The sequence below is a fragment of the Toxorhynchites rutilus genome, chromosome 2 (genome assembly GCF_029784135.1).
Source record: "Toxorhynchites rutilus septentrionalis strain SRP chromosome 2, ASM2978413v1, whole genome shotgun sequence".
NCBI classification, from domain to species: Eukaryota; Metazoa; Arthropoda; class Insecta; order Diptera; family Culicidae; genus Toxorhynchites; species Toxorhynchites rutilus.
The window spans coordinates 174,498,780-174,787,137 of record NC_073745.1 but is presented as its reverse complement, the minus strand read 5'-3'; the positions used below and the strand labels follow the sequence as shown (position 1 = coordinate 174,787,137).

The 288,358-nt window shown below is 40.2% G+C and overlaps 2 protein-coding genes and 1 pseudogene across 4 annotated transcripts; all 3 read right to left on the bottom strand.

The window, feature by feature from the left end:
• Nucleotides 1–6,196: 6,196 nt before the first annotated feature.
• On the bottom strand, nt 6,197–10,630 carry LOC129764710 (DNA damage-binding protein 1-like). The gene is made up of 3 exons (XM_055764083.1): nt 10,210–10,630; nt 7,024–7,060; nt 6,197–6,875 (listed from the first exon to the last, which is right to left on the bottom strand). The coding sequence occupies exons 1-3, from the start codon at nt 10,520–10,522 to the stop codon at nt 6,452–6,454; spliced, it is 774 nt and encodes a 257-aa protein (XP_055620058.1). The 5' UTR covers nt 10,523–10,630; the 3' UTR covers nt 6,197–6,451.
• Nucleotides 10,631–53,724: 43,094 nt separating this feature from the next.
• On the bottom strand, nt 53,725–265,369 carry LOC129764232 (JNK-interacting protein 3). Of its 3 annotated transcripts, XM_055763114.1 has the most exons (12): nt 265,085–265,369; nt 263,775–264,705; nt 256,903–256,920; nt 256,497–256,554; nt 256,168–256,441; nt 252,891–253,794; nt 252,631–252,788; nt 225,095–225,663; nt 177,785–177,945; nt 176,002–176,238; nt 66,803–66,904; nt 53,725–54,102 (listed from the first exon to the last, which is right to left on the bottom strand). In XM_055763114.1, exons 1-11 carry the CDS (start codon nt 265,157–265,159, stop codon nt 66,810–66,812), a joined length of 3,480 nt encoding a protein of 1,159 aa, XP_055619089.1. In that variant the 5' UTR covers nt 265,160–265,369; the 3' UTR covers nt 53,725–54,102; nt 66,803–66,809. The 3 variants fall into 3 exon arrangements, with proteins under 3 accessions (XP_055619089.1, XP_055619088.1, XP_055619090.1); XM_055763113.1 differs by lacking the exon at nt 66,803–66,904; XM_055763115.1 differs by lacking the exons at nt 66,803–66,904; nt 256,903–256,920.
• Nucleotides 213,944–214,117, bottom strand: LOC129772179 (U4 spliceosomal RNA; annotated as a pseudogene).
• Nucleotides 265,370–288,358: the final 22,989 nt, after the last annotated feature.

Below are 288,358 nucleotides of genomic sequence, written 5' to 3'. Positions count from 1 at the left end.
GCGTAAGATTATTCTTTCTGTTCTTCCATTATCCAGTTGGACCACCGGACAGCGGAGACAGTTGATTGATCATAGTTGAGTTATTTATAGAACAGCAGCCCGATGTGTCTTGCAGAGCAGAGCAGTTGTATGGATGAATCGATCTTATTTCGACCGTGGATCGATCTCCATCGCTGATGATTGTTGCGTGGACGTAGCTATTCTGTAACAACACAAAGATGGTCAATGAGGGTCCTGAGTTTTGAACTCACGATCGATCGCTTACTAAGCGAACGCGCAACCAATGTGGCTACGGAGACCACCCTACTAAGCAGTTGTTTCTAAAATTTCACAGCATTATAGAATAATATCCGAAGGTATAAACAAGCGACTTATATAAAATAACAGCGTAGTTCTACGTCAACAATGCGGTCGTATCTTGGACACAACCTCCTATAATTTTTTTCTCTGGGTTTGAGTCGATTAATCGACGTAAATTATTCGTTCGCTTCGATTATTCCCACAATCCAATCGACGAAAAAAACATCGACCTAACAACGACCGTAACGCTGTTACCTATTCCCCACAATCCAATCGACGAAAAAAACATCGACCTAACAACGACCGTAACGCTGTTACCTATTCACGATGACGACGATTAGGTATCGACATCTGGATACGGCATTAGTTTGTATGAGGCAAACTATTCTCTATCATATTAGTCGGCCCGAATCAGTTTATATTTGCTAAAATTTGTATGAATTTTTTTTTCTTGGCATAATTTTTTCTACTTAAAGTACGTTGTCATGACCCTAATTTGAATTATTTTCTATAGACGTTCAGATATTCTCAAAAAAACTTGTCATTATAATATAAAATTATCTCAAAACATATTTTTTTATGACGTTTTTTACCACTTGCAGGCAATGGTGATTTTCACTTACATAGAGTACTAATTTGATTAAGGAAAAATCATGTTCATTCATAATTTTCATTTTAAAAGTGTATTCATTCCTTCTGCAAATCCATACTGTCATGCCTATTCCCCAATATCGTCAACGCGGATAGTTCGTTAGTCGAAAATACTGAATAATTAAACAAACCAAATGGCATCACTGGTGGTTCTTTTTTCCACTCCGCTAAACTGTCATCTCAAACAAAAACAAATGGATCATACAACTGGTGAGTATGAAATATATTTCGGCTTTTTAATTATTAATTATTTTATCTTGTCTTATCAGCTATGAATACATTCGACTCGTTTGCTTCCATCAATCGGTAAGTGAGAAAGATGATTTCTCGCATCACCACAGTGCGGATTTCCACTTCTATCACAGCAGCCAACAACATCCGTTTTCCTGCAGCAGTAACCTCCAACCCCTGTTGGCAATGCCGGGGGACAGCATCAACAGCAGCAACAGCAGAATTTGACTGGTATCGCGAAGAACTTTCCCTATTAGAGGTTCCGTGCTTCGCGCACATTCAAAAATCCTCTTCAGATACGAAAACTCAACGACAAGGAGGTATTTATCAACTTGCTCAGCTGAATTACCACCCCGGAGGAACCCGAATGCACTGATTCCGTAGTATAGTAGAATGAAAATAGGCGAGGTTAGCGAACGTAATCGCATGATATTTTAATGTTCGCATTTTTATCCGGATCATACAACTGGTGAGTAGGGAATTCATTTCTGCTTTTCACTTACTAATAATTTTATTTTGTTTCAGCTATGAATCCGCGTTGACGGCATTGAGCTTCGTATTACGAAATGGGGGAGCAGGCATGACAATATGGGTTTGCAAAAGACATAAACGTGCTTTTAAAATAAAAATTATGAATGAAAATTATTTTTACCAAACCAAATTAGTACTCTAGGTAAACTAAAATCACTTTTGCTTGCAAGTAGTAAAAAAATATCATACACAAATTGTGTTTAAAGATAATTTTGTATTATAATGGCAAGTTTTGGTGAGAATATCTGAAAATTGATAGAAAATAGTTTAAATTGGGGTCAGAACAGCGTACTTATAGAAGGCAAATAACGCAAAGAAAAAAATTTCATTCAAATTTTAGCAATTTAAAACTGCCTTAGGGTCGACTAATCTGATAGAGAATAGTTGACCTCATACAAACTAATATCGTATCCAGATGTCGACACCATTCCGCCGTCAACGCGAATACATCCGACTCAATCAATCAGCGAGTGAGAAAGATGATTTCCCTCATCACCACATTGCTTATTTCCACTTCTGTCACACCAGCCAACAGCATCAGCTTTCCCGCAGCAGTATCCTTTAAGTCCAGGGTGCTATTCCGGGGAACAGCATCAACAGCAACAGCAGCAGGACCTGGCCATCGATAGTATTTCGAGCAATTTTCCCCATCAGAGATCCCGTGCTTCACGCACATTGAAGAATCCTCCTCAGCCACATATCTGTGTCATCAAGGGCAAGGAGGTATTCATCAATGTACTCAGTCGGATTTGAATCGTCAATCCAGACAACCCGGATGCACCGATTCCATTATATACCTTATTTTTTTATACATGGTTTTTTTTATTATTTTTTTTTCAATAAAATGATTAAAATCGATCAATGTATTTCCTTTTCATTTTCAATAACAAACAAGCAGCAAGCAGTGCTGGAAGCAGCGCTGCAAGCAGGTCGACGCCTTGCACATGTTGGCGAAAAAGTGGCGTCAAGTTGTTCGATGAATGCATATGAAAGGTCGATAACTCGATTGCAAGGTGGCAGCATTTGAGGTCGATTGTTGACATTTCATCGACCCGATCTTGGCAGGCAAAACGGAATGTGGGTTTCGATTATTGGTTGCGCAGTATTCGTTCGATTAATAATCGATTTCTCTAGGAAGTATTTGATTAATCGATTAATCGAACGATTATCGGGGATCACTAATACAGAGTTATCTGAACGTTGTAGTTTGTTTTTGTAGGTTTGATTTGTGCAGTTTAATATAAACGAGATATAAAGCAGGTGATATCTCTGTAAACAAAGAGACGAATGAACTCTCAGAGTTTAAAGTCTCTCTAATTCAATACCTTCCTTCCTTCTGTAAACATGGGCAGACGATTTGAACTCTGAATAATTCAAAATTGATGAATGCAGATAAACTTCCGCTGGAGGAACAAGATCCGGCTATTCTACATTGCAGATTGCCGGCTATCATACTATCGGGCATGCAACTCATGCGTCCGTCCCTATTCGCTATACGACTAGTCAGCTGTTGGCATTGAGAAAATCCCTGCTCTGCAACCGCCGTCCGGTAGCAATAGATGACCCTATTGTGTCAAATTTCGCAGCAAGGTTCCGTCGCAATTACAAGTTCAGCAACCGAAACAACTATATAAGTGCAGATGAACAACGACACCAAGATACAGCAAACGAGGAAGAGCCAGAATGGGTGTCGGCAGGACCTACCTTTCGCCTGGACACAATTTGTGAATTCGATGGAGATATTTCAAACAACTCCTCACCAATCGATTAGTTGACATGCTAGCACAAAATCAAGTCAATAGTAGCATGATTACTCAGCAACAAATTCTCAGTGAAAATCAAGAGAAACAATTAAAAACAACGTTGAGAATGCAACTGATCCACCACAAATGCAACAACCCAACAACCCAACCCAACTATCCATCCCAACGTGAGCTGCAGTTCCGTACCCAATCCATAATTCAGAACAACGCAAAAAAACTGCAGGATCAACGTAAGGCGCTTTGTGATCAGAACGGTCGAATTGTTGCCGCTGCCGCTGTGATTAACAACGGTGAACCAAATGCAGCTGTGCAGCAATTCGTACAATAAATTTGTCCAAACATGCAGCGAAGTCTTTTGGTTCATAGTCACACTGCTATTCGGCTGGTGACAAATATCCTAATGATACATATTTCTCTGCAAAGCCGACTGCAGGAGCCACTACCCTCCGTCACGCAAAAATTGTGCCAACAGAAACAAGGTGGTCCCATGAGCGTTAGAACTTCTTAGGAAGCATCGAATTCTACAGATCAATTCTTACATGTTACGATAGAACTGGATTCTTATAATGCATTTACCAGTGCAGAAATGGTTATCTCTTGCAACATTCAAATTTAATGTTGTTTCGTACTATATATTACCGTTCCTCATGATCATATTTCATATGTTGTGGTTGTTCTTTTTCTTTTATTACTATTTATAATAACGTGCTTCGTTTCATCATTGTCATATTTTTTTGGGCAAGCGAAATCTTGATACAAATTTTACTGCCTGATTTATGTTTTGAAAAATTGCATTGATTGATTTGTCGTTAGGTTCAAGTTTATTAGTATAAGACGATTGTAAATTATAAGAACGAATGTTCGTTCTTTTCTCTTTGTTATTTTTGACGTAGGACTACGTCTTTCATTTCTATACTAGGGTGTAAAATCAAAGTTTCGAAAACGAAAGCGTTACGCCGGAGACCGAGATTTTGAGCGTTAATAGCTCCTAAACAACTGAACGAAATGGTATGATAAACACTTCATTCGAAAGATAAAATGTCTACGCGTTCTATATTTGTTACTTTTTGATCCAAAAACTTGTTTCAATAGTCTTAAAATTGCTTTCAAAACAGGCTATTGAAATCACCAATCGGTATATAAGCGAGCGCCGCTCGGAAATCCACTCAGTTCTAATTGAACAGCGATTGGAGCATGTTGTCGCTGTTGTGGTGAAGCTCTCCGTTTATCATGAAAGCGCGGATGAACGGTGTCACCAAGAGCCTGTTTGTGCACCCTAGGCCAGAAGGGAATCCATCAGGAGGAGAGTGATGCCACAAACGGTTCCCCGGGAAGACATCGCTACATACACATACACGCGCGGAATTCTTTCCGTTTGGATGCCATTCAGCATCGAGAAAGTTCCGGAAAGATCTAATCATTTCTGGAAAATAATCTGCCAGTTCCTCTGGGAATTTAAAAATACATTCATGTGAAAGAGTTTATTTGAATGTTTTCTATCCATGTAACACTGTGACCAAATATGTTTCAATCAAGTACTATTAACAGGTGGTTATCGAGTTAGAATTAACCACTGGTGGGCTTCCAGTATCGAGGAAAATGTGGAAATATCTAATCATTGCTGGAAAATAATCTGCTAGTTCCTCTGGGAATTTAAAAATACATTCATGTGAAAGAGTTTATTTTAATGTTTTCTATCCATAAAATATCCATATAATACATTTGGGTTTGTGATTTGTTAATCAAGTACAGTTAGCAGGTTAGCTTTTGAAGATTATTCTTCAGAACAAGGTTTTTCGTATCCTATATTGGATGCATAAAACCTTGTGCCTCCAACGTAACGCTCTCGTTTTCGAAGTTCCCCAAATATGCATTTATTCATTCATTAAGAATGGATTTAGATTCAACTTCAAACAAATGATCTCCAAATCAACGAAAGTCCTACGTCACCCTTGCGGTTATATCATAGATATAACCCACTTCCTGTTTTTTTTTAGACTGCAATCACTAAATATTTTCTGGAAAAGCCGTTGTTTAACCTCATCACCAGCAAGCGTTAGCATCTCATATATTGCCTAAAAACTGTCTCAATTATTCTCATGTGAAACTTTTACCCCTAGCTTTGCTCGAGTCTCGTATCAAGTCACCTAGAAACAGCGGCAGCCAAAGAGGAGAGCTGCAGCTGGTCGTTCTAATGTGGTTCCTCTGTCTGTTAGGTCTGCTCAGTGATGAAAGCCACGGTGGTGGAGCCATAATAGGTTCGCTTGGGGAGCAGGCACCCCGCTGCAGGATCAGCACGAGCGAAAGAAGAATTCGAACAAGTATTATGATCGCATTCGGAAGAGTTCGAAATCAACAACTTGGATAACCTATTCGTTCATTTGCAGGGCCAACATTTCTCCAGAAGGTGATTTGACACTTGGTAGTGTGAAGTCCGATGGAAAGATGTGAACGCTAGGAAATATCCAACCTGATAGGTATACCACTATATTTCATTCAAATTGTATCTCATAACATCTTTCAATACTCCAATTACAGCACCAACACTAACATCCCCCTACGCATACCGCGTTACACCTGAATATTATATGTTTCATATTCAAAAAGTAATAAAGTTTTGATAAAACTCTTAAATAGTTTTGAGAAATATGCCGTGCATGACTATTCGAATCAAAATAACGAGATGTTGTACGAACTTTGTACATTCACTGGTGTCTCTTTATTATCCAACAAACATAAAATAATTCTTCGCGAGGAATGCTGAAATTCACGAGCTTAGCTCGATCTGGTTCTATTGTCCGTCCAGCTGTCTCTTAATGAGTTGAATTATCATTAAACTTTTTTAGAAAAATTTGTAATATCTCGGTTCCCCAGCATTTGTGTCAGAAAACAACTGATAGCATCGATTGAATAATATTCATCAACACTGGACATCCTAATGTATTCTTGTTAGGTCTTCTACAATATTGATTATATCATCTTCGGCCACCACTCCTTCTCAGTTCTATCCACGTCGATCTGCAATCCCAATACATCGTACATTTTTCCCGACTTAAATCTAAAAAACCTTCTATAAGGTCTCCATCAATAAATTCCCCGCAACGTTCCGTTTTCATTTCGGTATGATAACTATGCCAATACGAATAATCAATCTTGCCAACAGATTTGATAGTGTCAGTCAAACTTTCTTGTAACTTTCGAAGGAATTCATAATCAGGTGATATTTGTGTGACCAGACCGATAGCTGACCAAAATAACAAACAGCCCGTTGTCGGCGTCGTACGCTCACCAATGTTTTCCATCACGAGCGAACCGTGGCGGAATATATTCATCATATTAACGAGATGGAATTGAGCAACCTCTGGCATTTGCTGTCGTTCGTCGTCCGTTGTTGCGGCCCTTCAAATAAATACAAAAATTCGTATGATAAACAGAGCTACGGAAACCCTACTTATCCATCTTTTAGGCAAACAAATAGATTGTTCTGTTATCCACACTGCTGTCATCCAATTTGGTTAATAGTCGCGAGCGATCTCCTCAAAATTACCTCCAGCGCATCAAATCACCCACCAAAATGAAGTCTCCTATTAAAAAAAGACGGGTGGGTAATGTCGGGGACATAACCGGAGTGACGTAGGACTATACAAAGGGGACAGCTTTTGTTAAATATATATTTTAAATATATTGTTTTATTTTCTTCACCTACGTGAATACCTACCTATCTACCTGAAAAATGGATTAGTTTACTGTTTACTCTTTATGAATATGTTGATGGTTCTGAAAAGAACCTTTGGTGTTGTGTTTCTGTTATCACTCGATATTCCCATCTTGTTCGGCTAAACCTTCCTGTTTAGCGATTTGTTGTCACTCGCAACAGCTTTCACAGTTGGAAAATTTCTTCCCATCCAGCTTGTGACATATTTTACAGTAAATTACATTCAATGGCACGTCGCATTACCACCACTCAGTGCCGGATTGGAGGTAATTTTAACCTGTAATTGAACATTTGCGATGACAGTGGTACAGTGTCGACTTTCAATGTGGGGTCATAATTTGGATCTCTATGTTTACAAAAATGTCCAACTAAATAAGTCGCATTACATGTCCGTCCAATTAGCTAAATGTCGAACTAATTGTAGATTACTGTACTTTAAATCTGGAAACAATTTAAGAATTGGTGAAAAATGAATAATCAGGCAAGTCCCCAACTATCAATAAGCTCAGAACAACTGCCAAATTCACATACTCATCAAATCCTGGCAAACAAATTATGAAAACATCAATTTGTGTTTTATTATTATTTTGGATAATGTTTTAGAAAGCATTGAACTTTATTTCCTAAACTCTTTTTTGGAAGGTTTAATGGCCCTGAAAAGCGCCTTGTTTTATGGAATGGTTCCAATTTAGAAAACTTAGTACTCGTGGTTTTGAAAAAAACCATTTCGAACGCCCTCGATGCCGTCTTGTTCTGGATTTGCCGCCAAAGCAGTTTGTATAAAGAACAAACTTTTTTCTTCTGCTACCTGATGCCGTTTTGCGATTGCGTTTGCCACTCGCCATTCGCTGCAACTGCCTGTTGTCTTGATGTCCGCCGAACCGAATGTGTTCTGTTCCGAATGCAGGTTTTCTTATCGTCGCGAGCAGCTTTGCCAGCTAACTCGATCACTCCGGCGGCCGAAACTATATAACGCCAGCTAGGTGGACTGGTACACAGGTACTAACGCGCTCGACCTAGCAACCTTTTCCGGTGCAATTGGCGGATACACCTACGGGAAATTGCAGACCACCACGGTTCGAGCGGGATTTTGCCTTTCCCTTCTCTTTTCCTCCTTTGTTGAGTACACGATGCCGATGCCGTACAACCACACGGGTTTACGGTTTGAAAGAAAATAAGATATTTTTTTGGGGTCCGCGTGTTTTATACTCTAGCGGTACACACTCACAGGATAGAGACAAATCGGCAGACTCAGCCAAAGGGGCGAGTCCAACGAAACGAACGAATGACCGTTAAAAGGGAGCGATGGCAAAAAAATACATTCATTACGATTTGTTCGCTCGTTGGATTCACATACAGGCTAAAAAAGGTCCTTTTCAGGATCACAAAAAGTCTAAAGAGTTTATTGTTTTGTTATCACTCGATATCCCCATCTTGTTCGGCTAAACCTTTCTGTTTAGCGATTGCATTTGCCACTCGCCACAGCTTTCACAGTTGGAAAATTTCTTCCTATCCAGCTTGTGACATATTTTACAGTAAATTACATTCAATGGCACGTCGCATTACCACCACTCAGTGCCGGATTGGAGGTAATTTTAACCTGTAATTGAACATTTGCGATGACAGTGGTACAGTGTCGACTTTCAATGTGGGGCCATAATTTGGATCTCTATGTTTACAAAAATGTCCAACTAAATAAGTCGCATTACATGTCCGTCAAATTAGCTAAATGTCGAACTAATTGTAGATTACTGTACTTTAAATCTGGAAACAATTTAAGAATTGGTGAAAATTGAATAATTAGGAAAGTCCCCAACTATCAATAAGCTCAAAACAACTGCCAAATTCACATACTCATCAGATCCTGGCAAACAAATTATGAAAACATCAATTTGTGTTTTATTATTATTTTGGATAATGTTTTAGAAAGCATTGAACTTTATTTCCTAAACTCTTTTTTGGAAGGTTTAATGGCCCTGAAAAGCGCCTTGTTTTATGGAATGGTTCCAATTTAGAAAACTTAGTACTCGTGGTTTTGAAAAAAACCATTTCGAACGCCCTCGAAGCCGGCTTGTTCTGGATTTGCCACCAAAGCAGTTTGTATAAAGAACAAATTTTTTTCTTCTGCTACCTGATGCCGTTTTGCGATTGTGTTTGCCACTCGCCACTCGCTGCAACTGCCTGTTGTCTTGATGTCCACCGAACCGAATGTGTTCTGTTCCGAATGCAGGTTTTCTTATCGTCGCGAGCAGCTTTGCCAGCTAACTCGATCACTTCGGCGGCCGAAACTATATAACGCCGGCTAGGTGGACTGGTACACAGGTACTAACGCGCTCGACCTAGCTACCCTTGCGGGGAACTCCAGATCAACACGAGCGGGAACTCCAGATCAAGGTTCGAGCGGGATTTTGCCTTTCCCTTCACTTTTCCTCCTTTGCCATATCCAACCATGGCTGCTTGTGTTGGTTTGTTGATGTGAGGTGATGCGAAACGATGTGGTGTACGGTTCGGATGAGAATGATCGTTACGGCAGCGGAGAGGGGATTTTTAAGCTGACTGGCTGGCTCGAGAATTACGCATGTGTGAGACTGCGACCAATGTTTCCCTCATTTTTTTCTTTTTCCTTTCCAATCGTGCTTCATTCTATTTCGCTGCTGCTCTGGTTGCCCGTTTTGGTCGGTACGATTTGAGGAGCACAAAATGGACCAATCAAAAATGGGCACATAGTGTATTTGGACAATGCTTGATATTTCACAATTATTCAATTATTTATCTCAAGAAAAATGAAATGTTATTCGTTATGATAGATGCGTAGATATATTTCCTATCAATTGATGCAAAAACCTTTGCGATCTATTGAGAAATGCTCGAGTTATAAGCGTTCCAAATCTTGCATTTTTTCCTACTTGTTCAGTGCCTAGATTTCCATTTCACCCCCTATAGCTTCCGGTTAGACGTAGTCCTACGTCAAAAACCGTTACTCTGAGGAATCCAAGTGGTTGCATTAATTTTGTTTACCCTTGGTTTTACAATATAATTCCAACACGTTATTGAAATGGTTACATTCAAGTCGCAAATTCTTATCATCAGTCCACTCATACAATCGTACAGTTGAATTGATGCTGGCCAATACACGGCCGTTAGACTCAATGAGAGAATAGCACGCGCCCTTGATTCCCTTCTCGCTAACTTGAGTGAGGGCTCCATCCTCGTAGTGATAGATGATAATCCTTCCTATTTTGGGTTCCGGTTCCGCTTGATGTATCAGTGCTGTGCCGACGATGCAATAAGTTTTCGAGTCGTTGCCCAATTTCGTCGCAATCAGTGCCATAGTAAACAAGTGGAGAAGTACAAACAGAGAAGTACAATAAAATAGTTTTTGCAGTCTCGCTATTGTACTTATATCGTAGCGTGCGACGTTGTATAGCTTTCCGAATAGGACTCATCAGACTTAATTTTTTTTGACGTAGGACTACGTCTAACCGGAAGATATAGGGGGTGAAATGAAAATCTAGGCACTGAACAAGTAGGTAAAAATGCAAGATTTGGAACGCTTATAACTCGAGCATTTCTCAATAGATCGCAAAGGTTTTTGCATCAATTGATAGGAAATATATCTACGCATCTATCATAACGAATAACATTTCATTTTTCTCGAGATAAATAATTGAATAATTGTGAAATATCAAGCATTGTCCAAATGCACTATGTGCCCATTTTTGATTGGTCCATTTTGTGCTCCTCATATCGTACCGACCAAAACGGGCAACCAGAGCAGCAGCGAAATACAATAAACCCGATTGGAAAGGAAAAAGAAAAAATATGAACGAAACATTGGTCGCAGTCTCACACATGCGTAATTCTCGAGCCAGCCAGTCAGCTTAAAAATCCCCGCTCCGCTGCCGTAACGATCATTCTCATCCAAATCATACACCACATCGTTTCGCATCACAACATATCAACAAACCAACACAAGCAGCCATGTCTGGACATGACAAAGGAGGAAAAGTGAAGGGAAAGGCAAAATCCCTATGCCGAGCGCGTTAGTACCAGTGCTCCAGTCCACCTAGTCGGCGTTATATAGTTTCGGCCGCCGAAGTGATCGAGTTGGCTGGCAAAGCTGTTCGCGACGATAAGAAAATCCGCATTCAGAACAGACCACATTCGGTTCGGTGGACATCTAGACAAGAATAGGCAGTTTCAGCGAGTGACGAGCAGAAGATAAAAGTTTGTTCTTCATACAAACTGCTTTGGTGGCAAATGCAGAACAAGGCAGCATCGATGGCGTTCGAAATGGTTTTTTTCAAAACCACGAGTACAAAGTTTTCTAAATTGGAACCATTCCATAAAACACGGCGCTTATCAGGGCCATTAAACCTTTCAAAAAAGAGTTTACGAAATACAGTTCAATGCATTCTAAAATATTATCCAAAATAATAATAAAACACAAATTGATTTTTCATAATTTGTTTGCCAGGATATGAAGAGTATGAGAATTTTGCAGTTGTGCTGAGCTTATTGATGGTTGGGGACTTTCTCGATTATTCAATTTTCACCAATTCTTAAATTGCTTCCAGATTGAAAATACAGTAATTTTAGTTCGATAATTAGCTAATTGGATTTTTGTAAACTCTATGGGGGTCCAAATTATGACCCAACATGTCCCAAGCTGGATAGGAAGAAATTTTCCAACTGTGAAAGCTGTACCACTGTCATCGCAAATGTTCAATTACAGGTTAAAATCACCTCCAATGCGACACTGAGTGGTGCTTCGGCATGTCGCATTAAATGTAATTTACAGTACAACATGTCCCAAGCTGGATGAGAAGAAATTTTCCAACTGTGGCGAGTGGCAAACGCACTCGCTAAACAGGAAGGTTTAACCGAACAAGATGGAGATATCGAGTGATAACAAAACAATAAACTCTTTAGATTAAAGATGATTTTGTGGACCTGAAAAGGACCCTTTTGACGTAGGACTACGTCTAACCGGAAGATATAGGGGGTGAAATGGAAATCTAGGCACTGAACAAGAAGGAAAAAATGCAAGATATGGAACGCTTATAACTCGAGCATTTCTCAATAGATCGCAAAGGTTTTTGCATCAATTGATAGGAAATATATCTACGCATCTATCATAACGAATAACATTTCATTTTTCATGAGATAAATAATTGAATAATTGTGAAATATCAAGCATTGCCAAAATGCACTATGTGCCCATTTTTGATTGGTCCATTTTGTGCTCCTCAAATCGTACCGACCAAAACGGGCAACCAGAGCAGCAGCGAAATAGAATGAAGCACGATTGGAAAGGAAAAAGGAAAAAAAGAAAGAAACATTGGTCGCAGTCTCACACATGCGTAATTCTCGAGCCAGCCAGTCAGCTTAAAAATCCCCGCTCCGCTGCCGTAACGATCATTCTCATTCAAACCGTACACCACATCGGTTCGCATCACAACCCATCAACAAACCAACCCAAGCAGCCATGTCTGGACATGGTAAAGGAGGAAAAGTGAAGGAAAAGGCAAAATCCCGCTCGAACCGTGTTGATCTGGAGTTCCTCGCAGGGGTTGCTAGGCCGAGCGCGTTAGTACCAGTGCACCAGTCCACCTAGCCGGCGTTATATAGTTTCGGCCGCCGAAGTGATCGAGTTAGCTGCTCGCGACGATAAGAAAACCCGCATTCGGAACAGAACACATTCGGTTCGGTGGACATCAAGACAACAGGCAGTTGCAGCGAGTGGCGAGTGGCAAACGCAATCGCAAAACGGCATCAGGTAGCAGAAGAAAAAAAGTTTGTTCTTTATACAAACTGCTTTGGTGGCAAATCCAGAACAAGGCGGCATCGAGGGCGTTCGAAATGGTTTTTTTCAAAACCACGAGTACAAAGTTTACTAAATTGGAACCTTTCCATAAAACAAGGCGCTTTTCAGGGCCATTAAACCTTCCAAAAAAGAGTTTAGGAAATACAGTTCAATGCTTTCTAAGACATTATCCAAAATAATAATAAAACACAAATTGATTTTTTCATAATTTGTTTGCCAGGATCTGATGAGTATGTGAATTTGGCAGTTGTTCTGAGCTTATTGATAGTTGGGGACTTTCCTGATTATTCAATTTTCACCAATTCTTAAGTTGTTTCCAGATTGAAAGTACAGTAATTTACAATTAGTTCGACATTTAGCTAATTGGACGGACATGTAATGCGACTTATTTAGTTGGACATTTTTGTAAACATAGAGATCCAAATTATGACCCCACATTGAAAGTCGACACTGTACCACTGTCATCGCAAATGTTCAATTACAGGTTAAAATTACCTCCAATCCGACACTGAGTGGTGGTAATGCGACGTGCCATTGAATGTAATTTACTGTAAAATATGTCACAAGCTGGATGGGAAGAATTTTTCCAACTGTGAAAGCTGTGGCGAGTGGCAAATGCAATCGCTAAACAGAAAGGTTTAGCCGAACAAGATGGGGATATCGAGTGATAACAAACAATAAACTCTTTAGATTGAAGATAATTTTGTGATCCTGAAAAGGACCCTTTTTAGCCTGCATGTGAATCCAACGAGCGAACAAATCGTAATGAATGTATTTTTTTGCCATCGCTCCATTTTAACGCTCATTCGTTCGTCTCGTTTGATTCGCCCCTCTGGCTGAGTCTGCCGATTTGTCTCTATCCTGTGAGTGTGTACCGCTAGAGTATAAAACACGCGGACCACAAAAAAATACCTTATTTTCTTTCAAACCGTAAACCCGTGTGGTTGTACGGTATCGGCATCGTGGATGTTACAAAGGAGGACAAGTTAAGGGAAAGGCAAAGTCTCACTCGAACCGTACAGGTCTCCAGTTCCCTGTTGGTCGCATTCACTGATTGCTCCGCAAGGGTAACTAGGCCGAACGGATTGGTGCCGGAGCAGCAGTATACCTAACAGCGATTATAGAGTTTCGGCCGTCGGAGTGCTCGAGTTGGCTTGCAAAGCTGCTTACGACAATCAGAAAACCCGCATCAAGAACAGAGCAGCTTCGGTTCGGCGCTCATCAAGGCAACAATCAGTGAGTGACAAAGTGTTTCTCCGGCACGTCGCATTAAATGTAATTTACTGAACAACATGTCACAAGCTGGATGGGAAGAAATTTTCCAACTGTGAAAGCTGTGGCGAGTGGCAAACGCAATAGCTAAACAGGAAGGTTTAACCGAACAAGATGGGAATATCGAGTGATAACAAAAACACAACACCAAAGGTTCTTTTCAGAACCATCAACATATTCATAAAGAGTAAACAGTAAACTAATCCATTTTTCAGGTAGATAGGTAGGTATTCACGTAGGAGAAGAAAATAAAACAATATATTTAAAATATATATTTAACAAAAGCTGTCCCCTTTGTATAGTCCTACGTCACTTCGGTTATGTCCCCGACATTACCCACCCGTCTTTTTTAGCGTTTGCTTCCTTCTCCTTCTTCTTGTCGGTTTCCGAGATATTCTTCTGCGCCGTGCCGAACTTTTTGGCGGCTTTTCCACTATTCCACTAGTCTTCGGTGCCTTCGTGTTTGTTAGAAACACCTGCATGTGAATCCAACGAGCGAACAAATCGTAATGAATATATTTTTCTTTCTTTCTTTCTTTGTTTTTAAGAGGCTTTAAACTTTGCAGTTCATTCGCCTCTAGCCCAGTGAAGAGCCACAATAAGACCAGCCCAGAGGGGACTGGCGAAAGGGAAACCAACAAAATCACTCATCAGATCTGTCCGCTCGACCCTCGGTTAAAGAAGAAGGTAGGAAGGGATCCTATGCTTCATAAGATATTTAATATATGCTGTAAAGAAAAGTAAATATTTACTGATTCGAGGACCAAAGCAGTAACGAAGCACAAGTGACCCAGCGAAAGGCGTGTTCCAAAAACAAAAAAACAAAAAGGCCCTTCTCAGGAGGATAGGAAGGAAAGGAGTGGAAAGGATTTGGGTGTGATTAGAGGAGTGGAAGGGGGTGGGAGTGGTATGGGAAGGAAAGAGGGGAGGAGTGGGGTGTGGGGTGGGGTGAAATGAAATGAAATACAGTTTGAATAGATGATAAAATATAGTGGTTTTGAATTTAATGGTATATAGTAGAGCTGAAAAATGGAGAGGTTTATTTAATGAATTTGTCCTCCTTGGTGAGTTTGGCTGTAGGAATAGGAAGTTGATTAAATTATAATGTAATGGATAGAGGATAGATGTGAGTATGGAAGTATATATTATATTATTTGTTATTTATTATTATTGAATGCGTGTATATATATGTATGAATTCCTTCCTTCCAACCCGTACATACATGTGTATACACACATAAACACGCATACATGACTGTGAAGTGGCGAACTATAATAAGCAATTTCCAAGGTATTTAGTATTTCTATTTAGATTTTACCAAAGAAGTCGGTTTCTTTCAGAAACGCAATTAAATTGGTTTCTTGGGTCTCGTCTTTACTGAGGATATCTCGGAGACTCTGACCTATGTTGTGTCGGACTCGAGCATCTTTGGTATGTTGACATTCAAGTAAAAGATGGCTAACGGAAACCGGAGCTTCGTTGTAAGCACATTGGGGTTTTTCGGCTCTGCAGAACAAGTGTGAGTGGGTGAAGTTAGTGTGCCCAATTCGAAGACGGGTAAGGACTTGCCTTTCCTTACTATTGAGACGGTCCTCCCAAGGAAGAGTGGAATTTTTAATTTGAAGAAGATGGGTGGGACGGCTGTTTATCCAACCTATGTCTCAGCTTTCACGGACTTGCTGTTTTACCCAGCGAACAATGTCAGATGGAGGACAGGGCATGTCTGGGGGTTCTATTTTGCTGCCCTTGCCGGCCAGTATGTCGGCGGTTGTGTTTCCGCGGATTCCTGAGTGACCAGGAACCCAGCAGAAGGAGATGTTTTTATTTGAAGCAGCCTCTTCTGTTTGCTTAATCCATGGGTGTTTGCTGTTTCCACTCAGAAGATCATGGAGACAGCTAGCTGAGTCGGAGAATATTGTGGTAGGAAGGAAATCATGGGTGCAATTAAAAGAGCGAAAGCTTCCGCACTGAAGATGGAGCATTGCGGTGGAAGAGAAAAGCTACCAGTGTATCTACTCTCAAAGATTCCACATCCAACTCCATCGGCACTGACTGAACCATCTGTGTATACCTGGTGGTTGATTTGAAAATTGGATGCAACGAGGTTATTGAAGCAGGCTTTGACTTTTGGAGAAGGGTCTCCCGCCCGAACTGCCTTGAGAAGTTCAAGGTTAATGTTCGGCGGTTTGACGTTCCAATTTCTTCCCGTCGCAGATGAACGTTCACATATATCGGGAAGATCTTTGTTCATGAGATTTTTGAACCATGTTTTAGCCCTATGTATTAATGGGACATTGTGGTCGCTTTCGGGGAGTGACAAGTGACGGATGGCTTTATTGGTGATGGCTTTTGTTACCAGGTGGGTGAAGGGAAGTTGCCCACTTTCTGCCATTACAGCAAGAGTAGGACTGGTGGGAAAAGCGCCAATTGCGAGCCTAATTGCTTTATTGTAAATTGGTTGAATGGTGTTTAACACCTTGTCCCCTCCACGGCTGAAGGTGCCTATTCCGTAAAGGATTTGTGGGACCAACCAAACATTTACAACATTTAGCAGCGTCTTTCTATGACCAGAGGCTAGGTTGCCTGCGATAGCCTTGATGATGTTCAGTTTCTTTCTGGTGGCTATTTTGGTCTTTTGAGAATGTGATAGGAAGTTGAGTTTCTTGTCGAAAGTGACCCCTAGTATTTTCAATGTCCTCATTGTAGGGATCGAGGTTTTGTTGAGCTGAAGATAGGTTCTCCTTCTGAGAGCTTTTCCGATATGTATGTGTTTGGATTTCTCCGGGGAAATTTTGAAACCTGTTTTTAGAGCCCAGTTTTGGATGGAGTCTAAGGTTTTTTGAAGCCTCTTTCTCTGAATTAAGCCGAAGCAGCTCGTAGAGATAAGAGTGATGTCATCTGCATAGACTATGACCTTTATATGGTCCGGGATAATCTCGAATAGAGATTGCATGGCAATGTTGAAGAGGGTTGGTGAAAGTGCTGAGCCTTGTGGGAAGCCGTTTTCTGGGATTTTAAGAGAAGATTGGTGGTTGTTAATAACGGTTTTGAAAGACCGGTTTTCTAGAAAACTTTTAATGAAGAGACCTAATCTCCCACGAATCCCCCAGTCGAAAAGGCTTTTCAGCACTGGGTACCTCCATGCCCGATCGAAGGCCTTGCATAAATCCAGGGAAACAATATCAATGTGGTGTAATTTTTCAGTTGCGTCGTCTAGGATTTTTTCGATTGCTACAAGGCAATCTTCTGTACCTTTTCCCGCACGGAATGCGAATTGTCTGGGATCAATCAGCTTATTTGACTCTAGAAAAGTCGTTAAGCGTCGATTGATAATTTTTTCCAAGACTTTCCCAATACAACTTAGGAGAGTGATGGGGCGGAAATTGTCAAGAAGATGATTGTTCATGTCTGGTTTCGGGATACAGATCATTAAACCCTCTTTCCAGCAACTGGGGAGGGTTCCACTGTCCCAGACTTTGTTGAGGAGCTTCAGAAGTCCTTTTTTCCCTAGATGGGGTAGATTCTTAAGCATAGGGTAGCTGATGTCATCAGGTCCTGTGGATCCTTGTTTGACTTTGTTCAGTACCCAATCGAGCTCTTTGAGGGAGAGGTTTTTGTTGAAGTCAAATTCCACATCGGTATGAAAATCGATGGGAATTCTTTCGCATTCCGTTTTGTGGGTTAGAAAGGTTTGGTTGTAGTTTTGATTGGAGGAGGCGGAAGCAAAGAAATCTCCAAACGCCTCAGCGATGATTTTCCGGTCATTGGTGTATTGACCGTTAATTAGAAGATTATATTCTTTGCTTCTTTTCTTTCCATGAAGCCTGCCAATCTTACTCCATAACTCCTTTGTTGACTCGTTGGGATTAATTTCGCTGACGAATTTAACCCAACTGTTGTGCTTGGCTGTGTTGATAGCAGTCTTAGCTTCTTTGCGAGCCCTTTGGAACTCTGTAAGCAGAGTGGGTCTCAGTGGGCTGTCCGGATGGGCCTTTCTTAATTTGCGTAGGGCCTTACGTCGACCTTTGATCGCTGCCTTCAGCTCAGGCGACCACCATGGGACACATTTCCTGCCAGGGATGCCACTGGTTCTGGGGATGTGCACCATTGCAACTTCTAGGACAACTTTGGAGAATTCCTCGGCTGTCCAATCTCGTTTAGCGGAGAGGCGGTTTTCAATGTCAAACTGGCCTTGTTGAAAACTCTGGAGAAGTTTGGCCGAAGGAAGTGAAGATTGGAAAATGATCGCTTCCGCAAGTATCATCGTGGATGTTCCAAGAAAGTTTTGAAGATAGTTTGTCTGATACTATAGTGAGATCGATGGCTGAAGTAGTACCAGAATAATGGGTTCTGGTGTGTTGGCCGTTGTTAAGAAGGAGAAGAGAATGGTCGGATATGAAATCCTCAATGATGGATCCTTTTCGATCGAGGTATGCACCTCCCCAGGCGTATGAGTGGGCGTTGAAATCACTCATAAGCATGATTGGGGCGGGAAGTTGGGCGAACAGGTGGTCCAGTTGGCCGCGTAGAGTGTTCGGATTGGAATCATTAGTGATGTAGATGCTGACGACGGTGATTGGAAAGGGGTGTTTAATGCGCACTACCACTGCCTGAAGATCAGTGGTAATGGGAAGAAGATCATGTGGAGTGCCATCTTTGATTGCGATTGCGACTCCGTACTTTGAGGGGTTGAGACCCTCTTTAAAGTATGTGATGTACTTTGAAATAAAATTTTTATCGAAGTTGTTTGGAGTCATAGTTTCTTGAAGGGCTATGACTGTGGGATTAGAGTTTGAAATAAGCATTTTCAATTCTAGAATATTTCGTCGGATACTTCTGATGTTCCATTGTATCCCGAATTTCTGTGTTGGAGTGAATGTGTTGGTGTTTTTAACTCTAATTCCTAAGTCTTAATTGTGTGTATGCTTGAACTATCCAAAGAGGATTAGTTCGATGGTCCTTTACCCTTGGAAAGAGAAGCTTTCTTCGAGGTATTGATGTCGTTCTTGTTTGGTGTAGTGGTATTTGGAGAGTTTGTTGTGTGTGTGTTGTTTTTTGTGGAATGTGCCTTGTTGTTGTTGTTTTTTGTTTGATGTGTGTTGTTGTTGGTGTTGTTGTTTCTTGTTGGTGTTGTAAAGTTGTTATTTGTTGGTGGTGTAGTTCTTAGATCGTTTTTTGTTCTTTTCTTGTCTTTGTTAGTTTGGGTTTCATCTTCAGATTTTGGGTCTGAATCTGAGGATGAACCTTTCGAAATTTTTCTTTTGTTTTTTTCAGGCCTTCAGAAGTATCCATTGAAATTACCGATTCACTATCGGATTCGGTTGTTGAACTTTCAGTAGACGATTCTGTCATGGTTGTGTCTATGATTGAGGGGGTGCTTTCGCGACTAGAAGCGGCCGAAACGGCCGAGGCGCAGCTGCATTTGCACTTGCAGCCAGCTACTGGTTCCCGAATGTTGAGCCTGTCTTGCAAGACGCTCGAATAAGTTGGACCATTTTGGGTGTTGGAAATGATTTTTGCTTCTTTGTAAGAGATACCACGATCGATTCTTATTTTTGTGATTTCATTTTCTTTTAGCCATACGGGGCACTTCCTGCTGGAAGAGGAGTGGTTCCCTTGACAATTAATGCACAGTGCTGGTGTATTACACAATTTAAAATCAAAATCTTTGGGGTGCTCTTTGCTGCAATTTCTGCAAAGCGGATTCTCACGCTTGCATCTTTTGCTGGTGTGTCCGAAGTTGAAACATTTGAAGCACTGCATTGGATTCGGATAGTAATTCCGAGTCCCAGCGCGAATGAAACCGAAATAAATGAATTCGGGAACAACGGTTCCACGAAGCGTTATGATTAGTGTAGCTGTGGGGATAATTTCTTCTCCTTCCTTTCTGGTGATTCGCTTGACATCGATCACTTTCTGATCGGAAAGCTCTTTCAGCAATTCGGTTTCGGTGATATTAATCACGTCTCTGCATGTAACCACGCATTTGCGTTGGTTTAGGGTGGGGTGGAAAATAATCTCTACAGGTGTGTTGTCAATAAGTTTGTTAATTTGGAGAAGCTTACCTACTGAGTCCTCGTCCCTGGTGGTAAAAATATATTGAAGGTTCTTTTTTTCGTCTCTCTGTGGTTTGGCACTGTTGAAGTTATTGAAATTTTTGATTGCCGACGTTATAGTCTTGCTGACTACGAAGGGGTTGGATGGGAGAGCCTTGTCTCCTGTAGCCCTCAAGAGCAGTATCTGCAGGTTGCCATTCGATGGGTCCGCCCAAAGTGGAGCGGTGGCTTCGGTTGGCTTACCTTCATAGAGGTTTGTAGCCCGGCCTCTCGGAGGCCCTGAGCTACTGGAAGCCATGTTGATTGTCGGCTACACCTTAGGTGTAGCCGGAGAAAAGATTTTTCTTTTGCAGAGCACTTTATGAAAAAATTGAATATTGGGCTAATCACTTGCGGATATGTACCAAGAAGTTCGCACTATTTTTCTGAAAGCACTTATAAGAACCACCAATGTGCTCGAAAGAATGCGAGCGATTCACTGTAAAATTTTCGTTTTAGAATTTTTCTTCACTTCACCGTCAGTATGCGGATATATTTTAAAATATTATTAATCACTACCAGAAACTAGTCACTATCACACAGCTTATGCCTTTCGAACGGCTTCCGCCGATCCAGAAAGGGGCGTGATGCCGAAAAAGCGCGCGCTTTTTCCGACGAACCGGTGAGCACCGCCACCGCTGTGAACGTTTGCTGATATCCTCTTCTGCTATCCTCGGGTTGCGATGCTGAAAATCAATTTGTATTTAGGACTAATCAAGCCTTCAGAAAGGCTGCTTTAAGCATTCGATTAGTTGTGCGAGTAAACTCCTATTTTTCCGTACTCTTTTACAAGGGCGCTAAAAACACGTCCGAATCGGTTGAATGTCAGTAGCACCTTGATATATTTTTTTGCCATCGCTGCCTTTTAACGCTCATTCGTTCGTCTCGTTGGACTCGCCCCTTTGGCTGAGTCTGCTGATTTGTTTCTATCCTGTGAGCGTGTACCGCTAAAGTACAAAACGCGCGGATCCGCTGAAAAATATATCATTCTCTTTCAAACCGTAAATCTGTGTGGCATCGTTTCACATCACATCGCATCAACGGATTGGTGCCGGAGCACCAGCATACCTAATAGCGGTTATAGAATTTCGGCCGCCGGAGTGCTCGAGTTGGCTTGCAAAGCTGCTCACGACAATAAGAAAACCCGCCTACAGAACAGAGCACATTCGGTTCGGTGGCAACAATCAGTTTCAGCGAGTGGCAAACGCAATCTCAAAACGGCAGCAGGTAGAAGAAGGAAAATGTTTGTTTATACAGACTGCTTTGGTGGCAAAACCAGCCACCGTAAAACACGGCGCCTTTCATGGCCATTAAGCCATTCAAAGAAAAGTTATTAAAAGGTATTCACAATACCAATGCATTCTAAAGTAACATAATATGGCATATAATATGAACTGAATTATTTTGTTTATGCTTGTTTTTGAACTTATTGGTGGTTGAGGTCTTTTAAATTGATCATTCAGTTTTCACAAACCCATACATGGTCTCCGAATTAAAAGTGGCTCCAAATTACAACACATTGTATGCAGGATGGCATTAACGAATTTTCTCGGTAGCAAGAACTGCTTTCTTTAGTTGATAACTGATGTTGAAAATTGACTGACGTTACATCTGCATTGTATAGAAACATAACTAAGGAGCAATATGATGAGCTATGCATTTCCTGCTACTCTGTTCTTATTTTAAAGGACTTTAATTCGAAGGTCATCCGTCCCTGTATTCACATTGATTTTTCAGAACGTTTATAGCTCGTCTATTCCTCGACAGATTGTAGAGTTCGTCTCCAAAACCTCAGTTCTTTTTCATTTTTATTTATTTTGTTTGCGGAGACTACAAATATTACAATTCATTCGTCTCCGAAACCACAGTTTAAGGTACGGTAATGTGCTCAATGAACTGACGACCACCTATGCATTCCTTATCACAGCCATCATTTTGATTGTACGATATGTGCATACGCCGAAAAATGCCCGGCGTTGAACATTTAATGAGTACAAAGCCTTCGGAAAAAAAAATCAAGAATCAACTATAAGACAGTGAGAAAAAAATGAGAAATTTTTACAAAAAAACGCAAAAACACAACCAAAAGGTTCATTTCAGAACTCCCAACATGTTCATAAAGAGTAAACAGTAAACTAATCCATATTTCAGGTAGAGAGGTAGGTATTCACGTAGGAGAAGACAATAAAACAACATATTTAAAATATATATTTAGAATAAGCTGTCCCCGTTGTATAGTCCTACGTCACTCCGGTTATGTCCCCGACATTACCCACCCGTCTTTTTTTGCAACGGATTCGGATACTCAACAAAAAAAGGGTCATTATTACACCAGAAACCAGCTAATAAATAATATAGAAGAATGCGAGGAACACGGAAATGAGGCAAGTTCATGTCAACTATTTACCCTAAATAAAAAGGGCCTTCCATATTTGGAAATTCAAGGAAAAATAAAAACAAAAGAAAATTTTTAATTGATACAGGATCAAAATATAATTTTATCAAACCAGGAATTGTTGATAAAACATTTCTACTACGAAATAGATTTCATGTTGAATCCATAAATGGTGTAAATGTTATAAATGAATTTGCAAATTTAAATATTATACCTTCTGTTAACGAGAATCAAAAATATTATATACTTCCACTTTTAACTAAATATGACGGGATTATAGGAATTCAAACCTTACAAAGAATTGGTGCAATTATTAACACCGTTAATAACACTATTATACTCCCCAAAACAAAATTATTCCTCAAATACGACGAAAATGACTCTGATGCAATACATATGATCCAAACTTCCCATTTAAATGAGGAAGAGAAGTATAAACTGCAAGAAGTAATTAGCGAAAATTTCAAATTATTTCAAGATAATAATGAACCTATGAAAACCATTCCAGCAAAAATTCGAACTAAGGACGATTTTCCTATCTATACGAGATCTTATAATCCACCACACAATATGAGAAACGAAGCTAAAGAACAAATTCAAGAACTATTAGACAAAGGAATCATTAGAAAATCTCAATCACCATATAATTCCCCGTTATGGATCGTTCCTAAGAAGATCGATACCAGTCAGATTCAAAAATATAGAATGGTCATCGACTATCGAAAGTTAAACGATAATACAATCGAATATAAATTTCCAATGCCAGATATAAATAGTATATTGTCTCAGTTGAAAGGACAAAAATATTTTACAGTTATTGATCTAAAAAATGGGTTTCATCAAATTAAACTAGATACAAGAGATATTGAAAAAAGACGGGTGGGTAATGTCGGGGACATAACCGGAGTGACGTAGGACTATACAACGGGGACAGCTTATTCTAAATATATATTTTAAATATGTTGTTTTATTGTCTTCTCCTACGTGAATACCTACCTCTCTACCTGAAATATGGATTAGTTTACTGTTTACTCTTTATGAACATGTTGGGAGTTCTGAAATGAACCTTTTGGTTGTGTTTTTGCGTTTTTTTGTAAAAATTTCTCATTTTTTTCTCACTGTCTTATAGTTGATTCTTGATTTTTTTTTCCGAAGGCTTTGTACTCATTAAATGTTCAACGCCGGGCATTTTTCGGCGTATGCACATATCGTACAATCAAAATGATGGCTGTGATAAGGAATGCATAGGTGGTCGTCAGTTCATTGAGCACATTACCGTACCTTAAACTGTGGTTTCGGAGACGAATGAATTGTAATATTTGTAGTCTCCGCAAACAAAATAAATAAAAATGAAAAAGAACTGAGGTTTTGGAGACGAACTCTACAATCTGTAGAGGAATAGACGAGCTATAAACGTTCTGAAAAATCAATGTGAATACAGGGACGGATGACCTTCGAATTAAAGTCCTTTAAAATAAGAACAGAGTAGCAGGAAATGCATAGCTCATCATATTGCTCCTTAGTTATGTTTCTATACAATGCAGATGTAACGTCAGTCAATTTTCAACATCAGTTATCAACTAAAGAAAGCAGTTCTTGCTACCGAGAAAATTCGTTAATGCCATCCTGCATACAATGTGTTGTAATTTGGAGCCACTTTTAATTCGGAGACCATGTATGGGTTTGTGAAAACTGAATGATCAATTTAAAAGACCTCAACCACCAATAAGTTCAAAAACAAGCATAAACAAAATAATTCAGTTCATATTATATGCCATATTATGTCACTTTAGAATGCATTGGTATTGTGAATACCTTTTAATAACTTTTCTTTGAATGGCTTAATGGCCATGAAAGGCGCCGTGTTTTACGGTGGCTGGTTTTGCCACCAAAGCAGTCTGTATAAACAAACATTTTCCTTCTTCTACCTGCTGCCGTTTTGAGATTGCGTTTGCCACTCGCTGAAACTGATTGTTGCCACCGAACCGAATGTGCTCTGTTCTGTAGGCGGGTTTTCTTATTGTCGTGAGCAGCTTTGCAAGCCAACTCGAGCACTCCGGCGGCCGAAATTCTATAACCGCTATTAGGTATGCTGGTGCTCCGGCACCAATCCGTTGATGCGATGTGATGTGAAACGATGCCACACAGATTTACGGTTTGAAAGAGAATGATATATTTTTCAGCGGATCCGCGCGTTTTGTACTTTAGCGGTACACGCTCACAGGATAGAGACAAATCAGCAGACTCAGCCAAAGGGGCGAGTCCAACGAGACGAACGAATGAGCGTTAAAAGGCAGCGATGGCAAAAAAATATATCAAGGTGCTACTGACATTCAACCGATTCGGACGTGTTTTTAGCGCCCTTGTAAAAGAGTACGGAAAAATAGGAGTTTACTCGCACAACTAATCGAATGCTTAAAGCAGCCTTTCTGAAGGCTTGATTAGTCCTAAATACAAATTGATTTTCAGCATCGCAACCCGAGGATAGCAGAAGAGGATATCAGCAAACGTTCACTGCGGTGGCGGTGCTCACCGGTTCGCCGGAAAAAGCGCGCGCTTTTTCGGCATCACGCCCCTTTCTGGATCGGCGGAAGCCGTTCGAAAGGCATAAGCTGTGTGATAGTGACTAGTTTCTGGTAGTGATTAATAATATTTTAAAATATATCCGCATACTGACGGTGAAGTGAAGAAAAATTCTAAAACGAAAATTTTACAGTGAATCGCTCGCATTCTTTCGAGCACATTGGTGGTTCTTATAAGTGCTTTCAAAAAAATAGTGCGAACTTCTTGGTACATATCCGCAAGTGATTAGCCCAATATTCAATTTTTTCATAAAGTGCTCTGCAAAAGAAAAATCTTTTCTCCGGCTACACCTAAGGTGTAGCCGACAATCAACATGGCTTCCAGTAGCTCAGGGCCTCCGAGAGGCCGGGCTACAAACCTCTATGAAGGTAAGCCAACCGAAGCCACCGCTCCACTTTGGGCGGACCCATCGAATGGCAACCTGCAGATACTGCTCTTGAGGGCTACAGGAGACAAGGCTCTCCCATCCAACCCCTTCGTAGTCAGCAAGACTATAACGTCGGCAATCAAAAATTTCAATAACTTCAACAGTGCCAAACCACAGAGAGACGAAAAAAAGAACCTTCAATATATTTTTACCACCAGGGACGAGGACTCAGTAGGTAAGCTTCTCCAAATTAACAAACTTATTGACAACACACCTGTAGAGATTATTTTCCACCCCACCCTAAACCAACGCAAATGCGTGGTTACATGCAGAGACATGATTAATATCACCGAAACCGAATTGCTGAAAGAGCTTTCCGATCAGAAAGTGATCGATGTCAAGCGAATCACCAGAAAGGAAGGAGAAGAAATTATCCCCACAGCTACACTAATCATAACGCTTCGAGGAACCGTTGTTCCCGAATTCATTTATTTCGGTTTCATTCGCGCTGGGACTCGGAATTACTATCCGAATCCAATGCAGTGCTTCAAATGTTTCAACTTCGGACACACCAGCAAAAGATGCAAGCGTGAGAATCCGCTTTGCAGAAATTGCAGCAAAGAGCACCCCAAAGATTTTGATTTTAAATTGTGTAATACACCAGCACTGTGCATTAATTGTCAAGGGAACCACTCCTCTTCCAGCAGGAAGTGCCCCGTATGGCTAAAAGAAAATGAAATAACAAAAATAAGAATCGATCGTGGTATCTCTTACAAAGAAGCAAAAATCATTTCCAACACCCAAAATGGTCCAACTTATTCGAGCGTCTTGCAAGACAGGCTCAACATTCGGGAACCAGTAGCTGGCTGCAAGTGCAAATGCAGCTGCGCCTCGGCCGTTTCGGCCGCTTCTAGTCGCGAAAGCACCCCCTCAATCATAGACACAACCATGACAGAATCGTCTACTGAAAGTTCAACAACCGAATCCGATAGTGAATCGGTAATTTCAATGGATACTTCTGAAGGCCTGAAAAAAAACAAAAGAAAAATTTCGAAAGGTTCATCCTCAGATTCAGACCCAAAATCTGAAGATGAAACCCAAACTAACAAAGACAAGAAAAGAACAAAAAACGATCTAAGAACTACACCACCAACAAATAACAACTTTACAACACCAACAAGAAACAACAACACCAACAACAACACACATCAAACAAAAAACAACAACAACAAGGCACATTCCACAAAAAACAACACACAAACAACAAACTCTCCAAATACCTCTACACCAAACAAGAACGACATCAATACCTCGAAGAAAGCTTCTCTTTCTAAGGGTAAAGGACCATCGAACTAATCCTCTTTGGATAGTTCAAGCATACACACAATTAAGACTTAGGAATTAGAGTTAAAAACACCAACACATTCACTCCAACACAGAAATTCGGGATACAATGTGATGTATCCGACGAAATATTCTAGAATTGAAAATGCTTATTTCAAACTCTAATCCCACAGTCATAGCCCTTCAAGAAACTATGACTCCAAACAACTTCGATAAAAATTTTATTTCAAAGTACATCACATACTTTAAAGAGGGTCTCAACCCCTCAAAGCACGGAGTCGCAATCGCAATCAAAGATGGCACTCCACATGATCTTCTTCCCATTACCACTGATCTTCAGGCAGTGGTAGTGCGCATTAAACACCCCTTTCCAATCACCGTCGTTAGCATCTACATCACTAATGATTCCAATCCGAACACTCTACGCGGCCAACTGGACCACCTGTTCGCCCAACTTCCCGCCCCAATCATGCTTATGGGTGATTTCAACGCCCACTCATACGCCTGGGGAGGTGCATACCTCGATCGAAAAGGATCCATCATTGAGGATTTCATATCCGACCATTCTCTTCTCCTTCTTAACAACGGCCAACACACCAGAACCCATTATTCTGGTACTACTTCAGCCATCGATCTCACTATAGTATCAGACAAACTATCTTCAAAACTTTCTTGGAACATCCACGATGATACTTGCGGAAGCGATCATTTTCCAATCTTCACTTCCTTCGGCCAAACTTCTCCAGAGTTTTCAACAAGGCCAGTTTGACATTGAAAACCGCCTCTCCGCTAAACGAGATTGGACAGCCGAGGAATTCTCCAAAGTTGTCCTAGAAGTTGCAATGGTGCACATCCCCAGAACCAGTGGCATCCCTGGCAGGAAATGTGTCCCATGGTGGTCGCCTGAGCTGAAGGCAGCGATCAAAGGTCGACGTAAGGCCCTACGCAAATTAAGAAAGGCCCATCCGGACAGCCCACTGAGACCCACTCTGCTTACAGAGTTCCAAAGGGCTCGCAAAGAAGCTAAGACTGCTATCAACACAGCCAAGCACAACAGTTGGGTTAAATTCGTCAGCGAAATTAATCCCAACGAGTCAACAAAGGAGTTATGGAGTAAGATTGGCAGGCTTCATGGAAAGAAAAGAAGCAAAGAATATAATCTTCTAATTAACGGTCAATACACCAATGACCGGAAAATCATCGCTGAGGCGTTTGGAGATTTCTTTGCTTCCGCCTCCTCCAATCAAAACTACGACCAAACCTTTCCAACCCACAAAACGGAATGCGAAAGAATTCCCATCGATTTTCATACCGATGTGGAATTTGACTTCAACAAAAACCTCTCCCTCAAAGAGCTCGATTGGGTACTGAACAAAGTCAAACAAGGATCCACAGGACCTGATGACATCAGCTACCCTATGCTTAAGAATCTACCCCATCTAGGGAAAAAAGGACTTCTGAAGCTCCTCAACAAAGTCTGGGACAGTGGAACCCTCCCCAGTTGCTGGAAAGAGGGTTTAATGATCTGTATCCCGAAACCAGACATGAACAATCATCTTCTTGACAATTTCCGCCCCATCACTCTCCTAAGTTGTATTGGGAAAGTCTTGGAAAAAAATATCAATCGACGCTTAACGACTTTTCTAGAGTCAAATAAGCTGATTGATCCCAGACAATTCGCATTCCGTGCGGGAAAAGGTACAGAAGATTGCCTTGTAGCAATCGAAAAAATCCTAGACGACGCAACTGAAAAATTACACCACATTGATATTGTTTCCCTGGATTTATGCAAGGCCTTCGATCGGGCATGGAGGTACCCAGTGCTGAAAAGCCTTTTCGACTGGGGGATTCGTGGGAGATTAGGTCTCTTCATTAAAAGTTTTCTAGAAAACCGGTCTTTCAAAACCGTTATTAACAACCACCAATCTTCTCTAAAAATCCCAGAAAACGGCTTCCCACAAGGCTCAGCACTTTCACCAACCCTCTTCAACATTGCCATGCAATCTCTATTCGAGATTATCCCGGACCATATAAAGGTCATAGTCTATGCAGATGACATCACTCTTATCTCTACGAGCTGCTTCGGCTTAATTCAGAGAAAGAGGCTTCAAAAAACCTTAGACTCCATCCAAAACTGGGCTCTAAAAACAGGTTTCAAAATTTCCCCGGAGAAATCCAAACACATACATATCGGAAAAGCTCTCAGAAGGAGAACCTATCTTCAGCTCAACAAAATCTCGATCCCTACAATGAGGACATTGAAAATACTAGGGGTCACTTTCGACAAGAAACTCAACTTCCTATCACATTCTCAAAAGACCAAAATAGCCACCAGAAAGAAACTAAACATCATCAAGGCTATCCAGGCAACCTAGCCTCTGGTCATAGAAAGACGCTGCTAAATGTTGTAAATGTTTGGTTGGTCCCACAAATCCTTTACGGAATAGGCACCTTCAGCCGTGGAGGGGACAAGGTGTTAAACACCATTCAACCAATTTACAATAAAGCAATTAGGCTCGCAATTGGCGCTTTTCCCACCAGTCCTACTCTTGCTGTAATGGCAGAAAGTGGGCAATTTCCCTTCACCCACCTGGTAACAAAAGCCATCACCAATAAAGCCATCCGTCACTTGTCACTCCCCGAAAGCGACCACAATGTCCCATTAATACATAGGGCTAAAACATGGTTCAAAAATCTCACGAACAAAGATCTTCCCGATATATGTGAACGTTCATCTGCGACGGGAAGAAATTGGAACGTCAAACCGCCGAACATTAACCTTGAACTTCTCAAGGCAGTTCGGGCGGGAGACCCTTCTCCAAAAGTCAAAGCCTGCTTCAATAACCTCGTTGCATCCAATTTTCAAATCAACCACCAGGTATACACAGATGGTTCAGTCAGTGCCGATGGAGTTGGATGTGGAATCTTTGAGAGTAGATACACTGGTAGCTTTTCTCTTCCACCGCAATGCTCCATCTTCAGTGCGGAAGCTTTCGCTCTTTTAATTGCACCCATGATTTCCTTCCTACCACAATATTCTCCGACTCAGCTAGCTGTCTCCATGATCTTCTGAGTGGAAACAGCAAACACCCATGGATTAAGCAAACAGAAGAGGCTGCTTCAAATAAAAACATCTCCTTCTGCTGGGTTCCTGGTCACTCAGGAATCCGCGGAAACACAACCGCCGACATACTGGCCGGCAAGGGCAGCAAAATAGAACCCCCAGACATGCCCTGTCCTCCATCTGACATTGTTCGCTGGGTAAGCAGCAAGTCCGTGAAAGCTGAGACATAGGTTGGATAAACAGCCGTCCCACCCATCTTCTTCAAATTAAAAATTCCACTCTTCCTTGGGAGGACCGTCTCAATAGTAAGGAAAGGCAAGTCCTTACCCGTCTTCGAATTGGGCACACTAACTTCACCCACTCACACTTGTTCTGCAGAGCCGAAAAACCCCAATGTGCTTACAACGAAGCTCCGGTTTCCGTTAGCCATCTTTTACTTGAATGTCAACATACCAAAGATGCTCGAGTCCGACACAACATAGGTCAGAGTCTCCGAGATATCCTCAGTAAAGACGAGACCCAAGAAACCAATTTAATTGCGTTTCTGAAAGAAACCGACTTCTTTGGTAAAATCTAAATAGAAATACTAAATACCTTGGAAATTGCTTATTATAGTTCGCCACTTCACAGTCATGTATGCGTGTTTATGTGTGTATACACATGTATGTACGGGTTGGAAGGAAGGAATTCATACATATATATACACGCATTCAATAATAATAAATAACAAATAATATAATATATACTTCCATACTCACATCTATCCTCTATCCATTACATTATAATTTAATCAACTTCCTATTCCTACAGCCAAACTCACCAAGGAGGACAAATTCATTAAATAAACCTCTCCATTTTTCAGCTCTACTATATACCATTAAATTCAAAACCACTATATTTTATCATCTATTCAAACTGTATTTCATTTCATTTCACCCCACCCCACACCCCACTCCTCCCCTCTTTCCTTCCCATACCACTCCCACCCCCTTCCACTCCTCTAATCACACCCAAATCCTTTCCACTCCTTTCCTTCCTATCCTCCTGAGAAGGGCCTTTTTGTTTTTTTGTTTTTGGAACACGCCTTTCGCTGGGTCACTTGTGCTTCGTTACTGCTTTGGTCCTCGAATCAGTAAATATTTACTTTTCTTTACAGCATATATTAAATATCTTATGAAGCATAGGATCCCTTCCTACCTTCTTCTTTAACCGAGGGTCGAGCGGACAGATCTGATGAGTGATTTTGTTGGTTTCCCTTTCGCCAGTCCCCTCTGGGCTGGTCTTATTGTGGCTCTTCACTGGGCTAGAGGCGAATGAACTGCAAAGTTTAAAGCCTCTTAAAAACAAAGAAAGAAAGAAAGAAAAATATATTCATTACGATTTGTTCGCTCGTTGGATTCACATGCAGGTGTTTCTAACAAACACGAAGGCACCGAAGACTAGTGGAATAGTGGAAAAGCCGCCAAAAAGTTCGGCACGGCGCAGAAGAATATCTCGGAAACCGACAAGAAGAAGGAGAAGGAAGCAAACGCTAAAAAGGGTCCTTTTCAGGTCCACAAAATCATCTTTAATCTAAAGAGTTTATTGTTTTGTTATCACTCGATATCTCCATCTTGTTCGGTTAAACCTTCCTGTTTAGCGAGTGCGTTTGCCACTCGCCACAGTTGGAAAATTTCTTCTCATCCAGCTTGGGACATGTTGTACTGTAAATTACATTTAATGCGACGTGCCGAAGCACCACTCAGTGTCGCATTGGAGGTGATTTTAACCTGTAATTGAACATTTTTGCGATTACAGTGGTACAGCTTTCACAGTTGGAAAATTTCTTCCTATCCAGCTTGGGACATGTTGGGTCATAATTTGGACCCCCATAGAGTTTACAAAAATCCAATTAGCTAATTATCGAACTAAAATTACTGTATTTTCAATCTGGAAGCAATTTAAGAATTGGTGAAAATTGAATAATCGAGAAAGTCCCCAACCATCAATAAGCTCAGCACAACTGCAAAATTCTCATACTCTTCATATCCTGACAAACAAATTATGAAAAATCAATTTGTGTTTTATTATTATTTTGGATAATATTTTAGAATGCATTGAACTGTATTTCGTAAACTCTTTTTTGAAAGGTTTAATGGCCCTGATAAGCGCCGTGTTTTATGGAATGGTTCCAATTTAGAAATCTTTGTACTCGTGGTTTTGAAAAAAACCATTTCGAACGCCATCAATGCTGCCTTGTTCTGGATTTGCCACCAAAGCAGTTTGTATGAAGAACAAACTTTTATCTTCTGCTCGTCACTCGATGAAACTGCCTATTCTTGTCTAGATGTCCACCGAACCGAATGTGGTCTGTTCTGAATGCGGATTTTCTTATCGTCGCGAACAGCTTTGCCAGCCAACTCGATCACTTCGGCGGCCGAAACTATATAACGCCGACTAGGTGGACTGGAGCACTGGTACTAACGCGCTCGGCATAGGGATTTTGCCTTTCCCTTCACTTTTCCTCCTTTGTCATGTCCAGACATGGCTGCTTGTGTTGGTTTGTTGATATGTTGTGATGCGAAACGATGTGGTGTATGATTTGGATGAGAATGATCGTTACGGCAGCGGAGCGGGGATTTTTAAGCTGACTGGCTGGCTCGAGAATTACGCATGTGTGAGACTGCGACCAATGTTTCGTTCATATTTTTTCTTTTTCCTTTCCAATCGGGTTCATTGTATTTCGCTGCTGCTCTGGTTGCCCGTTTTGGTCGGTACGATATGAGGAGCACAAAATGGACCAATCAAAAATGGGCACATAGTGCATTTGGACAATGCTTGATATTTCACAATTATTCAATTATTTATCTCAAGAAAAATGAAATGTTATTCGTTATGATAGATGCGTAGATATATTTCCTATCAATTGATGCAAAAACCTTTGCGATCTTTTGAGAAATGCTCGAGTTATAAGCGTTCCAAATCTTGCATTTTTACCTACTTGTTCAGTGCCTAGATTTTCATTTCACCCCCTATATCTTCCGGTTAGACGTAGTCCTACGTCAAAAGAAAAAATATGAACGAAACATTGGTCGCAGTCTAACACATGCGTAATTCTCGAGCCAGCCAGTCAGCTTAAAAATCCCCGCTCCGCTGCCGTAACGATCATTCTCATCCAAATCATACACCACATCGTTTCGCATCACAACATATCAACAAACCAACACAAGCAGCCATGTCTGGACATGACAAAGGAGGAAAAGTGAAGGGAAAGGCAAAATCCCTATGCCGAGCGCGTTAGTACCAGTGCTCCAGTCCACCTAGTCGGCGTTATATAGTTTCGGCCGCCGAAGTGATCGAGTTGGCTGGCAAAGCTGTTCGCGACGATAAGAAAATCCGCATTCAGAACAGACCACATTCGGTTCGGTGGACATCTAGACAAGAATAGGCAGTTTCAGCGAGTGACGAGCAGAAGATAAAAGTTTGTTCTTCATACAAACTGCTTTGGTGGCAAATCCAGAACAAGGCAGCATCGATGGCGTTCGAAATGGGTTTTTTTTTCAAAACCACGAGTACAAAGTTTTCTAAATTGGAACCATTCCATAAAACACGGCGCTTATCAGGGCCATTAAACCTTTCAAAAAAGAGTTTACGAAATACAGTTCAATGCATTCTAAAATATTATCCAAAATAATAATAAAACACAAATTGATTTTTCATAATTTGTTTGCCAGGATATGAAGAGTATGAGAATTTTGCAGTTGTGCTGAGCTTATTGATGGTTGGGGACCTTATCGATTTTTTTTTTCTGTATTATAGTGATTTTCAACACATTTGGCTGGTTCGTCACTTTTACCTTCCATTTCGGAAGAATGTCGGGAGTGAGAATTGAACTCGTGACCCTTAGCGTGAGAGGTATGGATGTTACCGCTACGCCAGATCGCCTCCACTTTCTCGATTATTCAATTTTCACCAATTCTTAAATTGCTTCCAGATTGAAAGTACAGTAATTTTAGTTCGATAATTAGCTAATTGGATTTTTGTAAACTCTATGGGGGTCCAAATTATGACCCAACATGTCCCAAGCTGGATGGGAAGAAATTTTCCAACTGTGAAAGCTGTACCACTGTCATCGCAAATGTTCAATTACAGGTTAAAATCACCTCCAATGCGACACTGAGTGGTGCTTCGGCATGTCGCATTAAATGTAATTTACAGTACAACATGTCCCAAGCTGGATGAGAAGAAATTTTCCAACTGTGGCGAATGGCAAACGCACTCGCTAAACAGGAAGGTTTAACCGAACAAGGTGGAGATATCGAGTGATAACAAAACAATAAACTCTTTAGATTAAAGATGATTTTGTGGACCTGAAAAGGACCCTTTTTAGCGTTTGCTTCCTTCTCCTTCTTCTTGTCGGTTTCCGAGATATTCTTCTGCGCCGTGCCGAACTTTTTGGCGGCTTTTCCACTATTCCACTAGTCTTCGGTGCCTTCGTGTTTGTTAGAAACACCTGCATGTGAATCCAACGAGCGAACAAATCGTAATGAATATATTTTTTTTGCCATCGCTGCCTTTTAACGCGCATTCGTTCGTCTCGTTGGACTCGCCCCTTTGGCTGAGTCTGCTGATTTGTCTCTATCCTGTGAGCGTGTACCGCTAAAGTACAAAACGCGCGGATCCGCTGAAAAATATATCATTCTCTTTCAAACCGTAAATCTGTGTGGCATCGTTTCACATCACATCGCATCAACGGATTGGTGCCGGAGCACCAGCATACCTAATAGCGGTTATAGAATTTCGGCTGCCGGAGTGCTCGAGTTGGCTTGCAAAGCTGCTCACGACAATAAGAAAACCCGCCTACAGAACAGAGCACATTCGGTTCGGTGGCAACAATCAGTTAGCAGGTAGAAGAAGAAAAATGTTTGTTTATACAGACTGCTTTGGTGGCAAAACCAGCCACCGTAAAACACGGCGCCTTTCATGGCCATTAAGCCATTCAAAGAAAAGTTATTAAAAGTTATTCACAATACCAATGCATTCTAAAGTGACATAATATGACATATAATATGAACTGAATTATTTTGTTTATGCTTGTTTTTGAACTTATTGGTGGTTGAGGTCTTTTAAATTGATCATTCAGTTTTCACAAACCCATACATGGTCTCCGAATTAAAAGTGGCTCCAAATTACAACACATTGTATGCAGGATGGCATTAACGAATTTTCTCGGTAGCAAGAACTGCTTTCTTTAGTTGATAACTGATGTTGAAAATTGACTGACGTTACATCTGCAATGTATAGAAACATAACTAAGGAGCAATATGATGAGCTATGCATTTCCTGCTACTCTGTTCTTATTTTAAAGGACTTTAATTCGAAGGTCATCCGTCCCTGTATTCACATTGATTTTTCAGAACGTTTATAGCTCGTCTATTCCTCGACAGATTGTAGAGTTCGTCTCCAAAACCTCAGTTCTTTTTCATTTTTATTTATTTTGTTTGCGGAGACTACAAATATTACAATTCATTCGTCTCCGAAACCACAGTTTAAGGTACGGTAATGTGCTCAATGAACTGACGACCACCTATGCATTCCTTATCACAGCCATCATTTTGATTGTACGATATGTGCATACGCCGAAAAATGCCCGGCGTTGAACATTTAATGAGTACAAAGCCTTCGGAAAAAAAAATCAAGAATCAACTATAAGACAGTGAGAAAAAAATGAGAAATTTTTACAAAAAAAAACGCAAAAACACAACCAAAAGGTTCATTTCAGAACTCCCAACATGTTCATAAAGAGTAAACAGTAAACTAATCCATATTTCAGGTAGAGAGGTAGGTATTCACGTAGGAGAAGACAATAAAACAACACATTTAAAATATATATTTAGAATAAACTGTCCCCGTTGTATAGTCCTACGTCACTCCGGTTATGTCCCCGACATTACCCACCCGTCTTTTTTTTATCCAAAATATATATATTTATTAAGGCTCATGTGGCGTCAACCTGACGGGGCCGGGAGTTCAATATTTCGACAATGTTTGCCTTATAACTATGTTAGTAATATGTAACCGATTACTCGCGGTTGGCTCGAGGTTAGTATTACAAGTGTTTTCGTAATTGTAATGTTGCTGTCTCCAATGCTCTGTACGTGTGCCCGACACGGGATACTTCCTATTGGGATGCAGCTGACCATTAATCAGCAACGCCCCCCTAGTCTGTACACCATATCTAGCGTGGTGCGTCTTCTCGACTCGAGGAATCCAGGATAGAATGGTCACTAGCCGGCGTAAACATCAGCTCGTGTAGAGTTGTCATGAGCGGTACAACCTTTGGCTCTTGTTGAATGATCAGTGGACTGCACAACCTTTGGCCCGTGTATCTGTAAAGAGTGTGTGTATGTATTGCCGCGACTAAGTAAAACTTTATAGATCGGATAGGAGGGATATGAAACAGGGACACAACGAAGGAAACATCATTAAACGTTGACATCGGCGTTTCTGAGGAACAAGTATAGATGAAGCAGAAGATCAGGATCCCGGCTACCTAAGATATCCCGGACGGGGATATCCGATTGTCTGCCTTGTGCTCTCATCAATGATCCCCATGGTAGCGACCACTTGCCAATCAATATATCAATCAAGTGTAGCCCGCAATCCACTGAACCATCTTGAGTTCCATTTGATCTAACAAGGAACATCGACTGGCAAAAATTTTCAACGGCGGTAACAATCGATGTCGAATCAATAGATATGCTTCCACCATTGAAAGAATATCGATACTTCGTCGATTTATTGTATAAAAGCTCTCTGGAGGCACAAAAAAGAAAAGTTCCAAGTGCTCCGATTAAAACAAAACCAGCCACCCCTGGCTGGGACGAGGAATGCACAAAATTGTATTTGAAAAAAAGACGGGTGGGTAATGTCGGGGACATAACCGGAGTGACATAGGACTATACAACGGGGACAGCTTATTCTAAATATATATTTTAAATATGTTGTTTTATTGTCTTCTCCTACGTGAATACCTACCTCTCTACCTGAAATATGGATTAGTTTACTGTTTACTCTTTATGAACATGTTGGGAGTTCTGAAATGAACCTTTTGGTTGTGTTTTTACGTTTTTTTGTAAAAATTTCTCATTTTTTTCTCACTGTCTTATAGTTGATTCTTGATTTTTTTTCCGAAGGCTTTGCACTCATTAAATGTTCAACGCCGGGCATTTTTCGGCGTATGCACATATCGTACAATCAAAATGATGGCTGTGATAAGGAATGCATAGGTGGTCGTCAGTTCATTGAGCACATTACCGTACCTTAAACTGTGGTTTCGGAGACGAATGAATTGTAATATTTGTAGTCTCCGCAAACAAAATAAATAAAAATGAAAAAGAACTGAGGTTTTGGAGACGAACTCTACAATCTGTCGAGGAATAGACGAGCTATAAACGTTCTGAAAAATCAATGTGAATACAGGGACGGATGACCTTCGAATTAAAGTCCTTTAAAATAAGAACAGAGTAGCAGGAAATGCATAGCTCATCATATTGCTCCTTAGTTATGTTTCTATACAATGCAGATGTAACGTCAGTCAATTTTCAACATCAGTTATCAACTAAAGAAAGCAGTTCTTGCTACCGAGAAAATTCGTTAATGCCATCCTGCATACAATGTGTTGTAATTTGGAGCCACTTTTAATTCGGAGACCATGTATGGGTTTGTGCACCCGTGGCCGAGTGGTTAGCGTCAAACCTAACATGCCGGGAGTTCGGGTTCGATTCCCGTTCTGGTCGGGGAAATTTTTCTTCAATGAAATTTCCTCTGACTTGCATTGTGGTCACGCGTATTCTATAGCTTGCCACTCAGAATGCATTCAAGGCGTGTTATTTGGCATAGAAATCTCAACTAAGTACTAATGAAAATGACGCAAGTAATACTACGTTGAGACGGCGGAGTTCCTCTAGGAACGTTAGTGCCATATAAGAAGAAGAAGAGTATGGGTTTGTGAAAACTGAATGATCAATTTAAAAGACCTCAACCACCAATAAGTTCAAAAACAAGCATAAACAAAATAATTCAGTTCATATTATATGCCATATTATGTCACTTTAGAATGCATTGGTATTGTGAATACCTTTTAATAACTTTTCTTTGAATGGCTTAATGGCCATGAAAGGCGCCGTGTTTTACGGTGGCTGGTTTTGCCACCAAAGCAGTCTGTATAAACAAACATTTTCCTTCTTCTTCCTGCTGCCGTTTTGAGATTGCGTTTGCCACTCGCTGAAACTGATTGTTGCCACCGAACCGAATGTGCTCTGTTCTGTAGGCGGGTTTTCTTATTGTCGTGAGCAGCTTTGCAAGCCAACTCGAGCACTCCGGCGGCCGAAATTCTATAACCGCTATTAGGTATGCTGGTGCTCCGGCACCAATCCGTTGATGCGATGTGATGTGAAACGGTGCCACACTGATTTACGGTTTGAAAGAGAATGATATATTTTTCAGCGGATCCGCGCGTTTTGTACTTTAGCGGATCCGCGCGTTTTGTACATGCTCACAGGATAGAGACAAATCAGCAGACTCAGCCAAAGGGGCGAGTCCAACGAGACGAACGAATGAGCGTTAAAAGGCAGCGATGGCAAAAAAATATATTCATTACGATTTGTTTGCTCGTTGGATTCACATGCAGGTGTTTCTAACAAACACGAAGGCACCGAAGACTAGTGGAATAGTGGAAAAGCCGCCAAAAAGTTCGGCACGGTGCAGAAGAATATCTCGGAAACCGACAAGAAGAAGGAGAAGGAAGCAAACGCTAAAAAGGGTCCTTTTCAGGTCCACAAAATCATCTTTAATCTAAAGAGTTTATTGTTTTGTTATCACTCGATATCTCCATCTTGTTCGGTTAAACCTTCCTGTTTAGCGAGTGCGTTTGCCACTCGCCACAGTTGGAAAATTTCTTCTCATCCAGCTTGGGACATGTTGTACTGTAAATTAAATTTAATGCGACATGCCGAAGCACCACTCAGTGTCGCATTGGAGGTGATTTTAACCTGTAATTGAACATTTGCGATGACAGTGGTACAGCTTTCACAGTTGGAAAATTTCTTCCCATCCAGCTTGGGACATGTTGGGTCATAATTTGGACCCCCATAGAGTTTACAAAAATCCAATTAGCTAATTATCGAACTAAAATTACTGTACTTTCAATCTGGAAGCAATTTAAGAATTGGTGAAAATTGAATAATCGAGAAAGTCCCCAACCATCAATAAGCTCAGCACAACTGCAAAATTCTCATACTCTTCATATCCTGGCAAACAAATTATGAAAAATCAATTTGTGTTTTATTATTATTTTGGATAATATTTTAGAATGCATTGAACTGTATTTCGTAAACTCTTTTTTGAAAGGTTTAATGGCCCTGATAAGCGCCGTGTTTTATGGAATGGTTCCAATTTAGAAAACTTTGTACTCGTGGTTTTGAAACCTTCCATTTTTCCAGTGGAAGTGCCATATCTATGGTATAACCGCAAGGGTGACGTAGGACTATCGTTGATTTAGAGATCATTTGTTCGAAGTTGAATCTAAATCCATTCTGAATGAATGAATAAATGAATATTTGGGGGACTTCGAAAACGAGAGCGTTGCGTTGTAGGCACAAGGTTTTATGCATCCAATATAGGATACGAAAAACCTTGTTCTGAAGAATAATCTTCAGAAGCTAACCTGCTAACTGTACTTGATTGACAAATAACAAACCCAAATGTATTACATGGATATTTTATGGATAGAAAACATTAAAATAAACTCTTTCGCTTGAATGTAATTTTCAATTCCAAGGGGAACTGGCAGATTATTTTCCAGCAACGATTAGATATTTCCACATTTTCCTCGATACTGGAAGCCCACCAGTGGTTAATACTAACTCGATAACCACCTGTTAATAGTACTTGATTGAAAAATATTTGGTCACAGTTTTACACGGATAGAAAACATTCAAATAAACTCTTTCACATGAATGTATTTTTGAATTCCCAGAGGAACTGGCAGATTATTTTCCAGCAATGATTAGATCTTTCCGGAACTTTCTCGATGCTGAATGGCATCCAAACGGAAAGAATTCTGCGCGTGTATGTGTCGATCCTTCGCCGTCCACCTCCTCCAGCACGTTAGGCAACGATGTTGTCTTGTCGATGTCCTCACGAAAAATGAATGTGTCTCAAAAAAGGAAGGTCTTGTATTATAGAGACTTTAAACTTTTGCAGTTCATTCGTCTCTAGCCTTGAGAAAGGCCCTTTGAAAGCTCTACTCTACTCCAGCGCTACCACCTCCACCCTCTTGCCTTGAGATAGGCACTCGATCCCTCGCCGTCCAGCTCGTCCAGCAACGATGTTGTCCAGTCGGTGTCCACACAAAGAATGCCTGAAAATGAATGTGTCTCACCACCAGAATATCGCTTAAGTATGTTTTTTGTGTGTGATTGAATCGAGAGAAGGTGTGGTTTACGATGGCAATTTGGAAGGCAAACTAGAGGGGAATGAACTCTCTGAGCTCGGAACTTTCGGCGACTGAGCAATAATCGATTGCGGGCGCATACAATATTGGATACGGAAATATCCTACTGATGGGGAGGAATAATCTTCTGAAGCTATCCTGTTAATTGCGATTGATTGAAAAATCACAAAACCAAATGTATTTGGTCACAGTGTTACATGGATAGAAAACATTCAAATAAATTCTTTCACATGAATGTATTTTTAAATTCCCAGAGGAACTGGCAGATTATTTTCAGTAACGATTAGATATTTCTACATTTTCCTCGATACTGGAAGCCCTCCAGTGGTTAATGCTAATTCGATAACTATCTGTTAATAGCACTTGATTGAAACATATTTGGTCACAGTGTTACATGGATAGAAAACATTAAAATAAACTTTTTCACATGAATGTATTTTTAAATTCCAAGAGGAACTTGCAGATTATTTTCAGTAACGATTACATATTTCCACATTTTCCTCGATACTGGAAGCCCACCAGTGGTTAATGCTAATTCGATAACCATCTGTTAATAGTACTTGATTGAAAAATATTTGGTCACAGTGTTACATGGATAGAAAACATTAAAATAAACTCTTTCACATGAATGTATTTTTAAATTCCCAGAGGAACTGGCAGATTATTTTCAGTAACGATTAGATATTTCCACATTTTCCTCGATTTTGGAAGCCCACCAGTGGTTAATACTAACTCGATAACCACCTGTTAATAGTACTTGATTGAAAAATATTTGGTCACAGTGTTACATGGATAGAAAACATTAAAATAAACTCTTTCACATGAATGTATTTTTAAATTCCCAGATGAACTGGCAGATTATTTTCAGTAACGATTAGATATTTCCACATTTTCCTCGATACTGGAAGCCCACCAGTGGTTAATACTAACTCGATAACCACCTGTTAATAGTACTTGATTGAAAAAATATTTGGTCACAGTGTTACATGGATAGAAAACATTCAAATAAACTCTTTCACATGAATGTATTTTTAAATTCCCAGAGGAACTGGCAGATTATTTTCAGTAACGATTAGATATTTCCACATTTTCCTCGATACTGGAAGCCCACCAGTGGTTAATACTAACTCGATAACCACCTGTTAATAGTACTTGATTGAAAAATATTTGGTCACAGTGTTACATGGATAGAAAACATTCAAATAAACTCTTTCACATGAATGTATTTTTAAATTCCCAGAGGAACTGGCAGATCATTTTCCAGCAATGATTAGATCTTTCCGGAACTTTCTCGATGCTGAATGGCATCCAAACGGAAAGAATTCTGCGCGTGTATGTGTCGATCCTTCGCCGTTCACCTCCTCCAGCACGTTAGGCAACGATGTTGTCTTGTCGATTTCCTTACGAAAAATGAATGTGTCTCACCACCAGAATATCGCTTAAGTATGCTTTTTGTGTGTGATTGAATCGAGAGAAGGTGTGGTTTACGATGGCAATTTGGAAGGCAAACTAGAGGGGAATGAACTCTCTGAGCCGGAACTTTCGCGACTGAGCAATAATCGATTGCGGGCGCATACAATATTGGATACGGAAATATCCTACTGATGGGGAAGAATAATCTTCTGAAGCTATCCTGTTAATTGCGATTGATTGAAAAATCACAAAACCAAATGTATTTTGTCACAGTGTTACATGGATAGAAAACATTCAAATAAACTCTTTCACATGAATGTATTTTTAAATTCCCAGAGGAACTGGCAGATTATTTTCCAGAAAAGATTAGATCTTTCCGCAACTTTCTCAATGCTGAATGGCATCCAAACGGAAAGAATTCCGCGCGTGTATGTGTGTGTAGCGATGTCTTCCCGGGGAACCGTTTGTGGCATCACTCTCCTCCTGATGGATTCCCTTCTGGCCTAGGGTGCACAAACAGGCTCTTGGTGACACCGTTCATCCGCGCTTTCATGATAAACGAAGAGCTTCACCACAACAGCGACAACATGCTCCAATCGCTGTTCAATTAGAACTGAGTGGATTTCTAAGCGGCGCTCGCTTATATACCGATTGGTGATTTCATTGGATATTTTCAATAGCCTGTTTTGAAAGCAATTTTAAGACTATTGAAACAAGTTTTTGGATCAAAAAGTAACAAGTATAGAACGCGTAGACATTTTATCTTTCGAATGAAGTGTTATCATACCATTTCGTTCAGTTGTTTAGGAGCTATTAACGCTCAAAATCTCGGTCTCCGGCATAACGCTTTCGTTTTCGAAACTTTGATTTTACACCCCGGTATAGAAATGAAAGACGTAGTCCTACGTCAAAACCATTTCGAACGCCATCGATGCTGCCTTGTTCTGGATTTGCCACCAAAGCAGTTTGTATGAAGAACAAACTTTTATCTTCTGCTCGTCACTCGCTGAAACTGCCTATTCTTGTCTAGATGTCCACCGAACCGAATGTGGTCTGTTCTGAATGCGGATTTTCTTATCGTCGCGAACAGCTTTGCCAGCCAACTCGATCACTTCGGCGGCCGAAACTATATAACGCCGACTAGGTGGACTGGAGCACTGGTACTAACGCGCTCGGCATAGGGATTTTGCCTTTCCCTTCACTTTTCCTCCTTTGTCATGTCCAGACATGGCTGCTTGTGTTGGTTTGTTGATATGTTGTGATGCGAAACGATGTGGTGTATGATTTGGATGAGAATGATCGTTACGGCAGCGGAGCGGGGATTTTTAAGCTGACTGGCTGGCTCGAGAATTACGCATGTGTGAGACTGCGACCAATGTTTCGTTCATATTTTTTCTTTTTCCTTTCCAATCGGGTTCATTGTATTCTTCTTCTTCTTTTTCTTTGTTTACGGAGACCTTAAATCTAACAATTCATTCGTCTCCGATTTTCTTTTCTACTATTTTTATTATTTTTGTTTCAAATGTTCTATATTTTCTTGTAAAGTTCTATTTCTTTCAAAAATTCAATTAAGTTATTCTCCTGAGTGTCATCATTACTTAATAAGTCCCTTAGGTTCTGTCCAATATTATTCCTAATTCTAGCATCCTTCGTATGTTGGCAATCCAGTAGCAAGTGACTTACAGAGATGGGAGCCTCGTTGCAAGAGCATTGAGGTTTTTCTTTATTTCTTTGAAAAAGATATGTATGAGTGACCTTTGTATGGCCGATTCGAAGACGGGTGAGAAGCCGTCTTTCCTTACTGTTGTTTCTGTCATGCCATGGAAGAGTGTTGTTTTTAATTCTTTGAAGAAAAGTTGATCTGCTATTTCTCCAGGCTATGTCCCAACTTTGGCGGATCTGTTGTTTTACCCAAAGTTTCGCATCAGAACGAGGAAAGGGGATATTAGGGGGTTCTTGGGTTCTGCCCCTACCGGCTAATTTGTCGGCGGCAGTGTTTCCAGGAATTCCGGTATGACCGGGAACCCAGCAGAAGGTAATTTTTTTGTCAGAAGCAGCTTCTTCTATTGCAATGATCCATGGGTGAAGGTTTTTACCTTTTTGAAGAGCCTGGAGACAGCTCGCGGAATCAGAAAATACAACAGTAGGAAGAGAATCATGTGTGCACTCTTGGGTAGCAATTAGAAGCGAAAAAGCTTCTGCGCTAAAAATTGTGCATTGAGGAGGAAGCGAGAAGCTACCAGTGTATTGGTTATCAAAAATGCCACAACCGACACCGTCAGTGCTTACAGAACCATCAGTGTAAACTTGATGTTCAAACTGGAATTTTGTTTCTATGAGGTGATTGAAACATGCCTTTACTTTTGGTTGGAGATCTCCTGCACGAACTTCCTCGAGTAAATCAAGGTTGACGTTCGGCGGTTTCACATTCCAATTCCTTTCCATAACCGTCGAATGTACACATATATCGGGAAGATCCTGATTGGTGTGTTCTTTGAATCGGTCCTTCGCCCGAGATATTAATGGGACATCATGGTCGCGGTCAGGAATTGAAAGGTAACGGATAGCTCTATCGGTTACAATCTTCGTAACGAGCCGATCGAATGGTAGCTGCCCACTTTCCGCCATAACAGCGAGAGTGGGACTTGTAACAAAGGCACCGATGGCTATCTTTATTGCCTTATTATATACCGGTTCGATCGTTTTAAGCGGTTTTTCGCCACCTCTGCTGAAGATGCTTACTCCATAGAGAATTTTTGGAATTAACCAAGCGTTTACTATCCTTAAGAGAGATTTCCTATGTCCGGAAACTAGGTTGCCAGAAATTGCCTTCAATAAATTTAATCTGTTTCGGGCTTCTTTTTTGATCGCCTGAGCATGTGGCATGAAACTAAGTATCTTGTCAAAGGTTACTCCGAGTATTTTAAGAGTTTTGACTGAGGGGATTTGGGTTTCGAAAATTTTGGGGTTGGAAATTTTGAATTGAGCTTTTGGACTGCATATATGAAGAACTTTAGATTTTTCCGGAGATATTTCGAAACCAAGATTTTGGGCCCAGTCTAGAACGGAATCAATTGATCTCTGAAGTCTTTTCCTTGTTGCTGAAGCAGCGACGCTAACTGAAACTAGCACAATGTCATCTGCATAAACAAGGATTTTTACATTATCAGGAATTTTTGCAAAAAGGGATTGCATAATGACCAAGAAGAGGGTTGGTGATATAACCGAGCCCTGGGGAATTCGATTTTCTTGGATTTTTAGTGAAGATTTTGTGTTGTTGACTATGGTTCTAAAGGTTCTATTTTCTAGGAAACTTTTAATATAAAAACCTAGTCTTCCACGGATCCCCCAGTCGAAGAGACTCCTCAATACTGGGTACCTCCATGCTCTATCAAATGCCTTGCTAAGATCAAGTGAGGCCACAACTGCGAGGTGATCTTTCTCGATAACGTCATGTACAATAGCCTCTAATTCTTCGAGGTGATCTTCTGTGCATTTTCCCGCACGAAAAGCGAACTGTCTTGGATCTAGTAGCTTATTAGACTCTAAGAAGGTCTTTAAGCGTCGATTAACTATCCTTTCTAGAACTTTTCCGACACAACTCAAAAGAGTTATAGGTCGGAAATTGTCAAGAAGATGTTGGTTTTTGTCTGGTTTCGGAAGTGAAACTATCAGACCTTCTTTCCAGCAATTGGGAATATTCCCGCTGGACCATACCTTATTGTAAAGTTTCAATAAGACTTTTTTTCCAAGGTAGGTCAGATTTCTCAACAAAGGATAGCTAATCTCGTCTGGTCCTGCAGAGCCTTCTTTTGCTCTACCAAGTGCCCATTCAAGATCGATGATGGAAAAATCCCTGTTGTAATCAAACTCAGAATCGGAGTTGAAGTCAACTAGTTCATTTTCACATTCGGCTTTTCTGGTTTGGAAAAGACATTTGTAGTTATGGTTGGACGAGGCTTTGGCAAAATGTTCTCCAAAAGCTTCTGCTATTGTTTTACGGTCAATAGTATATTGACCATCAATAAGGAGATTGTATTGGTTTCTTCTCTTTTTGCCGTTTAGCCTTCCAATTTTGCTCCACAACTCTTTTGATGACGTTTGAGGGTTGATGTCTTCGACAAACTTGGCCCAATTGTCCTGTTTGGCTCTGAAAATGGCAGACCTAGCTTCGCTTCGCGCCTTCTGGAATTCCTTCAACAGAATAGGCTTGAGCGGACTGTTTGAGTTGGTGTTCCTCAATTTTCTTAACGCATTTCTTCTGCATTTAATAGCAGTTCCGACCTCAGGGGTCCACCAAGGGACGCACTTTTTTCCAGGATTTCCACTGGTTCTTGGTATGTGCAATAAAGCAATTTCAAGGATGGTCTGAGAAAAGCTTTCTGCAGACCAATCCTGTCTGGCTAAGAGGCGGTTTTCAGTATCTAACTGGTAACTAGTCCAATCTGCGAATTCAAATTTCCACCTTGGTCTAGTGGGTACTTCCGGAGAAGACTTACCAAGGGAAATAATAATGGGGAAGTGATCACTATTACAGTTGTCTTCATAAACGTTCCATAATAGCTTCGAAACAAGTTGACTAGAAGCGACAGTGAGATCAATGGCGGTTGTGAGACCATTAGAAGAGTGTAATCTGGTATGTTGACCATTATTCAAAATGTGATCTCTCCTCTCTCCTCTTATCTCTCCTCTTCGATCGAGGTGTGTACTACCCCAAGTATGAGAGTGAGCGTTAAGATCACCCGTAATTATAAATGGGGGGCGAAGCTGGCTCACTAGATGATCCAGTTGACCACCAAGTGTAGCCAAATCAGCATGATGTGGGATGTACAGGCTAACAACTGTAACTGCAATTGGGAATTCAGATAAAATTCCTATTGCTTGCATTGAAGTGTTGAGTTTAAGGAGTTTATGGGGGGACCCGGTTTTAATTGCAATTGCAACCCCGTTTGAAGATGGGGTGGGGCCTTCCTTAAAATATGTTACATAATTTTTTATGTAATCTGAAGAAAAATTACCAGGAGTCATTGTTTCCTGAATACAAAGAATAATGGGAATAATTTCGGAAATTAATAGTTGCAAATCAGTAAGTCTACTTCTCTAACGTTCCATTGGACGGCTAAATTGTTGAAAATTTTCCAATTATTTTTGGTGGGATTGTTAGCCATTTATGAAGAGTTGTTTCTAGCTGGGGCAGATGTACTGTTACCAGAAGTGGATGGCTTTAGCGTCATTTTGTCAAAAGATTGGTCTATTTCCATATTTGTTTTCATTTGTGTGTTGCTGGGTCCGATTATAAGTGGTTCTTTATTAGTTTGTTTCGTTTTTGGTGGAGTTTTCATGTGTTCTCTAGTCGGAGTCTTTTTTGCCGGTTGTTGTCCGTTGTCAATTGTTAAATGTCGTTTGTGTTTTTTTGATCGTTTTTTGTTCATGTATATGGTGTGTTCTGGTTGTTCAGTGTTAATTCCGATGTTAGTAAAGGGTGTGTCACATCAAATTGCATCACGGAAAAAACGCTGTAGAAATTTAATTTTTAGGAATTATATCTTCAGCTTTCGCTTATAACCAGATAAAAGTGTATAGATCACGTTGGCCATGCTTCACCGTCAATTTTTCGTAAATTTGGAAAAATGTCGTCGAACGAAAAAGAGCGTCGTGAATTAATCTTGTACACTCATTTCGAGAATCCGGAGTTGTCACATCGGGTCATCGGTAAGATGCTGGGAATCGTCCAATCCACGGTCAGCAGAGTACTAAAACGATACTTCAAGAACCTAACCATCGACCGGAAGGTGAAGAACAGCAAAAATGGATGCTCCGTCGGTGAAAAAGATCACAAGCGCGTAGTTAAGCAGTTTAGACATGATCCGAGAAGTTCGGTCCGGGATGTCGCCAATAAGCTGAATTTGTCAAGTTCATTCGTCCAGCGGACCAAGCAGCGGGAGGGCCTGCGTACATACAAGGTTCAGAAGGCTCCTAACCGCGACGAAAAGCAAAACATGGTGGGGAAGACGCGAGCCCGGAAGCTGTACACCGAAATGCTGACGAAGCCGCATTGCCTGGTAATGGACGACGAAACCTACGTCAAAGCGGACTTTCGTCAGCGGCCGGGCCTGTTGTTCTTCTCCGCAGAGGACAAATTCAGCGTTCCGGAGGAGATTCGCAAGCAGAAACTATCCAAGTTTGCCAAAAAGTACATGGTGTGGCAAGCGATCTGCTCTTGCGGAAAGCGGAGCGCCCCCTTCGTGATGACCGGCACGGTAAACGGGCAGGTTTACCTTAAGGAGTGCCTACAGAAGCGCTTACTACCACTATTGAAGCAGCACGAGGACCCGACCATCTTCTGGCCGGATCTCGCTTCGTGCCACTATTCAAAGGACGTGTTGGAGTGGTACGAAGCCAACGGGGTCACCTTCGTGCCAAAGGAAATGAACCCGCCCAACGCGCCGGAGCTTCGCCCAATAGAGAAATATTGGGCGATTATGAAGCAGACCCTCCGGAAGAACCCAAAAGTTGTCAAATCGGAGGCGGACTTCAAGAGAAAATGGATTGGACAGAACCTTATGGACAGGGTAAAGAGGAAGGTGCGAGCATACGGGCTTGGACTCGAAGTATGAATAAAAAGAAAATGCCAAAAGTTGTTGATTAGTTTTTATTTTACTGTCTAAAATTTTCAAAAGGATCGGTCTACTGGGCGAATTTCTACAGCGTTTTTTCCGTGATGCAATTTGATGTGACACACCCTTTATTTTCACGATCGCTTTCTGTGTCCATTTCGGTCAAAGATTCATTAGCACATAGCAAATCAATTTTTTTATTAAGATTTGCCAATTGTTTCTTGAGATCTTCGATCTCGCGATTTTTAATTTCGATGATTTTTTTGAATTCGTCATCTGTTTTTTGTTGAGTTAGCCTTAGTTGCGCTACTCCTGCATAGGTGGTTTTACCGCCTTTTGCAATTTTACGCGCTTCTTCAAACGAGATCCCCTTGACAATATGAAGCCGTTGGACTTCCTTTTCGTCCTGGTAAAATTGGCATTTTCTGTTGAAAGATCCATGCTCATTGTTTTTGCATCTAAGGCAAAAAACTGGTTTGTCGCATTTGGTATCTTTGACAATTTTGTGCTCTTCGCCACAAGTTCCACAAAGTGGTTTGTTTCTTGGGCAACGCAATTTTGTGTGTCCGATATTCCAGCACTTATAACAGAGCATTGGCTCTGGTATAAAAGGTCTGGTTGCCACTCTTAGTAGACCAAATTTTATAAATTGTGGAGGAACAGTACCCAAAACCGTCAATATTAAAGTAGGAAGAGGAATTACTTCACCGTCCTTACCCTTTTTAGTCATACGATGAATTTTCGTTACATTTTGATCGCTTAGTGAAGCTATAAGGTCTTTTTCAGACAATTCTATGGCTTCCCAGCAAGTAACGACGCATTTAGAATAATTGCGCGTTGGATGGTAATTGACATTAATTTTTGTACCGTCAATTAATTCCTTCAGAGGAAGAAGGATTTCAACATGTTCGGGATTTCTCACCTTCAACACGTATCAGGATCGGTTTTCTTCGGTGTGGGCGTTTTCAATATCACCCTTCACCGCATCTTGGATGGTTTTCCCAATTATAAACGGGTTCTTTGGAAGTTTACAACCTTCCTCTGCCTGGAGCAAAAGGAAATGTGCTTGCCCGAACTCGCCGTTTGGGTCCATAAAAAGTGGAACTGTATAATTATAATTGTTGCGCCTTTTATTTATATCAGGTGGTACCGCGCCACCACTGCTTTCAGCCGCCATAATGACGGCTGGGCTAATCGACCCACTGAGTTTTTAATATGGTATTTATTGATGAGATAAGATAAGAAAAATGGTTTCGCTTACCGCGTACCTGATGATAACAACCAGTGATTAAACGAGATCTTTGGTTATCGCCGTAGAAACACCTCAATACCACGAAATGAAAAAATAGCCTTCGAAGAGGCCCTCAGGCACTCACTAAACTGGATCACCAATATATTCTCTTCTTTTGGTTTCCTTATAACTTCGCTTATAATTTTCTTTTTCTATTCTTACTTTTTATTTCAAATTCACTGAGTCTTAATACAGACTTTTGCAGCACTTTTTCTCACTCAAACACAGCACAACACAACGCAGCGCAAATTTGGCGGGAAAACGGCTTCTGAAAATAAAAAGGTAAGAGGAAAACGTTAGTGGGTAAAACTTGAATCAAGCAATACCCGTGTCATTGTATTTCGCTGCTGCTCTGGTTGCCCGTTTTGGTCGGTACGATATGAGGAGCACAAAATGGACCAATCAAAAATGGGCACATAGTGCATTTGGACAATGCTTGATATTTCACAATTATTCAATTATTTATCTCAAGAAAAATGAAATGGTATTCGTTATGATAGATGCGTAGATATATTTCCTATCAATTGATGCAAAAACCTTTGCGATCTATTGAGAAATGCTCGAGTTATAAGCGTTCCAAATCTTGCATTTTTACCTACTTGTTCAGTGCCTAGATTTTCATTTCACCCCCTATATCTTCCGGTTAGACGTAGTCCTACGTCAAAAATCTGTTGCTTTCAAAGCTTTTCGTAGACATGGAACATCCACACACTTCGAGGAATATTCAAAGCTAGAAATACAGCTGAAAAAATTAGTTAAAGCAAAAAACCACGGTTACTGGCGCAATTTCATCGAAGGTCTTTCTCGTGAAACCTCAATACGCACCTTGCACGCAACATGCGTAACCGCTCATCTACCAACGAGAGTGAAGAATACTCCAACCGATGGATATTCGATCTCGCTAAAAAGGTCTGTCCACACTCAGTTCCAGCCCAACATATTCTTTGAGAAACGTCTCCGAGCGGTGGAACTCTGGACAGACCATTCTCAATGCTGGAATTTTCTATGGCTCTTCTTTCATCGAACAACTCTTCACCCGGAAGCGATATGATTAAATTCGTTCTTCTAAAAAATCTTCCCGATATCGCGAGAAGATGCTAGCCTTATTCAATACCCTACTAGAAAACAATATTGTGCCACCCGAATGGAGACAGGTCAAAGTGATGGCAATTCAAAAGCAGGCAAACCAGCGTCTGACCATAACTCATACCGTCCGATTGCTATGTTCTCGTGCATTAGAAAATTGCTGGAGAAAATGATTCTTCGAAGACTCGATCAATGGATCAAGAATTTGCTATCAAGTACACAATTTGGGTTTCGCAAGAGCAAAGGAACAAACGATTGTCTAGCGTTGCTTTCTACAGATATTCAACTGGCCTTTGCGCACAAGGAGCAACTGGCTTCAGTATTCTTGGATATTAAGGGAGCTTTTGATTCAGTTTGCATAGAAATTCTGTCAGACAATCTGAACAGATCTGGACTTCCTGGAATTTTGAATAACTTCTTGTACAATTTGTTGTCAGAAAAGCAAATGAACTTCACCCTCGGACAGCTGACAACTTCCAGAAATAGTTATATGGGTCTACCCCAAGGCTCATGTCTCAGCCCTCTTCTTCATAATTTTTATGTGAAAGATATTGACAGTTGTTTGGCAGAACAATGCACACTAAGACAGCTTACAGATAATGGTGTGGTTTCCGTCAGAGATCTTCATGCCGAAAACCTGCAAGACTATTGCAAAATTCCCTAGGTAACTTGTCTTTTTGGGCAAGGAACTTAGGGATCGAATTTTCGCCGCAGAAATCTGAACTGGTAGTGTTTACTCGAAAGCGGTCCCCAGCCCAATTGCAACTTAAGCTTTTGGACAGAAACATTACCCAATCATTGACCTTCAAGTACCTTGGTGTCTGGTTTGATTTAAAATTCACTGGGAATACCCACATTACGTATTTGAAGCAAAAATGTCAAAAAAGAGTCAACTTTCTCCGCACGATTTGCGCACGTTGTGGGGAGCTCATAACACTTTATAAAACAACTATTCTATCTATTCTGGAGTATGGCTCTTTCTGCTTTCTCTCAGCAGCTAAAAGTCACCTTCTAAAATTGGAACGAATTCAATATCATTGTCTGCGTATAGCTCTCGGCTGTATGCACTCAACGCATAACATGAGTCTCGAGGTTCTGGCAGGGGTAACTCCTCTACAGAACCGATTCTGGGAACTTTCTCTCAGAATACTGGTGAAATGCAGAGTCACGAACACACTTGTGATTGAAAACCTTGAAAAAATTCTTCATCTAAATATACAATCTCGGTTTTGAAAATTTATTATAACTATATTTCGTCGGATATTTGTCTTCCATCGTTTACTCAAGACCGTACTCACTTCACCATCAGCAGTTCCTCAATTGAATACGATCTGTCGATGAAACAAGCATTTCAGATCAGCTTCGACCAACTTTCATTCCTCGTATTTTCAACCGAAAGTACCAAAAAGTCAATTGCATGAAAAGATACTTCACTGATGGGTCTCGCCTCAATGGATCCACTGGCTTCGGTGTTTTCAATAAAAATTCGAGCGCATTCCGCAAACTGCAGGAACCTTGTTCCGTTTATGTTGCTGAGCTGGCAGCAATCGACTTCGCATTGAGAATAATCTCCAACAAGCCTGCAGACCATTACTTCATTTTCTCGGATAGTTTCAGTTCGCTTGAGGCTCTCCAGTCGATGAAAATTAGTAGGCACTGTTCTTATTTCCTCACAAAAGTGAGGCTGCAGATCACTGATCGAAAGATCTTATAAGTTAACCTTTGCATGGGTCCTCTCTCATTGCTCAATTCCTGGCAATGAGAAGGCGGCCACTCTCGCAAAGGTGGGTGCCCAAGAAGGCGAATTATTTGATAGATACATTTCATACGATGAATTTTTCCAATTACAGCGTCAGAGTTCCCTCTTGAGTTGGCAATCCGATAGGGACACTGGAAATTTTGAGCGGTGGTTATATTCAAATATTCCAAAAATTTCTTCGAGAGCGTGGTTTAAAGGTTTGGTTAAGTCGTGATTTCATACATGTAATGCGTAGACTTATGTCCAACCACTACTCGCTAGATGTGCATCTCCACAGAATAAATCTTGTTCAAAGCAATGTCTGTCGGTGTGGAAACGGTTACGATGACATCGATCACGCAGTTTGGCAATGTACGGATAATTACGCAGCCAGAGAGTACCTTTTGAATGCCCTTGAGGCCCAAGGAAGACAACTCTATGTTCCTGTGAGAGACGTGTTGGGAACTCGCGACATCTGCTATATGCAGTTGATCTATATGTTCGTGAAACGGTCTAGTATAAGTATTTAATGCTTTTGTGTTTTTCTTTTTCGTTATTAGTTTGTTTGTCTTGTCCCTTCATCTCACCGTCACCCAACCTCGACAGATAGTCGAACACCAGATGCTATCCCTGGTCATTATGCACAACGCTACAGTGCGTGTGGCAACTCTCGGTTGAGACAACGATACCTCATATCCATATTCCTTACCTGACCCGTCCCACAAAAATTGTTGCCCTTTTAACCTCGAATAAACCGCGAGTATTCGGTCGAATCCTACTAAACATAGCAATTAGTTGAAACTTTGTATAAACAAACTTGAATTAGCGGCTCCGCAAAGCTTGTGCGATTGAGCCTTACAAATAAATGAATTGGAAAAAAGTTAGATAACGTACGAATGGTTAGGCTACTTTATGACTAAATAGGATAGAATAAAGTTCGAGCAGCCGCTTTTAATGTTCATATATTTGTGAAAACTCCGAACTACACAAATGAAACATAATTTATATATAATACACATTTGCTGGGTAGTATTCATTGCTATGTACTAGATTTTGGAGTTTACTGAAAAATTATTACACTAGAAATAATTATTAAGCATTCTTATAGCTAGAAATACACGAAAAATAATGTAAAATATATTAAATAGTTATACTTAAAACAAAATTAAAGCCTTGGCATTTCAGAAAATGTCATGCCACGAAGATAAAACAATTACACTTTAAACATTATTAACCTGCCAAACTATAATAAAGCTTTTCTCGTTTTGATTTGTGTTTGTTTGATCTGCTTCTGTTTCCATGCTGTTTTCCATTTCGCCGTCCCCTGTAAATAGATAAGTTAATAATGATTAATTTATTATCATATTTGAAATATTTGAAAGTATTGTTTGTATGACCCATTCCATGAGGTTATGCATCAAAAAATCGAGTTTCAAATTTAGTTCAAGGAGAAAATTAAAACGTTATTTGAATAAGCACAAGTTATAACAAAAAAATTTTGAAACGAATTTGAATTTTAATCACCAACCTTTGAGAGGGATAAGATTGAAACACTACATAATTGTATCTAGAATATTTTAGGTTTTTACTATTTTTATGTTTCTAAGTTAAGTTCCACAGGTATTTTGAAGCGGTGCCCCGTCATCTCACATGTTCCAAGTCCTCCAGGCAGAGGAATGGAGGATTTTTTCATTTCGAAACGAGAGATAGTTGATAAAACGGGCACCCGAAAGCGACGAAAAAAGTTTAAATTTCCTCTAGGTACCAGCATCACGACAAAATTAAGAAAAATTTGTGAATCATTTCCATCTCACTTCTAGGTTATTTTCAACAATTTTCTAAACAGCATTCCTAATTTCATTATTAGAGTACATATCTTCATAATCAGAGGTGCGTTCAACTCTAATTTACGATAGCTATTCAACAACAAAATAGAAAATTTCCTTTTTTGTCCCATTCTCACCCCCAGCGACGGTATCACGGCTTACAGAGACAAGGCTAGTTCTTTAGCGAGTAAACATTTTTTTTGATGACGTCATCCGAATTGTCAGTGTAAACAGTCGCCAGTTGTGTTTTGTTTTCCGACTTACGCGTAAATGTTCCTGAAATGAAAAATCGAAAATGGTTCAATGCGCTGTGAGCGGGTGTATAAATTATGAAAATGACATTATCGGGCCAAAAAAGAGATTCTTTCGCTTTCCGAAAAACCGAGAATTATGTTCTTTGTGGATAAATGTTTTATCAAATTATTCATGGTGTTAAATATAATCAACTATATTATCAACGCACAAACTTACAAAGCACGCAAAATAAAAATTAAGAACACATTGTTTACTTCAACGACTCAGATGACGTCACTAAAAAATGACTGATCCGGAGTAGCTAGCCTTGTCTCTGTAAGCCGTGGACGTTATCAACTGTCTCAAGAAGTTGTTGTCACCCTTCGAAAAGTATACGATTCATTTCAGCGTGACGTGACAAAATTTAGACTAACTACAAACACTTTTTGACGTAGAACTACGACTGTCATTAAGGGTGTCAAATCAGAAAACAGGTCACGTTTTTATGAAATAAAGTTAACGTTAATAACTATTTTTGCCGCGAACGGATTTTGATGATTTACGTACTAAACGAATCGGAAATTCCCTAAGATTTGTTTAATATACTATACATTCGAATCCGTTTCCATTTTCCCATACATTTGTTCTGTCCATTTGTGTGCTTTCCCGAACAGAACTGTCAATAACGAGCAACGAAGGGGAAATCGTAGGATTTAAAATCTCTGTTAACAAAGGAAAAGAAGAAGAAGGAAGGGGAACACTTGCCTAGAGTATAAACAGTGGATCTCGCTGAGACTAACTTTTATCCATTCTCTGCTGTTGTGTTGAGCAGTAACGACGTGTTTTAGCTCGCTCGTGTGTCTAGTAAAAAGAAAAAGAAAAGTAAAAGTGTTCCCTCGCGCTGGACGTCGACGTCCCCATGAATCAAGTCGCAGGCAAAACGCGCTCTGGCGCAAGTGGTAGCAGCAACGGAAAGCGCTCCCGGTTTTCAAACGTCGCCGAACAATCGGGCGAATCCCCTGATCCGTCGGCCAAGAAGCTGCTGGCGAACAATCGATATGCTGTTCTCGAGAATGGTGACGAACCGAAATTAGAAAAAAAAGGAGAAACTACCGCCGATCTATGTGAAAGGCTTCCCGGAGGGGCTTCATGCTCGAATTGCCTTTTTCATCGAGAATCGTTTGAGGTGCACCATCCGCCGTTGTGCGGAGGGCTTCAAGTTGATGGTTCCTGCCATGAGTCACTACAAGGCCGTGTTGGAGATACTGAAACAGCGGAACTGTGAGTATTTCTCTCACGACATCGAGGCTGAGAAACCGTTCAAGGTGGTGCTCCGCGGTCTCCACGATATGGACGCTAACGAATTGTCGGCTGAAATCGAGAGAAACGGAATCAAGCCAGTTCAAATTTATAAAATGAAGCGGCACGACCAGACCCGGACGTATCGTGACCAACTTTATCTCGTCCATTTCGCCAAGAACTCGACATGCCTGAAGGACCTCCAGAATATCCGAGAGCTGTTCCATATCGCGGTTGTGTGGGATCGCTACAGACCGGTTCACAGAGACGTTACCCAATGCTCGAATTGTTTCATGTTTGGGCATGGTACACGAAACTGCCACATGGCATCCCGCTGCGTTAACTGGGGCAAAACCCACGACGCTGATGCATGTGAACATATGAAAGACGGTGTCCCTGTCTGCGCGAACTGCGGAGCTGGTCACAATCCCACCAGCAGTGCGTGTCCGAAGAGGGCAGAGTACATTGAGATCCGAGAGCGTGCCTCCGTCAATAACCAACCAGGACGAAAGCGCAACCAACGTCCACCAGCTGTCAACGATGTGCAATTTCCCGCGCTTCAACAACGCCGTGCAGCTCCAAATCTGTCCCCTCTTCCACTCAACAATCTACGAAATCGTGGTGAGCCCGCCGCCCCCATCGCAAGCAACCAAGTGATCCCTAGCGGCTCTTCAGTGCAGAATCGGCTCATGGACGCAGCGTCGCAGCAGAATCAAACCCCCCTCCCGGGTCTGTCGTACTCACGTGTAACATCCGGCACGACCGCCGAGGGCGCACCTTTGAATGATAAGGAGCTCGTTCTGCTAGTCTCCGAGGTCATTAGGATTCAACGCACATGCAAGACATTGAATGAACAGCTTGAGGCTGTTCTCGCCCTCATCTCCAAGTATGGACCGTAACATCTTACGAATAGCAAACTGGAACGCTTGCTCGCTCAAGAATAAAGCCATTGAGCTCGTTGACTTTCTCAACGAGAACGAAATTGACGTAGCTATTATCACGGAAACACACCTCAAACCCGATATAAATGTCTTCCTTCCTGATTTCCGCCTCGTGAGGCTCGATAGAACCAGCTCTGTGGGTGGTGGCGTGGCCATCGCACTCAGAAGAAATATTTGCTGTCAGCTGCTTCCAAGCTTCGAGCTGAAGATAATCGAGGCCGTTGGGGTGGAAGTTTCAACCCCAGTCGGTCCCATTACTATAGTCGCAGCTTACTGCCCCAAACAAACAAACATACGGGACGGCTCGGCAGCATTTCTTCGAAACGACATCATTCAACTGACTCGGCGGCGGCAGCAGTTCATCATCGGTGGCGACCTAAATGCGAAGCATCAAGCGTGGGGCAACACCCGCTGTAACCGAAACGGTATGATCCTGCACGATGACTTCCAAGAAGCAGAGTACACCATTCTAAGCCCGGATGGTCCCACCCGTTTGAGCCGATCCGGTATCCACGCAACCATCGACATATTTATCTCAAACACGACAAATATCTCGGAGCCTGTCGTCTACCAAGAGCTCAGCTCTGATCACTATCCGGTGGCGATTGAAGTAGGGTCATCCGTCAACAGATTCCAGGCTTCGAGACGCAACTACCATCGAGACGCAACTGGTCGCAGTTCCAGCAGTGCGTCGACATCGATATCGATTATGACATTGTACCTGAGTCAACCGACGACATCAACCGTTCCCTTCAGGCCATCGATGAGGCGATCTCCCGGGCCAGAGACCGACACGTTCCGGCTTCAAGAGTGGTGAGTAACTCCCTGAATCTAGACAGGTTAACTAAAAATCTAATTAGACTTCGCAACACTATCCGTCGCCAGTATCAACGTACTGGTCTCCTCCACCTGAAGGCTAATTGCAATCGTCTACAGAAAATCATAAATGCCAGGATTGTGAATCTCAGGAATAAACAATTTTCAGATCATCTTCGCTCGCTCCCAGATTGTGCAAAACCGTTTTGGAAAACTGCCAAGCTCCTTAAAAATAAACCGCGACCCATTCCTCCACTCAAATCACCGGATTCGTTCCCGTCTCTGCTAATCTCTGCCGAAAAAGCAAATGCGCTTGGTCAACACTTCGTGGATTCTCACAATCTTGGTCGCTCCATGGTGAGTCCCCACGAGCCTATCGTCGAGGAGGTTCTGGTTAGTGTCGCTGATACCCCCATCGTTCTACCCGAGGAATCGAGAATAACGGCTGATGAGGCGATAGCTGCGATCCGTAGTACAAGAAACATGAAGGCCGCCGGGTTTGACGGAGTGCTCAATCTCGAGTTAAAAAACTTGAGCGTTGGTTTCTTCGAGCACTTGGTATCGATTTTCAACAAGTGCTTGGAGCTTGGCTACTTCCCGTCTCGCTGGAAACTAGCCAAAATAATACCAATCCACAAGCCTGGTAAAGACCCTACCAGTGCCAAAAGCTATCGCCCCATCAGCCTCTTGTCGTCAATCTCAAAGCTGTTTGAAAAACTGGTTCTTAGTCGTTTACTAGAGTTTGCAAATCAGAATAACATCTTCCTCCGTGAGCAGTTTGGGTTCAGGAAAGGTCACTCCACTATCAGCCAGCTTGCGCGTGTCACGAACATCATTAGGCGGAACAAGTCCATGTCCAAAACATCTGCCATGGCATTGTTGGACGTCGAAAAGGCGTTCGACAATGTCTTGCACAATGGTCTTGTGTTCAAGCTACGACGTTTCAACTTCCCGATCTTCCTTATCAAGTTCATCGGGAACTATCTCTCGGATAGGACTTTCCAGGTCTCTCTAAACAACACGCTCTCCGATATGTTCAACGTCATAGCGGGAGTTCCGCAGGGTAGCCTCCTAGGTCCTATCCTGTTTAACATCTATACATCTGATGTTCCTCCCCTACCTGGTGATGGCGTGCTGTCGATGTTCGCTGATGACACCGCTATCATCTACAAGGGTCGAATGATACGTCCGTTAACTAGAAATTTGCAGAGAGGCCTGGATGTTCTTTCTGACTACCTAAAATCATGGAAGATATGCATCAACGCGGCGAAAACACAAACCATAATATTTCCACACTCCAAATCACCACGACTTGTTCCGCCTAATGACGTGAAAGTCCACCTCAGCAGCACTCCCATAAATTGATCGAATGATGTAGTCTACCTGGGCCTCACCCTGGACAGGAATTTGAACTTCGCTTCCCATGTGAACAAAACATCCACGAAGTGTTCCAAGCTTCTCAAGTCGCTTTACCCGCTCATCAATCGAAAGTCTACTTTAACGCGGAAAAATAAACTTGCGATATACAAGCAGATCGTTTTACCGGTGATTGAGTATGGTCTGCCAATCTGGGAGAGTTGCGCCAATAGCCATCACCGTAAACTTCAGGTCATCCAAAACAAGATCCTTCGAATGATCCTGGACAATCCACCTAGGACACGAAATTCAGAGATCCACCGGTTGTCTGGTCTTCAGGTGCTGGAAGAGCGAAAAAATATAATCCTGACTAGATTCAGGGAGTCTTGCCAGCGGTCCCCGCACGTATTCATCCGGGAGCTAGTCCCATAGTTTTAATTATTTTTGTAGTTAGGTAGGTTATCAAATTTTTCCCAATTAAAAATTTTATATTTCCCTCCTTCCGGGTTCATATGTAAATTAGATTACAAACGATGCATTGTTATAAACATTTTTAAAAACAAAATTCAATCTGAACGAAGTTGCCGGGCCCACAAGGCTGATCAATTGACATGTAAACTAAAAATTGTACTAGATTTAAGAATACTTGAATAAATATCTTTTAGTAGTAGTAGTAGACTAACTTTTATTCGGCATCGGGCTGTTGAGCAATCCAGATCACTTTGCTTTCGCTGCTAAGATTGGACCCCACCAGTGGTAATCCAACTTGGATATCGTCGTGTGGTTTTTTCAGTTCGTTTTTCGCGTTATTCGTATCGTGTGTTTTTCTTTCCGCGTCATGAATTAGACGCTTCGAATGATGTGTGATGAGCAAGAAAAAGAGGAAGGCAGGCTCCCCCATGCCCTGCAAAAAACGAACGCATTGCCAAGGAAAATAAAATTTCGAGGCAAGCGTCATCTAATGATGCACCCGATGTTGGTACTACAGGTAACACGTAGATTCAATTTATATAGCTTATTCTGATGAACATACCGTTAGCAATTAAAACTATCCTATTTTGTAATGTTTCGTAATCTTAGAGAACATTGAACTCATTTTCAATCCAGGTCAAACATATTCTCCGTTTTTTAGAAGAAAAAAAAGACGGGTGGGTAATGTCGGGGACATAACCGGAGTGACGTAGGACTATACAACGGGGACAGCTTATTCTAAATATATATATATTTTAAATATATTGTTTTATTGTCTTCTCCTACGTGAATACCTACCTCTCTACCTGAAATATGGATTAGTTTACTGTTTACTCTTTATGAACATGTTGGGAGTTCTGAAATGAACCTTTTGGTTGTGTTTTTGCGTTTTTTTTGTAAAAATTTCTCATTTTTTTCTCACTGTCTTATAGTTGATTCTTGATTTTTTTTCCGAAGGCTTTGTACTCATTAAATGTTCAACGCCGGGAATTTTTCGGCGTATGCACATATCGTACAATCAAAATGAGGGCTGTGATAAGGAATGCATAGGTGGTCGTCAGATCATTGAGCACATTACCGTACCTAAAACTGTGGTTTCGGAGACCAATGAATTGTAATATTTGTAGTCTCCGCAAACAAAATAAATAAAAATGAAAAAGAACTGAGGTTTTGGAGACGAACTCTACAATCTGTCGAGGAATAGACGAGCTATAAACGTTCTGAAAAATCAATGTGAATACAGGGACGGATGACCTTCGAATTAAAGTCCTTTAAAATAAGAACAGAGTAGCAGGAAATGCATAGCTCATCATATTGCTCCTTAGTTATGTTTCTATACATTGCAGATGTAACGTCAGTCAATTTTCAACATCAGTTATCAACTAAAGAAAGCAGTTCTTGCTACCGAGAAAATTCGTTAATGCCATCCTGCATACAATGTGTTGTAATTTGGAGCCACTTTTAATTCGGAGACCATGTATGGGTTTGTGAAAACTGAATGATCAATTTAAAAGACCTCAACCACCAATAAGTTCAAAAACAAGCATAAACAAAATAATTCAGTTCATATTATATATCATATTATGTCACTTTAGAATGCATTGGTATTGTGAATAACTTTTAATAACTTTTCTTTGAATGGCTTAATGGCCATGAAAGGCGCCGTGTTTTACGGTGGCTGGTTTTGCCACCAAAGCAGTCTGTATAAACAAACATTTTCCTTCTTCTACCTGCTGCCGTTTTGAGATTGCGTTTGCCACTCGCTGAAACTGATTGTTGCCACCGAACCGAATGTGCTCTGTTCTGTAGGCGGGTTTTCTTATTGTCGTGAGCAGCTTTGCAAGCCAACTCGAGCACTCCGGCGGCCGAAATTCTATAACCGCTATTAGGTATGCTGGTGCTCCGGCACCAATCCGTTGATGCGATGTGATGTGAAACGATGCCACACTGATTTACGGTTTGAAAGAGAATGATATATTTTTCAGCGGATCCGCGCGTTTTGTACATTAGCGGTACACGCTCACAGGATAGAGACAAATCAGCAGACTCAGCCAAAGGGGCGAGTCCAACGAGTCGAACGAATGAGCGTTAAAAGGCAGCGATGGCAAAAAAATATATTCATTGCGATTTGTTCGCTCGTTGGATTCACATGCAGGTGTTTCTAACAAACACGAAGGCACCGAAGACTAGTGGAATAGTGGAAAAGCCGCCAAAAAGTTCGGCACGGCGCAGAAGAATATCTCGGAAACCGACAAGGAGAAGGAGAAGGAAGCAAACGCTAAAAAGGGTCCTTTTCAGGTCCACAAAATCATCTTTAATCTAAAGAGTTTATTGTTTTGTTATCACTCGATATCTCCATCTTGTTCGGTTAAACCTTCCTGTTTAGCGAGTGCGTTTGCCACTCGCCACAGTTGGAAAATTTCTTCTCATCCAGCTTGGGACTGTTGTACTGTAAATCACATTTAATGCGACATGCCGAAGCACCACTCAGTGTCGCATTGGAGGTGATTTTAACCTGTAATTGAACATTTGCGATGACAGTGGTACAGCTTACACAGTTGGAAAATTTCTTCCCATCCAGCTTGGGACATGTTGGGTCATAATTTGGACCCCCATAGAGTTTACAAAAATCCAATTAGCTAATTATCGAACTAAAATTACTGTACTTTCAATCTGGAAGCAATTTAAGAATTGGTGAAAATTGAATAATCGAGAAAGTCCCCAACCATCAATAAGCTCAGCACAACTGCAAAATTCTCATACTCTTCATATCCTGGCAAACAAATTATGAAAAATCAATTTGTGTTTTATTATTAATTTGGATAATATTTTAGAATGCTGTATTTTGAACTATATTTCGTAAACTCTTTTTTGAAAGGTTTAATGGCCCTGATAAGCGCCGTGTTTTATGGAATGGTTCCAATTTAGAAAACTTTGTACTCGTGGTTTTGAAAAAAACCATTTCGAACGCCATCAATGCTGCCTTGTTCTGGATTTGCCACCAAAGCAGTTTGTATGAAGAACAAACTTTTATCTCGTCACTCGCTGAAACTGCCTATTCTTGTCTAGATGTCCACCGAACCGAATGTGGTTTGTTCTGAATGCGGATTTTCTTATCGTCGCGAACAGCTTTGCCAGCCAACTCGATCACTTCGGCGGCCGAAACTATATAACGCCGACTAGGTGGACTGGAGCACTGGTACTAACGCGTTCGGCACCGGAAGATATAGGGGGTGAAATGGAAATCTAGGCACTGAACAAGTAGGAAAAAATGCAAGATATGAAACGCTTATAACTCGAGCATTTCTCAATAGATCGCAAAGGTTTTTGCATCAATTGATAGGAAATATATCTACGCATCTATCATAACGAATAACATTTCATTTTTCTTGAGATAAATAATTGAATAATTGTGAAATATCAAGCATTGTCAAAATGCACTATGTGCCCATTTTTGATTGGTCCATTTTGTGCTCCTCAAATCGTACCGACCAATACGGGCAACCAGAGCAGCAGCGAAATAGAATGAAGCACGATTGGAAAGGAAAAAGAAAAAAAATGAACGAAACATTGGTCGCAGTCTCACACATGCGTAATTCTCGAGCCAGCCAGTCAGCTTAAAAATCCCCGCTCCGCTGCCGTAACGATCATTCTCATTCAAACCGTACACCACATCGGTTCGCATTACAACACATCAACAAACCAACCCAAGCAGCCATGTCTAGACATGGTAAAGGAGGAAAAGTGAAGGGAAAGGCAAAATCCCGCTCGAACCGTGTTGATCTGGAGTTCCCCGCAAGGGTAGCTAGGCCGAGCGCGTTAGTACCAGTGCACCAGTCCACCTAGCCGGCGTTATATAGTTTCGGCCGCCGAAGTGATCGAGTTAGCTGACAAAGCTGCTCTCGACGATAAGAAAATCCGCATTCGGAACAGAACACATTCGGTTCGGTGGACATCAAGACAACAGGCAGTTGCAGCGAGTGGCGAGTGGCAAACGCAATCGCAAAATGACATCCGGTAGCAGAAGAAAAAAGTTTGTTCTTCATACAAACTGCTTTGGTGGCAAATCCAGAACAAGGCGGCATCGAAGGCGTTCGAAATGGTTTTTTTCAAAACCACGAGTACTAAGTTTTCCAAATTGGAACCATTCCATAAAACAAGGCGCTTTTCAGGGCCATTAAACCTTCCAAAAAAGAGTTTAGGAAATACAGTTCACTGCTTTCTAAAACATTATCCAAAATAATAATAAAACACAAATTGATTTTTTCATAATTTGTTTGCCAGTATGTGAATTTGGCAGTTGTTCTGAGCTTAGTGATAGTTGGGGACATTCCCGATTATTCAATTTTCACCAATTCTTAAATTGTTTCCAGATTGAAAGTACAGTAATTTACAATTAGTTCGACATTTAGCTAATTGGACGGACTTATTTAGTTGGACATTTTTGTAAACATAGAGATCTAAATTATGACCCCACATTGAAAGTCGACACTGTACCACTGTCATCGCAAATGTTCAATTACAGGTTAAAATCGCCTCCAATGCGACACTGAGTGGCGCTTCGGCACGTCGCATTGAATGTAATTTACTGTACAACATGTCACAAAGCTGGATGGGAAGAAATTTTCCAATTGTGAAAGCTGTGGCGAGTGGCAAACGCAATCGCTAAACAGGAAGGTTTAGCCGAACAAGATGGGGATATCGAGTGATAACAAAACAATAAACTCTTTAGGTTGAAGATAATTTTGTGATCCTGAAAAGGACCCTTTTTAGCCTGCATGTGAATCCAACGAGCGAACAAATCGTAATGAATGTATTTTTTTGCCATCGCTCCCTTTTAACGCTCATTCGTTCGTCTCGTTGGACTCGCCCCTCTGGCTGAGTCTGCCGATTTGTCTCTATCCTGTGAGTGTGTACCGCTAGAGTATAAAACACGCGGACCCCAAAAAAATATTTTATTTTCTTTCAAACCGTAAACCCGTGTGGTTGTACGGCATCGGCATCGTGAACGTAACAAAGAAGGACAAGTTAAGGGAAAGGCAAAGTCTCACCCGAACCGTGCAGGTCTTCAGTTCCCTGTTGGTCGCATTCACTGATTGCTCCGCAAGGGTAACTAGGCCGAACGGAGTGGTGCCGGAGCACCAGTATACCTAACAGCGATTATAGAGTTTCGGCCGTCGGAGTGCTCGAGTTGGCTTGCAAAGCTGCTCACGACAATCAGAAAACCCGCATCAAGTACAGAGCAGCTTCGGTTCGGCGCTCATCAAGGCAACAATTAGTTTCAGTGAGTGGCAAAGTGTTTCTCCGACACGTCGCATTAAGTGTAATTTACTGAACAATATGTCACAAGCTGGATGGGAAGAAATTTTCCAACTGTGAAAACTGTGGCGAGTGGCAAACGCAATAGCTAAACAGGAAGGTTTAACCGAACAAGATGGGAATATCGAGTAATAACAAAAACACAACACCAAAGGTTCTTTTCAGAACCATCAACATATTCATAAAGAGTAAACAGTAAACTAATCCATATTTCAGGTAGATAGGTTCACGTAGGTTCACGTATTCACGTAGGAAAAGAAAATAAAACAATATATTTAAAATATATATTTAACAAAAGCTGTCCCCTTTGTATAGTCCTACGTCACTCCGGTTATGTCCCTGACATTACCCCCCCGTCTTTTTTTATCTACTCGTTTCACGACCTTTCACGCATGGCAAAGTTTATTAGATCTGATTTTTGTTAGCACGTGCGATGTTCTAACTTTTTGGCAACATGTTATTTGCGGTATTGAAGTTGGGCAAGTCGGGGTGATTTGGACCATCCCGTAACTTGGATTTTTCATAATGACATTTCAATTAGTGTTAGTCTCCGTGTTAGGGAAACACAGCTCAGGGGGGAAAAATACCCCCGACTTGCATGTTATGACGAAGCAGATTCCCACAGGCACAGTGATTTGGAAGTCCGTGTTAGGGAAACACAGCTCAGTAGGAACAAAAATACCCCTGACTTGCATGTATATTTTCAAAGCGGATTTCCACAGGTACATCGATTTTTAAGTCTGCATTGGGGGAACCGTAAATTGCGCCAATCGAAACATGGCTGTTAGGGCGTTTAGATAACGCTTGACATTTTACAGTTATTCAATTGTTCATCTCATGATAAATAACATTTTATGAATTCAGATAGACGCGTAGAAATATTTCCTATCAATTGATGCAAATATTCGAAATACGGGTAGGGTTAGCACATAAATCGGTAGAACAAATGTATGGGAAAAAGGAAGCTCTTCCAGTTTTCGTGAATTTAAAATCTGAATTTGAAATATTAGTGAATTGTGATGTATAGCATATCAAACAAATCTTAGAGAATTTCCGATTCGATTGGTATGCAAATTATGAAAATTCGTTCACAATGAAAATAGTTATTAACGTTAACTTTATTTCATAAAAACCTGACCTGTTTTCTGATTTGGCACCCTTCCTGAAAGACGTAGTTCTACCTCAAAAACCTTGGTAAAATTTGACAGGTGGGGGTAAATGGTAACATGAACGAAGCAAACATATTGATTGTAAGAAAATGCAAGTTTTTCGATCGTGGTTTTAAGATTGTTCTCCCCCGGTTAAACAGACTTTTCGGGTATTGTGCAGTAAAGTTTTGCTCGCCTACAGAAGAGGAACCATTTAATGCACTTGCCTAATATCTTCGATTGACGAAAACGAGTCGACATGTGTTTTATAATAATGTCATGCAAGCGACCAGTACGTGTTAATGCCTTCAAACTGTTTCTTCTTGTAATTAAAACATTTTTTTGCATAAATTGTGAGACGTGTGGCAAATGAAGAAAATACAGGATGTCATAACACTTCTGAATTGTTTATTGCAGAACTGCTATAGTCTCAACAATGTTTCAGTGGTGAACAATAAACAGAATCAAAACTGGAATCAATTTCGGCACAGTTCAAATTAAAAACAATAACAATGTGTTCAAGACGATTCTAATGATAATATATACATAACGTACACTAGAAACAAACAAAAAAATAACTTATTCTGTTTTTTTGCAAGAATACTTAAACGTACCTGAAAATCAACTTTGGTTCACTGTCAAATTGTCATTGGATGCATATACTCGCCAAACCAAAATATGAGAAGCAATGTCACATGCATCATCCAAACTTTCTTCTAAAATGAAAACAAAATTAGTACCAAAACCAAGAATGAGAAATAATACTGAATGCAATTCTAATAAAGCTTCATATTTTTGCTGCACCCATTGGGGTTAATAGTGTTTTGACATAATTTTCATCTTTCAGTGATGAAATTTCGTTATGATGGTTTTGACGTAGGACTACGTCTTTCATTTCTGTACCGGGGTGTATGTTCAAAATTTCGAAAACGAGAGAGTGACGCTTGACTGCAAGGTTTTGAACGTTAATACCTCTTTTCCGGCTGAACGGAGTGGTATGATAATCATTTCATTCGAAAGACAAAACGTCCCCGAGTTATATGATTGTTGATAATTGACCCAATAACTTGTTTCAATAGCTTTGAAATTTTATTGAAAACAGGTAATTGAAACCGCATATAAACTCGCATACGCTCTGGAAATCCATTCAGTTGATTCGGTGATGTGAGATGACGACGGTCGCACTCAGACGCCTATGCATTATGCTCTTCTTTTCCAATTCCATTTCTCTTCTGCAGTTGAGCCGAACGGATGAGTATAAACATGACGCTTCCTTTGATTTCGTCCACTGCTACCTCTACTCTCGTACCGTGAGAACTCGTTTCATTGAGACCAAGCAGATAGCTCGTAGATCTACTGATGGTAAGGTACAACGAAAGCAGCTCGGAAAAGTGCCTCAGCCACATGAGGTGTGAAGAAGCCACATCGCTACTGACCGAGAACCGTCGCTAATTCGTCGCTATCAGAAGTCGAATTGAATTGCATTGACAAGGGCCGATGAATGGACGATGGAATTTAAGCGAATGGGCTGTTAATTGCAGAAGGATTGATCTTTTTGCAAAATTTCCCAAAAAAAATAAACCAAAAATAGTACTATGCAACATATTTCACAGAATGACAACAGGAAATCCTACAATTTTCCTCCTCAGTCTTCCACCGAAAATAAATGTTACCGCTGGAAAATACTCTCTACAGATCCTACTAGATATGCGCTGCATTTTGATACCAAACTCAATCCGGAAACAATGTTTAACACGTTGACTGCCACGTCAGTCACCGGTGTCTGACACCGAGTTTTCGCTCAGGCTGCGTCAGTCTTCGATGAATGACAGTATAACATATGATAATAAAGGTAACTAATATAAGCATTCATTTTGGAACAAAATACCTTCCACTACGATAAGAAACGATGGTCCTAATACGTTTAAAAATATCCATAGAGTCGCTATAAAACCGTGGCACTTAACGTGTTAAATTCAGAAAATTGATGGTCAGAAAAAGGTCACAAATAAGTCATTCACGGTGTCGAAAGGAGTACAAGTAACCGTAGTGAAGATCGGGTAACCAACCCTGGTCGAATCTTGGTTGCATGCTGACAAGGAAGCTGACTTATCTGAGCGTCTGTTCACCAAGGAAGTGCGGCTGTTCCCCAGTCAGAGGCGGCTGTTCATTATCCTCGTGCCTGCGTGAGACTCCAAACAGAGCTATGCATGGGTTTGGTGCAGATTCTGAAAGCCGACCTTAAAAAATGAAACGCACAGGAAAATGCAAGATGCGAACGTTACTTTGCGGGTTTGCTTGGCGTGTTTGCAGGAGTCACCTAGTTCTGTCCTAATCACACTAGAGAGCAGTTAGTTCGCACCGTGACTAAATTTGGTAAATAATGGTGTTGGGGCTGCAGTGGACTGTAATTGCGCCGGTCGATAAGGGTGTTCGCGTTCCCAGCGGGAACGGGATTGAAAACCTTTAAAGGGTGTCACATCAAATTGCATCACGGAAAAAACACTGTAGAAATTCGCCCAGTAGACCGATCCTTTTGAAAATTTTAGACAGTAAAATAAAAACTATTAAACAACTTTTGGCATTTTCTTTTTATTCATACTTCGAGCCCAAGCCCGTATGCTCGCACCTTCCTCTTTACCCCGTCCATAAGGTTCTGTACAACGTGAGGTTATAGTTTTTTTTTAACAGAAATCCATTTTCTCTTGAAGTCCGCCTCCGATTTGACAACTTTTGGGTTCTTCCGGAGGGCCTGCTTCATAATCGCCCAATATTTCTCTATTGGGCGAAGCCCCGGCGCGTTGGGCGGGTTCATTTTCTTTGGCACGAAGGTGACCCCGTTGGCTTCGTACCACTCCAACACGTCCTTTGAATAGTGGCACGAAGCGAGATCCGGCCAGAAGATGGTCGGGCCCTCGTGCTGCTTCAATAGTGGTAGTAAGCGCTTCTGTAGGCACTCCTTAAGGTAAACCTGCCCGTTTACCGTGCCGGTCATCACGAAGGGGGCGCTCCGCTTTCCGCAAGAGTAGATCGCTTGCCACACCATGTACTTTTTGACAAACTTGGATAGTTTCTGCTTGCGAATCTCCTCCGGAACGCTGAATTTGTCCTCTGCGGAGAAGAACAACAGGCCCGGCAGCTGACGAAAGTCCGCTTTGACGTAGGTTTCGTCGTCCATTACCAGGCAATGCGGCTTCGTCAGCATTTCGGTGTACAGCTTCCGGGCTCGCATCTTCCCCACCATGTTTTGCCTTTCGTCGCGGTTAGGAGCCTTCTGAACCTTGTATGTACGCAGGCCCTCCCGCTGCTTGGTCCGCTGGACGAATGAACTTGACAAATTTAGCTTATTGGCGACATCCCGGACCGAACTTCTCGGATCACGTCTAAACTGCTTAACTACGCGCTTGTGATCTTTTTCACTGACGGAACATCCATTTTTGCCGTTCTTCACCTTCCGGTCGATGGTTAGGTTCTCGAAGTATCGTTTTAGTACTCTGCTGACCGTGGATTGGACGATTCCCAGCATCTTACCGATGTCCCGATGTGACAACTCCGGATTCTCGAAATGAGTGCGCAGGATTAATTCACGACGCTCTTTTTCGTTCGACGACATTTTTCCAAATTTACGAAAAATTGACAGTGAAGCATGGCCAACGTGATCTATATACTCTTATCTGATTATGAGCGAAAGCTGAAGATATAATTCCTAAAAAATAAATTTCTACAGCGTTTTTTCCGTGATGCAATTTGATGTGACACACCCTTTACGCTTTTTATTGCGGTAGTTTTATTGTTTTTCTCTTTTTAATTTCTATTTTACTTCGATGTTCACTTCGCGAAGGTTGGATAACGACTGATGCGCTCCGCAGTAGGCCCGTTACATTTATGATGTGGCACCGAAACGGGTTTCTTCTTGCCGGCGGTGCAAATTCTTACTACCGACGATGCAGTTGCTGCTGCTGTTGTTGTTGATCTTCTTGCTGCTGCTGCTTGCTCCGATGTGCACTGCACCACTGCTCACGCAAAACTGAATGCAGTGCCGCGACAAGCGTGCATTTTAATGCCGTCGAGCACAGCGTGCCTTAGCGATGACTGGCTCATAATTGCGCTGTGGGAGGGGTACTCGTGGTTTGTGGTGTTGTGTGCAGAATATACGTGCTGCTCGATGCTGTCGCTTCAGTTCGGTCAGCGTGGAACTGAACAGATGGTGATGCCAAAAGCGATAGTCGATTTCCAACATTGTGTCTGGTTTCTTTACAGGTTAGCAGACGAACTAAGCGTCAACGTGTAAGTAAGAAATTATTGCTTACTTTAAAGCTTATATCAAAGTGTGCGACGGACCGTCAAACACACTCACTGTTCGTTCGCTATTCGGAGCGTGACGTACTACGAGGAGCATTCTGAAACAAGCTGAGATTTTGACGTGGGACTACGTCTAACCGGAATATATGGAGGGTAAAATGAAAACCTAAACACAGAACATGCAGGAAAAAATGAAAGATTTCGAATGCTTATAGCTCGAACATTTCGTACTGGATAGGAGAGATGTTTGCATCACTTGATAGGAAATATTTCTACGCATCTATCGCAACTAACAAAATGTTGTTTTTCAATAGATAAACAATTGAATAACTGTAAAATATTAGGCGTTATCTAAACGCCCTAACTGCATCGTTTTGATTGGCCCGATTTACGGTTTCCCTAACACAACCATCAAAACCAAGCAGCCTTGGGGAAATCGGCATTGCAAATACATGAAAGTAGGGGGACTTTTGTTCTCATCGAAAAATGTTCCCTAACACAGACTTGAAAACCAAGCAGCGAAATCGGCATTGCAAGCACACGAAAGAACCTAGAGGCGAGTGAACTGAAAAGTTTAAACCCTCTTAAAGCCAAAAAGAAGAAAAAGAACACACGAAAGTAGGGGGAGCTTTTGTTCCCACCGAAATGTGTTCCCTAATAGAGATTTCTGAACCAAGGTGCCTGGAGAAATCGGTATTTCAAATTCATGCAAGTCGGGGGTATTTTTGTTCCGACTAACACAGACTTGAAAACCAAGCAGCGAAATCGGCATTGCAAGCACACGAAAGAGCCTAGAGGCGAGTGAACTGAAAAGTTTAAACCCTCTTAAAGCCAAAAAGAAGACCTTGCCTTTGTGCAGAGTGGAATATGTCTGTCCTAACATGATCTTCTAAACTTAGGAACCTGGGAAAATCGTGCAGCCACTAGAAGCGAATGAACTTCCCAGTTTCAAGCAAATTCGAGATTCGAGAAGTATGTACACTTTTGGGATGTAAACTTCAGAGGGAAATGTAAAATAAAATAATCGTTTGATAATTTTTTTGTTGTCTTTATTGGAAAGATTTTCAGCCTTAGGCTGGTTCATCAAACGTTTGATAATTCTTCCGTACATATATTTTGTTCTAGTCATCATACCAAACGTAAAAGGTCCGTCATTAAATTTACGAAGTAACGAAGAACAATCAATCACAATAAATGAATTGACTTTACACGGCATTTGTTCATTTTTTTCACTCACAGAGCAAATATATTGAACTCAATTGAATTTGGAAACTGTTTCATTCAATCAAGAATTTAATCAATACAAACGAATGATTGCTAAGCTAAGGTAGTTCCACGTGAACCTTTTTTTTTACATAACATATCTCGAAACCAGAGAGGCGTTTGCGACGACCTAGAACCAGAATTATCAATAAGCTCGTGCTAAATAAACTTCATACAATTCTCTTTGCAGATAGTATGATTCATAGTTTATTTTTGTGCTGGGGTAAAAGAGATAAGGTCGGAACGATCCAGAATAAATAAATAAATCCGTTTCTTTTACGATCATATGATTCATAGTTTTGACGTAGGACTACGTCTAACCGGAAGATATAGGGTGTGAAATGAAAACCTAGGCACTGAACAAGTAGGAAAAAATGCAAGATTTGGAACGCTTATAACTCGAGCATTTCTCAATAGATCGCAAAGGTTTTTGCATCAATTGATAGGAAATATATCTACGCGTCTATCATAACGAATAAAGTTTCATTTTTCTTGAGATAAATAATTGAATAATTGTGAAATAACAAGCATTGTTCAAATGCACTATGTGCCCATTTTTGATTGGTCCATTTTGTGCTCCTCAAATCGTACCGACCAAAACGGGCAACCAGAGCAGCAGCGAAATACAATGAAGCACGATTGGAAAGGAAAAAGAAAAAATATGAACGAAACATTGGTCGCAGTCTCACACATGCGTAATTCTCGAGCCAGCCAGTCAGCTTAAAAATCCCCGCTCCGCTGCCGTAACGATCATTCTTTGTGTGGACACCGACTGGACAACATCGTTGCTGGACGAGCTGGACGGCGAGGGATCGAGTGTCTTTCTCAAGGCAAGAGGGTGGAGGTGGTAGCGCTGGAGTAAATAGAGTAGAGTTTTCAAAGGGCCTGTTCCGACCGGGGGAACGAGCTATGGACTGTAAAGTCTTCTCAAAAATTCTGGTCAATGCTGAGAGAGCTGAAGTAATAAGGATCACTTCCTGCTCTTCTAGAGGAATTGTGCAAGGGCACGTCCACAGCAACACCAGAGGGAATCGGAAATAAATGGCCTTTTCACTTATACGGAATAAAACGCGTACTTTACACTTGGATATGAACTGACTTTATTTTCTCTCATTTCCCTCAACTATTATTTCCAACATGTTCCATTAGTGATGTTTATGTGCATCAGAGTCCATGACAACGCTAACCACGTACACCGTCACGATGGCAACGAGGGTTGCTTATGTTGAGAGTTAAACTAGGAATGATCAGATTTCTTCCACATTGGAACATACTCCGCCGCGTTGAAATATTATTTCAATGAAGTGTTGTCTTCAATCGGTAAAACAGATAATTTGGTAACCGGACGACGAAAAATTGTGTTATCGCAACGAACATCTACAGCTCTCACCAAATTATCATTCCCCGGAAAAGTTTTCTCGATCACTCCCATTTTCCACTGCAATGGCGGCAAATTTTTGTTTTGCACTAGAACTACCATTCCAGGTTTCAAGTTGGTCATGAGTTTCTGGTTTTTCTTTCGAAGTTGAAGACTTTGAAGGTAATCATGTTTCCAGGACCTCCAGAAATCGTCTCGCAGTTTTCTCAGATATTCCCATCTATCTAAACGATTACTTTGCACATTCTCGTAAGAAGGTTCCGGAACTGCGGTGAGTGGGCGTCCAACTAAATAGTGTGCTGGCGTTATAACTTCCGCTGAATTTGGATCGGATGAGGTCACAAACATAGGCCGCGAATTTAGTACAGCTTCGATTTTAGTAAAAACAGTTGAAAGTTCTTCAAAATTTAGTTTGGCTGTTCCAATTATACGTCTTAAATGAGTTTTAGCGCTTTTCACAGCAGCTTCCCAAATTCCGCCGAACTCCGGTGCATCTGGAGGAATGAAATGCCATTCTATACCTTTTGCTTGGCAGAAATATGATATTTGATGTTGCGTCTGCTGCTTTAGAAATAAACGGTACAATTCATTCAATTCGTGATGAGCTCCTCGGAAATTCGTACCATTGTCGCTATATATTTTTTGCGGTAATCCTCGTCGACTCACAAATCTTTGTAGTGCTGCGATAAAAGCATCTGTAGATAGATCAGATACAACTTCTAAATGCACCGCTCGTGTAACCATGCATATAAATACTGATAAGTAAGCCTTCAACAGGATATTTTTTCGAAGTCCGTGCTTTATTAGGAATGGGCCGGCGTAATCAATGCCAGTAACTGAAAACGGTGGAGCGGGATTCACTCGAAACGCTGGTAACATACCCATCAGTTGAGATGTTTGTGATGGACGCACCTTGAAACATCGTACACAAGATCGAATGACTCTTTTTACTGTGGTAGCTACATTTGTCACCCAAAATCTTCGACGAAGAACAGAAATTAATCCAGACAATCCTAGATGTAGATGTTCTTCATGTAGCTGGCGGATTAGAAGAGTAGTCACGTGATGTTGACCAGGCATAATCATTGGATGTTTAGCTCCAAAAGATAACTGAGAATGTTCTAAGCGGCCACCCACTCGGAGAATTTCATCTACCCATATCGGATTGAGACTTCTAATTGTGCGGCAAGGTTGACCTGACTTCACGAGAGCGATTTCTTCTTCATATGCATTATGCTGAATAACTCGGATGATTGTTTCCAAGCTATTCCTCATCTCTTTTATCGTCGGTATTGGATTAAATTCTCGTTTGATGAACGTTTTCTCCTTACAATTTTTGCTAAAACGCAACAGAAGAGCTACAATTCGTTGTAATTTTCGAAAGGAACTGTATTTTAGAAACACATCTGGTTCTTTGGACTGACTTTTCACTAGCACTGCTTGACACAATTTCATTTCCGGTAATTCTTCTTCAACTATATCCTCAGGAATAGAATGCTCATACTCATTGGTAGTAAGAAATGGCGGGCCATGCCACCACAATTTGTTTTTCCTCAATTCAGCTGGCATCTGTCCACGTGACACGATATCAGCGGGATTCTCATGTGTTCTAACATATTGCCACCGGAAATTACTAGTTTCTTCTCGAATAGTTACAACACGGCTTCTGACGAACGGCTGCAATTTCTCTGGTGACTTCTTCAGCCATGCCAGTACGATCTGACTATCCGTCCACAGAACGACTTGCTTTACGGACATCTTCATGGCTGGCAAAACGCTGGTTATCAAACGAGACAAGAGCAATGCTGCACATAGCTCCAAACGGGGTATTGTCATCTCCTTCAAAGGTGCCACTTTGGATTTACTGCAGAGCAAATGGAGTCTTGCAGTCCCATCTGCCAGTACACTACGTAGATAAACGCATGCACCGTAAGCATCTTGTGACGCATCAGCAAATCCATGGATCTCGAAAAACACAGCTCCATCACATGTTACACGCCGAGGAATTTTAATATTATTTAATTCGGTAAGTGCCTTTTGGATTTGTTGCCAGGAATATTGGACCTCTTCATCGACTGCTTCATCCCAGGCGTGTTTACTTCTCCATAAATGCTGCATCAAGAGTTTAAGACGGACCATGAATGGCGACAGGAATCCTAGAGGATCAAATAATCTTGCTATCGTCGAAAGAATTTTTCGTTTTGTAACCGGTTCAGACGAGGAAGTTGAAATCATTGGTTTTGGAACGAACAGAAATTCATCCGTTTCTGAGTTCCAAACTATGCCAAGCACCTTTATAATCGGATTTGCACCTTGTATTTCCAAAGATTTGCTTTGTTCTCGTTCTTCTATAGGTATCTGCTGTAAGAACACATGGCTATTGGAGCACCACTTGTGTATTGGAAATTGGCCACTAGCAAGTAACTCCTTTACCTGTCGTTGACGCTCCAAAGCTTCCTGCAAGCTGTTATCCCCCGAAAGCATATCATCCATATAAAACTCCTCTTCAGTCGTGGATGCACCTAATGGAAATCTCGATCTTCCTTCTTGTGCCAACTGTACTAGACAACGCGTAGCTAAAAAAGGAGCGCTGGCCGTACCGTAGGTAACCGTTGATAATTCATAGACGCGGAGCGGGTCTCCTGGGTTATCTCTCCAAAATATTCGTTGTAAGCTGGTCTGACTGGGTTCTAATTGAATTTGGCGGTACATTTTGCTAATATCTGCCGTAAAAGCCACTCGGTGATTGCGAAAACGTAAGACCAACGAGATGAGGTCTGGTTGAATGGTACCTCCCACTTTGAGTACATCGTTCAATGACATTGCATTTCCCGGCGGTTTTGCTGAAGCATCAAAAACTACTCTGCATTTTGTCGATGAGCTGTCTGGACGCAACACAGCATGATGGGGCAGGTAAAACTTCTGAAGGCTAGGATGATCCTTTAGTTCGTTGATTGGTTTGAGATGATTCAGTTGCTGATATTCTTTCATGAAAGCAACATACTGCTCGCGAAGATTTATATTCCGTGACAATCGTTGCTCCAAAAGGTAGAATCGTTTCAAAGCGAGAGAACGACAATCACTGAGCTGGTTGATATTCTCCTTCAATGGTAATTGTACAACGAATCTGCCGGATGGGTCTCTTCGAAAGGTACTTGCGAAATGTTGTTCACATTCTTCTTCTTCAGAAGACAATGCTGATTTGGTTGAAACTTCCTCGATTTTCCAGAATTCCTTTATGGCATCGTATACTTGTTCCACGGTAACTGGGTGCGAATATAGTGGATATGATGAATATTTGGGCTGCTCTGCATATTCTCCTGTGACGACCCATCCAAGCTGGGTATCTCTCAACGACGGTAAATGCTCCTCTAGCTTGAATTCTCCGGACTTTAGTATATTGAAAAAGTGACCGTTACCAATCAGCATGTCTATTGTATTTGGCCTATTGAATTCTGGATCAGCAAGTTGAAAACAAGCGGGAATATTCCAGCTGCTCACGTCGAATTTCACATTTGGAATAATTCCGGTAACTGATGGTGTCACGTAACATTCTAGTGTTGTTTGATAATCACTACATCTGGAATGAACCTCGATGTTCGCCTTTCCAATGCTTCTGCTGGACTTGTTGTTCACTCCCGAAATCTGAATATTCACTGGGGATATTTCTGCTCCTATTTTGTCCACTATATCTTTTGAAATTAGGTTTATTTGGGATCCACAGTCCAAAAGCACTCTGCACGGATGAGGCTTGTCGTGTTTATCGATTATATTCACTAACGCTGTCAGCAGGCAAACATTCTTTCTCGGGTTGATCCTTATCGAACAAGTATTGGCAATAGTGTTGGCTACTCTTGATTTCGGAATTATTGGTTCATCATCACTCAATGATGCAACAGCTGGATTCGACACGCTTCTTTCCGGATCAGATTTATAGTTGGATTGTTTTTCTCTAGATGCAACATCATCATGTAACAGGGTATGGTGACGTCGACCGCATTTTAAACATTTTCCGTCGGAAGGGCAATTTCTTATACAATGACCTACACGCAAGCAATTGAAGCACATTCCGAGAGATCGAACCTTCTCCACTCGTTCTGTAACTATCATGTTCTTCAGGATGTCACACTGGAAGTTCTTATGAGGCAGCTTGCAAACATCGCATAATGCAGCGGGAGCATTTAAATCCTTTGTTGTTGCAAAACTTTTCATACCGACTATTCTTGGCGATGTATTAAGGATTGGTTTCACTGTGGGTTGAATTCGAGTGGTCGATGCGGTTTCACAATTTTCCAATATGTTACACTGTTTCTTCAAAAATGATATGGTATCAGCATAATTCGGAAGCTGACCTCGCTGGATTGTAGCTTCCCACTGTTTGCGAGTATTTTTATCTAAAGCTGCTGCTAGTAGGTATACTACGTATAGTTCTGAGACACCGCTTAATTCTTGCTTCATAAATCGCAAACTTTCCACATGTCTGATGCAATCGTCTACCAATTGACGGAGTTCTCGATACGTTTCAGCAGTCATCTTTCTCAGCGATAATAAACTTCTTATGTGGGTGTCGATGATCACACGGGGATTTTCGTACCGTTCATTCAAAATGTCCCACGCGTTCAGATAATTGTTCTCGTTTATCGTTTTGGCGTCAAGTATTCCTGCTGCGTTACCTATCAACGCTTTGTCCAAATGATAAAGTTTAATCGCATCTGAATCACTGGACCTCGACATTATATCCAAGAACATAGCCTTAAACTTTGGCCAATTCTCATAGCGCCCATCAAAAGTGGGTATTGGGGCCTTCAGAGGTTGTTGCTGAATGAGAATTGATTGCATATTTTGCATCGAAGACTGCACACTTGGTTCTGATTTGACGTTTATCATTAGAGCTTCAATTTTTGTTGCCAATTCGAAATAGAGATCCTCGAAGAATGAATAATCTTCGTTCAATTGATCCTCCTCTTCGAAGCATCGTTCGTTGGTCATCAAGTTTACAATATTCTTGATAAGCGGATTCCAGGTTCGAGGAATAGACTTTCAGGTGCGGATGATTTAATGTGTTCTCTGGGTTTTCCACGGCAGCTTGTATCCTTTCAACCTTGGAAAGAACACGATCACGCTGGCGACACAACCTTTTTGCTTCCGGATTCTTTGTTTGTGCAAAGCCTTGAAACTCTTCGTCACTATCTTCATTCATTTCTACAATCTTCAAAGGCGTTTGCCGTTTGCCACTATTCAATGGTGTGCGAGGTAACATTTTCAACTTTCACTCTTTCTCTTTCGGTTTGTTCACTAATGTTCACGATTTGTTTTTTCGCACTTCACTGTTTATTTTGTTTACTAGTGATAGCCAATCACAATCTTCAAAAACTAGCTCGAGATCCGGTTCGAAGGACCAATGTTCCGACCGGGGGAACGAGCTATGGACTGTAAAGTCTTCTCAAAAATTCTGGTCAATGCTGAGAGAGCTGAAGTAATAAGGATCACTTCCTGCTCTTCTAGAGGAATTGTGCAAGGGCACGTCCACAGCAACACCAGAGGGAATCGGAAATAAATGGCCTTTTCACTTATACGGAATAAAACGCGTACTTTACACTTGGATATGAACTGACTTTATTTTCTCTCATTTCCCTCAACTATTATTTCCAACATGTTCCATTAGTGATGTTTATGTGCATCAGAGTCCATGACAACGCTAACCACGTACACCGTCACGATGGCAACGAGGGTTGCTTATGTTGAGAGTTAAACTAGGAATGATCAGATTTCTTCCACATTGGAACAGGGCCTTTCTCAAGGCTAGAGACGAATGAACTGCAAAAGTTTAAAGTCTCTATAATACAAGACCTTCCTTCCTTCCGTAACGATCATTCTCATCTAAACCGTACACCACATCGTTTCGCATCACATCACATCAACAAACCAACACAAGCAGCCATGTCTGGACATGGCAAAGGAGGAAAAGTGAAGGGAAAGGCAAAATCCCGCTCGAACAGTGTTGGTCTACAGTTCCCCGTATGTGTATCCACCAATTGCTCCGCAAGGGTAGCTAGGCCGAGCGCGTTAGTACCAGTGCACCAGTCCACCTAGCCGGCGTTATATAGTTTCGGCCGCCGAAGTGATCGAGTTGACTGGCAAAGCTGCTTGCGACGATAAGAAAACCCGCATTAGGAACAGACCACATTCAGTTCGGTGGACATCAAGACAACAACAGGCAGTTGCAGCGAGTGGCGAGTGGCAAACGCAATCGCAAAACGGCATCAGGTAGCAGAAGAAAAAAGTTTGTTCTTTATACAAACTGCTTTGGTGGCAAATCCAGAACAAGGCGGCATCGAGGGCGTTCGAAATGGTTTTTTTCAAAACCACGAGTACTAAGTTTTCTAAATTGGAACCATTCCATAAAACATGGCGCTTATCAGGGCCATTAAATCTTTCAAAAAAGGGTTTACGAAATACAGTTCAATGCATTCTAAAATGTTATCCAAAATAATAATAAAACACAAATTGATTTTTTCACAATTTGTTTGCCAGAATATGATGAGTTTGAGAATTTGGCAGTTGTACTGAGCGTATTGATGGTTGGAGACTTTCTCGATTATTCAATTCTTAAATTGCTTCCAGATTGAAAGTACATTAATTTACATTTAGTTCGACATTTAGCTAATTGGACGGACCTGTAATGCGACATATTTAGTTGGACATTTTTGTAAACATGGAGTTCGGGGTCCAAGTTATGACCCAACATGTCCCAAGCTGGATGGGATAAAATTTTCCAACTGTGAAAGCTGTATCACTGTCATCGCAAATGTTTAATTACAGGTTAAAATCGCCTCCAATGCGACACTGAGTGGTGCTTCGGCATATCGCATTAAATGTAATTTACAGTACAACATGTCCCAAGCTGGATGGGAAGAAATTTTCCAACTGTGAATCCTGTGGCGAGTGGCAAACGCAATCGCTAAACAGGAAGGTTTAGCCGAACAAGATGGGTATATCGAGTGATAACAAAACAATAAACTCTTTAGATTAAAGATGGTTTTGTGGTCCTGAAAAGGACCCTTTTTAGTGTTTGCTTTCGAATCAGCAGTCGGAAAACGCTCTTTATTTGGAGCTGGTATACTTCTTCACCGCTTTGGTACCTTCGGAAACCGCATGCAAGTTCACCGGTCAGCAACAGACTGATTGCGATCTGAATTTCCCTCGCCGTAATGGTTGTCCACTTATTGTAGTGGGTCAGACGCGGGGCTTCCGCTACCATACGCTCAAAGATGCATTGACGAAGCTCATGACGCTCATCGCCTTCGATGAGAAACCGGTATCGGGATGATCCGGATGCAGCACCTTATGATGTAGATAGCATATGATTCCTTCTCCTCCTTCTTGTCGGTTTCCGAGATATTCTTCTGCGCCGTGCCGAACTTTTTGGCGGCTTTTCCATTATTCCACTAGTCTTCGGTACCTTCGTGTTTGTTAGAAACAACTGCATGTGAATCCAACGAGCGAACAAATAGTAATGAATGTATTTTTTTGCCATCGCTGCCTTTTAACGCTCATTCGTTCGTCTCGTTGGACTCGCCCCTTTGGCTGAGTCTGCTGATTTATCTCTATCCTGTGAGCGTGTACCGCCAAAGTACAAAACGCGCGGACCCTCAGAAAAATATATCATCACGGTGCTACTGACACTCGATCGAGACGGTCATGTTTTTAGCGCCTTACGAAAGAGTTTTTAAATAAAATTTTCTGCTTTTATACTCTGTTTACCTTCTCCTTGATTCGTTGGATGGGAGAAAGCAGGAATCCACAATCCAGCAATTACACGCTCCAATTATCGCGTTCACAACCCTCCGTTTTCTTTCTAACTCCAAATCTGATACGTAGAACTTTTGCACTTAATTTCACGTACGGAATCACAAAATCCAGATTCCGTAAATTACCGAAAAAACTTCCTTTCTCGTATAAAAAATATTGCCTTTAATGTATTTTACGACTGTGGTACAAAGTTTCAACACTTCTATATTTGTCCAAGATCGGTTGGCTACTAGCTTGGCCGGCAATTTTATTGGTGTATATTAGTAGCAATGTTTCATTTCAGTCTGTTCCTGCATGCCTTTCTAAGTGTTTCCTTTTCGTTTGTGTTATCTATGTTATAACTATTATTTGTGGTAGTGTAGTGACAAGAGATACTCAATTTTGTGTACCGTTGTATGTAGAACAGTTATAATTTTTACTTATTTAATTCTAGATTTAAGTTTTAATTCAATGCATGTAAGTGTTGTGTATTCTTGTGTTTAATTTATACTAAACGACTACATACTCTATATTTCCAAATGCGATAAATCAGCCTGTATCAAGGCTAATCCTACAAATTAAATTTCAATACAATTAATTTTTACGATTCTAACGATTTCTTTCTATATTCACAGTTCATCAGAGAAAACAGCAGAGCATCTTCATTCATCCGCGGCGTTTTAACCGCTGTTAGCGGTGCTCCCTTGCACTCCTACAAGAAAAAGGCGCGATCGGTGGCGTCACAAACGCTATCTTTCTTCGGATTGTGGGGATCCCTCCAACAGTGAGTAGAGCTTTTCGGGTGTTTTTAAGTGCTTTTGGTGATTCTTGAACTGAATTTTCATTATAATAGAAACACATTAGTTATTAAAAAGAAAAATCACGATCAAATAAAAAATAGTGTAGTGCTAAATTGCCCTCAGAGGCTAGAAGTGAAGGTGTAAATCGGGAAGTACCCCTTCTTCTTCGCGTTTCTCCAGGCAATCGGCAAGTTTTGTTTTATAAATATAGGTGCTTGAATTTTAGATTTCATACAAGAGCTTTTACGGACATATATCCCAAATAAGGGAAGTGTATCAATATCTGACGACTTTTTCGCCGGCTACACCTGGAGTGTAGCTAGGCAACAAAAATGGCTTCCAGTAGTTCCGGACCTCCAGGAGGCCGGGCTACAAACCGTTACCGTGGAAGACCAATCCAACGTACCACTCCATTATGGGCTGACCCACTGAGTGGTGATCTTGAAATTCTTCTATTACGGGCCACAGGGGAAGATATCCTTCCCTCGAACCCCTTTCTTGTAAGCAAGACAGTTGCCAAGGCAGGATCCTTAGAAAGTGCAAGACTACAACGAGACGACAAAAACCGAATTCAATATGTACTCTCAGTAAGAGAAAAGGATGTTATCGATAATTTACTTTCAATTAACAAGCTAATTGATGACACCCCAATAGAAATTATTCACCATCCGACTCTAAATCAACGCAAATGCGTTGTCACCTGTCGTGAAGTTCTAGACTTAAAGGAAGATGAATTATTAAGAGAACTGGCCGATCAAAAAGTGATCGAGGTAAAGCGTATCACCAGGAAAGATAATGATTCGATTATAGCCACACCAACATTAATTCTGACCATTCGTGGAACTGTTGTTCCTGAATATATAAATTTTTGATTTCTTCGAGCAGGGACTAGGAATTATTATCCGAACCCCATGCAATGTTTTAAGTGTTACCGCTTTGGGCACACAACAAAACGGTGCAGACGAAATACTCCACTCTGCAAAAACTGTGGAAAAGACCACAAAATAAATAATTCCGGAAACAAAATCTGTAAATCCCCTGAATTTTGCGTCAACTGTAAGGGTGATCATACCTCATCCAACAGGACGTGCCCAATATGGGTAAGAGAAAACAACATAACCAGAATAAGAGTAGATGAGGGAATATCTCACAACGAAGCTAGGAAAAAGTATGACCTCCAGAACAATGGAATAACCTATTCCAGTGTGCTGCAGGACAGACTTAATACCATCCAAACAACAGTAGATGGCTGCACTCAATGCAAATGCCAATGTAATTCCGCTAGACCCAATCGGGATAATAGCCAATCCATTATTTCAGGCAATGAAACGGAAAGCTCGATAGATGAATCTGAAGAAGATTCCGAAGAATCAGAAGAAGAAGAAATGGAGGAACAAAAGAATATAGAATCTGAAGAGGATAGACAGGACATGCAAACCGAAGAGGAATCAGATAATCCAATGGAATACATTGAAATTAGGAATAAAAAGACGGGTGGGTATTGTCAGGGACATAACCGGAGTGACGTAGGACTATACAAAGGGGACAGCTTTTGTTAAATATATATTTTAAATATATTGTTTTATTTTCTTTTCCTACGTGAATACCTACCTATCTACCTGAAAAATGGATTAGTTTACTGTTTACTCTTTATGAATATGTTGATGGTTCTGAAAAGAACCTTTGGTGTTGTGTTTTTGTTATTACTCGATATTCCCATCTTGTTCGGTTAAACCTTCCTGTTTAGCTATTGCGTTTGCCACTCGCCACAGCTTTCACAGTTGGAAAATTTCTTCCCATCCAGCTTGTGACATATTGTTCAGTAAATTACACTTAATGCGACGTGCCGAGGAAACACTTTGCCACTCACTGAAACTAATTGTTGCCTTGATGAGCGCCGAACCGAAGCTGCTCTGTTCTTGATGCGGGTTTTCTGATTGTCGTGAGCAGCTTTGCAAGCCAACTCGAGCACTCCGACGGCCGAAACTCTATAATCGCTGTTAGGCATACTGGTGCTCCGGCACCAATCCGTTCGGCCTAGTTACCCTTGCGGAGCAATCAGTGAATGCGACCAACAGGGAACTGGAGACCTGCACGGTTCGAGTGAGACTTTGCCTTTCCCTTAACTTGTCCTTCTTTGTTACGTTCACGATGCCGATGCCGTACAACCACACGGGTTTACGGTTTGAAAGAAAATAAAATATTTTTTTGGGGTCCGCGTGTTTATACTCTAGCGGTACACACTGACAGGATAGAGACAAATCGGCAGACTCAGCCAGAGGGGCGAGTCCAACGAGACGAACGAATGAGCGTTAAAAGGGAGCGATGGCAAAAAAATACATTCATTACGATTTGTTCGCTCGTTGGATTCACATGCAGGCTAAAAAGAATCCTTTTCAGGATCACAAAATTATCTTCAACCTAAAGAGTTTATTGTTTTGTTATCACTCGATATCCCCATCTTATTCGGCTAAACCTTCCTGTTTAGCGATTGCGTTTGCCACTCGCCACAGCTTTCACAATTGGAAAATGTCTTCCCATCCAGCTTTGTGACATGTTGTACAGTAAATTACATTCAATGCGACGTGCCGAAGCGCCACTCAGTGTCGCATTGGAGGCGATTTTAACCTGTAATTGAACATTTGCGATGACAGTGGTACAGTGTCGACTTTCAATGTGGGGTCATAATTTGGATCTCTATGTTTACAAAAATGTCCAACTAAATAAGTCCGTCCAATTAGCTAAATGTCGAACTAATTGTAAACTACTGTACTTTCAATCTGGAAACAATTTAAGAAATGGTGAAAATTGAATAATCAGGAAAGTCCCCAACTATCACTAAGCTCAGAACAACTGCCAAATTCACATACTGGCAAACAAATTATGAAAAAATCAATTTGTGTTTTATTATTATTTTGGATAATGTTTTAGAAAGCAGTGAACTGTATTTCCTAAACTCTTTTTTGGAAGGTTTAATGGCCCTGAAAAGCGCCTTGTTTTATGGAATGGTTCCAATTTGGAAAACTTAGTACTCGTGGTTTTGAAAAAAACCATTTCGAACGCCTTCGATGCCGCCTTGTTCTGGATTTGCCACCAAAGCAGTTTGTATGAAGAACAAACTTTTTTCTTCTGCTACCGGATTTCATTTTGCGATTGCGTTTGCCACTCGCCACTCGCTGCAGCTGCCTGTTGTCTTGATGTCCACCGAACCGAATGTGTTCTGTTCCGAATGCGGATTTTCTTATCGTCGAGAGCAGCTTTGCCAGCTAACTCGATCACTTCGGCGGCCGAAACTATATAACGCCGGCTAGGTGGACTGGTGCACTGGTACTAACGCGCTCGGAATAGCTACCCTTGCGGGGAACTCCAGATCAACACGGTACGAGCGGGATTTTGCCTTTCCCTTCACTTTTCCTCCTTTACCATGTCCAGACATGGCTGCTTGGGTTGGTTTGTTGATGTGTTGTGATGCGAACCGATGTGGTGTACGGTTTGAATGAGAATGATCGTTACGGCAGCGGAGCGGGGATTTTTAAGCTGACTGGCTGGCTCGAGAATTACGCATGTGTGAGACTGCGACCAATGTTTCGTTCATTTTTTTTCTTTTTCCTTTCCAATCGTGCTTCATTCTATTTCGCTGCTGCTCTGGTTGCCCGTATTGGTCGGTACGATTTGAGGAGCACAAAATGGACCAATCAAAAATGGGCACATAGTGCATTTTGACAATGCTTGATATTTCACAATTATTCAATTATTTATCTCAAGAAAAATGAAATGTTATTCGTTATGATAGATGCGTAGATATATTTCCTATCAATTGATGCAAAAACCTTTGCGATCTATTGAGAAATGCTCGAGTTATAAGCGTTCCAAATCTTGCATTTTTTCCTACTTGTTCAGTGCCTAGATTTCCATTTCACCCCCTATATCTTCCGGTTAGACGTAGTCCTACGTCAAAATAAAAGGAAAATCTCGAACAAAGGAATATCTTCTGAAGAACATAAGTCTTCTGATGAGGAAAACAAGCAAACCAAAGAAGTTCAACGGAAACGGACAAGGAACGAACAAACAAATCAAATAAATGAAAGAAACAACACACACACACACCAACAATAAACACCCATATAACAACAATCAACAATCACATGCTAACACTCTATACCACTCCACTCCAAATAAAAATAACACTAACACAAATAACACACACACCAGGAAAGTTTCCAGCCCTCCAAAGGGTAATAATTAAAACAAATAAATAATTCCTTCTATTACATAAATTTAACCTTTGATCTGCAGCATTTTTATATCAATCAATATTATTTTAGTTAAACCGAACGGCCCAGAGTTGCCTTCCACCTTATTTATGAAGGAGGTGGAATGGACGGCGGCTCCAGCCTTCGATCTCTTGATACTATTTACCATACTTTTCATAAAATAATAAAATCAATAAATAAATCGAAAGACCTGGAGCCACCTTCCGCCTTATTTAAGGAGGGATGGGACGGAGGGCGGTCTCCAGGCTTTCACTTATTCATATTATATTTAATCGGATTATTTCTTTAAATAACTTTCATAATCGTAGGACCGGAAACCGACTCTCACCTTGTTTTTGGAGATGGTAAGGTGAGTGGCGGTTCCTAGTCTAATATTATATTTTCTCTAAAGGCCGGGAGTTGTCCTCCATTTCACTCAGTGGAATTGATGGCGATTCCTGACACTCAATACTTTTTAAATACATATAAATATGTGTATGTGTATACATGTATAAAATAAAATAAAATTAAATAAAATATATATACATATAAAAAAAAGAATAAATTACTAACAAATGCCAACTAACTAATTTACAATTTCAAAAGCCATACCTATCCATACCTACTCCTTCCCCTTTTCCTACCCATGTCACTCCTCCCTAATCCATTCCTTTTAATCCCACCCAAATCCTTACCACTCCTTTTCTTCCTATCCTCCTGAAAGGGGCCTTTTTGTTTTTGTTTTTGTTTTTGGAGCACGCCTTTCGCTGGGTCACTTGTGCTGCGTTACCGCTTTGGTCCTCGGATCATTAAATACTTACTTCCCTTTACAGCTTATATTAAATATCTTATGAAGCATAGGATCCCTTCCTACCTTCTTCTTTAACCGAGAGTCGAGCGGACAGATCTAATGGATGTTATTTTGTTTTTGGTTTCCCTTTTCACCAGTCCCCTCTGGGCTGGTCTTATTGTGGCTCTTCACCGGGCTAGAGGCGAATGAACTGCAAAGTTTAAAGCCTCTTAAAAACAAAGAAGAAGAAGAAAAATATATCATTCTCTTTCAAACCGTAAATCAGTTCGATTGTATGGCATCGTTTCACATCACATCGCATCAACGGATTGGTGCCGGAGCACCAGTATACCTAATAGCGCTTATAGAATTTCGCCCGCCGGAGTGCTCGAGTTGGCTTTCAAAGCTGCTCACGACAATAAGAAAACCCGCCTACAGAACAGAGCACATTCGGTTCGGTGGCAACAACAAGTTTCAGCGAGTGGCAAACGCAATCGCAAAACGGCTGCAGGTAGAAGGAAAAAGTTTGTTTATATAGACTGCTTTGGTGGCAAAACCAGCCACCGTAAAACACGGCCTTTTTCAGGGCCATTAAACCTTTCAAAGAAGAGTTATTAAAAGTTTTTCACAATACATTTCACAATGCATTCTAAAGTGACATAATATGACACATAATATAAACCGATTTATTTTGTTTATGCTTGTTCTTGGTGGCTGAGGTCTTTTAAATTGATCATTCAGTTTTCACAAATCCATACATGGTTTCCGAATTAAAAGTGGCTTCAAATTACAACACATTGTATGCAGGATGGCATCAACGAAATTTCTCGCTAGCAAGAACTGCTCCCTTGGCCGAGTGGTTAGCGTCATAACTAACATGCCGGGTGTTCGGGTTCGATTCCCGTTCTGGTCGGGGGAATTTTTCGTCAAAGTAATTTCCTCCGACTTGCACTGTGATCACGCGTATTCTAGAGCTTGCCACTCAGAATGCATTCAAGGCGTGTTATTTGGCATAGAAATCTCAACTAAGTACTAATGAAAATGACGCAAGTAATACTACGTTGAGACGGTGAAGTTCCTCTAGGAACGTTAGTGCCATTGAATCTTTGGTTGATAACTGATGTTGAAAATTGACGGACGTTACATCTGCATTGTATAGAAAAATAACTAAGGAGCAACATGATAAGCTATGTATTTCCTGCTGCTCTGTTCTTATTTTAAAGGACTTTAATCCGAAGGTCATCCGTCCCTGTATTTACTGTTGGTTTTTCAGAACGCTTATAGCTCGTTTATTTCTCGACAGATCGTAAAGTTCGTCTCCAAAACCTCAGTTCTGTTTCATTTTTAATTATTTTGTTTGCGGAGACTACAAATCTTACAATTCATTCGTCTCCGAAACCACAGTTTAAGGGACGATAATATGCTCAATAGTGAAATATATGATAGTGAATGAGCTGATGATCACCTATGCATTCCCTATCACAGCCATCATTTTGATTGTACGATATGTGCATACGCCGAAAGATGCCCGGCTTTGAACATTTAATAAGTACAAAGCCTTCAGAAAAAAATCAAGAATCAAGTTTGTAAAAAAAAAAGCAAAAACACAACACCAAGAGTTCTTTTCAGAACCCCCAACATGTTCATAAAGAGTAAACAGTAAACTAATCCATTTTTCAGGTAGATAGGTAGGTATTCACGAAGGAGAAGAAAATAAAACAATATATTTGAAATATATATTTAGCAAAAGCTGTCCCCTTTGTATAGTCCTACGTCACTCCGGTTATGTCCCCGACATTACCCACCCGTCTTTTTTCAGATAGGGAAACATTTTATTGCATGACCCGTGTGAGGTCTAGTTTACGATAAGCTCGGGTCGATCCCGAACCTAAATAAATACATCTCTCTCTTGCGCGATCCTTCTTTGCGGATCGTGTGATAGTTTGTTTTGTGCATGTTAAAAGAGATAGGGTTTAGGTTTAGGATAGATTGTTATCTTATCTCGAATTCCTTTTTGAATTTTACCTCGAGGAGGAGGTAATAGATTTTAGGAAATGCATGTATAAATTATATGGACAGAAAATAAATGAGGAGTCGCCATTCTTTGTGTGGACATCGACTGTACAACATCGTTGCTGGACGGGCTGGACGGCGAGGGATCGAGTGCCTTTCTCAAGGCAAGAGGGCGGAGGTGTTAGCGCTGGAGTAAAGTAGAGTAGAGTTTTCAAAGGGCCTTTCTCAAGGCTAGAGACGAATGAACTGCAAAAGTTTAAAGTCTCTATAATACAATACCTTCCTTAAATGAGGAGTGAGTTTTGAGACACGGAAGAGCACGGTCATTGTCTCTCGTGTTAGAACGTAAAAGAAATCCCAGTCGCCGCGACCGTGCGGGCACGTTGTTTCATCTGGTGACAGAGGTAAAGCATACCGCAAGTGGTGTCATTTCTGACTAGTGAAAAAAAAAGAGAGCCACATGATCGAGTACAATATATAAGTGAATCAATCTGACAGTGAAACTTACATTTGGTATTATAATGGGACTACCGTGTTAGTGAAGAAAAAGAAAGTTGTTTTCAAAATAATAAACATCCGGCAAATAACGAAAATCGGACCCAACTAATTGGTTTAGAAGAAAGTCAACACACAAGGGCAGAAGTACAATTCTTGGTCAACTTAGTGTCTTAGTGGACTTGATTGAAAGAATACACAAAGTGCAACAGAGTGTTAAGGACTGATCAAGAGCCGGTGAACGAACTCTCCACCAAAAAAACAGGAAGTGGGTTATATCTATAATATAACCGCAAGGGTGACGTAGGACAATCGTTGATTTAGAGATCATTTGTTTGAAGTTGAATCTGAATTCATTCTGAATGAATGAATATTTGGAGAACTTCGAAAACGAGAGCGTTACGTTGGAGGCACAAGGTTTTATGCATCCAATATTGGATACGGAAATATCCTACTGATGGGGAAGAATAATCTTCAGAAGCTATCCTGTTAATTACGATTGATTGAAAAACCACAAAACCAAATGTATTTGGTCACAGTGTTACATGAATAGAAAACATTAAAATAAACTCTTTCATATGAATGTAATTTTAAATTCCCAGAGGAACTGGCAGATTATTTTCAGTAACGATTAGATATTTCCACATTTTCCTCGATACAGGAAGCCCACCAGTGGTTTATGCTAACTCGATAACCATCTGTTGATAGCACTTGATTGAAACATATTTGGTCACAGTGTTACATGGATAGAAAACATTAAAATAAACTCTTTCACATGAATGTATTTTCAAATTCCCAGAGGAACTGGCAGATTATTTTCCGGATCTTTCTCGATGCTGAATGGCATCCAAACGGAAAGAATTCCGCGCGTGTATGTGTGTGTGTGTAGCGGCTGCTTCGAGATCTTCCCGGGGAACCGTTTGTGGCATCACTCTCCTCCTGATGGATTCGCTTCTGGTTTAAGGTGCACAAACAGGCTCTTGGTGACACCGTTCATCTGCGCTTTCATAATAAACGAAATTAGCTTCACCACAACAGCGACAACATGCTCCAATCGCTGTTCAATTAGAACTGAGTGGATTTCCGAGCGGCGCTCGCTTATATACCGATTGGTGATTTCAATAGCCTATTTTGAAAGCAAATTTAAGACTATTGAAACAAGTTTTTGGATCAGAAAGTAATAAGTATAGAACGCGTAGACATTTTATCTTTCGAATGAAGTGTTTATCATACCATTTCGTTCAGTTGTTTAGGAGCTATTAACTCTCAAAATCTCGGTCTCCGGCGTAACGCTTTCGTTTTCGAAACTTTGATTTTACACCCCGGTATAGAAATGAAAGACGTAGTCCTACGTCAAAAATTGATAGTGCCAAAAGTGAAAATCATCTTCCGGGAAGTAACACCGCGAACATCAAACGAGAAGAAAAAAAAATAGTGGGTTATATCTATGATATAACCGCAAGGTTCACGTGGAACTACCTTAGCTTAGCAATCATTCGTTTGTATTGATTAAATTCTTGATTGAATGAAACAGTTTCCAAATTCAATTGAGTTCAATATATTTGCTCTGTGAGTGAAAAAAATGAATAAATGCCGTGTAAAGTCAATTCATTTATTGTGATTGATTGTTCTTCGTTACAAGTAAATTTAATGACGGACCTTTTACGTTTGGTATGATGACTAGAACAAAATATATGTACGGAAGAATTATCAAACGTTTGATGAACCAGCCTAAGGCTGAAAATCTTTCCAATAAAGACAAAAAAAAATATCAAACGATTATTTTATTTTACATTTCCCTCTGAAGTTTACATCCCAAAAGTGTACATACTTCTCGAATCTCGAATTTGCTTGAAACTGGGAAGTTCATTCGCTTCTAGTGTCTGCACGATTTTCCCAGGTTCGTAAGTTCAGGAGATCATGTTAGGACAGACATATTCCACTCTGCACAAAGGCAAGCGAGGACAAAAGTACTCGCAGTTTGCATTTATTCGCAGAGCCGATTTCCCCAGAAACCTCGGTTTTGAAGTCTGTGTTAGGGAAACACATTTCAATCGGAACAAAAATACCCCCGATTTGTATGAATTTGCAATGCCGATTTCCCCTAGGCTGCTTGGTTTTGATGGCTGTGTTAGGGAAACCGTAAATCGGGCCAATCAAAACGATGCAGTTAGGGCGTTCAGATAACGCCTAATATTTTACAGTTATTCAATTGTTTATCTAATGAAAAACAACATTTTGTTAGTTGCGATAGATGCGTAGAAATATTCCCTATCAAGTGATGCAAACATCTCTCCTATCCAGTACGAAATGTTCGAGCTATAAGCATTCGAAATCTTTCATTTTTTCCTGCATGTTCTGTGTTTAGTTTTTCATTTTACCCTCCATATATTTCGGTTAGACGTAGTCCCACGTCAAAAAACGCGAGTGTACGAGATTGTGAAGTCAAAAAGTGAATTAGCGACAACGTGTCTTACAACGGTTAATAAGAAAAAGCTAGCGGCAAAATCATATCTCGCGAGGGGCAACAGCAGCAGCAGTAGAGCTGAAAGCCAGTGTATAACGCGCGATTAAGTACACAGAAGAAAGAAGAAATTTACATTCGAGGAAAGTGAGACGAAAAAAGAGGATCAGCGCACGAGCGTCATACAGCATTGATTGCAAACAGCGACTGACATGTGGATAAAGTGGTGAGTGACCCTTTCATTTATTTTATTTTTTTTAAACATAAAAAAAGCTAAGTGTCCGTTTTAGTTGCAAATTAAACGTTCATGGAATTTAATCCCCTAAGAATTTTCTTTGAAATAAGATAAATAATGATTGGTTGCAATTGAAAATATCATACACACAAATTATACAAAACAGATAACGAATACACACAACAGCACAATACACCCGTTCCGGACGATAATATTGAAGGATACATTAATTGAGATTTGACATTGATCGAGAGAATAATTACTGTATATTTTGACCTAGGATTGTGGTAGAGAATTTCCTACAAAACTAAGAAAAGTGCCTCATAACAAAAATCATTCGTTAAGAATATATGAAAAATAGCAGGCTAACTACTGCTAGACTTTTTATTGGTTCGATTTTATTTGTAAACCATTTTTCTTAACCTTTTTATAAAAAAAAGCGTGTTATCTCAGAATATCTAGTTCAACATGATTAGAATATTTTAATACATATACACTTCATCCTTTTACTATTTTGCATGAAGATGGACAACATATAAATAAACGACTAACTTATGGGACGAGTGTGTAAAACTGAGGAAAGAAGTGAAAAGAGAGTTTGCTAATTTATGTAAGAGCAAAGGAAGGCCTAGATCTTTAGAGGGTATTTCAGAAAAATCAAATAAATTAAAGGAACAATCGATACTTTTCGAAGCCTTTACAAAAAAATTGGAACATAGGGGAAACGACGAAACTTGGAGTGATCTATTAACAATTCAATTCCAAGTAAAGGAATGTTTAAAAATATTAGACGAGACTCCTATAATACAAGCATCTTATCAAAGTAGGAAACATATGTCAAAATTTAAAACAAGAAAAACGTCTGTGAGTGACGAAAGATTAGATACCCCAATTAAAAAATTAGAATTTAAAACAAATTCGGCAGAAAATTTAACAATGCAGAACAAACCTGCTTATGTATTCCCGATGGTAACGGCGATACAATGTATCCCGGAGTTCCACGGCAAATCGGAAGAATTACAACCTTTTTTAATGCAGGTTGACTATTTTGCGGATGCCTTCCCTGAAAATGCCGATCAAAAACCACTACTAAATGTAGTTTACACAAAATTAAGAGATGAGGCCCTCATGCGTCTTCAAGAGATACAAGGCGACACATGGGCTAAAGGGTGTGTCACATCAAATTGCATCACGGAAAAAACGCTGTAGAAATTTAATTTTTAGGAATTATATCTTCAGCTTTCGCTTATAATCAGATAAGAGTGTATAGATCACGTTGGCCATGCTTCACTGTCAATTTTTCGTAAATTTGGAAAAATGTCGTCGAACGAAAAAGAGCGTCGTGAATTAATCCTGCGCACTCATTTCGAGAATCCGGAGTTGTCACATCGGGACATCAGTAAGATGCTGGGAATCGTCCAATCCACGGTCAGCAGAGTACTAAAACGTTACTTCGAGAACCTAACCATCGACCGGAAGGTGAAGAACGGCAAAAATGGATGCCCCGTCAGTGAAAAAGATCACAAGTGCGTAGTTAAGCAGTTTAGACGTGATCCGAGAAGTTCGGTCCGGGATGTCGCCAATAAGTTGAATTTGTCAAGTTCATTCGTCCAGCGGACCAAGCAGCGGGAGGGCCTGCGTACATACAAGGTTCAGAAGGCTCCCAACCGCGACGAAAGGCAAAACATGGTGAGGGAGACGCGAGCCCGGAAGCTCTATTGGGCGATTATGAAGCAGGCCCTCCGGAAGAACCCAAAAGTTGTCAAATCGGAGGCGGACTTCAAGAGAAAATGGATTTTTGTTCAAAAAAACTACAACCTGACGTTGTACAGAACCTTATGGACGGGGTAAAGAGGAAGGTGTGAGCATACGGGCTTGGGCTCGAAGTATGAATAAAAAGAAAATGCCAAAAGTTGTTTAATAGTTTTTATTTTACTGTCTAAAATTTTCAAAAGGATCGGTCTACTGGGCGAATTTCTACAGCGTTTTTTCCGTGATGCAATTTGATGTGACACACCCTTTAATGTTAAACAACATTTGAATAATGCTTTTCAAATACAAAAAAGTATTGGAACAATTATCAAAGAGATCGAAACACTTAAACAAGGTAATCAGGAATCATATAACGAATACAAAATTCGTGCGAAAGAATTGTTTAGGTTCGTAAGCGCTCTCCCGGAACACGGAAATGATTCGTATGCTAACTCCGCTTTAAGGAAGCATTTCTTGGGAGGTCTCAAAAGTAACGCTTTAGCCTCAACAGGAAAGTCGCAACGGGATAAAACATTCCCCGAATTGCTTGATTGGCTTCAAAGAGAGTGCGACGAAGAGGAAGAATTACGCGATATCCACAACAGACTGGAGCCAACAAGGATGGGAACATCTCACAATTATCGAGGAAATAATAATCAGAATAATTTCTACAGGAAAGAACAAACTAATAACTCCAAATATAATCGCAACAACAACAACAATAGAAGAGGAAATAATAACTATCATAGAGAGCAAAGCAACAATTACCAAAGAAATAATAACAACTTTAGAGGAAATTATAACAATTTTCAAGGAAACCGAAATATGGATAATTAATAGAAATAACAATATCAATCCCAACGGAAACTACAGGGAAAGTAATAGTAACCGGAGTTATTACAACAATAACAACAATAATTACAGGAGAAATAACGATAACCGGAACGAATATAATCAAGGAATATAAATTTTACACGAGGATTTGAAGGTGGCAACAATTCAAGAAATTTTAGATTTCAAGATCAACGCCAAGATGGGTCAAAAAACTAGTTGGCAGGGGTTCCAGCAACCCAACGTTAAAGGAATCCCACGGTAATTGCTTATTTATTGCAAAGTCAACGAACGACAAAAGCATACAAACTGAATCTGAGAAAAAAGAAGATGAAATGGAGAGAGTAAACTATTCAATTAATAATACCCCTGACTGTAGATTTTGTTTGGAACTATCAACAAACGAAAACCCAGAAGAAAAAACAAGTTTTCTACTCGACACAGGTGCGCAGATGAATATAATCACTGCCAAAAGAGCAAGACAGATTGGCGCTTCGCATATAAACATCACCGAAATAGCAAGGATCCAAGGAGTAGTAAATAATGAATCGATATGTTCAATCGGTTCAGTTTGGGTTCATCTTAAAATTGACAAACTTATTATCCCTACGAAGTTTCATGTGATAAATGAGTCACCCATACCTGCCATCTTAGGAGCTGAATTTATTAAAGATCACACGGTTGCAATAGGGAATAACTTTGAATACGGAATCTTCAAAACAAATACGTTGAATTGTCAACCCTACCCCGAAACGAATTATGTTGATTGGGAATTTGTAGACTGCAAAAAGCAACCAGAAATCGAAAACCACATCGATGTTCAAGAAGAAGACGGTTCACGGCCTTTAAACAACAAAAAATTATGTAATGAAAAAGAAACATATTTCGGAAACGCAACTTTACACGAACAATTAACTGGAACGAATGAAAAATCTGGAAAAAAATTTATAACAAATTGTGATACACAAATCAAGAATGAAAATTATCATAAAAATGACTGCGCAAACCATTATTTTAATGATGCACAAAATTATGTAGTACCGAAACCCAGTTATTACAACAAAAGCAATACTGAAGAATTTAAAGAGAATACAGAAAACTGTTTCAACGATGTTGTTCCAGAAGACCTGGACACCAACCAAGATTATAGCCTAGCAATAATAAAGAACTAGCAGAATGAAAAGGTACAAATCGATTAACAACATTATTGGAATCAATGAAACTAAGCCATTTACTGAAAGAAGATTACATGACAATCAAAAATATCATATCGCAATATGACGATATATTTTTCATAAAAGGGGACAAGTTAACCATCACTAATGCTATAATACATGACATAGAAACCACAACCTACATCCCAATCTATAAGAGGCAATATAGACTCCCTGAATGTACAAAAAAAAACAGATTAACGAAAAGATAGACAAAATGCATCGACAAGGTATTATCAAACCGAGTAAGAGTCCTTGGAATGCACCAGTTTTGTGTATCCCCAAAAAAGATACAGATGCAGACGGAAAAAAGAAGTATCGAATCGTAGTTGATTTTAGAGCTCTCAATGTGGTAACAAAACCATTTGTGTATCCAATTCCACTTATCGAAGAAATCCTCGATAATTTCGGAGATAGTTCATTCTTTTCCACAATCGATCTGAAATCAGGATTCTATCAAGTGCCAATCAATCTAAAAGATGCAGAGAAAAACGCATTTTCGACACCAAAAGGACATTACGAATTCACAAGAATGCCAATGGGATTAAGGAACAGCCCATCAACATTCCAAAAATTGATGAATAGTGTTCTTTATGAGCTCCAAGAGGTCCAAGCTATCGTATACTTAGAAGATATTATAGTTTTTGGCAAAACGGTAGAAGAACACAATCAAAATCTAATTAGAATCTTTCAAGCTATACAAAAAAATAATTTGAAAGTGGAACCCACGAAATGTCAATTTTTACGTACACAAATCAATTATTTAGGACACAAACAATGGAGTACGTCCTATGGAAAATAACATACAAGTTATAAAAGACATGTCAGCCCCGAAAACGGTCAAGGGAGTAACGATCATTTTTAGGTACCGTAAATTTTTATGGAAAATTTATTCCAAAAATAGCAGAAATAAGGAAGCCTCTGAATGATCTGTTGAAAAAAAATGTACATCAGATACTCTTTTAATAAGACCGAATTATAAAGATATATTTGTAATTACGACAGACGCGAGCGACTATGCAATTGGAGCAGTCCTCTCAAATGAAAAGACAACAAATAGACCTATTGCCTACGCAAGTAGAAGTCTAGTAGGAGCTGAAACTAGATATCATGCAATAGAAAACGAATTACTGGCAATTGTTTGGGCTGTAAATCGTTTCAAGCATTATATCTATAACCAAAAAGTTATAGTATACACGGATTATAGACCTCTGGTATCACTTTGGAGTTTAAAAGAAACCTCCCATACTTTGACTAGACTACGATTAAAACTACAGGGTTTGGAGTGTGATATAAGATACAAACAAGGTAGAGAATCACCTACGCTCCAATGTTATTCCGTTGATATTTTCGGAAAAATATGGGAAATTTGGATCTGATAAAATGTTCTTTACTGACGGTTCATACATAAACGGGTTCACTGGCTTCGGCATCTTCAATGAAAATTCCAGTGCCTCTTTCAAACTCAAAGATCCTTGTTCCGTGTATGACGCTGAACTGGGTGCGATATATTACGCATTAGGGATCATTGAAACATTGCCCATCGACCACTATTTTATTTTTTCAGACAGTCTCAGCTCAATAGAGGCAATCCGCTCAATGAAAGTTGATAAACGCTCATCTTATTTCCTAACAAGAATAAGACAACTATTGAGTGTTTTGGTCGAAAAATTATTCAAGATTACCTTAGCATGGGTTCCCTCTCATTGCTCGATTATGGGGAATGAGAAAGCGGACTCGCTAGCTAAGGTGGGCGCTTTAGAAGGCACACTTTTTGAAAGGCAAATTGCTTATAATGAATTTTTCCACATTCCTCGTCAGTATACGCTCGTAAGTTGGCAGCGCATGTGGAGTGGTGATGAGTTCGGTCGTTGGTTACACACGATTATCCCTAAGGTCTCGACGAGTGCATGGTTCAAGGGATTGAAGGTAGGTCGTGATTCCATTCGCGTGATATCTTGGCTTATGTCCAATCACTACAACCTAAACGCGCATCTCTATCGCATTGGGCTCGCAGCAAACAATCTTTGTGATTGTGGCGATGGCTACCACGACATAGAGCATGTTGTCTGGTCGTGTATCCGGTTCCATGCTGCTCGCTCTCAGCTCTCTAGAGCACTGAGAGCACAAGGCAGACAATCGGATATCCCCGTCCGGGATATCTTAGGTAGCCGTGATCAGAAGATCAGGATCACGGCTACCTTCATCTATACCTGTTCCTCAGAAACGCCGATGTCAACGTTTAATGATGTTTCCTTCGTTGTGTCCCCGTTTCATATCCCTCCTATCCAAACGATAAACTTTTACTTAGTCGCGGCAATACATACACACACTCTTTACAGATGCACGGGCCGAAGGTTGTGCAGTCCACTAATCATTCAACAAGAGCCAAAGGTTGTACCGCTCATGACAACTCTACACGAGCTGATGATTGCGCCGGTTAGTGAACATTCTATCCTGGATTCCTCGAATCGAGAAGACGCACCACGCTAGATATGGGGTACATACTAGGGGGGCGTTGCTGATTAATGGTCAGCTGCATCCCAATAGGAAGTATCCCGTGTCGGGCACACGTACAGAGCATTGGAGACAGCAACATCCCAATTACGAGAACACTTGTAATACTAACCTCGAGCCGACCGCGAGTAATCGGTTACATATTACTAACATAGATAATAAGAAAAACTGTCAAAATATTGAACTCCGGCCCCGTCAGGCTAACGCCATATGAGCCTTGATAAAAATATATATTTTGGAAAAAAAAAAAGGTAGAGAAAACATTGTAGCCGATTTTCTATCAAGACTCCAGCCGGAACAAACAAAAACCATAGCAATAGTAACACGTCAACAAAAGCGTCAACAGGAATCATTAAACGACAATAACGATATCAGCGCAGATTCAGACATACATATTGATGATTTGGTCGACTTGGTAATCATCGATATAAATGATAACAACAATACTAAGTTAATCACAGCAAATATTTCTTATGACGAGTTTAAAAATGCTATGCATAATGAAGAACTGGATGATTCTAACTTGTCCATTTCCAAAATTATTGAACGAGAAAGCAAGTGATGCTAGATTGATCATACTTAATAGCAAAACAGCTTTTAAGGAATTTTCATCATTATATGAATGTCCTCATGGCATAATAGATTGGGTGAAAGAAGATTCCATTGTATATCCGGAAAAGAAAGTGTTAGGGTTAATATTGAAAGGAAAAAGTAATACGCTAATAGAGTGAAAACAATTTTTCGAAGCTCTCTTGAGACAGTTTATCAATAGTGCCGACTACATAACAAACTCCACTAAAATACATATAATATCGTTTAGAAAAATACGACAATTCGAAATACTTGATATATTGCGATTTATTGCATGGAAATTCAACAAAGAATTCGTTCTTTATAATGCGGATTCCGAGAGGATTACAGTAGCGGAGAATGAAATTGAAACTATTCTGCACGAGTTTCACGATGCTCCCCTTGGCGGACATGTCGGAGACATGAGACGCGATATAGATAATTTTGTTAGACAATGCGATTCATGCCAGAAAAATTTGGAGTCATAACAAAATACCAATGAAGATCACTACTACATCTTTAGAACCATTTGAGAAAATATATATGGACATTGTAGTATTACCAGAATCTGACTATGGAAACAAATATGGACTTGTAATGCAAGATGATTTGACTAGGTTCTTAATAGCAGCTCCTATGGATAATCAAGAATCAGATACAGTAGCAAGAACATTCGTAGAACATTTCATTTGCAAATTTGGAGTACCCTTAAAGCTAGTAACGGATCAAGGTACTAATTTTATGAGTGAAATATTTAAAAACATTTGTAAAATATTGAAAATTAATAAAATTAATACAAGTACATGTCATCCCCAAGCTAATTAGCTAATTGAGCTAATAAAGTTGAGAGATCGAATCGTGAATTGAAAACATATCCCAGACAATATATTACAGGAAACCCGCACATTTTGGACCAGCATTTACCTTATTTCATGTTCGAATACAACACAGCAATAAACTCTTCAACTAAATACTCTCCATTCGAACTTTTATATGGGCGAATGGCTAGACTTCCTACATCCGTTTACAATTCGAAAACAACAGAAATAAATTACGACGACTATTGCAAAGAAATGGAAGCAATATTCAAAAACATACATAACAAAGCGAAAGGTTCTGATACAGCAACCGCGAGACGCATTATTCCTGCAACAACAATTGGAAGCTTTTGCCGAATGGTGTCTAACGAACCGTATGTCGCTTAACGTGTCGAAGTGCTCCGTTATTTCATTCGAGCGTAAACACACACTCTTCTGCTTCGTTGCAAATCTCTTGCAGGTCAATATCGATTGTCCTATACTGCTCAGTATGCTGCACATTAATACCCGTCGTCGTCATCTACGATCACACTCATTTCTCATCATACATCATGCTAGAACGAACTATGGCCTACATGAACCAGTGCGGAGTATGTGTCGTGTTTTCAATAAGTGTTACTTTGTGTTTGATTTCAATGTGTAACAAAAATCGAATAAGCGCGAATTTAGACGATTTTTTTGTTAGTTTACGGTGTTGTCAGTTTTAAAATTTGTGTTGTTAGTTTAAGTTAGTTTAAGTACTAAATGGGATGGAAATCATCTGTTGGCAAATACAAAGAAATACAAATACAAATGAAAGAAAACTTGATATTTTCAAAAGAAAAACGGAAAGAAATCTACGACCGTAGTACTAATGATTGGTTCAATCTAGGAGCAGGGCAAAAGCTCCAAAGCTATTGGAGAGGACCCTATGAAGTTGTAGAATTACCAAGTGAACAGACCTCGGTAATCAAAAATGGAAACAAACTAGAGAAAAAAATTTTTCTCTAGTTTGAGGAAATATAACAACTAATTTGAACATAGTATTAAATTTGATTTAAATAAAAGTATAGAATTATATATATTTTTCGGATGTTGTCCTTTTCAGGTTCATAATAAACTGGCTAATATATAAAGCCAGTTCATCAGAAATTATAGATATTAAGGAAAAAACCCACAATCGAAAAGAATACAGCTAACATTGAAATGGAAAATTTATCAAATATTACTATCGAAAAAAAGAAAAAAATTAAAAATATAGAAACCATAAACGAAATACACAGGAATGATAATAAAACAGAGGAGACGGAATTTAATGTAGAAAAGATAGAACAAAATGGGTGGGTTATATCTATGATATAACCGCAAGGTTGACGTGGAACTACCTTAGCTTAGCAATCATTCGTTTGTATTGATTAAATTCTTTTTTTTTCCAAAATATATATTTTATTAAGGCACATGTGGCGTTAACCTGACGGGGCCGGGAGTCCAATATTTTGACAATTTCTGTCTTACAACTATGTTAGTAATATGTAACCGATTACTCGCGGTTGGCTCGAGGTTAGTATTACAAGTGTTCTCATAATTGGTATGTTGCAGTCTTCGATGCTCTGTACGTGTGCCCGACACGGGATACTTCCTATTGGGATGCAGCTGACCATTAATCAGCAACGCCCCCCTAGTATGTACCACATATCTAGCGTGGTGCGTCTTTCTCGACTCGAGGAATCCAGGGAATCTGCACAACCTTCGGCCCGTGCATCTGTAAAGAGTGTGTGTATGTATTGCCGCGACTAAGTAAAAGTTTATCGATCGGATAGGAGGGATATGAAACGGGGACACAACGAAGGAAACATCATTAAACGTTGACATCGGCGTTTCTGAGGAACAGGTATAGATGAAGCAGAAGATCAGGATCACGGCTACCTAAGATATCCCGGACGGGGATATCCGATTGTCTGCCTTGTGCTCTCAGTGCTCTAGAGAGCTGAGAGCGAGCAGCATGGAACCGGATACACGACCTGACAACATGCTCGATCTCGTGGTAGCCATCGCCACAATCACAAAGATTGTTTGCTGCGAGCCCAATGCGATAGAGATGCGCGTTTAGGTTGTAGTGATTGGACATAAGCCGAGATATCACGCGAATGAAATCACGACCTACATTCAATCGCTTGAACCATGCACTCGTCGAGACCTTAGGGATAATCGTGTGTAACCAACGACCGAACTCATCACCACTCCACATGCGCTGCCAACTTACGAGCGTATACTGACGAGGAATGTGGAAAAATTCATTATAAGCAATTTGCCTTTCAAAAAGTGTGCCTTCTAAAGCGCCCACCTTAGCTAGCGAGTCCGCTTTCTCATTCCCCGGAATCGAGCAATGAGAGGGAACCCATGCTAAGGTAATCTTGAATAATTTTTCGACCAAAACACTCAATAGTTGTCTTATTCTTGTTAGGAAATAAGATGAGCGTTTATCAACTTTTATTGAGCGGATTGCCTCTATTGAGCTGAGACTGTCTGAAAAAATAAAATAGTGGTCGATGAGCAATGTTTCAATGATCCCTAGTGCGTAGTATATCGCACCCAGTTCAGCGACATACACGGAACAAGGATCTTTGAGTTCGAAAGAGGCACTGGAATTTTCATTGAAGATGCCGAAGCCAGTGGACCCGTTTATGAATGAACCGTCAGTAAAGAACATTTTATCAGATCCAACTTTCCCATATTCTGCCGAAAATATTGGCGGAATAGAATCGGAGCGTAGGTGATCTGGGATTCCATGGATTTTTTGTCGCATGGACAGATCAAAAATGACAGAGGAATTGCAGAAGTATGGGAGGCAAACTTGGTTGGAGATGCCTGGTGAAGGGTGCACGTCGTGGGTAAGGTACTCATGGTATAAAGACATAAAACTTGACTGAGGAGTCAGTTGGAGTAGATTTTCGAAGTTATCAATCACCAATGGATTCATGATCTTGCAACGGATGAGAAATCTGTAGGATAATTCTGTGAACCGAAGAGTAAGCGGGGTACTTCTGCCAAAACTTCGAGACTCATCGTATGTGTCGAATGCAAACACCCCATGGCTATACGCAAGCAACGATATTGTATTCTCTCCAGCTTGAGAATATGAATCCTGGCAGCTGATCGGAAGCAAAAACTGCCATATTCTAACACTGATAATATCGTTGTTTTGTACAACTGAATGAGGTCTCCTGGATGGGCACCCCACCATGTTCCGGTAATTGTTTGGAGAAAATTGATTCTTTGCTGGCATTTCTGTTTCAAATACGCAATGTGTCTCCCCCAGGTACACTTAGAATCAAAATATACACCCAGGTATTTGAAAAACATAGAGTGTTGGATCGTTTTGCCGGATAGGTGAAGCTGGAATTGGGCGGGTTCGTGCTTCCTAGAAAAAACGACCATTTCAGTTTTCTCCGTAGAGAATTCGATACTCAGCTTGAAGGCCCACGTGAACAGATTGTTCAGGGTATCTTGCAACGACTTTTGCAGAACGACGGGATTAGTACCCGTGATGGAAATAACTCCATCGTCTGCAAGTTGTCTCAGCGTGCAGTCTCTAGTTAGACAATCATCCATATCATTGACGTAAAAACTGTACAAGAGGGGGCTTAGGCTGGAGCCTTGTGGTAGGCCCTTAAAGCTGTAACGAGAAGATTTCGAGCTGCCATGAGAGAAAATCATGTGCTTTTCTGACAGTAAATTGTACAGGAAATTGTTGAGAATTGGTGAAAGTCCACGATTATGAAGCTTCTCTGAGAGAATTTCCATGGAAACTGAATCAAATGCCCCTTTGATATCGAGAAAAACGGAAGCCATTTGTTCTTTGCGAGCAAATGCGATTTGGATTTCAGAAGATAGCAGCGCGAGACAATCATTTGTCCCTTTACCTCGGCGGAAGCCAAACTGCGTATTTGACAGCAAATTGTTCGTTTCGACCCACTTGTCCAAACGAAGTAGAATCATTTTCTCTAACAATTTACGAATACAGGATAACATTGCAATCGGCCTATACGAGTTGTGATCGCTAGCCGGCTTGTTGGGTTTCCGTATGGCTATCACTCTCACTTGTCTCCAGTCTTGCGGGACAATATTCAGCTCCAGAAACTTGTTGAACAAGTTCAGCAAACGCTGTTTTGCCAAGTCGGGAAGATTCTTCAACAAGTTGAATTTAATCTTGTCCGACCCCGGAGCTGAATTTTTTTGATTAAATTCTTGATTGAATGAAACAGTTTCCAAATTCAATTGAGTTCAATATATTTGCTCTGCGAGTGAAAAAAAAGAACAAATGCCATGTAAAGTCAATTCATTTATTGTGATTGATTGTTCTTCGTTACAAGTAAATTTAATGACGGACCTTTTACGTTTGGTATGATGACTAGAACAAAATATATGTACGGAAGAATTATCAAACGTTTGATGAACCAGCCTAAGGCTGAAAATCTTTCCAATAAAGACAAAAAAAAATTATCAAACGATAATTTTATTTTACATTTCTCTCTGAAGTTTACATCCCAAAAGTGTACATACTTCTCGAATCTCGAATTTGCTTGAAACTGGGAAGTTCATTCGCTTCTAGTGTCTGCACGATTTTCCCAGGTTCGTAAGTTTAGGAGATCATGTTAGGACAGACATATTCCACTCTGCACAAAGGCAAGCGAGGACAAAAGTACTCGCAGTTTGCATTTATTTGCAGAGCCGATTTCCCCAGAAACCTTGGTTTTGAAGTCTGTGTTAGGGAAACACATTTCAATCGGAACAAAAATACCCCCGATTTGTATGAATTCGCAATGCCGATTTCCCCACGCTCCATGGATTTGAAGTCTGTGTTAGGGAAACACATTCCAGTCGGAACAAAAATACCCCCGACTTGCATGAATTTGAAATACCGATTTCTCCAGGCACCTTGGTTTAGAAATCTCTATTAGGGAACACATTTCGGTGGGAACAAAAGCTCCCCCTACTTTCGTGTGTTTGCAATGCCGATTTCGCTGCTTGGTTTTAAAGTCTGTGTTAGGGAACATTTTTCGATGAGAACAAAAGTCCCCCTACTTTCATGTATTTACAATGCCGATTTACCCAAGGCTGCTTGGTTTTAATGGTTGTGTTAGGGAAACCGTAAATCGGTCCAATCAAAACGATGCAGTTAGGGCGTTTAGATAACGCCTAATATTTTACAGTGATTCAATTGTTTATCTATTGAAAAACGACATTTTGTTAGTTGCGATAGATGCGTAGAAATATTCCCTATCAATTGATGCAAACATCTTTCCTATCCAGTACGAAATGTTCGAGCTACAAGCATTCGAAATCTTTCATTTTTTCCTGCATGTTCTGTGTTTAGGTTTTCATTTACCCTCCATATATTCCGGTTAGACGTAGTCCCACGTCAAAAACCACCACAATTATTCATTCAAAACGAAACAAATAATAAGCAACCAAAGAAATTAACCCAGAACAACAAACAAGAATCGACAATAAAAATAATATGGTAATAACAAATAATAAATCGATTCTTAAAAATAATAATCGATATATCTCCCATATTTGAATACTATAAAGGGGCAATGTGGGAAAAGGTTCTAATCGGCAATTTTAACAGGTGTGGTTCTATTTTTTTTTCTCAAAGTGAGCTGTATCTTATTTGCCTACAGCCAAATTATAACAAGAATGAGTCCATCAATCGCAATAATAGGCCGTATGAATAAAAACAAAATTCAGCTTTACTTTACTTCATTCGAGCAGTCGAGCAGTGAGATTAAGATTTTACTACGTTTGGTATGAATAAAAAAAACAACAAAGTATTTACTTTTCGAAAATGGATGTTTAGCTGATTTCGTATGAATAAAACAGCATTCATCAAGTATTTACTTCGTTATTATCAAGTATGCTCATGAGCATACTTTGGATCTGAAAACACTATTATTCGTTTTGATGTCATATCCGATTTATGTTTAATGCTGCTATCTTGCGCTTGAAGTTAAACAAGTTAACGATCCGCATTGATGGCATTGAGCTTCGTTTACTAGTTCAGGGGAGCGTAAAAAAATTGATTGATTTTCAGGCGGAATGAACACGTTTTTAAAATTTAAATTATGAATGAAAAATAACCTTTCCGTACCAATTTGGCATTCTGTTCAAATGAAAAACACTTTTGTTTGCAGGTGGTGAAAAACTCTTGTACGATATTGTTTTTGAAGACAACTTTATATTATAATGAAAAGTTTCAGTAATGATGTTGGAAATGTATAGACAAAGGGTTAAATAAAAGTCGGAAAAAAGTGTTTTAAGTGATTAAATAACATGATGTGAACATTTTCATTCAAATTTTAACATTTGAAAACTGGCTTCGTGTCTTCTAATATGATAGGTATTACACTAACGAGATAGGGACCCAAACTATGGTCCCTAATTGAAAGTCGCCACCAGACGTCGACACTATTCCTTTTTCATCGCGAATTCACGCTTTGTCCAAAAAAAACGTTTTGAAACGAAACCTAAACAATCAGTTGATAGATGTTTGACAAAGTAAAAACTATGTTCGAATTCGAAAATCAAATTAGTAAAGTAAACTTTTATTCATACGGATTCAAGTAAATACTAGGAAAGTTTACTTTACTTGGAAACGGGCAGAATAAGTAAATACTTTGTTTTATTCATACGACCTAATAGCTTTTGAATGTACCGAAGGGCTGGAAAACCAAGATACATCTCCTGTAAGGGCATATAGGACTAAAATATTCACACTTTAATAACTACAAATGTGGAATTATACAAATTTATCTCACGAATTAACGAAAATTAAATGCAAGGAAACTAAAATTTGAAAGGAGAGGAATTATTACCCTCTAAATACATAAAACAAAGAAATTTATGACAAAAAAAATGAACTGTAAACGAAGCTATGGTCGATACGGATAGAATTCAAGAAACATTTAGGGAGATACATCATTATGATCTCCATACATCAACATAATTACTTATAACCTCTAGTAGAAATTAAAATTGTATCTGCCCATTATAAACACAGTATTTTCACAGATCCCTCCTAGGACCTACACGAAGAGGGGGGAGAGACCGCATCCACGGTTTATTTTCAGGACTAGAACAGAGTGACGCCCCACATCATCGGAATGGAGAAAGTAAGAAGGTATGGTAAGGAAGGAATGGACGTGAAAGAAAAAGTTAGTTGGAAGAGATTGTAGAAGAGAAAAAAAATAGTACAACACTCATATATATAAATCAGTTGACAAAGAAGTAATTGATTGCGTCCAACAGTAAAAAAAGAGAAGTATGTAAATGCTGAACATTGTTATTGCGTAAAAGTAAAACAGAATTCGTAAAAATGAAAAAAACAAAACAAATGTATAATGTAGAAATATATACAAAGCAAGTTGATCGGACTGGAACGGCGAATATGGACTTCCAACGAGGTGAGAGACGTGGCTAGGCGAGGCAAGGACAGATCTCAGCATACCGCTGAAGGGAAGAGGGATGATTCGACAGTCCAGCCGGATGATCACAAGGAGAGGTCGACGAGTCATGCGGAAGGTTGATGGTCAATGGTGGTGGGTGTTGTGAGACGATGGAGCCAAGACAACAAGCAGCAATTCGAGATTCGTGGAAAACGTTGAGTTTATCGAGAATATAATCCTAAGGAAACGGAAGTAAAAGCAGTTCAATTCGTGATGGAACTGGATTCCGTAATTGAGGTAGTGCCTTGACGCACTACATTGACGTGAATGATGATGATGTTAAAGAGAATAACTCCAGATGAACTAAAGGAAATGGCATTTAATGACTGAACAATTGTCAAATTGCTATAATTGCTATATATTGCAAACACAACAACCGGAGAAGCAAATGATACTCTACAGCTAGTAAACAAAAACAAGTACTTGACGTCGAATCTCATTCCAACGATGGCGTGGTGAACATATGGACCGTTCAAAAGGTTGTACAGGAATAGGATCCAGGAACATGCAACAGAGGAGAAAGACGGATGAGAAAGTGCAATGCGGAAGGAGGCAAGCAGCAACCCACACCTAGTATCAGAGACCAACCAATTGACGAATCACAGCGGAAAATAAGCAGCCAGTCGACGGATATACAGAGCGGAAAATGAGCAGCCAGTAAGCGAATGGACATTAAGAATGAAGATTTGAAAAAAAAGAATATATAGAATTTATATATGAGTTCACGCGAATGTATATTAAAAAAATATTAATAATAATTAAATAAATAATATCGTTTAATAAATAATGAATAATTATATTTTCAGTTAATAACAAAAATAAATTTACAAGAAGATCCACAAGAAACTAGGTAATTACAAAAGTAGACAAAATTTAAAAAAAAAGAGAAATAATAATAATAACATATACACGAAAACTGTACATAAAGTATACAGATATTATGACACAATTACACACATTTATATAATATTGAAAAAAAAAGACGGGTGGGTAATGTCGGGGACATAACCGGAGTGACGTAGGACTATACAAAGGGGACAGCTTTTGCTAAATATATATTTCAAATATATTGTTTTATTTTCTTCTCCTACGTGAATACCGACCTATCTACCTGAAAAATGGATTAGTTTACTGTTTACTCTTTATGAACATGTTGGCGGTTCTGAAAACAACCTTTTGTGTTGTGTTTTTGCTTTTTTTTACAAACTTTCTCAATTTTTTCTCACTATCTCATAGTTGATTCTTGATTTTTTTCTGAAGGCTTTGTACTTATTAAATGTTCAACGCCGGGCATCTTTTGGCGTATGCACATATCGTACAATCAAAATGATGGCTGTGATAGGGAATGCATAGGTGGTCATCAGCTCATTCACTATCATATATTTCACTATTGAGCACATTACCGTACCTTAAACTGTGGTTTCGTAGACGAATGAATTGTAAGATTTGTATCTCCGCAAACAAAGTAATTACGAGGGTCACTATTTATATTTCGGGAATAGGAACAAAAACAAATAGTTAAGCTGCGAATATATTTTTATTGTTTTTCAAAGTACTCGCCACGATGATCGATACACTTTTGCATGCGCTTAAACCAATTTTCAAAGCATTTATTCCAATCGACACGAGCCTTTTTTTTAGCGATTGTCAAATTATGTGGGATCCAACGTGAACATAATTTTCGCACAACTAAGTGTTCATGTAAAATCGCATATATGCTGGTGGAACTAATGCTTAGGGATGCCTCAATCTCACAATAGGTTACATGACGATCTTGCTTAATCATTTCGTGCACAGCATCGATGTTTTCTGGCACTACAGTCGATTTTGGACGACCTTCACAAAACTTGTCGGACAGCGAACTACGACCACGATTGAATTCACTATACCAGCGATACACAGTGGTTTTTGATGGAGCTTCATCGCCAAAAGTCAAAATAAGTTAGTTGACGCACTCTTGTTGTGATAATCCATGTCGAAAGTCGTAAAAAATCATCGCACGAAAATGTTCACGATTCAGTTCCATTTTTGACGTAGGACTACGTCTAACCGGAAGATATAGGGGGTGAAATGGAAATATAGGCACTGAACAAGTAGGAAAAAATGCAAGATTTGAAACGCTTATAACTCGAGAATTTCTCAATAGATCGCAAAGGTTTTTGCATCAATTGATAGGAAATATATCTACGCATCTATCATAACGAATAACATTTCATTTTTCTTGAGATAAATAATTGAATAATTGTCAAATATCAAGCATTGTCAAAATGCACTATGTGCCCATTTTTGATTGGTCCATTTTGTGCTCCTCATATCGTACCGACCAAAACGGGCAACCAGAGCAGCAGCGAAATAGAATGAAGCACGATTGGAAAGGAAAAAGAAAAAAATGAACGAAACATTGGTCGCAGTCTCACACATGCGTAATTCTCGAGCCAGCCAGTCAGCTTAAAAATCCCCGCTCCGCTGCCGTAACGATCATTCTTTGTGTGGACACCGACTGGACAACATCGTTGCTGGACGAGCTGGACGGCGAGGGATCGAGTGCCTTTCTCAAGGCAAGAGGGCGGAGGTGGTAGCGCTGGAGTAGAGTAGAGTAGAGTTTTCAAAGGGCCTTTCTCAAGGCTAGAGACGAATGAACTGCAAAAGTTTAAAGTCTCTATAATACAATACCTTCCTTCCTTCCGTAACGATCATTCTCATTCAAACCGTACACCACATTGGTTCGCATCACAACACATCAACAAACCAACCCAAGCAGCCATGTCTGGACATGGTAAAGGAGGAAAAGTGAAGGGAAAGGCAAAATCCCGCTCGAACCGTGTTGATCTGGAGTTCCCCGCAAGGGTAGCTAGGCCGAGCGCGTTAGTACCAGTGCACCAGTCCACCTAGCCGGCGTTATATAGTTTCGGCCGCCGAAGTGATCGAGTTAGCTGGCAAAGCTGCTCGCGACGATGAGAAAACCCGCATTCGGAACAGAACACATTCGGTTCGGTGGACATCAAGACAACAGGCAGTTGCAGCGAGTGGCGAATGGCAAACGCAATCGCAAAACGGCATCAGGTAGCAGAAGAAAAAAGTTTGTTCTTTATACAAACTGCTTTGGTGGCAAATCCAGAACAAGGCGGCATCGAGGGCGTTCGAAATGGTTTTTTTCAAAACCACGAGTACTAAGTTTTCTAAATTGGAACCATTCCATAAAACAAGGCGCTTTTCAGGGCCATTAAACTTTCCAAAAAAGAGTTTAGGAAATACAGTTCAATGCTTTCTAAAACATTATCCAAAATAATAATAAAACACAAATTGATTTTTTCGTAATTTGTTTGCCAGGATATGATGAGTATGTGAATTTGGCAGTTGTTCTGAGCTTATTGATTTTCACCAATTCTTAAATTGCGCTAGAGTATAAAACACGCGGACCCCAAAAAATATCTTATTTTCTTTCAAACCGTAAACCCGTGTGGTTGTACGGCATCGGCATCGTGGACGTAACAAAGGAGGACAAGTTAAGGGAAAGGCAAAGTTTCACTCGAACCGTGCAGATCTCCAGTTCACTGTTGGCCGCATTCACTGATTGCTCCGCAAGGGTAACTAGGCCGAACGGATTGGTGCCGCAGCACCAGTATACCTAACAGCGATTATAGAGTTTCGGCCGTCGGAGTGCTCGAGTTGGCTTGCAAAGCTGCTCACGACAATCAGAAAACACGCATCAAGAACAGAGCAGCTTCGGTTCGGCAAGGCAACAATTAGTTTCAGTGAGTGGCAAAGTCGCATTAAATGTAATTTACTGAACAATATGTCACAAGCTGGATGGGAAGAAATTTTCCAACTGTGAAAGCTGTGGCGAGTGGCAAACGCAATAGCTAAACAGGAAGGTTTAACCGAACAAGATGGGAATATCGAGTGATAACAAAAACACAACACCAAAGGTTATTTTCAGAACCATCAACATATTCATAAAGAGTAAACAGTAAACTAATCTATTTTTCAGGTAGATAGGTAGGTATTCACGTAGGAGAAGAAAATAAAACAATATATTTAAAATATATATTTAACAAAAGCTGTCCCCTTTGTATAGTCCTACGTCACTCCGGTTATGTCCCCGACATTACCCACCCGTCTTTTTTTTGCCGAGACCAAACTTTCAACTAAATATAAAATGAACAAATAGCGTCCGTATGACAAAAAAGACGGGTGGGTAATGTCGGGGACATAACCGGAGTGACGTAGGACTATACAAAGGGGACAGCTTTTGCTAAATATATATTTTAAATATATTATTTTATTTTCTTCTCCTACGTGAATACCTACCTATCTACCTGAATGGATTAGTTTACTGTTTACTCTTTATGAACATGTTGGCGGTTCTTAAAAGAACCTTTTGTGTTGTGTTTTTGCTTTTTTTTTTACAAACTTTCTCAATGTTTTCTCACTATCTCATAGTTGATTCTTGATTTTTTTCTGAAGGCTTTGTACTTATTAAATGTTCAACGCCGGGAATCTGTTGGCGTATGCACATATCGTACAATCAAAATGATGGCTGTGATAGGGAATGCATAGGTGGTCATCAGCTCATTCACTATCATATATTTCAATATTGAGCACATTACCGTACCTTAAACTGTGGTTTCGAATGAATTGTAAGATTTGTATCTCCGCAAACAAAGTAAATAGAAATGAAAAAGAACTGAGGTTTTGGAGACGAACTCTACGATCCGTCGAGAATTAAACGAGCTATAAGCGTTCTGAAAAAGCAACAGTAAATTAACACAGGATTAAAGTCCTTTAAATAAGAACAGAGCAGCAGGAAATACATAGCTCATCATGTTGCTCCTTAGTTATGTTTCTATACAATGCAGATGTAACGTCAGTCAATTTTCAACATCAGTTATCAACCAAAGAAAGCAGTTCTTGCTACCGAGAAAAATCGTTAATGCCATCCTGCATACAATGTGTTGTAATTTGAAGCCACTTTTTATTCTGAAACCATGCATGGGTTTGTGAAAACTGAATGATCAATCAGTTTATATTATATGTCATATTATGTCACTTTAGAATGCATTGGTATTGTGAAAACTTTTAATAAATCTTCTTTGAAAGGTTTAATGGCCCTGAAAAGCGCCGTGTTTTACGGTGGCTGGTTTTGCCACCAAAGCAGTCTGTATAAACAAACTTTTTCCTTCTTCTACCTGCTACCGTTTTGCGATTGCGTTTACCACTCGCTGAAACTAATTGTTGCCACCGAACCGAATGTGCTCTGTTCTGTAGGCGGGTTTTCTTATTGTCGTGAGCAGCTTTGCAAGCCAACTCGAGCACTCCGGCGGCCGAATTTCTATAACCGCTATTAGGTATATTGTGATGTGAAACGATGCCACACTACAACCACACTGATTTACGGTTTGAAAAAGAATGATATATTTTTCAGCGGATCCGCGCGTTTTGTACTTTAGCGGTACACGCTCACAGGATAGAGACAAATCGACAGACTCAGCCAAAGGGGCGAGTCCAACGAAACGAACGAATGAGCGTTAATAGGCAGCGATGGCAAAAAAATCAATTTGTGTTTTATTGACGTAGGACTACGTCTTTCATTTCTATACCGGGGTGTAAAATCAAAGTTTCGAAAACGAAAGCGTTACGCCGGAGACCGAGATTTTGAGCGTTAATAGCTCCTAAACAACTGAACGAAAGGGTATGATAAACACTTCATTCGAAAGATAAAATGTCTACGCGTTATATACTTGTTACTTTTTGATCCAAAAACTTGTTTCAATAGTCTTAAAATTGCTTTCAAAACAGGCTATTGAAATCACCAATCGGTATATAAGCGAGCGGCGCTCGGAAATCCACTCAGTTCTAATTGAACAGCGATTGGAGCATGTTGTCGCTGTTGCGGTGAAGCTCTTTATGTATCATGAAAGCGCGGATGAACGGTGTCACCAAGAGCCTGTTTGTGCACCATAGGCCAGAAGGGAATCTATCAGGAGGAGAGTGATGCCACAAACGGTTCCCTGGGAAGACATTGCTACACACACATACACGCGCGGCTATTAACAGGTGGTTATCGAGTTGGCATTAACCACTGGTGGGCTTCCAGTATCGAGGAAAATGTGGAAATATCTAATCGTTACGGAGAATAATCTGCCAGTTCCTCTGGGAATTTTCAAAATATATTCATGTGAAAGAGTTTAATTGAATGTTTTCTATCCATGTTACACTGTGACCAAATATGTTTCAATCAAGTGCAATTAACAGGTTGTTATCGAGTTGGCATTAACCACTGGTGGGCTTCCAGTATCGAGGAAAATGTGGAAATATCTAATCGTTACTTAAAATAATCTGCCAGTTCCTTTGGGAATTTTCAAAATATATTCATGTGATAGAGTTTAATTGAATGTTTTCTATCCATGTAACACTGTGACCAAATATGTTTCAATCAAGTGCTATTAACAGGTGGTTATCGAGTTGGCATTAACCACTGGTGGGCTTCCAGTATCGAGGAAAATGTGGAAATATCTAATCGTTACTGAAAATAATCTGCCAGTTCCTTTGGGAATTTTCAAAATATATTCATGTGAAAGAGTTTGATTGAATGTTTTCTATCCATGTTACACTGTGACCAAATATGTTTCAATCAAGTGCTATTAACAGGTGGTTATCGAGTTGGCATTAACCAATGGTGGGCTTCCAGTATCGAGGAAAATGTGGAAATATCTAATCGTTACTGAAAATAATCTGCCAGTTCCTTTGGGAATTTTCAAAATATATTCATGTGAAAGAGTTTAATTGAATGTTTTGTATCCATGTAACACTGTGACCAAATACATTTGGTTTTGTGGCTTTTCAATCAATCGCAATTAACAGGATAGCTTCAGAAGATTATTCTTCCCCATTAGTAGGATATTTCCGTATCCAATATTGTATGCGCCCGCAATCGATTATTGCTCAGTCACCGAAAGTTCCCAGCTCAGAGAGTTCATTCCCCTCTAGTTTGCCTTCCAAATTGCCATCGTAAACCACACCTTCTCTCGGTTCAATCACACACAAAAAGCATACTTAAGCGATATACTGGTGGTGAGACACATTCATTTTTCGTGAGGACATCGACAAGACAACATCGTTGCCTAACGTGCTGGAGGAGGTGGACGGCGAAGGATCGACACATACACGCGCAGAACTCTTTCCGTTAGGATGCCATTCAGCATCGAGAAAGTTCCGGAAAGATCTAATCATTGCTGGAAAATAATCTGCCAGTTCCTTTGGGAATTTTCAAAATATATTCATGTGAAAGAGTTTAATTGAATGTTTTCTATCCATGTAACACTGTGACCAAATATGTTTCAATCAAGTGCTATTAACAGGTGGTTATCGAGTTGGCATTAACCACTGGTGGGCTTCCAGTATCGAGGAAAATGTGGAAATATCTAATCGTTACTTAAAATAATCTGCCAGTTCCTTTGGGAATTTTCAAAATATATTCATGTGAAAGAGTTTAATTGAATGTTTTCTATCCATGTAACACTGTGACCAAATATGTTTCAATCAAGTGCTATTAACAGGTGGTTATCGAGTTGGCATTAACCACTGGTGGGCTTCCAGTATCGAGGAAAATGTGGAAATATCTAATCGTTACTTAAAATAATCTGCCAGTTCCTTTGGGAATTTTCAAAATATATTCATGTGAAAGAGTTTAATTGAATGTTTTCTATCCATGTTACACTGTGACCAAATATGTTTCAATCAAGTGCTATTAACAGGTGGTTATCGAGTTGGCATTAACCACTGGTGGGCTTCCAGTATCGAGGAAAATGTGGAAATATCTAATCGTTACTGAAAATAATCTGCCAGTTCCTTTGGGAATTTTCAAAATATATTCATGTGAAAGAGTTTAATTGAATGTTTTCTATCCATGTAACACTGTGACCAAATACATTTGGTTTTGTGGTTTTTCAATCAATCGCAATTAACAGGATAGCTTCAGAAGATTAGTCTTCCCCATCAGTAGGATATTTCCGTATCCAATATTGTATGCGCCCGCAATCGATTATTGCTCAGTCGCCGAAAGTTCCGAGCTCAGAGAGTTCATTCCCCTCTAGTTTGCCTTCCAAATTGCCATTGTAAACCACACCTTCTCTCGATTTAATCACACACAAAAAGCATACTTAAGCGATATTCTGGTGGTGAGACACATTCATTCTTCGTGAGGACATCGACAAGACAACATCGTTGCCTAACGTGCTGGAGGAGGTGGACGGCGAAGGATCGACACATACACGCGCAGAACTCTTTTCGTTAGGATGCCATTCAGCATCGAGAAAGTTCCGGAAAGATCTAATCATTGCTGGAAAATAATCTGCCAGTTCCTTTGGGAATTTTCAAAATATATTCATGTGAAAGAGTTTAATTGAATGTTTTCTATCCATGTAACACTGTGACCAAATATGTTTCAATCAAGTGCTATTAACAGGTGGTTATCGAGTTGGCATTAACCACTGGTGGGCTTCCAGTATCGAGGAAAATGTGGAAATATCTAATCGTTACTGAAAATAATCTGCCAGTTCCTCTGGGAATTTTCAAAATATATTCATGTGAAAGAATTTAATTGAATGTTTTCTATCCATGTAACACTGTGACCAAATATGTTTCAATCAAGTGCTATTAACAGGTGGTTATCGAGTTGGCATTAACCACTGGTGGGCTTCCAGTATCGAGGAAAATGTGGAAATATCTAATCGTTACTGAAAATAATCTGCCAGTTCCTCTGGGAATTTTCAAAATATATTCATGTGAAAGAATTTAATTGAATGTTTTCTATCCATGTAACACTGTGACCAAATATGTTTCAATCAAGTGCTATTAACAGGTGGTTATCGAGTTGGCATTAACCACTGGTGGGCTTCCAGTATCGAGGAAAATGTGGAAATATCTAATCGTTACTGAAAATAATCTGCCAGTTCCTCTGGGAATTTTCAAAATATATTCATGTGAAAGAATTTAATTGAATGTTTTCTATCCATGTAACACTGTGACCAAATATGTTTCAATCAAGTGCTATTAACAGGTGGTTATCGAGTTGGAATTAACCACTGGTGGGCTTCCAGTATCGAGGAAAATGTGGAAATAACTAATCGTTACTGAAAATAATCTGCCAGTTCCTCTGGGAATTTTCAAAATATATTCATGTGAAAGAGTTTAATTGAATGTTTTCTATCCATGTAACACTGTGACCAAATACATTTGGTTTTGTGGTTTTTCAATCAATCGCAATCAACAGGATAGCTTCTGAAGATTATTCTTCCCCATCAGTAGGATATTTCCGTATCCAATATTGGATGCATAAAACCTTGTGCCTCCAACGTAACGCTCTCGTTTTCGAAGTTCTCCAAATATTCATTCATTCAGAATGAATTCAGATTCAACTTCATACAAATGATCTCTATATCAACGAGAGTCCTACGTCACCCTTGCGGTTATACCATAGATATAACCCACTTCCTGTTTTATTATTTTGGATATTGTTTTAGAAAGCATTGAACTGTATTTCGTAAACTCTTTTTTGGAAGGTTTAATGGCCCTGATAAGCGCCGTGTTTTATGGAATGGTTCCAATTCAGAAAACATAGTACTCGTGGTTTTGAAAAAAAAACCATTTCGAACGCCCTCGATGCCGCGTTGTTCCGGATTTGCCACCAAAGCAGATTGTATAAAGAACAAACTCTTTTCTTCTACTACCTGCTGCCGTTTTGCGATTGCGTTTGCGTCTACCTGTTGTTGTCTTGATGTCCACCGAACCAAAACGCGAGCAGTTTTGCCAGCCAACTCGATCACTTCGGCAGCCGAAACTCTATAACGGCGGCTAGGTGGACTGGTGCACTGGTAATAACGCGCACGGCCTAGCTACCCTTGCGGAGCAATTGGCGAATACACCTACGGGAAACTGCAGTCCAACACGGTTCGAGCGGGATTTTGCCTTTCCCTTCACTTTTCCTCCTTTGCCATGTCCAGACATGGCTGCTTGTGTTAGTTTGTTGATGTGATGTGATGCGAAACGATGTGGTGTACGGTTTGGATGAGAATGATCGTCTGGCTCGCTCGGGAATTACGCATGTGTGAGACTGCGACCAATGTTTCGTTCATTTTTTTCTTCTTCCTTTCCAATCGTGCTTCATTGGATTTCGCTGCTGCTGTGGTTGCCCGTTTTGGTCGGTACGATTTGAGGAGCACAAAATGGACCAATCAAAAATGGGCACATAGTGAATTTTGACAATGCTTGATATTTCACAATTATTCAATTGTTTATCTCAAGAAAAATTAAATGTTATTCGTCATGATAGATGCGTAGATATATTTCCTATCAATTGATGCAAACACCTTTGCGATCTATTGAGAAATGCTCGAGTTATAAGCGTTCCAAATCTTGCATTTTTTCCTACTTGTTCAGTGCCTAGATTTTCATTTCACCCCCTTTATCTTCCGGTTAGACGTAGTCCTACGTCAAAATGTTCTGAGTACGTATATCGTCAAAAATGTCAAACTTTACGATGGAACCGTCAGATGGACTCACATGACATCAGTGTTGCCAATTCCCGAAATATAAATAGTGACTCTCGTAGAAATGAAAAAGAACTGAGGTTTTGGAGACGAACTCTTCGATCTGTCGAGAATTAAACGAGCTATAAGCGTTCTGAAAAACCAACAGTAAATTAACACAGGATTAAAGTCCTTTAAATAAGAACAGAGCAGCAGGAAATACATAGCTCATCATGTTGCTCCTTAGTTATGTTTCTATACAATGCAGATGTAACGTCAGTCAATTTTCAACATCAGTTATCAACCAAAGAAAGCAGTTGTTGCTACCGAGAAAATTCTTCAATGCCATCCTGCATACAATGTGTTGTAATTTGAAGCCATTTTTAATTCGGAAACCATGCATGGGTTTGTGAAAACTGAATGATCAATTTAAAAGACCCCAACCACCAATAAGTTCAAGAACAAGATAAACAAAATAAATCAGTTTATATTATATGTCATATTATGTCTCTTTAGAATGCATTGGTATTGTGAAAAACTTTCAATAACTCTTCTTTGAAAGGTTTAATGGCCCTGAAAATCGCCGTGTTTTTGGCTGGTTTTGCCACCAAAGCAGTCTATATAAACAAACTTTTTCCTTCTTCTACCTGCTTCCGTTTTGCGATTGCGTTTGCCACTCGCTGAAACTAGTTGTTGCCACCGAACCGAATGTGCTCTGTTCTGTTCGGTTTTGCGGGTTTTTTTTTATTGTTGTGAGCAACTTTGCAAGCCAACTCGAGCACTCCGGCGGCCGAAATTCTATAACCGCTATTAGGTATATTGTGATGTGAAACGATGCCATACAACCACACTGATTTACGTTTTGAAAAAGAATGATATATTTTTCAGCGGATCCGCGCGTTTTTTACTTTAATCTAAAGAGTTTATTGTTCTGTTATCATTCGATATCCCCATCTTGTTCGGTTAAACCTTCCAGTTTAGCGATTGCGTTTACCACTCGCCACTTATTTCACAATTGGAAAATTTGTTCCCATCCAGCTTGTGACATGTTGTACAGTAAATTACATTTAATGCGACGTGCCGAAGCAACGCTCTGTGTCGCATTGGAGGCGATTTTAACCTGTAATTGAATATTGCATTTGCGATGACAGTGGTACAGTGTCGACTTTCAATGTGGGGTCATAATTTGGACCCTGCACTCTATGTTTACAAAAATGTCCAACTAAATATGTCGCATTACATGACCGTTCAATTAGCTAAATGTCGAACTAAATGTAAATTACTGTACTTTCAATCTGGAAACAATTTAAGAATTGGTGAAAATTGAATAATCGGAAAAGTCCCCAACCATCAATAAGCTCAGAACAACTGCCAAATTCTCATACTCATCATATCCTGAAAAACAGGATTATGAAAAAATCAATTTATGTTTTATTATTATTTTGGATATTGTTTTAGAAAGCATTGAACTGTATTTCGTAAACTCTTTTTTGAAAGGTTTAATGACCCTGATAAGCGCCGTGTTTTATGGAATGGTTCCAATTTAGAAAACTTAGTACTCGTGGTTTTGAAAAAAAAAACCATTTCGAACGCCCTCGATGCCGCCTTGTTCTGGATTTGCCACCAAAGCAGTTTGTATAAACAACAAACTTTTTTTCTTCTGCGTCTGCCTGTTGAGGTCTTGATGTCCACCGAACCAAAGCGCGAGCAGTTTTTCCAGCCAACTCGATCACTTCGGCAGCCGAAACTCTATAACGGCTGCTAGGTGGACTGGTGCACTGATACTAACGCGCTCGGCCTAGCTACCCTTGCGGAGCAATTGGCGAATACACCTACGGGAAACTGCAGTCCAACACGGTTCGAGCGGGATTTTGCCTTTCCTTTCACTTTTCCTCGTTTGCCATGTCCATACATGGCTGCTTGTGTTAGTTTGATGATGTGATGTGATGCCAAACGATGTGGTGTACGGTTTGAATGAGAATGATCGTTACGGAAGGAAGGAAGGAAAGTATTGTATTATAGAGACTTTAAACTTTTGCAGTTCATTCGTCTCTAGCCTTGAGAAAGGCCCTTTGAAAACTCTACTCTACTTTACTCCAGCGCTACCACCTCCGCCCTCTTGCCTTGAGAAAGGCACTCGATCCCTCGCCGTCCAGCTCGTCCAGCAACGATGTTGTCCAGTCGGTGTCCACACAAGGAATGATCGTTACGGCAGCGGAGCGGGGATTTTTAAGCTGACTGGCTGGCTCGAGAATTACGCATGTGTGAGACTGCGACCAATGTTTCGTTCATTTTTGACGTAGGACTACGTCTTTCATTTCTATACCGGGGTGTAAAATCAAAGTTTCGAAAACGAAAGCGTTACGCCGGAGACCGAGATTTTGAGTGTTAATAGCTCCTAAACAACTGAACGAAATGGTATGATAAACACTTCATTCGAAAGATAAAATGTCTATGCGTTCTATACTTGTTACTTTCTGATCCAAAAACTTGTTTCAATAGTCTTAAATTTGCTTTCAAAATAGGCTATTGAAATCACCAATCGGTATATAAGCGAGCGCCGCTCGGAAATCCACTCAGTTCTAATTGAACAGCGATTGACGCATGTTGTCGCTGTTGTGGTGAAGCTCTTCATTTATCATGAAAGCGCGGATGAACGGTGTCACCAAGAGCCTGTTTGTGCACATTAGGCCAGAAGGGAATCCATCAGGAGGAGAGTGATACTACAAACGGTTCCCCGGGAAGATCTCGAAGCAGCCGCTACACACACACACATACACGCACGGAATTCTTTCCGTTTGGATCGAGAAAGATCCGGAAAATAATCTGCCAGTTCCTATAGGAATTTAAAAATACATTCATGTGAAAGAGTTTATTTGAATGTTTTCTATCCATGTAACACTGTGACCAAATATGTTTTAATCAAGTGCTATTAACAGATGGTTATCGAGTTAGCATTAACCACTGGTGGGCTTCCAGTATCGAGGAAAATGTGGAAATATCTAATCGTTACTGAAAATAATCTGCCAGTTCCTCTGGGAATTTAAAATTACATTCATATGAAAGAGTTTATATTAATGTTTTCTATCCATGTTTCACTGTGACCAAATACATTAGGTTTTGTGATTTTTCAATCAATCGCAATCAACAGGATAGCTTCTGAAGATTATTCTTCCCCATCAGTAGGATATTTCCGTATCCAATATTGGATGCATAAAACCTTGTGCCTCCAACGTAACGCTCTCGTTTTCGAAGTTCTCCAAATATTCATTCATTCAGAATGAATTCAGATTCAACTTCATACAAATGATCTCTAAATCAACGATAGTCCTACGTCACCCTTGCGGTTATACCATAGATATAACCCACTTCCTGTTTTTCCTTTTTCCTTTCCAGTATTTCGCTGCTGCTGTGGTTGCCCGTTTTGGTCGGTACGATTTGAGGAGCACAAAATGGACCAATCAAAAATGGGCACATAGTGCATTTGGACAATGCTTAATATTTCACAATTATTCAATTATTTATCTCAAGAAAAATGAAATGTTATTCGTTATGATAGTTGCGTAGATATATTTCCTATCAATTGATGAAAAAACCTTTGCGATCTATTGAGAAATGCTCGAGTTATAAGCGTTCCAAATCTTGCATTTTTTCCTACTCGTTCAGTGCCTAGATTTCCATTTCACCCCCTATATCTTCCGGTTAGACGTAGTCCTACGTCAAAAGATATCAAAACATTTAGTACACTTACAGAAAACAAGCCTTACAATCAATTTTAGGAGAAACTCTTCTAGTTTCCCCTAAAACTCATTGAGTAGGGGGATATGCTACGACCTAGAACCAGAATTATCAATAAGCTCGTGCCTTAATAAACTTCATACAATTCTTTTTGCAGATAGTATGATTCATAGTTTATTTTTGTGCTGGGGTAAAAGAGATAAGGTCGGAACGATCCAGAATAAATAAATAAACCCGTTTCTTTTACGATTATATGATTCCTAGTTTTTTCAGATAGGGAAACATTTTATTGCACGACCCGTGTGAGGTCTAGTTTACGATAAGCTCGGAAGACACGGAAGAGGACGGTCGTTGTCTCTCGTGTTAGAATGTAAAAGAAATCCCAGTCGCCACGACCGCGCGGGCACGGTGTTTCACTTTTTTTTTGTTTTTAAGTTATGATTTTTCAAAGTTAACCGTAATTATTCGTTGTATTTATTATTTATAGTTTTCATGGTCTCGGGATCAAAGGCGCTATATTATTTTATATTTTTTTGGAAAGCTGATAATTTTTTACATAACATATCTTGAAACCAGGGAGGTGTTTTTTTTTCGTTTTTAAGCTATGATTTTTCAAAGTTTACCGTAATTATTTCGTAATTATACATTGTATTTATTATTTATAGTTTTCATAATCTCGGGACCAAAGGCACTATATTTTTTATATTTTTTTTTTGAAAAGCTGAGAATTTTTTACACAATATATCTCGAAACCAGATAGGCGTTTTTTATGATTTGATTTTTCAAAGCTTACCGTAATTATTTCGTAGTTATTCATTGTATTTATTGTGTGGAACTCTATAAGAGAACGACTGATTTCAACAAGTATTCTCTCAAATATATATTAACCGCAGGCGTACACTCAACTGGGTCGACATAATGGCGGTGTAGAAGTCCGACACCGCATAAACCGTTGCGTAGCAACCGTTGACACTTCACTTTTCACCATCACCGAGCACGAGGTAAGACGTTCCTGCATCAGGATATCGTCAGCTACGCTGGGGGAATTCCCCAAACAAGCACATCCGAGAAACTACATTTATTATTTATAGCTTACATGGTTTCGGGACCAAGGGCGCTATATTTTTTATATTTTTACTTGATAGCTGATTTTTTCACATAACATATCCAAAAATCAATGAGGCGTTTTTTTAAGTTTTTGAGTTATGATTTTTCAAAGTTAAAATGTTTTTTGCGCAGGAAGCTTAATGGGTAGAAAATAGGAATAGGTATAGTTATCGGTAGAGATTAAGGACAATGAAAAACATGTATCAGGTAAGAAATGTAGAAACGACTAGTGGGTAGGAATTGTAAATTGTATAAAGACCGGAGAAATGACGAATAAAAATCACTTGAAAGACCGACCGCAGTAAAAAAAAAAGACGGGTGGGTAATGTCAGGGACATAACCGGAGTGACGTAGGACTATACAAAGGGGACAGCTTTTGTTAAATATATATTTTAAATATATTGTTTTATTTTCTTCTCCTACGTGAATACCTACCTATCTACCTGAAAAATGGGTTAGTTCACTGTTTACTCTTTATGAATATGTTGATGGTTTTGAAAAGAACCTTTGGTGTTGTGTTTTTGTTATCACTCGATATTCCCATCTTGTTCGGTTAAACCTTCCTGTTTAGCTATTGCGTTTGCCACTCGCCACAGCTTTCACAGTTGGAAAATTTCTTCCCATCCAGCTTGTAACATGTTGTTCAGTAAATTACAATTTAATGCGACGTGCCGGAGAAACACTTTGCCACTCACTGAAACTAATTGTTGCCTTGATGAGCGCCGAACCGAAGCTGATCTGTTCTTGATGCGGGTTTTCTGATTGTCGTGAGCAGCTTTGCAAGCCAACTCGAGCACTCCGACGGCCGAAACTCTATAACCGCTATTAGGTATACTGGTGCTCCGGCACCAATCCGTTCGGCCTAGTTACCCTTACGGAGCAATCAGTGAATGCGACCAACAGGAAACTGGAGACCTACACGGTTCGAGTGAGACTTTGCCTTTCCCTTAACTTGTCCTCCTTTGTTACGTCCACGATGCCGATGCCGTACAACCACACGGGTTTACGGTTTGAAAGAAAATAAGATATTTTTTTGGGGTCCGCGTGTTTTATACTCTAGCGGTACACACTCACAGGATAGAGACAAATCGACAGACTCAGCCAGAGGGGCGAGTTCAACGAGAGGAACGAATGAGCGTTAAAAGGGAGCGATGGCAAAAAAATACATTCATTACGATTTGTTCGCTCGTTGGATTCACATGCAGGCTAAAAAGGGTCCTTTTCAGGATCACAAAATTATCTTCAATCTAAAGAGTTTATTGTTTTGTTATCACTCGATATCCCCATCTTGTTCGGCTAAACCTTTCTGTTTAGCGATTGCAGTTGCCACAGCTTTCACAGTTGGAAAAATTCTTCCCATCCAGCTTGTGACATATTTTACAATAAATTACATTCAATGGCACGTCGCATTACCACCACTCAGTATCGGATTGGAGGTAATTTTAACCTGTAATTGAACATTTGCGATGACAGTGGTACAGTGTCGACTTTCAATGTGGGGTCATAATTTGGACCCCGAACTCTATGTTTACAAAAATGTCCAACTAAATATGTCGCATTACAGGTCCGTCCAATTAGCTAAATGTCGAGATAAGTGTAAATTACTGAACTTTCAATCTAGAAGCAATTTAAGAATTGGTGAAAATCAATAAGCTCAGAACAAGTGCCAAATTCACATACTCATCATATCCTGGCAAACAAATTATGAAAAAATCAATTTGTGTTTTATTATTATTTTGGATATTGTTTTAGAAAGCATTGAACTGTATTTCCTAAACTCTTTTTTGGAAGGTTTAATGGCCCTGAAAAGCGCCTTGTTTTATGGAATGGTTCCAATTTAGAAAACTTAGTACTCGTGGTTTTGAAAAAAACCATTTCGAACGCCCTCGACGCCGCCTTGTTCTGGATTTGCCGTTGAAGCAGTTTGTATAAAGAACAAATTTTTTTCTTCTGCTACCTGATGCCGTTTTGCGATTGCGTTTGCCGCTCGCCACTCGCTGCAACTGCCTGTTGTCTTGATGTGTTCTGTTCTGAATGCGGTTTTTCTTATCGTCGCGAGCAGCTTTGCCAGCTAACTCGATCACTTCGGCGGCCGAAACTATATAACGCCGGCTAGGTGGACTGGTGCACTGGTACTAACGGGCTCGGCCTAGCTACCCTTGCGGGGAACTCCAGATCAACACGGTTCGAGCGGGATTTTGCCTTTCCCTTCACTTTTCCTCCTTTACCATGTCCAGACATGGCTGCTTGGGTTGGCTTGTTGATGTGTTGTGATGCGAACCGATGTGGTGTACGGTTTGAATGAGAATGATCGTTACGGCAGCGGAGCGGGGATTTTTAAGCTGACTGGCTGGCTCGAGAATTACGCATGTGTGAGACTGCGACCAGTGTTTCGTTCCAATCGTGCTTCATTCTATTTCGCTGCTGCTCTGGTTGCCCGTTTTGGTCGGTACGATTTGAGGAGCACAAAATGGACCAATCAAAAATGGGCACATAGTGCATTTTGACAATGCTTGATATTTCACAATTATTCAATTATTTATCTCAAGAAAAATGAAATGTTATTCGTTATGATAGATGCGTAGATATATTTCCTATCAATTGATGCAAAAACCTTTGCGATCTATTGAGAAATTCTCGAGTTATAAGCGTTCCAAATCTTGCATTTTTTCCTACTTGTTCAGTGCCTAGATTTCCATTTCACCCCCTATATCTTCCGGTTAGACGTAGTCCTACGTCAAAATGTTTTTCTCAAACTAAAACACGCAGCTGAAGCCAAGAGGTTTTGAACTTTTATCAAATTGTAGTTCAATTCCCTTTTGCCTCCAATTACTGTTCTCAGAGCCACACGCTCTGTTCATCTAAACATATCCTGTACAGCCAATATTTTTTAAAAGATGAAATTCAAGTGTTCGTGGTGTGTTTTGTGGCTGAAAAAGATGTTCATCAGAGAACTTACTCATGCTCTTCAAGATCATGCAGTGAAGAAAAAAGTGAAATTAGATGACAGCATTTCCAACATTTGCAGAAATTGACACTGGAAACTGTATAAGTACACACCCGAAGATCCCATCGCTGGACCATCCGAAGTTCCTGCTGTCGACAGCCAAGGTAAGCTTTAGGTTTCAATAAACTGACTTGAGTGTATTAGTAAAAATTCTTATAACGAATCTAATAAGTTAATTGTTCGCAAGGTTGCTAAATATATATTTTTTATTAAATTTCAGTGTCATTACCGTTGCTAGAAACACCCAGTTTGGAATCAATCAGGAGTATTGCCTAGCGAAGATGAAATCATTCAGCAACTCAAGGAAAAGTTTCGAAAAACTCATGACAATAATGAGAAGTATCTATTTGAAGTATCACTTTGCCTAAAAGCTGGACAGCCTATAAAATAATGAAGAAATTTGATGTTTCTCAACATATGGCAGAAAGGGCCAAAATACAGCAGGTGGACAAGGGTATAATGACAACACCGGCAAAAAGGCTAAGCAGTGCGTCTTTGGTAGAAGAAACTCTATCACTCGTGCGTGATTTCTATACCAGTGACGAAATAAGTCGAGCGTTTCCAGTAAAACGAGACTATGTTATTTAAAAAAATATTGATGGCAAGGTAATATATAACGAAGATTGGTGTTATGTAATTTACAAGAAGCTTACGCCATTTTCGAAAAACAATATCCTGCAATTAAGATAGAGTTTTCAATGTTTGCAAGTAACCGCCCAAAGCATCGCATTCTGGCAGGAACGAGTGGTACACACACTGTTTGCGTATGTGTTTATCACCAAAATATCAAACTAATTTTCAAAACTCTTCATGATAGAAAGGCACTTCCAGCTGATGTAAAATCGTACCAAGACATATTGTTAAAAACTCTTCGCACCAACCCACACAGAACAGTGTTGGTTTAAAACATGTAAACAATGCCCAGTTACTGAGTATTTGGGCTCAGAAATGGTTACTATTCTGACCGATAGGAATGTTGAATCCTTACAATTTAAACAATGGTGTCAAGTTGACCGTTGCATCATGGATTTAGTGGAATTGGAAACTCAAGAATTCATAGAATGTTTCTGATTAAATTATCTGATTTATCACCACATCATTTCATAGCTGAACAATAAGGGAGATATTTGAAATATGTGAAAACTAACTTGAATGTGACGGAATGTGTAATAATTTGTGAATTTTCTGAAAATTTTTCATTTGTTGTACAAGATGCTGTACAAGGTTTTCATTGGGCTAACGCACAATGCATTGGGCAAACGCACATTCACAGATTTACTATTTATCATAAGGATGACCATACTTCAGATTTAAAGTTTACCAGTTTCACTGCAATCGCGGAGTCTTCCAAACATAACCACGTTGCAGTTGGTTTATTCATTTAAGATCGTGTTAATTTTATCAAAAGGAAGTTGCCTGACCTTAAGAAAGTTCACTTTTTCTCAGATGGATCAGGCAGTCAGTACAAAAATAAGATGACAGCCTTTAATTTGTGCCAAATGAAAAAAGAGTTAGAGGTATAGATGCGGAGTGGAACTTTTTCGCCACATGCCATGGGGAAGGTCCATGTGACGCTTTAGGAGGAGTTTTGAAGTGGAATGCTGCTAAAGCAAGTTGACCCTGTACATCACATTACAACTGCAAAAGAACTTTATACATGGGCAATTTCCAAAACATTCGAAAATTCACTATGGTTTTTTTTCAGAGACAAGTTATAAAGCAATGGAAAGAAAACTTAAAACTCGTTATAATCATTTGAAGCAAATTTCCGGAACTCAGTTATATCATAGTTTTAGATCGGAAAATGAAAAATTATATTATCGTAAAACGATTTTCGTTCTCGGAAGAAGAACATTCTGTGAAACTGTAAAAGTAGCTTTAAGCATGCTTTATACCTAGAATAAAAAAATATAACAGATGAATTTTAATTCCTACCCACTCGTCTCTACATTTCTTGCCTTTACCTGATACATGTTTTCCATTGTTCTTAATCTCTACCGATAACTATACCTATTCCTATTTTCTACCCATAAAGCTACCTGCGCAAAAAAACATTTCAACTTTGAAAAATCATAACTCAAAAACTAAAAAAAAAACGCCTCTTTGATTTTTGTATATGTTATGTGAAAAAAACTCAGCTTTCAAGAATAAATATAAAAAAAAATGGGTGGGTTATATCTATGATACAACCGCAAGGTTGACGTGGGACTACCTTAGGTTAGCAATCATTCGTTTAAATTCTTGATTGAATGAAACAGTTTCCAAATTCAATTGAATTCAATGCTTTGTGAGTAAAAAGATTGTATATTGCCATGTAAGATCAATCATGCATTGTGATAGATTATGTTCTTCGTTACAAGTAAATTTAATGTCATACCTTTTACGTTTGGTATGATGCCTAGGACAAAATATATGTACGGAAGAACTATCAAACGATTATTTTATTTTACATTTCCCTCTGAATTTTAATCTCTCAAGTGTACGTACTTCTCAAATCGCGAATTTGCTTGAAACTGGAAAGTTCATTCGCTTCTAGTGTCTGCACGATTTTCCCAGGTTCCTAAGTTTAGAAGGTCGTGTTAGGACAGACATATTCCAGTCTGCAGAAGGCAAGCGAGGATAAAAGTACTCGCAGTTTGCATTTATTTGCAGAGCCGATTTCCCCAGAGACATTGGTTTTGAAGTCTGTGTTAGGGAAACACATTTCAATCGGAACAGAAATACCCCCGACTTGTATGAATTCGCAATGACGATTTCCCCACGCTCCATGGATTTGAAGTCTGTGTTAGGGAAACACATTTCAGTCGGAACAAAAATACCTCCGACTTGCATGAATTTGAAATGCCGATTTCCTCCAGAACACATTTCGGTGGGAACAAAAAAGACGGGTGGGTAATGTCGGGGACATAACCGGAGTGACGTAGGACTATACAAAGGGGACAGCTTTTGTTAAATATATATTTTAAATATATTGTTTTATTTTCTTCACCTACGTGAATACCTACCTATCTACCTGAAAAATGGATTAGTTTACTGTTTACTCTTTATGAATATGTTGATGGTTCTGAAAAGAACCTTTGGTGTTGTGTTTCTGTTATCACTCGATATTCCCATCTTGTTCGGCTAAACCTTCCTGTTTAGCGATTTGTTGTCACTCGCAACAGCTTTCACAGTTGGAAAATTTCTTCCCATCCAGCTTGTGACATATTTTACAGTAAATTACATTCAATGGCACGTCGCATTACCACCACTCAGTGCCGGATTGGAGGTAATTTTAACCTGTAATTGAACATTTGCGATGACAGTGGTACAGTGTCGACTTTCAATGTGGGGTCATAATTTGGATCTCTATGTTTACAAAAATGTCCAACTAAATAAGTCGCATTACATGTCCGTCCAATTAGCTAAATGTCGAACTAATTGTAGATTACTGTACTTTAAATCTGGAAACAATTTAAGAATTGGTGAAAAATGAATAATCAGGCAAGTCCCCAACTATCAATAAGCTCAGAACAACTGCCAAATTCACATACTCATCAAATCCTGGCAAACAAATTATGAAAACATCAATTTGTGTTTTATTATTATTTTGGATAATGTTTTAGAAAGCATTGAACTTTATTTCCTAAACTCTTTTTTGGAAGGTTTAATGGCCCTGAAAAGCGCCTTGTTTTATGGAATGGTTCCAATTTAGAAAACTTAGTACTCGTGGTTTTGAAAAAAACCATTTCGAACGCCCTCGATGCCGTCTTGTTCTGGATTTGCCGCCAAAGCAGTTTGTATAAAGAACAAACTTTTTTCTTCTGCTACCTGATGCCGTTTTGCGATTGCGTTTGCCACTCGCCATTCGCTGCAACTGCCTGTTGTCTTGATGTCCGCCGAACCGAATGTGTTCTGTTCCGAATGCAGGTTTTCTTATCGTCGCGAGCAGCTTTGCCAGCTAACTCGATCACTCCGGCGGCCGAAACTATATAACGCCAGCTAGGTGGACTGGTACACAGGTACTAACGCGCTCGACCTAGCAACCTTTTCCGGTGCAATTGGCGGATACACCTACGGGAAATTGCAGACCACCACGGTTCGAGCGGGATTTTGCCTTTCCCTTCTCTTTTCCTCCTTTGTTGAGTACACGATGCCGATGCCGTACAACCACACGGGTTTACGGTTTGAAAGAAAATAAGATATTTTTTTGGGGTCCGCGTGTTTTATACTCTAGCGGTACACACTCACAGGATAGAGACAAATCGGCAGACTCAGCCAAAGGGGCGAGTCCAACGAAACGAACGAATGACCGTTAAAAGGGAGCGATGGCAAAAAAATACATTCATTACGATTTGTTCGCTCGTTGGATTCACATACAGGCTAAAAAAGGTCCTTTTCAGGATCACAAAAAGTCTAAAGAGTTTATTGTTTTGTTATCACTCGATATCCCCATCTTGTTCGGCTAAACCTTTCTGTTTAGCGATTGCATTTGCCACTCGCCACAGCTTTCACAGTTGGAAAATTTCTTCCTATCCAGCTTGTGACATATTTTACAGTAAATTACATTCAATGGCACGTCGCATTACCACCACTCAGTGCCGGATTGGAGGTAATTTTAACCTGTAATTGAACATTTGCGATGACAGTGGTACAGTGTCGACTTTCAATGTGGGGCCATAATTTGGATCTCTATGTTTACAAAAATGTCCAACTAAATAAGTCGCATTACATGTCCGTCAAATTAGCTAAATGTCGAACTAATTGTAGATTACTGTACTTTAAATCTGGAAACAATTTAAGAATTGGTGAAAATTGAATAATTAGGAAAGTCCCCAACTATCAATAAGCTCAAAACAACTGCCAAATTCACATACTCATCAGATCCTGGCAAACAAATTATGAAAACATCAATTTGTGTTTTATTATTATTTTGGATAATGTTTTAGAAAGCATTGAACTTTATTTCCTAAACTCTTTTTTGGAAGGTTTAATGGCCCTGAAAAGCGCCTTGTTTTATGGAATGGTTCCAATTTAGAAAACTTAGTACTCGTGGTTTTGAAAAAAACCATTTCGAACGCCCTCGAAGCCGGCTTGTTCTGGATTTGCCACCAAAGCAGTTTGTATAAAGAACAAATTTTTTTCTTCTGCTACCTGATGCCGTTTTGCGATTGTGTTTGCCACTCGCCACTCGCTGCAACTGCATGTTGTCTTGATGTCCACCGAACCGAATGTGTTCTGTTCCGAATGCAGGTTTTCTTATCGTCGCGAGCAGCTTTGCCAGCTAACTCGATCACTTCGGCGGCCGAAACTATATAACGCCGGCTAGGTGGACTGGTACACAGGTACTAACGCGCTCGACCTAGCTACCCTTGCGGGGAACTCCAGATCAACACGAGCGGGAACTCCAGATCAAGGTTCGAGCGGGATTTTGCCTTTCCCTTCACTTTTCCTCCTTTGCCATATCCAACCATGGCTGCTTGTGTTGGTTTGTTGATGTGAGGTGATGCGAAACGATGTGGTGTACGGTTCGGATGAGAATGATCGTTACGGCAGCGGAGAGGGGATTTTTAAGCTGACTGGCTGGCTCGAGAATTACGCATGTGTGAGACTGCGACCAATGTTTCCCTCATTTTTTTCTTTTTCCTTTCCAATCGTGCTTCATTCTATTTCGCTGCTGCTCTGGTTGCCCGTTTTGGTCGGTACGATTTGAGGAGCACAAAATGGACCAATCAAAAATGGGCACATAGTGTATTTGGACAATGCTTGATATTTCACAATTATTCAATTATTTATCTCAAGAAAAATGAAATGTTATTCGTTATGATAGATGCGTAGATATATTTCCTATCAATTGATGCAAAAACCTTTGCGATCTATTGAGAAATGCTCGAGTTATAAGCGTTCCAAATCTTGCATTTTTTCCTACTTGTTCAGTGCCTAGATTTCCATTTCACCCCCTATAGCTTCCGGTTAGACGTAGTCCTACGTCAAAAGCTCCCCCTACTTTCATGTGTTTGCCATGCCGATTTCTCCATCGCTGCGTAGGGGTTTGAAGTCTGTGTTAGGGAACATTTTTCGTTGAGAACAAAAGTCCCCCTACTTTCATGTATTTGCAATGCCGATTCCCCCAAGGCTGCTTGGTTTTGATGGCTGTGTTAGGGAAATCGTAAATCGAGCCAATCAAAACGAGGCAGTTAGGGCGTTTAGATAACGCCTAATATTTTACAGTTATTCAATGGTTTATCTAATGAAAAATAACATTTTGTTAGTTGCGATAGATGCGTAGAAATATTCCCTATCAACTGATGCTAACATCTTTCCGATCCAGTGAGATATGTTCGAGTTATAGGCATTCGAAATCTTGCATTTTTTCCTGCATGTTCTGTGTTCAGGTTTTCATTTTACCCTCCATATATTCCGGTTAGACGTAGTCCCACGTCAATATAGCGCCCTTGGTCCCGAAACCATGTAAGCCATAAATAATAAATACAATGAATAATTACGAAATAATTACGGTAAACTTCGAAAAATCACAGCTTAAAAACAAAAAAAAAACGCCTCTCTGGTTTCGAGATATGTTATGTAAAAAATTCTCAGCTTTCCAAAAAAAAAAAAAATAATATAGCGCCTTTCGTCCCGAGACCATGAAAACCATAAAAAAACAAATACAAGCATTAATAACGAAACCAAAATTAACATTTTGTGCAACTCTAGTATTATGTCAATAAAGGTCAGCTAATTGGCTTTAATTTGATATATCGATCATTTAAATCGGCTCAGTAGTTCAAAAGTTATGAATTTTTGAAAAAAGGCATTTTTTGAAAAAGTGGAAAAATTTATTTTTCGGACCACCCTAAAATGTATATATATATATATATATATATATATATATATATATATATATATATATATATATATATATATATATATACATTTTAGGGTGCCAATGAATGTATGGGTGTTGCGGCAAAACGACGACCGAAGACCCCTCACCCAATGTGAGCAAAAACATTTGAGCCAAAAATGTTACCCCTCATTGTAGTAGATTGATATTTACTAATTGGAAGAACCATTTTGAAAACTATATCGATTGAACCCTGAGTTATAAATCGCTTATAAATTAAATCCCTCATAAATATATATTGTTGGCCACTAGTAAGGAGACTAAATTGTAAGTTGTAAAATATGAATTATACAATGAAAGTAATAAAATGAATTTTACAGCTTCAAGCTGACTCAAAATTAAAAAAGGAGTTTGCTGAGAGAACTTTCCGAAAGGTGTCGCCAACAAACTTGAAGAATTTACTTCATCAGAAACGATTTCCGTAGGTCGAAATGGAACAAAAAAACAATATTCGCAAATTCCAACATCGTGAAAATGCGCCACAGCAAGTTTGTAATACTGAACATGCTAGTTCACTACAGGAGATAGAGTTCCACGGTTCATCGGATGATTCTATTGTTGTGTCAATTGTTGACAAGAATGGAGCACAACAACATGATTGTGTAATCTGCGATCGATCAAATGGGGCTGAAAAATACATGGTTCAGTGCAAAGATTGCCGTTGTTGGAACCATTTTTCGTGTGCGAATGTCACTCGTGCGTCAGTCCGAACGAAGGATTTCTTGTGCAATCGATGTGAACAGAAGCAATCAAAATTGCAACCTACAAACTATCAACAATCTAAGAGTCGATCAAACACTTCTAGTGCACGGAGGGCACGAATTAACCGAGACCTACAACGTTTGGAGGAGGAGCGCAAACTTCAGGAGAAGCTATATATAGATCAAGAGAAAGCAAGACTGGAGAAATTGGAGCTGGAAAAACAATATTTATCCAAAAAATACGAACTATTGAACCAACAAGACGAAAGTTTGGGCGAGCATAGCCATTGTACAAACCGGGACAACATGAACAAGGTGAGAGATTGGATTGAGAAGCAATCGCAGCTTGTAGGCGAGAGGGAAAACGACGTCGTTGTAGAGACGTCGAATCGCGTTGCAGAAGATGCTATACAATCTCTTAGTTCAATTCCGGTCGACAAACTTGACGCACATCTATCTTCTACTCCGTTGGGTAAAAATAAAACGAACAACCAAGGAAGTCAGTTTGTTTCAACTACGGATATTATTCGCTCTTTGGACAATGAGCCAACGCCTGTTGTTTTCCCAGCCGAAAATGTTACAACGAGTGCAACAAACGTGAATATTGGGACAAAATCATACAAACATTTGATCTCGCCCCCACTAGAGCCAGTAAATATACAGAAATATACAATGCTACTGAATGAAACATTATTAGCGAAGACATCAAATGTACCGAAATTGATGAAGCCTGTAGCTTCATATGGGCAATGGCGAATGAAGACAAGTGCTGTCTGTCAACAGGAAATACTCGAGGAAGTACCACTGAACAATCAGCAGTTTCAACATACAGCGGAAATACTCGAAGAGATACCATCGAAGGAGTATCAGCAGTTACAACAACCAGAGGTGAACCATGTGTTTCATACACCACAGCGTAATGAACATCCAACAGAATGCGAACGTCAACGTGAAAAACTAATGGAACAAGAGAAGGAGTTACAACGACTGCGAAAAGTGAAGTTTGATCTGAGCAACCAGCTTCAAGCGCTAATGCATCGAGAGGAACAGAGAGAAATCAGTAGAGTAGAGGATCCTGGTCTGTCACGAGAGCAACAGCAAAATTCCACCCAACAGGTTGAATATTATAATGAGACTAACAACGTAGTGTCAGCATCGGTGAGTGTTCCACCACAAACAGTTCCCCCTCCGCCAATCGTAGTATCCAGCGCTTTTCCTTTTCACAACCAAATAAATAAATCACCAATGATCATAACTCCCACGGGAGGTCGTTCTGAATATATATTTCCAATGAGCCCTCGCACCATTTCCCCCCATGTGTTACCAAATAACCGAGAAATAAACTTCTGTCAACTCGCCCAAACTCAGAGCCCCCCTGTAACGAGCGTTCCTATTGGTCCAACCTCTCAACACTTGTCTGCCAGACAAGTGATTTCTAAAGATTTGCCGATATTTTCCGGAGATCCAGTGCACTGGCCGCTTTTCATTAGCAGCTATCAGTTTTCATCAGAAGCTTGTGGATTTACTGATGCTGAAAATTTAATGAGATTACAGCGTTGTTTAAAAGGCAGTGCCAAAGAAGCTGTAAGCAGCTTCCTCCTCCACCCGTCAACTGTGCCGCAAATTATTTCCACTCTAAAGATTCTTTACGGACGACCAGAGCAGATCGTTCACAATATGATCAATAAAGTACGATATACCCCAGCTCCAGAAGCAGACAGGCTTGACACATTGGTGAATTTCGGTCTAGTAGTCCAAAATTTATGTGGTTATCTGAAGTCATTGGGTATGGAACAGCATTTATCTAATCCCATGCTTCTACAGGAACTTGTTGACAAATTACCAATCACAGTGAAATTTAATTGGGCATTATATCAGGAGCAACTGACGGTGGTTGATCTCATCTCATTCGGTGAATACATGGCAAAAATTACTACCGCCACAAGTAGCGTAACGTTGAATGCCGGGAGTGTTTCAAATGTGTACAAAGAAAACCGTTCGAGCAACAAGGAAAAAATGTACGTGAACGCGCATGTCACGGAAAACTCTCCAGATACGGATAGTGTATCCACGCAAACATCAAGTAATCCACGCGTAGAAACAAAGCGGTACTTCGCTCCAGTAAAGCAGGGAAGTGAAACAGGAAAAATTTGCCCCATTTGTAATATTAGTGGTCATCAAACCCACGATTGTCAAGAGTTCATCCGTTTAAGTTTAGATGACCGTTGGGAAATAGTAAAAGAACGGAAGCTTTGTCGACGCTGTCTGACATCGCACATGCGATGGCCTTGCAAAGGTGAAATTTGCGGTATAAGAGATTGTCAAAAAAGGCATCATCGTCTACTTCATTCTGACTACGTCCCCACCGATTTCAGAGTGTCGCAAACATCCACAAACGCCACCGTTACGATCCATCATCAAGCAAATAGTCCCACTTTATTCCGTATACTTCCAGTCACGCTTTATGGGAAGAAAGGAAAATTAAATACCTTCGCCTTCCTCGATGACGGTTCGTCAGTGACTCTTGTTGAAAAAGCTATCGCTGATTCACTAGGAGCGGAAGGCAAAAATAGTTCACTGTGTATACAATGGACTAGCGGCATCAATAAAACAATCCCCGATACTAAATTAGTTAAACTAGAGATATCTGGATTAGGCAACAACCGTCGCTTTAGAGTGTCAGAAGCATACACTGTGGACAGCTCAGGTCTACCGGAACAAACTATTAATTTCGAGGAAATGACGAGAAAATACAAACACCTCAGGTCGTTGCCTGTGAAAAGTTTCAATTCTGCTGTGCCGGGCATATTGATTGGCCTGAACAATATTCATTTGCTGTCAACTTTGAAGTTACGAGAAGGTCAGGAAAGCGAACCCATTGCTACAAAAACCAGTATAGGATAGTATAGGGGCAGTATATGGTAACATGCGAGGTGAAGAGACTCGTCTACAACATAGGCAAATGCACATTTGCACTCGTTCACCTGAGGAAGACTTACATGACTACGTAAAGCAGTTTTTTTCATTGGAGAGTCTCGGTATTGCAGTTATTCCTAAATTGGAAAGTGTTGAAAACATACGGGCACGTAGGATTTTAGAGGAAACAACGATTCGAACCTCAACTGGGATATTCCAAACTGGTCTTTTGTGGGAACATGATTATGTGGAGTTTGAAAAGCGACTGAAATGTTTGGAAAGACGTTTGGTGAAGGATCCAAAACTCTACGATAACGTTCGACAACAGATAGCTGAGTATCAAATAAAGGAATATGCACATCAAGCAACAGAAGAAGAATTGAATGGTTACGACCCCCGACGCACTTGGTATCTGCCACTTGGGGTGGTTATCAATCCGAAAAAACCCGAAAAAGTGAGACTAATTTGGGACGCTGCCGCAAAAATTGGAAATGTTTCTTTGAACACAATGCTGCTAAAAGGCCCAGATCTGCTGGAACCGTTGTTGTCCATATTATTCCAGTATCGAGAAAGAGAGGTGGCCATTTGTGCAGATATTAAGGAAATGTTCCACCAAATACTTATAAGAGAGGAAGATCGAAGCGCACAATTGTTTCTTTGGAGGGATAAACCAGATTTACCAATAATAACAATGATAACTGACGTAGCCATATTCGGTGCATCGTGTTCTCCGGTCCACTCGCAGTACATAAAGAATAAGAATGCAATCCAGTATCAAGAGGATCATCCACAGGCAGCCGAAGCTATTCAGAAGAAACACTATGTGGATGATTATTTGGATAGCAGAGATACGGTAGACGAGGCAGTTAACATAGCTTCAGAAGTTGCCTTAATTCATGCTAAAGCGGGTTTTCATATCAGAAACTGGATATCAAATAAGCGCGATGTGATTGATCGTATCGGAGAAACAAATCCCACTGCTATCAAAGAGTTCTCATCATATGAAGGAAACAGATTCGAACGATTATTAGGAATGGCATGGTTCCCAGAGAAAGACTGTTTCTCATTCTTCCTAAATGTTGGCGAAAACTTACAGCACCTCTTAAGAGGCGAGAACGTTCCAACCAAAAGGGAAGTACTGAAAGTGGTCATGAGCATTTTTGACCCTCTTGGATTAGTGGCGGCTTTCGTTGTTTATGGAAAAGTTATCATACAAGATATTTGGCGAGCTAAAATAGATTGGGATGAAAGTATTCCCCAAGACATTTTTTGCCGTTGGTCGCAATGGTTAACAGTGCTACGAAGTATGGAAAACGTAGTCGTCGCTCGATGTTACTTCCCAGGTTACAAACCTGTAAGCTACGAAACAAGTGAACTACACATATTTGTTAATGCCAGCGAACTGGCTTGTGCAGCAGCAGCATACTTTCGCATAAATGATCAAGGTGTTATACGGTGTGCTCTAGTTTCTTCGAAAACGAAAGTAGCTCCACTGCAACCACACTCTATTCCACGGTTAGAATTGATAGCGGCCGTTCTCGATGCACGTCTGAGAAAATCTGTGGAAGAAGGACACTCTCTAAATATAAAGCGAACATTTTTTTGGAGTGATTCAACGACTGTGACATCCTGGATCAAGTCTGATTTGCGTCGTTATCGGCAATTCGTAGCCTTCCGAGTTGCGGAAATTTTAAATTTGTCGAAAGCAGAAGAATGGCGATGGATTTCTTCTAAATTAAATGTTGCCGACGAAACTACAAAATGGGGAAAAGGACCATGTTTCGATTCAGATAGCAGGTGGTATCAGGGCCCTATGTTTTTATACGACGAAGAAAATGAATGGCCCAAGGATCGTATAGTGTTGGAAGAGCCAGTGGAGGAATTACGAACGGCTTATGTTTGTGGGCATTTTCCGAGAAGACCACTCGTAGACGTGAGCCGTTTTTCTAAATGGGAGCGATTGCTAAGATGCATAGCATATGTTCATCGTTTTAGTTTTATTAATAATATGAGGCGGCGACAGCAGAATTATCCGTTGAATCTGGAGGCATTAACCGCTGAAGAGCTGAATGATGCAGAACGATTCATCTATAAATTGGCCAGATTAACACCCTTTGTACGTCCATTTACATTTGTTGGCGTGGACTACTTTGGACCATATTATGTTAAAGTAGGTCGGAGTGCTATGAAACGATGGGTGGTACTCTTTACTTGCCTCACCATTCGTGCAGTTCATTTCGAGATAGCAACTAATATATCAACAGACTCGTGTAAGAAAGCATTCCGACGTTTTATTGCTCGCAGGGGGGCTCCTCTGGAAATTTACACGGATAATGGCACTAGTTTTGTTGGTACAAGTAAAGAATTAAAGAATGAAATAGAACAAATTAACCAAACTCTGAGTAGCACCTTTATGGATGCGAACACACAATGGCGATTCAATCCTCCTTCGGCACCACATATGGGGGGTTGTTGGGAAAGAATGGTGAGGTCCGTTAAGACAGCAATGGTTTCACTTCCTAAAGAACGAAATCTTGATGACGAATCGCTTGCAACAATGCTCGCAGAGGCAGAGCATATGACTAATTCTCGTCCCTTGACATTCATACCACTCGAGACATGTGAGAAGGAGTCATTAACTCCAAATCATTTTCTCATGCTCAGTTCGAACGGGATACGACAACCAATAAAAGATCCGGTTAATGAAAAGGTAGCGCTTAGGGGGAGCTGGAATATCATACAAAACATATTGGATGGTTTCTGGCGTAGATGGGTTATTGAATACTTGCCTACGATAACCAGAAGAACCAGGTGGTTTGAAAATGTGCGCTCGATCCGGGAAGGTGAGCTGGTTATGATAGCAGATGAAAACATAAGAAGATTTTCTTTGGCAAACTATTGTTTTTAACTTACAATTTATATAAATACTCAATACGGACAGTTTACGTGAAGACTAAAAATGTAAGAAACCTAAAACTATGTCATGCAATTATGAATTTATGAATAATACTAATTTCAGCTTGAAGCTTACTACAAACAAATACACGAGTTTGCTTTTGAGGGTCCGAATCGTGAACGTCTCCGTGACATATCTTCAAGATTTTTATCGTTAAATCTACCGGACAAGTGAAAATGTCGCAACAGGTTTCGAACGAAAACACAGTGGCTACTTTGTGTCCTGCATGCGGACGCCCGGATGAAGCCGAAACCAATATGGTTCAGTGCGAGCGGTGTTTATTCTTCTACCACTTCGGTTGTGCAAACGTTGGCGAGAGCATTGCAGACGATGATCATCATTTCGTTTGTGTGCGCTGTAACGATCGTGCACCGACAGTCGCCGGTTCCAGATGCGGCAAATCGAGCACATCAAGCTGTAGAGCAGCAAGGGCAGTTCTCGAACTTCAACGCCTTGAAGAAGAGCGTCAACTGGAGAGGAATTACATAGGGAAAAAGTATGATATACTACAAGGCCAACTGGATGAGGTAGGAGAAGGAGGTAGTGTAAAGAGTCGCCGCTCACGTCGCAGTACGCAGAGGACCCAAGATTGGGTAATGAACCAGGCAATTACGAATACGAGCATCAATACCGGGATGTCGCAAATCCCCATATGTTTACCGTCGCGGACTGGTGCAATACCAAAGGAAACTTCTCTAGTACCAGCACAGCACAGATCGACTAGCAACACTATCACCAGACCCGAGGATCGATCCGGTATAGCTAGAAAACCGATTCCGCACACTACGATGAAATCACCGGATCGCCAGGCACTTCACATACTCACCGATAGTAGATCATCACAAATACCAACTACGAATGAAATAGTATGCAACCCGACGAGTAACTTAGAAGCGAATCGTCAAATTTCGAGTACGCCAACTTCGACCGTGACGTCTACTGTACAAGTGATTAACGAAACAGCGAAACGAAACACTACCGTTTCGCATGACATCTCTTCCGATCATCGCAATCGACCGACTGTGGTTGGACTTCAATATTTCTGCAACGCCGACGTCAGAAGAATTGACAAAGCAACTGTTCGAGCTCCAGGCAAGGATGGACTGCCTTCGGATGCAGCTTGCGGCTAAGCAGTCCGCTCAAACATCAGTGGTCAGCAGTCGTTCAACTATCGGTGCTCATTCAGTCGCACAGCACAACCAGCCTCCGTTATCATTACCCATGCCGGAAAGAATTCCGTTATACGAGTTTCCCGTAAACAGTTCGGTAAGCCAGGCGTGTTCTAGATCTACTGGAGCAGTTTCGGTATGCGCAGCGAGCCAACCCGCTTTTGACTCTACGCCGCCAAATATACGAAATATAGATTCGATCATTCATTATACGTCGACCGAACCATGTAGCCCCCCCCATACTTCAGGCTTTCATACCGCCACACAGAAGCACTCCTCAATCGAATGCGAATTCCTCTTCCGTTCATACAGTCTCCGCTTGCTTATCTCCGATAGTTACTCCTATGGTTAGTTACACGGCAACAAATTCGACTTCCATTCACGAGGTACCAGTTTCCCCACCATTGTCATTTCACGGTCCCAGCTCACAGCAACTCGCTGCCAGACATGTCGTCCCCAGGGAGCTACCATGTTTCTCAGGAGATCCCGTCGAGTGGCCGTTGTTCCTGAGCAGTTTCCGAAATTCGACTGAAATGTGTGGTTACTCGGAAGGCAAAAATTTGATGCGTCTGCAGCGATGCCTAAAAGGAAACGCATTGAAAGCAGTTAGGAGTTATTTGATGCAGCCTTCTTCGGTCCCGTTGATTATGCAAACATTGAAGACATTGTACGGGCGCCCAGAGCTGATCATCAACTCACTATTGGTTAAAGTGCGTTCTACTCCGACGCCGAAACCAGAGCGGTTAGAAACTATAATTAGCTTTGGTCTAGCGTGTAAAAACCTGTGTCAGCACCTTCAAGCAGCAGGACTGCACTCACATCTATCAAATCCTTTATTGTTGCAGGAGCTTGTGGAAAAGTTACCAGTCAATATCAAACTGAACTGGTCTCTCTTCAAACGGACTCGTCCTATTGTTGATCTTTCCACCTTCAGTTCGTTCATGGACGAGATTGTGGTTGCAGCAAGTGATGTCACTTTCACTCACGATATAGATGGTCAACGAGCTGGCAAGCAGGATAAACAAAAACCAAAAGAAAAATTATTTGTGAACGCACAGAATACTGAGAAATCTACACACTACCCAACCAGCGGATCAAACAATTTGAATCGTAAGGAATATCAACCTAAACCCTGTACAGCCTGTGAGAAGGAAGGTCATAAAATCAAGGACTGTACCACCTTTCGGAACTTGACGCTTGATGACCGTTGGAAACTAGTCCAAGAACGGCGATTGTGTCGGCGATGTCTGATTGGTCACGTGTAAAGCAGGGTTGTGTGGTGAAAATGGATGCGAGGACAGACACCACAAACTCCTCCATCCCGGAAAACCAGGATCATCGCAGACGATCGATGTCCCGAATACTAGAAGCACTGTAACAATCCATCGTCATCTTCAGTCTTTAATTCTTTTCCGAGTGATTCCAGTGACGCTGCACGGAACGGAAGGGCCATTCAGACGTATGCGTTCCTTGATGACGGCTCATTGACCACACTGGTAGAATCAGCAACAGCGCGAAAGCTAGGACTATCAGGCGATATCCATCCCCTCTGTCTGCAATGGACTAGTAACATTGAGCGCATGGAAGGTGACTCACAACTAGTCAAGATGGAGATCTCGAGCCTGGGGAGTTTGAAGCGGCACGTTCTGAAAAAGGTGCACACTGTGAAGAACTTGAATCTTCCAGTTCAATCGTTGGACTACTCAGCACTGCGTAAACAGTTTCCACACCTTCGTGGTTTACCCGTGCACAGTTATGAATCAGCGTCTCCTACAATTCTGATAGGTCTGTACAACTCATTCCTAAAGGCAACCTTGAAGCTTCGGGAAGATTCAAAAGGTGATCCGATGGCGGCCAAAACAAGGTTGGGTTGGACAATTTATGGAACGTTGAACGCAGAAGCAAAAACGGCAGTTCACCATCAGTTTCATATTTGCGCTCATTCGTCGGATGAGGACCTACACAATTTAGTGAAGGAGTTTTTTAAGGTAGAAGCCGTAGGATCGACCAAATCATCCGTGGTGGAATCTGACGATTACCAGCGTGCGCGTAAGATACTGGAGAATACAACCGTTCGCACAGCCTCTGGAAAGTTCCAAGTTGGCTTATTGTGGAAATACGATTGCATTGAATTCCCGAACAGTAAGCCCATGGCCGAAAGGCGGTTGCGATGTTTAGAACGCCGTCTGGCATCCAAGCCCGACTTATACGATAATGTTAGACATCAAATGCAGCAGTATCAAGCTAAAGGATACGCACACAAAGCTGATACTGAGGAGCTCAGTAACTTTGACCCTCGACGAACCTGGTACCTGCCCTTAAACGTGGTCATGAACCCAAAGAAACCGCATAAGGTACGGTTGATCTGGGATGCTGCGGCAAAAGTTCAAGGCCAATAATTGAACTCCGCTCTGTTGGCTGGTCCCGATTTGCTCGCACCGCTTCCTTCAGTTTTATGTCCTTTCGACAGTTCGAGGTGGCCATCAGTGCAGACATACTCGAGATGTTCCATCAGCTCTTTATTAGACCGGAAGATAAATCAGCGCAGCTGTTTCTGTGGCGAGACGATCCCTCCAACCCGTATGAAGTCTTCGTTATGGACGTCGCGATATTCGGCGCTTTCTGTTCGCCGTCGGCAGCTCAGTTTGTGAAAAACCTAAACGCTCAGGAGTTCTCTGATACTGTGGATACTGATCCACTGGCAGCAAAAGTAATAGTGGAGCATCATTATGTTGACGATTTTGTATACAGCACAAACACCGTGAATGAAGCAGTCGAACTACGAACACAGCAGGTGAAAGAAGTACATTCTAGAGCAGGATTCACCATACGCAACTGGTTGTCCAATTCCCCCGAAGTGATCTCACGGGTCGGGGTTCCAGGCATGGAGTTGTCCAAATGTTTCGAAGTAGCAAAAACGGCCACCCAAGAACGAGTTCTTGGTCTAGTTTGGAAGCCAGATCCTGATGTTTTTGTGTTCGCTGAATAGTCCAGCGAAGAGATCCGATCACTGCTAGGCGACACTGTTATTCCGACGAAAAGACAAACTCTAAGAGTCGTCATGAGTATATTCGACCCCTTGGGATTGGTGGCTGTAGTTGTAGTCCACGGTAAAATATTGCTACAAAACATCTGGCGGTGCAAGACAGATTGGGACCATTCCATACCAGACGAATTACTCGATGCATGGAGACGATGGACTAAACTGTTGAAGCAACTCGAGCAGGTCCAAATTCCCCGCTGTTATTTTCCTGGATATTCCGATAGAAGTTATCATTCCTTGGAGTTGCATATTTTTGTAGATGCAAGTGAGGAAGCGTACGCTGCCTTGACTTATTTTCGCATCGTGGATAGCTCTGGAGTGTGCTGCTCACTTGTCTTGGCGAAGACAAAAGTGGCTCCTCTGACACCGCTCTCATTCCCTAGATTAGAGTTGCAGGCGGCTGTTCTTGGTGCAAAACTGTCAAAATCGGTAGAAGACAATCATACACTGCCGATAGTTCGCAGAGTGTTCTGGACCGACTCTAGCACCGTACTTTCCTGGTTAAGGTCGGATCAACGAAAATATCGGCAATACGTTGCATTTCGTGTGGCGGAAATTCTCGAGCTTACGCAGGTGGAAGAGTGGCGGTGGGTTCCTTCACGCTGGAATGTAGCCAACGAAGCAACCAAATGGGGCAAGGGCCCTAACATAAGTAGCAGCAGTCGTTGGTTTCAAGCACCAGCATTCCTGTATCAAGAGCCAGATACCTGGCCACAGAAAGGTCCATCTTCTTCTTCTTCTTCAATGGCACTAACGTTCCTAGAGGAACTTCGCCGTCTCAACGTAGTATTACTTGCGTCATTTTTATTAGTACTTAGTTGAGATTTCTATGCCAAACAACACGCCTTGAATGCATTCTGAGTGGCAAGCTCTAGAATACGCGTGATCACAGTGCAAGTCGGAGGAAATTTCTATGACGAAAAATTCCCCCGACCAGAACGGGAATCGAACCCGAACACCCGGCATGTTAGTTATGACGCTAACCACTCGGCCACGGGAGCACAACAAGGTCCATGTGTGGTTGAAATAACGGAGGAGCTTCGTACAATACACCTTCATTGTCATCTCATCAGGCAGCAACTTATAGATTTCGAAAGATATTCGAAGTGAGAGCGATTAGTGCGTGCGATAGTGTATGTGTACAGGTTTATAGACAACTGTCGCCGTAAAATCGAGAATTACTCAACGGAACGATCTGGGTGGTTGAACCAGAACGAGTTGCAGAAAGCGGAATGGACTATCTTCAAGCTCATTCAGCACGAATCATACGGAGATGAGATTGTGACCTTTAATAGAAACCAGCATCTTCCAGTGGACCAGCGGCTAAAGCTCGAGAAGACTAGTAAAATCGTTAAACTAACCCCTGTGTTGGACGACCAAGGTGTTTTGCGTATGGATAGTCGTATCACCAATGCACAGCAATTCTCCACAGATTTCAAGTTCCCGATAATTCTTCCCAAAGGTCATTACGGGACACAGCTGCTCGTTGACTGGTATCATCGTCAAAGCAAGCACATCAACACGGAAACAGCGGTGAACGAGATGCGTCAGAAGTTCTATGTGTCAGAGATGCGTTCTGCGTTCAGGAAGGCTAAGACAGTGTGTCAGTGGTGTAGGATCTACAAGGCGACTCCAGTGGTTCCAAGGATGGCTCCACTTCCTCCAGCAAGAACTGTCACCCATATCCGCCCATTCAGCTACGTTGGTGTGGATTATTTCGGACCTGTGTTGATCAGGCAAGGTCGCAGTGAGGTGAAGCGTTGGGTCGCCCACCTGTCTGACGATTCGTGCCGTGCATCTAGAGGTAGTGGCGAGCATGTCAACGGAATCCTGCAAGATGACTTTTCGACTGTTTATTGCAAGAAGTAGCGCTCCAGCTGCAATATACAGCGATCGGGGAACCAATTTCGTAGCCGTGAACTGGAGCAAGAGCTACAGAAAATCGATCAGGGATTGGCAGCTACATTCACCAACGCGGAAACTCAGTGGTATTTCAATCCGCCATCTGCACCGCATATGGGGGGGTCTTGGGAACGCATGGTTCGGTCTGTAAAGTGTGCGTTGGCTTCACTCTCCACCATTCAACACTCTGCTGATCGAGGCCGAATCAATGGTGAACTCGAGACCACTCACCTACATGCCGATTTAATCCGAGGGTCACGAGGCGTTGACTCCGAACTGCTTCCTGATGCTAAGCACCAGTGGAGTGAATCAACCTCCTAAGATGCTAGTCGACGAAAGGGTAATATTGAATTCGAACTGGAACTTGTATCAACAGATATTGGACCAGTTCTGGTGTCGTTGGGTTCGTGAATACCTCCCAACAATCACAAAGCGATCCAAATGGTTCAATGACTGTAAACCGATTCAACCTGGTGACCTAGTGGTCGTGGTTGAAGATCGTCTACGCAACGGATGGATTAGAGGTCGAGTGCTACGTGTATTTCCGGGTCGTGATGGGCGATTGCGAAGCGCAGAGGTGAAGACCGCTTCAGGAGTGTTGCAAAGACCGGTAGCAAAGTTGGCGGTACTGGAGATTGGTGGTATAGCTAGAGAGCACTCCAAGCAATACGGGTCGGGGAATGTTACGAACGACAACCGGTCAGCAAGTAACAGTAGCGAAATTGTTAATCCATCTACCTTCGAAACTCCCTCGAAAGAAGCACGTTACACTGAGCAGCGTAACTGTCATGTGAACTGTCAGCTTTGCTAGACATCAAAATATAAACTTTATAAAGTGCTCGCACTGAATTCATTGTAGATTTTCTTTGGCAAACTATTGTTTTTAATTTACAATTTATATAAATACTCAATACGGACAGTTTACGTGAAGACTAAAAATGTAAGAAACCTAAAACTATGTCATGCAATTATGAATTTATGAATAATACTAATTTCAGCTTGAAGCTTACTACAAACAAATACACGAGTTTGCTTTTGAGAGTCCGAATCGTGAACGTCTCCGTGACACGGAACTTGTAGCGAAATGTTGATTTGCACGATAATATACCCTATGCAAAATATCAACTCATTCGAACATCATTAATTAGTGTTGCAGACGTTAAAATTTCAGTTTTTTTGAAAACCGAAAAATCACCGGAAATCGGGGTTTTCAAATTTGTTTTATGCCAAACGTCCTTACATAGCATGACACATCGATACTTACAGTTATCTCAAAAAAAATTTGTTGTTAAAAATCGACTTTACAGACGGAAAAACGACCAAGTGTCAAAAAAAATATTTTTTTTACAAAATTTAGAGATAACGGTAAATCTCGATGTGTCATGCAATTTTAATACATTTGGCAATAATATTTATTTTTTGAAAACCACTATTTTCGATGATCTTTCGTTTTGAAAAAAACTCAAATTTTTACGCCTGTGACACTAATAAATGAAGTTCGAATGAGCTTATGTTTTGCAAAGGGTATACTATCGTGCAAAACAACATTTCGCAGCAAGTTCCGAATGGAAAATCGAGATAATTATTTTTATTGGTACCCAAAACCGGTTCCCGGAATAAATCGCCACAGAAAACGACTGCAACAGAAACCACCGCTTATAAAATGTGTAGTAGGCTATAAATATTGTGGCGCGGTATTGTATTTCAAAACAAGAATTAACCGGGCAAACGTATCGCCCCAGGCAAACGTAACGCCCCGGGCAGACGTATACCGTCCGACGCTCGCTAGAGCTCGGTCGGACATTGCTAAAGGATCGTATCCTATGTTTCAAACTAACCGGGCAATCAGTGGATCCCAGGTTTGCGTGCGAGACACCGCCGCTTCCGACGGCGGGTCGGCGGTGGACTCGGATTGCGTCATCTTGGCGGCATGGGCCGCCTCGATTCCTTATCCTCGCCAAATGGGGACTTCGTCCCCATTACATTGTCCTCAGAATAAATTTCGAAAAACGAGAACAAGAGAATAAATTTATAATAGAAATGTGAGGCACATGATGTTTTTCCCGCGCCAAATATTTCTAGCCTACTACACTTTTTCTAAGCGGTTGTTTCTGTTGCAGTTGTTTACTGTGGCGATTTATTCCGGTCACCCCCAAAACCATACGTTTCGACATACAGAACCATACAGAACGACATTTACTTTCTTGGTGACTAAATAAACGAAATAAACTCTATCTGTTAATCTCAACAACCTTGAAAAGAGTAGCACTGCTTCATTAAGATCAAGATTAGCGAAAATACAATCCTAGTTGAAAGCAGTTTTGCGACTGGCACGCGAGCCCAAATAAATTAATAATCTATATATATATAAAAATGGAGTGATGTCTGTCTGTCTGTCTGATTCTTATAGACTCGGAAACTACTGAACCGATCGACATGAAAATTGGTATGTAGGGGTTTTTGGGGCCGGGGAAGGTTTTCGTGATATTTTGAGACCCCTCCCCCCTCTCTAAGGGGGGGCTGCCATACAAATGAAACACACATTTCTGCATTACTCGGAAATTAACCAAGCAAACGAAACCAAAGTTGGCATGTGAAAGTTTTAGGGTGCAATAAATGTTTCTATGGTGATAAGATACTCCTTCCCCCTCTCTTAGAGGGGGCTGCCGTACAAATGAAACACAAATTTTTGCATTACCCGAATTAACACAAATTTTTGCAAATTAAACCAAATTAAGAATATGGAAACTTTAGGGTGCAATGAATGTTTCTATGGTGGTTAGATACCCCTCCCCCCTCTCTTAGGGGTACAAATAAAACACAAATTTCTGCATTACTCGAGAATTAATCAAGTAAATGGGCGGGACGAAGTTTGCCGGGTTAGCTAGTTTAATATAACTTATTGAATAACTTGGTATTGTCCAAATATTTTTTTGGTGCACAGCCTTAACAGCCTTAACATAGCGTCAGTTCAATGCATTGATGACAGAAAACAAACAATGTTAAATGCTTAGAAAAAGGCTGAATATTCGCCTCAGCAGCGATTCATTACTAATACCCTAGCGTAAATATTACCCTCCCGCTATCTTTCCTTCTTGTTTATATTAATCATTACGACTGTATAATTTGCAACACAAAACAATCGGCAATCATAGCATAAAGAAATAGGCGATTGTCCTTTCTGTTAATCTTGCCTGTCTACGTTAGCTTAGCTATCATCCTTTGTGGAGAGAGTTTTCCTACCGTCATGCGAAACCAAATCACTGACAAAATTCCAGAACATTTATTTTCTTGGTGAGCTGACGACAGCCTAGCTTGATGATTACCCACACAATTGTGTAGCTTAATGCAATGGCGTTAGTTTGATGCAATGATTGCAATGCTAGAGACATCAGCGAGTGAGTAATTTGGTCGCGTCCACAGCTCAATCCGAAACGAAGACATGTGATGACGCAAAACAAGGAAAAACGAGCGATTGCCATTGCTTTGAATACAGAACGATGCTGAAAGTTTGCCTTCCTTCCTTGCTTGAGACTTTAAACTTCTTCAGTTCATTCGTCTCTAACCTTCAAAAAGGCCCTTGGAATACTTTACTTTTATTTACTCATTTACATCATATTACTCCTCCACCCCCATTGCCTTGAGAAAGGCATTCGATCCCTCGACGTCCAGCTCGGCCAGCAACGATGTTGTTCAGTCGATTTGCTCACGAAGAATGAAAGTTTGCCTCAGCGCGTTCCACTTCGTTCTTCTTCTTTTCCTTTGTTCACTTTACATCTTACGATTTCCCCTTCGTTGCTCGTCGATATGTTGCTCGTTATTGACAGATCTGTTCGGGAAAGCACATAAATGGACAGGACAAATGTATGAGGAAATGGTAATGTTTCCGATTTTCATCAATTTAAACCATACCATATATCAAACAAATCTTGGGGAATTTCCGATTCGTTTGGTATGTAAATCGCCGAAATCCGTTCACGGCAAAAATAGTTATTAACGTTAACTTTATTTCATAAAAACGTGACCTGTTTTCTGATTTGGCACCCTTAATGAAAGACGTAGTTTTACGTTAAAAAAAACCCAGAGTGTCGATTTTTGACAAAAATAAATGTTCGAGCTGGTACTAGATCTCGACGTTTGATGCAATTTTAATACATTTGGCATCAAACTTTGAAAAATCATAACTCAAAAACGAAAAAAACGTGCCCGTGATTTGTGCGGGAGTGTGGTAGCCAAATAAAAGGTTTCGATATCAAATGTTGAAATTGATCGTTTGAAGAAGGTCGGGACAGTCGATATTCGTGAGAATCAGATCCGATATAAAAGTAGCCTCAGCTACGTCTCTACGTGCGCTCAGTAGATCAAGTCCAAAGATTTAGTTAGAGTGGCATATTTTCCTATGGTCAAAGCCACAAAAAGAACCTCTTCAAGAGCAGAATGTAATGAGGTCGTTGTTCATCTATGACCACTTTGATTTCTATACTAATTAATCACTTAGATTAAACAAAATATCTGTTCATCTCTCCTAGAATATGTGAACGGTCGTCCAATCTGATGATTTGTCCAACATATTACATTGAATGAACTAAATTTCACGAGAAATTCCTTATATATCATGCGGACAGAACTACGGCCGAATGGCCATCGAGAGAGCAATTTCGTCTTTCCTTTCTATACCGGGGTGTAAAATCAAAGTTTCGAAAACGAAAGCGTTACGCCGGAGACCGAGATTTTGAGTGTTAATAGCTCCAAAACAACTGAACGGAATGGTATGATAAACACTTCATTCGAAAGATAAAATGTCTACGCGTTCTATACTTGTTACTTTCTGATCCAAAAACTTGTTTCAATAGTCTTAAATTTGCTTTCAAAACAGGCTATTGAAATCACCAATCGGTATATAAGCGAGCGCCGCTCGGAAATCCACTCAGTTCTAATTGAACAGCGATTGGAGCATGTTGTCGCTGTTGTGGTGAAGCTCTTCATTTATCATGAAAGCGCGGATGAACGGTGTCACCAAGAGCCTGTTTGTGCACCTTAGGCCAGAAGGGAATCAATCAGGAGGAGAGTGATGCCACAAACGGTTCCCCGGGAAAATCTCGAAGCAGCCGCTACACACACACACACATACACGCGCGGAATTCTTTCCGTTTGGATGCCATTCAGCATCGAGAAAGATCCGGAAAATAATCTGCCAGTTCCTCTGGGAATTTAAAATACATTCATGTGAAGGAGTTTATTTTGATGTTTTCTATCCATGTAACACTGTGAACAAATATGTTTCAATCAAGTGCTATTAACAGATGGTTATCGAGTTAGCATTAACCACTGGTGGGCTTCCAGTATCGAAGAAAATGTGGAAATATCTAATCGTTACTGAAAATAATCTGCCAGTTCCTCTGGGAATTTAAAAATACATTCATGTGAAAGAGTTTATTTTGATGTTTTCTATCCATGTAACACTGTGACCAAATACATTTGGTTTTGTGATTTTTCAATCAATCGCAATTAACAGGATAGCTTCTGAAGATTATTCTTCTCCTTCAGTAGGATATTTTCGTATCCAATATTGTATGCGCCCGCAATCGATTATTGCTCAGTAGCCGAAAGTTCCGAGCTCAGAGAGATCATTCCCCTCTAGTTTGCCTTCCAAATTGCCATCGTAAACCACGCCTTCTCTCGATTCAATCACGCACAAAAAGCATACTTAAGCGATATTCTGGTTCAATCAAGTGCTATTAACAGATGGTTATCGAGTTAGCATTGACCACTGGTGGGCTTCCAGTATCGAGGAAAATGTGGAAATATCTAATCGTTACTGAAAATAATCTGCCAGTTCCTCTGGTAATTTAAAATTACATTCATGTGAAAGAGTTTATTTAAATTGTTTTCTATCCATGTAACACTGTGAACAAATATGTTTCAATCAAGTGCTATTAACAGATGGTTATCGAGTTAGCATTAACCACTGGTGGGCTTCCAGTATCGAGGAAAATGTTGAAATATCTAATCGTTACTGAAAATAATCTGCCAGTTCCTCTGGGAATTTAAAATAAAATGTGGAAAAGTTTATTTTGATGTTTTCTATCCATGTAACACTGTGACCAAATATGTTTCAATCAAGTGCTATTAACAGATGGTTATCGAGTTAGCATTAACCACTGGTGGGCTTCCAGTATCGAAGAAAATGTGGAAATATCTAATCGTTACTGAAAATAATCTGCCAGTTCCTCTGGGAATTTAAAATTACATTCATGTGAAAGAGTTTATTTAAATGTTTTCTATCCATGTAACACTGTGACCAAATACATTTGGTTTTGCGATTTTTCAATCAATCGCAATTAACAGGATAGCTTCTGAAGATTATTCTTCCCCATCAGTAGGATATTTCTGTATCCAATATTGGATGCATAAAACCTTGTGCCTCCAACGTAACGCTCTCGTTTTCGAAGTTCTCCAAATATTCATTCATTCAGAATGAATTCAGATTCAACTTCAAACAAATAATCTCTAAATCAACGATAGTCCTACGTCACCCTTGCGGTTATACCATAGATATAACCCACTTCCTGTTTTTATTTATATTTTGACATGCAACAGCTCTACTGAAGTACAGGGTGACTCAAAAGTCATTAAATGCTTCAAACATAACGTGATTATCAATACGGCATCTATAGCCAATAGTTATACTACCAAACAAGCAACTGAATCTCTACGAACTGGGCATGTGCCAACGGTTTGGAAGGAATCCCTTGTGATTCCGATCTATAAAGTTAATGGGACGAATAAAGCCAAAGAGTACCGCCCTATTAACATGTTGCACATATTAGAAAAAAAATGTGAGAACTCGTTGTGAAAGTCCAGCTGATGTATTTTGTAGATAACAACAATTTGCTAATACCGGAAAAGTCGGGATATCAGGAGGGACACTTTTGTGAAACCGCTCTGAATCTGATGTTAGCAAAATGGAAAGAGAATATCGAGGCGAAATAGACTATATTTGCGGTGTTTCTGGATATTAAACGCGCTTTTGAAACAATTACTAGGCCCTTATTGTTACAAACATTGGAGCGCAATGGAATTGAAGGAATGTCGTACAAATGGTTCGAAAGCTATTTGAGCGACAGAACTCAAAAGACTCGTTTTAATGATTCTATTTCCGATCCCATCGGCAACTCACTCGGGGTGCCACAGGGAAGTATCTTAGGGCCCATTTTGTTTATTTTATATATGAATGAACTGCGACGGATTTTACGATATTGCGACATTAATTTGTTCGCGGATGATACTGTCCTGTTCATCGCAGCTAAGGATATAAATCAAACCGAGGAACACATTAACGATGATTTGCATTCTCTGGCTCAGTGGCTTAAATTCAAACAATTGAAATTGAATGTTGGCAAAACAAAATACATTCTAATTTCTTCAGCAAGTTCCAGTATTGACGTTAATTTTAAAATAGATGGTGAGAAACTAGATCGCGTGAAAGAAATCAAATACTTAGGAGTTATCATTGATGACAATTTAATTTTTAAACCCATTGGTGATCGGAAATTTCGAGCAGCTGATCGAGCTAAATTTTCATTCTGGATTCATGAGCTCATATCATGAATTCGTCTCCATGCAGGTTGATCCTTTTTCATATATTCCCAACCGTGTTTGTTTTCCTGACTACATCAATTCCTCTGTGCATTTTGATCTGTCCATGAAGCAGGATATCCATGGAATTCCAGATTATCATCGATCGGGGATCTTTCCTACGATTTTCGAAGCAAAGTATGGGCATGTCAATTGTGATAATATGTACTTTACTGATGGGTCCTCTATGAATGAGTCCACAGGATTTGGAGTGTTCAACAAATTTTTTAGCACCTCACACAGTCTTCAGTATCCTTGCTCAGTGTACATTGCTGAATTGGTAGCAATACACTGGGCGCTGGACAGCGTCGCCTCACGACCTGTTGAACACTATTACATTGTAACGGATAGTCTGAGCTCTGTCGAAGCTATCCGTTCAGTGAGGCCGGAAAAGCACTCGCCGTACTTCCTTGAGAGAATACGAGAAATTTTGAGTGCTTTATCCAGACGCTGTTATGTCATTACCTTTGTCTGGGTCCATTCACATTGCTCAATTCCGGGAAAATGAGAGGGCTGACTCATTAGCAAAGGTAAGTGCAATTGAAGGCGAAATTTATCAGCGTCAAATCGCCTTCAATGAATTTTATTCTTTAGTTCGTAAAAATACCATCGTTAACTGGCAACGCAAATGGAACCAAGATGAATTGGGCCGGTGGCTCCACTCAATTATCCCTAAGGTTAGCCTCAATCCGTGGTTCAAAAGTCTGGACTTGAGTCGGGACTACATTCGCACCTTCTCCCGACTCATGTCCAATCACTGTTCGTTAGACGCGCTGCTTTTTCGTTTTAATCTTGCCGACAGCAATCTCTGCGGTTGTGGCCATGGTTACCACGACATCGAACACGTTGTTTGGTCGTGCGAGTTGTATCTTGTCGCAAGATCGAATTTAGAAAACTCCCTTCGGGCTGGAGGAAAGCAGTCCAATGTGCCGGTGAGAGATGTCTTGGCTCGGTTAGACCTTGATTACATGTCCCAAATATATGTTTTCCTTAAAGCTATCGATCTTCGAGTGTGATTGTTCATACATCCTTTTCCCCTCCTTTTCGTCCTTCGCGAGCTATCGGTTCCCTTCCTACTAACATTAGAATAAGTTAAATTGTAAATACATATTAGATGTAAGGATAGTTTTAAGAATTGAGTGTGAAGTGTCAGTGTGAATGAGAATGTGAATGTGAATGTGAGTGCGAGTGTAAACACACATCTCCTTACATCCCGTCCTTTTCCTAATGAAAATGTGTCACCTTTCTAAACTCGAGTCGACCGCGAGTAATCGGTTTCCTATTTCATTAACCATAGAATTAAGGAAACAACATGTTGATATATGCTAGTTGAAATATATGTAAGAGTTTGGCTCCATTAATCTTATGTAACTGAGCCTGTAAAAATAAACGGATTAATAAAAAAAAAAATTATTTTTAAGTCTCATATTAATAATGTTATCAAGAGGATTGCCAAAAAGTACGGCGTTTTGTGTCGTTTGAAGAAGGAGTTGACAATAAATAGTAAAATTAAGTTATATAAATCATTGATCTCACCACATATAAACTTTTGCTCGTCGATCGTCGTCGTCGATCGAGATTGCAGCGTTTACAAAATAAGGTCATGCGTTTGATTTTAAGATGTAAAGGGTGTGTCACATCAAATTGCATCACGGAAAAGAAATTTAATTTTTAGGAATTATATCTTCAGCTTTCGCTTATAATCAGATAAGAGTGTATATATAGATCACGTTGGCCATGCTTCACTGTCAATTTTTCGTAAATTTGGAAAAATGTCGTCGAACGAAAAAGAGCGTCGTGAATTAATCCTGTGCACTCATTTCGAGAATCCGGAGTTGTCACATCGGGACATCGGTAAGATGCTGGGAATCGTCCAATCCACGGTCAGCAGAGTACTAAAACGATACTTCGAGAACCTAACCATCGACCGGAAGGTGAAGAACGGCAAAAATGGATGCTCCGTCAGTGAAAAAGATCACAAGCGCGTAGTTAAGCAGTCTAGACGTGATCCGAGAAGTTCGGTCCGGGATGTCCCAATAAGCTGAATTTGTCAAGTTCATTCGTCCAGCGGACCAAGCAGCGGGAGGGCCTGCGTACATACAAGGTTCAGAAGGCTCCTAACCGCGACGAAAGGCAAAACATGGTGGGGAAAACGCGAGCCCGGAAGCTGTACACCGAAATGCTGACGAAGCCGCATTGCCTGGTAATGGACGACAAAACCTACGTCAAAGCGGACTTTCGTCAGCTGCCGGGCCTGTTGTTCTTCTCCGCAGAGGACAAATTTAGCGTTCCGGAGGAGATTCGCAAGCAGAAACTATCCTAGTTTGCCAAAAAGTACATGGTGTGGCAAACGATCTGCTCTTGCGGAAAGCGGAGCGCCCCCTTCGTGATGACCGGCACGGTAAACGGGCTGGTTTACCTTAAGGAGTGCCTACAGAAGCGCTTACTACCACTATTGAAGCAGCACGAGGGCCCGACCATCTTCTGGCCGGATCTCGCTTCGTGCCACTATTCAAAGGACGTGTTGGAGTGGTACGAAGCCAACGGGGTCACCTTCGTGCCAAAGGAAATGAACCCGCCCAACGCGCCGGAGCTTCGCCCAATAGAGAAATATTGGGCGATTATGAAGCAGGCCCTCCGGAACCCAAAAGTTGTCAAATCGGAGGCGGACTTCAAGAGAAAATGGATTTCTGTTCAAAAAAAACTACAACCTGACGTTGTACAGAACCTTATGGACGGGGTAAAGAGGAAGGTGCGAGCATACGGGCTTGGGCTCGAAGTATGAATAAAAAGAAAATGCCAAAAGTTGTTTAATAGTTTTTATTTTACTGTCTAAAATTTTCAAAAGGATCGGTCTACTGGGCGAATTTCTACAGCGTTTTTTCCATGATGCAATTTGATGTGACACACCCTTCAATAGATACACTTCCTCTAATTTGATGTTGGACGCGCTACGTGGCTATATGTGAAGCAAAGAATTCATTATTTGACAATGGTGTTCATTTTTAAAATTTTAAACGCCTCGATATTTGTGTGATGAAATTGAAAGAGGAAGTGATGTTCATAGATACAATACTAGAAACGCGGATGATGCAAGAACACCTAAGGTTTCTCAAACTGCCATGTTCGTACTGATTTTTTTTTATTAAATCGTTTATTTTTACAGGCTCAGTTACATAAGTTTAAAGGAGCCAAAATCCTATCTGTATAGTTACAAGTATATATAAACATTTTTATTAATTCTAATGTTAATGAAGTAGAGAACCGATTACTCGCGGTTTGCTCGAGTTTAGAAGGGTGACTTTTTTTTTCAGGAAAAGGATGGGATATAAGGATATGTTGACAATGTTCACACTCACATTCGCACTCACATTCATCATACTCAATTCTTAAGCCTATCTTATATCTGATATGTATTTACATTTCACCTTATTCTATTGTTAGTAAGAAGGGATTTGATTTCTCGCGAAGGAAAAGTAAAAGGAGAATATAAGGATATAAGGACAATCACACACGAAGATCGATAGCTTTTAGGAAGACATATATTTGGGACATGTAATCAAGGTCTAACCGAGCCAACACATCTCTCACCGGCACATTGGGCTGCCTTCCTCTAGCCCGAAGAGAGTTTTTTAAATTCGATCTGGCACCAAGATACTCCTCGCACGACCAAACAACGTGTTCGATGTCGTGGTAACCTTGGCCACAAGCACAGATATTGCCATCGGCAAGATTAAAACGGAAGAGTAGCGCGTCTAACGAACAGTGATTGGACATGAGTCGAGAGAAGGTGCGAATAAAGTCCCGACTCAAGTCCAGACTTAGGGATAATCGAGTGAAGCCACCGACCCAATTCATCTTCGTTCCACTTACGTTGCCAGTTAGCGATGGTATTTTTACGGACTAAAGAATAAAATTCATTGAAAGCGATTTGACGCTGACAAATATCGCCTTCAATTGCACCTACCTTTGCCAATGAGTCAGCCCTCTCATTACCCGGAATTGAGCAATGTGAAGGGACCCAGACAAAGGTAATAACATAACAGCGTCTGGTTAAAGCACTCAAAATTTCTCGTATTCTCTCAAGGAAGTACGGCGAGTGCTTTTCCGGCCTCACTGAACGTTACAATGTAATAGTGTTCAACAGGTCGTGAGGCGACGCTGTCCAGCGCCCAATGTATTGCTGCCAATTCAGCAATATACACAGAGTAAGGATTCTGAAGACTGTGGGAGGTGCTAAAAATTTCGTTGAACACTCCAAATCCTGTGGACTCATTCATAGAGGACCCATCAGTAAAGTACATATTATCACAATTGACACGCCCATACTTTGCATTGAAGATCGTAGGAACGATCCCCGATCGATGATAATCTGGAATTCCATGGATTTTCTCTTTCATAAACAGATCAAAATGTACAGAGGGATTGATGCAGTCAGGAAAACAAACACGGTTGGGAGTATACGAAGAAGGATCAACCTGCATGGAGATGAATTCATGATATGAGCTCATGAATCCTGAATGAAAATTTAGCTCGATAAGCTGCTCAAAATTTCCGATCACCAGTGGGTTCATAACCTTACACCGGATGAGGAACCGAAGAGATAATAAATTGAAGCGATCTTTTAGTGGGAGTACGCCTGCCAAAACCTCGAGACTCATGGTATGCGTTGAGGGCATACATCCCAACGCAATACGGAGACAAAGATACTGAATTCGCTCGAGTTTAATGAAATGTATGAGATGTGTTTTGGCAGCTGATTGAAAACAGAAACTGCCATACTCCATCACTGAGAGAATAGTTGTTCGATATAACATTATAAGATTTTCGGGATGGGTTCCCCACCAGGTGCCGGTAATTGTACGGAGAAAGTTTATTCTTTGTTGGCATTTTTACTCAGATACCTAATATGGGCCCCCAAGTACATTTGGAGTCGAACCATACCCCAAGATACTGAATTTCTGAAGAAAACAACGCACTACAATCATTCGTCCCCTTGCCCCTGCGGAACACATATTGTGTATCTGAGAGTAAGCCATTCGTTTCAACCCAACGATCAAGGCGAAACAAGATCATTTTCTCCAACAATTTCCGTATACAAGACAGCATTGCTATTGGGCGGTACGAATTGAAGTCGGACGCGGGTTTTCCGGGTTTTGAATAGCTATAATTCGCACTTGTCTCCAATCATCTGGAACAATATTATGCTCCAGAAACCGATTGAATAAATTCAACAAGCGATGTTTCGCCACATCAGGGAGGTTTTTTAACAAGTTGAACTTAATTCTATCCGTTCCTGGAGCCGAATTGTTACTTAGCCGTCTAAAACGCCGCAAAAATGCTTGCCGTCGCGCTTATCATTCAATCAGAAGTGCTTACAATTGTCACCTTTTCAAATTGGCTAGTCGGGAATATAAAACCCTCAACAAAGTGCTATACTTTAACTATGTGCGTAACACAGAACGTAATATTCATGGCAACCCTAAGCATTTTTGGCGATTTGTTAATAATAAACGCAATGAGAATGGCTTGCCGTCGACTATGTTCCTAAATGATGAAGTGGCGTCTTCCACCAGTAGTAAATGTGCTTTGTTTGCGAAATACTTTTTGAGTGTATTCAGCATGGAATCAATACCACCTGATAATGCTTTGCGTTACGTTGCTAGCGACGGATTTTCAGTCGGAACTCTTTCCGTTGTTGCAGAGGATGTTGCTTGTGCGGTTTCCAAATTGAAACAATCTTATTGTCCTGGGCCTGATGGCATTCCTGCTGCTTTATTGAAAAAATGTTGTGAAACACTAAAATCTCCGATCGCTACAATATTCAACATATCTTTACGAAAGAACAAGTTTCTTGAAAGTTGGAAATCATCATTTATGTTCCCTGTGTTTAAAAAAGGAGATAGGCATAGTGTGGAGAACTATCGTGGAATCACTTCCCTGTGCGCTTGCTCTAAGGTGCTTGAGGCCATTGTTTATGATCATTAACTGTTTCGGGGGGAATACATTTACTGTAATGGGGAATACACATTGCGTATTTGAAACAGAAATGCCAGCAAAGAATCAATTTTCTCCAAACAATAACCGGAACATGGTGGGGCGCCCATCCAGGAGACCTCATTCAGTTGTACAAAACAACGATATTATCAGTGTTGGAATATGGCAGTTTTTGCTTCCGATCAGCTGCCAGGATTCATATTCTCAAGCTGGAGAGAATACAATATCGTTGCTTGCGTATAGCAATGGGGTGTTTGCATTCGACACTTACGATGAGTCTCGAAGTCTTGGCAGGAGTACTCCCGCTTACTCTTCGATTCACAGAATTATCCTACAGATTTCTCATCCGTTGTAAGATCATGAATCCATTGGTGATTGATAACTTCGAAAATCTACTCCAACTGACTCCTCAGTCAAGTTTTATGTCTTTGTACCATGATTTCCTTACCCATGAAGTGCACCCTTCAACGGGCATCTCCAACCAATTTTGCTTCCCATACTTTTGCAATTCCTCTGTCAATTTTGATCTGCCCATGCGACAAAAAATCCATGGAATCCCAGATCATCTACGCTCCGATTCTATTCCGCCGATATTTTCGGCAGAATATGGGAAAGTTAGATCTGATAGAATGTTCTTTACTGACGGTTCATTCATAAACGGGTCCACTGGCTTCGGCATCTTCAATGAAAATTCCAGTGCCTCTTTCAAACTCAAAGATCCTTGTTCCGTGTATGTCGCTGAACTGGGTGCGATATACTACGCACTAGGGATCATTGAAACATTGCCCATCGACCATTATTTTATTTTTTCAGACAGTCTCAGCTCAATAGAGGCAATTCGTTCAATGAAAGTTGATAAACGCTCATCTTATTTCCTAACAAGAATAAGACATCTATTGAGTGTTTTGGTCGAAAAATTATTCAAGATTACCTTAGCATGGGTTCCCTCTCATTGCTCGATTCCGGGGAATGAGAAAGCGGACTCGCTAGCTAAGGTGGGCGCTTCAGAAGGCACACTTTTTGAAAGGCAAATTGCTTATTACGAATTTTTTCACATTCCTCGTCAGGACACACTCGTTAGTTGGCAGATCATGTGGAGTGAAGATGAGTTCGGTCGTTGGTTACACACGATTATCCCTAAGGTTTCGATGAAAGTTTGGTTTAAGGGATTGAATGTCGGTCGTGATTTCATTCGCGTGATATCTCGGCTTATGTCCAATCACTACAACCTAAACGCGCATCTCTATCGCATTGGGCTCGCAGCAAACAATCTTTGTGATTGTGGCGATGGCTACCACGACATCGAGCATATTGTCTGGTCGTGTATCCGGTTCCATGCTGCTCGCTCTCAGCTCTCTAGAGCACTGAGAGCAAAAGGCAGACAATCGGACATTCCCGTCCGGGATATCTTAGGTAGCCGTGATCCTGATCTTCTGCTTCATCTATACCTGTTCCTCAGAAACGCCGATGTCAACGTTTAATGATGTTTCCTTCGTTGTGTCCCTGTTTCGTATCTCTCCTATCCGATTTATAAACTTTTACTTAGTCGCGGCAATACATACACACACTCTTTACAGATACACGGGCCAAAGGTTGTGCAGTCCACTGATGATTCAACAAAAGCCAAAGGGTGTACCGCTCATGACAACTCTACACGAGCTGATGATTGCGCCGGCTAGTGACCATTCTATCCTGGATTCCTCGAGAAGACGCACCACGCTAGATATGGGGTACAGACTAAGGGGGCGTTGCTGATTAATGGTCAGCTGCATCCCAATAGGAAGTATCCCGTGTCGGGCACAGGTACAGATCATTGAAGACAGCAACATCACAATAACGAAAACACTTGTAATACTAACCTCGAGCCAACCGCGAGTAATCGGTTACATATTACTAACATAGTTATAAGGCAAACATTGTCGAAATATTGAACTCCCGGCCCCGTCAGGTTGACGCCATATGAGCCTTAATAAAAATATATATTTTGGATAAAAAAAAAAAAAATTTACTGTTTCGGGTGAAAAGCTACATTTCTACTGCACAACATGGGTTTTACCCTGGTCGATCAGTTTCAACAAATTTATTGGAATTTACATCGCTATGCTTGCGTACTATGGAACAGGGTAATCAGATCGACACTATTTATACCGATCTGAAAGCGGCATTTGATCGTGTTGATCATGGAATTTTGCTTGCCAAACTCAACAAATTAGGAGCATCATCTAGTTTGCTTTCGTGGCTAAGCACATATCTACGCGGTTGCAAAATTTCCGTGAGAGTGGGTTCCTCCCAATCGAGTTGGTTCCAGAATGGTTCCGGAGTACCGCAAGGTAGCATTTTAGGACCATTGCTATTCTCGCTGTTCGTTAACGACATCACCCGACTATTGCCTCATGGAACAAGGTTATGCTACGCTGACGACGTAACAATTTATCTGCCAATTGAGACCACCAGAGACTGTTTGAGACTTCAAAGCTTGATTGATTTATTTGCGGAATGGTGCAGCTTTAATCATATGACAATCAGCATTTAGAAATGCACTGTTATCAGTTTTACCCGAAAAAAACAACCAATAGTTTTCGATTACAGCATTAATGGCTCGTCACTCCAGCAAAGTGATAACGTGACGGACCTAGGTGTTGTTTTGGACAGCCCAAAATCGTTTAGACAACATTATACATTCATCATCAATAAAGCGTACCGTCAGCTCGGAACAATCTTTCGAATCGGTAGAGAATTTTGCGATCCTGGCACTTTACGAACTCTCTATTGCTCATTAGTTCGTTCCATCCTTGAGACAAGCTGTGTTGTTTGGAATCCGCATTATGAGTACTGGATACTTCGAATTGAAAGGATACAAAAGTGCTTCATTCGTAGAATTTGCCGCATGCTGCCTTGGAGAAATTATGATAATTTGCCACCTTATGAGGATCTTTGTCAGCTAGTTGGCATAGCTCCTCTCGAGCAGCGACGCAAGGATATTACCGTTAAGACCGTCCATAAAATCCTATCGGGATGCTTTGATTGCCCTGCTGTTCTGTCGCGACTTCAGCTGTACTGCCCTCTTCGGCCTCGACGGAACCAACATCTGCTACGGGTTGATGCGTATCGCACTAATTATGGTCTTCAAGAACCTATTCGTCAGATGGCGTTAGAATATAATCGTCGTGGAAATTTATTGTCCTTTTAGAATATTTTGTGTGCAACTGTGAAATGTATGCGTAGTATAGTATTGTCATAATTGTTATCCATCTTTGTTATTCGCCTAGTTTTTATGTCATTTTATTTTGTATACCATTGTGAAAAGATATTGAGTTTTTATGCCGCTTTGAGTTCGAATTTAACGTTTGCTCAAGGTGGCTTTTCCCAATCTAAGTTCCTTTTTTTACCATTAAGACTTATTGTCGGATGGTTTCGAATAATAAATAAATAAATAAAGAAAGGAGAGCAAGAGAGAATTCTACCATCGAAAACTCGGAATCAAGATCGCACCTATCTTGTGGTATATCTCGAACAATGTTTTGCACAGGAGCGGAATCGGGACAAATCTTCCGTGCAAAATTAAAAATCCATCGATGTGAATATTCTTCGCTTTCATTCGATGAAGAGCGATTTCTCATGTTTCGAGCCACTTTCCATAATTTTTTCATTGACGTTTCTCGTGACAAACCTCCCACAAAATTTCGCCAATAAGCACGTTTTTTCCCTTTGATCAAGTTTTTAAATTGATTTTCAAGGTCCAAATACGTTTGAAAATTCTCAATGGTACCACGTTTCCGAAAAGCTTAAATGCGTTCGATTTATCCTGATAAAGCTTGGAACATTGGCTATCCCACCATGGATTGGGAGGCCTTTGACGAATAGTGGGGCCTGGGATGGGTTTCGTTTGAGCGCGAACCGCGCTGTCATATATCAAACGAGAAAGGAAGTTATACTCCTCCAATGGAGGCAAACCATCTCTGGAATTGATGGCTAAAGCAATTGCGTCCGCATATTTTTTTCCAGTCAATGTCTGGTGAGGTCATATGCCATGTTTATAGATTCAGAAGAATTCGACCCAATGGTGATGGAAACTTTGATTGGCAAGTGATCACTACCGTTGGGGTTCTGGATTACATTCCACTCGCAATCTAACGATAGTGAATTCGAGCAAAGCGAGAGGTCAAGAGCACTTGGGTTAGCAGGAGGTTTAGGTACACGTGTTGTTTCCCCAGTGTTCAAAACGGTCATATTGAAGCTGTTACAAAGGTCATATATCTACATAGGTACTGTTCCCCCAGGCAGTTCCGTGAGAGTTGAAGTCTCCCAAGATCAATCGTGGCTCAGGAAGGAGTGAGCACATGTCAACAAGTTGCTTGCGGCTAACCGCAGCTCTCGGAAGCCAATACAAGCTGACAATACAGAGGTCTTTGCCTCTGATGTTTGCATGACAAGCAACAGCTTCGATCCCTCCAATAGGCGGAAGGTCAATTCGAAAAAATGAGTGGCACTTATTGATCCCCAATAGCACCCCTCCGTATCTGTCATCACGGTCCAAGCGTATGGTATTAAAATCGTGGAAAGAGAGATCATCTCGCGAAGAAAGCCTTGTTTCGGACAGAGCAAAAACATCACAATTGAGCTTATGAATTAAAAATTTGAATGTATCCAATTTAGGGATAAGACTACGACAATTCCACTGTAAAACAGTGATATCTCCGACCTCTCTATTTAAATTAGACATCAAGAGAGATAATCATTGCAAGGAGGGGCCATGTTTGCATCAATTGTTGCAAAATTGTCTTTAATACTGGAAGCATTGAAATGACAATGGTTCTAATGGAGTCGGAAACATTAAAACACTTGATGATTTGGTCCAAAAGGTCAGACAACTTTATAAATCCCGATTGGGAAGTTGAACTGGACAGAAAAACAGGGACAGTTGGGGTTTTTGATGTCCCCTCGAGTGCTGGGCCATTCGAAGGTGAATTATTCCCACGGAAACCAGAAGAAACCTGATTTGGCTCGTCCGCTGCACTCGATTTTTTAGGCAGGGGGTATAACCGGAGGGCCTTGAACTTTGGGAGTGGTCACATTTTTGCGCCGGGGATTCCCTTGGAAAATGAACGGTGTGCCCCCGTTAGCTGTGTCCGCTTCTATTTAGTCAACGGGCAACGTGGCGAAGACATTTTGTGTGTTGATTGGTTGTTGTTGTTGGGCCAGTGGAGAAGCGCCCTTTAAAATATCCGCAAAAGTGCGTTTCGAGCGTTCCTTCAAAGAGCGCTTCTGTTTCTCCCAGCGACTCTTGTAAGTTTCACAAACTGAGAGCTCGTGTGGGGATCCCCCGCAATATGGACATTTATGCTCAGTCGCACTGCAGGATTTCCCCTCATGTTGCTCTCCGCAAGTGGCACAGCGCTCTTTGTTGGCACAATAATCTGAAGTGTAACCAACTGACTTGCATTTTTGGCAAGTCATGGGCTTTGGCACGAAGACACGATACTCTACGGAGAATCTCTCGTCGATCACAATTGCATTCGCGTGTTTCCGATCACTCACGACAACACGCAGTTTGTTCGGTCTAACATTAGAGATTTCGACCACGGTGGAGTAATATCTTGCCAGATCTTTCGAAACCTGAATGACATTGATAGACTTTCCTTTTGGTTTGGGCCGGAAAAAACAACCCATGGACCAGCTCCACGAGCATCGTCTGGATAGACCTTGACACTAGGAGAGGAAACAACTGAGGGGGAGGACGAGGTCGATTGTTGAGCGGGAGCGGGATCAGTAGGTCTGGGAGGCAAGTTCAGTAGTTGAGCGGAAGCGGGAGCGGGAGATTGAGGGGGCGAAGAGGAAAAGTTTGCCAATTTTCTTGAGGGGGGCTTGTTAAGGTTGATTACCTCTTTCTCTGAAGAGACATCTTCTGAAAGGGGAACGCGTTTAAGCGACTTCCCAGCCCCCGTTGTAGCTAGTGAGGAGGAAACAGTAGTTTCAATCTCCATGTCAACATGACCTTCTGCCGTTACGGCAGATATAAAATAATATAATTTTTAATTTTTTTGTATTTTTAAACCTAATATATATTATACCTAAATCGCACACCAATGCGAATGAAATGAAGCGGTGTCCCAATCGAACCGCGTGGCAATCGCTCGGCACATATGCAACGGTATATCGCACTACAACACGATGATGGAATCGAGGACGATGCTAAAGCACACACAGCGATGATACGGCACACGCACCGCGTCCGCCGTGAAGGACTTCTTCCTCACGCTGGTAGTGATTGCTGCTCTCCTCACTCGCGCAATAAAGAGACCCCCGTTAGGGCGAAATAACTTCACCAGCCACGAACTGATAACGGTATAATCTCCACTCTATCATAGACGCGAACAAATTTGCGACCGATGTCTTCGGACTGCGCGAGCTGAATTCGTACTGATGATGATGACGTTTTTTTATTGTATTGTAGATTATTAAAAAAAAACCCGCGTTGTCTACGAAAGTTTGAGCCTCGCGCGCGTTTGGTGGGCCTGGACTAATGTTAACACTTTATCGACCGGTAGCCTATTTATCGGCTTTTTGATTGCCAGCGCTTATTGGCCGGTAGCCTATTTATCGGCTAAGTTAAACAGGCAATAAATTGTATAAAACAAATACAAAACAAAGTATAAATATCAATAAAATTCCATTACTTTAAAACAAAAGGAATAAGCACAACACAATGCATAGTGAAAATTTAGCCGGTACAGGGAGTAAATTCGCGACTTAGCCGGTACTTACTGAGTGGCAGCCTCAACCACAACCGGTCGATAAAGTGTTAATAATGAACAATGACAGAACACTGACACACAATGAAATTTTATGTAGGGTCAGAAGTGGAAACTGGAATTGGGATAGCTCATTCAGAATTGTCGTAAACTATCTTTCATCGGATGGTTATATCGATTATTTCTGATTGTAGCAGATCTCTTTTATGTTCTAAGTTGAAACTTTTGGATATTGGGTTCAATTCCCAATCAGTCAAGGGTCTTCCCGGGTTGAAAATTTTCTTGACATGCCTTGGAAAAAACTTTGGACCTGAAGTTGAGACTATGACTATGTCAATGTCAATATGGATAGGAACATTGTTTTTTCGTAGTTTTGCCTATTTTTAATGTTCTATTGATAGAAATTTATGCCTGCAACAGAGCCAGTTCACTTCTTTTTGTTTTTATAATACTGGCCTCTTGATATGTTTGAAAATAAATATTATCTATAAGATAGTGTTACTTTTCTTAAAAAAAAAACACCCTTACATGAAAAAAGTATTGTTATTGAAGGCAAAAACAACCGAAATTAATAAAAATGAGCGAACTACATTTTTCGTCAATTAACTCTTTGTGGTCGTTTGTCTGCTTTCAGCCACCACAGCAAGAAACCATACTAATCTAATATTTTACTTAACCAAGTATCAGTTTATGTTTTCCCTCAACGAAGCTTGATGTCTAGTGAACCTGTTCACGAATCAGTATGGTGCTCCTATGAAAAATAGATAGCGGTACTCAGTATCAAACAAAGTAGTCACCCACACAAGACAAAGCACAGTGCGTTGACTGCATAGGAGTGTGGGACAAGAATCATAATAGCAGAATTCAGCCATTGTAATACTTTGGTGTGATGGAAAAGATTGTTCTTAAGCATCAGAACTACTGTTTGTATAAATGTCTCATGTTCAAATAATCATATAAGTGTCTCAAGCGACAAAATCTGTTTTATATAAAAAAAAACATCACATTAAAATATATTGTTAAGTAAATACATATATATAGTTCACAAAAAAAAATTTTATTTTTCATAATCTTGCATGTATCGCAATATTATGAAAGGGTTTTTTTTTTTATCCAAAATATATATTTTTATTAAGGCTCATATGGCGTCAACCTGACGGGGCCGGGAGTTCAATATTTCGACAATGTTTGCCTTATAACTATGTTAATAATATGTAACCGATTACTCGCGGTTGGCTCGAGGTTAGTATTACAAGTGTTTTCGTAATTGTGATGTTGCTGTCTTCAATGATCTGTACCTGTGCCCGACACGGGATACTTCCTATTGGGATGCAGCTGACCATTAATCAGCAACGCCCCCCTAGTCAGTACCCCATATCTAGCGTGGTGCGTCTTCTCGAGGAATCCAGGATAGAATGGTCACTAGCCGGCGCAATCATCAGCTCGTGTAGAGTTGTCATGAGCGGTACAACCTTTGGCTTTTGTTGAATCATCAGTTGACTGCACAACCTTTGGCCCGTGTATCTGTAAAGAGTGTGTGTATGTATTGCCGCGACTAAGTAAAAGTTTATAGATCGGATAGGAGCGATACGAAACAGGGACACAACGAAGGAAACATCATTAAACGTTGACATCGGCGTTTCTGAGGAACAGGTATAGATGAAGCAGAAGATCAGGATCACGGCTACCTAAGATATCCCGGACGGGGATATCCGATTGTCTGCCTTTTGCTCTCAGTGCTCTAGAGAGCTGAGAGCGAGCAGCATGGAACAGGATACACGACCAGACAATATGCTCGATGTCGTGGTAGCCATCGCCACAATCACAAAGATTGTTTGCTGCGAGCCCAATGCGATAGAGATGCGCGTTTAGGTTGTAGTGATTGGACATAAGCCGAGATATCACGCGAATGAAATCACGACCGACATTCAATCCCTTAAACCAAGCTTTCGTCGAAACCTTAGGGATAATTGTGTGTAACCAACGACCGAACTCATCTTCACTCCACATGCGCTGCCAACTAACGAGTGTGTCCTGACGAGGAATGTGAAAAAATTCGTTATAAGCAATTTGCCTTTCAAAAAGTGTGCCTTCTAAAGCGCCCACCTTAGCTAGCGAGTCCGCTTTCTCATTCCCCGGAATCGAACAATGAGAGAGAACCCATGCTAAGGTAATCTTGAATAATTTTTCGACCAAAACACTCAATAGTTGTCTTATTCTTGTTAGGAAATAAGATGAGCATTTATCAACTTTCATTGAGCGGATTGCCTCTATTGAGCTGAGACTGTCTGAAAAAATAAAATAGTGGTCGATGGGCAATGTTTCAATGATCCCTAAAGCGTAGTATATCGCACCCAGTTCAGCGACATACACGGAACAAGGATCTTTGAGTTTGAAAGAGGCACTGGAATTTTCATTGAAGATGCCGAAGCCAGTGGACCCGTTTATGCATGAACCGTCAGTAAAGAACATTTTATCAGATCTAACTTTCCCATATTCTGCCGAAAATATCTCCGGAATATAATCGGAGCGTAGATGATCTGGGATTCCATGGATCTTTTGTCGCATGGACAGATCAAAATTGACAGAGGAATTGCAAAAGTATGGGAAGCAAACTTGGTTGGAGATGCCCGGTGAAGGGTGCACTTCATGGGTAAGGTACTCATGGTATAAAGACATAAAACATGACTGAGGAGTCAGTTGGAGTAGATTTTCGAAGTTATCAATCACCAATGGATTCATGATCTTGCAACGGATGAGAAATCTGTAGGATAATTCTGTGAACCGAAGAGTAAGCGGGGCCAAAACTTCGAGACTCATCGTATGTGTCGAATGCAAACACCCCATGGCTATACGCAAGCAACGATATTGTATTCTCTCCAGCTTGAGAATATGAATCCTGGCAGCTGATCGGAAGCAAAAACTGCCATATTCGAACACTGATAATATCGTTGTTTTGTACAACTGAATGAGGTCTCCTGGATGGGCGCCCCACCATGTTCCGGTTATTGTTTGGAGAAAATTGATTCTTTGCTGGCATTTCTGTTTCAAATTGTGTATTCCCCAGGTACATTTAGAGTCAAAATATACTCCAAGGTATTTGAAAAACATCGAGTGCCTGATCGCTTTGCCGGATAGGTGAAGCTGGAATTGGACGGGTTCGTGCTTCCTAGCAAAAACGACCATTTCGGTTTTCTCCGTAGAGAATTCGATACCCAGCTTGAAAGCCCACGTGAACATGTTGTTCAGGGTATCTTGCAAGGATTTTTGCAGAACGGCGGGATTAGTACCCGTGATGGAAATAACTCCATCGTCTGCAAGTTGTCTCAACGTGCAATCTCTAGTTAGACAATCATCTATATCATTGACGTAAAACCTGTACAAGAGGGGGCTTAGGCAGGAGCCTTGTGGCAGGCCCATAAAACTGTATCGAGAAGATTTCAAGCTGCCATGATTGAAAAACATGTGCTTTTCTGAGAGTAAATTGTACAGAAAATTATTCAGAATTGGCGAAAGTCCACGATTATGAAGTTTCTTTGAGAGAATTTCCATGGAAACTGAATCAAATGCCCCTTTGATATCAAGAAAAACGGAAGCCATTTGTTCTTTGCGAGCAAATTTCAGAAGTTAGCAGCGCGAGACAATCATTTCTGCAAAATTTCTCCAGTCAATATTTTTCGTGAGGTCATACGCAATATCGACTGATTCACGAGAACCTGATTCATTGGCGATCGATAAAATTATTGGCAGGTGATCACTACCGTGGGGATCTTGGATTACCTTCCACGTGCAATCCAGGGATAATGAAGAAGAGCAAAGTGATATGTCTAGCATACATGCCCGTGCAGGAGGGTTGGCTATCCTAGTTGCTTCCCCTGTATTTAAAACTGTCAAAACTGAAGTTGTCGCACAGATCATAAATCAACGTGGCACGGCTGTCATCATAGTGTGACCCCCATGCTGTTCCATGGGAGTTGAGGTCACCTAAGATTAGCCGCGGCTCCGGCAATGCCGCGATGATATCAAAAAACTGATGGCGGCCGACCATGGTTCTTGGAGGAATATATATCGAGGCAATGCAGAAGTCTTTGCCATTTATTTGTGTCTGGCAAGCGACAACTTCAATGCCTGTCATCGATGGGAGAGTGACTCTATAGAAGGAGTGACATTTTTTGATCCCCAATAGTACGCCACCAAACGAGTCATTTCGATCGAGGCGAATAATGTTGAAATCGTGGAAATTCAGCTCGTCGGCTGAAGAAAGCCATGTTTCACAGAGGGAAAATACATCACAGTTAGAACTATGAACTAAAAATTTAAATTGATCTAGTGTAGGGATGATGCTTCTGCAATTCCACTGTATTACAGTGGTCAAATCCTTGACCTCTTGCACTGAATCAGGCATCGAGGGAAATGAACGCTGCTAAAAAACCACATTTTTCTTTCAAAAATGTTCTCACAATCGGAAGCAAACATAATACTATGCTTTTAAGAGGGTCATTTATATTTAGAGCATTTAAAATGTTGTCCACCAGGTCAGAAAGCGCAAGCAAACCAGATTGTGGCTGTTGCCTCGACCGCGAAAATGGAACAGACCGGGTGGGTGCTGCTCCGGGAAGTGTTGAGGACCCCTGGTGCGTGGAAGAACAGCTTAAACCAGGAGGTACTTGCTTCGGTCTATTCTCAACACGTTCAATTCGAGTTTTCATTCCAACTTGGGAAGTTTCGGTCGTCTTTCTGGGAAGTGAAGGAAAAGAAGTATTTTTCTTTTCCTGACGGCACCCTGCGATGTACCGGAACTTCCTGCATTGGGAGCGACAGCAACAGGTTCGTCGTTCTGCAGAATGGAGTAGGGATTGTCCTGAGTCGTTGGAACGAAACTCTTAAGCATTTCTGCATAAGTCCGCTTGGAACGTTCCTTTAAGGAACGCTTGATTTTTTCCCCTCGTTGTTTGTACACCGGGCATTGAATATAATCATGAGGAGTCCCGCCGCAATGAAGACACTTGTGCTCTTTCGCGCAAGGATTCTCATCATGGCTCTCTCCACAATCTGCGCAACGTTTTTTATTGTGTAACATCTTTGCAATAAAACGCGGTGCTTAAACTGTCCAATGAAGATTGCTTTATTTAGATAAGCGCAGGACCCCGGTCCAACACGAACCGTGGTCTGCCTTCAACCTCAGACTATCACTACTTCTGATGAGACCCTGTCTCTTACAAAATATGTTCTTATATACTAGTTTGCAAAATAAACTTAAACTCTACACGAACATTTTCATAATTTACTGGGCGGAGCATCGCACAGGGAAATGATACAAGTAGAAAGTGAAAGAGATAGAACGAGGACGGAGAAATGTTCTTGTGCTTGCAATTGGGTTTCCGCCTTGCACGCACAAGCATGTCTCAAGTGGGTCATTGAAACAAAACACTGACGCTTGCGTCGTGCGACGAATTGTACACACGGTTCAAGTATCATGTTTACTTCTTTGGTGGGAATGTTGTTTCTGCGGTCATAAATTGTTTGGTGGGTGATAAACAATTTATGACCTGTGGTTAAAGAGGGTTTGGGATCTCGGGTTCATTTAGTGTGAAATGAGAAGGACTATTTATGGATAGGGATAATGGGATGAAGATGTGAGAAAGAATATGGAAAAGGGAAATACTGCCACAATTGCAACAATAGGCGGCCGTGTGACCGAGTTGCATACATTTGTTGCATTTCATTACCCGGGGTACAAATAACCGAACAGGTAAACGAAGTGCACCTATTGCAACGTAGTTTGGAAGGGCGGAACCCTCAAAAGTCACACGAAAAGAGTTTGTCCGATTGAGAACCCTTTTGTCATTTTTTTGTGACACAGATTTCAGTCGATCGCATGCAAGAATCTTCACAGTTTTTAGTGAAGAGTTCTTGAAGCGACCGACACCATCGATAATCTCTTTTCGAGTCAAACCCTTTTCGGTTATTACGCCGTCTATTTCGACGTTGCAACAAGGCACGTATACGCGATACTCAATCGCAAAGAGGTCGCAGCGCGTGATTTCGTTCGCTTAGGTCCTGCTTGAGACGACAACTCGTAGTTTGTCTGGCCCCATCCGTGTAATCTCGGTAACTTCGGAAAACTTCTGAGTAAGTTCCTTCGAGATACGAATGACATTGAGAGGTTTAGATTTTCGTCTAAAGTATACAATGAATGGGCCTTTGGAGCCTCTAGGGTATTCTTTTGGACGAAAATCCTGTTTTTCTTCAATGTCCTCATCTTCGGAACTTCCAACTTCATATACAGAAGTTTCTTCCTCAATTTCTGCTTCATCTTCCTGCTCTTCAGGAGGAGGATCGGTATCGGAAATATTCAATGGCGTCGATGGGGGATCCTTCCCGCCCTCAGCCATATCAAAAAAAATCGGTCAACTGTTCGATATGAACAGAATATAATGATAATCAAAATAAATAAATAAGTGAAAAAAATATTTTTTATAAGGTTATGATGCGAATATTAAATTCAATTTATTATAATATAATAAATAAAATGATAAAATGAAAAATAAATTCCAATAAAAGTTCAACGGTATATAAGAAATAATGATCACCCCTAATGCCAACGTTTGCCGATTTGGTTAACACAAAGTTGAACAATGGTGTAAATCGTGCACAGAAGGTAGAAGGAATGATAGGGAAACAAAAGAAAAATAAATTTCTACTTGCCGCGGCTGTGTGGCGTGTGTGATGAATGTGTCTGATTTGGATCCTCAGCGCGCACCACTTTAAACTTCGCTCCACTCGCAAGCGCAACCGGTGAAAAAGAACACTATTATTCGATGTGAAAAAAACACCTTTGTTGGATCGATTAAAAACTTGTCCGATCTGCTTGCGAGTTGTCGAACTTCCTGAAAGGGTTAATGCTAGCGTTTCAAAACATAAGGGCCCAAATGATATTGTGGCGGATACTGAAATTTCAGTATTATTCACTTATAAATTTCTGTAAAGTTAAATAAAATCCATTTTATTTATCGCCAAATGTTACAAATTACACAAATTACAACGTTTTTTTCAAAGTTCTTCAAAGTTTCGTTTTTCGGCTTTCTCCTTTTATAGGAGAAAGGCTTCCAAGGCTGACAGCATGCGGAAAAAAGACAGCATGGGGAAAAAAGGTGCAAGATTTTTTTTTCAAGCAGAAAAATAAATTTGATTGACCTAAGTTCGAAGTAGACGATTTCGAACGAAGCGAGGGGAATCAATGTAATCACACCGTTGTATTGGTGTTGTTTACTTTCACGATTGCATACAATTCGTACAGCCACATTTTTGCATCCAATGTCACCACTGTCTAAGACGGTAAAAATACCGTGCGTTATGATTGCGCGCTAAATATCCAAAACAAAATACCTATAATTATGGAAATTCCTTCAGATCGTGGTGCAATAGTTTTGAATTGCGATGAATAATATATTTCAAAACAAAAATTAACCGGGCAAACAATTGACGCTTGCCGAAGCTCGGTCGGAACTTGCTAAAGGGTCGTATCCTGTGTTTCAAACTAACCTGGTAATCAGTGGAACATAGGTTTGCGTGCGAGAGACAGCCGTTTTCGACGGTGGGTCGGCGGTCAACTCAGATCGCGTTATCTTGAAGGCATGGGCCGCCTCAATCCCATATACTCGTTAAATGGGGACTTCGCCTCCATTACATTAACCTCCGAATAAATTTCGAAAAACGAAAACGAAAAAAAAAAATTATCATGGAATTTACGCTTTTTTCAGGCATTTATACCCATGATGTTTTTCTGAGCCACATTATTACTAGCCTACTTGTGACATTACACTTTTTCTGAGCGGTTGTTTCGGTTGCAGTTGTTTTCTGGAGCGATTTCTTCCGGTCATGCATAATCTATAATTTGAAGTTGATTTTAATTCCCAATTTTGAATTGAAACTGTGCTGAACATGAAGAGCAATACCGACAATGCGAGTTCCCGAATAAATGGGAAATCGATTTGTTCGAATTGGGTTACCCTTGAAGTTTGTAAAGCTAATCTTGCCATATATAATTTCTCCCATTATTTACGTCTTCAACCTGGTCATTTCAACCTCGAAATACCCTCGTATATGGAAATCTCCCAAAGTTATACCAATCCGTAAAATTCAAGGGGCTCTGATTTAAATAACCTTCGATCGATAAGCATACTTTCCTCCTTTGCTCGAATGCTTTTGAGAAAATTCTTAAAAGTCAAATTCAAACATTTGTTAATCGCTTTGATTTGATCAGTCCTTTCCAATCGGGCTTCCGTTCAAATCATAGTACTACTACAGCACTTCTAAAGTTTCATGATGATATCATAGAATCATTGATAAGAAAGGACTTCTGATACTGATTGACTTCTCTAAAGCATTCGACAGCATTTCTCACGTAAAACTTCTGAAAAAATTGTCCAGTCAATTTGGTTTTTCTAGTGCTGCTGTGACTCTCATTGGATCATATCTGTAACAAAATACTCAAGTCGTAGAAAGCGGCGGTAAGTTTTAAAGTCCAACCAACATTATGTCAGGTGTTCCCCAAGAATCGGTCCTTGGGCCTTTATTATTTTCATGATTTATCAATGATCTCACTCACTCACTCACTCACTCGGCCGTGCTCAGAGTGTGTGTGATACACATGTTTGCTGACGAAGTGCATATTTCTGTGCTCCCAATGTATCTGTAGTAGAGATGGCTCAACTTGTAAATGTTGATCTGAAACAAGTTTTCTTTTGGTCAAAGTGTAACCTACTCCCCATTAACACATCTAAATCTAAAGTAATATTTATAACTCTTCAGCAGGGGCCTTTAAATTTGCCAAATATTACTCTGGAAAATGATATTCTAGACTACGTGGATAATGCTAAAAATCTTGGAGTAATTTTCCAAAATAATTTAGAATGGGATAAACAAATCAATTACCAGTGTTCGAAAATATACGCCAGTTTACGCCACTTATAGCTCACCGCTGGGATGTTGAAAATCCCAGTAAAAATAATGCTTCAAATCGCTGCTCCTCCCCCATATTACATACGGCATGGAGTTGACCTCTAATGTATCCATATCATTATTAAATAGACTGAGAGTAGCTGTGAACTGCTGTGTCCGATGGGTTTTTAATTTATCGAGGTTCTCAAGAATCTCCTCATTTCAGGGCAAACTTCTTGGCTGCCCATTTTATGATTTTATTAAACTCCGTTATTGTTTGGCAACCTATAATATTTTTCTCAAAGGCCCTCGGTATCTATTTGAAAAAATTTGAAACACAAGAACCAGAAGTTTTAGTCTGCCACATTTCAGCACTTCTCATTATCGCAATGCCTTCATTGTACGAGCAACTATTTTATGGAGCCAACTTCCCGTTGCTATCAAAAGTATTCCGTCCCGAAGAAGGTTCCATCTTGAGTGTCTTGGTTGGCTTAATGGAAGGAATTAGTTGTATACTAGTATTATTTGTATTATGTATACTTCAGTTGTAGAATGAACTTGTTAGTATGATCTTGCTTCGCACAAATATGCAACCGATTGTAGAAATTGAAAAGGAGTAGTCCTTAATCTACAAGTATTTATGAATAAATGAAATGAATTTACCAATTTTCTTTCAACATTTTTAGTCGTGTTTCTCTAATTTGGGCGAAGACGAACACAACGAAAGAAAGACAGCTGAAATCTGGAACAAATTGAAGGCAATCATAGTCCAAATGAAAAAGTTCAAAGATTTTTTTAATGATTAGGCTTTGATCACAACGTACGCATTCAAAAACGGATTAAATTTAGCGATTACTTTACGCCCGCTCAAACGTGGTAAGCGATGACAACAAATATATCTTCCACACCAAGTCCTCGAAGAAAGTCCTTCTGTGGCCGACGATCAGTGTGAAAGGAATGTCCAAGCCGCTGTCCTTCAGTCCTACGAGGGGTGCCTGATGTAAGTTGGTGTTTTTATCAAGAAATATCACGCGAAGCAGGATGTGGTCTTCAACCGGATATGACCACCGGTCATTATGCCAAGAGATCACTGGACAGATGGACTGGCTTCCCGATTGTATCGAAGATTGCCAACCTTTTCAATGTTCTCAAGCTGCAACCGATAGTCAAATTCTGAGCGGACCTCGAAAGAGGATTTATCCCAATAGTTTCGTGACCAAGAGAAGCAGCTGATCTCCGTGTCCTCGGAGGAGCTGAAGAGCATGCCGATATCTATCTTTTCATCAGTCATGGTGGAGATTCCGCAATGGCTGATGAAAATGACTGCATGGCCGTAAGCCGACAAGGCGTCCGAACTTTTGATGTAGAAGGAAAGATTTAAGCAAATTGTGTCATATTGAACTATTTTTTGTAGTTTTTTATCGCCATTCGAAATTAGTCCATTTTTTAAAGCATGCATTATGCGTCTTCTACGCATATGTTTGTTGTTTTTTCAAATAAAATATACTTCTCTGCTTCTTTAGAAAATTCACAAGCTACCTAACACGTGTACTCACCAAGACGAAAATCAATGTATCCTTCGCCGCCTGATAAAACCAGCATATCTTTCTCACATGCGTATTGATTTTGACCTTCCGTATTCATTGGAACTGTTACAAAAAATTTAACGGCGTCACGATGTCCATGGAACGAAAGCTGCGCGTTTGCCATACAACATCGTGGTAATATTCTTGTGGAGAGAGGCCCAACCGAATCATTCAATGGAACAGAAATCACAACTCCGTTGCCAGTGCCTAAAAAAATATGAAAAAAATAGTTGTACAGTGGCTTTTATTCATACTATGAGGAATATAATATTCACATTGTGGACAAACCACAATGACAATAATTGACAGTACTGCGCAATTCTGCAATACTGTACGAGACCCTCTCTGATTCTCTAGCATGTTTGATATTATTGAATTTAGCCATCATAATTGAACAATGGCTAAAATTCACCGTGTACAAAGATTCAGAACAGAGAGAGGGACAGAGAGAGAGGGACAGAGAGAGAGAGAGAGAGAGAGAGAGAGAGGGAGAGGCGGAAGAAAGAGAAAGAGAGAGTCGCGGCATTGAACCAATCGGTCTTTAGAAAACATGCGCTGCGTTGCGCTCGAGTTCATTTTTCATCAGCGCGCGCTCAAAGAAAAACTCGTATACTCTCTTGATACGAAGCGCACCGAATTCAGAAACAAGTGAACCCAGAATCAGCACGGCGCAGAATGCAGATACCAAACATCCCTCGGTGCAAGCCTCTTTCTATACACACACACAAATAAAATTCTAGCGCCCGTTTTGTCTTCACTCGTTCTAAGCTAAGCATAAAACAACAGCGCGTCCCCATACGCACAGCCTCAACAGAGAAAGCAAAGCAGAAAAACGTTGCACATCAACACCGCGTTGCTTTCCGAAGACTGGAACCAATCAAGCCCATTAATTGAATGGTCCAGCTAAGCCTTTTTTATTTTATTATTTTATGATAGTACATGAGTTATCGTATACGCCATTTTTTGGGTACCCCCTTTTTTCTGAACCCCCTTACTCTATCAGCTTGTAACTATTCTAATTATGAATATTTTTCCCGTTCAATTTTCGTTTTATTGCTGAAAGATAGATGAACAAATAATGAACGAGTTGGCATGGAATTCAAGTTTTTTATAAACGGGGAGATTTCGCCATGGTCACCTTTCACGCACTTCGAGCAGATATGACCATAATTCCCAAATCGCGTGATTGAAGATTTAGCGATGTCAATCAATCGTGCAGTTCAAAGCCTTGGACTTTTCCATTAGATTACGCAGTGTGTTTATGCTAGAAATGGGCAATAAGGTTCATTCACTGAGCGTCTCAGAGCCATGTCTCATTTCAAGAAGAGGTTTATTCAAATATCTAAAGAAGAGAAGACGTAGGAAAAAAAGCTTAAAATAATAATTAATGTATAGAATAGCAAAAAAATTACTTTATTTTTGGGGCTCTCTAATAAATTTCCACCACAGTTATCTTCATTACATATTTTGTTTCATGAAGGTGTCATGGTTCATGAAAGAACCGTGGTTCATTCAAGACCCGCGGCTCGTTTGTAAAGAACCGCGAATCGTATCACATCAAAAAAGTGGCTCGTGCGTTTGTCCATATCTAGTTGGCGTGATTCTCAAATTCTCGAACTGCTTAAAACAAACTTTTATCAGATCATAACAGAGAGAGCAGCTTAAATATGCATATTTAAATAGCACAGCCCAAACAATATTTACGAATTACGAATACGCATAACGAAATAACTCTGTATAACATTGTACTAACCTATCCATAGACGATTGCATGACACTAGCAGTGCTGTTATCCGCACGAAAGAAAATCCTAATTTGCCGGTCCCAAGCATTTTTGACACGTACGGTTCGATGTCGATATCCTGCATATGTAAAAACGTCTCAGATGAAAATAACCTTAAGGTTGAGTCCAATCTGTAATTAAAAATATTAAATTGAAAATACTTTAATATTATATTCAATAAATTTGTAGATATGACTCTATGCCAGTAGCGGTCGAATCGTCCACCGCGGATGACCAGTCCCTATTAAAGTTGTCAGCCTGTCTGATATGGCGTCGTGCACAAATTACGTAACGCTAAAAATGAGGTTTTTGACCCCCTCCCCCCTATGTAACAAAAAGTAACACAAGATGACACCAAACCCCCCCCCCCCTCCCCTTATGTTACGCAACGCTAATCTGTACACAATTTCAAAGTCGTTTGAATTTGTTTTAGATTTTTCAAATAATGAGAGTGTTGTGACCGTTCTCAACCCAGCATCAGAGCAAGCGATAACAACCGCAGGAATAGCAGCAGCAATCTACCGACAGCAGGACAGCAACGGGAATCAACCAGCAGTAGGAACAGCAACAGCAACAGCAGGAACAGCAATCCAAGACCACGTGTCGGAATGATCTTCGACAGGAAACTTGTGACTCGGACGGAGCGACGAACTTGAGGAAATAATGTCTTAACACCTTGGATAGTCAACTCGAACTGAACTTTTATTTCTAAACACAAAGTACATTTAACAATTTTATGGCATACAACACAACAATAATTTTTAGGGAATTGTTCCTGTGGTGGGTTCAGCCGTTCATACCGTTCATGAGTTTCACAAACTGTGTGACAGAACAGAGAGTATTAACGTAAAAAAATCAGATATCTGCACAAGCCGGAATTAAATGTTCAGACGGAAGTTTTTTATATGCAAGTAGTGACTTCGGAAGAACTATCGTCAAGTTCATAGAATTTGGAACAAACCGAGACGGAAAATTAATGGTCACTTCTGTTGGAATTGGTGATTTCAAACCATCTGGCGTTTAGCTGAGAAGAACATGGACTGGTATAAATTGATGTTGATTTACACAAAAGTAACTAATCGTTCAATGCAGCAGTTCCTGTCGTTACATTTCACTACTTGCAAAAGGTCTTGGGATGTCCTTACGTGACGAGCAAACCACTCGGCTTGATATCGTTTTTCGGTAGATTAACGCGATATTAGAGATGCATTAAGGCAGTATTGAACTAGAAATACTAGAAATTTGAAAAGAATCAATTTTTTTTCTTCATATTTCTGATGTTTAGACATTCAAGAATATCCCCTAGAAATAACGTTTTCGAAAATATTATTATTTACCGAGTTACAACAATTTTAGTGATGCGGTTTCTAACCTGGTACAGCCATAAGAATTAACTCGAAACTAGTTTTTTCAAACTGGCGTACACGACTGAAACGATTTATGTCGTATTTATAAGAACACGATCTGTACACGTCTCATTATCGCATGAACCAATAAGAAATAGCAATTTTTAAGTTTGACTGTTTTTCAAAAATAGGGAAACAGGAGATGAACGTTAAAAACAGCATTTTTTTTCTTCAAATTACCACCCTTTAGTCAAAAAACATGTTTTTGATTAGTCCGAGGTTCATGCGATAGTGGTATTTTTACTGATTTAGAATCTGTTCGATATTTTTGTTTCAGATAATCAGAAGGGCTGGAATCGTGTACGCCATGGCCCAACTTTTTTTTGAACCCCCTCACTTCATCAGCTTTTAACTATTCTAATTATGAATATTTTTTCAGTTCAATTTTTTTTTATTGTTAAAAGATAGATAAACAAATAATGATAAATAAATAAAAGACAGTAAACATATTCTTTGTTCTATTTTGTCGGAGTTCGAAGGAACGTCCGAGATTCATCCCTCTACACTAGAATACCCCCTTAAGCGGTGCCTGCTCACTGCCCATTACAACACCTGCTTTATCATCTTGGCACAGGAAACACACCTACCCCCCCCCCTCCCCACTATGTCACATCAAGTAACGAAACCTCGACCCCCCTCCCCCCTACTCGCGTTAGGTAATTTGTGCACGACGCCTATGTACATGAACATGAATCCCGTCATGTTCAACTAGTCTATCGATAAAAACTGAAAGTGGGTTATATCTGGGATGAAACCGCGAGTAGAACTAACACTGGCTTAGCAATCAATATGTAATAATTCATCTTTCGAATAAAGTGATTATCATACCACTGCCTTTAGCCGCAAAATAATTATTCACGCTTTAAGGAGGAATCGATTCCTCCTCGGAAAACATTGCTACTTTCATCAAACCATGCGACTCTGTTCAGTTCGACTGCAGAAAAGATATGAATTTGGGAGAGAAGAGCATAATGCATGGGCGTGTGAGCGTGAACATCCACATCGCAATAACAACTATTTGGATTTCCGACTCGATTCGATTCTTTGTTTTGAGGAGGCTTCTATTGATATCCCTGTGGGCGTCAGCTTATATACGGATTTTGTGATTTCAATTACTTTTTGAGCTATTGAAACAAGTTTTCTAGTCAATAAGTAGCAATCATATAACTGTTAGACATTTTGTCATTTGTTTTGTTTTTGATTATCATACCATTTCGTTCATCCGGTGCCGAATTATTAACGCTTGAAGAACGGATGGATTCCTCCTCGGATAACAGAGCAAAAATAATATCCCCTTCCCGACAATTGGAAACGGCGATCGATTGCGATATTCGTATACAAATAAAATGCTTTCATCAATGTGATGAAATATTCACATGGTGAAATGGTGAAATATTCACAAACATTTCGTATTCTTCGCTATTAAATCCGTAATGGCACCCATCGGTATCGAATTGGGAGAGAAAAGCATAATACATAGGCGTGTGAGTGTGTACGAAAAGTACGGAACCGATTGAGCTCAAAGTTGGACACAATATACAATACACTTCAAGGAATGTTGTTACGGCATAAAAATAGGAAAATTGAAAGAAAAATGATTTTATATATGACAAGAGTGCGTTTCTGAAATTGACTTCTTCTTGAATGGCGTTAACGTTCCCTGTGGAACTTTTGCCGTCACAACGTATGCATTAACTAGCGTCATTTATTAATACTTAGTTGAGATTTCTTAAGCCGAATAAACACGCCTTAAATGTATTCTGAGGGGCAAGCTCTAGATTACGCGTGACTACAGTGCAGGTCGGAGGAAATTTCTTTGACGAAAAATTCCCCCGACCAGAACGGGAATCGAATCCGAACACCCGGCATGATAATGTGAGACGCTAACCACTCGGCCACGGGTGCAATTCTGAAATTGAGCTTCTAATGAAAATCGACTATTCAGCAAAGAATGTGTTCTACGTGATGGAAACATCATTTTCCACGTGTTTGATAAAATTATGAACTGAAATTGTGTTTCGAAGTGATTTAAAATTTATCGATTTCCCTCATCTATCTCTACATAACGGGTGTTAAATAAAAAATGAGAATTTTTTCAATCACATATAATTTTTTCTTTCTTTTTTCATCGATTTCAGTTTTTTTTTATTACTAACATAATGTATTTCCTTCAAGAAAAATGTCAGTGAATGTTTGAGTAAGGGCCGTGGTCTGCTTTCGACGCAACTTTGTCGCGATGCTCTCACAAGAACGTTGTACGGCACTTACGTTCAGTTTCCGGATACAATTCCGGATTCTTGTAGTCATTTGCTTCGTGTCCTTGGCCCTCCAATTGTTTTTATACACTAGGGCACTGAGTGAGCCAAAGAAATCCTCTATTGGGCGGCACTGGGGCAAGTTTGTTGGGTTACGATCTTTCGGCACGAACGGTATCTTTTTCTCCTCAAGATACGCCAGCGTCTTCTTGGCGTAATGGGAAGCCGCCTTGTCCGGCCAGAAGACGTACTTCCCATCCGCGTGATGCTCGTTCAGGAACGGCAGCAGGATTTTATCGAGATACTCTTCTCGATAGATTTGTTGGTTGATTGCCAGACCGCTCGGCTTAAACCAAGGCTTTGAAATGCCCCGGTCGGAAATGACGATGTACAACATAACCTTTTTTTCAAACTTGTGCTTGAACTTGTATTTCACTTCAGGCGGTGTGGATGACTTGTCGCTGGAGTAGTAATTATCATTCCCTGGAATATGCGTTTTGGACAGCGGAAAATAGCTTTCGTCGTCCAGAACGAAAGACGTCCCACGGTATTTTTTGGTCATCCACCGACACTGTGATTTAACCGTCTCAATCTGCTCCTCCGTGTACTCCGGCGACCTCGTCTTCTTCATGCAGGCGATTCCTTCCATCTTGAGGGTCCGATGGATCAATACGTGGGAGCAGCCATATTTCCGACCGGCGTCACGCAGAATGGTTGCGTCCTTGTTGTCAAACAGCTTCTTTAACGATGTCTTCCTCTGCTTCGTCATTATCGTCAACGGACGACCACTTCCGACCTTCGGCTCTACGTTCAGAGAACCCAGGATACGATATACCGAACTGACAGGTACATTTTCTTCCTTAAAATGTGCCACCGTGAACTTTTTTCCTTGCTGGAAATGCGTTTCGTAGAACCGTACAATGCGTTCGCGAAGCACGTGCTGTTTCGACGCCATCTTTGATTTGACTAAATTCAAACTAGCAAAACCAAACCTACTGTTTCTAGGGAGCCCAAAGAGCAATTTTCTTGGAGAAAGAAAATTACTACTCCAGCGACAAGTCATCCAGCTCAAAGTTGGACACAATATTCAATACACTTCAAGGAATGTTGTTACGGCATAAAAAATTGGAAAACTGAAACAAAAATGATTTTATATATGCCCAGAGTGCGTTTCTGAAATTGAGCTTCTAATGAAAATCGACTATTCAGCAGAGAATATGTGTTCTATGTGATGGAAACATCTTTTATTTTTTGATAAAATTATGAACTGAAATTGTGTTTCGAAGTGATTTAAAATTTATCGATTTCCCTCATCTATCTCTATATATTAGGCTGTCAAAAAAGTCCTGCGGTATTTCCGCGAGGTGTCGTTGTAAGCGCGTAGTTCTAGTTGTATTCATTGTATCGAGTCATACTATAGCTTGTTGGAAAGGTTGCGCGCTATAATATAGTCCTTGACAGTGTTTTGTTTGGTTGAGTCGTTCGTGAGTTATAGTGTCGCAAATATGGAGCAAAATACAGTACTACTATGACAAAGGCAAAAATGCATCTCAAGCTGCCAATAAAATTTGGGCAGTTTATGGACCCGATACAGTTTCCATTTCCACCGCACAACGATGGTTTCAACGTTTTCGTTCTGGTGTAGAGGTCGTCGAAGATGCGCCACGCTCCTGAAGGCCTGTCGTCGAAAATTGCGACAAAATCGCTGAATTAGCCGAGAAAGACCGGCATAGTAGCAGCCGTAGCATCGGCCAAGAGCTGGGGATAAGTCATCAAACCGTTATTAACCATTTGAAGAAGCTTGGATTCACAAAGAAGCTCACACGTTGACGCAAAAAACATCTTTGACCGTATCGACGCATGTGAATCGCTGCTGAATAGCAACAAAATCGACCCGTTTCTGAAGCGGATGGTGACTAGCGATGAAAAGTGGGTCACTTACGACAACGTAAAGCGCAAACGGTAGTGGTCGAAGCCCGCTGAAGCGGCTCAGACGGTGGCCAAGCCCTCATTAACGGCCAGGAAGGTTCTGCTGTGTGTTTGGTGGGATTGTCAAGGAATACTCTATTATGAGCTGCTTCCCTATGGCCAAACGCTCAATTCGGACCTGTACTGCCAACAACTGGACCGCTTGAAGGTAGCACTCATGAAGAAGAGGCCATCTTTGATAAACAGAGGCCGCATTGTCTTCCATCAGGACAACGCCAGACCACACACTTCTTTGTGTCGCGCCAGAAGCTCCGGGAGCTCGGATGGGAGGTTCTTTTGCATCCGCCGTATAGTCCGGACCTTGCACCAAGTGACTACCACCTTTTTTTGTCCATGGCGAACAGGCTAGGTAGTCAGAAGTTAACCACAAAAGAGGCCTGTGAAAATTGGCTATCCGAGTTTTTTGCCAATAAGGAAGCGAGCTTCTATAACAGGGGTATTATGAAGTTGGCATCTCGTTGGGAACAAGTCATCGAACAAAACGGCGCATATTTGACTTAAAACAGATGATTGTAGCTAATTTTATGAACAAATGAAAATTCAAAAAAAAAACCGCAGGACTTTTTTGACAGCCTAATATATAAAAATGTTCTGTTCGTTTGTGTACGCTTCCAAAACTCGAAAAGTACGGAACCGATTGAGCTCAAACTATGATACAATATACAAAACAACCAAACACATCTAGGATTATTGTTACAACATAAAAAAAGAAAAATTCAACTCAACCATGCAACCACAATGTGCCACAGCATACGTACGTAAAAATATCACTCATAGACCTTTTGAAGTTGGACTACGTCTAACTGGAATATATGTGTGTTAAAATGAAAATCTGAACAATCAACATATAGAAAAAATGAAAGATTTCGAGCATTTCTTAATAGATCGCAAAGATGTTTGTAATAATTGATAGAGAATATTTCTACGCATCTATCACAATGGGCCTTATTCCCGGATCCACTTACACTTACGTTCCCACTACGCTTACATCTCACTTCACTTTTTTGCGTTTCCACCGATCGAATAGATGTAAACGGGTGAGAATATGTATGATACACCTCTTCGAGGTATATATAACAACTATTAATAGAATAAATTCAGGCATGTGTAAACGCTGATGAATTTTTCACTGGTGAGTAATCACTAAAGTTGGATGCAGTTCTACTTCAGGTGAATAAATTCACCGAATATATGAATATATTCATTATATAAGTTGTAAACGCTGGTGAATTTCTCACTGGTGAGTAATCACTAAAGTTGGATGCAGTTCTACTTCAGGTGAATAAATTCACCGAAAATATGAATATATACATTATATAAGTTCGCGGTAGTATAAACAGTTGATGCGATTTCTATAAATCTCATATTTCTTCACATGAATATATCACTAGTCTATACCCACTGTAAAAGAAACGTCAGGTGTATATTCTTTTGTTTATCCTCGAGTTGTGTCGATGCACCCAGAAAATAGATTACTAAAAAAAGCTTCCAAATTTTTGGTAATGCAAACAGTAGAATGTACATATTTTCTGTAAATATTATCAAGCGTTTGTAAAATGAATTTCAGATACAGTACACATCCCTATCAACGATTGATTCATTTTACTTCGCGGTATTAGTAACTTTTACGATTGTCATTACTGGCAACCGCAAATAAAATGTGAATATAACTATATTAGCCTAATTACCCAGTTGTTAATTTCCTATGTTGATTTCTTCACAGAAGAAGGTCGTATTAACGCAGATTCTGGATAGATAAGTAATATTCGTGAAAATCAATTCAATTTATGTTCTTTGTTTAATATTGATACATATTGGATAGCAATGATTTGTGCTCGTCTGCTGTGGGAGAATGCGAAGACATTACTCCAATGATAAGGAATCTGGGTACTTCGATACAAAAAACGAGCCCTATCGATTCTTAGTTCTATCTTGATGCTGTTGGATTGGATCAAGAACAACTTCATGAACGTTTTGCAGACGATTGGGATCGGTGATTCGATCAGTTGGATGTTTTCCGGATTCGTCACGACGCAGGTTCCGTATCCACCACGTATCAATGTTGCAACGGGACATAGAGCTGGCTTCACTGGGTTTCGTCAGCTTCGAGATATCTCCCGAATGTGTTTGGCTAAGAAGTAATTACACGCTGGTCATGGGAGATGATAATGGTGAGAATTGAGTAGTCTGTCGTAGCTATTTGTAGTAATAGTTGTGTATTTTGTCCTAATTTGTAGCCATGGATCAGACCCAATCGATGCAGGATCAGATGTCGATAGTTTAGATAGTTCAATAAATAATTTAAATAGTTTAGATAGTTCAATAAATGAATAAAGATGCATACAAAAGCTCAATAAATTCTTAACAATATATGCATAAAGGTTGGGGTAAGCTATTTAACAATTTTAGGGTACATGTTAAACGAACGTTGAACCGACTGCTTATACTGGGTTATACTGGCCGATTTGATAATTGTTTACCATTGTTATCGAGTAATATGTACGAGGAATTTCTATTGCAAAAATTTACTAAATATTGGTAATATTGACGTAGGACTACGTCTAACCGGAAGATATAGGGGGTGAAATGGAAATCTAGGCACTGAACAAGTAGGAAAAAATGCAAGATTTGGAACGCTTATAACTCGAGCATTTCTCAATAGATCGCAAAGGTTTTTGCATCAATTGATAGGAAATATATCTACGCATCTATCATAACGAAAAACATTTCATTTTTCTTGAGATAAATAATTGAATAATTGTGAAATATCAAGCATTGTCAAAATGCACTATGTGCCCATTTTTGATTGGTCCATTTTATGCTCCTCAAATCGTACCGAACAAAACGGGCAACCAGAGCAGTAGCGAAATAGAATGAAGCACGATTGGAAAGGAAAAAGAAAAAAAATGAGCGAAACATTGGTCGCAGTCTCACACATGCGTAATTCTCGGCCAGCCAGTCAGCTTAAAACTCCCCGCTCCGCTGCCGTAACGATCATTCTCATTCAAACCGTACACCACATCGGTTCGCATCACAACACATCAACAAACCAACCCAAGCAGCCATGTCTGGACATGATAAAGGAAGAAAAGTGAAGAGAAAGGCAAAATCCCGCTCGAACCGTGTTGATCTGAAGTTCCCCGCAAGGGTAGCTAGGCCGAGCGCGTTAGTACCAGTGCACCAGTCCACCTAGCCGGCGTTATATAGTTTCGGCCACCGAAGTGATCGAGTTAGCTGGCAAAGCTGCTCGCGACGATAAGAAAACCCGCATTCGGAACAGAACACATTCGGTTCGGTGGACATCAAGACAACAGGCAGTTTCAGCGAGTGGCGAGTGGCAAACGCAATCGCAAAACGGCATCAGGTAGCAGAAGAAAAAAGTTTGTTCTTTATACAAACTGCTTTGGTGGCAAATCCAGAACAAGGCGACATCAAGGGCGTTCGAAATGGTTTTGACGTAGGACTACGTCTTTCCTTTCTATACCGGGGTGTAAAATCAAAGTTTCGAAAACGAAAGCGTTACGCCGGAGACCGAGATTTTGAGTGTTAATAGCTCCAAAACAACTGAACGGAATGGTATGATAAACACTTCATTCGAAAGATAAAATGTCTACGCGTTCTATACTTGTTACTTTCTGATCCAAAAACAGGAAGTGGGTTATATCTATGGTATAACCGCAAGGGTGACGTAGGACTATCGTTGATTTAGAGATCATTTGTTTGAAGTTGAATCTAAATCCATCCTGAATGAATGAATAAATAAATATTTGGGTGACTTCAAAAACGAGAGTGTTACTTTGAAGACTCAAGGTTTTATGCATCCAATATTGGATACAAAAAACCTTGTTCTGAAGAATAATCTTCAGAAGCTTTCCTGTTAACTGCACTTGATTGACAAATCACAAAACCAAATGTATGTGGTCGCAGTATTATATGGATAGAAAACATTAAAATAAACTCGCTTGAATGTAATTTCCAATTCTAAGGGGAACTGGCAGATTATTTTTCAGCAACGATCATTTCTTTCCAGGTTTCCTCTCGATAACCAGCAAACGAAAAGAGTTGCGCGCGTGTATGTGTGTGTGTGTGGCGGCTGCTTCTATGTCTTCCCGAGGAACCGTATTTCGATGCTGATACTCTCTTGGTCACTTTCTCTTCTCCTTCTGATCGATCGGCTTTTCTGCGCTCCCTCACAGTTAAAACAAACTGATTGCATTTCAGGTCAGGTCAAGCCATGTAATGAATACCTCGATCCCTCGCCGTTCAGCTCGTTCAGTAACGATGTTGTCTTGTCGATGTCCTCAGGCGTCATGCACAAATTACGTAACGCAAAAATCCGGATTTTGAACCTCCCCCCCCCCCTTTCGTAACGCAATTTCCTATCTCTAATAAACAGCTAATTACACTTGATTGAAAAATTACGAAATCAAATGTATTTGGTCGCTGTGTTCGCCATATAATTAGAAAACATTAAAATAAACTCTTTCGCATGGATGTATTCTTCAATTCCCAGGGAACTGGCAGATTATTTTTCAGCAACGATTAGATCTTTCCGGAATTTTCTCGATGCTGTATGGCATCCAAACGAAAATTCTCGTTTCAGTTTAGCCTGCAAAAAACTTTTCTGAACTCTAATCCATCAAATTTGGAGCCCTGAAAAGGGCCGTTGATTATATGCTAAGCTAATATAGCACCCTCTCCTTGGATTCGACGGGCCAGCTGAATGTCCTTGGGCATGATGTGACGCGTTTTACGTGGATAGCACACAAATTTGTATCTTCGAATAAGCCTCCTGCAGCGTCATAACCGCGGAACTTTGGAAGCGCAAGTCGGTTTTGAAGTCCTGAGCAATTCCACGATCCAAAAGCTGCAAAGGTAGCTTGCGGATCAGCAATTCGGTCGACTTCCGATAGCGATGAATTTCACGCAAAGTTCCCGGTCGATAGCGATGTGGCTTCTTCACCTATCCTGCGGCTGGTGCGCTTATCCGAGCTGCTTTCGTGTGACTTACCACTGAAAGACTAACTAGCTATCTGCTTGGTCCCAAACAAACGAGTCGTCACGGTGCGAGAGTAGAGTAAGAAATGAACGAAAGCAAAGGAAGCGTCATTTTATAACCTGTTTTCGAAGCTATCATTAAGTTATTGAAACAATTTTCCGACTCAATAAATAGCAATCATATAACTCTTGGACATTTTATCTTTTGTATGAAATGATTATCACTGTTCCGTTGATCCGAAGCAGAATGAATCACGCTTGAAGAAGGAATGGATTTTATCTTGGAATTTACTCAGCAAAAATAATGCCCTTTCCCAACACTTAAAAACGACAAACGGTAAACAGTTTCATCAAAGTGATTTCTTCGATATGGGGATATATTCACTACATCATGTCATGTATTTCATATTCTTCATAATGAAATCCATATCCATGGCACCTATCGGTATTGAATTATCATCGACACCACGATTTTCGCTAAATGCTCCTTTCAGTTCGGCCTGTAAAAAACTTTTCTGAACTCTAATCCATCAAATTTGGAGCCCTGAAAAGGGCTGTTGATTATATGCTAAGCTAATATAGCACGCTCTCCTCGGATACGATGGGCAAGCTGGATGTCCTTGGGCATGATGTGACGCGTTTTGCATGGATAGCACACAAATTGGTATCTTCGAATAAGCCTCCTGCAGCGTCATAACCGCTTTGGAAGCGCAAGTCGGTTTTGAAGTCCTGAGCAATTCCACGAACCAAATGCTGCAAAGGTAGCTTGCGGATCAGCAATTCGGTCGACTTCTGATAGCAACGAATTTCATGCGAAGTTCCCGGTCGATAGCGATGTGGCTTCTTCACGCTTCCTGCGGCTGGTGCGCTTATCCGAGCTGCTTTCGTGGTGCCTTACCGCCGAAGGACTAACGAGCTGTCTGCTTAGTCCCGATGAAACAAGTCCTCACGGTGCGAAAGTAGAGTAAGAAATGAACGAAAGCAAGGGAAGTGTCATTTTATAAAACATAAAAGAATCGAATGTAATGTAATGTAATGTAATGTAAACCCAACCCTCTTTATTATATAAGCTTACTGTATACTCACGAATATAATAAGGGTGGGATTTAGATTCTATACTTTTATGGTTTATAAAATGACGCTTCCTTTGCTTTCGTTCATTTCTTACTCTACTCTCGCACCGTGACGACTCGTTTGTTTGGGACCAAGCAGATAGCTAGTTAGTCTTTCAGTGGTAAGGCACACGAAAGCAGCTCGGATAAGCGCACCAGCCGCAGGATAGGTGAAGAAGCCACATCGCTATCGACCGGGAACTTTGCGTGAAATTCATCGCTATCAGAAGTCGACCGAATTGCTGATCCGCAAGCTACCTTTGCAGCATTTGGTTCGTGGAATTGCTCAGGACTTCAAAACCGACTTGCGCTTCCAAAGTTCCGCGGTTATGACGCTGCAGGAGGCTTATTCGAAGATACCAATTTGTGTGCTATCCATGCAAAACGCGTCACATCATGCCCAAGGACATCCAGCTTGCCCATCGTATCCGAGGAGAGCGTGCTATATTAGCTTAGCATATAATCAACGGCCCTTTTCAGGGCTCCAAATTTGATGGATTAGAGTACAGAAAAGTTTTTTACAGGCCGAACTGAAAGGAGCATTTAGCGAAAATCGTGGTTTCGATAATAATTCGTTACCGATAGGTGCCATGGATATGGATTTCTTATTGAAGAATATGAAATACATGACATGATGTAGTGAATATATCCGAAGAAATCACTTTGGTGAAACTGCATTATAAAATTATTTGTGTACGAATGCCGCAATCGATAGTCGACTCTAATTTGCGCTGGGTAATTTCCTCGGAGGACTCGATTCCTCCTTTGAACATTAATAATCTCTTTCTGGCAAAACGATGTGGTATGAATCACATTATTTGAATGATAGAATGAAGAAGTTTTCTGCCACTTTCCTTCAACCTCCAAACGTATCTTTCTGCCGTTTGTCGTTTTCGCGTTCGCTAATCCTTTCTCACAACACCCATTTCTCGTTTGAGAAATTGTTGAGTAAACATTGTTTGCCAGTGCGCGTAGAGCGGGAATTCCTAAAGATTCATTGCACCTCTAATAAATTACCAAAAGACGTGGTCTTACGTTGATCACACTTGATTGAAAAAATCCAAAACGAAATGTATTTGGTCGCAGCATTATATGAGTAGAAAGCAAATAATCGCTCGAAAATGGCTTGATTTTCGCGATGTGAAACATTTTCCGTTTTTCATGTTATGCATCCAATATTGGATACGAAAATTTCCACTGATGGGGAAAAAAAATATTCAGAAGCTTTCCTGTTAATTGCGATTGATTGAAAAATAACAAAACCAAATGTATTTGGTTGCAGTGTTATATGGATAGAAAACATTAAAATAAACTCTTTCGCATGAATGTATTTTTCAATTCCCAGGGGAACAGATTATTTTTCAGCAACGATGATAGCAACGAGAATTCCGCGCGTGTATGTGTGTGTGTGGCGGCTGCTCCGATGTTTCAAGCGGAACCGTGGCATCACTCTCCTCCTGATGGATTCCCTTTTGGCCTTAGGTGCACAAACAGGCTCTTGGTGACACCGTTCATCAGCGTTTTCATGATAAACGAAATTAGCTCCACAACAACAGCGACAACATGCTCCAATCGCTGTTCAATCATAACTGAGTGGGTTTACGAGCGGCGTTCGCTTATATACCGATTGGTGATTTCAATAGCCTGTTTTGAAAGCAATTTTAAGACTATTGAAACAAGTTTTTGGATGAAAAAGTAACAAGTATATGACGCGTAGACATTTTATCTTTCAAATGAAGTATTTATCATACCATTTCGTTCAGTTGTTTAAGAGCTATTAACGCTCAAAATCTCGGTCTCCAGCGTAACGCTTTCGTTCTCGAAACTTTGGTTTTACACCCCGGTATAGAAATGAGAGACGTAGTCCTACGTCAAAACTTGTTTCAATAGTCTTAAATTTGCTTTCAAAACAGGCTATTGAAATCACCAATCGGTATATAAGCGAGCGCCGCTCGGAAATCCACTCAGTTCTAATTGAACAGCGATTGAAGCATGTTGTCGCTGTTGTGGTGAAGCTCTTCATTTATCATGAAAGCGCGGATGAACGGTGTCACCAAGAGCCTGTTTGTGCACCTTAGGCCAGAAGGGAATCAATCAGGAGGAGAGTGATGCCACAAACGGTTCCCCGGGAAGATCTCGAAGCAGCCGCTACACAGACACACACATACACGCGCGGAATTCTTTCCGTTTGGATGCCATTCAGCATCGAGAAAGATCCGGAAAATAATCTGCCAGTTCCTCTGGGAATTTAAAATACATTCATGTAAAGGAGTTTATTTTGATGTTTTCTATCCATGTAACACTGTGAACAAATATGTTTCAATCAAGTGCTATTAACAGATGGTTATCGAGTTAGCATTAACCACTGGTGGGCTTCCAGTATCGAGGAAAATGTGGAAATATCTAATCGTTACTGAAAATAATCTGCCAGTTCCTCTGGGAATTTAAAAATACATTCATGTGAAAGAGTTTATTTTGATGTTTTCTATCCATGTAACACTGTGACCAAATACATTTGTTTTGTGATTTTTCAATCAATCGCAATTAACAGGATAGCTTCTGAAGATTATTCTTCTCCTTCAGTAGGATATTTTTGTATCCAATATTGTATGCGCCCGCAATCGATTATTGCTCAGTAGCCGAAAGTTCCGAGCTCAGAGAGATCATTCCTCTCTAGTTTGCCTTCCAAATTGCCATCGTAAACCACGCCTTCTCTCGATTCAATCACGCACAAAAAGCATACTTAAGCGATATTCTGGTTCAATCAAGTGCTATTAACAGATGGTTATCGAGTTAGCATTGACCACTGGTGGGCTTCCAGTATCGAGGAAAATGTGGAAATATCTAATCGTTACTGAAAATAATCTGCCAGTTCCTCTGGGAATTTAAAATTACATTCATGTGAAAGAGTTTATTTAAATTGTTTTCTATCCATGTAACACTGTGAACAAATATGTTTCAATCAAGTGCTATTAACAGATGGTTATCGAGTTAGCATTAACCACTGGTGGGCTTCCAGTATCGAGGAAAATGTTGAAATATCTAATCGTTGCTGAAAATAATCTGCCAGTTCCTCTGGGAATTTAAAATAAAATGTGGAAAAGTTTATTTTGATGTTTTCTATCCATGTAACACTGTGACCAAATATGTTTCAATCAAGTGCTATTAACAGATGGTTATCGAGTTAGCATTAACCACTGGTGGGCTTCCAGTATCGAAGAAAATGTGGAAATATATAATCGTTACTGAAAATAATCTGCCAGTTCCTCTGGGAATTTAAAATTACATTCATGTGAAAGAGTTTATTTAAATGTTTTCTATCCATGTAACACTGTGACCAAATACATTTGGTTTTGCGATTTTTCAATCAATCGCAATTAACAGGATAGCTTCTGAAGATTATTCTTCCCCATCAGTAGGATATTTCTGTATCCAATATTGGATGCATAAAACCTTGTGCCTCCAACGTAACGCTCTCGTTTTCGAAGTTCTCCAAATATTCATTCATTCAGAATGAATTCAGATTCAACTTCAAACAAATAATCTCTAAATCAACGATAGTCCTACGTCACCCTTGCGGTTATACCATAGATATAACCCACTTCCTGTTTTTTGACGTAGGACTACGTCTTTCATTTCTATACCGGGGTGTAAAATCAAAGTTTCGAAAACGAAAGCGTTACGCCGGAGACCGAGATATTGAGCGTTAATAGCTCCTAAACAACTGAACGAAATGGTATGATAAACACTTCATTCGAAAGATAAAATGTCTACGCGTTATATACTTGTTACTTTTTGATCCAAAAACTTGTTTCAATAGTCTTAAAATTGCTTTCAAAACAGGCTATTGAAATCACCAATCGGTATATAAGCGAGCGACGCTCGGAAATCCACTCAGTTCTAATTGATTGAACAGCGATTGGAGCAGGTTGTCGCTGTTGCGGTGAAGCTCTTTATTTATCATGAAAGCGCGGATGAACAGTGTCACCAAGAGCCTGTTTGTGCACCCTAGGCCAGAAGAGAATCTATCAGGAGGAGAGTGATGCCACAAACGGTTCCCTGGGAAGACATCGCTACACACACATACACGCGCGGCTATTAACAGGTGGTTATCGAGTTGGCATTAACCACTGGTGGGCTTCCAGTATCGAGGAAAATGTGGAAATATCTAATCGTTACTAAAAATAATCTGCCAGTTCCTTTGGGAATTTTCAAAATATATTCATGTGAAAGAGTTTAATTGAATGTTTTCTATCCATGTTATACTGTGACCAAATATGTTTCAATCAAGTGCTATTAACAGGTGGTTATCGAGTTGGCATTAACCAATGGTGGGCTTCCAGTATCGAGGAAAATGTGGAAATAACTAATCGTTACTGAAAATAATCTGCCAGTTCCTTTGGGAATTTTCAAAATATATTTATGTGAAAGAGTTTAATTGAATGTTTTCTATCCATGTAACACTGTGACCAAATACATTTGGTTTTGTGGTTTTTCAATCAATCGCAATTAACAGGATAGCTTCAGAAGATTATTCTTCCCCATCAGTAGGATATTTCCGTATCCAATATTGTATGCGCCCGCAATCGATTATTGCTCAGTCGCCGAAAGTTCCGAGCTCAGAGAGTTCATTCCCCTCTAGTTTGCCTTCCAAATTGCCATCGTAAACCACACCTTCCCTCGGTTCAATCACACACAAAAAGCATACTTAAGCGATATTCTGGTGGTGAGACACATTCATTTTTCGTGAGGACATCGACAAGACAACATCGTTGCCTAACGTACTGGAGGAGGTGGACGGCGAGGGATCGACACATACACGCGCAGAACTCTTTCCGTTAGGATGCCATTCAGCATCGAGAAAGTTCCGGAAAGATCTAATCATTGCTGGAAAATAATCTGCCAGTTCCTTTGGGAATTTTCAAAATATATTCATGTGAAAGAGTTCAATTGAATGTTTTCTATCCATGTAACACTGTGACCAAATATGTTTCAATCAAGTGCTATTAACAGGTGGTTATCGAGTTGGCATTAACCACTGGTGGGCTTCCAGTATCGAGGAAAATGTGGAAATATCTAATCGTTACTTAAAATAATCTGCCAGTTACTTTGGGAATTTTCAAAATATATTCATGTGAAAGAGTTTAATTGAATGTCTTCTATCCATGTAACACTGTGACCAAATATGTTTCAATCAAGTGCTATTAACAGGTGGTTATCGAGTTGGCATTAACCACTGGTGGGCTTCCAGTATCGAGGAAAATGTGGAAATATCTAATCGTTACTGAAAATAATCTGCCAGTTCCTTTGGGAATTTTCAAAATATATTCATGTGAAAGAGTTTAATTGAATGTTTTCTATCCATGTAACACTGTGACCAAATATGTTTCAATCAAGTGCTATTAACAGGTGGTTATCGAGTTGGCATTAACCACTGGTGGGCTTCCAGTATCAAGGAAAATGTGGAAATATCTAATCGTTACTTAAAATAATCTGCCAGTTCCTTTGGGAATTTTCAAAATATATTCATGTGAAAGAGTTTAATTGAATGTTTCCTATCCATGTTACACTGTGACCAAATATGTTTCAATCAAGTGCTATTAACAGGTGGTTATCGAGTTGGCATTAACCACTGGCTGGCTTCCAGTATCGAGGAAAATGTGGAAATGACTAATCGTTACTGAAAATAATCTGCCAGTTCCTCTGGGAATTTTCAAAATATATTCATGTGAAAGAGTTTAATTGAATGTTTTCTATCCATGTTACACTGTGACCAAATACATTTGGTTTTGTGGTTTTTCAATCAATCGCAATTAACAGGATAGCTTCAGAAGATTATTCTTCCCCATCAGTAGGATATTTCCGTATCCAATATTGTATGCGCCCGCAATCGATTATTGCTCAGTCGCCGAAAGTTTCGAGCTCAGAGAGTTCATTCCCCTCTAGTTTGCCTTCCAAATTGCCATCGTAAACCACACCTTCTCTCGATTCAATCACACACAAAAAGCATACTTAAGCGATATTCTGGTGGTGAGACACATTCATTTTTCGTGAGGACATCGACAAGACAACATCGTTGCCTAACGTGCTGGAGGAGGTGGACGGCGAAGGATCGACACATACACGCGCAGAACTCTTTCCGTTAGGATGCCATTCAGCATCGAGAAAGTTCCGGAAAGATCTAATCATTGCTGGAAAATAATCTGCCAGTTCCTCTGGGAATTCAAAAATACATTCATGTGAAAGAGTTTATTTGAATGTTTTCTATCCGTGTAACACTGTGACCAAATATTTTTCAATCAAGTACTATTAACAGGTGGTTATCGAGTTAGTATTAACCACTGGTGGGCTTCCAGTATCGAGGAAAATGTGGAAATATCTAATCGTTACTGAAAATAATCTGCCAGTTCCTTTGGGAATTTTCAAAATATATTCATGTGAAAGAATTTAATTGAATGTTTTCTATCCATGCAACACTGTGACCAAATATGTTTCAATCAAGTGCTATTAACAGGTGGTTATCGAGTTGGCATTAACCACTGGTGGGCTTCCAGTATCGAGGAAAATGTGGAAATAACTAATCGTTACTGAAAATAATCTGCCAGTTCCTCTGGGAATTTTCAAAATATATTCATGTGAAAGAGTTTAATTGAATGTTTTCTATCCATGTAACACTGTGACCAAATATGTTTCAATCAAGTGCTATTAACAGATGGTTATCGAGTTGGCATTAACCACTGGTGGGCTTCCAGTATCGAGGAAAATGTGGAAATATCTAATCGTTACTGAAAATAATCTGCCAGTTCCTTTGGGAATTTTCAAAATATATTCATGTGAAAGAGTTTAATTGAATGTTTTCTATCCATGTAACACTGTGACCAAATACATTTGGTTTTGTGGTTTTTCAATCAATCGCAATCAACAGGATAGCTTCTGAAGATTATTCTTCCCCATCAGTAGGATATTTCCGTATCCAATATTGGATGCATAAAACCTTGTGCCTCCAACGTAACGCTCTCGTTTTCGAAGTTCTCCAAATATTCATTCATTCAGAATGAATTCAGATTCAACTTCATACAAATGATCTCTATATCAACGAGAGTCCTACGTCACCCTTGCGGTTATACCATAGATATAACCCACTTCCTGTTTTTTCAAAACCACGAGTACTAGGTTTTCTAAATTGGAACCATTCCATAAAACAAGGCGCTTTTCAGGTCCATTAAACCTTCCAAAAAAGAGTTTAGGAAATAAAGTTCAATGCTTTCTAAAACATTATCCAAAATAATAATAAAACACAAATTCATTTCTTCATAATTTGTTTGCCAGGATCTGATGAGTATGTGAATTTGGCAGTTGTTCTGAGCTTATTGATAGTTGGGGACTTTCCTGATTATTGAAAGTACAGTAATTTACAATTAGTTCGACATTTAGGTAATTGGACGGACATGTAATGCGATTTATTTAGTTGGACAGTTTTGTAAACATAGAGATCCAAATTATGACCCCACATTGAAAGTCGACACTGTACCACTGTCATCGCAAATGTCCAATTACAGGTTAAAATCGCCTCCAATGCGACACTGAGTGGCGCTTCGGCACGTCGCATTGAATGTAATTTACTGTACAACATGTCACAAAGCTGGATGGGAAGAAATTTTCCAACTGTGAAAGCTGTGGCGAGTGGCAAACGCAATCGCTAAACAGAAAGGTTTAGCTAAACAAGATGGGGATATCGAGTGATAACAAAACAATAAACTCTTTAGATTGAAGATAGATTTGTGATACTGAAAAGGACCCTTTTTAGCTTGCATCTGAATCCAACGAGCGAACAAATCGTAATGAATGTATTTTTTTGTCATCGCTCCCTTTTAACGCTCATTCGTTCGTCTCGTTGGACTCGCCCCTCTGGCTGAGTCTGCCGATTTGTCTCTATCCTGTGAGTGTGTACCGCTAGAGTATAAAACGCGCGGACCCCAAAAAAATATCTTATTTTCTTTCAAACCGTAAACCCGTGTGGTTGTACGGCATCGGCATCGTGGACGTAACAAAGGAGGACAAATTAAGGGAAAGGCAAAGTCCCACTCGAACCGTGCAGGTGTGCAGTTCTTCGTTGGTGTATCCGTCAATTGCTTAGCAAGGGTAGCTAGGCCGAGCGCGTTAGTATCAGTGCACCAGCCGGCGTTATATAGTTTCGGCCGCCGAAGTGATCGAGTTGGCTGGTAAAGCTGCTCGCGACGATAAGAAAAACCGCATTCAGAACAGAACACATCAAGACAACAACAGGCAGTTGCAGCGAGTGGCGAGTGGCAAACGCAATCGCAAAACGGAATCAAGTAGCAGAAGAAAAAAGTTTGTTCTTTATACAAACTGCTTTGGTGGCAAATCCAGAACAAGGCGGCATCGAGGGCGTTCGAAATGGTTTTTTTCAAAACCACGAGTACTAAGTTTTCTAAAATGGAACCATTCCATAAAACAAGGCGCTTTTCAGGGCCATTAAACCTTCCAAAAAAGAGTTTAGGAAATACAGTTCAATGCTTTCTAAAACAATATCCAAAATAATAATAAAACACAAATTGATTTTTTCATAATTTGTTCGCCAGGATATGATGGGTATGTGAATTTGGCAGTTGTTCTGAGCTTATTGATTTTCACCAATTCTTAAATTGCTTCTAGATTGAAAATACAGTAATTTACACTTATCTCGACATTTAGCTAATTGGACGGACCTGTAATGCGACATATTTAGTTGGACATTTTTGTAAACATAGAGTTCGGAGTCCAAATTATGACCCCACATTGAAAGTCGACACTGTACCACTGTCATCACAAATGTTCAATTACAGGTTAAAATTACCTCCAATCCGACACTGAGTGGTGGTAATGCGACGTGCCATTGAATGTAATTTACTGTACAATATGTCACAAGCTGGATGGGAAGAAATTTTCCAACTGTGAAAGCTGTGGCGAGTGGCAAACGCAATAGCTAAACAGGAAGGTTTAACCGAACAAGATAAGAATATCGAGTGATAACAAAAACACAACACCAAAGGTTCTTTTCAGAACCATCAACATGTTCATAAAGAGTAAACAGTAAACTAATCCATTTTTCAGGTAGATAGGTAGGTATTCACGTAGGAGAAGAAAATAAAACAATAAATTTAAAATATATATTTAACAAAAGCTGTCCCCTTTGTATAGTCCTACGTCACTCCGGTTATGTCCCCGACATTACCCACCCGTCTTTTTTACCAAAAAGCACGTCATATATACCGACTTTTCGGGAGAGTGTAGATCGGCGATTATGATGAGCACGAGGAATCGCTGTTTACACAAAAGAGAGCGTGAAGTGTAAACCAGAATAACATCGGTGGATGAACTCGGTGTATTGATAATGAATTCTACCAAATGTTCACAGTGGCGTGTAATCCGGAATACGGTTGAATAAGGCCCAATGAGTAATATTTTATTTCCCTTGAGACAAATGATTGAATAATTGAGAAATGTCAAGCATTGATCCAGCGGCATTGTGAGGGAGGCGAGGGGCATCCGCCCCTGGTGTCACCCTCAAAGGAGTTTATTTGAAGATGAACTCACTATGAAAAAAATTATATGAAACTAGCTGACCCGGCAAACTTCGTCCCGCCTAAAAGTTATATTTCGTGATCACATCCACGTTTTGTATTCGCATAATTGTTCATTGTTTGAAAAAAAATACTATCGAAATTACCTTTTACTATAAAATTCCTAGTACTTCTATCAATACTCGTCATTATAATATCAGATTATTTTCTGTTCAATTCTCGTTCATGATTTTTCAACCACTTGCAAATAACATGTTTCTCCGTTACATGGAATAGATGTTTGATACAAAAAAATGATAGAATAAAGACAGCCCTAAATCGGACAATTCCTCTGTCGAGTTTTGCTCTTATCAACACATTCGGCGATACATTTTTATTTATATAGATAGATTACGATATAGGAGTACGTTTTATCACATCAAATTCCATTTCCATTTTCGAATGAAGATCAATTTCGTTAGCGCAAACATCAAATGGACTAAAAACGCTTTTCAATATGTAATTGTAGAACATATGCGAATTGAATTTTCCGAATTTTCCTTCAGAGATTATCGAAAATTCTCAATTGTCATGTTTAGTTGGAATATATTTGTTTGAAATATGTGTATTATTTTTAAGGGATTCCCTCTCCATTCCAGAGGAGGGAGGGGTGTCATACCTTCGTAGAAAAATTTCTCGTACATAAAATTGGATTCTCGAGTAATGCGCCCGCCCCCCTTTATGGAGGGGGAGGAGTGCCAAACCACCGTAGAAACATTCATTACCTCCTATAACCTCCATATACCAAATTTGGTTCCTTTTGCTTGATTAGTTCTCGAGTTATGCAGAAATTTGAGTTTCATTCTTATGACAACTCCTGCTTAAAAAGGCTTAAAGAGGGGGAGGAGTATCTATTCACCATAGAAACATTGCTTGCTTCATAAAACCTTCATATGCTAAATTTGGCTCAATTTGCTTGAGTTCTTGAGTAATGCAGATATTTATGCTTCATTTGTATGACAGCCCCCCTTAGAGAGGGGTAGGAGTGTCGAATCACCATAGAAACCTTTACCGATGTGACGTTTGATGTACGGTCGCCGGAATTTGTTTTTCCTAACACTAGGGTTACCATCTGTCCTGACTTAGTAGGACATGCCCTGATTTTGAGGCGTCCTGATTTATTTTTCATATTCTAGCATTTGTCCTGTTTATATAAGAAATTAAATTTTGTTGATGAATTATAATCAGCGCCTTACAATTTCGCTTCCTCTTATGAGCCTATCAATTTGCTGCAAACTCATGCAGGCTAAAAATAATGCTACACTCTCTTCACGCTCAATAAAAAGAATATCACTTCACCTCTGAACAGCCTTGTTTCGTTTCACCTTCATTTGATTCATTCTTTACACAAATCGCCAAATGAAAATGGAAGTGTCTTATATCTGAATGAAAATTTCGATTGAGTTCAAACCGTAAAGAGTGTGTCACATCAAATTGCATCACGGACAAAACGCTGTAGAAATTCGCCCAGTAGACCGATTCTTTTGAAAATTTTAGACAGTAAAATAAAAACTATTAAACAACTTTTGGCATTTTCTTTTTATTCATACTTAGAGCCCAAGCCCGTATGCTCGCACCTTCCTCTTTACCCCGTCCATAAGATTCTGTACAACGTCAGGTTGTAGTTTTTTTTAACAGAAATCCATTTTCTCTTGAAGTCCGCCTCCGATTTGACAACTTTTGGGTTCTTCCGGAGGGACTGCTTCATAATCGCCCAATATTTCTCTATTGGGCGAAGCTCCGGCGCATTGGGCGGGTTCATTTCCTTTGGCACGAAGGTGACCCCGTTGGCTTCGTACTACTCCAACACGTCCTTTGAATAGTGGCACGAAGCGAGATCCGGCCAGAAGATGGTCGGGCCCTCGTGCTGCTTCAATAGTGGTAGTAAGCGCTTCTGTAGACACTCCTTAAGGTAAACCTGCCCGTTTACCGTGCCGGTCATCACGAAGAGGACGCTCCGCTTTCCACGAGAGCAGATCGCTTGCCACACCATGTACTTTTTGGCAAACTTGGATAGTTTCTGCTTGCGAATCTCCTCCGGAACGTTGAATTTGTCCTCTGCGGAGAAGAACAACAGGCCCGGCAGCTGACGAAAGTCCGCTTTGACGTAGGTTTCGTCGTCCATTACCAGGCAATGCGGCTTCGTCAGCATTTCGGTGTACAGCTTCCGGGCTCGCGTCTTCCCCACCATGTTTTGCCTTTCGTCGCGGTTAGGAGCCTTCTGAACCTTGTATGTACGCAGGCCCTCCCGCTGCTTGGTCCGCTGGACGAATGAACTTGACAAATTCAGCTTATTGGCGACATCCCGGACCGAACTTCTCGGATCACGTCTAAACTGCTTAACTACGCGCTTGTGATCTTTTTCACTGACGGAGCATCCATTTTTGCCGTTCTTCACCTTCCGGTCGATGGTTAGGTTCTCGAAGTATCGTTTTAGTACTCTGCTGACCGTGGATTGGACGATTCCCAGCATCTTACCGATGTCCCGATGTGACAACTCCGGATTCTCGAAATGAGTGCACAGGATTAATTCACGACGCTCTTTTTCGTTCGACGACATTCTTCCAAATTTACGAAAAATTGACAGTGAAGCATGGCCAACGTGATCTATACAATCTTATCTGATTATAAGCGAAAGCTGAAGATATAATTCCTAAAAATTAAATTTCTACAGCGTTTTTTCCGTGATGCAATTTGATGTGACACACCCTTTATTCACTAATGGAAATAATGAAAATGACAATGTGGAAGAATGAGCAGTATGTCAGCAAGCATAATCAGTGGCTGGCGCTGGTTGTAAGACTAATATGTCTCATATGCCTCTATTATTTCCATGTTGACGTAGGACTACGTCTTTCTTTTCTATACTGGGGTGTAAGTTCAAAGTTTCGAAAACGAAAGCCATGAAGCCTGGGGAAATCGACATTGCAAAATAGATGCAAGTTGCGAGTACTTTTGTACTCGCATGCGTTTTTGCAAACTGGAATGTGTTTTCCCAATACAGATTCCGAAACCAAAAAGATGGGAAAATTGACATTGCAGATACATTCAAGCAGGTAATACTTTTATACCCCCTTGCATTTTTACACTCCGGAGTTCGTTTCGCTAACACGGTCTACAAAAGCGGGTACAAATGCAACGCTTCGGCTCGATTATTCAAGACTGCATTGGAAGATATTTGTCGCCAGTTTACTGAGCTTCTACGCATACCGTTTGATGATTAAGTAAAATGTTGATAACTATTTGCTGCGATAACTACTACCATAATGCATGAATTGACCTAAATTGGGATTTGTTGCAATTGAATTCGTAAATAGTTTCATTCATTCACTAGTTTAATCAATAATTTAATCAATACACACAAAAGAAAGCTCTGCGCAGCGGCGATATCGTACCCAATGAGGAACATCCGAGGTGGCATTATTGCTTAATCAATAATTTAATCAATACACACAAAAGAAAGCTCTGCGCAGCGGCGATATCGTACCCAATGAGGAACATCCGAGGTGGCATAATTGCTAATTGAAGAAAAACAATTGATTACTAAGCCAACGGCAGTCCTACGTCAACCTTGCGGTTATATCATAGGTATAACCCATCCATAGTTTTTTTTCCACTAACCATCGAACAATTGAAAAATGTCAAGCAGTATCTATACGAAAGTCAATTGGGACAAGCAATATGTGCTCATTCGGAAGTTGCGTATACAGAACAAAAAAAAATCCATTTGGTTCTCAAATGGGGATCAACACTAGGGTAGGAGCCTGACCGTTGGTCTCAAATGTTCCTATCTCACACCTCCACGAAGATCATATGACGACATTTGACGACAATGAATTTCTACAATTGTCAGTTGTAGAAATTCATTCGTGACCAGAGAAATAAAAACGGTGCTCCTCGATCTTCTCATGGAAAATTCGCGTCCAGTCAAGGATTGATAGCTTTTTCGGACATTGTGGACTTCATATTACACCCTCAATATTCAAGACCCCCTTAGAAGCCTTATTTCTGCCTTGCTCCCATCTCTGAAGTCTTATCTTAGACAATTGACTGTTTCATGTCCCCTCGTTGCATCAATCATATCTTTCGATGGATAATTCATCTAACGTAGTAGAAGATATGATCAATGTGCTACAATGGAACTGCCGTCTGCGAATGACGGATCCCAATAATAGCATGTCCGAATAAGAACCTGAAATTATTGAGAACCAGAGCAGTGGGTCCAAAGCCCCGTAAAGGAGGATGGTTGTGAGTCGCTAGAGGATGATGGTGACGAATGTAGCGTCACTACAAAAACTGAATATAAAGTTGTAGATTCAGTCGAGGTCCACTCTTCGTGGAAAAAGAACCTCACCAAGGGTCAGAGAAGAAAACTGAAGAACTTGGTCGCAGCTGGGATTCCTGCAAAGGAAGCTCGGCTGAAAGCACTTAGTCAGCATATCTCTGGGCCAAAAAAAAAAGCCCCCGAGGATCGGAGCTACCTAGTAGTGATGAAAAACCGATTCCTAAAAAATCGAAGCAAAATCTCTGTCCCCGACAAAGAGCGGGGCAGAATGAGCAGAAAAAAGTTGCACACAACCCTGAAGAGTGTACAATACCACAACAACCACTATCGAATCTGGAATTTCCTTCAAAGAAGCCTTAGAGTAGATCAAATTTGGTATTCTCCCGAAGAACTATCCCAACACTGAACTGACTACAGCTCAACTAGATTCCATTCAGAATGCTCTACTAACTGCAATAGAGCAACAAAGAAATGCACCGGTGAAACCCAAGTTTTTAAACTGCTCATATAAGTCGGTTTATAATCCTTTCTTGTAAAGACCATCAAATTTCGGAATGGTTGAAGAAAGTGTTTCCCATGATAACCCTAGAGGATAACATAAAACTGGTTGCTTTAGACGCAAAAAATATTCCGCGTCCAGAGATTCTTCATGCCTTTTTTCCAAAAAGTGCAACATACAGCGACGAGAGACTCAAAAGCCTCATTGAGAGCCAAAACGAGAATCTCTCCACTGATAAATGGCGAATACTCAAAAGATCCAATCCCAATGAAATCCACGCGGATTGGACACTAACAGTCGACGAAGCTTCAATGTGTCAACTTTTTAGCAACCTCTTCAAAATAAACTTCCGATTAGGCGAAACTAAGCTGAGGACCCGTGGCCGAGTGGTTAGCGTCTCATATTATTATGCCGGGTGTTCGGGTTCGATTCCCGTTCTGGCCGGGGGATTTTGACGTAGGACTACGTTCAACCGGAAGCTATAGGGGGTGAAATGAAAATCTAGGCACTAAACAAGTAGGAAAAAATGCAAGATTTGGAACGCTTATAACTCGAGCATTTCTCAATAGATCGCAAAGGTGTTTGCATCAATTGATAGGAAATATATCTACGCATCTATCATAACGAATAACATTTAATTTTTCTTGAGATAAACAATTGAATAATTGTGAAATATCAAGCATTGTCCAAATGCACTATGTGCCCATTTTTGATTGGTTCATTTTGTGCTCCTCAAATCTTACCGACCAAAACGGGCAACCACAGCAGCAGCGAAATACAATGAAGCACGATTGGAAAGGAAAAAAAATGAACGAAACATTTGTCGCAGTCTCACACATGCGTAATTCTCGAGCGAGCCAGACGATCATTCTCATCCAAACCGTACACCACATCGTTTCGCATCACATCACATCAACAAACTAACACAAGCAGCCATGTCTGGACATGGCAAAGGAGGAAAAGTGAAGGGAAAGGCAAAATCCCGCTCGAACCGTGTTGGACTGCAGTTTCCCGTAGGTGTATTCGCCAATTGCTCCGCAAGGGTAGCTAGGCCGATCGCGTTATTACCAGTGCACCAGTCCACCTAGCCGCCGTTATAGAGTTTCGGCTGCCGAAGTGATCGAGTTGGCTGGCAAAACTGCTCTCGCTTTGGTTCGGTGGACATCAAGACAACAACAGGCAGACGCAAACGCAATCGCAAAACGGCAGCAGGTAGCAGAAGAAAAAAGTTTGTTCTTTATACAAACTGCTTTGGTGGAAAATCCAGAACAAGGCGGCATCGAGGGCGTTCGAAATGGTTTTTTTTCAAAACCACGAGTACTAAGTTTTCTAAATTGGAACCATTTTAAAAACACGGCGCTTATCAGGGCCATTAAACCTTTCAAAAAAGAGTTTACGAAAAACAGTTCAATGTTTTCTAAAACAATATCCAAAATAATAATAAAACACAAATTGATTTTTTCATAATCCTGTTTTCCAGGATATGATCAATATGAGAATTTGGCAGTTGTTCTGAGCTTATTGATGGTTGAGGACTTTCCTGATTATTCAATTTTCACCAATTCTTAAATTGTTTCCAGATTGAAAGTACAGTAATTTACAATTAGTTCGTTCGACATTTAGCTAATTGGACGGACATGTAATGCGACATATTTAGTTGGACATTTTTGTAAACATAGAGTTCGGGGTCCAAATTATGACCCCACATTGAAAGTCGACACTGTACCACTGTCATCGCAAATGTTCAATTACAGGTTAAAATCGCCTCCAATGCGACACTGAGCGGTGCTTCGGCACGTCGCATTAAATGTAATTTACTGTATAACATGTCACAAGCTGATAGGAAGAAATCTGTGAAATCTGTGGCGAGTGGTAAACGCAATAGCTAAACAGGAAGGTTTAACCGAACAAGATGGGGATATCGAGTGATAACAGAACAATAAACTCTTTAGATTAAAGATAATTTTGTAATCCTGAAAAGGACCCTTTTTAGCCTGCATGTGAATCCAACGATGTATTTTTTAATGTATTTTTTGCCATCGCTGCCTTTTAACGCTCATTCGTTCGTCTCGTTGGACTCGCCCCTTTGGCTGAGTCTGCCGATTTGTCTCTATCCTGTGAGCGTGTACCGCTAAAGTACAAAACGCGCGGATCCGCTGAAAAATATATCATTCTTTTTCAAACCGTAAATCAGTGTGGTTATATGGCATCGTTTCACATCACAATATACCTAATAGCGGTTATAGAAATTCGGCCGCCGGAGTGCTCGAGTTGGCTTGCAAAGCTGCTTACGACAATAAGAAAACCCGCCTACAGAACAGACCACATTCGGTTCGGTGGCAACAACTAGTTTCTGCGAGTAGCAAACGCAATCGCAAAACGGCAGCAGGTAGAAGAAGGAAAAAGTTTGTTTATACAGACTGCTTTGGTGGCAAAACCAGCCACCGTAAAACATCATCATCATCGGATGTGATGCCAACGCTTATCACACAATGTGGACAAGTACCGACATTAACTACCGAGGTGAGTGTCTTTTAGAATTTCTTTCGTCAAACAACATAGATATTGCTAACAAAGGAAATGAACCAACATTCATAAACACAATCAGACAAGAAGTCTTAGACCTAACGATGTGTAGCCCGGTTATTCTTGACAAGATTCATAACTGGTACGTTTCCGAAGAGGCGTCTTTGTCTGATCATAGACACATTATTTTAGAATGGGATGGTGGCATCTGGGATCGGTATTCCCTTGAACTCGAGTCAAAAACTCTAAACTCAAAAATACAGTCGATTCAGCAGCTTGAATCAGCTTCAAAAGAATCTCTGTCTAGTCTCTGTCTCAAAAATAGTCTCTGTCTACAACAACAATTGCCCACTAAGAAAAGTTTCTTCGACAAGAAACGTTCCTTGGTGGAATAAAAGACTTGAACAGCTTCGCAAAACAGCGGAAACTGTTCAACAGAGCAAAAATTTCTTCGGACTGGTCTCAATACAAAACGGCTCTAACTGAGTACAGCAGAGAACTGAGACGATCCAAACGAAAATTCTGAGTATATAACTGCGAAAGCATTGAAAGTACTCCAACCGTTGCTAGAATCAATAAAACTGGCAAAAGACCACTCAAACGGGCTAGGTACCCTTAAAAAGGACGACGGTTCGTTTACAAAAACTCCCTTAGAAGTACTACACTTACTGATGAAGACTCACTTTCCGGGATCTACATCTGTCCACTCGAATACAAATCCTGGCTATGATGGCGACACAAAATGCTCTCGATGGCACCCCACGAGACCTGAAAGTACAAAGGATGTCGCTAACATAGTTGCTGGGATGTCGCTAACATAGTTGCTTCACGAGAGCCAGAGTAGTTAACGCGGTGAGATCCTTTCTACCTTACAAATCTGCAGGTGCAGATGGAATTTTTCCAGCCCTGATTCAAAATGGAGAATCAAAACTAATTCCACCTCTAATCGAGATTTTCAAAGCAAGTCTGATACTAGAGCACATTCCTTCGATATGGAGACTTGTTAAAGTAGTGCACAAGGCAGACAATCGGATATCCCCGTCCGGGATATCTTAGGTAGCCGTGATCCTGATCTTCTGCTTCATCTATACCTGTTCCTCAGAAACGCCAATGTCAACGTTTAATGATGTTTCCTACTACTGTGTCCCTGTTTCATATCCCTTCTATCCGATCTATAAACTTTTACTTAGTCGCAGCAATACATACACACACTCTTTACAGATACACGGGCCAAAGGTTGTGCAGTCCACTGATGATTCAACAAGAGCCAAAGATTGTACCGCTCATGACAACTCTACACGAGCTGATGATCGCGCCGGCTAGTGACCATTCTATCCTGGATTCCTCGAGTCGAGGAGACGCACCACGCTAGATATGGGGTACATACTAGGGGGGCGTTGCTGATTGATGGTCAGCTGCATCCCAATAGGAAGTATCCCGTGTCGGGCACACGTACAGAGCATTGGAGACAGCAACATCCCAATTACGAGAACACTTGTAATACTAACCTCGAGCCGACCGCGAGTAATCGGTTACATATTACTAACATAGATAATAAGAAAAACTGTCAAAATATTGAACTCCGGCCCCGTTAGGCTAACGCCATATGAGCCTTGATAAAAATATATATTTTGGAAAAAAAAGTAGTTTTCATTCCAAAAAGCGGAGAATCGCGACAAATTACTCTCAAAGGCATTCAGACCAATTAGTTTATCATCAATACTGCTGAAAACTATGGAAAAAGTATTGTATGAATACATAAAGTCTGTATTCATGTCCAAATGCCCATTATCTAAATACCAGTTTTCCTACCAATCATGCAAATCCACAGTAACAGCGCTACACACGCTTGTAACGAAAATTGAAAAATCTCTCTTGTCAAAAGAAACCGCTCTATGCGCGTTTCTTGACATCGAAGGTGCCTTTGATAATGCTTCTTATCTATCAATGGCACAAGCGATGAGAAAAAGACGCTTCGATAACTGCAGAGTCAAATGGATCCAGGGCATGCCACACATAAACAAATCACCTCGGAGCTGGGCGAGTCGTCAACATATGTGATTGCAACGAAAGGTTGCCCACAAGGAGGGGTTTTATCACCCCTCCTTTGGTCACTTGTAGTTGACGACCTTCTGATAAGTTTAGAGGTAAAAGGATTCGAAGTTGTGGGCTTTGCCGATGATCTAGTCATAATGGTACGAGGCAAGTTTGATGACGTGTTATCGAGCAGAATGCAGATGGCCTTTAATCTTGGTGTATCACAGAAGGTCTGAGCATAAATCCCTCAAAAACAACAATTATTCCGTTCACCAAAAAGAAAAAAACTGTATTTGCAGTCTCTACATCTTGGGGGAGAGGAAATAAAAAGCAGCGCTTCAGTGAAATATCTAGGTGTAATCTTAGATGCTAAATTAAACTGGAACGCGCACTTAGATTCAATAATCAGCAAGGCCAACTCAGCTCTAAGGGCATGCTCTAAAGTGATAGGAAGAACATGGGGTCTTAAACCAAAAATGGTTATGTGGGTTTACACTGCAATTGTGCGGCTTAGGATAACCTATGCCTCACTTGTATGGTGGCCTAAGACTAAGGAGACTGTAGCTACAAAAAAGCTAAACAAACTCCAACGACTAGCATGCGTTGCAATTACTGGAGCAACGGCATTGGAGGCTATCCTTCAATTGGTACCTTTGAACCAATATGTTCAGCTAGAGGCTAAAAAAAGCGCTCAAAAGCATAAAAGATGGAAAAAAAATACTATACGGGAACAAAACTGGTCACTTGAGCATCTTGAATCTTTTACCCATTGGACCAGCCTCAGAGATGAACAATGATTGGATGGAACCTAGGACCAATTATGACATTCCATACAGAGTGATCGAACATTCTCGCTCAGTATGGGATGAAGGTGGCCCCAACGTTCGTAATGGTTCAATCATGTTCTACACTGATGGGTCGAAATGGGAATCAGAACAGATGCTGGAGTGTATGGTCCCAGAACAAAAATCTCTGTGGCTATGGGAAACTGGCCAACAGTTTTTCAGGCAGAAATAGCTGTAATAATAGAATTTCTAAATGTCTGCCTCAAAAGAAAGTATAGACATGCTAACATCTGCATATTCTCTGACAGTCAAGCGGCACTTAAAGCTCTAAATGCCTTCAAGTGCCCTTCTGGGAATGCATTTCCCTTTTACGGCAATTAAGTCAGATAAGTTCGGTACAATTGTACTGAATTCCTGGCCATTGCGGTATAGAGGGCAACGAGTAAGCAGATGAACTTGCCAGGAACGGCTCAAACTCACCATTCACTGGTCCAGAACCATTCTGTGGACTCTCCGACTGTGTGTTGAAAAGCGAGCTGAAAAAATGGGAAGACCGGGAAGTGACAGCCAATTGGATGGCTGCAAAACTTAAACAGGCGAAAAACTTTATAAAGCCGGGTATTAAAATTACTCAACAGCTGCTAAGCCTTAATAAGAAAGACTTAAGCACATTCACTGGTCTTGTGACAGGACACTGCCCGAGTAAATACCATCTTAAGAACATAGGTTTAGCACAAGATGATATTTGTCGCTTTTGTAATGCCGAAAAACCTCGGAACATTTGCTCTGTAACTGCGGAGCTCTAATTAGACGCAGACTGCAATACCTTGATAAAGCTATTCTGGAGCCCAAGGAAATTTGGTCTGCGTTGCCGATCAGGATTATAAATTTTATCAAATAGATTATTCCTGATTGGCACCTATCACGCTATAGCTTTCAGTCTACTCCTCCATCAATAAGTAGTAGATAAGCTTGAAGTGTAGTATAAAAAAGGGTTATACCACAATAGTTCAAAATAATGGACGCAGTGGTCACACCCAACAGGGGCAAAAATGGAACTGCCGTAGTTTAGTGCCTAAACTAGACTCGTTCAAATTTTTACTTCAAAATTATGACTGTGATATATTCGCCCTTTCTGAAACATGGCTTTCTTCTAACACAGAACTCAACTTCCACGATTTTAACATTATTCGCCTGGATAGAAATTCCTCTCCCAGCTCTATCAAACGTCAAAATTGTCGCGTGTCAAGTAACTGCAAAAATAAAGAACTTTGCATAGCTTCAGTATACGTTCCTCCAAATACTAACATTAGCCGTAGTCAACTTTGGAATCTAGTCTCGATTCTCTCATCCCCAGTTCTAATTCTGGGTGACATGAACTCTCATGGTACTGGGTGGGCTATTTTTTACGATTTATGTGCTGATTTCAACTTGACTATCTTGAACACTGGTTCACGATTGAACACACGAATTCCAAAACCTCCAGCTCGAGAAAAGCTCGAGCTTTTTGTTCAAGCTCGCTATCATTAGATTGTCAGTGGAAGGTCATCAATGATCCCCATGGTAGCGATCGCTTGCCAATCAATATATCAATCAAGTGTAGTCCGCAATACACTGAACTATCTCAGGTTCCTTTTTATATAACAAGGAACATCGACCGGCAAAAATTTGCAACGGCGGTAACAATTGGTGTCGAATCAATAGATATACTTCCACCATTGGAAGTATATCGATTCTTCGTCGATTTTATGTATAAAGGCTCACTGGAAGCACAAAAAAGAAAAGTTCCAAGTGCTCCTTTAAAATAAAACCAGCCACTCCTGGCTAGGACGAGGAATGCACAAAATTGTATTTGAAAAAATTTGATGCTTTCAAAGCTTTTCGTAGACATGGAACATCCACACACTTCGAGGAATATTCAAAGCTTGAAATACAGCTGAAACAATTAATTAAAACCAAAAAACCCGGTTACTGGCGCAATTTCATTGAAGGTCTTTCTCATGAAACCTCAATACGTACCTTGTGGAGGGTAGCTCGCAACATGCGTAACCGCTCATCTACCAACGAGAGTGAAGAATACTCCAACCGATGGATATTCGATTTCGCTAAAAAGGTCTGTCCAGACTCAGTTCCAGCCCATCATATTCTTCGAGAAACGTCTCCAAGCGGTGGACCTCTAGACAGACCATTCTCAATGCTGGAATTTTCTATGGTTCTTCTTTCATCGAACAACTCTTCACCCGGAAGCGATATGATTAAATTCGTTCTTCTAAAAAATCTTCCCGATATCGCGAAAAGACGCATGCTAGACTTATTCAATACCCTACTAGAAAACAATATTGTGCCACCCGAATGGAGACAGGTCAAAGTAATAGCAATTCAAAAGCCTGGCAACCAGCGTCTGACCATAACTCATACCGTCTAATTGCTATGCTCTCGTGCATTAGAAAATTGTTGGAGAAAATGATCCTTCGAAGACTCGATCAATGGATAGAGACAAATAATTTGCTATCAAGTACACAATTTGGGTTTCGCAAGAGCAAAGGAACAAACAATTGTTTAGCGTTGCTTTCTACAGATATTCAACTGGCCTTTGCGCACCTTGGAGCAACTGGTTTCAGTTTCCTTGGATATTAAGGGAGCTTTTGATTCGGTTTTCCATAGAAATTCTGTCAGACAATCTGGACATATGTGGACTTTCTGGAATTTTGAATAACTACTTGTACAATTTGTTGTCAGAAAAGCGAATGAACTTCACCCTCGGACAACTGACAACTTCCACAAATAGTTATATGGATCTACCCCAAGGCTCATGTCTCAGCCCCCTTCTTTATAATTTTTATGTGAAAGATGTTGACAGTTGTTTGGCAGAACAATGCACGCTAAGACAACTTGCAGATGATGGTGTGGTTTCCGTCAGAGGTCCCTATGCCGAAAACTTGCAAATACCATTGCGAAATTCCCTAGATAACTTGTCTTCTTGGACAAGGAACTTAGGGATCGAATTCTCTCCGCAGAAAACAGAACTGATAGTGTTTACTCGAAAGCGGTTCCCAGCCCAATTGCAACTTAAGCTTTTGGGCAGAAGCATTACCCAATCATTGACCTTCAAGTACCTCGGTGTCTGGTTTGATTCAAAATGCACTTGGAATACCCACATTACGTATTTGAAGCAAAAATGTCAAAAGAGGTTCAACTTTCTCCGCTCGATTTGCGACAGGTGGTGGGGAGCTCATCCGGGAGATCTCATAACGCTTTATAAAAACAACTGTTCTATCTATTCTGGAGTATGGCTCTTTCTGCTTTCTCTCAGCAGCTAAAAGTCACCTTCTAAAATTTGAACGAATTCAATATCATTGTCTACGTATAACTCTCGGCTGTATGCACTCAACGCATAACATGAGTCTCGAAGTTCTGGCAAGCAGTAACTCCTCTACAGAACCGATTCTGGGAACTTTCTCTCAGAATACTGGTGAAATACGGAGTCACGAACACACTTGTGATTGAAAACACTTCTGAACTTCATCTTTGAACACACTTGTGAACTTCATCTAAATATACAATCTCGGTTTATGAGAATTTATCACCACTATATTTCGTCAGATATTTGTCTTCCATCGTTTACTCCAGACCGTGCTCACTTCACCATCAGCAGTTCCTACTTGAATACGATCTGTCGATGATACAAGCAATACTTGGGATTCCAGATCAGCTTCGACCAACTTTCATTCCTCGTATTTTTAACCGAAAGTACCAAAAAGTCAATTGCATGAAAAGATACTTCACTGACTTCGGTGTTTTCAATGAAAATTTCAGCGCCTCCCGTAAACTGCAGAAACCTTGTTCCGTTTGTGTTGCTGAGCTGGCAGCAATCGACTTCGCATTGGAGATGATCTCCAACAAGCCTGCAGACCATTACTTCATTTTCTCGGATAGTCTCAGTTCGCTTGAGGCTCTCCAGTCGATGAAAACTTGTAGGCACTCATCTTATTTTCTCACAAAAGTGAGGCAGCAGATGAGTGCACTGATCGAAAGCAATTTCCAATTGCATCTCTACAGAATAAATCTTGTTCAAAACAATGTCTGTCGGTGTGGAAACGATTACATCGACCACGCAGTTTGGCAGAGCCAGAGAGTACCTCTTAAATGCCCTTGAGGCCCAAGGAAGACAGCCCTATGTTCCTGTTAGAGACGTGTTGGGAACTCGCGACATCTGCTATATGCAGTTGATCTATATGTTTGTGAAACGGTCGAGTATAAGAATGTAATGCCTTTATGTTTTTTTTCTTTTGACGTAGGATTACGTCTTCCGGGAACATACAGGTACAAACATACATACGGGAACATACGGGTACAAACAGAAAATTGAAAATCGAGCAGATCGTGAAAATTGTCCAATTTCAACCGCTCGAGATTTCGGCACTCCATAACAATTTTTTATATTGAAGAAAATAATATTAGTCATGAAACTAACTATCGAACAATTGAAAAATCTCAATCTCTATCCTAACGGAAATACCCACTTCTGATTGGTTGAAATTGACGACACATGCGGCGGGTCCCTAACAGAGTCATCAAAACCAAGCGTGTGTTAAAAATAACTTGATATATGAAATTATTTAAATTTTCATAAATAAAAACCAATACGATATATATCCCGCTCGAGAACGGGGGCAAGGTTGACGTAGGACTGTCGTTGGCTTAGTAATCATTTGTGTTTTTTTCAAGCAGCAATAATCGCACCTCGGATGTTCCTCATTGGGTACGATATCGCTGCTGCGCAGAGCTATCTTTTGTGTGTATTGATTAAATTATTGATTAGACTAGTGAATGAATGACACAATTTACGAATTCAATTGCAAACAAATCCCAATTTAGGTCAATTCATGCATTATGGTAGTGGTTATCACAGCAAATAGTTATCAATATTTTGCCTAATCATCAAACGGTATGCGTAGAAGTTGTACCCGCTTTTGTAGACCGAGTTAGCAAAACGAATTCCGGAGTATAAAAATGCATGGGAGTATAAAAGTTCTGCCAAGATCTGCAATGCCGAGTTCACCATCTTATTTGAATCTGAGTTGAGAAAACACATTCCGGTTTGCAAAAATGCAAGCGAGTACAAAAGTACTCGCAGCTTACATCTCATTTGCAATGCCAATTTCCCACGCTCCATGGTTTTGAAATCCGTGTTAGGGATATATTCCGATTTGCAGAAACGAGTAAAAAATACTCACAACTTGCATTTATTTTGCAATGCCATTTTCCCCAGGCTTCATGTTTTTGAAATCTGTGTTAGGGAAACATTTCAATTTGCAAAAACGCAAACGAGTACAAAAGTACCCGCTGCTTGCATCTATTTTGCCATGCCGATTTTCCCAGGCTCCATGGTTTGGAAGTCTGTGTTAGGGAAACATTCCGATTTGCGAAAGCGCAAACGAGTACAAAAGTACTCGTTTTTTTTTATTTAAATCGTTTATTTTTACAGGCTCAGTTACATAGGTTTAAAGGAGCCGAACTCCTTACTGTATTGTTACTAGTATATATACATTTTCCTTAATTCTAATGTTAATAATATAGGAAACCGATTACTCGCGGTCAACTCGTGTTTAGAAGGGTATATATTTTCTTCAGGAAAAGGAGTAAAAGTACTCGTTGATTGCATCTAATTTGCAATTCCAGTTTCCCCAGGCTCCATGGTTTTGAAGTCTGTGTTAGGGAAACATTCCGAGTTGCAAAAACTCAAATGAGTACAAAAGTACCCGCTGCGTGTATCTATTTTGCAATGTCAGTTTCCCCAGGCTCCATGAAAGGATTGAAAAAGTTTAAAGTCTCTATAATACAAAACCTTCCTTCCTTCCGAGGATTACTCGATACAGATGGGTGCCAATGACTATTGATTTGTAGTGAAAAATACGACATATTTGATATGGTGTAGTGGATATTTCTCCATTTGTTGACGAATGCCATAACCGTTTATCGTTTCAGAAGTTATGAATTTTTGAAAAACCCATTTGTGGCAAAAAATGAAAACAACAAAAAAACAAATACAATCAATAATTACGCGAATAAAATCCAAATTGTTTACAAGTGTAATATTATACATCAACTAAGTGGCTGTCCACATACCACGTGGACAATTTTAGGGGGAGTAGGGGGTATGAAAATGTCCACGCTTGTCCACGGAGAGGGGGCAGGGGTTATAGGCTATGTCCACGTGGACACGAAAAATATTTTTTTTTTGTAATATAATCATCGATACATTCCAAAATCAATAAAAACCGTTCCATATTTAAGAATTTTAAAACTTTCCGCCTAACTTAAGTATTCCGCATTTATGAATAAACGAATTGAGCTGCCTGAGAGTGCTTCAGATATCATTGAACTTCTGTAATATTTTTGAACTCCTTCACTGAAATCCATATTCTAAAATTAACTCACGTAAACTGTGAGCGACCGAGATATTTTGTATGATCCTATAACTATTATAGTTGCGGGCTATACATAGACGTTCCTAGCTCAAACCTACAAAAAATAAGCGATTCCATAATGGTTAAGTTTCCATGATATTACACATATGGTTTTTTTTATCAAATACAATTTTCTATAGAGCATGTATAGAGCTCTCGAGAACAATTAGTCTTAGGATAATAATGTCTGTATAGTTTGTCATGCAGAATTTCGTGTAAAATCATTTTTCTCGAAAAGTCAGAATTTTTCAAAGTACAGCGCGGACTCGATTATATACAGTTTTTGATTTCTTTTCAATGTATATAATCGAATCCTATATATAATTCGCATGTATTTTTCGTTTTTTGAATATTTTTATTGAATTTGGTTTTTGATTCATCTCCTTAAAGTCAGAAAACACCTTTCACACATAAAAAAATAAACGCTTCTACGCATATGTTTGAATTTCAACAATGACAGAGTTATTGAACTTTTTTTTTGTTTCGGACTTTGTTGCCTCAAACTGGCTCTACATTACAAAGTACGCTACGGAATACAATTCTGTTGCTTTCATTTGAGAGACGGGAAAATTTAGTACAGGATACACACTACTAAGTACTAAGTACACTACTAAGTGGACCATCTAAGTTAGTTCATTTTAATAACATTTTGGAAGTGAAAAACTTAAAAGTTAATAATTTTTAATATTTTATTATTAATTTCATCGTAAAAGTTTATATTGAACTAGATTGTTTCTATCAATTAAATTGAAGCTCTCTAACCACCATACAATTTTTTCTTTGACACAACTTCTATCTTTCTTAATTTGACTGCAATATCGATATAAACTATTCTTGGTGAAAATTCAGCAAAATCTTCAAAAATCACGATTTTTACCCCACTCTACATGTAATAGCCACTTAAATTGCATTTCAACGTTGAAAGGTTACATTTCTTCTTGAAATAAGTCATATTTGAAATATAAAAAAAAATATTTTTTTCCAAACTGTATATAATCGAGTCCAAAATTGTATATAATCGAATCACATATAATCGAGTCCGTATATAATCGAGTCTGTATATAATCGAGTCCGACCTGTATTGGAATCCCGTCAATTTCTAGGAATTAATATTTCATTTGCTTGAAACGATCCATGCACCACTAGTCGTCAAACTTGAATCAATTGATCCAGTATTCTATTTTTTTCAGAAAATTTCGCATAGATTGCAGTTGTAAAACATTTGAATTGATTGATTGAAGTGCCTTTTAGAAGAGGAAAAATACTTAAGATTTTTCGTTTTTTTGAGGGTTTTATTATTTTTTGATGATAAACTTGATTGTTTCTATCAACGAAATTAAAGCTCTCCAATCCTTCTACAATTCCTTCCTCGACACCACAATGTTATTCCTATTGTTATCTTTCACTATTTAAAATGTTCTACAACAGAATATTATGGAAAATTTTCTCATCTTTCAAATGAATTCAATTAAATTGTTCTATATAGCGTACTTTTGAATTGGGATCAATTTCATGCAAAAACTGGTCTCAAGAATTGTTCAACTTTCATAGTTGAGATTTGAGCTCGATTTCATAGTTGCGAATCAATGAATCGTGAGTTTTCTGATGTAATGCTTCCCCGCGAGCACTTTGGAAGTCACCTAGACACTCAATGCAGAATGGTCTATAAGGATTTGAAAAATGATAAAATATCTTAATACACTTTTAATACCCTCTGAAAATTCTCCGAACAATGGCGGAAAAGATTTTGAATTGCGCTACCGAGTAAAGGTGAATCGGAAATCCAGAGATTAGTAGTGATCGATCATATTCCGGTGTGGGCAAAGATTTTTTTCATCTAAAATTTTGCATCTCTGTAGTAAAATTTCTACTGGAATTACATATGAATCAAATGGAAGCAAATTAATCAAGTTGATTGGATTATTACTGGCGTCTATGTGATATCAAGGTTTTTTTTTTTGCAAGTGTTTAGAAAATCGTTTCCATTTATCCATTTATTTTTATTCGATTTACGATTGGCAATTACAATTAGTAAAGCTGAAGATCAATCTTTGAAGTTGTGTAGTTTATATTCAGTTGCGAATTGTTCCTCACCTGGTCAACTGTAAATTGCGTGTTTCCGTGTTAGCAAAACCAGATAGTGTTGCCCCTCTAACCTCGAGTAAACCGCGAGTAATCGGTCGAAACCTACTAAACATAGATTTAAGTTGAAATTCTGTAGAAACAAATCATGAATTAGTGGCTCCGCAAAGCTCATGCGATTGAGCCTTACAAATAAATGAATTGGAAAAAAAACCAGATAGCCTTTATATATTCGCTTATAATGGAAAAACAAAAAATATCATATACTCACAAGTATTTCAAAATTAACCTCATATGAACATGTGCTTTGTCATTCTACCCATTTCTCTACCATACAAAAACAATGGGCCACAACTGGTACTAGTTAGTGAAATTTGAAATAAAAACAACCTAAGGGGGGACCCCGGTCTGGAAAATCGAAAAAATCGAATGTTTGTTTTTTTTGCATTTTTGGGAAGCTTATGCCCCTTTTAGATATTTGATTTCGTTGGAAAGTTACAGCCAAATGTATGACCTCACCTCAAGGGATATAGTGTTACTGTACGAATTTTGAAACGCGTTTTTCTCGATACCGTGTTTTTGACGTAGGACTACGTCTTTCATTTCTATACCGGGGTGTAAAATCAAAGTTTCGAAAACGAAAGCGTTACGCCGGAGACCGAGATTTTGAGCGTTAATAGCTCCTAAACAACTGAACGAAATGGTATGATAAAAACTTCATTCGAAAGATAAAATGTCTACGCGTTATATACTTGTTACTTTTCGATCCAAAAACTTGTTTCAATAGTCTTAAAATTGCTTTCAAAACAGGCTATTGAAATCACCAATCGGTATATAAGCGAGCGGCGCTCGGAAATCCACTCAGTTCTAATTGAACAGCGATTGGAGCATGTTGTCGCTGTTGCGGTGAAGCTCTTTATTTAACATGAAAGCGCGGATGAACGGTGTCACCAAGAGCCTGTTTGTGCACCCTAGGCTAGAAGGGAATCTATCAGGAGGAGAGTGATGCCACAAACGGTTCCCTGGGAAGACATCGCTACACACACATACACGCGCGGCTATTAACAGGTGGTTATCGAGTTGGCATTAACCACTGGTGGGCTTCCAGTATCGAGGAAAATGTGGAAATATCTAATCATTGCTGGAAAATAATCTGTCAGTTCCTTTGGGAATTTTCAAAATATATTCATGTGAAAGAGTTTAATTGAATGTTTTCTATCCATGTAACACTGTGACCAAATATGTTTCAATCAAGTGCTATTAACAGGTGGTTATCGAGTTGGCATTAACCACTGGTGGGCTTCCAGTATCGAGGAAAATGTGGAAATATCTAATCGTTACTGAAAATAATCTGCCAGTTCCTTTGGGAATTTTCATGTTAAATATATTCATGTTAAAGAGTTTATTTGAATGTTTTCTTTCCATGTAACACTGTGATCAAATACATTTGGTTTTGTGGTTTTTCAATCAATCGCAATTAACAGGATAGCTTCAGAAGATTATTCTTCCCCATCAGTAGGATATTTCCGTATCCAATATTGTATGCGCCCGCAATCGATTATTGCTCAGTCGCCGAAAGTTCCGAGCTCAGAGAGTTCATTCCCCTCTAGTTTGCCTTCCAAACTGCCATCGTAAACCACGCCTTCTCTCGATTCAATCACACACAAAAAGCATACTTAAGCGATATTCTGGTGGTGAGACGCATTCATTTTTCGTGAGGACATCGACAAGACAACATCGAGATCTGCCCTGAAACGCGAGCAGTTTGTTTGAAACTGTGAGGGAGCACAGAGAAGCCGATCCTTCAGGAGAAGAGAAGGTGACCATCGAAGCAGCCGCTACACACACACATACACGCACGGAATTCTTTCCGTTTGGATGCCATTCAGCATCGAGAAAGATCCGGAAAATAATCTGCCAGTTCCTCTGGGAATTTAAAATTACATTCATGTGGAAGAGTTTATTTGAATGTTTTCTATCCATGTAACACTGTGACCAAATACATTTGGTTTTGTGATTTTTTAATCAATCGCAATTAACAGGATAGCTTCTGAAGATTATTCTTCCCCATCAGTAGGATATTTTCGTATCCAATATTGGATGCATAAAACCTTGTACCTCCAACGTAACGCTCTCATTTTCGAAATCCCCCAAATATTCATTTATTCATTCATTCAGAATGGATTCAGATTCAACTTCAAACAAAGGATCACTGAATCAACGATAGTCCTACGTCACCATTGCGGTTATACCATAGATATAACCCACTTTCTGTTTTTCAACTGATGGTATCAATATCTTAGCATCCCTATGTAACGCTTTAGGTATTGTCCTAATGTTTCAAAATATTCATTGAAATTTGTTCTACGACACCCCATTGTTTCGGAACCGATACCACCAGCAAGGTACCAATTTTCAGACAGCATCTACGCATCCAGCTGTCAACAGCGTAATAATCATTATTCGTGCACTTAAAAAATTAAAAATACATCTACAAATATACCTTAAACAATAACTAAAATACCCGAGCTCTTCACTTTATTCGTAACATTCGAAAAAAATCCAAGAAAATTAATTATTTTCCGACCTTCCAGACAGGAAAAAAATGGAATTTAGGCGCAAATCAGTTCTTTCCTTTATTATTTTGATTATAAAAGGAAAATTGTCCACGTGGACAAAGGGGAGTAGGGGTATGAAAATGTCCACGCTTGACCACGGAGGGGGAGGGGGTAGTCTAAAACCGTGCTTTTTCTGTCCACGTGGTATGTGGACAGCCCCTAACAGCCCCCGCAGACCGCAGACTTTTGCCGGCCAATAGCACGAACGGACGACTCAATCAGTATGGAGCAATATGCATATGCGCACACTACACCGATTCAGTTTCGGCCGATAAAAAACAGGAAGTGGGTTATATCTATGGTATAACCGCAAGGGTGACGTAGGACTATCGTTGATTTAGAGATCATTTGTTCGAAGTTGAATCTAAATCCATTCTGAATGAATGAATAAATGAATATTTGGGGGACTTCGAAAACGAGAGCGTTACGTTGGAGGCACAAGGTTTTATGCATCCAATATAGGATACGAAAAACCTTGTTCTGAAGAATAATCTTCAGAAGCTAACCTGCTAACTGTACTTGATTGACAAATCACAAACCCAAATGTATTATATGGATATTTTATGGATAGAAAACATTAAAATAAACTCTTTCGCTTGAATGTAATTTTCAATTCCAAGGGGAACTGGCAGATTATTTTCCAGCAACGATTAGATATTAGATACTGGAAGCCCACCAGTGGTTAATACTAACTCGATAACCACCTGTTAATAGTACTTGATTGAAAAATATTTGGTCACAGTGTTACACGGATAGAAAACATTCAAATAAACTCTTTCACATGAATGTATTTTTGAATTCCCAGAGGAACTGGCAGATTATTTTCCAGCAATGATTAGATCTTTCCGGAACTTCCTCGATGCTGAATGGCATCCAAACGGAAAGAATTCTGCGCGTGTATGTGTCGATCCTTCGCCGTCCACCTCCTCCAGCACGTTAGGCAACGATGTTGTCTTGTCGATGTCCTCACGAAAAAAGAATGTGTCTCACCACCAGAATATCGCTTAAGTATGCTTTTTGTGTGTGATTGAATCGAGAGAGGTGTGGTTTACGATGGCAATTTGGAAGGCAAACTAGAGGGGAATGAACTCTCTGAGCTCGAAACTTTCGGCGACTGAGCAATAATCGATTGCGGGCGCATACAATATTGGATACGGAAATATCCTACTGATGGGGAAGAATAATCTTCTGAAGCTATCCTGTTAATTGCGATTGATTGAAAAATCACAAAACCAAATGTATTTGGTCACAGTGTTACATGGATAGAAAACATTCAAATAAACTCTTTCACATGAATGTATTTTTAAATTCCCAGAGGAACTGGCAGATTATTTTCAGTAACGATTAGATATTTCTACATTTTCCTCGATACTGGAAGCCCACCAGTGGTTAATGCTAATTCGAGACCAATCTGTTAATAGCACTTGATTGAAACATATTTGATCACAGTGTTACATGGATAGAAAACATTCAAATAAACTTTTTCACATGAATGTATTTTTAAATTCCAAGAGGAACTAGCAGATTATTTTCAGTAACGATTAGATATTTCCACATTTTCCTCGATACTAGAAGCCACCAGTGGTTAATACTAACTCGATAACCACCTGTTAATAGTACTTGATTGAAAAATATTTGGTCACAGTGTTACATGGATAGAAAACATTCAAATAAACTCTTTCACATGAATGTATTTTTAAATTCCCAGAGGAACTGGCAGATCATTTTCCAGCAATGATTAGATCTTTCCGGAACGTTCACGATGCTGAATGGCATCCAAACGGAAAGAATTCTGCGCGTGTATGTGTCGATCCTTCGCCGTTCACCTCCTCCAGCACGTTAGGCAACGATGTTGTCTTGTCGATGTCCTCACGAAAAATGAATGTGTCTCAAAAAAGGAAGGTCTTGTATTATAGAGACTTTAAACTTTTGCAGTTCATTCGTCTCTAGCCTTGAGAAAGGCCCTTTGAAAACTCTACTCTATTTACTCCAGCGCTACCACCTCCACCCTCTTGCCTTGAGAAAGGCACTCGATCCCTCGCCGTCCAGCTCGTCCAGCAACGATGTTGTCCAGTCGGTGTCCACACAAAGAATGAATGTGTCTCACCACCAGGATATCGCTTAAGTATGCTTTTTGTGTGTGATTGAATCGAGAGAAGGTGTGGTTTACGATGGCAATTTAGAAGGCAAACTAGAGGGGAATGAACTCTCTGAGCTCGGAACTTTCGGCGACTGAGCAATAATCGATTGCGGGCGCATACAATATTGGATACGGAAATATCCTACTGATGGGGAAGAATAATCTTCTGAAGCTATCCTGTTAATTGCGATTGATTGAAAAATCACAAAACCAAATGTATTTGGTTACATGTGTTACATGGATAGAAAACATTCAAATAAACTCTTTCACATGAATGTATTTTTAAATTCCCAGAGGAACTGGCAGATTATTTTCCAGAAAAGATTAGATCTTTCCGGAACTTTCTCAATGCTAAATGGCATCCAAACGGAAAGAATTCCGCGCGTGTATGTGTGTGTAGCGATGTCTTCCCGGGGAAACGTTTGTGGCATCACTCTCCTCCTGATGGATTCCCTTCTGGCCTAGGGTGCACAAACAGGCTCTTGGTGACACCGTTCATCCGCGCTTTCATGATAAACGAAGAGCTTCACCACAACAGCGACAACATGCTCCAATCGCTGTTCAATTAGAACTGAGTGGATTTCCGAGCGGCGCTCGCTTATATACCGATTGGTGATTTCAATAGCCTGTTTTGAAAGCAAATTTAAGACTATTGAAACAAGTTTTTGGATCAGAAAGTAACAAGTATAGAACGCGTAGACATTTTATCTCTCGAATGAAGTGTTTATCATACCATTTCGTTCAGTTGTTTAGGAGCTATTAACGCTCAAAATCTCGGTCTCCGGTGTAACGCTTTCGTTTTCGAAACTTTGATTTTACACCCCGGTATAGAAATGAAAGACGTAGTCCTACGTCAAAAGTTTGATAGGCTTCCCGATTGCATTCAAACTATTCGGACGGTCAACTATCGACCGTCCGTTGAATCAGTATTGGCTGGCATCGATCTACTCACACACGACGATTGTTTATCGGCTGACAGTTCAATTCGCTCTCCATTCGCTCTCAATTTTGGTATCCGACATACGTGCCGTGCGAATCACTGTGAATGGGATGAACCCAATGCTCTCTGATTCTCTCTTTATTTTCCTTCACCGTTCTCTTCTCCGTTGTCAAACACAAATTTAATACAGTCTTTCGAGAGTATTCGACCGACAGTTGGCTAGTTGCGCACTCTTTACCAACCTGACTGTTTGGTTGGCTCGGTGTGCGCACTAGCATTCCAACCCGACCAAACTTTCAGCTGAAAAAAAGCCTGCAGTTTGCGGAGACTCTAATTGTTTTTAATTTGATATGTCGATCATCCGAATCGGTACATTAGCTCAAAAGTTGTGAATTTCCAAAAAAAAGTCATTTTTGGAAAAAAAAAAAGGCGAAAACGTGAATTTTTCGGACACCCTAAAATGGAAATGGGCACCCTAATGAAAAAAAAATAATACAGATCTAATATTTTGCGATAATGAAAAAATATACCACTTTTCACAAAAATCTGAGAACCACTATATCGGTTTGGCTTGGAATGGTTGTATATTCATTTAACTCACTTGTACTCGCGCGCAGAATCGTAACTCGTATACTCACAGACTGCGCGTGCCTTTTTTTTATCCCATTTATTTATTTATTAGGCTTATTAGCATTTTAGCTGTAACAGAGCCGGGTTTTAATCGTGTACATGTACATATGTTTATGTTTCTATAAACTGTAAATTACACAGTAGTTAGTAGTAGTCATTTAGGCGTTAAGTTTTCTGTTCCATTACATTATGGTAAATTACACAGTAGTAGCCATTTCGGCATAAGGGTATTCTTTCTGTTCTTCCATTGTTCAGCAGAACGGACAGCGGAGACAGTTGATATTGATCATTGTTGGGTTATTTATAGAACAGCAGCCCGATGTTTCTTGCAGAGCAGAGCAGTTGTATGGATGAATCGATCTAATTTCGACCGTGGATCGATCTCCATCGCTGATGATGTTTGCGTGGACGTAGTTATTCTATAACAACACAAAGATGGTCAATTGAGGGCCCTGAGATTGAACTCACGACCGATCGCTTAGTAAGCGAACGCGTAACCAAGTGGCTACGAAGACCCCCAGCGCGTGCCTTTGTAATTATGCTATTGTGTATTTTTAGACGTTATTGGCATTTATTTAAAGAAAAATAAATGAATGAAAAAACTCTAGAAAATATTTTTTCTTCAACTTCATTCAGTTTTAATAGTCATTTAATTCTGCCACCCCATTGATTCTCGGTCTGTCAGATGCGCGAGTATAGGAGGGTTGAAGTGGAACTAAGTATTCGCTAAAATTGCTGTTCGCTGCTATTGCGACTAGATACTCGCTTAATTTAACTTTCTTTCATTTCAATTGTAAAATGGGATGAATGAATGAATGAATATTGATTATTTATGTATAATTCTGATATCAAAAATGAGAATCTGTAACAACGATTAAAACTAACCTTATGGATATCCAAACGCCTAGACCTGTAGCAGTCATCTGTCTTATTTGACTTTCTTTCCTAGGATGAGCTTCAAATGAATGCAAAACAGTTAAAGATATCACGTCAATTACGTAAATCCGGTTGCGATGTGCCGCCCAAACTTTATCACCTACTATTGCAAGGCATCTTATAGAATGTTTAGGTGATCCTAATGTAAGCATGTGATAATTATTGGTGTCCCATTCTCCATTTAGCTTTCTCCTGAATATGGCAAGACTTCCATTTGCTAGTGCTACTACAACTCGTGATTCAACGTGTACGATCGATAAAACAGAATCTGGTAACTTCACTTTATGCAAACAGATATTCCATCTCGTTATGGAACTATGAACATACAGCATGCCATTCTGTGCTCCCATCCACATCGTTGGACCAACAGATGATACGAATGGTTCTTTCGATTGGTTATGTTCCTCGTTGTCTTCCGTTTCATCCTTGGTATGATCATTCTCCTCACTCATTCCCATATCATCTTTTTTAGTGCTGAAACTATTTGAGTCGGTTCCATCAGCTGCAACAATGCACACCTAAAATAGAATGGAGCATCGATTGAAGAATCAAAGGTATACATTGGGCCTGATAGCGAACTTCACTTCACGGTGAAAACGAAATGACGTACATATAACCTTCAATACAAATCATTTCGTTTTCACCGTCAAGCCCATTTTTTTGAAACATCGTATTTCAAAATCTGCTGCTTCATAAAGAAATGAATAAACCAAGTATTTCCTAACCCTTTCACCTAAAACGTCGAACGTTAGCTCGTTCGAACTTCATTTGTGTCGCTGACCAGGTTTAATTATTTTTACTGACACTAACTTTAGTACCGCGAATAAAAAAAACAAGCTCGGGTTTCTATGTGGCTCGTGGCCGCCCACTTTACAGAATGTTTAGTCCGGTAAAGGACATCTGGTGTCAGCGGTAAAGCATACCGCAAGTAAGGTGACCATTTCTGACTGGTGCAAGTTGGCACGAAATCCGTCGTGTACTTATTAGTGTATCAATAGCGATTGTCTGTGTTTCTTTCTGATCAAAAACGCCTTGAAACTAGTGACACTGAGTGAAACTGAGTGACAGAAGGATTTTGACTGTTTTTGTTTTGGTTTCATTTGCTGCGACTTTTTTCTGGCTGTTGCCTAAAACGTATCGTATCATACAGTATAGTCATCCGTCGCAGTGATAACGCACCGAAGCAGTCGCAGTGATAACCTCAGCAGTTTAAAGCAGTTTACGTGTGTCCAGAGAAACATTGCAAAGGAAGTTATTAAGTGGAAGTGCAAGTTTGCTCCCCAAGAACGAGCGGGAGACAAAGTGAACGAACATAAATATAACACGCAAACGAAATTCGTCGAATTTGAACAAAGGATTTTAAAACTGGAGACAATTCTGGAACGGGGAATGATCTATAATCTAAAAACACAAGTTAAAAATAGTGTTGAAGAGACCGATTGGCTAAAAAAACGACTTGAAAAAAATGATAAACGAGATACAGAAAACGAATGGAAGTTGAAGAGAAAGACATAGTATAAAATGTGAAATGTGTAGGTGAAAATAAAAGTTGAATCGACAGATAGAGCAGGGAATATGAAGGGTAAATCAATGAAAATTAAAGTTAAAGAATGCACAAATTGATGGAAAAAAGTAAATGGACAAAATGATGGTTTAATAAGAAGAATAAAGAAAATTAATAAATATTGTGTGAAGGAAAGAAATACTAAGTAATAAAGAGAAAAACCTAAAGGGGAGAAAAAAAAACATACAGAAAGAAAAAGTAGTTAAAGCAGGGAATATGAAGGAGAAATCAATAAAAATTGAAGTTAAAGCATGCACATGTTGATGGAAAAAAGTAAATGAACAAAATGATGATTTAATAAGATTAAAAAAAGAAGAGTATGCAGAATGAAAACAAATAGGTGAAACAAATAAATAAAGGGGAGAAAAAAACATACTGGAAGAAAAAAGTAGATATATTGGAAAACTACATATAACGTGATATCATATTACCCACAACTAAACTATAACAAAAATGCGTCCATTAATTGTTAAAATAACTTTTGAATGTACCGAAGGGCTGGAAAATCATAATAGCTCTGCTATTATTGTAAAGGTGATTTCGATTCACATGTATATAGGAGGAAAACAATAAAAGAAGAAAATTATAGAGATACAAATGATTAAAAAAGAAAAAAAATGTTTTGAATAAAATTAAGATAATAAAATGGAATGGAATGCAAAACAAAGGGAATAACAAAAGTTTTTGTTAAAATAATGGGTTAGAGAAAAAGATAATTGGAGAAGAGGATGCGGGAAAAAACTATATTGAAAAAACCAGAAAAATCAAAGATGATATAGCGCAAAGAAAATCAATAATAAAGAGGAAGGAAAGTTACTTGAAATAGAGAAATATATATAAAAAAAGAAAATAAAACATGGAGAAAATGAAGGAAGAATAATTGAGGATACAAACTAGAAAAAAAAAACAATAATAAAAGTGAAAATTTTAAAGGTAGCGAAGAGTGAAGACAACATGAGGATAATATGAACAAAAAATTAAGAGATCACTAATATATATATTTTTTTTTAATATATATGTGATTTTTCGATTTGGAAAAGCGAGATTTAAAATATATCTATCATAATAAAAGAAATGTGGGATTTTAATAAAAAAAAATGTAAGGGGTTGTATCTAGGACACGACCGCATATTTTCGACGTAGCACTACGCAATTATATTATCCAATCTACTTGTTTACCACTTCGAATATTATTTTAGAATGCATTGACATTTTTGTAATAGATTATGTTCGTCGTTCGTCGTTACCCAGTTTGTTCGTCGATTTTCCCAGTTTGTTCTCAGTTCTCAGTTTGAAGAACGTTTTAAGGAAAAATATTCCGCTCTGCACAACGACAAGCGAGTACAAAAGTACTCAACACCAAAAAATACTCCGACTTGCATGTATTTGCATAGCGGATTGTCCCAGGCACATTAGTTTTGAAGTCCGTGTTAAGGAAATACAGCTCAATGGGAAAAAATACACCCGACTTGCATGTATATTTGCAAAGCGGATATCTACAGGTACATAGATTTGGAAAAATCTGTGTTGGGGAAACCGTAATCAAAAAATCACGTCAATCAAAACTTGGCAGTTAGGGCGTTTAGATAACGCTTGATATGTTACAGTTATTCAATTGTTCATCTCATGAAAAATAACATTTTATTAATTGTGATGGACGCGTAGAAATATTTCCTATCAATTATGCAAACATCTTTCCGATCTGTTAAGAAATGTTCGAGTTATAAGCATTCGAAATAATGGTAGGGTTAGCACACAAATCGGCAGAAGAAATGTATGGGAAAAAAGAAAGTTCTTCCAGTTTTCATGAATTTAAACCGTTTAGAGATTAGCGAATTGTAATGTATAGCATATAAAACAAATCTTAGAGAATTTCCGATTCGATTGGTATGCAAATCATGAGAATGCGTTCACAGTGAAAATAGTTCTCAACGTTAACTTTATTTCATAAAAACGTGACCTGTTTTCTAGTTGGCTACTCTGTGATATGCAACATTCCTCCCTTCTTATTTCCAGAATACCAGGAAAGGATCTAGTCTTGATGGCATCTGGATTATTCGCTTTGGTCGACTAGTAGTGGGTTACGGGCTACAGGATGCACCTCTTGTGATGGGTTATTACTATTGATTCTTGCTGACAATTCTAGATCTTCTGAATCGGATTGAAGCTGTTGTTCTTCTACTGAGTAATCTACAGAAGAATTTTTAGGATCAGCTTCACCTTCAGCTTCAGTCGGATCTGGAACGATATTCAGGTGGTTGGAACGATGTGGTTTGCGTTTCAGCTTGAGCTTGAGCTTGGGTAGACTGTACAATTCGTAGTTGCTCTCCGTGATTGACCTGAACCAACCAAATTGCCCAAAGAACACACAGAATGACGCTTGGGACTAGCAAATCATTCTCGTTGTGCAATTTTCGGTGATTCGAGCTTTAAATGGTCAATAACGACGCCGGCCACGTCCTTACAGTCACCAGGGGAAGGGAAGGAATGTTAGTATGATATTCGCCGCCCGAAGGCCAGAAGGGTCGCCTCTATAGCGTGGTTCCCTAGCGTTTATCATGGAAGGGATAGTTGTTAGTGGGAATTGTTAAGAAAAATCAGGATTCACTGCGGTAAGTGATGTGATTCTAAAAATGTGAACTCTCAACTATTCGGCGAATGTGATTTGAAGAGAATATACATTCTTATCATGCATTTCATTATTCATCGTGCGTAGTAAATAGATATTTTTCCTGAAAAACTCCTTTAAAAACTCTTGATCTATACATTTTTATTCAATCATGGAGACCAAACCTATTGTATTATCTTTGAAAATATTATTCAATCGCAACGACCGAAGTTATTTTTAAACCTAAGAAGGTCAGACTAAAACCAAACACAGAACTCTTAAAAGTTAACATTTTATATTCTACAAATAATAATACAAAAAATACAATAATTACAATTTTACACAGTCTCCAGCGGATACACTGTTAAGGATGTTTGGAATTTGAAAACTGGAATACAAAAACAGGAACTTGTATATGCACAACAAGGTTACAGAAATGATAATGTGATCTACAGACACAGATATATACGCGATTTAAAATAAGACAACAATAACACAATACAGTAAAGTAAGGACCCGAGCCCGACAAATTTGCACCACCTTCAGATATTAATCCAAGTTTAAAGATACCTCAGAAAGAATTACAGTGCAATTTCACATTTCAACTTCTATGGTTGCGGAAAGACAAATGCAGAAGCAACGACCGTAAATATTTGGCTGATAAAAAATGAGCAACCCTAACTGCATTAGGTTGGCTTGGCTTCGCGAGACCGCCACTCTCAGAGTGCGGCGCTGTGTAGTGAAAAGGGTGCAAATATACGAGCGAAGAGATTAATCTAGCATCAACGAACACAAACACAGACGTATAAGAAAAATAAAAGGAAAAAACTATCCATGGTGAGCGAGGACGATGACCATGTTTCTTTCGCTCTATTGCATTCCCACTTACATCCATTCGCTCATGGGATTGAGAAAAAAAAACCTCACGTTCATAGATACAACACTCTCACTACGATAATCTCTCTCGCTCGTTGTCACACAGAGGCACTTTCCCAACACTCCTTTTTTACCGCTTCATTTCTTTTTTCTGCTGTACTTTTGTCCACCCCTCACTCTGTATGCAAAAATAGTTTAACTACACGCGACAAGGCAGGCTACAAACAAATACAAACAAACCAAATACTCCTTTACACCATAAAACAGTAAAACAACAGTTGAGGGTAACAGAAAATATGAGGGATTGAGAGAAAGAGAGTAGGAAAAATTAACTTAGCTTGTTCAACTCATCATCGTGTCGCTTACATAAATGTTGTTCTGGGGTTCTCACCAATGCAGGAGGGACCCTTCGCTTCAAACTGCGCTACAATCACAAGCACACACATATGCAGCCTAGCACTGCGGCACGTTAAATATAAGAAACTGAGCACCGTCTTCAACAGAGCACCATGAATTGGTATGCTTTGGTTTGTTAATTTCTCCCATTTCAACATAAAAACATCACTCTTCAAATCAATGGTTGCTAAGCTTCTTCGGAAACAACTTTCGGACTGTTTTGGAAACAGTGTTCTTTTCCATGACGCCACTAGAACACTAGAAAATGAATCTAAATAAGGAACGAACAAATAACACGTCTGCTATCGATCACTGCACGCGCGAGACTCTGGAACGATGTGGTTTGCGTTTCAATCCAAATTCATCTACGAGTATGCTAAGTGGAGATGTGTCCGGAGTATCGGGAGCAGGTTGATCGCAGCTATGACGTTTGATTTGATTCGCATGAGAACGTATTAGTTTTCGGTCTACCATGCCAATTATACAATAGTACGTTATAATTAACTTGACCGATGACTTCGATGATAACTCCTGGAGCCCAGGACTACATGGTATTGCTGCGATATATTTTCGCATAAACAGAATCTCCAGCTTCCAATGCCCGTTATACTGCACCATGCTTGCGATTGTACTGATCGTTTTGTTGTTGTTTATTTCTTGACTAGTCGGCTGATGTGGTTGTAGATGGCTTAAAGTTGTTCGCGCATTCTGTCCAATCATCATTTGGGAGGGTGTTTTTCCGCTTAGAACACGACTTGAAGTGGTTATATAGACTTGAAGGAAAATAATGTAATAAATATTGTAAAATATTGAATATTGAAAAATATTGAAAATATTGATTAAGAGATGTTTCTCCCCTCTTTGACCTTGAGCAGTGATCTCTTGAAGGTATCTACGAACCGTTCGGCTTGCCGATTTGATTGCGGATGATATGGGGAAGTGCGCATATGTCTCATTCCATTTTTTCTGCATAATTCAGCGAATTGATCCGAAGTAAACTGGGTGCCATAATCGGAAACAATTGTGATTGAAATTCAAAAACGAGCAAATGATTCCTCAAGAAATTCAATAACTACTGCTGTTGTAGGTGAACGAACGATGCGGATTTCGAGCCATTTGGAAAAAGCGTCGACTACCACCAAAAAGTAAAGACCGTTGACAGGACCAGCGAAATCGATGTGAATCCGCTCCCACGGAGATTTTGCGGGTGGCCGTGACTGCAATGGTACTTTTGGGGGAGTCTTCGAGTGAGTGGCACAGCTGTCGCACCGCTTGATGAAATCAGCAATTTTTGACCAGAAAACATGACTGCGCGCTAGAGCTTTCGTTCTCTCTATTCCTGGATGTCCTCGATGAAGTTGCTTAAGGATACGTTGACAGAAAGGTTCAGGAATCACCAATCGATTGGACAGCATTACACAGTCTTTCACATCTTCCAAAGCATCACGGTGAAAAAAATGGTCGAACATCAGGGTTGGTGATTTCATTGCTGCAAGAAGGCCATCCTTGCTGAATGTATTCCGTCACTTGCTTGAGTATGGGACACTTGAGTGTTTCGCCACGAACCATATTGAACGTTAGTGGTAGCGGGCTAACAGCTTTCCTTTTTTCGGTCAGAAAATTCTCAGGAGTGGCTGATGATCGGTTTGGAGTGTAAATTTACGGCCAAGTACCATTCGGTGAAACTTTGTAACTGCGAATACCAAGGTATTCTTCTTGAGAAACGCGTCAAGTGGCCTCCGAAGTTGATGCATTTCCTTGACAAACTTAGCGTAAAAATTTACTGCACCAAGAAAGGATCATAAGCTGGTTATATCGTTAGGAGGGGGCATCTTGATGATGAATTCGATTTTCGATATCCTCGATATCCGTGATCATGGAGTTTATCAGCTGTTGGAACGCTCCAGGAGCGGATTTCACCCCTGGTGCAAGCCGGTTGAATCGGAAGAGACCGCGATGTGTGTTGATGGTTCGTAAATTCTTCGAGTCGTCGTCTACTACTACTTGAAGATAGGCATCGCTGAGATCGATGATGCTGAAGTATTTACAGCCGTTGAGTTTGATGAAAATATCATCTGAAACTGGTAGCGAATAATTGTAGGATTCCAGGGCCAAACCAGTTAAATAATCAGCACAGATTCGAATCTTTCCTCCTGGTTTTTTAGCTACCACGATTGTTGCAGCCCACTGCGAAAAGTCAACCGGAGTGATAATCTCTAGTTCTTGTAGGCGTTCCAGCTCAACGTCCACCTTTGCAACGAATGTGAGTGGAACCGGTCGTTTCGGTTCGTAGACTGGTACAGCTCCGGGCTTCAGGAACAACCGTACCTTGGTTTTTAACAATGTCCAAAGCCTTGACGGAATACATTGGTGAATCTTGACTTGTAATGCTGGATTACGCTGGGTAGTTCTTGATGAACTTGATTGCAGATTGCTGACAACGGCTTGTCCCAAAGTCCAAACAGTTCGATCCATTCCAGACCAAACAGATTGAAGTTGTTGCTGGCCACATAAAGCTTACCGGTTCTGGTGATTTCTCCAAGTGTGACTGTACTTTGAAGTTCGCCCAGAAGCTTGAGAGGTTGTCCAGACCACTTGCATAGGTTTTCGGTCCAGATTAATTCGGTTGAGTCTTCTTCAGCTTGATTGCACAGACAGAGCTTTCCGACTTGTGTTTCTGTTCCACCATTGCAGTATCGAACTTGAGGTTCTGAAGACGTTGACATTCCGTGACTAATGTTTCTAGCTTGCAATCTTCTTCGGTATTCGTTTCGAGCTTTGAGAGTAGTCTTGTGTGGATATCGGTGTATTTTGATGAACGGAGTCTAAAAATGAAAATCAAGCTCTTGAATTGATCTGCGGTTAGTTTTTGTAATTCAAAGTCTTCACAATGCTTGTTGACTATTCCCGCATAGGTGACAAAATCATCAACGTTATTCTTCGAAACTTGAAAACATTTGTAGTGTTTGCTGAACAGTGAAATCCGAACACTGAACAGCTCCTTGAGTTTCTCTACGGTTTCTTCAAAGGTGAATTCCCGTGGGTGTTTCGGGAGCACGAAATTGATATACAGGTCGAAAACCTTGACACTGAGGCTTCTCAGGAGTAATCGAACCTTCGCTGCGTCGTCTAATTTCGCACCATCCTTCAGGAAGAGATCTTCATATTTTTGATACCACCGGTCGAAAACTTGGCAGCTATCTAGATCGTAGGAGAATTCTTGAATGTTGGACGCCAGAGATTCGATAATGAATTCCGGATTACTTGAAGGAAGGCTAGATCCGGACCCTCTTGACTGCCGAAGCGTTCCAGGATGACCATTAGCGTTGCATTTTGTTCCGCCTTTTGTTGATTCTGCCGTCAGATCTGCTACATAAGATTTTCGCCAGTTTGACTATCTCCGCCAGGTGGTGCCATGGTATCGATTCTTCCTTCTTGAGCGTTGGATTCGTAATGACCTCGTCGCCAAATGTTGTATTCTTCAGGAAAGAATGTGTAAATTAATGTTTACGATTCTATATAGCCAATTCGATTGCAATTGGTTAATTTTTGACGTAGAGCTACGTCTTTCAGGAAGGGTGCCAAATCAGAAAACAGGTCACGTTTTTATGAAATAAAGTTAACGTCAATAACTATTTTCACTGTGAACGAATTCTCATGACTTGCATACCAATCGAATCGGAAATTCTCTAAGATTTGTTTGATATGCTATACATTACAGTTCGCTAATCTCTAAACGGTCTAAATTTATGAAAACTGAAAATACTTTCTGTTTCCGATACATTTGCTCTGCCGATTTATGTGCTAACCCTACCGTATTTCAAATGCTTTTAACACGAACATTTCTTAACAGATCGAAATGTTGCTTGCAACTATTGATTGGAAATATTTCTACGCGTCTATCACAATTAATAAAATATTATGTTTCATGAGATGAAAAATTGAATAACTGTAAAATGTCAAGCGTTATCTAAACGCCCTAACTGCCAAGTTTTGATTGGCTCGATTTACGGTTTCCCCAACACAGACTTAAAAATCGATGTACCTGTGGAAATTCGCTCTGCAAATATACATGCAAGTATACAACACGGACTTCAAAATCAATGTGTCTGGGGAAATCCGCTTTGTCAAAACATGCAAGTCGGGGGTATCTTTCCCCACTGAGCTGTGTTTCCCTAACACGGACTTCAAAATGAATGTGCCTGAAAAATATTTTATTTTTTGGTGTTGAGTACTTTTGTACTCGCTTGTCGTTGTGCAGACCGGAATATATTTTCCTAAAACGTACTTTTAAACTGAGCCTCGGAAAATCGTCATTTCAGATACTAGAGGTGAATGAGCTTTCGCGGATCGAGAACTACGTAAACATAAGATGTGCAATAATTTCAGAGGAATATGTAAAATACAATGATCGTTTGACAATTCTTCCGTTCACATATGTTGGTAGTCCTAGGCATCATATCAAACGTAAAAGGACGTTCATAAAATTTATTTATAACGAAGAACATAATCTATTACAAAACTTTCGATGCATTCTAAAATAATATTCGAAGTGGTAAACAAGTGGATTGCATAATATTATTGCGTAGTTCTACGTCGAAAATGTGCGGTCGTGTCCTAGATACAACCCCTTACAATTTTTATTTACTCGGATCTTCCAATTAACGCGGTTTTTTTACGAGGTTCGTATCTCCGCATAAAAATAATCTGGATATACGCGTGATGTGTTATGTTACTTTTACATACACGAATAAAATTTGAAATTTCTGTTATTGCTATCATCCAAATCAATGGAAGCAGATTGATTATTCTAAAAGTTGCACAGGAACAGTGCAAACTGCACATTACAATTGTATAGCAGGATTAGGTGAATATGTTCACATGTAGGTTCTATGCTTTTTGCCCTGGAATGTAGATCTCGTGAAGAAGTAGACTATAATGAACATTCGTGTGCAGATATCCTTATTCGGTGGTTAGTACGGCTAAAAAAGCGATTGTTATGTTGAAATTAAGGACACATTAAGCCAGAAAGATCAACCATCCCTCAGTTATGATTTCCGGGTACCTGAATGCTCTGCGGAGAAGTAAAATATGTTTATAAGCGAATTGATCGAAAACCAACCCAACACATGCTCTGTATGTATGTGTAGGCAGTAACGAGTGTGCGGGCAGCAAACGCGGCATTTTCCGGGGCCGCTAACCCTTTGGGACGCCAAAATCCAAGAATTTTCAATTGCATTTTTGACGTAGGACTACGTCTAACCGGAAGATATAGGGGGTGAAATGGAAATCTAGGCACTGAACAAGTAGGAAAAAATGCAAGATTTGGAACGCTTATAACTCGAGCATTTCTCAGTAGATCGCAAAGGTTTTTGCATCAATTGATAGGAAATATATCTACGCATCTATCATAACGAATAACATTTCATTTTTCTTGAGATAAATAATTGAATAATTGTGAAATATCAAGCATTGTCAAAATGCACTATGTGCCCATTTTTGATTGGTCCATTTTGTGCTCCTCAAATCGTACCGACCAAAACGGGCAACCAGAGCAGCAGCGAAATAGAATGAAGCACGATTGGAAAGGAAAAAGAGAAAAATGAACGAAACATTGGTCGCAGTCTCACACATGCGTAATTCTCGAGCCAGCCAGTCAGCTTTAAAATCCCCGCTCCGCTGCCGTAACGATCATTCTCATTCAAACCGTACACCACATCATTTCGCATCACAACACATCAACAAACCAACCCAAGCAGCCATGTCTGGACATGGTAAAGGAGGAAAAGTGAAGGGAAAGGCAAAATCCCGCTCGAACCGTGTTGATCTGGAGTTCCCCGCAAGGGTAGTTAGGCCGAGCGCGGTCCACCTAGCCGACGTTATATAGTTTCGGCCGCCGAAGTGATCGAGTTAGCTGGCAAAGTTGCTCGTGACGATAAGAAAACCCGCATTCGGAACAGAACACATTCGGTTCGGTGGACATCAAGACAACAGGCAATTGCAGCGAGTGGCGAGTGGCAAACGCAATTGCAAAACGGCATCAGGTAGCAGAAAAAAAAAGTTTGTTCTTTATACAAACTTCTTTGGTGGAAAATCCAGAACAAGGCGGCATCGAGGGCGTTCGAAATGGTTTTTTTCAAAACCACGAGTACTAAGTTTTCTAAATTGGAACCATTCCATAAAACAAGGCGCTTTTCAGGGCATCGAATCTTTGAGCGCCATTTCGCGGTGGGGACGAGATGATTTGTATGCAAGGTTAAATACACTTCGTCTTGTTTTCGCCGTTGGGTGGCGTTCATGGTCAGGTCCAGGGTTTAATTATGTTAGAGATTTTAAATTTCAGAATTTTCATAATTTGAGTCAGAAGGCTCTAATTTCAGTTTTCATTTGGAGTGAGTAAGTTGAAAGCATTTATATATTTATATTAGTTTTTTGGTTCCTGGTTTTTCAATTCCAGGCACTAGAATGAGTTTTTTAAACTCAGATTAGAGGTTCTTCATCCGTTGTTGAGTAGTAAAATGAAAATATGAACGGTTTGGTTTCGGATGTTTTACAAAATGTGACTACTTTCTAATCGAATTGCTGAGTATTTTTTATTTATACAATTATATAATCTTTTTATATAATCTTTATATATAATCTTTGGGAGCTGGGACCGACACTGATGTTGTGCGGACGCTCTTGATGCGCACCGAATGGAGGGCGCGGCGGGAGAAAGTCGGGGTCTAATGTGTTGAAATCTAAATATTAAAAATTCAAAAACCCAAAAATAAAAATAGTTAAAATTCTAAAAGTCTAAGAATCAAAAAATTAAAATCTGAAAATCTGAGAATTTAAAAAAAAAATTCAAAGTTCTAAAATTTAAAAATTTGAAAACTTTAAAATTGAAAAATTTTAAAAATTTAAAATTAAAAGTTAAAAAACAGGAAGTGGGTTATATCTATGGTATAACCGCAAGGGTGACGTAGGACTATCGTTGATTTAGAGATCATTTGTATGAAGTTGAATCTGAATTCATTCTGAATGAATGAATATTTGGAGAACTTCGAAAACGAGAGCGTTACGTTGGAGGCACAAGGTTTTATGCATCCAATATTGGATACGGAAATATCCTACTGATGGGGAAGAATAATCTTCAGAAGCTATCCTGTTGATTGCGATTGATTGAAAAATCACAAAACCTAATGTATTTGGTCACAGTGTTATTTGGATAGAAAACATTAAAATAAACTCTTTCATATGAATGTAATTTTAAATTCCCAGAGGAACTGGCAGATTATTTTCAGTAACGATTAGATATTTCCACATTTTCCTCGATACTGGAAGCCCACAAGTGGTTAATGCTAACTCGATAACCATCTGTTAATAGCACTTGATTGAAACATATTTGGTCACAGTGTTACATGGATAGAAAACATTCAAATAAACTCTTTCACATGAATGTATTTCTAAATTCCTAGAGGAACTGGCAGATTATTTTCCGGATCTTTCTCGATACAAACGGAAAGAATTCCGTGCGTGTATGTGTGTGTGTGTAGCGGCTGCTTCGAGATCTTCCCGGGGAACCGTTTGTAGCATCACTCTCCTCCTGATGGATTCCCTTCTGGCCTAAGGTGCACAAACAGGCTCTTGGTGACACCGTTCATCCGCGCTTTCATGATAAATGAAGAGCTTCACCACAACAGCGACAACATGCTCCAATCGCTGTTCAATTAGAACTGAGTGGATTTCCGAGCGGCGCTCGCTTATATACCGATTGGTGATTTCAATAGCCTATTTTGAAAGCAAATTTAAGACTATTGAAACAAGTTTTTGGATCAGAAAGTAACAAGTATAGAACGCGTAGACATTTTATCTTTCGAATGAAGTGTTTATCATACCATTTCGTTCAGTTGTTTAGGAGCTATTAACACTCAAAATCTCGGTCTTCGGCGTAACGCTTTCGTTTTCGAAACTTTGATTTTACACCCCGGTATAGAAATGAAAGACGTAGTCCTACGTCAAAATTTAAATATTAAAAAAATAAAATTTAAGATTTTAGAATCACATCACTTACCGCAGTGAATCCTGATTTTTTCTTAACCATTTCCACTAACAACTATCCCTTCCATGATAAACGCTAGGGAACCACGCTATAGAGGCGACCCTTCTGGCCTTCGGGCGGCGAATATCATACTAACATTCCTTCCCTTCCCCTGGTGACTGTAAGGACGTGGCCGGCGTCGTTATTGACCATTTAAAGCTTGAATCGCCGAAAATTGCACAACGAGAATGATTTGCTAGTCCCAAGCGTCATTCTGTGTGTTCTTTGTGCAATTTGGTTGGTTCAGGTCAATCACGGAGAGCAACTACGAATTGTACAGTCTGCCCAAGCTCAAGCTCAAGCGCAGAAGAGGCCAAAGCGTAGACTTTTCCTAATCTCCTGCCTGTCTAATATTTACACGTTACTAAAATCCGTCATGCACAACAGCAGTCGTTCCCAAAAAAAAATATAAAATAAAAAGAATGTATCGTTGGCTCTAAATGAAGGTTTGTTTCACGAGTTTCCCCAAGATCGAATTCGAAGTCGAAAACAGCAACAATAGCATCAATCGAAGGGAATTTTATTGAAGCATACGAAGCCTTTTGAACAGCGAAAGGAGTATTGCATCAGCAGAATTATTGTTCGAAAGTTTTAACAATTAATCTGATATAACAAATAAAACAAGTCGCTGTAAAGAAACAAAATTATACGTAGAACAGAAGCTAAAAGTTAAAACTTGGAAAAGATGCTGATAGAAAATATTGTTGGCTAGCTGACCCGGCAAACTTCGTCCCGTCCAACATTTATTTTTCGTAATCACATCCACGTTTTCTTACTAAGCGCTGTTCATGGGTCCAATCGCAGAATTATTCATTGATTGATCTTCTATATCTACCCTTTAAAATTACCTTTTACTATAAAATTCCTAGTACTTCTACCAAAATATCAGATTATTCTCAGACACAATTCTCGTTCAAGATTTTTCAACCACTTGCAAATAACATGTTCCTCCGTTACGTTACATGCCAAACTTGGTTTTATTTGCTTGATTAGTTCTCGAGTAATGCGAAAATCTGTGTTTCATTTGTATGGCAGAACCAGCCCCCCCTTCCCTCTTAAGAGAGGGGGGAGGAGTATCTAACCACCATAGATACATTTATTGCCGAAAAAAAATCCCTGATATTCAAGCAATTTTTCAAACATAATTCCAGATCCTTTAACACTAACACAAAACGACGAATTTGCATTCTGATTTGGATCAATTTTACGAAACTGTTACAATTTTCCGGCTTCCTCCTGTGCATTTTCCACAAACAAGTCGTTTCACCTCGAGAAATGTTGTTTCTGTTTTTCGTAGTTGTTTCATTCACTTTGATTCATTTGACGCAAAACCTTCTTTCTTCCGGCTTTCCTTGAATGAGTATCAAATCATTTTCCAAAAAAAAAATGATTGAAATCAATGACGGATCAAGAGAGGTTAGGGCATTCGTCTCAGGATACATGAAAGCTTCCGAAGCTTTAAAACCAGTGCTGTTAACATTATTTCGCGCCCAACACGAAATTGCATAATTTGTCCGTCGTGAAATGTTGGCCAGCTTTTGAACACATCCATTACTAGATGTACCGTGAAATTTTTTGCAGCTCGCGAAACCAATTCTCGTCAATGCCGTCTTCCGACAAGAGAAGAAGTTCTTCGAAAGCTGAAGGTTGGTCTGATACTTGAAAAGTCCTAAGAACATTGACTTCATGTAACGATTAATCACCTCCTTCTCTTTTTCATCCCAGAATCTGACATTCAGATTCATCTCCAGCCTCTTCGTAGTCTTGTTCAAAGACTCGTCGAAACCAACGACAATGCATAACTGTCGAAGAAGTCGAAGAAGAAAAAAAGGAAGTGAATTGGTTGAAGTTGAACTGCAGGTACTGATTGCACAAGTAAGTTATCAACATAACCTGGAGGTGGCCGGTTCAAGCTCTTATTGTAAATACGGAACAGCACGCGTATCCTGGGTAAAGTCGATTTGCTTCAACCATGATGAAAACTTCAGATCTTGCAGCCAAATACCATGGAGAGTGATTCTGCCTGCAATCTCATACTGAGTACTGTTATGCTTCCAATGTTATTAGATATTAGTAATATTTTGTGCAAGTTTATAAAAGAAACGGGGAAAATGACCAAAACTTCATACATTCGTTTCAGTTGACAGTTGAGGAAGAATGCCAGATAACTTTATTCATCGTACCTTTTTTCTGCTTATGCAAACATATCTACCAAATACCAGCAAAAACAGCGCGATTATGAAGACGCCGTCTACTTTTGCGCTGCGGACTAAATCCACCTACATGCAAAAGCAAACAACATACTGAAAAACCTACAGAGAGTCAAACTAGTAAAGTGCAATTTTTTTGAATCATAGAATTTCTAATTACTGCAATAATTGAAATTCTAAACGACGGAATTGAGTTTTTTCCAGATTGGGAAAGGAATTCACTGATATTCCCTGATTTTACCTGGTATTGTTTGAATTCCCTGATATTCCCTGATTTTCAAGGTTTTTCCAGGTAGTCGACACCCTGTGCACCCTAAAACCTCCACATGCCAAATTTCATTCATTTGTTCGATTAATTCTCGAGTCATGCAGAAAATTCTATTTCATTTGTATGGCAGCCCCTTGTTAGAGAGGGGGGTGGAGTGTCTAACCACAATAGAATCATTTACTGCACCCTTAAACCTCCATATGCCTAATTTGGTTTCATTTGCTTGATTAATTCGCGAGTAATGCAGAAATTTGTGTTTCATTTGTATGGCAGTCCCCTCTTAGAGGGTGGGATGGAGTATCTCACTACCGTAAAAACATTTATTGCACCCTATAACCTCCACATGCCAAATTTTGTTTTATTTGCTTGATTAATTCTCGAGTAATGCAGAAATTTGTGTTTCATTTGTATGGCAGCCCCCCCTGCTTGCTTAATTCTCGAGTAATGCAGAAATTTGTGCTTCATTTGTATGGCATTTGTCTCGTTATTATTGATTGTATTCGTTTTTTATTGTTTTCATAGTTTCGGGACAAAAGGCGCTATAGTTTTTTATATTTTTTCTGGAAAGCTGAGTATTTTTCACACAACATATCTCGAAACCAGGGAAGCGGTTGTTTCGTTTTTGAGTTATGATTTTTCAAAGTCTTCGACGTCTTTAGGCATCTTGAACATCATTCTCAGATATTCTCTCGAAGCATTTTATTCTAACATCGAGACGACGCATCGGCATCGTGCGAACGCTGTTTCAGCAAGTTCAAATTGTTTAAAAAATATCTGTGCTCTAAATTGAAACAAGCCCGACTCAATGGCTTGGTAATTCATTCGTTCGGCATTCGCTAAGACCTTACATTAGATGCAATTGTAGATCATTTTGCTTCAGCTAAAGCACACAAGTGAAAAAAATCGAAACAAGTGCTACTTTTTGGGCGCCATTTTCATAGCTTGCCGGGGGCGTTGTCTACCCTCAGTACGCCGCTGTGTGTAGCAAGACCCCTATTCGCCGCGTTGACGGTAGAATGGTGTCGACATCTGGATACATAAGTTTGTATGAGGCCAACTATTCTCTATTAGATTAGTCGGTCGGTCCTAAGGCAGTTTTTAATTGCTAAAATTTGTATGGAATTTTTTTCTTGGCGTTATTTACCTACTAAAAGTACGTTGTTCTTACCCTAATTTAAACTATTTTCCATAAATTTTCAGATATTCTCACCAAAATTTACCATTAATATACAAAATTATCTTTTGTATGATATTTTTTCACTACTTGCAAGTAAAAGTTATTTTCATTTACATAGAGTACTAATTTGATTTGGGAAGCAAAATTTCTTTCAGATTTCCAGATTCCCAATATGAACTTTGCATAAGGATCCGCCTTCAGGAAGAAATCGGATACCAGGATACTCAAATTTTAAATTTGAGATTTAAGATCCTAGATCGAAGAGCCCGCCACGCGCTGGGATATATGATTAACCAGAAAAAAAAATTAAGAGCGCGATGAATCACGCACATAATCATATATGATTCCGTTTTGTTTTGGAGGTATTTCCCGGTGACCTTCTCAGGATTCTCATGGTAAAAGTCGGGTACAAAAAAAAATTAGAAAGTATAGGGATATTGTAGGTTCACTTTATTGCAGAGGTGTTCCCGGGTGACCTTTTCTGGTTTCTCATGTATCCTCCGTCGTCGGGTATAAAAAATTCCAAAAATCAGAAAGTAAGCGATTTTTGCTTTTGTTCTAGAGGTGTTTCTCGTAGACCTAAGATTTCTCATGGATCCTTCGTGGTTGGGTAGAATTAAAATGTTCGACACACAATCGATCCAAAAAATGTCATCAATCAATCAACGGAATCAACGAGCAAGCATGCTAGACATATCTCTCTGCTCTTCTTCATTATCCCTGGATTGCACATGGAAGGTAATCCAAGATCCCCACGGTAGTGATCACCTACCAATAATTTTATCGATCGCCAATGAATCAAAATCTAGTGAGTCAGTCGATATTGCGTATGACCTCACGAAGAATATTGACTGGAGAAAATTTGCAGAATTAATATCTGAAGCAATCATTTCGATGCATGAACTTCCTCCCCTTGAAGAGTATAATTTTATATCAAGTTTGATTTACGATAGCGCACTTCAAGCTCAAAAGAAACGTGTTCCTGCTACCACTTTCCGACGTCGTCCTCCATCACTTTGGTGGGACAGGGAGTGTTCAAAGGTCTACCTTGAAAAATCATCCGCTTTCAAAAAATTCAGGAAAACTGGATTAGTGGAATGGTTTCGAAAGTATCAAGCTCTAGAAGCCAAACTAAAAGGTCTGATTAAAGCAAAAAAGCGTGGATATTGGCGGAAATTCGTCAATGGTTTGTCAAGGGAGACCGCTATGAGTACTCTTTGGAATACGGCTAGGAGAATGCGTGGCTGGAACCATACCAATGAAAGTGAGGAATACTCTGACCGTTGGATTTTCAAATTTGCAAGGAAGGTTTGTCCCGATTCAGTTCCTGCACAAAGCGTCGTACGCGATAATCCGCTCCAATGCGATTATGAGAATTTTTCGATGGTAGAATTCTCAATTGCCCTCCTCTCATGTAACAATTCAGCTCCGGGGTCGGACAAGATTAAATTCAACTTGTTGAAGAATCTTCCCGACTTGGCAAAACAGCGTTTGCTGAACTTGTTCAACAAGTTTCTGGAGCTGAATATTGTCCCGCATGACTGGAGACAAGTGAGAGTGATAGCCATACGAAAACCCAACAAGCCGGCTTGCGATCATAACTCGTATAGGCCGATTGCAATGTTATCCTGTATTCGCAAATTGTTAGAGAAAATGATTCTACTTCGTTTGGACAAGTGGGTCGAAACGAACAATTTGCTGTCAAATACGCAGTTTGGCTTCCGCCGAGGTAAAGGGACGAATGATTGTCTCGCGCTGCTATCTTCTGAAATCCAAATCGCATTTGCTCGCAAAGAACAAATGGCTTCCGTTTTTCTCGTAATCAAAGGGGCATTTGATTCAATTTCCATGGAAATTCTCTCAGAGAAGCTTCATAATCGTGGACTTTCACCAATTCTGAATAATTTCCTGTACAATTTACTGTCAGAAAAGCACATGAATTTCTCTCATGGCAACTCAAAATCTTCTCGTTACAGTTTTATGGGCCTACCACAAGGCTCCTGCTTAAGCCCCCTCTTGTACAGTTTTTACGTCAATGATATGGATGATTGTCTAACTAGAGACTGCACGCTGAGACAACTTGCAGACGATGGAGTTATTTCCATCACGGGTACTAATCCCGTCGTTCTGCAAAAGTCGTTGCAAGATACCCTGAACAATCTGTTCACGTGGGCCCTCAAGCTGGGTATCGAATTCTCTACGGAGAAAACTGAAATGGTCGTTTTTTCTAGGAAGCACGAACCCGCCCAATTCCAGCTTTACCTAAACGATCCAACACTCTATGTTTGTCAAATACCTGGGTGTATATTTTGATTCTAAATGTACCTGGGGAAGACACATTGCGTATTTGAAACAGAAATGCCAGCAAAGAATCAATTTTCTCCAAACAATAACCGGAACATGGTGGGGTGCCCATCCAGGAGACCTCATTCAGTTGTACAAAACAACGATATTATCAGTGTTAGAATATGGCAGTTTTTGCTTCCGATCAGCTGCCAGGATTCATATTCTCAAGCTGGAGAGAATACAATATCGTTGCTTGCGTATAGCCATGGGGTGTTTGCATTCGACACATACGATGAGTCTCGAAGTTTTGGCAGGAGTACGCCCGCTTACTCTTCGGTTCACAGAATTATCCTACAGATTTCTCATCCGTTGCAAGATCATGAATCCATTGGTGATTGATAACTTCGAAAATCTACTACAACTGACTCCTCAGTCAAGTTTTATGTCTTTATACCATGAGTACCTTACCCACGATGTGCACCCTTCACCAGGCATCTCCAACCAAGTTTGCTTCCCATACTTTTGCAATTCCTCTGTCATTTTTGATCTGTCCATGCCACAAAAAATCCATGGAATACCAGATCACCTACGCTCCAATGTTATTCCGTCGATATTTTCGGAAAAATATGGGAAAGTTGGATCTGATAAAATGTTCTTTACTGACGGTTCATACATAAACGGGTCCACTGGCTTCGGCATCTTCAATGAAAATTCCAGTGCCTCTTTTAAACTCAAAGATCCTTGTTCCGTGTATGTCGCAGAAATGGGTGCGATATACTATGCTCTAGGGATCATTGAAACACTGCCCATCGACCATTATTTTATTTTTTCAGACAGTCTCAGCTCAATAGAGGCAATCCGCTCAATGAAAGTTGATAAACGCTCATCTTATTTCCTAACAAGAATAAGACATCTATTGAGTGTTTTGGTCGAAAAATTATTCAAGATTACCTTAGCATGGGTTCCCTCTCATTGCTCGATTCCGGGGAATGAGAAAGCGGACTCGCTAGCTAAGGTGGGCGCTTCAGAAGGCACAATTTTTGAAAGGCAAATTGCCTATAATGATTTTTTTCACATTCCTCGTCAGGACACACTCGTTAGTTGGCAGCGCATGTGGAGTGAAGATGAGTTCGGTCGTTGGTTACACACGATTATCCCTAAGGTCTCGACGAGTGCATGGTTCAAGGGATTGAATGTAGGTCGTGATTTCATTCGCGTGATATCTCGGCTTATGTCCAATCACTACAACCTAAACGCGCATCTCTATCGCATTGGGCTCGCAGCAAACAATCTTTGTGATTGTGGCGATGGCTACCACGACATCGAGCATGTTGTCTGGTCGTGTATCCGGTTCCATGCTGCTCGCTCTCAGCTCTCTAGAGCACTGAGAGCACAAGGCAGACAATCGGATATCCCCGTCCGGGATATCTTAGGTAGCCGGGATCCTGATCTTCAAAATTTATTTAATGTCAAACGTCTTCGACCTAATGGTTGTACAGACTGCTTATAGGGACTTAATTCTATTCTTATAGATTAACCTACTAATATTAAAATCGAACAGTTCAGATACCTCGTTAAAGACGCGGCAGCAAGCGTCTAATGGATTATTTTGCCCATATATGGTACGGTGATTAGGCATCGCCAGGACTCGATGGTGGCGTAGCTGTCGGGATGGTGCGTGTAGGCTAACGTTTCGAAGTAGATAGCTGCAGTCAATTTTGTCTGTTAATACATCGAAAATAAAAATTCTCTGTAGCATCAATCGTCGGCTTTCCAGGGTTTGCATTCCAATAAGTGCACAGCGCTGTTCATAGGGTGGTAGGTTGGTTGGATCATTCCAGGGCAGGCCACGTAGAGCATACCTTACGAAGCGTTTCTGAACACGTTCGATGCGCTGGATATGTACAGCGTGATATGGGGCCCATACTTGTACTGCGTATTCCAAGACGCTGCGAACAAAAGCACAGTACAACGACTTCAGAGCGTAGACGTCATCGAAATGAGCTGTGTTGCGTCTCAAAAATCCAACCATCGCATTTGCTCTTGAAATTGTGACCGAGACGTGCTCATGGAAACGCAGCTTGCTGTCAAGAAGAACTCCCAGATCTTTGATTCTATTGACTCTCTGCAGTGGCGAGAGATTCAACATGTATCCGTGTACAATAGGGGAGCGAGAGCGCGTAAATGTGATGGCCTTGCATTTTTCAGCGTTTACATGCATTCCATTTTCCTGGCACCAAACCGTTAATCGCTCAATGTCAATGTCATGTATGCAGCAGTCTAAATTTGAATGTATTACTCGGTAAATTTTCAAATCATCCGCATATAAAATTTTCTCCGAACATAACCTTTCGCACAGATCGTTAACGAATAATACAAAAATCAGAGGACCAAGAATGCTTCCTTGTGGCACACCAGATGGAATCGTAAATTCGTTGGATCTAGTACCGTGGACCTTGACAAAAGCTTTGCGGGATGATAAGTATGAGGTTAGCAGGTTTATGATCCAGGATGGTAAACCAAGTCGATCCATTTTCAGAATAGCAAGGTCGTGGGGTACTTTGTCAAAAGCTTTGGAGAAATCGACGTAAACAGCATCAACTTGTTGCCGCTTCTCGATTTTGTTGATTAGCATGTGAGTGTATGCCATAAGGTTCGTGGTGGTTGCGCGTTTTTTAACGAAGCCGTGTTGGAACTCTGAAATCACAGGCTGTACAATCGGACATAGTGCACCATGAACTAGACTCTCGAGCACTTTTGCTAGGCAGTTTAAAATCGATATCGGGCGATAGTTTTCGACATCGTGAAAGCTGCCTTTCTTGTGGACTGGAGTTATCGATGCAAGCTTCCAAGTCTCGGGAAAAATACCCTCGCGCAGAGATTGGTTGTAAACCATAGAAACTGGTCTGGCGAGCATCGCTGCACAGTTCTTGATGAAGACCGGGGGAATAAGATCCGGACCGGGTCCTTTTGTTGCATCTACTGAACTGAGTGCTTTATGCACCACATCTTCATCAAACGCAAGTACTGGGAAACGGAGATTGTAAGATGGCAGACTGTCAATATACTGGCGGGTTGGTTGAGATGAATTGCTTTCATACATGTTTTGGAAAAATTCGGCAAAGAGATTGGCAGATGAAAGTGGTGAGTCGGAGTTGCTGGATTGATAAACGATTTTGTCCGGTATCCGCGTCAAGTTCTTCCGGTTCCGTACGAAACTCCAGAAAGAAGTTGGATTTTGTTTGAATGTGCTTTGAAGAGCATTTATGTACTTGCGGAAGCTTTCAAGCTGCAAGTTCTTGTATTTTTCTTCGGCCTCGTGTAGTTCTCTTCTGCGTATTGGAGTTTTGTCGTGAAGAAATCGTTTTCTCGCTTTTCGCAGCCTATTGCGGAGATTTCGAAGCTGTGGAGTCCACCAGGGTTGATTAAAATTCCTAGAACGCTGGGCCTTCAACGGAACTGTTTCTCTAATAATTTCGTTCAATTGTTCATAGAATGTAGATACCGCATTGTCAACTGATGTATGGTCAAGTATGCGGTCCCAATCCAGAGAAGCAATTTTGTTATTTACAGTATAATAGTCACAGCGAGAAAAATCAAGCTCAGAGCGAGAAGAAGAGTCATCTTCCATTCGGGAACAAAAGTTAACAATTAAAGCCAGCGGCTTATGGTGATCGTCCACTTTGAGGAGCGCCGATGGGTAGTCGACAAGACTTACACGGTCAGGGTTGTTAACAAATGTCAAGTCAAGAAGCTTACCGTTGGCGTTCAGTAGGTCGTTAATTTGATATAACCCAGACGACAGTGTTGGTTCTACTAATGCTAGTTCCTGCTCCGTAGATGCGTTAAGAGGTAAAAATGAATTGAAATCATCGTCGAAGGTCCACACTAGATTCGGGAGATTATAGTCACCGAGGATTACGATCACATCATCAGGGTTGGCCATTTGTTGAATTTGATGGATGGATTCAACGTGACGGGCGTAGGTATCCACATGACTGTTCGGGCGGATGTAGATGCTACAGATGAACAATGAGAACCGGGGTAGAATGATGCGCACGGCTGTTTGCTCCAAACTCTCACAGTCTACTAGATGCACCGAACTACAGTTAAGCTCAAATTTCACTGCAACCAAGACACCACCGCCACGGGACAAGTGACTGCTGAGTGAATTACGATCACAGCGATACACTACGTAGTTACTTGATAATTCAGCACTTGATATTCCAGAATGAAGCCACGTTTCTGTAAGTACCACTGCATCAAAGTCACAGGCGAGAAGTGATAGAAGCATGTCATTGGTCTTAGTCCTTAATCCGCGAACATTCTGATAGTAGACAGTCAGCTGTGTATTATTTGCGTTAGATGAAGGTATTGGATGACAAAGTTGTTCAAGATCAGGCGTTGAAGAACTTGGTTGGGGGATGTGGTTTACTGACTCCCTCCCTGGATGGGGAGTTGCTGTGATTGGTTCGTTGCTGATGTTCCCGTGTCGATGACTTGCGGGGGCTTCCAAAAATGTTGTACATTTGTACCATACTCTAGGAATTCCCTGAACTCGATTTCTCTGGGCCACGTAGAAGGGTCCATAGCTTTGGCCTTCAGATCTTGACTGACGCCTATCTTGAAAGAGACGAAGGTCAAAGTTGACAATGGCCGACCCTTTGGAACTAGCGGCTTAGCAATAACATCATCCGTCGATAAGCGCTCCTTAACTAGTTGTTGGACATCTGCTTCCTTGACATCTGGAGATATTTTGGAGAGATACACCCAAAATTTGTCATCAGCTCTCGATCCTGATCTCAAAAGCGTATTGTTTACGGACTGACCGGTACCGTGGAAGATTTTCGTTGGTTGTTCTTGTGTCGGCAATATGTCCTCATCACGACCTCTTTTCGGCGTTGATCGATTACCAAAATTAAAGTTGAAATGACGAGGTAAAGGCGACGAGACAGCAGGGGTCAGCTTATTGAAGCCACCTTGGATTTCTTGCTTGAGTTCTGCAATCAAACTCTCCTTGATATCCGTCTTCAGATCATCAACAAGTTTCTGGTACACGTCTTTTACCTCCTTAGCTGATCTTCTGCTTCATCTATACCTGTTCCTCAGAAACGCCGATGTCAACGTTTAATGATGTTTCCTTCGTTGTGTCCCCGTTTCATATCCCTCCTATCCAATCGATAAACTTTTACTTAGTCGCGGCAATACATACACACACTCTTTACAGATGCACGGGCCGAAGGTTGTGCAGTCCACTGATCATTCAACAAGAGCCAAAGGTTGTACCGCTCATGATAACTCTACACGAGATGATGATTGCGCCGGCTAGTGACCATTCTATCTTGGATTCCTCGAGTCGAGAAAGACGCACCACGCTAGATATGGGGTACAGACTAGGGGGGCGTTGCTGATTAATGGTCAGCTGCATCCCAATAGGAAGTATCCCGTATCAGGCACACGTACAGAGCATCGAAGACTGCAACATACCAATTATGAGAACACTTGTAATACTAACCTCGAGCCAACCGCGAGTAATCGGTTACATATTACTAACATAGTTGTAAGACAAAAATTGTCAAAATATTGGACTCCCGGCCCCGTCAGGCTAACGCCACATGTGCCTTAATAAAAAATATATTTTGGGAAAAAAAAATCAACGGAATCAGGTCAATCACGGAGAGCAACTACGAATTGTACAGTCTACCCAAGCTCAAACTCAATTCGCTTCTTTGTCACTTCGGGATGTTATTTTAGAATGCATCGAAAATTTAAAAATAATTCTTTATGCCCTGTGTGAGTATATGAACTAGGACTGGGGAATTGATGCAAATCAACTCTTCCGCCTCGGGTGCAAAAGCTTGTCAGCTTGGAATTGTCTTCAAAATAACCCAAACGATGCCAAGCATGGATTGAACCAAGCCTGTCACTGACACCTTCCGGGTAGCCCAATATATTTACTATGGAATTCCGCTCGAGGATAATCGGGGTTCTACTGTAGCTTATTCTAAAGCATCGGGAGCAGTAGCTTTTTCGGTGAAATAATGTTCGTTCGCAGACTATCACAATCAAATCGCATTGGTACTACTGCTCAATCTATCATAGAAGGAAGTCATTGTCATTAAGGATTATGAATAAGAGTCATGAAGATTATTAACATTTTATTTTGTTCCATTTTTGTGATGAAATGAATGGATGTCGGATGCAAGTTCTATGGTGAACCAGAAATTCCCACTCACTATTTTCCAAATAGTTTTTGACATGAACAGTAACATGAGGTCGAGCGTTGTCATGATGGAATATTATCGACTCGTGTCTGGTTGCATAATGTGGACATTTTTTGCTTGCTTTGAACGGTTCAACGGATCGGGACCCTTTTTGACTTTAACACCGAAATCACCTCTTTCAAATCGTCCAAACAGTTCCCTACAAAATCTATCCGAGTCATCTTATATGCAGTTTTATTCCAATGGAAACAGAAAATCTAAACTTCCCGCAAGTGATACTTATAAATCACCTCTTTCAAATCATCCAAACAGTTCCCTAAAAAATCTATCCGAGTCACCTTATATACAGTTTTATTCCAAAGGAAACATAAAATCTAAACATCCCGCAAGTGGTACTTATTTGCAACGAAACTCGGCATTTTCAACGCAGTAAAAATTGAGCTAGTTGTACAAAACTCAATGACTTGTAAACAATATTTGGATGACAGATATCGACATTTCGCGATTAAGCAAAAATCATCTGTCACCGTCGACTATTTATAGCACCCCCAACTTTATTGATAGAATAAAACCGTGAAAAAAACAAACAATCAAAAATTATTGGATGTAACTGCTTTGTTCTCTACAACGAAAGTATATTCAGATAAAGAAGCAACTTTACGAAAGAGAATATAACTTTTGAAAATTTTATCATAGAATTTGTCAAATTTCAGATCAAAGTTCAGTAATTAGAACTGGCACGGATCTTTGTTCCACCTTTTTATTTAATTAATTATAATTCCTTTAATCATTGTCCACTCATCAAATTAAATGTTTTCATCTATCTGAACAGGAAAGTATTCATTTATGCTACTTTGAAACAGTTTCCTGTTTCAAAGTATTCCACCTGTATTCCACTTGAATCAACTAGACTTCTAGGAAATGTTTGCATCTCATTAGTCAAAAACATTTCTTCCCTTTTATGTTGAAGAATTCTAATAAAATAAACAAAAATAACAGCAATTTCAGCAACATTATCTGAACAAGGCCAAGTTATGTTTCAAAGAACACTAACGATCTGTGATGAAAAGTAACCGTAACCGAAGTACACCCGTGGCCGAGTGGTTAGCGTCTCACATTATCATGCCAGGTGTTCGGGTTCGATTCCCGTTCTGGCCGGGGAATTTTTCGTCAAAGTAATTTCCTCCGACTTGCACTGTGGTCACGCGTATTTTAGAGCTTGCCCCTCGGAATATATTCAAGGCGTGTGATTTGGCTTAAGAAATCTCAACTAAATATTAATAAAAGACGCTAGTTAATTGATACATTGAGACGCCAAAAGTTCCACAGGGAACCTCAATCTAAAATACTGAGTAATCAATCTAAAATACTAAGAATCCTCTCGATAGAAAGTCCAAGAGAAACGAATAGTGCGTTACCATGCTCAAGTAATTTTGCATAATGTTCACCGACGAAGTCGCAAAGACACTTCAATTATTCTGCATTAACACACAATTGGCAGACAAACTCTTTCCCTGTGAACACTCTGAGCAAAGTTGAAATCCAAATTCCAATCAGTTCATTCGAAGGAAACTTATTGTTATATTAATGATAAAGAAATAAATACATATTTTTATACTCAAAATACGGTACAGTTTGGTAAAAAGACGGAACCACCAAAAATGGTCGAGAAAACGGTACTGTCCCGTTAAACACGGTACGTTTGTTCAGCATACACAGTAATAGCTGTCTTCTATTTATAGAAAATTTATATTAAACCATAAAACAAAACCATAAAGACAATGTTGATATACCTTTTTATTCTGACTCTGTTCATTGGACTGCCTCACGATTGTTGTTGTTGCTGCTTTTCCTTCCTCATTTTTACTGGCATTTGAATTTGGATTGTGTCTCATGAAAATTACTCTACCAATGTCATTCGGAGACTCCCCGGGTTTTTGCAACATTTCACCTAGAATAAATAGATATAGGATAATAGCTAATTGTGTTCCCAAAAATACAGAATGATTGCATTATATGAAAGATTTTTACATATAGGTTCTACGTAGATTACCTGTTTTAGTCACTTCACTATTCTCCAGAAGCGCGTAATCCATCTCCATAGCACCCTGCACAGTACATATGCAAAGTAAATGATTTTGACACACTGGGAATGAATCTAACACTTCAGCTGGATTTTTAGCGTCAATAACCGTCACAGTACTTGCTGAATGAGTACTTGTACAAATCCATACATAAGAACTTAATTCGATGTCATTATTGATATCGGCAAATTTCTGCTTCTTTTCCATCGATTCAAATTCCTTAACTACATCTGATTCACAATCAGTAATTTCTGTCATTTTTGCCTCTGACTTCTTAGAATAAAATATGCTTGCACCAACCATACACCCACCGTCTTTTGTGAATCCTCCACATAAATTTACACCACTAGCGCACCAAACTTTCATGTGAGGACTTGCTTCAGCTAGCGGCCTACAGTATACTGGTACAGGAACAGGAACACTATTATTAACTTTGGAAGCATTGTTAGTCGGTAATAACTTTGCAGATGGAAGACTCCACCCATATGCATGTAACCTTCCGTCTTCCTTTTGTACGTGAGCTCTTACTTGTCTGTACTGATCTCTTCTTCTTTGAGAGGCACGATCCAAAATGATGCTATCTGGTTCTTTTGTTAAAACTAAAACATTTGATGTCTTCAGAGCATTTAATTGAGTGCCTCCTGTGAATAATCTTCCTTCTGATATTCCGGGAATGCTTGGGCTATAATTGGTGTTATATCGAAGTAATCTTCCCGAAGATTCAGGTGGCGGTCTGTCATTTGAACTAAAAAGGTTACTAAAAAACTTCCAAATACTTTGCTTTGATTTCTTGTCCAAATTCTCTACCCGAGACGCACGCATCATTTCCGTCCAACGAACAGCATCTTGAAGTTCCATGAAACGTTCTTTGTACTATAAACATAAAAACAAAAATGGAGAGTTAATTCTCATTTCTCAACAATATGTTACAGTATAACTATGAAGTTATCTTATTGAAATCATTTCCCAGCTTGAAATTAATATATTAGCCCCTACAATGTGTATAATAATATCATCCATACAAGATTTCCTCCATGCGGTACATAAGCCTCAAAGCAACATCCGCGTTAAACTTCTTGTTTAATATAGTATATAACATTCTTATGGGAGCTTTAAAAATTTGAGCTTTTATATTAGGGGCCGTCCACATACCACGTGGACAGAAAAAGTACGATTTTAGACAATCCCCCTCCCGCTCCATGGACAAGCATGGACATTTTCTATACCACACCCCATGTTGTCCACGTGAACATTTCTCTATTTTTTGGAAAAAATAATCGGAAAAGTAGTTGAATTGCACCCTAAATTCAATGTTATGCTTGTTTCTATTCTCTATCTTGTATTCTTACATTATAAAAATGTAAACTTAATCAATAGTAGCGATTTCTTCCCAATTCTTCGAACAACTTTGGAGAGAAAAAACTCATGAAGTTTTATTTGTGTTGCTTTTTTTCCTATTATAGTGTGACTTTCAACACATTTCGGCTGGTTCGTCACTTTTACTTCCTTTTTTGGAAGAATGTCGAGTGTGAGAATTGAACTCGAGATCTCTGCGTGAGAGGTATGGATGTTACCACTACGCCAGATCGCCTCCACAATATTTGTATTGCTGTTTGTATTATTCCAAACTCCATACACGTTGTAATCACGTTAAAAACGTTATATTTAGCAAAACATCACACGTGAATGAATCGAACATTTTCTGTCATAAACCGACGCAAGATGTCGGAACTGTCGGAGTTTTCAAGAAAATCAGACAAAGAAATCAAGTGCTTCGTTATTGGAATTCAGTTATTGGAAACTGAATCTTGAAACGAGACAGGAGTATAAAAATCGTTATGGATATTATCATGCTCTTGAAGATATAAACATGTTGTGTTATGCTTTGTTGTTTTGGCAAGTTTAACTACTAAATTGCCTATCAAACGAATAGATGTAAGTGAGTGCCTAATATCTGATGCCGTTCACTTAGCCAATCCTTAAATTCATCATCCCATTAAGGCCAGTTCACTATTGTAAAACCTTCCCTCGTCTAAGTTTCAATAACAATTCCAGCGTTTCATCTAACAATGATCTTTCTTCGATCATCTTCATAAATCTTGGGAAATATTGACTTGTTTGGAATAATCATGCCGATTTTTAGGAAAAAATCAAAAGCAAAAAAAAAATATGATATACATTTATTCGATTCTATGTGTACCTTTTTCAACAATCTTTCGTTATCCTTCACGCAACTTGCAAAAAACACCATCGCAGAATTTCTTTATTTCCTCGTCGAAAAACTGTGTTCAATGAGTCGGGTGGACTATCGAATCCTAGCCAAACTCTAAGAATTTTTGAAGGGTAGTCTTAGAAACATGAGGATTGGCATTATTCTGGAAGAGGACGCCTTGGCTAGTTCTGAATGTTTATTCTAGATTTCCGAGTCTGGTTAGTTTAGCATAGTAATTGTTGGAATTTATCGATTGGTTGTTTTGTAGTACAGTAATCGTTCGCTAACTGGTCCTGGTTTAACTGGCCTGCTTTTAACAAACGTTACTGGTTCTTGAACCAGTTAAAAAGCAAAATTTCGTAAACAATCGACGCCATATTCAAATGGTAGATTTGCTGTGAGGGGCATTCGAATGTAGTTTGAAATGTTATGAAAATTTACATTATTTTCGCATGACAAAAACATTGATTAAATTACAGAAAAATAATTTCCTCGAATTATATTTCATACCTGTTGTCGCACTCAATGCGAAACTTCCATTGGAATCCCTTTTGTTTATCCAGCTTTATGATCAACGCTTTTCGTAATATTACAACGTCGCTTTTTGTAATATTACAACGTTCCAACATACTTTAGAGACGTTTGGATACTGTTGATAATGGCATCTTAATTCTGATCGATAATCATAATGCATGATTCTTTAAAATCAATGAAAATAAATCGATCGCTCTCGGCTCATGTGCGATACTCTGAGCAAATTTCAAAGCAAAGATTTTCAACGATATTAAGAAATACAGAATTTCCCCTGCTCAGTACTATCAGACAGCCTTTTATTTAAAAAACGGATAAATTTCCTGGGAATGCAGAATATTTTCATATATTGTTGAATACAGATATATACTTCAAAAATATTAGTAGTGTCCACGTGGATGTAATCTATACACCCCCCCCCCCCCCCCCTTTGGATAGCGTGGATGTTATCGTAATCCCTACCCTCCCTAAATGTGTCCACGTGGTATGTGGACAGCCCTTACCTGATTTCTTTCCATGAGTACTCTTGCCATCTCAACTCTTGTGAATCGTTTTCTCTGGGCCATTGGGATGTCCCCTTCCTCCTCTTGATCAGTTGTGTTTTGTTTTATCTGAGCTTTGGTTTTTTTCAGTTCTTCCTCCAACTCACCAACTTTAGTTTTCAATTTGTTGCGTGAAAGAATAACTGCATTCAGCTCTTCACGTAATATTTCTATTTCGCCACTAAGCTCATCAACACGCACTATGAGGTCATCCTTGACTATATTCAAAGCATTTCTGGGAAGTAATGCAGTGGTTAATAATCGTTCAACAACATGAAATAAATACATACTTAGTAGCTAGCAATTCATTGTTTTCCATTATGAGATTCTCAACTTCTTTACCCATACCTGAAAAGATTAATAAAATAAAATACGTGATAAATCAGAGAACTGTTATGCCCAGATTAATGCATTAATATTTCCGGTCTAATTTACGCGTTATACAGTTTTAATATCAAATCGCAGCGAATATAGATTCCAGCCATCTTCTCGTTCGATGAAACATGTTAAAAATGGTTGTTATTGCGGTCAATAGTGTCGTTCGCCGAACGAGCCAACCCGCCATTTCCAATCAAAGACTGAAGGTACTGTTCATTATTATGAATTTGAAATGATAATGCTCCATCCTTTGTTGAGGTGAGGCTCGACACAGTTGTTTTTCTCTGCTAGATTTTTTGTGGAGAGGTACATACTTACCAAAGAAATTGTCGTTAACTGGAAAAAGAATTAGTTTTGTTATTTCTTTGAAGCATGATGAAGAACACACATACATAATTGTTAAAAATTAAAAAAAAAATGAACAAAATCTGCATGCGTTTAGCAAATCATTTCTCATAGAACATATGGAAACTATTCGTTTTTCATATTTCAGCAGCAGTTGCGTTTGTTTCATGTTTAAATAAGTGATCAATAGCCGATGAATAAGTTTTTTGACAATAATTTCTATGTCATTTCTATTAGTTTTTAGTTGAGACTCCTTATGCCAAATAACATAACAGGCCTTAAATGTATTCTGTGTGGCAAGCGTGAAGTCGGAAGCAATTTCGGTTCTCACTATTACACGTGTTTTGTTATTTTTTATTGCTACGAAAATGCGTATTTGGGTTTGGCTGTATTTATGCCACCAGAGTACAATTTTCATTTGTAATTTTCAAATGCTTACAGTGTAGCATCATCGTAGTTCCAAATGCAACCGAACTCGATCAAATCGCAATCAAAGTAAGTCTCGCTGATATGTATGCTGTGTTTACTTGAAACCCAATAGCGATCCAGAGATGTACAGGAAGCACTGTAGCAGCGTCCAATACCTTCTCGATCGCAAAAAAGAAACTCATTCTGGGAGACTATAACTTACCGAACCTTTCGTGGCATTTCAATGAGCAGAACCAGGAAAAAAAGAAAAATAAACAGAACAGAATGAACGAATCGCAACAGACTTCCAAAAATTCGCAAACGTTACTTCAAGAAACGTTCTGCAGGAAACAAGCTAGCTCTCCAGAGCGCGGAAAGCACGAACCATGAATTGAAGAACGCTGCATTTCGCAACTACATCAATCACTTGGAAAGAAATTTTAAGCGTGATCCGTCCTCTTTCTGGACTTTCTTCAAGAGTAGGAAGGAAAACCGTCGTTCTGACTGGTAAACAAATCTGACGTTATTTTGTTTGTTCTGTGCTAATTTGTGTTTTTTTACGTTTTTACAACTGTTTTGTCAACTTAACTCAACTCAACAAACGCATCGATTACTGCTGCATCGGATCACGGTGGAGTTATACTTGAGAGCTGTTTTTCTGGTACCATAATTGACGAATTTCTCCGTTCCGATTCATTGTTTACAAACACCGCAATGGAGATAAACAATGCAAAGGAGGTGAACAACATCTGTTTCTCTTGTACCAGATCACTGCAGGATGCCGATGCAATTGTATGCAATGGCTTCTGTAAGTCTTCTTTTCATCTGAAATTTGTTAACCAGACCTCTACAGTTCGCGACATGGTCAACGGTTTCTCCCAACTGTTTTGGATGTGCAAGGAATGCACGAAAATGATGTCGATCGTCAATTTTCGCCAAACGATTTCATCAAACAATACAAGCTTTCAACGAGGAGCATAACAAAGTGTTGCAGGAGCTCCGAAAAGAAATTGAGCTAAACACAGCGAAAATAAACTCTATCTTACAACACAACGCTACACCGGACATACAACCACTGAGCCCTAACAAGCAGCTTGCCGTATCATATCCCACAAGAAAGCGCCGCCGTTTGCATGATGGGAACGAGTTAAATTCTAACAATGACGGTCTCGGTGCAAAAAAAAATCGAAGGTACGAGAGAAATGGATGCGGAAATTGTTGTACCACTGGCAAGACGAGAGGAAAAATTCAATTTGTATTTGTCCGGTTTTGCTCCTGAAGCAACAGTGAATGAAATTGCTGATCTCGTGAAGAAGAATCTCAACTCCGATGAGACTGTTGACGTGATAAAGTTAGTTCATAAAGGTAAAAATCTTGCTGAACTCACTTTTGTTTCGTTCAAAGTCGGATTTGGTCTACATCTGAAGGATCTGGCCCTTCAACGTTCATCGTGGCAGAAGGGAATAGTTTTCCGCGAATTTGACTCAGGACCATCAACACCACGAACCAGCTTTCGCCCAACAGCCGCATCGACCAGCTCATCGTAGTGCCGTCACTCTGGTGAACAAACGTATATCGAAACAAATCCGAATCGGTAATTCGATCACAGCTGATCACCATGTTCCTTGTTCTCCCGTTCGGCGTTCTCTGACTATTTATTATCAAAACGTTAGAGGACTTCGAACCAAAACAAACGAGCTTTTTATTGCTCTGGCTTCGTGTGAATTTAAATTTTCTTCTGTTTCTCTCACTGGAGACGGCGCACTGGAACAAGTAGCTGTTTGCATTATGTTGACTGATATTAATATTTTTGTCGCCACCGTTTATCTACCTCCGAATTCTTAGCCTTTGCTTTACGAGATGCATTCAACTTGTATGTAGAGGTCTGGTTAACAAATTTCAGATGAAAAGAAGACTTACAGAAGCCATTGCATACAATTGCATCGGCATCCTGCAGTGATCTGGTGCAAGAGAAACAGATGTTGTTCACCTCCTTTGCATTGTTTATCTCCATTGCCATTGAATCGTGATAAGTTGGTTGTGGTAGGCGATTACAATCTGCCAAATTTATACTGGCAATATGACGGGGATATGAGCTGTTTCTTGCCAATGAATGCATCTACTGAGCCGAAGTTAGCTTAAGTAGAATCTATGTTAGTTACCGGAATGCAGCAGCAAAATCAAAGATTGATCGTTTTGATTTTCATCGTTGTGACATGATTGCACTCAATGAGAAAATCCAGCAAGTCGATTGGGAGCAATTACTTGGAATGGGATCAGTGGACGAAGCAGTTGCACGCTTTTACGAAGAGTTTTTTGGAATTATTCGAACAATTGTGCCGTTGAGAACATTCCAAGCAGTGCACCCGTGGCCGAGTGGTTAGCGTCTCACATTGTCATGCCGGGTGTTCGGGTTCGATTCCCGTTCTGGCCGGAGGATTTTTCGTCAAAGAAATTTCTTTCGACTTGCACTGTGGTCACGCGTATTCAAGAGCTTGCCTCTCGGAATACATTCAAGGCGTGTTATTTGGCTTAAGAAATCTCAACTAAGCATTAATAAATGACGCTAATTAATGCATACGTTGAGACGGCAAAAGTTCCACAGGGAACGTTAACGCCATTCAAGAAGTGCCGTTGAGAAAAAGCGGGGGAAAGTCTCACAGAAACCAGCCGTGGTGGAATGCTGAACTACGTATCTACGACTCTTTAAATGCAGAAGTGAGCGCAACATAAAACTGAAATGCGTGAAGTTGAGAACTACTTATCTACAATTCTTTAAATGCAGAAGTGAGCAACGTAAAACTGAAATGCGTGAAGTTGAGGCTCAATACAACTCTCTGAACGCAAGATGTTTTCGTGACTACATTCATCGCATCGAAGATAGATAGAAGTGAAGATAGAGTGAAGGCAGATCCGAAATCATTTTGGAGCTACGTGAACGATAGAAAAACCACGAAAGGTATACCTCAAAACATTGTCGCAGGATTCCGCGAATATGTTCTCGTCCTTCTTTCAAAGTGTGTCAAGTAATAACTCACCACCTTTGACTGAAAGCTACCTGAACAGTATTCCGCAGTTTGATCTGAACGTGCCTCGGATGAATTTTTCAACACGCGAAGTCCAGCTCAAGTTGCAATCTATCGACGGATCGAAAGGACCTGGGCCAGATCAATTACCGCAATTTTTCTTCAAACAGTGTGCGAGCTCTCTTTCTTCTCCAGCAAGCATACTGTTCTATCGTTCTCTTAGTGAGAAATGTTTTCCCACTATCCGCCTCAATCACGTCAATCCATAAGTCTGGATCGCTTAACGATGAAGAAAACTATCGTGGGATCTCCGTTCTTAGCTGTTTGCCGAAGATCTTCGAAGGAATGGTACACGATGTGCTCTACCAGGCTACGAAATGCATAATCTCTGCCGACCAACATGGTTTCATGAAAAAACGCTCGACTACAACCAACTTGTTAAGCTTCATATCGACTTTGGTGGACAAAATGGAAAAGCGGCAGCAAGTCGACGCTGTTTATGTTGACTTCGCCAAAGCTTTCGACAAAGTGCCACACATACTAGCTGTTGAAAAGTTCAGGAGAATAGGACTTCCAGAGTGGCTGACACGATGGTATCCTGTTTTACTTTACTGGTTCCTCAGTGAAAATTGGTGATGTATTATCCACCTCGTTCCCGATACATTCCGGAGTACCCCAAGGCAGTGTCTTGGGGCCCTTGCTCTTCGTTCTGTTCATCAACGACATTTGTGAAGTGTTGAAATCACCGAAATCGTTGGATGCAGACAACCTCAAGTTTTATCGAGCAGTTCAAACGCTGGTAGACTGTTGTGCGCTGCAGTCGGACATCGACATGATTCTGAAATGGTGCAGTTTGAACGGAATGGAAGTCAATATCAGCAAATGCTGCGTGATCTCATTCAGTCGCTCACGAACACCGATTGTCTTCGACTACAAAATGGCAACAACGAGTTTGAAGCGTACGAGTACCGTGAAGGATCTGGGGATTCTCGTGGTCTCGTGGATTCTCGATGATGTATATTGTCTAAAAACGCTGTACTGCTCATTGGTGCGTAGTGTGTTAGAATTCGGGGTACAAATCTGGGCTCCATTCCACGTAGTCCACATGAAACGAATAGAACGAGTCCAAAAGCATTTTATTCGTTATGCTCTTCGAAATCTCAACTGGAGGGATAGGACCAACCTGCCAGCGTATGAAAGCCGTTGTATGCTTATTGACCTGCCAAAACTAGCGAGCAGACGAGTACTTCTTCAACGACTACTCGTCTTTGATATCTTGACAGATCACATCGACTGCGCAGATATATTAGCGAAACTTCGCTTCAACACACCTCTTCGAGTGACGCGGCAATCACAATTTTTTCGCCGGTCGTATCATCGCACCATGAACAATCCACTGGACGTCTGCTGTAGCAAGTTAAACGATGTGTCTGATTTGTTCGATTCTGATTTGGTGTATCTAAAAATGTATTTAGGCTTAGACTTAGTAGGTAAAAATATCTGTACGATTTTTATGTCGAAGATAATAAATAAATATATTTGTTCTACGGCGAACCCACCCAAGCCAACAATCACCGTGAGTCTGCCAATCTTTTTGCAGGCTTCTTTAGCAGCGTTTACACTAATGAGCCATCCGTCGTTGAAAACGAACTAAACTCTTCTCACACCCTTCATCTCCCTCGCCTTGCATCGTCACCTAGTGATGTTCAGACGGCGCTTTCATCCGTGTATATACCGAAAGGTGTAGGACCCGATCGCCTACCACCATTGCTATCAAAACAATGCGCATCATTGTCGCTCGTTGTGTCGATTCTCTTCAAGAAGTCGTTATCTGATGGAGTGTTCCCGAAGGCATGGAATTGCAATTTCAATTTCACCAATCCACAAAAGCGGCAATATCCACAATGTTGCCAACTATCGCCCGATCTTAATATTGAATTGTCTTGCTTTCTCGAGACAATGGTTCATGATGTCATTTACCGCTCCATTCGGCATGCTATATCAGTTAGACATGAGTTTATGAAAAGTCGCTCAACTACTACAAACCTGATAACGTTTGTGCATGGACTGATTGGGAAGCTCGAGAAACTGAAATACAGTCTATATAGATTTTGCCAAAGCCCAAAGCCTTTTTGCTGATAAGGGCGATCCAGTGCTCGAACATGCCCCGTACTCGCCAGATCTAGCCCCATGCGTTTTTTTTTCTATTCCCCAAGATCAAATCCGTGTTGAAAGGTACCCGATTTCAGTCCGTAGAAGATGCGAAGGAAAAAGCGACGCAGCTTTTGAACGCCATCATAAAAGAAGAGTTTCAGCACTGCTTCGAACAACGGAAAAAACGTATGGAAAGGTGTGGAGCATATCGTTGTACCGTAATTTTTGAAATATAACCCTTTTTCGTAACCAGTCTCGTTATTTAATAGCCATACCTCGTACATACATAAAAACCAACAATAATCCATAAACAATGAAACAAAATGAAACAACTTCATGTTACGTGGAATATGTGTAATTTGTATGTTGCTTAAGTTATTGTCTCGTAAATATTTTTTCACTTCTGTACAAAAGTGATTTTTGAACCAACCCTCAATTTTTTTTGCCGTTATAACGAAACATTTTGGGCCGTAAATCAGAAATGTACCTGAATTGAAGAGGGCCGTTAATGCGAAATGTATAGCGAGGTATGGGTGTAGAAGAAAACAAATGAGGGGCTTAGAATGAAAGGGGTGTAAGTGATTTGATCGATTTCTCTACATTGACTCTCTCTTTTGGTCATAGCTTAGGCTCAAATACATTCCCAGCTGTATTTGATAATTTGGAAGATAGTTCAGAACCTCACCTATCAGATTCTATAGCAAACTAAAATTGGAACGTTTTTGCAATTGAGTTATTAATTAAAGAAAAAGTTGATGAAGAGAAATCGATCAAGTCACTTACACCCCTTGCATTCTAATCCCCTCAAATATGATAGTTAAGTCTGTACTACTTTTAAAGTCGAAGACTATACGAAATAAACAAAATCCAAGTCGACCGTCGACCCGCCATCGAAAGCGGCGGTCTCTCACAAGCAAACCTGTGTTCCACCGATTACCCGGTTAGTTTAAAACATAGGAGACGATCCCTCAGTTTGGTCGGACGGCATACGTTTATATGGTGCATTACGTTTGCACGGCCAATTTTTGCTTCGAAATATGAGTGACGATCCGATGTCGTTCGTACGTAAAAACGTAAATCCTAAAAACGCATTTTCGCAGCACTAAAAATGACAAAACAGTACGAACAATGAGGCAACAACAATACAAACGATAACCGAATACCCGTGCGAACTATAAAATTGTATTTAATAGGCTATGGGTCTATGAAGTGTTAACAGCTCATATTGAGAAATAATCATACAGTGAAAATACTGACCTGAAGAAGCATAATCTCCTGGGTGCACCCAACCACCAGTAATGTCAGTGTCCTCATTTTCGACATTATCATCTTGAAATGACAGTTCTTGGTACAAAGTGTTTCCGGATCGTTGTTCTTTCTTTGTCGTAGTTCTTCCACTAACTGTACTTGGTGACATTTGGTTCAATGTTTCACTTTGAGGAGATGTTGCTTGATTTACTTGCTGCGTTTTTTCGGTTTCCGAAGATTTCTCAGCTGTTACAATTTGGTCCAGCTCATTATGTAGAGATGAGGGGCCTGAAGCTGAGCTGCTTCCATCACTTCCGATTGCATCCGAGTCTAGCATAGCCGAATTTTCAAGGGATGTGAAACCGTAAGAAATTGGTCCAGAAGAACGAACGATAGGGAGCAATTTCGATCTATGAATATCCAATCTATCTGAGGTACCACTTATTTGTGAGTGGCTAGAATTTCCCATCATAATTTTTGCTCGTTCCATATAATCGACGTGTGTTTTAAACAAATCAGTGTAACGTTCGTGTAGTTTACTGTATTCTTTTTTGAGCTCTGATTCACGTTCTTCGAGACGACTAGAGTGATCCATGCTATTTTTGTGTTTTAATTCCAACATCCGTACAATACTTTCAAGGGATTCAAGTCGACAGGATAATTCCTTGTTTTCCTGTTCTGCCAAATCTTCTGTTTCCAAAAGTTTTTGCTCAGCTTGTTTTCGTGCATTTTTTTCTCTTTCGTATTGTGTAACGAGTTGTTCATTATCTTCCCTCAGAAGTTCAAGCTCGACATCCTGCTCTTGATTTGTTTGGTAAGCTGAATCTAAACATTCTAATACGTTGACTAGCAAAGGCATTAATGATTTTACAACGTCTTCGTCATAACGCTGTATCATACGTTCGAATTCGGTGTATATTGAACCAGCCAATGACTGCACCTGTACAAAAAAATAGTGATAAGTTATGATATCTTGATTTTATAAAACACAAACGTCATCAAAAGTTATTGATATAAACATGAATAATTTAAAAAGCTTGTCGTATACAATGTAAGAACATAACATCAGATTACAGTTCAATAAAACTAAGGTTTACAAATCTATCAATAGAATCATCCTCAAAAGTTCTACTCCAAAAAACGTCATGTTTCCGTAATAAACTCAGTTGATCTCGCGCCTTCATTGTAGGCATTTATTTAATAAACAGAATGTTGTCTGGCGAATGTTTGTTTCGCTGTTCTTAAATAAAATAAACTTTTTCATAGACATATACTTTTCATATATGCAGATTTTCTCATGATTATCCAATATGATTTACCTTTTCGGACATCACCACTGCAGTGTCATCATGGGTTCCATAAACAATTTCTGAATCGCCTTCTAGAGTTTCCATGATGATGACTAGTAAATATAAATAGTTTACAAGTACAGTTTTCTTCCTGCTCTACAGTAACGATGCAACCAATACGTTAATTACTTTGAACGAAACGAACTGCACTTTGAGCCTAAGGCGACGAAAACATTTACTTTCAGCTTGTTATTATAAATTACTACTCTTTATCTACATCGATTTTTCGCTACCCAGCATGCGAAATGTTCTTATGATTCGCGTTGACGGCACTGTCTTTCGTGTTGACAAATTGAGTTTTGTACTTCGAATTTGGGAAGCGACAATGACAATGATGGATTTTCAGGTGGAATGGACACACCTTTAAAATACAAATTTTGAAAGAAAATTAACTATTTCGACTAAAATTAGTATTCTATGTAAATAAAAATAATTTTTTTCTGCGAATGGTGGAAAACTTTTTGAAGAAAATTATGTCTGATAATGATTTTTTATTGTAATGGTCAGTTACGACAAATTTAGAGAAAATAGGTTAAGTTAGGGTCAAGAATACGTGCTTTAAGCAATTAAATAACTGCGAATAAAATTATCATTCAACTTTTAGCAATTGAAAATCTCCTTCGCAACTTCTAATCTGATAGGGAACAGTTTGAATCCCAAACAAAAGTCGCCACCAGACGTCAACACTGTACATATGTCGTCGCGGTTTGTGTTGCATCCAAGATGTATAGAAGAAGTATTACTAGTAGGTGGGCTAATCTGCTAAAACCGTTCTGCAGCCATATTGAAAGTGTACTGTATTCTGTTTAAAAAAAAACACCATCCGTTGATTATAAACAAGTTGCAATGCGATGCGGCCATTTGCATTACAGCTATTTCTTCGATGGAAGCAAGCTCGATCTCGTTGATTTTGTTTCTCTGCCCGTCCATGTTGAAAGCAAACATGGACGGGCAGAGAAGCAGATTTTGTAGGAAGTGGAAATATAATTCCGATTGAAGTGAGTATATAATGGCAATTTTCGTTATTGTTTCTAATGTTTACTTTTGTTTGCTCCCCAATCATTTTCATATTCTTCGTTTGTATCCGGTTCCATGAAGAGTGTAGGTTTTTTTTTGTGCTAGAACTTATTTTTTTTTATTTTTTATTTTTGAGACTATCAGCCTCCTGGGCTGGTTCGTCTCAGTAAAAACGGCCGAAACCATGCCGCAAAGTGCGCTTACTATCCATTTTACATGCACATACGGACAAGCAATTAACAATAAAACAAAAACAGATTTCGTCACGAGAATATCTACGCATTTGAGCTTTTTTTCCCCTGGTTTGACGAGGATGTCCGCTTGCCATGGCCCCAGGCCACAGATGGGGAATCCGCGCCACTCGAAGATGCCGACTGTTCTTATTCCCCTTATCGCGTGTGAGTTCCGGAGGTTCTCATATTTTGGGCAAATACAGAGGATGTGTTCGACTGAATTGCGAACCTCGCACAAGTCACAAAGGGGATGAAAGGGTCCTCTGTTGAAGTTGTGTGACATGTTGCAGTGGCCGGTTCTTAACCTGGATAAGATTCGTTGCTCTCTCATCGTTTTGACGTCTTCGAATCTGGTGATGGATCCTTTGATTCTCCGGAGGAACAGCGTCGCTTCAACGGACCATTTTTCCGCCCAAAAAGTTTTGAATGTGTTGGCGATCCATAGTCTGATGTCGTCTAGCGGTACTTTGCGCGTCAAAAGTTGTCCAAGGTGACCGATTCCAGCAAAACGGTCGTCCGCTTCATTGCCGGCTATGCCACTATGTCCGGGGACCCACTTGAGGACTGTATCCGGCCGCAGATACCTCCTGATAGCTTGTATCTATGGGTGCCTAGTTATAGCCGCGCCAACGGCATCGATGACGCTAGCCGAGTCGGTAACTATCAGGATCGATTTGCTTGACGGTATAGTGGCAGCTTCAAATATTCCGGCAGCTTCGGCCGAGAAAACCTGGCAAATGTCGACGAGCTTCTTGCTGGAAATAAGAGAGTTATTATGACCGCTTACCCCGAAACCAACTCCTTGCATCCCTTTGGAACTGTCCGTGTAGCGAGTTTCATAATTGTGATATTTTCTTGAGACAAGTTCGACAAAGGTTTGCTTCAGACCCAAAGAGCTCGCCCCAGCTCGAAAGTTGTTCCTGATTGTATCATCCACTTGGACCACCGGCAACCTCCAGTCGTTAGTCCCAAACCAAAGTTGTTTAGCTATCGATGGGAGGTTTGAGTGTGTCACCTGCTGCAAGATTTCGTTCGTTAAAACAGTCAGGTGTGTCTCCTTACCTCCGCTGGTTTTAGCGAGAAAGCTCGCAGTTCTGGAAACTATCGCCGCGTCCACAAAAATGTCAAACGGAGGTTCTCCTATTTCGGCGCATACCGAGGCTGCTGGTGTTGATGGTAGCAGACCAGAGATAATCCGTAGTGCATTGTTGTAAATCGGTGATAGAGTTTTTAGGCGTTTATCTCTGGCCAGGCATGTCACTTCGAGACCGTAGGTGAGGCGGCTATTGATGATGGCTTTGGCCACCCGTAAACGGATCGTTCGGTTGTTACTCCGGTGAGGTTAGGAGATGGTTTTTAAGAGGTTTAACCGGGTGGCACAGCTTTTCTTCACCTCGTCGAAATGGTGCTGGAAGTTCAGGTTGCAATCCACCACCACTCCCAGGATTCTCAACGTTCTACGGCGGGAAATGCGGTCGTTGTAGATTTTGACTCCCGAATTGCAACCTTGGTGTTTGTGACTGCATACCACCATGTGACCACTCTTTTGCGTCGAAAGTCGAAAACCTCGTTCGACAGTCCATTTACCGATAGCATTGGTAGCTGCCTGGATCTTGATGCGTGGTGCCCTGTGCGTGTTCCCCACCACTACCAAAGGGATGTCGTCCGCATACGTGAATACGCATACTCCCTTCGGTATAACCCGGAACAGGCTGTTCATTGCTATCAGGAAGAGGGTGACGGCTAGGACGGAACCTAGAGGTACACCAGTTTCTTCATGAAAGCGCCTGGAGCTGGTGTTCCCGACTTTTACCTCAAAGGTCCGGTTTGTCGCGAAGTTTTGAACAAAGTGCAGCAGGTTGCCGTCTACCCCCCAGTCAGCCAGTGTTTTAAGAACTAATGGAATACAGGTTCGGTTGTACGCCTTCTCTAGATCCAGGGCTACCATCTCCAGATGCTGTCGATTTTTTCTGGCCTTAGCTACCACCTCTCCAATGGATGCGAAATACGTGTTCGTGCCCATCCCCGGTCGAAAGGCAAACTGTCGGCAGTCCAACTTCTTGTTTTCGGTCAGGTAGGTGACGAGCCGTCGGTTTGCCATCCTCTCTAGGGTCTTGGACGTACAGGAGGTCAAGGATATTGGCCGGTATCCTTTCACGGAGCAGCTGTTCTGGCCGACTTTGGGGATGGGGATCACAATACTATGTCTCCATTCCGCTGGGAAGTCGTGCTTCAACCAGAGATCATTAAAAATGTCGAGGAGAGTGGTTTGACCTAACGGGGACAGCTGCTTGATCATCTTATAACCGATGTGATCGGGACCAGTGGACTCCCCTTTGGTGGAGCGCAGAGCCACGACGAGTTCTTCGACGGAGAAGGGTTTGTTGAACGGTTTTCCAACCCGATCATTCGGAACCACGAATCGATCGACTGAGTTCGTGTCCGCTTTTTGCTGTTGGATGATCTCGGAATCGTATCCCGAAATCGAGGACAGTTCAGCAAAATATTCCCCTAGCATGTTCGCGGTGTCGACTGGATCGCTGTAGGTCGTGCCATTCGCTTGCAGGATAGGGGTTTGGAATCTTCTTTTCCCATTCAGCGCGTTAACACGTCTCCATAGGTCCGCAGAGGACTGACTTTCGTTGATGGATTCCAGGAAGCCGGTCCAGCTGTCTAGTTTGGCCCGTCTCACTATTCGCCTCACCCTTATGTGCTGCGCTCGGTATCTGTTCATTGCCGTTTCTTTCTCCGGACCATCGTGCCGGATTCGTTTTGTCGCACGCAGGAACTTCTTCCGTTTCTTGATTTCTTTTTTGATGTCCTCAGACCACCAGTGCAGCGCTCTCTTTCCAGGGTTGGGCTTTGTTTTAGGAATGGAGGATTCTGCTACCTCGGTGATGATTTCGTTGAGCTTCTGCATGGAGGTCGGGTTGTCTCTGGCGATCAGGTGGCTGGAGGAAGCCCTATAGAAATCCCAGTCAGCTTTGTCGAAAATCCACTTTGATCTCCGGGTGGATTGAGGCGGCGGTGCGTTGAGGATAATTGAAATCAGATAATGGTCACTTCCGTGTAGGTCGTCTGCTTTATTCCACCCCAGTTTACCTACCAAATCAATACTGGCTGAGGAAATGTCGATGGCTGAACTGCTACGACTTCGACAGAAGGTGTCGGTACCGTCATTCAGGACCGAGAGCTCCAACGATTCGAAAAAATTAGCGATGATGTTCCCCCTTACGTCCGTTGCTTGCATCCCCCAGTTGTGGTGGTGAGCGTTGAAGTCCCCCAGAACGATTTTAGGATCCTCCAAGCTCTCAAGCACCTCTAGCAGTTTGCGTCTCAAATCCGGGATCTTGCCACATGGTAGGTAAACGGAGACAATAACTACCGGAATTGGAGATTCTATTCTGACCGCAATTATCGGTAGGTCGGTGTTGATCTGCTTGCGCTTATGGGGGATGCTCTTCTTGACGCCCAAAGCCACGGAATGTTGTAATACGGAGCCCAGCTTTGTGTACCATTGGTATTTACCGCCGAGGATCTTCTGGACGTTCGTTGGAGACACTCTGTTTATTTCTTGAAGAGCGATGACTTAAGGACACAGTTCCCGGTCTAGGATCTCCAGCTCTCCAAGGTTGTTATACAGACCATTGACATTCCACTGCAGGGCCAGGTTTGTTGATCTGGTGACTGTTGGACCTCGCTGGCGGTTGATGACGTGGTGCTTATCCGGTGAAATCAAACTGTTGTCAGAGACCAGACTCGATGGAGCACCCTGGGTGTTCGGAAATACCCTGGAACTCAACGGAGGTGAAGATGACGTTGTTGACAGGGGACCAGAGGACCCGGCTATAGCTGGTAGAAAGTCTCCGAGTCAATGTCTCCATGTGTCGTAGATAGCAGCATTGGATTGTGCTTCGACGGGCATGGACGGAACACCCAGACCACGACTCCCACGTGGTCCTTCAGGGAACGGGCGATGTCGCCCTTGTGCGTCCTGAGATTTTGTGTTCCCGCGTGGTCCATCGGGGAACGAGCGTTTCCGCCCTTGTGCGTCCCGAGATATCTTTCTACTCCCGCGTGGTCCATCGGGGAACGAGCATTTCTGCCCTTGTGCGTCCCGATTTCTCGTACAACGGAAGCCACTTTTCCCCGGCGCCGGGGGTTATCCGTCAGTACCGGTGGGGTTATAAAGTCCGCACTAACGGTGCCCCGGCTGCAGATGGCTGTCGCGGAGTTCCGACTTTCTGCATCGTTTATCTGGTTCTTCGTCCTTGAGCTGCAGAGGTGGTCCAGTAGTTCCGGTGGGGGTGTAACGTCCGCACTACTGGGGCCCTGCATACCCAAGGCGCTGCTACTCGTATCATCCTCAGGTCGCGGCATGGGATGCCGGAGGTTGTCCGACGATTCCGGTTGGGCTGTAGCGGCCGCATCGGCGGGGCCCCGACTATCCCTTCCGGAGAGCTGACTAGTAGTGTGGTGTGGAGCGACATGTGTGGATGTGTGTTGGTTCAGGTGAGGCATTGTGGGATACATTTTTAATTATTCGCTTTTGTCGGATGCCAGGGGGGAAGCTGGTCGCTGGTTCGACCGACTGGTGTCTGGCGGCGACGTGGGCTGCTGATCTGTGGCCAACTGTCTTTTGCGGATGTTCTTTGGCGGTTGAGTGAGCTGGGAGTCCGGTTTTCGTTTTTTCGAAGGCGTGGCGGGTGCGACTACGTTATTTTTTGGTTGAGAAGAACGATATACTGGCGTGGGCGGCGAGGTGATGTCCTTAAATGTTGCCGTTTGATCGTCGGAATCGGTGTCTGAATTGAATCGATAATAGATGAAATTGTTGTGGGCAGCTGCATTTTCTGCTTCTTCCGAGACAGTTTCATTTGTTGTATGTGTTTTGGTCGGTGGAGAGGGGATCGATGTGTTCATCGAAGACGGAGGAGTTGTTTGGACGGGCCGTGTTGCTCCGGATGCATTAGTGGTACTGGTGCGGGTCAACAATGATCTAGCTACGATAATCTCTTCTTGTTGAGATGCATTTGCTCCCTCTCTCAGGATCGATCGCTGTTCCATGGCCGCTAAAATATTGGCCATCTGATCTACTCTTTCAACCAACGACTTAATGGTCGCTGCATTTTGGGCAGCCTCGGTGCGCTGCAATTCAATTGAAGCGGCCATGTTCGCGATGATGAGGTCCTTCTCTGCTATTATTTTTACTAGATCATTGTATTTTTTGTCCGGAGCAATCTCCGTAGTCGATGATTGGCCTTGACCACTTACCTCTCTAGTGACACCGGCGTAGCTTTTTGATCGACCATTTTCTGCCTCGAAATTTATTCGTGCGGCCCTGTAATCCACGTCGCGGTCTACTTTTAATCTCTGAATGGTGTTTTCTTTCCGATATTCAGGACAGGAACGGGATGCTAGACTGTGTTCATTCGATCCACACTTTATACAGAACAATGACCGTTCGCATTTGGGACCCTCCGCCGGAATCACGTGTTTTTCTGAACAATTCCCACATGTTGGTGTGTCTTGCCTGCATTTGAGTTTAGTATGACCGAACGCCCAGCATTTGAAGCATTTCATGGGCGACGGATAGTAGGGTCTCGTTCTGACACGCAGATATCCAAAATCAATGAATTCGGGAGTTTGGGTACCGCTTACAGTCAGTATTATCGTCGGAGTATTCTCGAAAGTGGTCGAGCCAGTTCGTCGCTTTATTCTCCTCGCCGCTGTAACCTTTTGATCCTGGAGGTAGCTCACAATTTGCTCCTCGGACATGTTGACTGTCTGCCCGCAACTTACGACGCACTTAGAAAAATTGAGGTACTGGTGGTACGTAACCCTCACTTGTTCCGTCCGCTAAATTGGTCAATTCCAGAAGTCTCTCTGCCTGTTTCTTGTTACGTACCTTTAGTGCGTATGCCGCACTGCCACCTTCGGGGAATGCACCTTAAATTTTTCCAGCCCAGTCCTCTATTGACTTGCGAATCATGAATGGTGCGGTAGGGAGCGTCTTATCTTTGCCGTCGTTGTCCACGCCAGTGATTCGTAGCACCATCAGTTCTCCGTGATTACCGCCGGGGTCCATGTATGTTGGTAAAGTCGCACCCGAAAAGCTACCGTCGATTGTGCGGTGATTTATCCCGCCATTACGGCGGTTCAGCAGCCGCTTATCCAATAACAGTGAATTTTTACGACACACAAAAAACACGCTACGGGGGAATCCCTACCCCAATGACGTCACCGACGCGGCTTCTCACCTCACTCGCGTTTTATTTCCCGGCGGTTGAACAATTAAAACAATTAAAAAAAACAATTGATAAATTGTCCACAAAACAAAATTAACGGGAACAAAACGTTCGAACACTTGTGTACGGCGATGTAGCCGCACCAGCGCTAGCGGCTCAACAAACGTCAACAAAAGTACACAATGCTATCGGTACACACAATTTTCACGACGAACAAACGGACAGTACGGACCGTACGGACACGAAATAAAAGCGGTAAAGTTCACTTCCACGACCTGCGCGGCGCCCCGTGAAACTTACACGCACAATTATACACAAAGTGAGACGTAAACAACGATTATTCGCAGCGGGAGAAATACAATATCTGCTCGCTTGCGATATCCTGCTGCTATATTGCTAGAACTTATAGGAATATACATATACATACATAAACAATCACCCAATGAACGGTTTTAGGAAAGAGTGGCAAGTAAATACACTTATCAAATAGCAGATGCAATTGCAACGCAGACAATATTATTTATAGCGATCTGAAGCCGAATGATGACAACGTGGAATTGGAGGATGGAATCGACGGAAATGATGTGCGGCCACTGGATTACCTGCTACCGGAGATGGTTTTTGAAAGGATATGCATTGACTACGTGAATCAGCCATGAAGTTATAGAAGGAAATATTTCCTGATTTTGATGGAATATTTTTATGTCTTCCTCGGATTTCCTTCCTGCTGTGTGCGCGGAAAGTGGGTGTCGTCGTTCGCACATCAATTGCAATTTGTCCCTTGGATCTTCCGTCCTACGGCACGAACACATGTAAAAAAGCAACGGGACCATATATCAAAACTGTTTCTAATAATGATTTTCTGTTCATCAGATATTTTGGTTCAACATCATTAGGATCTAGACCTATTATTGCCTTCCACTTTTTGAAAGTGACGCTGATGTCTGACAGTCGTTGCGGATTTTCGGAACTAAACGAACAATCTGTGCTCATGAATGTCTATAACGACTGCTCTCAATCTTTATTTTTCATTTCCTTAAATACTGTCTTAAACTCTACACAGCTTACAATCATAAACACGCGGTCACGCGTGGCTCAAACTTAAAACATTCTATGTAAAGGGAGAGAGAGAAAGCGAGCGTGGCTGTAGCTTCAAGTGGGTTATGTTTTAATTACTTTTCCGCATTGCTATGCGCAACGTTCGGAAAGTAATAAACATACATTCGAGCTGGGTGACTAATGTTATTTATTATTTTGGGACAGCGATATTTGGTTGCACTTGACATGCATTGAAATTTATGATGTGTGGGGAAAATGATGTGTGGGAAAGGAAAGATGTGTTAAACAGGATAATGTGTTATCCCGTTACACCATTCCCCTTAGGGAGAATGATGTAACGGAATGGAATCATTCTGAAGTGTCAAAATTTATGTGTTATTGCTTCTCTCTCTGACTTTAACTGTTGTAGTGTACAATATTTGTTTCCAATATCTATTTACATTTATATATTAGTTTTGTTTAATATATGTACAATTTTTTTTTTCGTGTATATAATTGCTTTGTTGATTTGTTTATAAAAAATTTATTCTTTTATATGTAGAGAGTTTTGTGTAGCACCCCTTCCCCCTATGGGAAGTGGGCATTATGTTTGATTAATCTGTTTTTGTGAACAGTGTGTGAGTTTTTAGAATTTTCATCCGTAATTTCTACGTTGGGGTGTCTTATTGCGATAACTTTAAAAGGTCCTTGATACACTTTGTCCAATTTTTTTCTGTTTTCATTGGATAACAATACTGAATCTCCTATCTTTATCTGAATTGGGTTTGCTAACTCGTTTTGTTTCTCTATTCGTCTCCTTTTTACTTTGTCAATCAATTCTCTAGAGACTGTTGCAGTACTTTTCAATTTAAATTGGAGCTCCTTGTGGTAGTCTTCAAGATTGTATATTGGTTCTATATGTGAGGGGTTTTTCAAGTTGAAAGGTAATGTGGCGTTTTTCCCAAAAACGAGTTCGAATGGTGTGTAAGAAAAAATCTGTGTGTGGAGTCGTGTTGTAACAGAATGTGTAGTAAGGCAGCCAGTCATCCCAATCACTTTGTGTAGGGTTGACGAATTGTCTTACGTACTCATTCAGGCAACGATGATTCCTTTCTAGTCCTCCAATGGATTGGGGGTGATAAGGTGTTGAGAAATTTTGTTTTATCTGCAATAATTTAGATATATTCTCGAATAATTCGTTCTTGTATTCGGTTCCCTGGTCGGTTTGTACAACCGAAGGAGTGCCGTAGACAAGAATGCAGTTTTCGATGAATGCTCTTGCTATTGTAGATGCTTGTTTATCTGGGATGGGTTTGATTATAATATATTTCGATAGATTGCATTGTATCGTTAATGCATATCTATTTCCAGAGTCTGATTTGTTAAAGGGACCGATTGTGTCCATAGATATGTGGTCAAATGGTGTTTGTGGGGTTCTGGTATGTATGTACTTTTCATGAGTTGTTGTTGTGTGTTTGTTTTGTTTGCATTGTATGCAGTTCTTTACGTATTCGGAGATTTCGTTTTTCATGTTGTTCCAGGAGTACAGTCTGCTTAGTTTCTTGTAGAGTCGGTTTTTTCCGATGTGTCCACCAATCGGGGTGTTGTGGTAATTATTCAGTATTCCTAATTTTTCTTCTTTGTTATTTATCACACGCTTGGGTGTGTATAGCACAATTTGCAAGTTTTTGAGCGAGTCGTTACAAGTCTGCTTGAAGACTTGTACGCTGCATATTTGGAAGATCACACTTGATAGCGCTAGAGCTATCGTGCTTATTCTCAATTTCTTGGCCATATTTTCAATTTTATTCAATATAATCCCTAGGGTTTCGTCTGTATTACTTGCAATGTTTATGTTTGTCGATATTAATTCCTTATATCCTGTTTTGTTTTTAATTGCGCAATTTATAATTTCGTCATTATTTTCGCTAGCGTTCTCGTTATCACCAGATGCGCGTCCGCACTGGAGTTTGGGTAAGTTTTCCCATTCTGTTGGTTCAACTGCCTCGTACACTTTGAGTTGATCAGGCTCAGTGTTGTCGAGTGCAGAGTAATTTCCGTTTCTGAGTTCATTTTCTTCCGTTTCTTTTTCTTTTCGTGCCATTGTCCTAGTCTGAACGGCCATAACGTTTATTGTTTTTAGTGTGTCGGAGTCAATTGTTATTCTAGATAAAGCATCTGCAGTTACGTTTAATTTTCCCTGTACGTACTGCACGTCAAAGTTGAATTCTTCTAAATCAAGTCGCATTCGTGTTAATTTCGAGGATGGGTTTTTCATTGAGAATAGGTATACTAAAGGTCTGTGGTCTGTTTTAACTGTGAATTTTCTTCCGTATAGGTAGGGTCTGAAAAAGGTGATTGCCCAATGGATGGCAGCTAACTCCTGCTCTATGGTTGATTTGTTTGATTCTCCTCTGGTAAATGCTTTGCTGGCATACGCAATTGGTAGTTCGACATTGTCGTGGTTTTGTGTCAGAACTGCGCCACAGGCAGTTTTCGACGCGTCAGTTATAAGTGTGAATTCCCGTGTGAAATCGGGGAATTGTAAAATTGTAGGAGATAATAGTGCTGATTTTAATTTTTCGAATGCACGTTGACATTCTGGGTTCCAATCAAAAGATATGTTTTTTCTAAGTAACCTGTTCAATGGATGCGCTGTTTCCGCGAAATTTTTAATAAATCTTCTATAGTAATTACAGAAAGCAACAAATCGGCGCACATCGTCGGATGATGTTGGGATGGGATAATTAAGTACAGCTGAGAATTTTGATTTATCTGGTTGGATACCGGATGCGGAAATATTGTGTCCTAAATAAGTGACGTCAGGTCGGAAAAATGAGCATTTCTTTGGATTTAGTTTTAAGTTATGCTTCTTCAATTGTTGGAATACTTTTTCTAAGTTATTCAAATGATGCTTCACCGAGCACCCAACGACAATAATGTCGTCAATGTACAGGAATGCACATTCTGGTGGTAGTCCACTGAGTGCGATGGTCATCATTCTTTGGAAGCTATTTGGGGAAATATTTAGTCCGAAAGGTAGTCTGTTAAATTCGTAATGACCCTTAGAAGTTGAAAAAGCAGTTAGTTTTTTGGATTCTTCATTGAGTTCAATTTGGTGGAAACCTGACATTAAATCTAGTGTGGTGAAGTACTTGGCTCTTCCTAGATTGTCGAGAATTTCATCTATTCTGGGTAGAGGGAATTTATCGGGTGTGATTTTTTTTATTGAGTTGGCGGAAGTCTATTACTAGCCGCCACTTTTTATCTTGTGAATCTGATTTTTTGGGTACGAGGAGTATTGGGGAGTTATATGGTGATGTTGAGGGTTGTATTATTTTATTTTTTAGCATGTTTGTTATTTGTTTGTTGATTTCGGGGATTTGTGTTTGTGGTGTGCGGTAGTTTTTTATGTAAACTGGAGATTTATCTGTGAGTTGGATTTGTTGTTTATAAAAATTGTTAGTGGTTAGGAAGTCATCTTCTAGGGCAAATAGTTCGTTGTAATTTTTGCAAAGTTCAAGTAATTTGTTTTGAGCCTCTAAAGGGGTATTGTTGAGGTTTAGTTCCTTTATGAGTTTTATTATGCGTTCTGATTGACTATTTGTAGTGTTATTATTGATATGTTTAATTTCAAAGTTTTCTAGTGGTATGGTTGTCGGTTGAAAGTCTTTTGGAATAATTGTCTCGGTTTCATTGGTATTAATAATTTTTATAAATTGCCGGTTAGGGTTAATTATTGAATTAGCGCAAAACACACCTGGTTTTAATTCTTGGGATAATATGACAGAATCTTTATTTAATGCTGGGATTTTTATTTCTTTGATAATTTGACATCTGGCTGGAATGACGAAATGGTCCTTCCAGCTGTCTTTAATGGGAATTTCAAAAGTAATATTGCCCTGAGAGAAAGACAGAAGCCATGTGCTTAAGCAAATGTTGCATTTATAATTGGTTAAAAAATTTCGGCCTAGGATACCGTCCGCTTTAATTGGAAATTCATCATTTACGATTTGAAAATCCATGGGAATTTTAAAATTTTCAAGGTGCATGCTAGTGCTTGTGCTAGCAATTGTTTCGATTTTTCCATCTGTTACGCCGTTTATTATACATTTGTTATTGACGTCTATCAGCTGGTCATCGTTTATTAATTTTTTCTTTAGGATTGATATATCCGCTCCCGTGTCCACGATTAACGTACATGGTTTCTTACACATGGTTAATTTGAGGGTTACAAACATTGAACAGGTTATATTATAAGTAAGGATATTTAATTTTCGTTTGCCTCCATGTTTAACTCCGCTTCGGCGTGGAGGATCGCCGGTGGGGCATTTGAGTTTTCCGCCAATCTGATATAACCCTGTTGGCGGTTGTTAACATTTCTACCATTACCTCTGTATTGATAGTTGCCATTAAAATTTGTCCGCCGGTAAAAATTGTTCCGAAAATTGTTATTATTATTATTATTTTGGTATGTTCCTCGTCCACGGTACGAGTTGTTCGGTTGTCTGTCCCGATTGTTGAATGTAGGTTGGTAAAATTGATGATTATTCCTTTGGCGTTGCGTGCGGTGTGCATTATTGTAGGCCAACACCGATGCCGGTTTGTCTGTTAATCCCTTATATTTGTTTACCTTCTCGATCGCGTCCGCGACTGTTTTGAAGGTTCCCGCTCGTAAAATTGTTTTTATTTCGCGGTTTTCAATGCCGTCGATGAGGGCATCTATTCCCGCTTGGCAAGCAAGTTTTTGCGCGCGCTGAGGCGAAGTCTCTTCCGTTATGTGGAGGTCGATAAGTTGCTCTGTGAGTTCCTCAACAACCTTACATAACTCGTCTATGGGCTTATGTTTAATAGCCTGTTAAAAAAATGTTAAAAAAAATAAATTTAAAAGAAAAATTTTTTATTTATTCATTTATTTTGAAGTTAACTAAGGAAAAATTATATATTGTTTCTGGGCTTTTTTTTTTTCATTTATGTGTATCGCATTTATGCGCTTTGAATAGCCGCGATAGAACGCGCCGCTTTCAGTGCCTCTTTCTTTGCACATGTTCTATATAATTTATAAAGTTTTGTTAGAGCTAGAGCACTGACTATTACCAATATTATAATCAAAATTAGTTCTTGTGCTTCGTGTAGTTCAGTGTGTTGCTCTAAATGATTTACGATGTTGACTTGAGGATCCCCACTGTTTTGAACTTTCTTAGAGCTGAACAAACCCATATTTGCTTCTTCTATACACATATGTTATATTTTAACTTATCTCATATGTATCATTTATTAGTTCCTAAATCACTTTAAAAAAAAATAAAGAATATATAGCTTGCTTCAACTTATCTATTGATCCGCTCTGCTAGTAGTGGATGACCTGGTAGACCACCCATTGGATGATGTGACACACATGTTGGGTGAGGGGTTTCTGGAACTTTCTTCTACGGGACCCTGGGGCGCTGGTACTCGGTCCGACACGCGCACTCGAAATCGAAACTGGGTTTCCGATTTCGCGATACAGCCGACGTTCGCAATATAACTCCACAGTTAACGATCACAATGTTGCGAGTTCAAACAGTTCATTTCATTTTCAAACAGTTCGTTTGTTATAAAACAAAAATTCACGAGCACTTTTTTATTTGACTCAGGTCCTTCTCTTGCATTTCGATGCTCTTCACAAGATGCCCGGGAACCGCCTCATTTCGAGGATGTCACACTATTCTGTTCATTTCATTATTCGCCTCATGCCGAGGGCGCCACATTATTCTGTTCACTCGTTCGCGTTGCACTGATGCTAAATCGCGAACATTATGGAGAGAGAGAATAAATCACCTTTTCTTCACTGAGCGCACATTTTCAGGCACTAGCGCAAAAAAACTTGTCCCACTGGTCGCTTCTACGTTGCACTCACACACGGGGCGCGGGTGTTCTTTCACGTGTTTAATTGTTTTTTACTTGGACTTATCGGTTCACTGCTCACGGTCGCCATCTGACAGTCGTTGCGGATTTTCGGAACTAAACGAACAATCTGTGCTCATGAATGTCTATAACGACTGCTCTCAATCTTTATTTTTCATTTCCTTAAATACTGTCTTAAACTCTACACAGCTTACAATCATAAACACGCGGTCACGCGTGGCTCAAACTTAAAAGATTCTATGTAAAGGGAGAGAGAGAAAGCGAGCGTGGCTGTAGCTTCAAGTGGGTTATGTTTTAATTACTTTTCCGCATTGCTATGCGCAACGTTCGGAAAGTAATAAACATACATTCGAGCTGGGTGACTAATGTTATTTATTATTTTGGGACAGCGATATTTGGTTGCACTTGACATGCATTGAAATTTATGATGTGTGGGGAAAATGATGTGTGGGAAAGGAAAGATGTGTTAAACAGGATAATGTGTTATCCCGTTACAGATGACTGCGGACGAAACAAAAGGTTGCAAAGGTTTGCCGACCAACAAGTAAAGGACAACCTGTCATGACTATGTGCATATCTTGAGGTATTAAAAGTATTCCATCGTTCATGTCAGAACCGAACGAGGCCACGCACGTAAAACCTTCTGAAGTTAAAGATTCATCGCACTGATTCGCTGCATTGGATATATCATCGAACAAATGTTGATGGTCGAGGAAGAATACCGGAAAGGATGAACTTACGGTCGAGAGAGAATTATTGCAGGATAAGTTTACTAATATATTGTTAAGTGCAGCGCGGATGATAGTGACGGGAAAAATCAATATACCACAAAAAAGGTGACTAAAATGATTTGTTTATTTACGTATATTTATGCTACATTTTTTTAAATTCAAGCAGCAACGACACTACTTAGCTCATTGATAATTAACACATCGTTATAATTGAGCTGGTGTTTAGATGAAAAAATTAACATACTATAGTAAGTTGCCTCTAATCATTAATAGTGTCGCATTAGATCAATTGTGACTTGTAATTGGACATACGCGAAGGCAGCGATACAGTGTCGACATTCGGTGACGACTTTCAATCTGGGTCCATAATTTGGGGCCCAAACTCGATGTTTACAAAAAAGTCCAATTATTTGTGTCCCATTACAAGTCTGTCCAATTAGCTAGATGTCGAATTAGATGTAACTTATCGTATTTCGAAAATTAACATTTACATGTTTAATAAAACTTCTGTATTCATAAAGAAATTCTTTTTTTTATCATAAACAACATGTCGATTTATTTCAGCCTTTTGTGGAACATCTGAATAATTATAGTAATAACTAAAATATTAATTGTAATTAACTCAATTGACGATTTTACGTACGATTTACAGCCAGATGGCGCAGCGAGTAAAATGAGGATGTTTTGTTTTTTTTTGGTATGAAATTTGTTCAAATTTTCTAGACAAATCTAAATTTATCTTCAAATTTCCCGGTTTCATGTATTCTTTCCACGCTGAAAAGGATAGAAAATCATCATTTTACAATATGCTATGTACATTACGAGGAATGGCTTGTTATAAGTATTGTAACTTTAATTTTTTTTCAACTAAGTAAACGATGAATAGGGTGTTTTGCGCTAGAAATACTGCAATTCCTTCTCGTATCGACCCCTACATAATCAATGATATCAGCCAAATTGATATGATATCGATTTCATCGCAATTGGCGATCTAACGTACAAATCTACACCTAGGCGGAGCTGCGGTGAAAGTGATGATGGTTTTAAATTTTGCCATGTGAGTTTATGGAAGGTTTGTAGTTCTTTCCATAAATTACAATGTTATAATCATAAAAGATTATTTGATTGCGATGAGTTTGTAGGAAATTTAATTCTGCGCAATTTTATATATAACGTGTTATTTATTTACCTCTTTCAGTAGTGAAAACTATAAAAATGTTGACAATGGTTGAATTAAAGAAGGAAATTTGAGTGCACAATCAAACACAAGTAGAAAAATGCACGATTCCTGCATGTGAGAACTACCTTGGAAAGCCCGGAAGTAAAATATACGTGATTTGTTTTTGAGTTTTAGGTTACATTAGCATCAATTTCTTAGTTCAAAAACAAAATCCAGATGTCTCACCGATCGTTTACGTTTTGCGTTAGATCGACAATTGACAAATGTACGTTGGATGTACAACCAGATGGTGCAGCGAGTAAAATGAGGATGTTTTGTTTTTTTTTGTATGAAATTCGTTCAAATTTTCTAGAAAAATCTGAATTTATCTTCAAATTTCCCGGTTTCATGTATTCTTTCCACGCTGAAAATGTTAGAAAATCATCATTTTACAAGGTACTATGTATATTACGAGGAATGGCTTGTTATAAGTATTGTAACTTTATTTTTTTTCAACTAAGTAAACGATGAATAGGATGTTTTGCGCTAAAAATACTGCATATTCTTCTCGTATCGACCCCTACATAATCAATGATATCAGCCAATTTGATATGATATCAATTTCTTCGCAATTGACGAATTTACGTTGGATTTACAACCAGATGGCGCAGCGAGTAAAATGAGGATGTTTTGTTTTTTTTTGGTATGAAATTCGTTCAAATTTTCTAGAAAAATCAGAATTTATCTTTAAATTTTCCGGTTTCATGTATTCTTTCCTCACTGAAAAAGTTAGAAAATCATATCATCATTTTACAATGTGCTATGTATATTACGAGGAATTGCTTGTTATAAGTATTGTGACTTTATTTTTTGACGTGGGACTACGTCTAACCGGAATATATGGAGGGTAAAATGAAAACCTAAACACAGAACATGCAGGAAAAAATGAAAGATTTCGAATGCTTATAGCTCGAACATTTCGTACTGGATAGGAGAGATGTTTGCATCACTTGATAGGGAATATTTCTACGCATCTATCGCAACTAACAAAATGTTGTTTTTCATTAGATAAACAATTGAATAACTGTAAAATATTAGGCGTTATCTAAACGCCCTAACTGCATCGTTTTGATTGGCCCGATTTACGGTTTCCCTAACACAGCCATCAAAACCAAGCAGCCTTGGGGAAATCGGCATTGCAAATACATGAAAGTAGGGGGACTTTTGTTCTCATCGAAAAATGTTCCCTAACACAGACTTTAAAACCAAGCAGCGAAATCGGCACACACGAAAGAGCCTACTAGAGGCGAATGAACTGAAAAGTTTAAACCCTCTTAAAGCCAAAAAGAAGAAGAAGAAGAAAGAGCCTAGAGGCGAGTGAACTGAAAAGTTTAAACCCTCTTAAAGCCAAAAAGAAGAAGAAGTACACACGAAAGTAGGGGGAGCTTTTGTTCCTACCGAAATGTGTTCCCTAATAGAGATTTCTAAACCAAGGTGCCTGGAGAAATCGGTATTTCAAATTCATACAAGTCGGGGGTATTTTTGTTCCGACTGGAATGTGTTTCCCTAACACAGACTTCAAATCCATGAAGCGTGGGGAAATCGGTATTGCGAATTCATACAAATCGGGGGTATTTTTGTTCCGATTGAAATGTGTTTCCCTAACACAGACTTCAAAACCGAGGTTTCTGGGGAAATCGGCTCTGCAAATAAATGCAAACTGCGAGTACTTCTGTCCTCGCTTGCCTTTGTGCAGAGTGGAATATGTCTGTCCTAACATGATCTTCTAAACTTAGGAACCTGGGAAAATCGTGCAGCCACTAGAAGCGAATGAACTTCCCAGTTTCAAGCAAATTCGAGATTCGAGAAGTATGTACACTTTTGGGATGTAAACTTCAGAGGGAAATGTAAAATAAAATAATCGTTTGATAATTTTTTTTTTGTCTTTATTGGAAAGATTTTCAGCCTTAGGCTGGTTCATCAAACGTTAGATAATTCTTCCGTACATATATTTTGTTCTAGCCATCATACCAAACGTAAAAGGTCCGTCATTAAATTTACTTGTAACGAAGAACAATCAATCACAATAAATGAATTGACTTTACACGGCATTTGTTCATTTTTTTCACTCACAGAGTAAATATATTGAACTCAATTGAATTTGGAAACTGTTTCATTCAATCAAGAATTTAATCAATACAAACGAATGATTGCTAAGCTAAGGTAGTTCCACGTCAACCTTGCGGTTAAATCATAGTTATAACCCACTCATTTTTTTTTTTTCAACTAAGTAAACGATGAATAGGGTGTTTTGTGCTAAAAATACTGCAAATCCTTCTCGTATCGGCCCCTACATAATCAATGATATCAGCCAATTTGATATGATATCGATTTCATTGCAATTATCCATAGTATCAATAACCGGTATGCATCATCAAACTTAAAATTTTCGAAGATTATCTATGACTTTGTCAAATTGCGTGTTGAAACCATCGTAAATATACAAAACTCTAACTTTCTTACCATATACTGACGACATTCAATGGCTGAAATGAATTTAAATTGAAATAAAATGAATAATCACCACCGAATCTTGCTTTTCAGTACGTGAAATAAACAAACACCCTCACTTTTGTGGTTCTGAGCTCTAATGTAGATGTCGCAAGAGCTGATTCAGCTTTGCGTAAATTCGTCAATTATCCATAGTATCAATAACCGGTATGCATTATCAAACTTAAAATTTTCGAAGATTATCTATGACTTTGGTCAAATCGCGTGTTGAAACCATCATAAATATACAAAACTCCAACTTTCTTACCATATACTGACGACATTCAATGGCTGAAATTAATCTATATTGAAATAAAATGAATAATCGCCACAGAAACTTGCTTTTCAGTGCGTAAAATAAACAAACACCCTCACTTTTGTGGTTCTGAGCTCTAATGTAGATGACGCATGAGCTAATTCAGCTTTGCGTAAATTCGTCAATTAAAACCGGGAAATTTGAGGATTTTTCTAGAAAATTTGAACGAATTTCATACCAAAAAAAACAAAACATCCTCATTTTACTCGCTGCGCCATCTGGTTGTAAATCCAACGTAAATTCGTCAATAAACGGTATTTAAGAAGAACAACTTTCCTCCGAGTTATAATTTCGGTTTGATTTTTTTTAAAATCTGTTTCTAGTTTTTTGTATAGTAGAATATCTAAAAGCATTTCGCTAAAATTTCAGAACGATCGTAGTTTTCTGACTATATTATGTTATGACCTGTACGCACCGCGGATAATTGGGGTTCTACTGTAAATGTCGTTTGTTCCTCAAACTTTTTTAAATTTTTGACTAAAACACATTATTGAAACTCTCCGCTGCCATCAAGGAGTTTCACTTCGAACCATAAAATGTGTTCACGTTCGACCAAGGGTTCTCAAAGTACTAAGACTGCTTCAGGCAGGATGGTAGCACCATGAATGACTGGGGAAAGGTGCAGCTCTGCTGTGCAACCTCAGCGTTACGGTTTTGAATTATCTTTTGTCATATGAACAACGCTATTTAACATTAGATCAGGTTGTGGACAAGTTGAAGCCGAAGTCGATATTTCGACAGCAAAAGTCTTTGTTCTGTAAGCATTACGATTGCATCCACCTCATTAAGAACGAAGCCGATAATTTCGTCACTTGTGCCGGGGTGGTGAACCGTGCGAGTGCGAGGCATATGGTGTTCATCTGCAGCCTCAAAACGACGACATACACCGATATCCTATCGAAGCTCCGATACATCCGATATGAACACCTATGGTTTGATGACCGAATGCCAGGGCATGATGCGGCGTTGGTGGAGAAGAATCGTTCAGCTTCGGTTCAGGCGGTTCGGCAGATCAAGAAACAGTCAATCAAAACCAACAGCAACAGACGATAAAACTCCTCCATTTCCGTGCTGACAGTGTGGAGCTATGCATTTCATAGCATCGTCAGTCCTCCAAGCATACGAATGTTCGGCGCCAACATCCACAGGCGACAAGAAGGTCAATAAGAAAGGCAATAAAACCAAAATGAAGACGTTTCAGTCAGTGATGCATGTACAGAGTCGTACGATGTATGTTTCCGTCAACATCTATGGGTCCCAAGCGGATCTTAAGCTCGACTTTTGTTTCGACATTTCGGTGATCACACAAAAAATCTAGTAGATTATTGACCTCTTGATTCGGTAGGAGAGTTCAGTACATTGATCATCATAAGCCAGCTCGAATGGAGTATTTCTACGTAATTTCGGTCAAATATCTAAACGTAATTGGAATGGACTGGATCTTTGGTTAAAACCACTTGGACATTCGATCTTTGGTTAAAACCACTTGCTGCACACTGCAATCATGTGAAACTTTCCAAGTTCCTTTGTAATGATAAGCACTTTCTTACTCGGGGCTTCGAAGTTTTTTTAAGAACATCTGAGTCACTGCACTAAAACTAAAGTTCGGCTAAACCTAAAAAACGATGGGCAGTCAATTTTTTGATACAAGCGACCGGTTCCTTTCTGTGCCACTAAGAAAGTAAAAGAAGAATCGGAACTGCTCCAACGTATGGATATTATAACGCTCATCGAATTCTCCGATCGGGCAGCTCCTTATCATTGGCATATCTGTGTATCTGCGCCGATTATTTCACCGGACTTGAGGCAGCGCTTGGAGCAAACCACACTCTTCCAACGCCCGAAAATACTCTCATCAAACTAGTCGGCAAACGTGTCCCCAGTATTATTCATCTTTCCGACGTGTACCTGCGAGTAGTAGTCCATGTGTCAAAGAAACTCATGATAATCAACACTCATCGTTACCTGTACCGAAGTAACAGTTAAGCACTTGGCGCATTCCAGAAACTGATGGCAAACATGATAACAGGTTCAAATGGAATCCACGCATTCCTAGGAGACATCATCATCCACAGTGAAAATAAAGAAGAAATCATGTAGTTTTCACTACCCTTTTCAAGCGACATCGCCGATATGCTATCGGTTTACGCCTGGAGAAATGGCGATTGAACAAGAAGGAAAACAAATACCTTAGACTGATGCAAATAAAAAATGACACGATCCAGCAAGAATTTAGCAATCTCCCAGATGCCAGCTCCAATAGATGTTGCTGCTCTGCGATTGTTCCTGGACAATGTAAACTCCAACCAAATTCCATCACAGACTTTGAGGTCGTCGTTTCATGCTGCAAATAAATCATCATTAGCCATTGATAAGACTTGAAGAAAATTTCATTTGTTCCTCAAGCAGAATCTAACACACTTGTGACACAATCACTCTGCAGTCCCTCTGCCGCTTTTTTTTGTAAATAATCCCCTCTCACATTCCTCGCTACTTACCCACCCCTCACTAAAGGCCCATTTATACGTTGCTAGTAGCTGACTTCACAATGAGCAGCTACTGACCCGGTGAACTTACTTAACAAATGGTTGACTCGCCTTGTCCGTTCATACAATGTGAGTTGCTGGCAAGACTAAAAATAAAATCGTGGGACATATGATGAAGTCACTAATTGTGGATAATGGAAATCCAACGTGCCCCACGATTTTATTTTAGTCTTATCAATGCCCTAGACTAATGAAGGAGAGGTGTGATAACTTCTAACTGCTACTTGCCCGATTATTTTCTAGCTTTTAGTACATTATTTTGTTTAATCACAAATAAACCGTTTAATTTAAAAAGTTTTTTGACGTGGGACTACGTTTAACCGGAATATATGGAGGGTAAAATGAAAACCTAAACACAGAACATGCAGGAAAAAATGAAAGATTTCGAATGCTTATAGCTCGAACATTTCGTACTGGATAGGAGAGATGTTTGCATCACTTGATAGGGAATATTTCTACGCATCTATCGCAACTAACAAAATGTTGTTTTTCATTAGGTAAACAATTGAATAACTGTAAAATATTAGGCGTTATCTAAACGCCCTAACTGCATCGTTTTGATTGGCCCGATTTACGGTTTCCCTAACACAGCCATCAAAACCAAGCAGCCTTGGGGAAATCGGCATTGCAAATACATGAAAGTAGGGGGACTTTTGTTCTCATCGAAAAATGTTCCCTAACACAGACTTTAAAACCAAGCAGCGAAATCGGCATTGCAAGCACACGAAAGAGCCTAGAGGCGAGTGAACTGAAAAGTTTAAACCCTCTTAAAGCCAAAAAGAAGAAAAAGAACACACGAAAGTAGGGGGAGCTTTTGTTCCCACCGAAATGTGTTCCCTAATAGAGATTTCTAAACCAAGGTGCCTGGAGAAATCGGTATTTCAAATTCATGCAAGTCGGGGGTATTTTTGTTCCGACTGGAATGTGTTTCCCTAACACAGACTTCAAATCCATGAAGCGTGGGGAAATCGGCATTGCGAATTCATACAAATCGGGGGTATTTTTGTTCCGATTGAAATGTGTTTCCCTAACGCAGACTTCAAAACCGAGGTTTCTGGGGAAATCGGCTCTGCAAATAAATGCAAACTGCGAGTACTTTTGTCCTCGCTTGCCTTTGTGCAGAGTGGAATATGTCTGTCCTAACATGATCTTCTAAATTTAGGAACCTGGGAAAATCGTGCAGCCACTAGAAGCGAATGAACTTCCCAGTTTCAAGCAAATTCGAGATTCGAGAAGTATGTACACTTTTGGGATGTAAACTTCAGAGGGAAATGTAAAATAAAATAATCGTTTGATAATTTTTTTTTGTCTTTATTGGAAAGATTTTCAGCCTTAGGCTGGTTCATCAAACGTTTGATAATTCTTCCGTACATATATTTTGTTCTAGTCATCATACCAAACGTAAAAGGTCCGTCATTAAATTTACTTGTAACGAAGAACAATCAATCACAATAAATGAATTGACTTTACACGGCATTTGTTCATTTTTTTCACTCACA

Bases quoted from the DNA above. Each gene is read 5' to 3' on its own strand.
- LOC129764710 (XM_055764083.1), bottom strand. From the start codon at position 10,522: ATGGCACTGATTGCGACGAAATTGGGCAACGACTCGAAAACTTATTGC. The intron at 7,061-10,209 runs GTAAACAAAATT...TTTTTTTAATAG, and splicing joins ATTATATTGTAAAACCAAGG to GAGACTTCATTTTGGTGGGT. The intron at 6,876-7,023 runs GTAATTTTGAGG...ATTTATTTGAAG, and splicing joins GGTGATTTGATGCGCTGGAG to GGCCGCAACAACGGACGACG.
- LOC129764232 (XM_055763113.1), bottom strand. From the start codon at position 265,159: ATGGAAACTCTAGAAGGCGATTCAGAAATTGTTTATGGAACCCATGAT. The intron at 252,789-252,890 runs GTAATCTACGTA...TATTTATTCTAG, and splicing joins TAGTGAAGTGACTAAAACAG to GTGAAATGTTGCAAAAACCC. The intron at 54,103-176,001 runs GTGAGTACACGT...ATCTATTTACAG, and splicing joins ATACATTGATTTTCGTCTTG to GGGACGGCGAAATGGAAAAC.